We start from the raw sequence: 259,721 nt of genomic DNA, 5'->3' as shown, positions 1-259,721 counted from the left end.
GCCCAGTGCCTGCCACAGGTAGGCAGGTGCTCAATCCATGAGGATGCACAGGGCGGGGCCGTTCTCACTCTGTCTAACGAGGTCCTATCGGCCAGAGGGTGGTCTCCAGCCCCCTCACAGTCACGGACCTTGGGTAGAACATGGGACCTGGTCGGAAAGACATCAGAGCTTCCACAAGCCCACCTGCCCTCACAGAAGTCATCTCGGGAGGTACGCCCTCACCTGCAAGAGTGGCTTCCGTCTTCCACCACATTGGAACCCCAGCACATAATTGTTATGGCCCAACTATAGCTGCAAAATGTCAGGCAGAAATACAAAGTTCAAAAGTTCTGCGAAATAGTTGCATACTTGGGGAACAGGATTTCAAAACTGAGTTTTCTTAAACAAAGAAAGCTTTAAGTCCTCCTGGGTTTACTTGCATGAGCTCTCTAGAGAAGTGTCTGTGTAGGCTGTGGGACATCTCAGAGCACTGTAATTTAGAGAAGTAAAAATTAAGTCATGTTAAGTCTATTTCAATACCCACGGCATCTCTTACTTCTTTTGGCTATTTTGAGATGTTTATCACTAGCCTCTTGCAAGCTGAGGCTGGGAAGCTCAAGACTGATTTTATTTTAAAGAAGTAATATACCTTGGGAAATATTCCCTGAACATTTTTCAAAATAAAAATTTCTACTCTCTGATAGGATTTTAAGTGAAGGCAGAAAAATCTCAAATGTTTTTTTAAACAATTGTCTCCACGAAAGCATCCCTTTTCTAAGAAAGCACCCATTAACCAAAGTTCGTCCAACATGGGACACTTCCAGATCTAAACTGAAAATGACCAAGTTCCCGTTCACACCAAGACAATTCACATTCACTGTTTAAATATTTGGGGCCCAGGAGGACCTCTGCACTCACATAGCCTGCAGATGAGCGGGGCTCCAAGCCAGACTGGAGCCACTCAGGCAGTAAAATCCTCCTCATGGTGACTTTCCCCACCCACGTGTCCCTCTGGGGGCCCTCACAGAACACCATAGCCTTCTAGAGACCCAGAAGGAAAGGCTTTCCCAAGCTCAACCAACCTCATGTCTTCTAAAATAAGATATTTGAAGTACATTAAATTTCTGGTTACTGCTTGTGCACGAGACTCAGCACCACTTTGCTCTAATGAGAGAGCCCACCTGCGCTCTCAGAGGGAAAGGCCTTTCCGAAATGGGACTGCGACCTCATGCCACATGACCATTTGTAATCGTGCTGTTATAATACAAAAGAACCGCAAGCATCCTCTCTGCCCTGAAGTGGAAAATAATAATAATAATAATAATAATAATAATACAAGTGTGCTGGGCTTAATCAAGAGCACTTTCCACAGGAAAATACGTATTGGTGTTGAATCTGGTGCTAAAAACACCTCTTGTTGCCTTTGTCTCTCTTGTGGTCTTAAATGTGTGAGTACGAAATCCAAAACCCACATCAGGCTTTGTTTCTGAGAAATCCTAACTAACAGTCATTCGCCCCTTCAGCTCAAGCGCTGACGATGATATTAAAGCAGAAGTCAGTAGCTACATAGTCCAGTCCAGAAGGTGGCTCAGCGCGATCTCCTGAGGAAGGAATGGTTTATTACCTATGCTCACACAATGTTACCCGACCTTAGGTCCTGCTACTGACGTGGTTTGCGTCTTCCTACAAGTTGCTTGGATTCTGATTAGCTGATTCTCCTTGCACTAGTTAATGATGATATTTGGCGGAAAGTGCTCTTTGCACATTGGCTCATTTGCATTTCTCTGTTTCAGGAGTTGGATGCTTGCTTTCCCCAGTGGGAATATTTTTTAAGGTACTTGGGTCCTTTATTCATTTTTACTTTGTGAAATTTCTGTAAGTTTCAATCTGGGTAGAAGGGTCTGTTTTCTTCCCGTGTTCCATAAGTCTAAACATGTATCACATCGGCTTTGTGGTTCTTTAGGAAGTACTGAGAAATATCCCCTCCTTTTGCCTTAAGAATCTGTTGGAAGCTATACACTGTCTACGCAGGTGAGAGCATGTGGCCCACGGTACTTTGACGATCATTTCAGGGCATTTCCAGACGTGCCTGTCCCCAGCTATGCACCGTGGGACGCCACATTAGGAACGCTTTCATGAGGAGGTGAAGCCGGGCTCTTGCACTGAGAAATGGCATGCTTCCATTAAGAGAAGAACAGAATGTGCTGTGTACCCACTTAGTGACGGGGCCCCTGGGAGACCAGGACAAATCCCATTAAAGGATAAGCCTCCTGTTGGGGAGATGCACTGATGCTCAGACACTCCGCTCTTTCTTATCTCCTGCGCTGGCTCCTTCATCTCTTCCTGACCTCAAATATGTCAGGGCCCCATGGCTAGGCCTCTGTCTCCCTCCCCTTCTCCACCCATGCCCTAGGTCACCTCACCCAGGCCCAGGGCTTCAGATGCCATCTATACACCCCCGATTCTCAAACTTAATGTCCACTTCTCGAATTCCCACTGAACATTCCACTTGGATGTCTAGAGGATGATGAAACCAGACATATGAAACCAAACTCTTGTCCGGTCTCCTCCCATGCCCAGCATGGTCCAGCTCAGTCAACAGGAATCCACTTCACCACTTACTCAGATCCCAAACCTAGAATCCTGCCTGGCTCACTCTTTCTCTCTGATCCCACATCCCATCCCTTGCGAGTGCTGTCTACAAAATCATCAGGATGGCCGCATATCTGCCTGTGTCCTGAGCCCTTCCTCATTCCAGTCCAACCACTGCCTTGCCTACTCACTTGTGTTCCACGGGGATGCTATGCACAGACGTCAGTGACCCTTCAGACATAGGTCCCCTCAGATTAGCAAGCTACTCCCAACGCTCCAACCATGACCCCCTCATCCCTGAGAGTGACTCCAAACCTCACGATGGCCACACGCTTCCCACGCTCCGTGGCCCCCGGCTACGCCTGACCTCCCCGACCTCGACTCCCCCGACCCCCCACTGCCTCCTGGTCTCCCACTTCTCCATGTTCCAACTCTGCTGGCCTCACCCCTGCCCCACAAACAGGCTGAACATTCTGGTCTCAGAGCTCTGTAGACCCTGCAGCCCAACACGCCTTCCCCCTCAGGTTCGCTGCGCTCCCTCACTCCTGGCTTCGTCCTGGTCTCTGCTAAATGTCACTTCCTCAGAAAAGCCTTTCTTGGCCCCCCTTTCCTCCTACTCTATCCCTTATTTGCTTCACTTGCCTCAAAACGCTGATGAGTATCTGACATGCTAGTGCGTGTTCGCTGGCTCATTCATCGAACGCAGGCTGCGTGAGCACAGGGAGTTTGTTCTGTGCACGATGGTGTCCCCTTGCCAAGAGGCACGTCCGATGCGGAGTCAGAACTCAGTAAACATTTGCTCAATCAGTGAATGAGTGGCCCTTATAAAATGGCACAGATGGTCCACTGTCAGACCCGTGGGTCAGAGAGAGCTTGGCCCCTCCTCGCATGTTCTGGCGGACAGACAGGGAATCCTGAACTTCCTCGGGGTGTCCTGAGAAAAAAAAATTATCAGTCCAACATAAGAGTCACTGAAGACACTCAGACTTCGGAAAATTTAAAAAGGCTCTTCTATCGTGGGGACAGGCATTCATTATTCTGCTTAAACCAGGTGAGAGGAAAGTGTTTTAAATATCCTCCCCATCTCCCAGAAACACAGGGCCCATCTGTCTGTCTAAAGACGGACCAACGGCCTCCATGTGAGCTGTAACATCAACATGGCTTTGGCACGCGGTGCTGGGTTTCGGGCTCACCATCTCCTCTTCCCGTACCTCCCGCCAGCTTCCTCCAGGAACACCGTACCGGGCTAGAATCAGGAGGACCATCAGGGTCAGTTCCAAACACCCACAACTGTATGGATGTTTCCGTGGGGGACTCAGCACGAATGGACTCAGATGTCCATTTAAATCTCTGTTCTCAGGGAGGCTAACCAGAGGTAGCCATCGATGCCCGGAGTTACCCACCCAGCACATGCTATAGCCCAGTGGTTCTCAAAGCGGGGTCTGTGGCCTTAGAACAACATCACCCGGGAGCCTGGGAGGGATTCACGTTCTGGGACCCCTGCTCAGATGTGCTGAATCAGAACTCCAGCGTGGGGCCGAGCCTGCGCGGCTAAGCAAGACCTCCAGGGGGTTCTGATGCCCTGCAAAGTTTGGGAATGACAGTTCCAAACCAAGGTTTCTGTCCTGGACATTGAATCCAGCCCTTGTGAAGGCCTGTCTACACTAAAAGTCACTGATTTTGTGGCACAGGTCTCCATGGACCCTGCTTTCAAGCCGGCCACTCTTGCAATTTTCCATTTGGCATAGGACCCTTCGGGGAAACTAATTTAACATAGCCTTTATGAATAATAGGAAAACCTCAACTTCCCTCATCAGGAAGATAACTAAATTGTTCTCAGTCTAGAGAACGAATAGGTGTACCTTAGAAAAATATGGTTTAAACCAACCAATAAAAAGCCAATGGTAAAAACCCATCATCTTTACTTCAAGTGTTACCAGAAAAAAAAAAAAAAGGCTTAAAGTCTCACTGTTCAATATTACATTTCCAAATATTCAGTGTGGTTGTCATCTTTATACTTGAAACTTAAAAAATTGAATTACTTATATTAATACAGAAGGGGAACTTTCTAGCAAACTGGTCAAAATTCAGAGAATTCGGAGCAGCTGTTCTCAAACAGCTCACTTACCACGTTAGCCACCTCGCCCCCTTCCTGAAGTCCGCCGCCTGCATGGGCATCTCCCACTGCCTCGGGTTTGCCTCCCAGGTTGGTGAGAGCACCTGCAGCTACCTCTGTCCATGTGTGTCACTTCACTCCACTAAATGCCAAGTAGGAACCTTCTAGAACCAGAGCTTTAAAGGGCCTTTTGTCTCGTCCCTCATGCATCTGGGGCGGTGAACATTACATTAAAATGCAGCAAGGAAAATGTCCTCTAAAGAACTTTATTGACAAAAAGGTAAATTTTTAATAACCTGTCTGTAGGCTCCATTCGAGAGGGGGAAGTATGTCATAGGAATGGGCTTTTTACATTTCCCCTAGGAATTCTCCATATTAAAAGAATATTTTCAGTTTAGAGGAAACCCAAGTGCAAAACATTCCTGAAGTGTGACAATCTCGGCCCCAAATCCCGTCTATTTGGAGGATCTTTGTTGGCTGAGGGGGAGTAAACTCCTCTTCTGAGGTGGCTTTTCCCTTCATTCAGAGCACAACAAAAATGACCCAAACAAGGAAATTGATTAAAACGCTTCACTGGGAGGGAACAGACAGAGTTTTTCTGGACTTGCTTGAATATCGAATAACGTCACTAACAGTAAAGGCCACGTATCTAACAAATACCACAGCGTCTCACAAGAGGTCAGAGTCCTAACTGAATAAAGCCTTTCTCTGGAAAATACCCGTCAGAATCCACCGAGCGGTTAAATGCATAGAGGGCTCTGCTTCTCCAGCAGCGAGAGGGGCCGCCGGAAGGGATTTGGTTGGGATTCAGGTCAAGTTTTAAATTGCAGCTCCACCACCTGCTTGCTCGCCAATGTTGATCTTCCCGTAGAATCCTCCGAGCCTATTTCCCCATTTGGAAGATGGGAAGAAAGAGTATTTTGGAAGGATTAAATGAAGTATCTTGTGAAAACCACTTAAAACTGTGCCTGAGACTTAACCTCTCAATAGAAGACATCTGGGACACACGGCTACCCGTGTAACATAAATGTACAGCAAATAATACGATGTGAATCCACACCCTCCCCTCGGAAGGCCCGGACAGGCCCATCTCAGAACACGTGGCCGCTGCGATCACGAAGAGACAGCACGTGATGGATGCTGGGTCATGCCACGTGGTGTGATTTCCAGCGTTGTGGGAGCGCTGCAGCGCCGACCCATGGGGACATCCCACGCAGAGCTGCCCGTTTGCTTACTGCTGAAGAGACCAAGGCACATGACTACGTTTTTTCTTCCGTGTTTCTCACTGTGAGGTGATTTGGGGTGTTGCTACAGAATACCAGAAAGCATTTATTTTTAGCCACGGTGAACATTGACTCCATTGCATTAAAATGTTTCCTCAGCATTTTCTTAGTGGAAATGTCAGCTCGGCTCAGCTCACCCTACCGAGAGGTTGCGGCCTGCGTTTATGGGCGAGTGCCGCCCAGCTCCTCGGGCCCTCCAGGCATGCTGGCTCTCTTCTCAGCCTCCCCAGCCTCAAAGCACCCTCTCCTCTCAGATGGGGTTCCGTCCCTCCTGGGCCTTAAAACGGGATCGATTGTCGGTCATTGGACAAACATTTGTTTTAATTTCCCAGGAACCACAGGCAGGGAGCGGGGTGAGAGGGAGCTGGGATTTAATGACGGGATTTAATTTGTGTATTTTAAGCTCCGTATGAAAGTTGTAATTTTCCCTTCAGAGCTCCACAATTAATCCTCCTCGCTTCAGTCCCGAGCCCTGCAAACGGGGCTCGTCCTTGGCCCGGAGGAGGGTGCTGACAGCTTTGTTCACGCTTCCTCCCGCCAGACTCAGGGCTCGGTGCTCGGTGCAGCCCGGCCCGATGTCTCTGCTCGCAGGGCACGGGCACCTGCGGGTGCGGCCGGGGTGCCCTCAGGTGGGGAGGAAGCGAGGGGACGCGCGGGGTCTCTGTGGGCCTTGGCTTCTGATCGGCGGGCTGCAACCACTGCGCCATCATCCGAGGCTCCTTCGGGGTCAGGGTAGGGGCCGTGCGTGCTCTCTTCCTGTTGGCTGACTCTGTGCCTGCGCCCCTGTCGTAAGTGACACGAGGAACACAAAGGCCTCAGGGTGCGTGGCCTGCAGTGTGAGGCAGAGGCTCACTGGGCGCTACACACTTCGCAGGGACCACTGCTCACACAGCATCCCCACTTCCATCTCAGAGATGAGAAATGGGCGTTCGGAGCAGCAAAAGAGCTGGTCCAAGGCCACACGGCTGGCAGAGGGTGATGCCCAGAGTGGGGCCTGGTGCCGTGGGGCTCCCAACGCCCCAGTCCTTCCACCACGTGTCAGCTGGAGCATCTCTGAGGGAGGCCGTGTGGAAGCCGGATCCGGCTTCCCACCCGTGAGCTGGAGGTCTGTGCGAACACTCAAGGTCCATGCGCTGTTTAAACCTGACTCGAAGCTGCCCAGCTGCCCAAGGAGCTAGAGACTTCCCTTCTCTTTGGGAACTTCAAGAAGGGCCAGGGACCACCAGAGACCATCCCAAAAGGGTTCCCACAGTGGGCAGGAATCTGGTCCACGGAAACTTAGAAGTCTCTTATAACCCTAACATTCTGTGAATCTGTACAACAGCATCAACCCCTTCAAGAGGTTAGGAAATGTGAAAGAGCAGATCAGCCAAAGGCCAAAGCACAAAGGTGGGAAGGCTGCCTTCCACAGACACCCGCTCCCTGCTCATGGCATTTTGCATCCCTTCCTGGAGCCTTCACCCCCCCGCCCCCAGATGCTGATCTGCCCAGGACTTCCCTTGTGGGGTTTCCACCAGGACAGCACCCCTCATCGGCTCAGAGACCTCTCTCAGTTTCCCATCCCCATGTCCTTTCCCCTTCCAAGGGGCACAAAGGGCCTGCCCTCAGCTGGGGTTCAGGAGACCACCAAGCAGCTGAGAGCTCTTGGCCACTGAACACTTAAATCCTCTGGGATTTAAGGCCTCAGTTTCCCCTTCTGTAAAATGAGGTGACAGGGCTAGGTCTTGATCTCAAAGTTCCTCCCAAACATTAGACTCTGGGGTTCCAATCCATGCTCACAGAGGCCAGTAAGGTACTACGTCTCCCACACAGCCCACCGTGGCTCCTCCACCGGCCTTTGGAAGGGAGTAAATAACATCCAAGTGACTCCAATCTGGGCCACCCTGCAGGGGAGGGCGCTGCCCTCCCCCCCAAAGATGCGGCAGCCCCTGCCCCCCCTCACGGGGCTAAAGCTTTTCTCCGGGAGGAAATGGGGCGTGGCCAAGGTTGTCTGCGGGGCCTGGGAATGCGCCTTCCTGGGAGTGCCGATGCCGCGGCAGCCGGTGCCGGCCTGCAGCCCTCCCGGGCTCCGGGGCACCGAGGCCAGGGGCCGCTTTCCCTGAAGCGGAAAGGGGCCGGCCTCAAACCCTTTCTCACAGTCCCTCTGCTGGGAGGAGAGCTCGCCATGGCGGTCACGCAACGAAGCTGCTTTGTGCTGGCTTGGGCTGCACTTTCTTCTCCTCTTCCCCCAGATCCTTTCTGGCCTGGCGTGGGCAGACCCAAGGGGCCGGGCCCGTCCTGCGGGGGGCTCCTGGGGCAGGGCCCCACGCTGGGCCCGTCACACCGCGTGGCCTTCCACCGTCCTCACTATTGTCCCCGAGAGTCCCAGCTTGTTTTCTCGTAAATCTTGAAGAGCTGGAACTGCTGCTGGGGGCGGGGGGGGGGGGGGGGGGGGGAGTTTCAAGTTCAGGGGAGGGGGCTTGATGGCACCTTGTTCTAAAGGAATAAGGAGAACAGTTGGATCCCGTCACAAATGAGAACCCTCGGGAAGGGGGAGCATATTTTTATCACAAGGATCCCCACCGTGGAAGACAAAGGGTAGAGATCTCTCCGGATTATAAACTCTTATGCTCATAATCTGCTCATTTGTTGATCACTATTTTTCGCCAGACTCGTTTTAAACCTGTACTTAGGGCACCGTGGGACCTCCGGTGGATGGCGGGTCCCCGGTCTCACTCTGCCACGACCCCTCCAGGGGCACGTAACTCCGAGGCAGGGCAGACAGCTGAGGGCCGTGTGTGCCTTCCTGCCCTTCCCCGCGGTCTCCTTCCCCCTCCAGCGGTTTCTCCCTTCTTTCTCTCTTCCACCTTGTCTGTGGCCCATTCGAAGGTCTCCCAGTGAAAGTCCCGGGCAGCTTCTAAGGCCACAGAAACAGCAGTGAAGTCCTCCCACGATGAAACGAGTCCTTCTAAATGAAGGGGGTACACCCACAGAAGGACAGATGAGGGGCGGTCACGGGAGCACGAGACTGAGTTTGAGTCGCCACGTCCAACTGGGCGGGGAGCGGAGACCCGGCAGGGGCACGAGTTCCGGGTGGCTCCCTGGAGGCTCTGATTATTCTCTTGCAAACCATCTGAGCTGGCTCAAAGGGTAGGCCAGGAAGGGTAACGAATGTCACTCTCCATTCGAAGAATTGGATTCATTCTACCTGACACTTGAAGAAAGCTCTTTGGCGTCATGATTCCCCAACGCCAAGAGGCCAGTCCCGGAAGCGGTGCCTCCTCCCCTCCTTGTCCTCAGCTTCAAGCTCTGCACTTCTCTCCCACCCGCTCCAAGCCCCAGAAGGTGAACTCCTTAGGGTAGAAGGGTCTTTCTGCTCCTATTGCCCCGTCCAACCGTGCCCCTCCCGATGCAGCAGAATGCTCTTTGAGAACACCATCCATAGAGTCCTGGGTCAGCAGCACCGGTCTGCCAGCCTCCAGTACCTGCTGGTGACGAACTCAGCAGACATCCAGACAGTGGGAATCAGGAATAAAACGATGAACACATGTGGCCTCGCTTCTTCTCAAAGACCACTTCCTAGCCACATGTCTTGGATTCTCTTCACTGAAGGAGGAGCAAGAAATTTGATTCATGTGTCCAATGCCTATTTGAATAAGTTCAACAATAGCTATAGTGCTTATTAAGGAAAGGGGAAAAATTAATTTTAAGAGGTTACAGTCACAGAAGAATTTATACAAATGGCCAATAAGCATGTAAGAACAAGTTCTCACCATAAATTGCTGGGGAAATGCAAAATTGAACCGCACTGAAATACCACCACATACCCACCAGAATGACAAAAAATAAAAGGCTGATAAATACCAGAACCCCCATACATTGTTGATGAGGGAATAAGTGTTGCAGCTACTTCAACTATGACCCACGAATTTCACTCCTGGATATTTACCCAGGAGAAATGAAAACATTTGTATGCAAAGTTACTTGTACAAGAATATTCATCGAGCTTTATTTAAAATAGCAAAGAACTGGAAAGAACCCAAGTGTCCCTCAGTAGGAGAAGGGATAAATAAGCTGGAGCATGTTCCTACAATGCCATACTGCTCGGGAAATAAAGACAATGAGCTGCTGACACCTGCCTCACCATGGATGAAACCCAAACTAGACTCAGTGGGAGAGAACATCCTGTCGATTCCCTTTACATGAAGTTCCAGAACAGGCAAAATGATCTCTGGTGGAGAAGGCAGTTACCTGAGGGTGGGCCAGGACTGACCGGGAAAAGGATACATGGAAACCACCAGTGATGGGATTGCTCTGTATCTTGATGGAGGTTTTGGTTATACAAGTGTATACATTTGTCCAAAAAAAAAAAAAAAAATCAGCAAATATATGCATAAAGTTTGCGTGTTGCATTGTAAATTGACCCTCTAGAGGAAAAAAAAAAAAACACTGTAAATGCTGGAGAAAAAGAGCTATGGTCTTTCTTGAAAATGGTCTAGGAGGGAAATGGCAGAACACCAAGGCCTCATCTTGCAGCAGTGTGGGGCTGGGCCACTATGGAGGCACGGGTCTGGTGGGAAAAGCATGGCGCCCATCACCCCACGTTAGTGGGCGTGGTGTTGGGAATCCAAGGGCAGAACTTCTCAGAACTGGAAATCTTGGCATCAGTGTGGGCCCCAAAGGGTAGCAATCAGGGTGGCTCAGCAGACCTGCGCTGCTTCCCCTCCCGGGGCCAGCTGCCACCAGATAGGGTGGCTTCCTGTCTCAACTACCAGAACCTTCAAGTTGTCAAAACTCCAGTGTTGCAAGGAGCACTGGAGGTCAGGTGCTACCTCCCTGCCAAGGCAGGGTCCCCCAGGCGCCATCCTCAACCTAGAAAGACCCGGCCTGAGTCCCCCAGACATTTCCTGTCGATTGACATGAGGGACTTGGAAGTGGTTGTGATGCCATCTATGCAAACATGCCTCACTTGAGTGAAGCCAATGGCTACAATGAGCCCCAGGGTCTGGGAGACACGGGGGACAGAGGAACAGGCCAAACGACATCTCAAAGAAACGGTCGGACAAATCCAGCAGGGAGACACTATGTGGCATCACTGCCCAACCTAAGTCAATGTCACAAAGGGACAGTGATGCTTAAAGAGACTAATGGACACAACAATTGGTTAAAATGAACAGCCACGGGTGGGTTATTGGTTTGAGCAAAACAAAACACAGTTTGAATATAGGTTATGTACCGAGTGAAGCAGAAAGGTAAAGACGGTTGAACGAAGCAAGTACAGAACAATGTATACATTTTGTCCCATTTTAAGATCTCTTTTTCAGAAGGAAATGCTCTATGATATTCAAGGTGGTCATCTCTGAGCAACAGAAATGTGGAAATTTTGACTTTTCTCTTTTTCTGAATTTCTACAATGTATATGTACCATATCTCATGAACTGAATTATGCCTCCCTGCTCCAAAACTCATATATTGAAGTCCTAGCCCTCAGTAACTGATAATGTGACCTCATTGGGAAAGAGGGTCATTGCAGACATCATCAGTTAAGTTAGGATGAGGTCATACTCCTGCTGGAGTCGGGTGGGCCTAGCCCAGTATCACCGGTGGCCTTATGAAGGGAAATTTGGACACAGGGAGAAGGCCGTGTGAGGATGAAGGCAGAGACTGGGGTCATGCTTCCACAATCCCAGGACCACCGAAGACTGCCTGCAGACCCCGAGAGGCAAGGGGAGAGGAGCGGAACAGACTCTCCCTCCCAGCCTCAGCAGGAACCCACCCTGGCGACATGCGGATCTTGAACTTCTAGCTTCCAGAACTGGGAGGCAGTAAATGGCAGTTGCTGAAGCTGCCCGGCATGTGGCACTTTGTGGCTACAGCCTAGCAAAGTAAAACGTCTATAAAACAAATAAATACTTAAATTTAAAAATTAAATTGGAAAATGTGGGGCTGGGGGCGGGGGAGGTGCCTGATCGATATGAGCTCTCACCACGCCAGGGACATCTATTTCACTGGTCACTTGGTTCCGTTTTTTAAACAGCTCTAATGGCGAGAACATTCTTCCTTCTGTCAAGCTAAAAGCTGCCTCCCCAGCCCTCCCGCCCATTGCTCTCATGAGTCAGGCTCCCCATGAGTCACTTCTGCTCCCTGGAGCAGTGCAGAGGAAAGTTTCATTCCTGGGGAGCCCCCAGAAGCTGTGCCACTCTGCTCCCTGCCTTCTCTTCTCCCCTGTGTCCCTGCAATGAGTTCTCCCTTGGATGACACCAGCAGCGCTCAGGAGGGAGGAAGCACCCCAAGCCAGCGAGCCAACGTGGTCCCACTGCCCTCGGAGAGCCACCCGCCTCCAGTGAGCTCGGAGTCTATTATTATAATGAAACGCCTCATCCTCCTATTACGTGGCCCTGAGGCTGGGCACAGAACCATGAGCTGACGGGGGCCAGCAGATCAAAATAACTCCCAAGAATAACCCAGCCTGGGCTGCTCGTCCTGAGCTGCCCAGTGTGGGCCCGGCTGGGCCCCTGCACTTCCTCCCCACACTCCCCAGGAATAAGGCTATCATGTCTCACATACTGAAATTCAATAAACTGAAACAATCAGAGGAAGTGTGGAGCTTTCTCCACATGGGGAGTGAAATGGGACCCTGCTTATCAAAGTGATGAGATTTATTCAGTTGCTACAAACTTCCAAAGACTTCCTTTCCCAAAAGAAAGGCCGGGAGGAAGGTCATGTCCTTCGGTCACCTCCATGGAGCCAAGAGTACCATCTGCTTCACTTCAAGCAAGCTTTCAGGCACACCCCCACACCCCCCCCCCCAGCGATCCAGGGCCATGGAGGGAGCGATCCATCTTTCAAGGGGGTCCAGGTGGAGGAGGCCCACCACCCCTCAGACCACGGGCAGTCCCCAACATGGGGAAGCCAGCGCAGCCGTCACTTACCTGGGTGTGGGGAAGGGGGCCGGGAAGGGGAGGAGAAAGGAAGAGAAAGGTAGATAAGGAGGAAGGGGCAGGGCAGGCACCTGCAGGGATGAACTCCGGGAAGGGGGAGGAGCGGAAGAGAGAGGAAGGGGCAAGGTCCCTCCCCTGCACCTGCCCTTGGCGCCTTCTGTAGGAACCCAGGCCCTCCAGCCCAAGACCCACATCCTCCAGATGGTTCTCCTTGCTTCTGGGCTCCCCTCCACTGCCTGCTGGCCTACTGCAGCCAGAGACATCTTCCTACAATCTCCTTTCCATCATGCCCTCTTCCTACCTGTCATGCCCTCTGAGTAGTACACATCTTCTGGGCCAAGTGATTGGGGCTCTCGGTTCCCTGGCCCTAAGCAGGCCCCAGACCCTGTCGTGGGCCCTTGCCCATGCTGCCTCTTTGTGGGCCCTCTGCTCTCCTCAGTGGCCAGGCAGAGGCTCCCGCCAAACCTGCCGAGCCCTGGGCCTCTCCCCCTGACCCTGTGCCTAATGCCCTTCCTCTGGGATGGGCTTAACGGCCGTCCCCATGCTCCTCTGCCAGTACCCAGCTTGGGATGGGCTCTGAAAACGGAGGCACCTGGGAGTCCGCCAGCCACCATCAGATGAAAAGGTGCTCCAGGGGTAGATGGAAGCAGATGTACCGGGGCTGACTGATAAACCTGATGCCAGTTCATTGGTTTCCACAGAAGTGGCTTAAGAAGAGCAATTTCATCTGCTTCCTGGAGGAGGTATGGCCTCCATCTCAGATTGTCTTTAAACAGAGAAGTAGATCAAAGGGAGCGGGCCTTTTAGGAGATATGTGGACCCCCTTTTGATGGTCTCTACTCTGGAGGGGTTCCCTGACTTTCCTGCTCGAGAAGCCAAGAACCAGTCCTTGGGAGGATGAGCATCTCATCTGTGTCCTTGGGAGACTTAACAATAATTGAGGCTAAGTTTAGACAGGGCTTCAGAATCCTTCTCAATACTACAAATCAAATCAGTCAGAGTTGGCCTCTAAGAGTTGAAACCTTTTTGCCCTACCTGCTCTTCGTGAGGATGACTCTCCGCATCCACCCACAGGTGACCCGACTCCCAAGCCGGCAGCCCATGGGCTCTTCCCTCGGGCATGGCCCTCGGTGCGGCACCCCAACACCCCGGCTTCCTCTAACCTCGAGGTCTCCCTCATTCTCTCCTCCGTGGCCTGGCGGCACTGGGCAGTGGGCTGGAGCATGAGAACAACACCCTCCAGCTAGTAACCTCCTCCATGCGGCCCGGCACATGCCCGTGCGCGTGGCATTTCCAGACCTTCTCCGGGCTTCCATCTATCCATCAGTCAATATTGACTGAACACCTCCACAAAGATCCTTAACCATGGTTGGCAGCTGATCATCTAATGAAAGCTCTAAATGGCTGCATTCATGTTAAGTGCATCAGCTACAAAAAATAGAGAAAATTCCGTTAAAAGTGCCTTAAGAAATAGGACATTTATTGTGTCACATAACAGGCACAGTCGACTCATCGGGGCTCATGAAGGCGCACTGGGAGCCCCAGGAGCTCCCGACGTCCCACTTTGTCACACAGCAGCCTCTGTTCCAGGTGCTGGGTGCGTTCCAGGAGGAGCTCTCCCTCTAGGCTCTCCTGGTCCTTAGAACCGTCTCTCCCAGAAGCTCCCCGCCAACCGCCCTTCAGGTCCCCTGGGTCCAGAAGGCTACCCGCCTAATCCTAACCCGAGCGCCAGTAAGCGGAAGGAGCCCTCTGGGATCGGCCCAAACCCCTGGGGGCTTTACTAGGACAAAAGAATCCGGGGGACCCTTGTTTGGGGGCCTCAGCAGTGTGGGCATACAAGCCTGGCCCGGGATTTGGGGAACTGCCTAGACCCCCTGAAGTCTCTACCTAGACCACACTCGAAGATCCCCCCGGGGCCTGGGGGCCGGACACTATGCCAGCACTGTGAACTGGACACACGCCTCCCCTGGAGAAGCACGCGTTCGGGTAGGAGGGGACCCGCAGGTGCCTGTCGCTGTCACGGAGGCTGGCCATGGGAAGATCGCCGTCCGAAGTGTAACAGCAAGAAGGGCCAGCTCGCAACTGCTCGGTGGTTCACATGGAGGGAACTTGTGCTGGGACGAGGTGGGGAAGCTGAGCCGACACGTAAGCATGGACCAGGTTCCAGGGGAAGGACAGGCAGGCAGGGGGCGTGGCCCACAGACATTCCAGACCCAGAAAAAGCCCCGAGTTTTTCACGTGACAGGGGAGATTGCAGCTGTGGCTACAGCTAAGCCACTGGCGGGCCTGAGGCTGTGTTTGTATTGAGTCCTTTTGATGACAGCGTGAATTCTGAGAACAAAGCTTCCAGGCCGGGGCTGTGTAACCAGAACCCAGAGACAGAAATAGCTTCTCTTGCCATGCATGTGTAGGGTCTGATCTGTCGCTTTGAGAAAGTGTTTGTCATTTTAAAACTTAGCGGGTTTCTCAAAAACCACAAAACAGGTGAATGACGGAACATTTCTGTTTGGCTACTTTCATCATGTATAATATTCTTTTAGTTCTTTGGTACTTTCCTAATTAACTTTCCCTTCTCTGATTGAAAAATCCAGTAACTTTTCAAGGTGTTTCAAGGTATAATAGAGAATGATCTAGCAGATTAGAAGGTTGGAGTTTTTATAGAAACATGAAAGAGAGCATCAGGGAACCAAGAGCAAATCTTGAGGAATAAAGTTTTCCTTAGAAAGACACATCCTCGTGCTCAGGTGGTACTTCTAAATCAAGTCAGGAAATGCCCCAAAGAGGACCTAGCTCCCTTGTGTCCTAACTGAATTCCTGAATCGGGATCTTTATACCTAAATACTGGTCAATACAAAGTGAATCATGAAGAACTATGGATTCATAACAGGTACTATGGAGAAATTAAGATTATATAAATACATTTATTAATAAAACAATATATAGCTAATTATATCCAAATCTCTTTACCAATATAAAATGAATTGCGTTTCTTTATAGTTTCCTTTCATATGTATCTGTATATATTTATGTTACTTTTTTTTTATTATTTTTTTTAAAGATTTTATTTATTTGAGAGAGAGAGAGAGAGATTGAGCACGAGAGGGGAGAGGGTCAGAGGGAGAAGCAGACTCCCCGCCGAGCAGGAAGCCCGATGTGGGACTCGATCCTGGGACTCCAGGATCATGACCTGAGCCAAAGGCAGTCGCTTAACTGACTGAGCCACCCAGGCTCCCTGTATTTATGTTACTTTTAAAATATTCGCAATTACTTCAATAAACTGTATCCTACCTGACGTTATTTTGTAGACACTGTATTTTATATACACTCTGTCATTTTAAATCACCATGTAATGTTATCGAGTTAGTATTCTATGGCAAAGTAACCATTACTGTATTATTGGATTTTTAAAATTCTTTTAATTCTACATTCATTGTAAATGTAACTTTCTCTTAATTTGGATTATTTCACTCTCCGGAACAGAATTATGGGGTCAATGTGTAGAATGTTATGGCTCTTCATGATAAGTCTTCCAAATTCTTTTCCAAAATAATCAAACAAATTGGTTACTTCCATCAGGAATTCCTGGATATTCCTACTTACCTGTTTCTTCCTTTAACAACAGCATCTCTGTTGTTATAATGATATTAGATATTTGCATTACTTTGTGCTTCACTACTAGTGAGTTTAGTGAGTAAAGAATTGTCACTGAATTCATTCATTAACTTTAATTTCAACTTCTGTGAACTGTGAACTCTTTTGGCCATTTTTGAGAGAGTCTTATATGCTTGGACATTTGTGAGAATCTTTTATGTATTTTTCACATCTCTGTCATTTATTACAAGCATACTGACTGTTACCACATTATTATTGTTCACCATTTATTATTCTTCCTATGTGCCAAGCTCGGTGCTGAGTAACCTCATTATAACCACGTATGAGGAAGCACCATCCCCATTTTATAGATGGGAAAATAGAGGCTCCACCACTTAGACATTTTGGTCAACAATACAAAGCTAGAAAATGTCAGCCCTGACTCTAGATGGTCCCTTACTGCCCTGCAGTGGTCCCAGTACTTGTGCAGTGTCTTTCTGTCTTAGTGTATTCTGGTTACTTGGGTTTTATAACATTGTGGCTTTTAATTCCATATAATCATATATGTCCATATTGTTTTAAATTTGTTATTTCTCTATAACCATAATTGCCACTAAGCACACGTTCGTTGACTTTGCTTGATATGGGTATTATATAAGCCCCAGTGAAGAGTTCCCAATCTTATTTTATAGAGGGATTTTGATATCCCAGGCATCACTTGAAGTAGATTGTCACCGAGACTCAGAGAGAGATCTTTGTCACAGAGGATTTTAATTTAGAGGGACTTCTTTTTCCATAACTCAAATCTACCCATTTTAAAATTAGCATGAGTAATAACATTTTCCAAGTGGGAGAAGAAAAATGAGGCCCTCCTGAGCTGTGCTTTGGGGGGAGAGCAGAAGTGAAACAGACACAAAGACCCTGAGCTGACCCTTGACACCGTGCTGGCTTGCAGCTCCCGGGGGCCACCTTAGACCACCATGCTTTTATGATTGGGGTGAATCTGCTCCTGGGGGCAGACCCTCCCGTCACTGACATTTGAGGACGAGTTGGATACCCTTCCGTGGCTCCCGTGCTTTGTCTGCTGCTTACCTTTCACCAAGTTTGGACACAAACCCTGAGACTTTGGGCCCGGCTCAGCTGTTCCCAGCCCGGCCCCCCGCTCCACTTTCTGCCCCAGGAGCCATCCTGGTGCAGTGCCCACGCCAGCCGCCAGCCAGGCTCTCATCAGAGCTTTCTTCGGCGGCCCAGAGCCGGCAGCGCACACCAGCCGCAGGGTGTGAGAACCGGGGCTCTGGCTGCGGTGTCTCCGAGGTGACAGGGGATTCCTAAGCCACTCATACTATCACTTGGGGATACAGACCCTTTGATCTCCGAAAGAGCTGCTCTGCTGCTGCCACCCTTCTGAGCAATTCTAATAAAGGAGGTGACTCTTATCAAAGGATTGGTTCCTGCGGTTCTCCCAAAGCCAGACACCACGCTCCTGACAGGTGGTTCCATCCGTCTCTCCCCATTGCTCCAGGGACGACGGGGGACCCCGATGGCTCCCTCAGGTGCTCCTCGGCCCACGACACTGCCCTCGCCATCTTGGGGAGCCTGGCTGGCCCAGCGGGCAAGCGTTTACTGCCTGCTTTACCTCTGGGAACGTGAGCTGGAGCCTGCCTTTTATTTCCGACTTCCCCCCTTTTCCAGAACTCTTGCATCTGCTGATCTACAGACCTCGTGCATTCTTCTCTTTTCTCCCATCGCTGCTTGCGTTTCCCTGGCCCTCCACGGTGGTCATTTCCACTGCAAGCCCATTTATTTCCTAGTGGTGCCTGTGTGTGTTTGAGCTCCAGGCAGTTCAGCCCTGTCTACCTACCTGGTCCTGCAGGACCTGCGCGCACCACTAGCCCCCACTGCGCTCTTTTTTTTTGGCCCAGAGTTTATTCTGTGGCTAAGATACCCGTACCTCCAGTATATGATCATAGTAATCGATGGTATTTATCGTAATGACGACTCTGTTTTTAGGAATGAGAGAAACAGGCCGGACCAGCTTTCCGGGGCCGCTGCAACAGAGTGCCCCAGACTGGGGGCTGAAAACAGCTCTATCCTCTCACCCTCTGGAGGTTCCAAGTCTGAAATCAAGGTGTTGACAGATAGGGCCATGCTCTCTCCGAAGCCTCTAAGGGTGGCTCCGTCTCTGCCTCTTCCAGTCCCGGAGGCCCTGGGTGGTCCTGGCGGCTCTGCCTCCACCCCCCCACCCCCCACCCCCGTCTCCACAGGGCCTTCTGCTCCCTCCTCTTCCTGTAAGTGGCCCAGTCAAACTGGAGTAAGACCCACCCTGATGACCTCATCTGAACTTGATCACATCTGCAAAATCCCTATTCCCAAATGAGGTTACATTCATAGGCACTGGTGGGTAGGACTTCAACGTATCTTTGGAAGGGATACAGCTGAACCCCTAACATAGGCAAAGTCTATCTTTGGCCTCCTTCCCCATCACCCTGTTCTGCATTTCCACCCCCAGCCTCCCAGGAACCCCTTCCTTCCCCTATCTGCTCTCCAGCCCCATTGCAAATTAACACCAGCACGAGGTAGGAGGGAAGATCGGCTCATGATGAGGTGGGATTAAAAATCTTACACTCGGGCACCTGGGTGGCTCAGTTGGTTAAGCGACTGCCTTCGGCTCAGGTCATGATCCTGGAGTCCCAGGATCGAGTCCCGCATCGGGCTCCCTGCTCAGCGGGGAGTCTGCTTCTCCCTCTGACCTTCTTCCCTCTCATGCTCTCTCTCTACCATTCTCTCTCTCACTCAAAAAAAAAATAAAAAAAACTTAAAAAAAAAAAAAAAAAAAAAAAAAAAAAAAAAAAAATCTTACACTCACAGAAGACACACTGATGATGGGGTTGTACGCATATGTGAAGGACTGAGGAAGGCAGGTGTCTGGGGCCTCCAGATCCTTTCTGGAGGCATCTGCTGGGTTTGCTGACACTAAGGCTCAGGCTAGAAGCCTGGTGTCCCTGGGTCTGAGTGAGTCTGCTTGCCCCTGCACGCCCCCGCACCCAGCTGCTGGCTGCTCACTCCTTCGGGGGGGAGGGAAATGTCAAGGAGAGCAGATCTGTGAACATGAAATGCTCAGGTGCTTGAAGACCCAAAGGGTTACCGTGAAGAAACAGGGGGTGGGGAGCCATGCGTTCCCACTTTAATAGATGAACCATGTTGGGGGACACTGTGCAGACAGGAAGCCAATGATCCCAGACCAGTATGACCAATAAATGACACACATGTTGTCAGGCTCCTTTCTAGCACCTGCAACTGACTCAATCAATCCGTTAGAGGTCGCTGATTCCTCTAAGCCTGGAGGTGACCTTAACATCCCCCCATACAGTGGCCCAGGCAGGTCAGCACTCAGGAAGACCTGACACGGAGATGAAATCTGTCTGCCATCCTTTGTCTGGACCTGGAAGGACAGACATCCCTGGAGTTCTGACCTGAGTGCTTTGGGCCACCATGGTCCGTGGGATGGACAGATCGGCCCCCTCCCCGGTGTCTGTGTTGTGGGGCCAGGGACGAGGAGGGCTGCAAGCCTGGCAGGAAGGGCTGGAGCCATACTCTTTCACTCCTTCAGGCAGCAGGGACCACTTCCCTGTGCCTACCTAGCGATGGTGACGTGGTGGCCGGGGCCAGGGCCAGCCCCAAACAACTTGTCTCTTTACCCTTGTTGCTGCTCAGGGCTATAATGAGGGCTGAGAATTCCAGCTCGTGGCTCAAAGGGCTGTTGGCTAGAGGGAAGTTGGGACCACTCACAGATGCACTACTGGGGAAGTATCCACGGTGGGAGGATGCAGGATCTGGGGCATTTTAGAATTAGCCATCTCTTCTAAAAGTACATGTATGTCATCCTGGTTTTAAAAAAAATATGCTGCATCAAAGTTCAAATTCAAGCAATAAAGTAGTTATTCATTTAACAAACAGGTTTTGGTGCCTCCTTCAGAAATTTATTTTCAGGGCACCTGGGTGGCTCAGTCGGTTAAGCATCTTGCTTTTGGCTCGGGTCATGATCTCAGGGTCCTGCTCAGTGGGGAGTCTGCTTCTCCTGCTCCCTCTGCCCCTCCCCTACTCATGCTCTCTCTCTCTCTCTCTCTCTCTCAAATAAATAAATAAATAAATATATTTTAAAAAATTTACTTTCTTAGAAGATCCAACCTATGTCCTTCAGGTGCCTACTCTTCTGCCTCTTCTTTAAAGCTCTTTCATTCATAATAACTCATTATGCCATAAGCTGTACAGGGCGAGTGACACCTGGACGCGAGGCTGTCAGGTACGGGCTGAAATATGCTGGTTTGCCGTATTGAAGAAATCCTCCACTTCCCTTTAGTAGGCACCCACCATTTATCAGACATAGAAGGAAAGATCAGATAACTGAAAATAAGTTTGCACTTGGCATTAAACTCTGTGCAGTGTCCGGGACCTGCCACCAACCCAGCCCCCAGGGACCCACCTCGGGGTGGCACACTCTCCCTTCTGGGCTCCTCCCCCAGGGCAGAGCTTCAAGCAATCCCAGCAGCTGCAAATGTGGACTTACTTCCCCAAAGTCAGATTGGGAAATAGGACCCCCCCTGCATGCTCGGACCCCGACTCAAGCAGGATATGTGTGAAAATGGGAAGGAAGGGCTCCTCCGCAGTTGTTGAGTTTTTAGCTCACATTCAGCAGTTTGTCTGGGGCTCGCTCACCCTTGTCCAATCTCCTCCTCAAGGACATCAGCTGCACCTCTGCAGGGCTTCCTCTTCTGCCTTCCCCCCAGCTTTAGTCCTGCAGCCCACCTCCCACCCCTGGGATCTGCCTGGGGTCCCATGAAGAAGTCAGATAGCTTACCAACCTGCAGTATAGTCAGGGCTGGAGAAGGATTTTGGTCCACTGCAATTTCCAAATGCATGCCCATTTGTGCTCCTGCACTAGGCAGGCCCCTCCGGGAAGCAGTCACAGATGCAGAGAAAGGGCAAGAGATTTAAAAGGTGAAAGGGAAGGAAGCAGCGTTGAGCAAGGGGAGTCTCAGCCTGTGGGGCAAATCTGGCAGAGTCTCGGCCGGCTCCAGAGCAATGACCCCCTGTTAGAGGACCGGGGAAACGTAGAAATGCCCAGGCCCTCAGACCGTATGCCCCACCCCCAAGTTCAGTCACTGATGGGGCAGCTCAGGAAGAACATGGCCTGGGCTGGAAAGCTGAGTGCAGCTATGGAGAAGCTGGTTGCTCCCTGAAAGAAGATACGGCGATCTTAGTGGTACACCTCCCCATGGGTGCCCCAGCTCAGATGAGTTTTGGTGTGTGTGTGTGTGTGTGTGTGTGTGTGTGTGTGTGTGTGTGTGTGTGTGTGTGGTTTTGCTGCTTCACTGGGGGTTCTTTCTAAAAAGAGACCATCTCTTCTCTTCCCTGCCCTTGACCATTAACGGGGGTCGCGTGCAGCCAAGACCCCTGTCCTTGGTGTCTGGTTCCAAGGCACATGCAGTATCACTGCTCCCAGCATCAAGCCAGGGCCCCCTCTGCCTCCAAAGTACAGAGAGGCTCAAACCTTGAGAACTAAGCTCAAGGTACCTCATGGTGCTTTCTGTACCTCCTCTGGGACTTTTCCTGAAGTATAAACATGGCCGGCAACACCCTGGTGCCTCCACGGTAGAGCAGGTGGGCAGCGGTCTTGATGGGTCACAAAGTCTTAGCTGGATGAGCGAAGGGGACTGGTCTTGCAGGCTGGCAGGGGGCGGGGCTGAGTGCCTCCCAGCCCTCCCTGCCCCCCCTTTTTCCTCCGCACCCTCAGGAGTCCTGGGATCCTGCCCTGGCTCCCACTGTCCGGGCCCCAAGGTGAAGGACGGCCGACCGTGAATCAGCTCAAGTGCCTTTGGCCACCCTGTTCGAATGCTTGGGTTGCAGCCGTGTGTTAAACATATCGCATCAAAACATCCCTAAAAATAAGGGCTGATGTCATGAGGCTGGACATTGAAAGCTTGAGGTGAAAGGGCAGAAAGAAAGAGCAAAACCCTAGCAGTGTTTGTCACTCCTTAGTCTTTTCTTCTGGGGACACTGAAGAACCCATTACAAGCAAAGGGTGCCCTTCACCTTCAGAAAGACCCTGAAATGCTTACTTTCCAGATAAGGTTATACAACGGGAAACTTTTTCAAAATTTGTTTCTTCCGACCGGAACTCCAGCACAAAGAGCCTCTCTGCTCGGCCCCATCCCTCCCCTCCTCCTCCCGGGGCCCCCCCTCCCTCCTGCCTTCTCCCTCTCCCCCTCCCCTCTCTCTTCCCTGCTATCTCCCCTCCCTCCTCCCGGGCCCCCCCCTCCCTCCTGCCTTCTCCCTCTCCCCCTCCCCTCTCTCTTCCCTGCTATCTCCCCTCCTCCTCCCGGGGCCCCCCCTCCCTCCTCCCTCCTGCCTCCCCTCCCTCCCCTCCCTCCTGCCGGGGCTCCCCCTCCCTCCTGCCTCCTACTCCTGCAGCAGCCCCTTCCAGAGCCGCCCTGCAGGTTTGGACGGAGCCAGAGCTGCTGATTCTGCAGGCAAGCCGGCTCCTTTACTGCCTTCCACACTGTTCTCACGGACGCTGACCCCAGGAGCACAAAGAGCACTTGGAGCCCAACTGCGAGGAAAGGGCCCCAAGGGACAGTGACAGAGGCCCATGCCCCAGTGGGCTCAGCACGGGCGCAGGGGTCAGCACCTGGGGAGAAGCTTCTAGTGGTCAAAGGCCTGGGAATGCCAGAGTGCCAGCACTTGGAACAATTTTATTTTATGAATGTTAACACACTAGAAGCTCATAACACGGCCAAGTGGTTATGAGCTCAAAAGCTTTGTGAGAGATTTTCTCTGAGGACTCGTTAACGTGGTCTTTTAATGGAATACTCCCGAACCTGAATCCTTAACGGGAGCTATAAATAGGCTGATAAGTACTTGACAGGGAAGCAGCCCCAGCCTAAGAGCCCTTCTTGTCCAGGGTTTCTGTTTGCAAAGAATATGGATGGGACGGGGCAAGGGGGGAGGGCGACATCAGCACAGGTGCGGGAAATGTGCTTCTTGGCACTAACGACACACGGTAGCCGGGCAGGGCGGGTGCTGCGTCCAGAGAGGAGTTTAATGGAGTGGGTCGAGGCGCATTCCGATTGCCAAGAGCCGTGGAGTTGCCTCCCAGCACTACCATTCACCTGGATAAATCCCGCAAGTCAGCCCAAGCATGCACATCAGCGCTGCCCGCCCCCAGGGCCTGAAATCCTGGGGCAGGGCTCTCCGCCTGGTGACTCACGGTCAATGTCCCGGCCCTGCCCGCCTGCCTGGAGCCCTGCTTGGTGCCACTTTCCCAAAAATCTTACAGTTGAGGGAAATTTCTGGGGATATTTTTGGGAGACCGCTGTTTGTGACTCTAGCCTGGAGTGCTGGGTGGCACTGGCAGAAAGGGCAGGGCCCGGGGACCCGGCTGGGGAGTGTGGGCAGGGAAATGTGGACAAGGCGTGCCCAGGAGAGCGGCATCTTGCAAACCCTCACCAGGCGGATGGGTGGATGGATGGGTGCACTCGGGGTGAACAGTGAGGGACCAATTCTCCCTCTGCCCTGGAAGGTGGAGTGGAGGTCCAGCAAATCCTCGCCAGATAGTTCTAAAAGGAAATTTCAGATCCTCCACGTAGAATTCCTATTCCCTCACCAGCATGTGGCGGCCTGCAGAGAAGGAGCCAAACAGGAGGCTCGCAGCGCTGCCTGGAATCTGTTGAGGCAACGCCCCAAACCTGTGTCAGACGTGGACCTGCTCTTGCAGGGCTGCCTCTTCCCAAGGGGCTGAGGTGTGATTCCTGAGACTGGGTTCCCGCTTTATCCCGAAAAATGAATCAGTGTTACATGAGGGCAAAAGAAAACAGACAAGGAGAGATCTTGGTCAGACAAGATGGGAGGATACCACATAGCCAATTCCTCCCTCAGATTCTATTAATATACATTGGCATATTAAAAATTGGAAAAGTTCACCGGGCGCCTGGGTGGCTCAGTCGGTTAAGCGTCTGCCTTCAGCTCAGATCATGATCCCAGGGTCCTCGGATCGAGTCCCGCATCGGGGTCTCCGCTCAGCGTCAAGTCTGCTTCTTCCTCTCCCTCTGTGATCACTTTCGCTCTCTCTCAAATAAATAAATAAAATCTTAAAAAAACAAAGAACGACTTTTGTGGCACGTGGCTACAGAACAATGCCACCCCCAAAGATGGCCACATCCTAATCCTCAGGACTTGTGCGTATGTTCCCTCACAGGGCAAAAGGGAGTGTGCTAGCATCATAAAGTTAAGGATCCTGAGGCGGGATGATTACCTTGGGTTACCCCAGTAGGCCAAATCTAATCACAAGAGCCTTTGTGAGAGAGAAAGGAGAAGGTCAGAGTCAAAAAGGTGAGACAGAAACAGAAGTTGAAATGATGGATCTGAAGATGGAGAAAGGGCCCAGGAGTCAAGGAATGGGGCATCTCTGGAAGCTGGAAGAGGAAAGGAAATTGATACTCTCCAGAACTCCCAAAAGGAATGTAGCCTGCCCACACCTTGATTTTAGGACCCATTTTAGAGTTCTGACCTCCTCTAAATTTGTGTTGACTTAAGTTGCTAAGTTGGTGACAACTCGTTATAGCAGCAAGAGAAAACTTGCACATGGAGTATCAGTATCTCAGGGTCGATTCATAGAATTCAGGAAGCTGAGGCCATCCCTGCCTCATTGTCAGGCAGGACGCCTCCCCAGGCACCGCCCCCTACAACTGGGCTGCAGGTCTTCTTGGAGTCCCATTTTGGGGATATGGTAACAGCTGTTGAAGGAGCACGTCCTCTAAGAAATCAGCGTATGGTCTCATCCATTTTTTCTAATGCTGTGACCACACAACACGGACAAAGGAGCTGAGCTCTGGTTTCAGTGGCTGGCCCAATGTAAAGCCGTGGAGTCTGTCCTCTAGGGCAGACCCCGCTGAGAAGGGGTGGAGGGGCCGAGGACAGGCGAATGTCCTGCGCATCTTCATCAGAACACCTGTCATTCATACCCTGGCACTTCTCCCCCATAGAATATTTTGGAGAAGGGCAAAGAACCCCCCAAGCTTTCCTCCCACCACCAGTCCTAAGTCGGTCTTTGGGGCCATGAGATGAAGTGGCTGGGCTGCTATTTAACAAAACCGCATGGATGTTTTGATGCAAAGAAAGATCAGAGGGGTTGAAAACAAATGGAAAAAAACAAAAAGCACACCAGCACCTTGCCGAAAGTTTGGCAAAGACGAACCGGATCAGAAATGAGCCGAGATACCAGAACACCTCCAGGTCTTTGCCGTTCGCATGCTGGGTCTTTGAGGCCAGAATTCAACAGTGTGGTTGAAACCCATGTTCACTTGCTTCAGTCCAGCCGCAGTGCATTGTTCTCCTCGGGGCCGTCCCACTCCGAGGCCAAAGGAAACAGCCTGCAGTTTTGCACACAGGCCCCTTGTGTGCCCAGCCTGGGCCTCGTGCTCACTGTGTCCTGTGGAACGCACGCCCCCGGCTCCCGCGCAGCCAAGCCCTGTGTCTTCCAGGCCTGGCTCCTCCGGCTGACCTTCCCCGACGGCAGCCAAAAACTTGCTCTCTCTCGGCCCTGAACAGTGGTCACCTCGGCCCCAGCCCCACCCTCACCTTGCTGCCGGCCCTTTGCCCGGGGAGTGTCGAGTCAGGATCAAGGGCGCCTGTTGTTTGCTTCCTTAGACCACACGCTCCCCCAGGGTCTGTCCTCATCGGGGCTCTTTGCATCCCCCACCCCAGAAACCCGCTCTGTCCAGCTTCATCAGAAAAGGAGATGGTCATAAGAATGCTGGTTTAGGTCACAGAGCCCAGAGCTGATTTTGCCCGTTATCACCCCAATATCCCTCATCCTTGTCTTCCTGCGTGTATTGGTCTGGTTTCCTGGGGGCTGCTGCAGCGAAGTGTTGTGTAATGGAGGTCTCCTCCCACGGAGGCCTAAAGGCCGAGGTCAACGTACCAGTCCGTTCCTGCTACGGCTGTGCGGGAGCGTCCGTTCTGGGCCTCTTTCCCAGCTTCCGGGGGTCTGCCAGTGTCTCTGGGGTTCCTGGGCTGTAAACTGTCACCCTGGTCTCTGCCCCATCTTCACACGTGTTCTCCTTGTGTGCGGGCCTGGGTCCACATTTCCTTGTTTTATCAGGACCCCAGCTATACTGGATGGAGGACCCACCCTGACGGCCTCCTTTTAACTACTTACATCTACAAAGGCTCTATTTTCAGCTCTTAGGTCACGTTCTTGGGTACCAGGGATTCGGACTTACCCTATGAATTTGGAGTGGGTGGGACACAATTCCTTTGTAACAGGACCCCCATTTTGATGGAGGTGCCAGTGCAGTGGGTTAAGCGTCTGCCTTCAGCTCAGGTCACGAACCCAGGGTCCTGGGATCGAGTCCCGCGTCGGGCTCCCTGCTCAGCGGGGCGTCTCCTTCTCCCTCTCCCTCGTCCCCTGCTCGTGCTCTCTCTCTCTCTCTCTCTCTCTCTGAAATAAATAAAAACAAAAATCTTTAAAAAAAAAAAAAGGACTCGTCTGCCCACACTTCCCTCTACGGTAGGCGGCCATGAGACCCGGCTCTGGCAAACGAGACGTAAATAAAATCTGCTGGGCTTGGGCAGTGCAGCACCTGCCCCCTTCTTCCTTCCTGAGCAAGGAGGAGCACGGAATGTAGAGTCGTCGTCTTGCCACAACGAGGTTGGCAGAACAAGAAGGCAGAGGGACGCTAGGCCCACAGGGGATTCTTGGAGCCACCATCTCTGGACGGACTCCTTGTCACACGGGAAGAAGAGACGTCCCCTTCTTGAAGTCAGTGGTTGTCAACGAGAAACAGTCCCCCCTGACCCCGACCCCTTCCTCTGGGAGATTCTGGACCCCATATGGAGGAGCCATTTCTGGTTGTCACACCTAGGGAGGGTCCTGCCAGGATTGGTGGGCCACGGCCGGGGTGCTGCTACCCCTCCTCCATTGCACAGAGCAGCTCCCCCTCCAATTATCGTCTCACCCCAAGTGTCCACATGCGCCAAGCTTTGGGAAGCCGTGGTTCAAGGGACTACTGACAGCTTTTTGTGGCACGGAACCCAGACTGATGGACAGGGAGTACAGCAGGGCTGGGGAGAGCTCCGAAGCAGGAACTGGAAGCCATCGGGTCCCCAGGACCCCCAGACTCCGCCCTCTGCTTCACTCTGCCAACCTGTTCTATTCCTGTCTCTCTCGGTCAACTGAGGCTCTTTGCGTCTCCGTGAGTACACAGCTAAATGTACCATTCCTTCATTTCCTGAATTTATGGGTCCTGAATTCAAGCTAGTAGTAGAAACAGACTCCTATCTCTCAATCCACCCCAATTTCTGGAATAGAGAATCGGATCGGCCCACCTTAAGGAGGCTTCCGAATCGGCTCCGCTCAGCGGAAGCAAGTCATGTGGCTAAAAGACGGCCTGTGGGCCCTCGCTGAGGGAGTGGAAGCAGGGGCAAGAGAAGGCGGTTTCCTAAAGATGGGGTCACTGACCGGAAAGGGGGACACATTTTCTCGGTTCTGTGTCCTTCCTAGCGCCCAGCTCAGTGCCTTGCATACAGAAAATGCTCACTGAACAAGTCACGAGTGGTTAAGATGACACAGGAATAGCAAGATGCTCCGTGACAATGACAGTTGTGGCATTACTATTTATTTGGGGGTCCCAGGGCACCACGGGGAGGTTAGGAAAGATCTTTTTCCCCCGCTGACACACACAAGGTTAAAAGTAAGTACCTTCCACACTCGCCTACCCCAGGTACGGACACTGAACGTCTTTCTGACCTTCCAGAATACGTTGCCACCTGTGGTACACTTCTTGTGCTTTTGTTCGCATTAACGTGAGGGCCCATTGCTCTCCACTGGAAGGTTCTTTACCTGGAAGGTATCAGAGTTTGAATAAAAATATACGAAGCATATTATCTGAAAACAACTGTGTCTGAAAAAAAAAAATGTGTTCTTAGCCTCGCAGCCTTTTGGACACTTGGTAACTTGTTCTTTAAGCACGCCCCCCGCCCCCCACCGCCTGCCCCGCCTGCCAGCCCCCTGCCCCCACTGCCATATTCTTAGAGGTGAACCCCAAAGCCCTTCCTCACCCCACAGCTGCTGAGCCACCAGCCCAGTCACCGGCCCTTCCGGGTCGGGACTCTTCCCTCTCATTCCCTAAGGCCATTCTCACACCACTCCTCCACACTGGTCTGCTGGTCTGCATCTTGTCCACTTGTCAGGACCCTGCGACCAACTGTTCAAACAAAGGTGTTTTCAGCTGGGGTGATGCAGTTCCTTTCCCAGGCACCTCCGCCCAGCCCCTGGAGTATGGTTTGTGCTTACACGGGAGCCTTCAAACGGCACAATACAATGACCAAGTGGTGCCAGGAGCCGATTCATTGACACAGGTCAGTGGATTAGATCATTTGGATGGAGGGGTTTTCCCAGGACCAACTGAGCCTTACAAACACCCCTGTGCATTGAGCACCTCAGAGTGCTGGACCCCGTGCATGTACTTACTCGCAGTATTAAACCCAAGAAGAGGGTCTCCGGGATTAACCAAATTTATTTCGCACGGCTGCACAACAGATCAGGGCTAGACCTGAGATCCGAACCCAGGTCTGCCTGTGTCCGCCTTTCACCCCACGCAACTCCTGCACCCTTCCTAGCGTGCTGCCGGCTTCTCAGTGAACCTTCAAGATGACAGCTGCTTTAGAAATAAACATACGTGTCCCCTGCCATAGCAAAAGGCTATCTATTTCTGGTTTGCCACCGACCACCCCAGGGGACCCGACCACCCCCATGGTCACATCCCAACTGAGCATCTGTTGAGCTAAGATTTGCAGAGATGTTTCAGGAAGGAAGGACGTCACTCAGGGAGCCCGGGAATAGACCGGCCGGCACCTCACCTCTTCTCATATACCCGTATCCCCACCTCCAGGCGTGAACCTGCTCCTGAGTTCTGCACCCCAGGAAGAGCAGCCGGGTGCCACTGTAACTGAGGGCTCCTCTTCCGTCCCCAGGAAATTCACAAAGGGCATCATTTGTGTCAGTGGGCCCTGGACCCCAAGGGGAACATTGGAATCAAAACCCATGGTCAGGCTGGGATCCTGTACTTCACTTTCCCTAGAAGTATCAACGTCGAAAGAATTTTTGCAAATCAAATCCGAAGCACATTAGAGTTAATTATATACTAGTAAATTCATTGTTGTGGCAAAGCCTTGGAAAATGAAGAATCTGTTTCTAATTAAAGTAAACAAACTTCAGGTCACCTCTTTGCTTTACTTTTCTATCATACCCTCCGCGTAGAGCACAGTCACACGCCAAAAAATGGTGCCAAAACCCAGGCAAAAAGATCTAAGGAGACCAGAATTTCTGAGCCTTTCTAAACATCTTTGATAATGACTCTCAGCCTGTACTTTCCTTTCTGAAGAGCTCAAGGGTTTGTGGGTGGAGATGGTGGGAGATGCACATCCTGCTGTTGGAAACATGACAATGGGCTGAATATCAGAAGCAAGAAATAGAGCAAGGTCTTGACTGAGTCCAGTAGCAACGAGCTTCACAATGAAGCCTGCATCTTTGATTCTGCCTCTGCACACGCCCCGTGTGACTGTAAGAATGTGCAGGGCCCATCTCACGTAATTTGCATAGGAATTTTGGGAATGTGAGGGTGGGAAATAGTAACAACTCTCTATATAATTATTAGGGGATTTTTTTTTTCCGGTGAAAAAATTGTTATGGAGCTTAAATACAAGCTGAGAACATTTCATTAGTTTTTCTTTAAGTTTCTTTCAGACCAGTGGGAATCAAAATTTATAATAATGGAGCTCTCTTTGGTAAAGAGTGATAAGGCTGAGGTTTCTCATTATAACTACAAATGCTTTAAATAGCTATCATAATTAATTATTAAGAGAAGTAGCCTTCTTTTACATGCAGAAGACTAAAATTGTGAGCAGGGAAAAAATGTAAGATGTCAGTACAGGATCTCTTAGGGCACCAGGAGCTTTAACTGGGATTCCCGTTGGTCAGTATTTCAGGAGTGGAGGTGTCGCTTTTGAGGAAGTGTCTCCAGGAGATGTTTTTGCCCTCAAAAAGTCATGATAAAGGAAACGCTGTTCTTTCTTTCGACTGGTGCTGTTCAATGCTGGGAGACAAAGAGGAAAATCAGATACTCGCTCTTGTTTCCTCCCTGTGGTTCTCAGACACAGATCTGACTTGCAGAAAACAGGAGCCGACACAGGAGAAATTGTCTTGCAGCAACACGGAAGGGTCTAGACAGTGCCCAAAGCGGGGAGCACACCCATGGATGAAGGGGTCAAGAAGGGAACACAGCCAGCTAGATTCATTTCCTTTTTTGATTTTGGGAGGCTGACTTTCAGTTCCCCAAAGTACATGCAGAGTTGGCATGGAAGCTCCCAGACTGACCAGCCCCTGGCAGGAGCTGTGGACAGCACTGTGACTCCTGAAAGTTCTGACAGACCTGATGCATTCTGCCTCATGGCCACGCACTCCCGGAAACGTGGGCAGACAACAGGGTCCGTGCTGGGTAGAGGGGTAGAGGGTGGAGGTGGGGAAGCCCGTGTCATAGGGCTGGTGTGCGCACACATGTGTGCTGCTTGGTGCGAGCTCGCATCTGCGTGTGGTGTATGTGGTCTAGACTTTGTTAGAAAGAATAAAAATCATGAAGGCCTTTGGAGGTACTTGGGCTGGACATTCAGCCTTTCTTTCTTTCTTTTTTTTTTTTTTCTTTTCTTTTCCTGCTTGGCTACAAACATCCAGAGGAAGTGAATCTCCACAAGCTGATGACCTCATTTCCACTGTTTCTCAACAGTGCGCTGAGCATCAGCAGGAGGCCTGCCCAGCTAGGCATTCGGGGCTGAGGGAATGGAAGGAGCTTCAGGCATAGAGCTTCAGCCCAAGCCTTCCCCACCGCTTCGCTCTGCACGGACACCACCTGCTGACACCCAGCCCCGCACACCTCTCCTTCCATGAGGTGCAGCTGGAGAAATCATGCCGAAGATAAGATGTGGAGTTGCCAGCGATTCCCAAATAATAAAGAGCCCAGGTGGACAGGATCCAGCCAATGGGGTCATTAATTATGAGCAGAGAGACCGGGACGGTGACAGTGATCCAGGTTTCCTGTGATTATGCCATGGAAATTAGTCACCCAAGAGAACCAGAAAACACCTATTATTGATGAAGTTTGCCAAACTGCAGATAAATTGAGCGCTTTAACCTGACCCAGTGACAATGATAAATGACTTTTATTAAATCAATAGATCAATTCAGAGCCGATAAGTCCAGACATCCAGAGGGCGATCAAAGCAATATACTACCACAGGGAGCCCAAAGGTCAGCTCCGTGAGACGGAAACTTACAAGCACACCCGGAGAGCCCATGAAGGAGCAGAAAGTGAAAAACGACATTGTTTGCCTTTCTCTGTTTATCTGCTCAATTTCAAAGGAACATAGAAACAGGCCATATTTTGCCATCACGTATGTTGCATCAGAGCGTCTGTCCGCCGCAGGGCCCTGTGGACAGACACTGGCTGTTACACTACTTTTCACCAGCAACGGCCCCTGCATTTTGTGTCTCGTCCTCTCCTCCCGTAGGGTGTCCTCCTTTGGTGGTTGGTATTGTCAGCATCTCACGAATGAGGAAGTCAAATGAGAAAGTCGAGAAAGTGAGGGGGCGCCTGGGTGGCTCAGTCGTTAAGCTTGGCTCAGGTCATGATGCCAGGGTCCTGGGATTGAGCCCCACGTGGGGCTCTCTGCTCGGGGGGAGGCCTGCTTCTCCCTCTCCCGCTCCCCCTGCTTGTGTTTCCTCTCTCGCTGTGTGTCTCTCTCTGTCAAATGAATAATAAAATCTTTAAAAAAGAAAAAAAAAAGAAAGTCGAGAAAGTGGGGGCTCCTGGCGGGGTGGGGAGGCCATGCCGGAGGTGCGAGGGAGAGTGGCCCAGTACGGGAAGCCGTGCGGAGCACGGATTCCTAACCACTGCAAGGGCCAGAGCTGGCGCAGGCTCTAGTTCCTGCCGGGACCCAGTGCGGGTCGGGTCTGTGGCAGGGCAGTGGCCCTCCTCGGCCACCTCCTCCGCTCCCCGCAGAGGCTGGCGGTGGCACTTCCCCGGAGCTGGTGGCTGATTCTCTACACACGCCGTCTCACAAGCAAGCACACCTACTTACGCTCTCACGCGCAGACACCCGCTCATGCACACAAGTCCCGACACACCACTCACACGTACACGGTCTCTCTCACACACACGGGACACCAGGGCCACCCCGACAGCACCTCAGCGAAGGCTGGGGGTGGCTTTAACCCTGTCTTCCCCTCCCCCAGTCCTGGCCTGCGTCGTAGGCTCAGGTCGCAGGCGGAAGATTGAGAAATATGTCATGTTTTCATAGGAACGCTCCGAAGGAAAGAGAACGTCAGGAGCAGGTGTCCAGTGGCAACACTGAAGGAAGGCAAGTAGCAGCTCCTGAGAGCGGCCCCCCTGGGCACGGCAGAGAAACGGACATGCGCAGCGCTTGGGCCGCGCTCCCTGAGCGCGGCGACCAGGCGATGGTCAGGAAGGAAGGGGAGACCCTGGGAGAGTTTTCTGTCGAGCCTGCGAGTGGAGAGGAGGAGGTTTTGAAGTGGGGGCTGGGCTTTCGGAGTACAAACTGCGCTCCGGAAACTTAAAAGCTGTTCTGATCGCATTACAGAGGGCAGATCCGGGAGCAGGGTGGATACACTGCGTCTTATGCTTCCTCAGCAAGAGGGGCCTCAGGGATCTGTGTTTGCAGTTAGTTCAGCCGACGTGGGTAAGTCTTGGGCTGGGGGATTAGACCTCGAGCCCGCGGTGGAGGACAGTCCCCCTCACGGTGGGAGCAGGGGGTCCCGCCAGAGGTGGGCCTGCGCTGCCGACGGTTCCCCGTGTGAAGAGAAACGAGCGAAGCCAACCGGCCCTGTGTTTTCTTGGACACTCGTCGCGTTCAGACAACACTTTACTAAGTTACAAATACAGCGGAAAGAGCTGTTCAAATAACACTTTACCAAACTCCATGTCCATAAGAAAATAAATTCTTAAAGGACGCAGAGTCTGAACCCAAAAAAGCTTACGTTCAAATAAAGTCCAGAAAACAAGACTTACAGAAACAGGAGGATATATATATTCTTTATAGCTGCTCATAAATGTCAAGGAGTCACCGAAATTGCTGGAGCGACTTGGAGTCCTGGAGGAATTCGATTCAAAAGCTCCTTGAAGGGGTGTGGGAGGTGTGGGAGGAACGTGGGTTGATGTCCAGGAGGGAGGCAGGCACGCCAAGGGCATACTGCCCGGGACAAGCTGGGAGGACAGAGTGGCGGAGCCCCAGGGAAGGGACAGATCTGGGGCGCGACGCACAAGAGCTAGGTCACACTTTCGTTTGGATATTAGGGAGGAGGGAACACCTGGTGGGGGGCTGTGAAGATCATAATTGAGAGTCGTAGGTTTCACTTGAAAGGACCCGGGAAACACTGAGCTTCCAAGAAAAATGGCCCCTTAGCCGGGAAAGTTCTGTGGATGCAGAATAGGGAGGCTGGAGGGGCCTGTTGGCAGAGGTTCCGGGGATTGTGCGCGGAAGACGGGGCGAGGTAGTGGAAAGCAGCTACACTCACGGGGCAGAGATGGGCTGAATCTGGGAGACAGGGGAGAGAAAACTCACAGACAACCCAGAAGTTACTCACGACCAGGGTGATAGGAATGTGATTGTGGAGAAACAAGGAAAGATTATAGCATGAGCGGAAATTAATGAGGATCTTGCATCTAGATACGGTTAGCTTTAAATACTAGTAGATTCCCAAGTACAGATTTCCTACCGAAAGAAGGAGAAGGAGGAAGAAGAAGTAAAGCAGGAGGAGAAGAAAAAGCAGGAGAAGAAGGAGAACAGCTGGATTTGATCTGATGAGCACAGTGGAAAACAACAGCCTTAGAAGGGCAAGTTTCTGGAACTAGGTAGACCCACATACTCTTGTAGAAAAGACACTGGGGCTAAAGACCCAGCATCAACAACCAGGAGAAGTACCCCTGGAGGCCACCAGCCCCTGCAGAGGGAGACTCAGTGGAATGATTTATTGGACTGATACTGGCTGGCAGGGGTCACTGTAGAATATCACAGATTTCTTGCTCTTGTCAATTGAACATTATTTTTAAACCTATGGATTTTCCCTTCTTTTATGTTTTAGTAATTTGGGGGGGGAATAATTTTCGATATGCAGAAAAGTTGCAAAGATAGAATCTTTTGTTGTCACGATTCCTTAGTCTCTTCTGCTTTGGGACCGTTCCCAGTCTAGTTTCGGGTGGCATGATGGTTTTGAGGACTACTGACCAGCTATGTTGTAGAATGTCCCTCAATTTTTGTTTCATTCTGATTTCTTTCTCGTGAATAGATTGCAGTTGCTGGGTTCTGAGGGGAGGGAGGACCACAGAGATACAAGGTCATCTCATCCTATCTTATCAGATGCACACTGTCTACATGACATCAATGACGTCATCAACCGTGGTCACCTGACCAAGGCCGTGGTTAACAGATTTGTCCAGTAGATAGTTACTTTCCCCCTCTCCCAGGCTCTATTCATATTCTACTCAGAAGCAGGTCACCAAGTCCAGCCATACTCGAGGGCAGAGGGTTAAGGTGGAGGAGTATCTATGTAAATTATTTGGAGTTCTTCTATAAGGAATATTTGTCCCTTGGCTCCCATTTAGGTACTTATTCAGGCATTTGTTTATGTCAACATGGACTCATATAGATTTATTTTAGACTTTGAGCCTTAACACAGTGCTACGTTATTTCCTTTTTTGCTCCAATCATTACAGCTTCGGCCGCTGAGAGCTTCTTCGGGTTGGCTCTTGAGTCCCTTCGATATCCCTCCATCCTTATGTTATCTGAACACATCTTCACTTTCTGCTACGATGAGATGCTCCAGGCTCATCATGTGTTTTTCCTGATCCAGTCCCAGAATGAGCCATTTCTCCAAGAGGCCCTGGTTCCCTTTATTGGAAGAGTTGCCTTTAGAAACCAAGATCTGGGCCCTGGGTGTGTTTGATGCTACTGGAATGTCTCCGTTTCTGGGCCCATTCAGTGGACAGAGCTGGGAAATATGTGTTTGCATGCGAATTCATGTACACATGTATCGGTGGTTATTTTTATCTGCCTCTCTCTTAAGCTAACTGATGTCCTGGACTCTTACCTAGTGGCTTTCTCCCCTTGCGTATCCTTAACTTCCTTCTTTCTGCCACCATCCACCATCCATTTACTCATTTGCTTGACCCCAGTGTACATGCAAAGCTGTTTCAGGACTCCATATTTTTATCTATGCTTTTGAAGCACAAAATACTCATGTATTAATACTCGCAGTAAAATCTTGGGGGAAATGTAAAGGCACATGAAAGAATTGGGATTCATAAAAATATCAACCAGCTAGAATAAGGAATCCTAGTAAAAATATGAATTTCCAGTACACACGAGAGTTTGAAAATAAATAAGTGACGTAAGTAGAGACTAACAGAGAACAGGCTCACCAGCAATTCACATGAGAGGGGAAAGGAGAGGACATGTTTGGCTGACCACAAGCTTGGGATGTGGCCGTGCTGGGAAACAAGACCGATGGAGAGAGTCTGCACTGGTGAAAATAGAATATGGTCGTCAAGGCAGGAAAATGTCCCCCAGTCTATGTACAGGTCAGACACCATGTCTGCAGATGCATTTATATCCATCCCTTAAAACAGGGCATGGGAGGGGGAGCAGAATCAAGCAAGAGGATAAGATCACACTCTTAAAATACTAGCAGGGATTAGATGTACCATGTGCCACTCCAGACAGAAGAACTAAGAGCTAGGAGTCTGAAGATCATGCCCTGACCAATGGGGCTGCACAAGCATAGGGCAGGAGGCATAGGCCTCCCGACTCGGGGGCTACAAACAGCACAGTCCAGATCCAGGACCCTGGAGGGAATTGCTCGAGGTCACGCCCTAGAGAAAGCTTCGAGGAAAAGCTGGAAGGACGGTCCCACTGGGTAGTTAATGACAAAGCTTCAGTGAAAAGTGCAAATAGGATGAGGAACCAAAACGCGGGAGGTCAGGGGACCAGGAGAGCTGCGATCGAGGAGCAGGAGGGGGATGGGCCGGGGAGACCCCCAAAGACCAGCTCCCACCTTTCCTTAGGCCCCAGGGCACTGCGGGCTTACCAGCCAATTCCCTCTGAAGGGCGCAGAGCAAAATGGACCCGGTGAAGGCAGCAAAGGGAAGGCAGAATCTGTTTGAGTAGAAGGAAAACTTTTGAACAATAAGAGTTGTCCAAAAATAAAACATAATCCCTAATCAAGAGAAGGTTTCAAACAGGCGGGCAGGCCACATTAGTGGGGTGGCCACCGATGACAAAGTAACACTGATATGCCGTGATTGTAGGGAACAGGCAAATGCTGGGAAGAGAGACCTGGGGTTCAGAGGTCCCTAAGGAAGTAAAGAGTGCTAATCAGAGATTCGCGAGCCCCGGGAAGAAGGAGCCCGTGTGCGTGCCACAGAGCCCTGGAAATTGACATGACACTGGAAATTGCTTTTATTCTTTCTTTTATACATACATTTTTAATTAAAAAAAAAGATAATCTTAAAATTGAGCCAGGAGGCCAGGATGCCAATCCTGACTCAGGTACACACTGTCTAGAGGACCCCGGGTGAGTTACTTGGCTGCTCTGAACCTCGATTTTTCCATCCACAAAAGGAAGGGAGTGGACCAGGAGATTTCTCAGGCCTCATCCAGCTCTACATTTTCTAAGAAGAGATCCCATTATTTAAAATGAGACTACCTAAACTGTTTCCTCCCTAGGATGTAATAGAGCCCCCTTTCCAAGCCTCGGTATAGTTTCTTTAACATCTTTGTTAGCAGAAGGAAAATGGATTGCAAAACACGAGCATCTGACTTCCCACCAGGGACGCAGTTCAAATAGTGGTGAGGAGGAAAACTATGAGTGGATTCAAAGCTTACAAATAAAGGAGCCAAAAAAGTCAACTTAGATCTATAACAGTACTGCACAATGCGTGCCACAAAGCGACCACAACATGTGAGAGGTGAGGCTAGACACTATGTCTGTACGAGTTTAGAAAGGCATACAGCCCCACGGAGGCGAGTGCTATTTTGGTTTGCACATGGAAAGACATCCTGTCATGGGATATTATATTCTGTGTGGGCACCGCAGGGCTCAGGAACAAGGAGCACTCCTGAGGGATGAAAAGGAAGACGGGAAGCTGAGAATTAGCGAACGAGCCGAGAGGCAAGCGGGTTTAGCCCAGAGCCTGGCGCCTCAGAGGAACTCGGCAGATGTCGGCTGAATGAATAACTCAAAACTAACCGGAGAATGTGAGGGTGGGCAGATGAGGAAACGTTCAGTCTGCAAAATGTGGGAATAAATAAATGTACATCCAGGGCGAGACTCACCCAATCTGACACTGATAGACACCTACCTGCGTGTTTGCAAGCCGTTTGTGAAAGGTGTGAGGTCAACACCTGGACCAAGATTCTGAGGCAAACATTCAGATGAAAGTACCTACGTGCAGAACCACCAACAGGAAGTATGCACTTTCTGAAAGTTTCTGGAAGTTACCAGGGAACTGTGAAATTATTTTCCAAAAGGGTTAGGGCCAGCCCAGAGTACAGTGAAAATCCACGTGGTAGGAGTCTGGCCAGAGTTGTTTCCTTGGTCGTTCCTGTGTCTCTGGGGTCTCTAGCATTGGTTATTCTTGTGGCCCACCCAGGTGTAGACGGGACAGATCTCACCTGACCCTCTGCCATTCTGGGGCTTGGGGAAGACTGTGTGAGTAATTTAAAATGAAAGAAAAAGCCTGGCTTTGGGACATTTTTGATGTTTGTTAGCAAACTTCCTGAGTTTCTATGGTGGATGAAATAATGAACTGAGGGACGCCTGGGGGCTCAGTTGGTTAAGCGTCTGCCTTTGGCTCAGGTCATGATCTCAGGGTCCTGGATGGAGCCCTGTGTCAGGTTCCTTGCTCAGCAGGGAGTCTTCTCCTTCTTCTCCTTCTCCCTCTGCCCCACCCCCTGCTTGTGATCTCTCTCTCTCTAATGAATAAATAAATAAATCTTAAAAAAATGAATTGATAAGGAAGTTGAAAAAGAAAAAGCATGTCCTTTTGAAACTCAAATCACCATGTATGAGGAAGAAAACAGTACAAACAGAAATTTTATTATAAAAATTGGCAGCTTTAATAAATCTTAAAATAATGAAACAATAAAACATTAGAAGAAAACAACAAAACAATAAAAGGATGTACAGAAATGCCTTGCAAATAAGAGAAATGGTTCTTGGGTGTTTGGGGATGACCAAGTGCAAACACACAGAAGACTTCTTCCCTTCGGTGGGTCTTTAGAAGGCTGAGCATAGAGATGGGCCTTGGCTGGGCACCTTCCAGGAGCCAACATACCGCGTCATCTCCTCTAGCCTCAATCATCCTGGGAACCAAGGTGAGGAGGAGACCACCAGGTCTGGATTTGAGGGAACCGAGCCTCCGACAAGTTAGCTTGCTTGTCCTGGTTCCCACAGCCCCTGCACGGAGCTCTGCACAGAGGAGCGGAGATTCAGTCCCAAATGGGCCTCAGGGTGCACACTCCTTGCACTGATCCCCATGGCTACATGACTGGCTAGTGACAGGTAGGACAGACATCAATATTGGAATGTGCAGGCTTTGGGTAACTACAGGCGAGAGCGCGGGGAGTCCAACTTTGGAAAGCTTTCCGGAGTTAGGTGGCAGAGGCAACGTTCCTCCCCGGTGGGGCGGTGGGGGGGAGCTCCGTGGCTGGGGTGTGCACTCACTGTCAGCTCACCCTGAAGTTGAAAGGGCTTGCCTCCAGCTTTCACACAACTATCTTTTACTGCAACTTCAACCTTAGGATTCAGCAAGATCAACCTTAGGATTCAGGGAAAGCCTAGGGTGACATCATGCAGGTGCTTCTGTCACGTCGTGAATCCATACGGAAGCGAGCTCGCCTCTATCACCCTTGGATTGCACCTGCTTCCCTATCCAAAGATTTGGCCTGTAAATCAGACATGGGGGGAAGAGCCCGGGAGCAAAGTTTTAAGAAAGCACTGCTTCTGTAAACCGTTTGTAAGTGGCGTTTTCTTTGTTAATTTGGGACTAAAAATAGTCATCAGACCCCCATGGACTACTTGAGCAATATTTCCACCCACAGAGAAGGAAAAACCAAGGCTGCTGGTGGGAGCGAAAGGTCTCCTCTCTCCAGCTCCCTTTTGTGTCCTTTGCCTTTTCACCTTTCCCCATGGAGAATGGGACTGCATGGGTAATTAATCCTGGAGATGAACATTTTATCCTCTCCAGGTGGGAATCTGCTACAAGCACAGGGTTGAACTGAAGTTAATTCTGAATGGGAATGTCATATTTAAGAGCTTTTAAGGTTATGATAACACTATATAATATTTCTCCACCGAAATATCAAGTTCTAGAAGTAAGGAATGTGTCAAAATGCAATTCTTCGTTATCACGGTTCCCAGGATGATTCTCTACTTGGGGCTCTGGAGTCTGGGGGTCAGATCTGATGTCCAGTCTCTTGATTGTATGATGCAACATGACATGGCACAAGGCACTGAGCCTCTCGGGGCCTTAGTTCCAGCTCCAAAATCTAGAAATTCTGTGCCTGAACCTTCAGAAACCCAGCTTAGCATGTTTTAAATATGGAGTTCTGCATAAAACATGGACACAGGGCACTAACTATCTCATTAAATATCTGTCAAATGAATGAATGAATGAACGAATGAGTGCCAGTCAGGGCTCTGAAACCGTTTTCTTGAAAATTTTGAAAGAACAATCAAAGGCAAAGTTCAGCAACCAAAAACTGGAGACTCTGATTTCTGTCACTGAACAAGTTGAAAAATCTTAATAAGAGACACTTGAACCTTTTAAGTATCATCTGCGGTAATAATGACCTCTCATGCATATTTATGCGCCTAGCTTTATAATAACCACTTGAAAGACTAGGGTTCTTTTCCCCCAAGGGAATGAAGCTATGTGAAGTGTGACAAAATATGCCAAGTTCAAAGGTCCAAATATGTAAAATACAAAAACGCTGGAATTTCTTCTACAAGCACAAAGCACCTTAGTGTTTATTGACTCAGGGAACATTTGGATACTCAAGTCCTCCTTGAAAGTCGCCAAATGCTTGCCTGCCCCCAGCATTCCTTCTGAGGAACCCCGGCCCGCCTCACTGAAGTGTGTACGGCTCAGCCTGGGTCCAGACAGGTAACATTTGGAGACGGAGGAAACTGTTGGCTGTTGGGTGTTTCACAAAGAATTCCAGGCAGGCTCCAACGGCCAGAACCGCTCTGCAAAAAACCTTTCTGCTAACGTTCTTCAGTGTCATTCATTACCCTCCCAAAGTAAAATCATATGACCCCATTTCCTCAGTAAGTTAATTATTTCATTTCTTTGTATGAGGCAAAACACTACTTTTATTGTTAATTAATATGCTAAAATTAGGTTATGCCATTCTGGACATGTGAAATTGAATTTAGTACTTTCAAATATATTTTTTAAAAGCCGGTTAAAAATAAATGCCTTCAACGTCTTTTTCTTTTTCCAACAGCATAAATTTCCTTCCTATGAAATTTCATTCCTTCCTGCTGTTATAAATGACTGAAAGCCACTTGTTTTCCAAAGGGAAGGGGGAATAATAGTAAATGAGACACTCAGTGAGCATTTCAAAATTCAGATATTTAAGAACTGAGCAACCTGAAAAGAGAAGAAAAAAAGATACCCCCACAAAAGAGAGATGACCATCCATGGGTTTCAGGAACAAAATAATTAAATAGAAAAATGAGAGGAATTCTTTATTTGTGGACTGATTTCAGGCACTTAACAGGCTTCTTTTTCTTTTCCCATTGATCAGTGTGAAGAGAGCATAGGAGATTTAGAAATTTCCATTTTTTGAAGAGAAGCAGAAATCACACATCCATCCTAGAGACGGCAGGGAAGCTTCCTCGGACGGTGGGATACGAGATGGCTCAGTTCTTCTGCTCTAATGAAATTCCCCCTGATACATCTGCCATAGTGCACTGTTAATTACTTTTCTATTTATTTAGTAGACCTACAAGCGGAAAGCAATCTATTGCCAGGGAATCGTTTGACTCCTATGCTAAGTAGACGGCATTCCGATCCGCTGAGGTTGATAGCAGCCCGAGCCCAACTTTTATCTCATTGCCATGTCAAATTAGCACCCAGGAGGCCCTAGATACACGGAGGGGTTTTTCCCTTCTCTGCAAAAGGTTAATAGTTCTTAGACGTCAATAAACTGATGCTGGTCATTCTCTGCTGGGCCCTGCTTCTCTATCCCTGAAAGTGACAGGAGAGATTAAATGTAGGGTTTCCAAGGCGGGGAGGGGGTCTTTATGCTAAGGCTCTAACTGTAAAAGTACACAGGTACCTCTCAACCAATGCAGTCAAATACCCTTTGAAAAGTATGCTGTGTCTCCTAGAGGCGAACGGAAGAGTGAGGTCACGTCTACAGGACAGCGAAGCTTACAAGTCCATGATACGGCTTTAACCCTTTGCGCCAGGTTGCCCCGCAAGCACACGTGGGAGTGATGGCCGCCTTACTGTGGGCTTGCTCTTCCTTCCTCATCCCGGGGTCATCTGGGGGTCAGTTAAGAGGAAAACTGAGTCAGAGATAAGCCTTATCTTTGCAATCCACTTTGGGTCTCCCAGGGGCTGGGGAAGAAGCCGATGCCGTGGGTGTCCGGCTGCCGGGCAGTTATTTAAGGCAAAGAGAGAGGGGCCCAAACCTGAGGAGGGAAGAGCAGTCCAGGTTTTCCTCAGACGACAGTGCAAGGTCCCTCACCTTCAAGAGGAGAAAAGTGGCCCTCTCTCTGATTCAGTCTGCCCTCATTCTATGCTCTGGCTGGGTTTGGGGGTGGTGTTTTGTTTTGTTTCGTTGGTTTTGGTTTTGGTTTTTTGTCTCCCTTCCTCCCTCCCTTCCTTCCTTTTTCTTCAGTAAGACTGCCAGTCACATGGTCTCTTTCTGGAACCTGAAAATAAGGCAAGAGGAGAGGCACGGACAAGAAGAGCAGTCGTAAGATAAGCTAGCAATTCAAATTCGGCTTCCCATTTCCATCTTTTAGTGCGACTTCCTTTACTCAAGTCACCACTGAGCGGCTGGGCCCTGCTCGCTGCAAGTTCTGTCTGGGATCGGAAGGAAGTTGCAACTCTGAGCACGCTCCTGGAGACCCAAAGCAGGGTTTGGTGCTCCTGTCCCGGTCCAGCCCGGGCCCCCTTGGTCCCATCCCTGGCAAGTCAGCTGTCCTGCCTCTGAGCCCGGATCCAGCCCCTCCCCAATCCGATCCCCTCATCCAAGGCCTTTGTTTCCTTTGACCTTCAGCTCTGTCCAGAAGCATTTCCTGACTCTCCGGGGTCCACACTAGCGGCACCCTGGCTCCGAGTTCGTTGGCACTTAGCAAGACGGGCCCTACCGTCCTTTGCAGCTCATATTTGCTTTGATAGTAGGATTCCCATGTCCTGCCCGAGGGGGTCCTTCTGCAGGTCCTGCTACAACATTCTGTGACCCCAGAAAGGGAACAAGTAGCCCCAGGCATCCTTCTGACTTGGACACAAACTGGAAGCCTCCTCTGTGAACCCGCTTCCCTTTCCTGCTCCTTCCTTCCTTGTTGGGACCCCCAGTTCTTGCTGCTGCTTGCAGCCCAGGCTTTGCTGCCCACTGCCGAGCTGGATCTGGACCCATGGGCTCTGCAGCCGTCTATTTGTCACAGTGTCCAGTCAAGCCTCTAGGAAAAAGAGCACTGTGGACCCTCCCAGAGCACCTTCTCCCAGGCAGACCCCTCTCCCCGGCTCTTCCTCTCCTCCCCACCTTGACCCGTCCACGAATGCATTCGCCATCTCGCTATAGGGGTGGTACTTTTGTGAAAGCTGGGATCAGATGCTCTCTCTTTTCTTCTCGAGGTGGGAGAGTCAATTATGCATCAGAGTCTATTAATCTTATAAACAGTTATGGAGCTGAAGAGGCTGAATCGAACAGCTGAGGTTTTAAAGAAGTTGGAGTACCGGAGCCATTATTATAATTAAGTTCCGTGATGTATAATCATGTCTCTGGGTGACCAGGCACAATTCTTTAAGTCCGAGAAATTGTAAATTAAGTGCAAGGTTTCTTTTTTTAAATGTATACAGAGCAGCCTCCCAAAAGGTTGTGCTCATGACCAACAGCCCCTGGGCCCCTGTCTGGGGAAGGCACCTACCCCCAGCCCGACTGGCCCGTTGTCTTCGACGCTGTCATCCCCAAGCTGGTAGACCCTGCCGGCTAGCGAGGCACCTCTGCTCCTTCCGGAGACTGGGCGGGGGCTAGCCAGGGTGAGGAAGAGGAGTACGCTGTGCTCCTTTTCTATTAAGACCTGTTTGGTTGTCTGTCTCTTAAATTTGGTTCAGTGGCATAAAAAAAGGGAATTTATCTTCCTCCACAGATGCAACAAACAGATGCTGGGACCAGAGATCTTGCACAGTCAATAAAAGATAAGTCATACAATCTATAAAACTGCTGAAAGAAATCAGAATTTCAGCAAATTCTAGTTTCTTTTTTTTTTCCAGGCTGCTCCTTTTGATCAACTATGGGGAGAGGGGGGGAAAAGCCAGTCGTGCATAAATTCCATCTGTGATTATAGCATGGCACAGACGTGGCCGGGAGAGGAATAGGGGGTAGAGTGATCACTGAGCTGCGATATTGACACAGTAGACTGGACAACGATGCCAGTGATAAAGGCAAAGCTGTCATAATCAATTAGCATTTAACTTTTTGTAAAGATCTTGGAGGCGATGGGTTCTTTAGATTTTAACGTGCATCTTCAAAGTAATTTTGTAAGCTATTTAAATGATGCTCCCTGTTTACAACTCTACATAATTTGATTATACAAACCATCCTCCAATCCTTGGATATGCAAATGCAGCATCAAAATGATTTTTTCCATATTTTGATAGAATTTGATGTTCACTGCAGTGATAAGATGTGACACAGATCACAGCAGGGCTTCAGTAACCCATTTATCGGGTACACTGAGGCTGGTCAGATTTTAAATGATGGCGTTTTGAGAATCATCCTTCACAATAAAAATCTGGAAACCAAAGACAGGGCAGTGATTGGTGTTTGGAATCAAAATGCCTTGGATCTAATCCCAGGGCCACCAGGATGCTGAATCTGCAAATTAAACTCTCAGATCCTCACTCTTCCCACCTGTAGAATGGGACTAATAAGACATAGCTGACAGAAATGTTATGAAGGTCAGCAGTTAGAGTGAAAATACCTGGCAGAACCTGGAGAGGACCCTCAGGTGGTGGCCATCCCTGTTCTACTACTAAAACTGTGACCATTACTAACATCTGGGCTATTCCTTTGGCAAAGTTATTCTTCAAGCAGGTATCAAGTGATGTAGTGATGCTGAGATTATGCCAATGGCCGAGCTTCATAGTGTTCTTAGAGGAGAGGGTATTTGGGATGTGTCTTTGAGGGGTCACCACCAGAACGTACCAGCCTGGAATGACAGATTGTGCATTCACTCAACACTTCCTCAACTCCTTCCGTGGATGAGATACTGTGCTGAGGGCGGAGAATTTAAGAATACAGATTTGGAGGGATCATCATTGACCTCTAGGAATTCACAGTCTAATAAACTCCTCGAGGTCGAGAAACTCCAAGAGGTCGAGGGGTAGGGAAGACAGACAATTTCACAGCCATGGAATAAGCACCAAATGGGGGTGCGCATTTGTAAGGTCTGGTAACGAGCAAGAGGGAAAGAACTTGCTTAGGACAGGTCCAGAAGGCTTCGCGGTGGACCTGAGGTCTGGGCTGAGGCATGAGAGAGGAGTAGGTTTGCCGACAGACAAGTGTCATGAAGCCTATTCTCGTGGAGCAGTGGTTATGGACTGGGTGTGATTTTGCTCCCCAGGGGCCATTTGGCAAGATCTCGAGACGTTTTTGATGGTCATGACGTGGGGGTGTTGCGTCCTCCAGCGGGTAGGGCCAGCTGAGGATGCTGCTGTGCTGTATGAGACAGCCCCCCTCGACAGAGAATTATCCAGCCCCAAATGTCAGTAGTGCCCAGGCTGAGACTCGCTGGGCTGGGGCGCCAGGAGGGAGAGTACATGGGGGCAGGAAGTCACACAGTGTGTCTGGGAAATTCTAGCTGATTCGGGATGGCCTCGTGCCCTTGCAGGAGAGGGAAAGGAGTCTGGAGGCGGTCAGCCTGTTTCTGTGCTCCTTGTACTTCCCCTATAGCAGCCCTAGTGTTAGAGGAGAACTCACTCGGTCCACCCTGGCGGGAAGCAATGGCCGGAAAGAGCCAAAGTTCCTGTATTATCTTCAATTTTCCTTCTCTTCATAAGTAAAATAAAAAAAGTAATGGTAAGGTGTTTTTCCCCTACAAGTTTAAAGTCAGTACTTTAGGTAGACCAGCACGTGTGTGTCTGGACGGGATGCTTGAATGAGCCGGGATGGGCCTGAAGAATTTTGAACAAGGGGATGACAGGAGCCGATGTGTGGGTTTGAGTCCTCTGTCACACAAGGCTGCGTAAGAGTGGGTCAGTTCAGCAGTGCTGACAAAACCTACCTCCCCAGAGGACTGATTCCTGATCTGGTGCCATTGAGATCCAAGGTCACAGCTGATTTCGAAACATCTGCCAGGAGCAGTGAGATGAGAGGAGCAGGCTCCATTTGTAGAAGGAGGACCAGAGGGTTCTAAAGGCTCTGGATCGGCCATCAGAAGCTGTGTGACCTGAAGAAAATCATGTCACCTCTCTGATCTCAGGTGACAAGAGTTAGCTGGTTGAGAAGAGCTGGTAGGCTCCCAGCCTCACACTCCACACCGCCGGGAGTAGGGGAAGCCCTTCTGCAAGGTGCTCACACGGTGGTGTGTTCTGGGAAGTCAGCTGCGTTTGGCCGGGTCCTGCATACCCAACACGGCACAGTTTTGGGTTTGGGGGAGGCCTGGTGGAAATTTAGCAGCAGTGAGTTTAATTTTCCACTTTCATAACTACATTCCTTCGAGTCTTGAGAATTCTTTGGCCTTCAAGAGTCCCTTATTGTTATATAAATCTCCCGAATCCCTATCAGCTGACCTCTTAGGCATCAGAGAACCCTTCAGTGCAGATTAGGGAGAATGAACTTGGGAGGACAGGAGAGAGAGGCCCGCGTGTGGTACAAGAGCATGAATACTGTTAACCTTCTCTCAGACATATTTACTCACCTGTTCATTTAGGTAAAGCTCTTTCTCTCTGGGTCACAAAGCTCTTGCAAAAATAGAAATGGATTGTTTCTATCTGCCCAAAGGGCCAAAGATGAACAAAAGGCACATACAGTGAAAGAGGAGGGGGATGGGACCAAGTATACCTTTGTCCTTGGTGGCCACAGGGCTCTGAAACGTCTTCCCGGACATCCACACGGTAGACCTGAGTCAGTCCTTAATGCCTCCCATCCCTGTCCTCACCTGTGAACTAAGAAGTTGAAGTAGATGGCCCTGCACCCCCTTCGGCTCTAAACTCGTATGATTGTGAGGGTTGAGCCCGTGGCTCCGTGCTGGCTCCACGGTAAAAACTAGGGAATGTAACTCTGGTTATAAGCAAACTTCCAATGAGGCGGGTGATGGGAAACTAAGGGCTGTTCTGTGGGCATCTCTGGGTTGACAGTGTGGCTACTGCTCAATAAGTAATTGATAAGGAAAAAGAATGGCTCCAAATTGAAAGTTGCCCCATTGAAGGGAGGTAACCAGAAAGCCATGGGTAGGAGTGGGCAGTGGGATCCCAAGAGGAGGAGGAGAGACCCCAGGCAGGGGAATGTGAGCCTTGCAGGTGTCCCTTGGACTTCAGGCACCAAATCCCAGTGTGGTTTGGAAAGACAACTTAGAATTTGGGGAATGTCCCCCTTGACTCACAAGAACTTGTAAAATACATTCTTCCTTTTTCATCCTCGTTTTACTGGAGTTATTCAAGTAGGAACGACATAGTCATATCGCAGGGTGATTTTCAAAGGCGGTCCACGTGACCTGAGTATGTGGCTTTGGGGACGCTTGTATGTGGACAAGCTCCTCCAGCATCACCCCCTGCCCCCCGGCCCCTTCTTCCATTGATCTGTCCACTGGTTTGTCCTGCATCCCCCACCACTAGAGTCACCCCTGATGGATGATCCAGGATGACCCCACTCATGCACAGGAAGCTAGAGTCCTCTGTTGGTCAGTAAGCTGGATCGGGAGGGAGACAGAGGTGGGGGTGAGGCAGGCCCAGGCCGATGGCAGAACCTGCCTCCAAGGCTGGGCTCCAACCGAACTGATGCCTTGGAAGCATTCTGGAGGTCAGAGGCATGTTGACAGACTTGTTGTCATTTTTGAGCATTAAAAACATAAATTTGTTGTATATGAAATATTCATAAATTGGCCCAATTGCACATTTTTATTGACTGATGCAGAGAAATAGGTGTCTCAGCAATACAAGTCATGGATACCATAAAAAAGATATTTTTTTTTTGAGAATCGTCTTTGCTGAGATGCCAGACTGCATCTCATCTCCAAGGCTGTACCTCCACCCGCTCCTGACAACAAAGCCCACGGAGGCCCCATGGCAGACCCCAGCTCACTCGGGCTCCTGGGCCACAGCTGGGCTTGCTCCATGGGGTGGGGGTACCCAGTATTAGATCCCCTCTCGGAGCCAGGAGGCCGAGTGTTGAGTCGGGGCCCCCGGCCAGCGCATCTGACTGGAGTCTGGTGCCCTTGTATTCGGCATCCCAGGCAGCCGGGCTGGTGTGGTGTCTCACCAGAGCCAGAGTGCCATGACTCTGCTGGTGCCAAGCAGTGTCCTAATGCCCTCAACAGCCCTCTAAGGACTCACCACCATTGCCCCATTTTCAGATGAGGACATGGAGGTGCTGGGTGGGTGAGAAACTTGCTGAGCCAGCAGTGGCAGGTGCCAAGTTCCAAACTCAGGCAGTCTTGCCCTGGAGTCCACATCCTGAACCACTGTGCCGGCCATTCCCCATGTGGTCTGGGACTGAGCGGGACTCCAGGGCCCTTTCAGAGGATCTGCAAGGTCAGAACTAATTTCATAACAACACTAAGATGCTATTGACCTTCACCCCTCTTTCTCTCAGAAGAATGCAGTAGAGGTGTCTGGTGGCCGCCCCAGGTGTGGTGGCATCATCGTCCCGACAACTAAGGGCACGCATACTTGTGTTCTTGTGTCTTACAAAGTCTTGTCTTTAATTTCTAATAGGTCATTGTTGATAGATACAGGCCACTTAGCTCTTTGTCTCTTATCTTTATGTCTCTTTGGATTTCTCTATATGTTGAGTGTAAAGAGGTCCTTAGACAAAACGGTTTGGGATGTGCTGCTCTGGACCAGGCACCCCCAGCTGGCTTCTTTGCTCCTGTTCTCTGGTCCCACCCTAGCCCTGTCCAGCCCTGAGGCCACCCCCAAGGCCACCGCCGCCCACCCAGACCCCAGCTGGCGTGACTTCTCCAACTCACAGCTGCCATGCCTGTACCATGGCTGATCCTCCTCACACGTGATTGGAGCCAAATTCTCCTTTGCGTATCTGCAACATGAAAGTGGAGAGAGCCGGGCATTATCAGAGCAGTATGTGTCCGTGATGGGGTTCTGCAAAATGGCAGAGACGGCATCTGCTCTGGATGCTGTGTTGGGTCCAGAAGTGGATCATTGGTTCTTGTGTTAATTATCTGAGCCACCCCAGTAACTGTCGAATATCTTTTTCATCACTTAAGGTTGTTTGAATAAACAGAAGCTGAACTAACAGGAAAAATGTTAACATACCCTTTTTGGATTCTCCACTCCTTCTGCTTATCATGATCTACTACTTCACCTTCGGGCCCCGTCAACTAGCAAATTGCTTGTCTCCTCCTGAAGCTACCTGGGTCTTGCTCCCTGCGGATCGCCCCCCCCACCCCCGGCCAGTGTCAGGTGGCTTTGTCTCCGTGTCTCTGTGCCTGTCCCATAGCTCCTCAAGGGAGACACTGTCCCTCAAGCTTCGGTGTTAAGATGGGACAAACAAAACCTGTAGTTGGATTGGTCCAGACACCCTTCAGAATATCTTATTTTTTGGGCTCAGACCCCACGGAAAAACCTGGGTGCCTCTCTCCCCCGAGCAGCCAGACTGGTTGGCACAAAATACTCCTTTAGTAATAAGCTGGCCATTATGTAGCATGAGAAAGTTTAATTAAAAGAAAAACAACAAACATTCACCATGAAGTAACAGGAAAGATGTAGGAATTCCATGTTGCACAACGAACATTCCCTCTGCCATTTACCATTGGCAGTGTGTTGACTAGCAGCCCGCCCCCCAAACAATGTCTGCCCCCCAAAAGATAGGTCCGCATCCCAACCCCAGGAAGATGTAAATGTGACCTTATTTGGGAAACGGGTCTTTGCACATGTGATTGAATTAAGGATCTTGAGATGAGATCATCCTGGCTTCCCAGGGTGGGCCCTAAATCCAGTGACAGGTATCCTTACAAGAGACACTCAGAGGAGGGACAGAGAGAAGAGGAGAAGGTCACGTGAGGAGGGGGCAGAGGCTGGAGTGGTACAGCCTTAAGTCAAGGAGCACCTGCAGTCCCCAAAGCTGGAAGAGGCAGAGAAGAGAAGCTCGGTTAGAGCCCCTGAGGGGGCACAGCCCTGCTGACACCATGACTTTGTACTTCTGCCTTCCAGAACCGTGAGATATTAGACTTCTGTGGTCCTTTGTTATGGCAGCCCCAGGAGCCCAGCACCTTAGACGGAAAGCCTATGATCGCGGGACTGCTGCTTGCTGGCTGCCCTCTGATCCCGGGAGGGGTTTCTGGCAGGGTGGTTACTCCGCTGTCTCATCCGACACGTGACGGCCGTGTCCCCGACCTTCCCTACAGCCTGTGGCTGGAGAAGCCTCCTGCGTGCTGGAGGTCCACTGTGTCCGGGTCCCCTACCTCCGCCCACGTTCCGGAGGTGCCAATGACGTCTGCGGGTCTCCTTGGTCACTATGACTATTTCTGTGTTTAGCTGGTATATAGATCATGACCCACACGAGCTCCAGCAAAATGCAAGAGGAATTTATTCTGTGGATGAATAGACCCCAAGGGCCAGAAGCGCAGTCAGGTCCTAGGGCGGGCCAAGAGCAGATACTGAGAAGCGTTCAGAACGCAGGCAGTCACTTGATAGCTTAACAATGGTTTTTTTTTTTTTTTTTTTTTTTGCCGGTTCTTTTCATTTCTCTCCCTGTACCAGCTTTCCTTGCCTCTGTGTGACAGCTCAAGAAGGCCACCCACCTGCCTAACATCAATTCTGGCTTCCTGATTTGCCTCAGCTCAGTCAAGGGAGCTGCGGAGAGTGGGCACCTCTAATTCCAATTCCAAATTCTTGGGAGAGAGAAGCTCATTGGGAGAGACCCCTGGCTAAGGCCAAATGGGCAGAGTCAGGCAGTGCAAGCGGGGTGAATGTGGTCCACTGCGCAGTACGAAGGGGTTCTCAGAGAAGGGGTCTGTGGTTTGTAGGACATAACAAAGTCATGTCTCTGGCGGGAGGTGCAGCCCTGGCAATAAGGGCCACACCAAGGGTCTCTTTGTCTTCAACCCCTGCACACACCAAAGGCTGAACTTGTGCACGCACTCTTCATCTGCTCTCTCAGAGTGGTCCTTCCCCACCCTTCTTTCTAGGTCTCGCCCCACGGGGACCGTGTGTAACATATTTTTGTTGAAAACACGACTCTCAACAGCCCTGTGTGCTTCCAACACCCCCACGCTGGACTGAGCCTCTTTTACGAGGGGTCTCCACTGCACGTTTGCTAACGTGCCCTCCTTCCTACCGCACCTGCCGATCTCCTCCATCTTTGTCCCAGCAGACACAGGTACCAATGGGGAAAACGCCAAATCCCCACACCCGCCCTCATCCTGGGGGTGGGGATTCCACTAAGGACACATGCTGGAAACGCACCTTCGGACCGCCTCCAGGTGCGCACAAAGGAGGTCAGAGCTCAGGCGCTGCCTCAGCTGAGCAGAGGTCACAGCCATGGACGTTCTCTGATGGGGACCCTTCAGAAAACAGTGTTCTGCTTCTGTGTATGGGTGTACGAATGTAGCTAAACTCGCGGCACCAAAATTAATATCCAATTTCCGAAGAAGTGAGGGAAGCAAAAACAGTAAATGGGGAAATGGGAACCACTGTGCCCCCGGCAACTCAGGTGGGACTTCTGAATTTCCACCCACCCTCTGCCATCGCCCGCTCCATGGCCCGCTGCCCCTGCATAATGAAATTTGAAAGTGCCTCCCAAGCAAAGGGCAGAGCACCCTGTTAGGTCTGAAAATGAATAATGATGAACCCCAAGCTCAGTCCTGGTTGGATAAGGATAAATAAAATTAAAATTCGGAAATTTGTTTTAAATGGGTTGTTAATTGCTGTTGAGCTTTAAATATTTGAGTTTATTAATTTCTCCCTTACCCCCTGAATTATATTTCAGCAACATTCCCCTGTTATTAGGCTATTAAATCAGACATATCAAAAAGGAAGCATTTATTTATATCTTCAGAGACATGTACATCTAATTAAGACCGTGTTACTGTGCATATTTTATATCAGGCAAATGCTGTCTGTGATCTCAGCCTCATCAGCTCTGAAGGGCCTTCATGAGTGTTTGGAAGCTATGACTGGAGCTGGATGAGGAACACATCCTGTAAGATTTTTTAAGAAACTTCACCCTGACAGAAGTGGCTCCTCCCAGACAGGATGACAACCCCCAGAAAACAAGAGATTTGAAAATGGGCAGCACTGCCAGAAAGTTCCTGTGTTAATAAAAATAGTGAAACTGGCTAATATTTAGAGAGCACCTTGAATGCCACAGACTCTTTTTTTAAATTTTTTATTGTTATGTTAATCACCATACATCACATCATTAGTTTTTGATGTAGTGTTCCATGATTCATTGTTTGTGTATAACACCCAGTGCTCCGCGCAGAACGTGCCCTCTTTAATACCCATCACCGGGCTAACCCATCCCCCACCCCCTCCCCTCTAGAACCCTCAGTTTGTTTTACAGAGTCCATCGTCTCTCATGGTTTGTCTCCCCCTCCGATTTCCCTCCCTTCATTCTTCCCCTCCTGCTATCTTCTTCTTTTTTTTAAAACATATATTGTATTATTTGTTTCAGAGGTACAGATCTGTGATTCAACAGTCTTGCACAATTCACAGCGCTCACCATAGCACATACCCTCCCCAATGTCTATCACCCAGCCACCCCATCCCTCCCACCCCACCCCCACTCCAGCAACCCTCGGTTTGTTTCCTGAGGATAAAGAATTCCTCGTATCAGTGAGGTCATTTGCTACGTGTCTTTCTCTGATTGACTTATTTCGCTCAGCATAACACCCTCCAGTTCCATCCACGTCGTTGCAAATGTCAAGATCTCGTTCCTTTTGATGGCTGCATAATATTCCATTGTGTGTGTGTGTGTGTGTGTGTGTGTGTATATATATATACACACACCACCTCTTCTTTATCCATTCGTCTGTTGATGGACATCTTGGCTCTTTCCACAGTTTGGCTATTGTGGACATTGCTGCTATAAACATCGGGGTGCACGTACCCCTTCGGATCCCTACATTTGTATCTTTGTGGTAAATACCCAGTAGTGCAATTGCTGGATCATACGGTAGCTCTATTTTCAACTGTTTGAGGAACCTCCATACTGTTTTCCAGAGGGGTTGCACCAGCTTGCATTCCCACCAACAGTGTAGGAGGGTTCCCCTTTCTCCGCATCCCCGCCAACATCTGTCGTTTCCTGACTTGTTAATTTTAGCCATTCTGACTGGTGTGAGGTGGTATCTCATTGAGGTTTTGATTTGGATTTCCCTGATGCCGAGCAATGCTGAGCACTTTTTCATGGGTCTGTTGGTCATTTGGATGTCTTCTTTGGAAAAATGTCTATTCATGTCTTCTGGCCATTTCTTGATTGGATCATTTGTTCTTTGGGTGTTGAGTTTAAGAAGTTCTTTATAGATTTTGCATTCTAGCCCTTTATCTGATATGTCATTTGCAAATATCTTCTCCCATTCTGTAGGTTGTCTTTTGGTTTTGTTGGCTGTTTCTTTTGCTGTGCAAAAGCTTTTTATCTTGATGAAGTCCCAATAGTTCATTTTTGCCCTTGCTTCCCTTGCCTTTGGCGATGTTTCTAGGAAGAAGTTGCTGCACTTGAGGTCGAAGAGGTTGCTGCCTCTGTTCTCCTTTAGGATTTTGATGGACTCCTGTCTCACGTTTAGGTCTTTCAACCATTTGGAGGCTATTTTTGTGTGTGGTGTAAGGAAATGGTCCAGTTTCATTCTTCTGCATGTGGCTGTCCAATTTTCCCAACACCATTTGTTGAAGAGACTATCTTTTTTCCATTGGACATTCTTTCCTGCTTTGTTGAAGATTAGTTGACCATAGAGTTGAGGGTCCATTTCTGGGCTCTCGATTCTGTTCCATTGATCTATGTGTTGTTTTTGTGCCAGTACCATACTGTCTTGATGATGACAGCTTTGTAATAGAGCTTGAAGTCCGGACTTGTGATGCTGCCAGCTTTGCTTTTCTTTTTCAACATTCCTCTGGCTATTTGGGGTCTTTTCTGGTTCCATACAAATTTTAGGATTATTTGTTCCATTTCTTTGAAAAAAGTGGATGGTATTTTGATGGGGATTGCATTGAATGTGTAGATTGCTCTAGGTAGCATTGACATCTTCACAATATTTGTTCTTCCAATCCATGAGCATGGAACGTTTTTCCATTTCTTTGTGTCTTCCTCAATTTCTTTCATGAGAATTTTATAGTTTTCTGAGTACAGATCCTTTGCCTCTTTGGTTAGATTTATTCCTAGGTATCTTATGGTTTTGAGTGCAATTATAAATGGGATCGATTCCTTAATTTCTCTTTCTTCTGTCTTGTTGTTGGTGTAGAGGAATGCCACTGATTTCTGTGCATTGATTTTATATCCTGCCACTTTACTGAATTCCTGTATGAGTTCTAGCAGTTATGGGGTGGAGTCTTTTGGGTTTTCCACATAAAGTATCATATAATCTGCAAAGAGTGAGAGTTTGACTTCTTCTTTGCCGATTTGGATGCCTTTTATTTCTTTTTGTTGTATGATTGCTGTGGCTAGGACTTCTAATATTATGTAGAATAGCAGTGGTGATAGTGGATATCCCTGCCATGTTCCTGACCGTAGGGGGAAAGCTCTCAGTTTTTCCCCATTGAGAATGATATTTGCTGTGGGTTTTTCATAGATGGCTTTTATGATATTGAGGTATGTACCTTCTATCCCTATACTCTGAAGAGTTTTGATCAAGAAAGGATGCTGTACTTTGTCAAATGCTTTTTCTGCATCTATTGAGAGGATCATCTGGTTCTTGTTCTTTCTTTTGTTAATGTATTGTATCACGTTGATTGATTTGCGGATGTTGAACCAACCTTGCAGCCCAGGGATAAATCCCACTTGGTCGTGGTGAATAATCCTTTTAATGTACAGTTGTATCCTATTGGCTAGTATTTTGGTGAGAATTTTTAATGCCACAGACTCTTAATGAATGTTCATTACCTCATGTAATGCTCCCAACAGCTCCAGGAGGGAGAGAATATTTTTATCCCCCATTTTACAGATGAGCAAAACAGAGGCTTAAGAAGATTAACTGATTGGCCTAAGAGGCAGAGGCCAGACTAAAATGAAGGCCTGCCTGACTGGAGCCCAGACTTTTTCTACTTGTTCTCTTTTCAGAGTTGAGAAGAGTTCATTCATTCTAGAACTTTCTCAGCCAAAGTGATATCATCCCTTCCCCCCCCACAAGGCAGTGAAAATTGGTTCTTGGGGAGCAAAATCACATTATTTTTATGTTTCAAGCACAGATAAACATATAGTACAAAAATTGATAAACAGTTTTTTTGTGATACTAAAACTTCTCGGGTGAGGACATTTAGGAAGAAATGTCTGAAAGGGCATCCTAGGGAGAAGTCAACGAAAAAGGTTGATAAATACTGTTTTATAGCAACTACAGGAATGCCCCCCACCAATTACCTGTCCTTGTGCATGACGATAATATCATAGCATGCCTGTTCCTACTGCTGCCTTATTTTTACAACTCACTTAAGCTGGATGTGAACTAACCCTGGGGGCCCCTTCGAATGTAGAGCCCAAGCGCCAGTGTCCCACGGCAAATTCCATTTGGCTGTATAAGTCTCTTATTGGATGAACTTTCATCAAAAAACAATGGATTCCCATTTCCAAAGGACAATCAAGTTCTCCATGTGAAGCCATTCCAAATCCTGGGATGGTTATTTCAAGCTTTGGGGGCTTTAGCCCAAGATTCCTGATCCCCCCCCCCTTTTTTTTTTTTGGTTATATCGTACAGGAAGCTGCTGGACAAGGTATGAGTTTGGGTCATATCAGAAAAACTCAGGATTGAATCCTGAGTCTATCCCTTCAAAACATCTCTGTTTTCTCACTGGTAAACCGAGATTCTTACTGTATGGTAAGCATTTTACCCTAGACTCATACTATCTAGTATGGAAACCATTAGTCACATGTGGCTATTTAAAATTAAATTAATTAAAATGAAATAAAATGTAGTATAGTTCCTTAGCCACACTAGCCACATTTCAAGTGCTCAGTAGCCACCCATGGTTACCAATTGGACAATATAGATGAGGAAAATTTCTTTTCTTTTTTTTAAAGATTTTATTTATTTATTTGACACACACAGAGAGAGAGAGAGAGAGAGAGCACAAGCAGGGGGAGTGGCAGGCAGAGGGAGAAGCAGGCTCCTGCTGAGCAAGGAGCCCGATGCGTGGTTCGATCCCAGGACCCTGGGATCATGACCTGGGCTGAAGGCAGACGCTTAACCAACTGAGCCACCCAGGTGCCTGATAAGGAACATTTCTATCACCACAGAAAATTCTACTGGACAGTGTTGTTCTAGAGCCAGTAATACCAAGAAGACAGGAAACTTGCCAGCAAGGGGCGGTTACTTTTCATTTAACAAATTTTTAGTGATAACTCCCTTTGTACAGGCCCCATTCTGAGCACAAGAAAAGATCTATAACCAAATCAAAGTTCCTATACTCGAGGAAGCGATTATTGGTATTATTTTTACTGTAGGTTTTTGTGATTTCCTAGTGAGTGGGCAAGAGTGTGGTGTTTAAAAATATTAGGGGGCAGAGCACCATGACTTTAAGTCTGAGCAGAATGATATGAGTAAATTTACTTATTCTGTCTGAGACTTACTTTCCTCATCTGTAAAATGGGCATGGTAATAATTTCACAGGCTTGTTTTGAAGATTAAATAAGGAAATGGATGAGGAGGGTTTAATACAGTGTCTAGCACAGTAGGCGCTCAGCAAATGATTGTTTTCCTTGTTAAGATAAAAACCTGGCCTGGTTTGGTTGACTCTAGTTTGTTCATGTAACACAGTATTTTCTCTGCTGTATGGGGTTTATTGGTTTGTTATTAAGGATCTATTTCAGGACATTCCTAGAGGCTACCTGACAAAATAAAATTGAAGTCATGCTTAAGGTGTCATTGGAATCCATTCTTTAGTGCACCTTTGACAATTCATTGGTCACATAATAATCTTAAGAGCATTCGTGTTGGGCTTGTTTGCTGTAATGACAGAATGTAACCCTAAAGAGGTTTGAGAAAATATCGTTGAATTCGCCTGCCATAAAGGTAAGGAAAGTAAAACGCTGGGAAGTGACATGCCCAAGGTCATGGCTCTGCAGAGGCAAAAAGACTAGAACGTGGGTCTCTAATCATCGAGTACAATGTGCTTAGCATTTCAGCAAATGGCCTTGGATCTCTGTCTCTCCAGCAGCTGTTCCATCTCCCCAAAGGAAGTTACTACCAATACCTGCCCATCCCTCAGGCGAGTAGTCTCCTCATCCTGGGACAACCAAGTGGGTGTTCACTCGAACTAACACAGCATTTGAAGCCAGGAGAGCACTCGAGGCACCCAGTCATGTTCGCTGCGACCCCTGCAGCAGCCCTGGTGCTGGTGGCTGAGCTCTTTTTTAGGTGCTGCTTTGTGTGTTTCGTTATCTCCCCATCAAACCTAAGGAGTCTGTCTCTGAAACTACAAGCCTGGGAGGGGAGGCACTTTCTGCTCTTTGAGGTCTAGGTATTGAGTGCTAGGGATCATCTACAAGATGTGCCCGAGTCACTCCTTTTTTCTGGTCTCTTCATGGAAAAGAATCTTGGGCTTTTCCCCATTTTAGGGTCACACATTCAGATTTTGACAGAAAGGATTAACGTTGAAAAGAAATTGCATATATAGATCCTGGATACAAAGCAGGGAAGATAATAATCCTCAGCCAGGTTTGTACTTGCCAACCAGAAAGGGAGGAGTTTTAAACAAGTGATCAATTTCAATTGATGGGAGCGAAGTTGTGAATAAAGAAGGCTTTTTTTTTTTTTGTAGAAAGGACTTTTTCTTACTTTCTTGCCCCCCAGCATCCAAAAAATTTTTATATTCCCATTAGCAAGCCCAGAGAATGAAAATTACAGTGGACTCTGGATTATTCATGGGCTACCTGGATGCTTCGGCCTCCTGCCCCCAAGGTGGGTCTCCATCCAATTACATAGTTCAGGCAGTGAGGGAGGTGGGCTCCCTAGTTCCCTTTTCCTGACTTCCCCTCTGGCAGCAGGACAGAGTGAGGGTGGGGAAAAGGAGCTGAGCAGAGAGAGGGCACTTTTCTGTGGAACTTGTACAGAAGGGGGATGCATCAGCATTTCAAAGCCAAATAACACAGGAAGAATAACTCAATCACCGAACAGCTGGATTACTAATGTGTGTGAATTCTGGGTAGCCATATGTGTTTCATTTTTCTGTTAAAAATGTTTCTAAAGAATGAAACAATTCAGTGTCTGAGTGAGAGGCACCAATATAGTTTTGCCATTATATGAGACAAGTGTGCAGTTACAGATCAATGGCATTGTAGAAGTGATCAGATTATGCTTGGGTTTTTTTAAGGAGTATGGTGAGTCTTTATGGTATGACTGAATTTGTAACAGAAAGCCTTGCCTTGCAATTGGATGCTGATTGAGATCATCATAAAGTGCTCACATTTCCTTTGGAATCTTACGGCATTGGGCGTGTACAAAAATGTCCCAACAGGAAGAGGAGGGAAGAGCAGGAAGTGTATGGATGCTTAGATAAGTATGGAAACTGTCACCAAACAGCCTACTGTCCTGTCTCCTCCGCACCCATGGAGCAAGCAAGCAATCACAAACCCGTTTGCACATGCAGCGTTTGATAGCCCCACTGCCTCAGCACCTTTGGCTGCGAGGGCTTTTCTCTGCGGACAGGCAGGGCCCTCTGGATGTTCTGTAGGGCTACACAAAAATGGGGATTGACTTCCATTTGGATAAAGGTAACACGACTAAGGCTGAAATTGCCTCTGTGTGTATCATGGCTCATTTGGGGATTAGACTAACAAAAGAAAAGAACTTCTTGCCCATCTGTGAAGAGCTTTAAGTGAGACTTACATTGGAGGACCCTGGGAGCGATGGAACGATTCAGTAGACGAGCAAGCATGCTTTTGCCTACCATGTCTCCGGGGGCCCGGCACCCTCCTGGGCCTGGCCAGCCTGAGAGCAGGAGCACCTCACTGACCCCTGACAGTGTGCTCTGTTGCATCTCTTCCCTCTCTTCATTCTTGGTTTGTTCTGTGGCTCAGCACCACTCATTTTGGCTCCACAACTCAGCTCCCAGTTTTCCAAGAGTTACTTTAATTTATGACATGGTTTGGACACACTCATTGGCCATGACCTTGGCCCTCGGCCCAGAATATTATTTTCAGCATTTATGCTCTAGCTCTCCCATTGCAACCATGGGCAGGAGATGCTCCATCCTATCACGGCCCCACGGCCCAGGCCCAGAGGCACAAAGGCCAGGGCAAACCTAGTGCAGTTTCCACCCCCCAGCTCCCAGTCAGGTAAGAGGTCCACGTGGGAGGGTGGCGGAGTGATGGAGTTGGCTGAGTTTACTGCTGTGTGTCCTACTTTTACAATGCCATACCAGATACTTTTCTTCTGGCAGCACTGAAGGTCGCTGCACTCATCCTATAGAGAAGCTTGGCACCCACTTAGGTTTTACCTTTGGGGAGATAGAACATACACATGTAGCACCTAGAGAAGATGCACAAAGCTCTGTTGCTGAGATGTGCCAACAGGTACGCTCGGATCACATACTCACCCACATACAGAGGCTCTTCAAAGAGGGAGAGACAACAGAAGAAGTACTGAGTTCAACCTGGGCCTGAAGGGTATGATGGACATATCCCATGGATGGGCGGTAGAAAATGAGTGGAGTACGTTCCAGGTAGACAGTCCCCACATGAGCCACACCGAGAAGCTGGATCTTGGGGACACACTGGTGTAACAGAAGTCCCCACCACAGGGCCACAGATAACTATATATGACGGGCACATCTATTGCCCAACAGAACAGGCCCCATAGCTGACACGAATCACCACAGAGAAGTGTTCAGGAATGGAAAAGCTCTAGGAACAGACCTAAAAGGAACAGGGAGGACATTTCAACTAGTGTAGTACCAAAGAGTTTATATTTTTGTTGTTACTCTACTGTTGTTTATTCAGGTGATACTCTAAAACACAGTCAACTATGTGTACATGATGAATAATGTATTTCGTAATTTACATTTTTCTAATTGAAAAAATTTCAGGAATAGCCCCAAGTAAATTGCATGCATGATTTAAGAGGAGATGAATAAAATTTTAACTATGGAAAAAACTCTGAAATGGGGCTCTTTCCTAACAAAATAGAATTAGAGAATGGTTCTAATCCTTGGTTCTGTACTTTCATGAGATTAGTGACTGGAACGAGCTAGCTTACAGACCAAATGCAGAGAGAACTAGAATCAGTTAGTCCACTTCTTATTGGGTTAGCACTTTAAACTTCTGAAGGCATCTCTGAACTGATTCTGTAATTTGCTCCTCACACCAACTACAGAAGACAGGAGATGGTTTTGTTTTGACCCGACAGAAAGCTTCATCCATGAGCTTAACGTAACCTTCTCCAGAGAGCGGGGGAAAGGCCAGTGCTTGGGCCAACCCTCCGTGCTTTGTGAGCACTTACTTACTGCTTTGACTATTTCAGACCTTTCCTTCTTTCTGGGAGCGCCACCTCTTTTCTTGGGGAAAACTGCTTTTCTCTCAGTCCAACCACCTGGTTCAAATGGAGGTTCCTAGTCACACGCTCCCAGCCAGGGCCCCTGACCTGACCTGAGGTGACCAGAGTCTTTTCCAGGGACTTTTCAACGGTGATCAGGCTTGGGATGAGGAATGTGGCCATTTAGTCAAGTTTTAATTTTTCTTCCTGGGGCAAAATTGTGAGATGTGTCCGGAGGGCTGGGGGGCAGGAGTCGTTGGTAGCTGTGTGTCCCGAGCATGTGTAGGAAGTTGAAGAAAAAAAAAATGCAGTGGGAAAAGAGTCTTCCTAGCATTCAAATTTCTGGTCCCAGTGGTTTTTGAGACTCTGTTGCTTCTTTTCTGTGGTTACTTGAGACTTTCAATAGACTTTTTTTTTTTTTTTGCTTCAACTATTTCAAGTTGAGTTCATGTCCCTTAAAAAAACAAAGGAGTCCTAAGGCATCTGTCCTCAATGTTACACTTCTATCCCCGGTGAACCTTTTATAATCTACTTTTGTATAAGAAGAAATAAGGCTCAATAAAGTTAAGTAAGTTGATATAATTATGTCACTAACCAGTACATGTTATTAGGACCTTCTACATATAATCAATAAAGTTTCACATATACTACTGCTTTGATTTCTATGACAAGCCCTTGAAACAGATTGGAAAAGCACTGTGAACCCCAACTCTAGAGGAGAAAGCTGACATTCATAATGGTAGGTGATGTCCCTGCTCTCAAACAATCAGCGAGTGATGGGACGGGGCTTGAACTGATGTCTTCCGACATAACGCCCAATGCTCCTTCTAACCACACCTCACTGTACGTCTGATGCCCAACCATCTGTTGGGCTAAACTCAATAGACATGCTGGCAGGAAAAGGTCCATTTCAATTAAAAATGAAAATCAAATACAGCGAAATAACTGTCCTTCTTAGGATTATTTTTACAAAATGTTTTAAGATATTGCTGCCCACAATTATTTGTACTTTAATTTTGTGCCAAAACATTGGTGTAGGATCCACCTGGCTCTTCTGTAGATCTAACTGGGATACAATATTTTCCATTATCTTGAGACTTGATAAAATATAAATAGCTTGTACTTTGTCTCTCTTGGTTTTGATACCTAATGAAATGTGAAAAAGCAAGATGACACATAAAAGCAAAAGATAACTAATTTAGAGATTAACTTTGGAAAAGCTCCAAAATTAGATCATGTAATTAGTTCACAGTTTAGAAGCCTTTGGTGGAATTAGATTTATGCAAACAAATTCCATTCACATAGTTTAGGAAGACTGAATGATTTTATAGATGAATCACGCTTAAAATTGAGGATTACATAAGCCCTATTCCTCCTTTTCTCTTTTACATCAACAGGTTTTAACAATCAAGAAAATCCAAGAATTGGCACTGAATTGTTCACTGGAAAAATTGATGGTGGGTAGTAACGTGGTGGAAAGGAGGCTACAACAAAGCTAAATTATAGCAAGTCTTTAAAAGGCATAAACATTCCTTGAAGGCAAGTAGCCAAGGTTGGTAGGCTCCAAACGTGATCTGCTCTGGTTTTGGCGTCTTTGTGTGGTCCTGTATAAGGGTGAAATGAGCAAGAGGCGAGGCTGGATCACTGGTTTTGAAGTTGTATTTTTGTTGTTGGAAATCTGACGTACAAAACGGTCAAAGGTGAACTGCTGTCACTGTATGGGTCAGGGATGGAAACACAGAAGCCACTGGCCACTTGAAGCATTTACGACTTGATCTAAGCTGCATTTAATCGTACGCTCAAGCACTGATCACAGTCATGTGGCCCTAATTTAACACGTTCCTCAATGGGAATTCTTCCTCAGATTATGAGACTTCAGATTTAAGACTCATCTATGTAGATAACAACTAACCAGTATAACAGACCAGACGATGGAGGAAGTACCCTCATCAAATATTAAAAAGAAAATGTTTTTTCTTTTCACTGAACTGACTGGTTGGTTGTCAGTGTGGGCAAAATAAAATGATTATTTCATTGTGTGAATACTTCTTGGACAGCTCTTTCCCGTTTACAAACCAGCTTTTTTTGGACAAGTCAGTACATGTCCGTCCACACTGCCAGAAGAAAGGAAGGATAGGTCAGGGGAGTCTCGCGCTTGGCATTTGGCCAGTACACTTTTTCATTCAATTTGGATTTAGGCTCAGCTGTGAGCCATGCATCTCCGTGCGGGGCGGTAACAGTTTTAGGCTGGAAAAATATCACGATGTGTACCAGCAGCCTCTCCCCCAGCTTCCATGAAAACAGCTGGGGCTGGTCGGCCTCTTCCTAGCATGTTTGAGAACTCTGTGTAAACATTCTGAAATAGGCAGTATTTCTAAACTTTGCAATGAGTTGGGCGAAGGTTTCAAGGATCAAATATTTGAAAATGTTTGAGAAACACAAATTATACTGTGAGGTAGACCCTTGAGAAAAATGACACTGAATGTAAAACCAGCATTTTTAACATTTCAGTTTTGAGGGAAGACTTCATATAGACAATCTCATTTGCTCCTTGCTGTTTTAATACAGATTCGGGTCAGTTCCTGGTTTGAGAAAAGGCGAAGTCCTGCAACGCTTTTCTGTTTGCAGGGAATCTGATGGTCATGAAGTTCCTCTAGGAAAAGCAGAGGTTAGATGAGAGGAGGTCTACCAGTTGTTGACGGTGTAAATGCCAAGCGTTGCCTACATTTGGTGTGAATTTGGCTGTATTTAAAAAAGCAAGTGGGAAGTTATAAACCATTTTCAGATATATATATATTTATTTGAAATAATTAAAATTTTCCAATTTTGTCTACATTTCTCAAAATGTCACTGTTTCATCGACATTTTGCATGTTTTATTTTAATGTCAGGACAGACACTGTCTTAAGAGTATTGGCACATATTTTCTCCATACACTCTTGGAACCCGAGCATTTCTGTGACACTGGAATAGTTTCCATGAAGTTCCCAGAGGGGATGCTCAATCAATGAGACACCGAACAATTTGCTGACTGGGGACAAACTTTTTTCTTAACAAATTTTATTTCTTATTATATAATTAATTCATGCTTATTACAGAAAATATCACTAAGAAAAAAATAATAAAATAATAAATAATAAAATGCAATTTCTTTCTTCTAAATCCTCATTAGAAATAATATTGCTATATTTTTGCCCATCTATGATTATTTATATAAAATAAATTCCCAGAAGTGATATTATAGCCCGAAGGCACACATATCCTAAATTCTATGATATATGTTAACAAATTATCTTGTAGAAAACTCCTATCAATTTATAGTATTATCATTAGTATATGAGAATATCAGTTTACTTGCTTTGTTTATGGATTATATCATTAAGACATATTTAAAAAATTTACCGGTAAAAAGATAATTTTCATTTTCCTGGACAAACTTCTGCACTGTACATAGTTTTTCTTCAGCTTCCTCTACCCTGCAAGCTAACACCTTTATGTGCTAGTCTCCCCGTACCTTGAAAAAGTATCTTGGATTCGCAGGGAACCCTGTTCCAGCACAATCTAGTACATTCTAGTACATTCCTCTACGTTGCAAGGGCCTGACCTTTTCCTCCCTTCGTGTATTCTGTGTTTTGTTTTGTTTTGTTTTTGAGAAGCAGGGAGGGGCAGAGGGAGAGAGAGAATCCCAAGTTCCTGAGATCATGACCTGAGCTGAAATCAAGAGTTGGACACTTAACCGAATGAGCCACCCAGGTGCCCCAATTCTGTGTTTTAAAATATGTTTTTTTTTTTTTTCCTGCTAAGGTGAATCCAATATAATAATTTCAGTCAGAGCTTAACAACGGATGGCATCCTCCCAGATATATACATAGATATACACTGATCGGAATCCTAAGAAGTGCACTGATGAGGAATGTATTTTTAGTAAAGGGAAATTTTCTTGGAGATCTTCAACTCCATGCAGATCATGGCCTTCTACTGTGGCCTTTAACTGGCCAGCCCTGCTGTTTTCCACTGTGGGAGATGCCAGTTTTGGCCTAGGCCTGGTGATGAGTGTGGGGTGGTCCCTTTACCCTAGGTGTACTCTGGGTGACAGGTGCCTTCCGCAGAGCTCCAGCAGCCTCAAGTATGGGATAGAAGTTGGACTTACTCACCAAATACTCACACTGATTTTAGTATATGTGCTGCCGAAGTAAGCACAATCACACTGATTTTCCAAGTTTTATACAAAATTCCCTTCTGAAATACCTTCCAAACAATGCATTTTTTTCCCCCCAGTAGTGTTGGGGGGTAGGGAGTTGGAACAATTCTGTGAAGGTTTCAGTAAATTTTTCCTTAAAACCTGGATACAGTTTTCTTTCAACTGAGACAGCCAAGTGCCTATTCATCCAGACAAGTAAGTAATAGATGACTATGGAATAGTGCTGAGTTAATGCCATTTCCCGTGAGTGTCTCAGATGAAAGACCGTTAACATTTTCTGTGTGAACGTTTTGTCTTCGTTTTTTATTGATGACACTGATTTAAAGACACCCTGGTTTAAGCTAAGAATATGTAATGTTTAGATTATATAACCATTACATAAATAGACTAGAGTCAATTATTATCTGGACTTCAAATAACTATTAATCAAGTAACCAGCTTTTTTGGGGGGGTGGGGGGGTGGGTGGGAAATAGAGGAGACTATGCTCTGTATTTTATCCCAGTGTGAAAGAAACAAATAAATACTAACACTCAACAACTAATTTTCAGTTTGTCACAAAAATGTGTAGAGAGGCCTTGTGTATGTTAAAAGGGAAGTTGGAGATTTCGTTTCTGCCTTCCCCCCTTCAGCCACAGCAGTGGTGTGAGCTGTGTGGTGTCAGAGGTAGGATTTCTTAACCTTTCTCGTACCCTATCAAGATAGGTGATGAGAGCCAGGCTAAGTATTTCCTGAATCGAGCAAGAATCCTTGAAAATGACAAACACAATCTTAGCCTTTTTGTATATTATGACCTACAAATGAAAATAAATACCAGTTGAGGGGCAATATATTTTTTTTAAAAGAAGAAAAAAGTACCCTTTTAAACCTCATATCCCAATGCACAAATATTAAGGATAATTACAGAGCCGAGGAGCCCTGTGTGAGCCGGCCCTGACTGCTCTGGTCTTCACCGGAGAACAGGATGGAAAGAGGAGGGCAGGAAGATGATTAAAGGGCTGGAAAGATGACTTTCTGGCAGTGTGATATTAAGGCCATTAATATGTCTGCATTTCAGTTCCAGTGTGCTAATATATTATTTTACCTATTAAAATATCATAAGGATTACCTATAATTAAAGATGATTTAGAGTCTAAGTCATAACTAGATCTAACTTCATGCAAACACATTTAGAGTGAATTCCCTTTAAAGTGGAATTTAGCTAGCCTAATGAAAACAGTATCTACAAGACACTGAAAAGAGAAAAGAAAGACACTATATATGGTCAGTACAATAAAAACCCTGACAACCCTTTTATGGATTCATACCCAAAAAGTCTGTCTTGAAGGAACATGTGTAAAGCGCTGCTTAAAATAAAATGTCAGTTAGTTCTTTGTTTTCTAATAAGTGATGTATTTCCAATATTGAAACTCTGTCCTTCATTTTCTTCCTCACAGGGATCAGCCGGGCAGCCAGTTCTCCTTTTTTCAATCAATCAGCATGTTTTACTTCACATTTGTACCGACTTGAAACAAGTTACATTTGCAACTGCAGAAAGCAAAGATGAAACTTTGTTCTTGCTTTTGTGTTGAGCCCTACAATTTATTTCTCTCCTGGCAACAGATTTTAAATCTCTCTTCCTCCCCCTCTCTTTTCTTCCTTTTCATGGGAACTGTTTGGTGAGTGCCGACAAAGCGCTGTGTGTGTGTGTGTGTGTGTGTGTGTGTGTGTGTGTGTGTGTGTGTTTTCCCTTTGCCTGGTTTCTGTGTCGGTGTGCACAGGCACGCATTCATTAACGTAATTCCTCAACATCCAACAAGAGCGCATCATAAACCCGGGAGAAAAAGCCTCATAAATATTTAGATGTTCCCTCCACCTTCCAAACTGGAGTGAAAAGCTTATTTAGTGAAGAGTTGGTCTCGGTTAATCTGCATGTGAATCAAGATGGGAGACAAAAGGATGAAAAGGTGATGGAAACTCGAATACAAACCCTATGGTCTCCAGGGGGTCATTCATCTTGTGCTTGTCAATACCATGGCGGGGCTTGGCTTTTTTCTGCGCATGAGCAAACAGAGCCGGTTTCCAAAGACAGCTGGAAAGGATGTGTATGCTTTGTTCTAGCTTGTAGTTTTTTCAGGAATGAAATTGCTTTACACTTTATATTGGACTGACTTCTTCATTCTTCTGAGTTGCTGCTAGCCATAGTTGAGTGATGCATCTATATTTAGTGATGTATACAAATACACAAGACAGGCAGTAGGAACAAGATTTTTTTTTACAAAATATACATAAGACAACCATTTTAATCATGTTAAAGTGTATAATTCAGGTGCATCTACTACCTCAGTGTTGTGTAGCTGTCACCACTATTTATTTCTAAAACCTTTTCATCATTCCAAACGTGAGTTCTGTACACATTAAACAGTAACTCATGACCTGCCCCTCCCCCAGCGTAAACAAGCTTTTTTTTTAAAAAACTCCATACCTAAAACTCTCCCTGGAGTGAGAACTCCTGGCACTTGATTTCGGAGGTGTTGAGGTGCTGGGCAACGGGGAGTGAAGGAAGGTAAAGAAAGTAAAGATAAAGCAAGAAAAGTCTTTTCTCCTAAGTGTGGTTTCACTGAGCTAATGAACTCAAAGCCTGGAAATGAATATGGGGAAAGAAACTTGGATGTCAAGTAGCCAGTCTGCTTTTCACCGGAATAAAAGAAAATGATAGTGAAAAGTTTAGCAGCTCTTGAAAATCCCCATTATTATAAAAAATCGGTTTAGGTAAGAATTGCAAAATAAAACTCAAAGATAAAAGCCTATAATACTTGATACTATTTGAGACAAACAAGTGGATTATGTATTTTATAGAACTATTCTGCCAAATATTGGGGGGTATATTGTACTTGACCAAAGACTGACATGAAAGCTAGGAGGATAACCTTATAACTAACTGTTAAAATTAATTTATATTGTTATTTCCCATTTTACGTATCTCTGAGGTTGTAACCATGTTGCTTTAAATGAAAAACACTAAAGAAGCACTATTGGTCAAATTCCATCACAAGGCAATGTATTAAGGAGGAAATTTGCAACCCCAACCTCCAAGTGCACCACTTACTTTAAGAAATCTTAAAAAAAAAAAAAAAATCAATGCAATTTAAAAAAGATGGGGGCAGTCCTACTGAGTTTGTTTTAATGGGACCCTGTTTTCCTAGCACCTAGAGCCAGGCTCCCTCTCTAAGAATGAGTATTAGCAGTTGAGACCACATGTGAGTGACTAATACTCTTTCTCTCTCGGTGGAAGTCATGCCTGTCATTGTCACTGATTATTTAAGGAATTGTATTATTTTATATAGTGTGAAGATAGCAGCTTTCAGGGGCAGGTGCTGGGGGAGGGGAGAGTGTGTGTGTGTGTGTGTGGAGCCAGAGGCCCCGGGGCACTGGAGGAAGAGGCAAAGCTGGTAAACTGGGAACTTGCAGTTCCAAATAATGGGAAAACGAGTTCTGATTAGCTTAACCGAAAAGGAGGTTCACTGACCAAGGTAATTGGGAAATATGAATCAGGCATTAATGCGGGAGCTCAAACGATATCATAAAGAAATGTTCTTTCAGATTGGCTTTGTTCTCCTCCATAGCTGCTTCTTTGGCGAGCTCTTTCCGAGCGGCGATTACCGCCATGGCTACTGTATCCTTAAAATGTTTTCATCCACTGCAGCCGGCAGTCCCCACCAAAAAAAGGGAGGTCCCTGTTTTCCTGAAGTTTCAGTGGGAGTGGTAGCAATGATTGATTTGCCTGCCGGGGGTCAGGTGGCTATCTCGGAAGGGCATGGAGTCCTGTGTGCACTGCCTGCCCGTGGTGGCCAGGGTGTTAAGGCGCACCAAGATCACACTAGATTTCCCATGAAACAAGAAAGGTTCTTTATGGAAAGCAGGACGAGTAAGGGCAAATCGGCTAGGCAGACAACGGCAGCTCTGACAGTTCACTGCAAAATTGATCCTCCATTGAGTTCAGGGGATATGAGTTGATCCGTGAGGGTGAGCGAGGCTACTGGCCAAATGCATATTAGTTTAAAAAGAGTAAAAGTGTGTTTCTTATTTGGGTAACACAACTATACGGGTGAAGAGGTCTGCAACATGGCCTTTCTCCAGGCAGTCACTTGGGGACTCTTATCCTCCGGACCCACGCCCCCATTCCAGCTGGCCCCAGCAGGGCAGACTGCTAGAGGACACTGGGAGGCTTCTAGGGGCCAGGCTGGGAGGGGACACCTATCACTGTGGCTCCTATTCCATTGACTAGAACTCAGTCACATGGCCACACCTAAGTTTAAGAGAGGTGGGAAATGTGGATTAGCTGTGTGCCCAGAAAGAAGAGGAAATCATTTTGGTGAATTGCTGTCAGTTTTTGCCTCATCGGTTACCATGATTCTGCAAACGGGCTGGAAACCGGAGGCATGTAGTGGGTGAGAGGAAGAGGTACTGTGTTCTCACCAAGGGCTTTGCATGTATGAACTCCTAAAATCCTCTCATCAGCCCGGGGGTTGGGACAAACCTCTTCATTGGAAGTGAAGAAACAGAGGCACAGAGAGGGTATGTAACTTGCCCAAGGTTGCAAAATTAGAAAGTGTTGGAGCCAGGATTTGATACAGAACAGGTTGAGCACACAGGCTTGTAGGGGAGACTAGGTAAGATGATGTTTGTGAAGACCCAGGTCATGCCAGGCATTTGGGAAACTGTCAGTGTTAGTTGTATTATTAATCTGGTCCTCTGGTTAAGCACAGCGTCTCAGAGGAATGCTCATCTGGAGGCCAACCTGGAGGCTGAGAGATGATGGGTGTCCATAGAGGCAGGTTCCAGAAGGCTCCTTCCTCCTGAGTATGTGGGACTACTGGAGAACCTGGATCCGTTCATTAAATGAGAGCCATTACTGAGCTGGCCAAGTTCATGCTGGGGCAGGGCCAGCCATCACCACAGCCTGTACACACTACCTTCCCCAGGTGGGAAGGCCTGGACAGCCTTCTCCTGTTCTTGTCCTCAGGTGGGGTTAGTTGCTCCTTGCTCACTATTTGTGAAGGACTTTGAGCACATTAATAGACGGCTGATTGCTTGTAATTTGGGGCTTACTTGCTCCCTTTGCCACCCAGAAAATTTCTTGAAGGCAGAGACAATTTCTTTGTGTCCTCACATCATGCACGACATAGAGTAAGCCATCTCAATGTGGTAACTGGATGTTGATAATAATGCCAATAGCCAATGCATATTGAGCAGTCCCTAGATTCCAGATGTATGTCCGGCCTTGATAATTGTTGCCGCACTTCATCCTCATAGTAACACTACAGAGTGGGTTTTCTTACTGCCCCATTTTTCAGCTAAGAAAACGGAGAATTGCTGAGATCAAGGTGTCTGCCCCACATCGCCGCAGAGCCAGAGCATTTCATCATTGTATCACCTCACGGGGGCCAGCTTTTTTTTTCCTTTTTTAAAGATTATTTATTTATTTGAGAGGGAGAGAGAGTGAGAGGAGAGACATCACAAGTGGGGGGGGCCGAGGGACAAGCAGACCCCCCGCTGAGCAGGGAGCCCAAAGCGTGAGAGAACTGAATCCCAGGACCTGAGATCTTGACCTAAGCCCAGGGCAGTTGCTGCTTAACCTACTGAGCCCCCCAGGGACCCCGGGCCAGCTTTAATTCCATGACAAAGAGACCCACATCCTGTTCTATGCCAGAGGCATGGGACACCCAGGCAAGACCAGAGAAAGATGGCTCAGTGGGGCAGTCTGGAGAGTGGGAAGAGAGGCAGAGTGAGGGTAGATCCTTAAGACCTCAACCAGGAGGCGCTCCATTAGGGGCCATGGTGGCAAACTGGAGGTCAGAACAAGTAGCCTCAAGCCCAAGAGAGAAGCCTGAGAGGGAAGAAGGGACTCCTTTGTCATAGGGTCAGAGATCGGGGCCTGGGTCCCCCAAGAGCTAGGGCAGCACACCCAGTAACAGAGAAGGGCGCTGCCAGCGAACCTCTAATGACAGAAAAGATTAATAAGAATGTTCAGAAACATTCCAAAGGGTTGACCTGGGTCTCCATTGAAACGTAAATGAGGCCAGTCTTTGGGAACCCCTGCTGGATTTTTCTGAGATTCTTTAGCAACCTTGTAATTTTTCTCAATGTTTGTAATTTTCAAAACCCTGACCTTTTGATAACTAAAACTCCTTTGTCCTTTTTTAAATTTGTGTTTGTTTTGGAGGCAGCAGGGATGAGGAGAGGTTGAGGAAGCTGTGTCCTTCCTGCAGGGGCCTGTGGGAGGGCCTGGCCTCAATTTCAGGGACTGGCCAGGAAGAAAGAAACCAGGTGCAGCTGAAGGGCTGGGGATGGTGGCTGGCTGGGGACGCAGAGGGATGGAGGAGGTTGATCGAGTTCTTTGGTTACTTCTAGAACTTAACTCTCAGGCCCAAGAAGGATCTGTGTCACACATAATTTCATGTCCATGTCAGGGGGAAGCTAGTGCACATGCTTACCCTTTTATTACAAGTGCAGTTTAAGTTAGGAAGGAAAGACTGTAGGCTTTGCAAATTTCCTTTGTCAGAATTTGGGGATCAGAAGCACCTTACAGCTAAAATCACTGGAGGCCTACCATTGGAAATGGTGAACACTCGCTCCTGAGCTATCTGGTGGAAACTGCTCCGCCACAGAAGCTTTGGGTTGCTGTGCAGATAGGGCCTCGGGAGAACAAACTGTGAGGTTTAATTAGCATGAAGATTTTCTCCCCACATCTGGGGCTTCCTTTTTATTTTTAACAGGGGAAAATAGATAGTGAATGACAGCATGTTTTAGTTTTGTGAAGTCGACCACTAATTTAACTCAATTGCAATGAAAAATAAATAGCAGGTCTAAGAACACTTTTATTTTCTCTTCTCTGAAATGCTTCTTAATATTTTCCTGTGGTTAACATTGTACAGAAACCAGGACCTTTTCGTCAACAATGCAGATCTTGCAAACAATTTCAAACACAGCATAGAACCTTAAAGGCCTGTTGAGCCACCCGGAACCAACGTGAAGTTTAGGATCCATAGAAGGACTAAAGCTGTGTAAACACCATGGGGTTGACAGACAGATGAGCTAAAACGTGAGCTAGCAGAGAAGGAGTGGTATTTTTGCGTGTAGAACCTGAAAAATAACCTTGCCTGGTGGAAGTGTTTTCCGTGTTCTTTTCTTCCCTGCACAATCCCCTTTATTTCCTTTACTGCAATGACACTGTTACTGAATGCCATACATAGTCGAGGCTACTGAATACAGGGCCAGATGAAGGATAAATGGCAATGATAAATCTTAGACTAAGTACTTTAATTATTTCTTTCTTTATTATGTTTAAGTGTGGGGCTTGAACTCATGCCCCTGAGATCAAGACCTGAGCTGAGATCAAGAGTCGGATGCCTAGCCGACTGAGCCACCCAGGCCCCCAATCTTATGTTAAGTATTTTTAAAAAGCTATAATGAGATGCCAGCCACGTTTCCCATCCAGGAAGTTCACTGACAGACGCTAAGAGCAAGGTTACAGGATGTATATATTACGTTGCTGATATGCATATGTTGTGTTATAAATAAAAAAATCTATCACATCACATCACACCAGCAAGTTCCAAGTTTAAAGTAACTCACGGCGCCATGGAGACTGTGTGGAGAGGCTGTTGGGCTGGGAGGAAATGACCCTCCAACCAGAGAAAATGGGAGAGAGCAGGGGCAGGGAGGTGAGCGACTGAACTTGAGACTGGATGGGGGAGGGGAAGCCCCAAAAGGGAGCACCAAGCCCTGAGCTCAGGTTTGTGTCATTTATGAAGGGAGCTGACAGCTCAGTCATGGGACCAAGATTTTTGCCTTGGGAAATCTGATGTAAAAATCAGTGATTTGGGTTTTTTGCTGTGGTCTGTATAGCATTACCCTTACTTAGTGTACAGTTGTATATACAGGTTATAGTAAGTGAGTTTTGTAAAAATAGCTATCGAGAGGAAAACTCTTATCAAGCCCTTGTCAGGGATTCAATTATCCTTCAGGCTGAATTCCCCCCCTTCCCACCCGCCCCAGTATCCAGTGATAACACTTTGCCCTTTTGGTAACATATGAGGCAAATGTAAATTTTGTTTAACATCAGTATTATAAAGCGGTAAGTGATTCACTGAAGCTGGACACATGATTATAAAAGTGTTTATTTAAACAATTCCTTTTTCTTTTCAGCTACCTTGATTTAGTTGTGGGTCCCAGCTTTCATCTTGAAATGATCCTCTGAAAGCTGCTTTGATAACCTGAAAACCACAGAGAGAAAGTTTTTGCTCTCTGGGTCAACTTTTCAGAGGTTGTATGCTGGCTGGGTGTGGTGACAGATCCGGAGGCAATGGAAATCAGTCTCAGGGAGCTAGCCTTGTGGAAGTGGAGACTTCTGGGGGTTCACTTGGAGTGATCAAGTTCACTTCAGGGAAGGCCCTAGGAAGACAGGGCTGTCACCGTCTCTCTAGTTGCTTCATGTGTGACCTGATGAAACTGACTTGCAGAAGCCACTTGCGAGTGTATGTACATTTGTCTCCTCCCACCCTGCTCTCAGACCTTAAGTTCCTCAAAACATGAGCTATTTTTTTCCCATGGCATCTGATTTAAAAAGGGGGGTGCTCATTGCTTTGCTTACGGAATGTCTGCTGAGAGGCGGGTGGAGCAGACACCCTACTTGTTCACTTGCCTGTGGTTGTTGGCTGTGGCCGCCCATACAGGGATTGGAGAAGGCCCTTGAACTGGCCTCGTGCAGCCCAACAGGTGCTGGGCCATCACATTTTTAAACCTGGGGTCAGCGCGCAACTGTCGGTGTCAGAACACAACAACGATGGGCTCCTGGGGTCCTGCGAGCTCCTGCGAGTCTGGGGGTCAGCGCCTGTCCATCTAGTCCTGGACCCTCCAGGCCTCCTGCTAACTGCCCATTCAGTTGTTGACAGGGCAGGAAAGGGAAGGAGGCAACCTCCTTCTCCACGTTCGCCCTGCTGCTACAGAGCTCTCGCGACTGTCCGGCAGCTGGAGGCTGGGTTTTGAAGAGCTCCGAGGACCCGGGCCAGCTTTACATCTACGGTTTCTGCTGCTGACAACACAGCCGGCCTGCGATCGAGGCGCCTTTCCATCAGGTTCTTGGTCCTTCTACTTCCTGGTGTCAGCGGTCCTGGGAACAGGAAATGCTTTGTGCAATAGGAAGCAACAGGAAACTGATGACTAAGTACTTTCGAGTTTTGTGGATACAATTTCAATGTAAATAGAGTTATTTACACACTTTCCAAAAACACATGTGCATCGATAAATAGGAGCTATCCGGAGACCTCACTCTTTTCCAGTTTCTGCTTGCTGAAAGTTTACTGTGTGTCAGGGAGTTTGCTGGGCACTTCATGGTCACTTCCTCACATGATCCCGACACCATCCTTAGGTTGCATTATTCCATTTTACAGGTGAGAAGAGAGGCGCGTAATTCATTTAAGTGGCTTCTGGTAAGGGGCAGGGCCGAGATATGAACCCAGGACGTCTGTGGTTGCTGCTCTGGACCCCTGTGCTCAGAGGGTCCAGCAAACTCTCCAGGGTGAATGTTTTAGGGCTTCGTTTCCTTGCTTGGGGGTTTAAAGACAATTCGTCTATGTCACATGTGAGAAAAGCAAGAAAAGCATTTCTATGGCTTGGCAGGTAGTTATGTAGTGGGGCTAAGGTGCTATTATTTCATATTTCTGCCGTGTGGAAGGAAGTACTCATTAGACATCAAGTGTCTGAGCCTAGAAAGGCCTCTTTCCCCCACCAGGTCAGGGCTCAGCAGCCCTGACACCAAGGAGGCCTGGCCACTCCCTTTCCCAGGCGGAGTGACAGGGTCTGGTTGGGGCCCTTTGATTAAGTGAAAGCTGCCTTCCTGAAATCAGGCGCCTGCCCAGGTGAAATGTTGGAGCCCGGTCAGCTGAAGGCCTGGAGAAAGTCAAGGCTGGCTCTGGGTCCCCAGAGGTCAAGGAACCTGGTGCAGAGACGCGCCTGCCTCCTCTGCCCACCAGTGGCCAGGCAGCCCAAGAGGAAGCTGGGACTGGAGGGGAGTAGGGTTATTGCTGGCATGTCAGCTGACGGGACAGTTTACAAGACCGTCTTTGAACTCTGCGGACGCAAGTCTTTTTCTTTTTCCTCATTTCACGATTGAACAGTTTAGTGTTCTTGGTTTCCTCCTCATACCCCTTCTGTTCCCTTATTAGCTTTACCTGGACAGAGAAACGCTACTGGCCCGGGGGGGAGGCCCCCCCCCACCATCTGTCACAGTTTCAGCGGGCACTTTCCCATTACTTAACTCCAGGCTCACACTATAAATACAGGGCACCCATTTTAGAACTGTTAAACAAACGTGTGACTCACTTCACTATGCGGTATTTTATTTCCATCTGAAAAACCATCCTTACTACCGACGGGTATTGACGAGGACAGTATCACCCATGCCCGTCAACCAGGCTGGTGGCCCTTGAAGGTCTACAAAATGTAACGGTAACACATTTTTACAGATGGGCTCGGACAGAATAATTAGGAAATAGTAAATGCTGGTATCATCAGTATTACTTGCAGAGTTCAGCAGAGGAATGTGAATGGCTGCCCAGGACAGAGGGGAGAGCAGAACAGAGGTACTTCCTATGGTGTGAAATATAAAGCGTTTTCCATAAGGAGAGAGATTAATCATTTTTCAGCTCTGGCAACAACCTGTTTATTAAAACATTATTCGGCGGAAAATAGAAAGTACAGCTGAAAACTTTGGTATTTCATTGTAACTGGCTAAATAGGATTTTCATAAATTTTCTTTCTAAACTTTGATATATGCTCAAAGAGTCTGTATATGTATATATATTTCAACAAAAAAATATTTACTTTAGTTGCAATCAATAAAAACTAGTAAAACTCAGATTTAACGGACATGAAGATAGGAAATAAGCAATTTTCTAAATATACAAGCAAGCTGATACAAATGTAAGTATCATTCAGAATGTTTCCATTGGTAGGGCAGGAGTGCAGGTGACCCAAGTGGCGGTCAGTCCCACTGGGAGCAGGGCAACAGGCATCACTCCTTCAGTTGCTGGGTCGGAGGGATTCCCAGGGCTTCTGCAGGAAGGGCAGGGCAGTGTAGCTAAGAGAAGTAATTGTGCCCTGAGTGGTGTGGAAATAGTTCAAAATTTAAAATCTGAGAAAGTTTACTGGTGTGTACTGATCGAATATCAGTGCTGTGAATAACTGCTTCTAATCTTAAATAAAGTGAAAGTGATTCTGATAAAGCCTCTTTTATATTAAAACAGGAGGTACTTGTTTTCTGACCTATTAAAGATTCCAGAGACTATGGATGCTCTGGCCCCTGTTGCCCCAAATGGTATGTTTCTTGCAGGGTGAGAGGTATCTCACACTCCAAAGTGCTTTTTAGGAATCATGAAATCACACTGCAAAAACTGTTCACACAGTAACAGAAACTGAGGCCCCTCCTTCCCCTTCTGTTTTCCCGATGTCACTGAAGGCAAGGATTTTCAGATGCTACTATTTACTCAGGTAAGTATTCTGGGCTGGGAGCAGCTTACACAGCTGCCTGCCCTCCCTAGAGACCAAGCAGGTCTATGTTTTTCTTTCTTTTTCTCTTTTATTCAAACAAGTAACTATTGAAAGGAGACTACTTGTAAAGCATCTAAAGAGCAGAAAGAGGAACAGGCCTGGAATCTACTCTCCAGGAATTATTATGCCCTTGGAGTGGTTAAGTTTCTCCACCAGGAACTCTAGAGGCGATTTTGTAGGGCTCAACATTTTCAGCTGCAACATGTTAAAGAAAAAAAAAAAAAGAAAGAAAGAAAGAAAGAAAGCCTATTTGGTTTTAACCCTTTGTTAATTATAAAAATGTAGGAATTTCAGTTAAATGTATTATATTGTCTAAGGAACACCAATATCCAAAAATATGACTTTTATTTCAGTAAGGAGAGCAAAAATGACACCTAAGAATTTTAAATAGATTTCTTATCGCCATTACATGAACCACCCATCTGTGCACCGTGTTATCCTAGGCACAGAAATTAAATTACAACAAAATCAGTTTGCTGATGTGGATGAGAACATCTTATTCAGAATCACAGAATTTTAGAACTTCAAAGCCTCCGAGATCACTCAGTTCACATGTCAGAGAGACTGAATTACTTACTTTGTGTTGCACAGCTCATTAGGATAGAACTAATAAGGCCTTTTTATACCCAACACAGCAATCTTTTCTCTATAGGACATCAGCAGTATTTCAATGAGATGTAAGAGCTTAACGTCTGAAAAGATTCAACATCAGCACTGAAAGAAGACGGACTCAGAGAGGACAGTATTTTAGTCATTACAAGACATAGCTCTTGGGGCACCCAAATTTAACTGACGGAAGGGCCAGAAGTGTGCCGTGAATCACTCAGAACTTAGGAGGTTTGCTTTGAATCGGGTTCCCAGCATTTACCAACCGTGTCACAAGAGTCACATCACTTGGTTAACTCTCTCAGCCTCAGCTTCTTCACTATAAAGGGTGGGGGGTAATAATTAACTCAGAGCTGCCAGGTACTCGATGAGATCATAACTGAAGTGCCTAACAGTTTGTAGGGACTCTACAAATCTCAGTCCTCTTTTTGTCTCCCTGGTCTCACGAAAAACTGTTCAGAAAGTACAAATATGTAGTAATTACAGGAAAAATGCAACATTTTAGGCTGTAAGTTAAATTTTAGTAAAGGATAATGGCATTTGACTAAATGTCTGGGACATGAGCAGGCACTTCCTTTGCTCATAAAAAATGTTTACTCACATTAGTTATTTAAAACGAACACAGAGAGGGGCACCTGGCTGGCTCAGTGGGTAGAGCATGTGACTCTTGATCTTGGGCTCATATGGTTGAGCCCCAAGTTGGGGATAGAGTTTACTTAAAAAAATAAATAAAGGGGGCATTTAAAAAACAAAAATAAAACAGAACCCCTAGTGCATAGATTATGAATCACACTGTATCTGTTTAATATGTTAAAAAAGTCTAATTACAGGTTCATCCTGAATGAGCCAGATCTTGAAGGAAAAAGACAACAAATCAACAAGTCCAGGGGAACACTATGGAAGTTGTTCTGCAATCTTAAACCCATGAATCAATCTGAAAGTTGATCAGAACAAAATGCATTTTTAATTCACTCCCATATTCCTATAATTAACAGATGGTTATTTTTCAGTTTAAGTTTCTGTTTAAGTGTGGAATGAAGATGGGATTACCTGGCACAAGCCTGCATCCTGGCTGAGAACATTTTTCCCTCTAAAGTTTCATTTAGGGTCAAATGAATAGAAACTCTACACCATCAGTTCACATTTAACTGCTGTGCAGTGGTTTAAGCTAAATGTATTACATCTGCAACTATCATGTTAGTGGTTTTAAAAGGCAGAACAATTAACAGAGCAGCTGTGAAGAGCAATGCCTTCCATTTTACAAATGGTGCATCTACACTAAGAGATATATAAATATGCCTCACTGAAAGGAATCCACGCTACTGTTTGATTGATTCATTTCCTTGTATTAAAAAAATTCCCGAGGCTCTTCTTCACGAACACTTTAGCTTGACATTTGAGGCTAACCAAAAACTGGCATCTACTACTCTTTCTGGAACCTCCTACTCTGCAGCCTGACCCTTTCCAAGTTCTTGTCAGTATCCCCCATCTCCCAGGCTGCGTTGCTTAGGCTTCCAGGCCCCAAGTGGTAGTGCTCATTTCCATTCCTGCGGCATTTTGTCTTCAGCACTTGCTTTTATTAGTTAACTTTTCATATGTATGTGATCCTAACTCCCAGCTTAGCCTTAGGGTTAGTAACAGGTATTTAGATATACTAGGTACCCGAAATATTTGTTGATTAAGATATTCACACTTAAAATGTGTCATTTTCAACTTTCCAAATAATTGCTGATAAGACTTCTAACAATTGAACAGGACACTTGAGAAATCTAAGATAATAAACAAACATAATTAAGACAATAAACAAAAGGTTATAGGAAAGCCTCATTCCATTGTAGGAAGATTTAAGAATTAAAGATTGAAAACAAAACAAAAACAAAAACACAAACACATTTGGGACAAAAGGTCATTGAAGACTGGATTCTCAAGTCCGAAGAACATTTTAGTTCCTGATAGGACTCCAAGGTGATGGAAGAAAGAAATGTTTGGAATATTCAAATTTTTCTATTTTAAAAGTCAAGAATAGCAATAAGCAAATAAAGCCAATCAAATTTTAGAGAATAGAAAATATACTTCCACTCAAGTTTAATTACTGATGTTAGATGTGGAAACATTTTTAGTGTCAACATATTAGATGACATAGTTTTTCACAGTGAAAAAGCTATTATAAAGATCTTCAAGATGAAGCTCGCCCATGTGTACATTGTAACTTGTGAACATTGTAAAGATATTTTTGTAATCATGTGATTAAAGTCTTTCCATAACAACTTTTAGATTTTTAAGCTTCTTGAAGGCAAGTGATGTATCCCAACAATTTTTGTATTCTTCATGCACTTGTTATATGTTAGGTAATTAATGGGGTAAGACGGTACTTAAAAGGTCTGAGGCAGGAGTGTCAGAGAGAAAAGGGATATGGTGGGTAGCACAGTTGTCTCCAGAGGCATCTCCCTGCACAGACCCGGTTCTGCCTGTACGGGACCAACCACTTACTACTCTGTAGCATCAACCATCTCTCCTCTGAAGTCTGGCTATTCACATCTAAAATGTTTGCTTTAAGGATTAAAAGAATATAGGTAAGGGGTTTGCACAGTTCCTGGTGCAAACTACTACTTAATACTTTTTTGAATATACATTTTTGAGTGCCTACGTGTACTATGCTGTTCCAGGTGTTGGGAATTCCACACAGAACAAAATAAAGCCCTTGCTCTCATGGAGTTTACATTGTAGGGGGAGGTGAGAGGCAAATTTACCCATAGAACATGTCAGGTAGAAATAAATGCTATGAAAAGAATTACAAGGGGGGGGTAAGCAGATAGAATACAGAGGGAGTGTGTGTATGTGTACTTGCATGTGTTATCTCATACAAGTGTGGTAAGGGGAACCTTCTCTGGTAAGACCTGAGAAAGCGTGGGAGGCAGGCTTATAGATGTGTGAGGAATGCTCTGCAAAGAGAGGAGACACCAGCTGCAAAATCCTGGAGAAGAAAGCATGCTTGGCCTGTTTAAGGATGGGAAGGGATTCCAGGGGGAGAGCTCAGTGTGCTAGGGGAAGAGAAGAAAGAAGGTCAGTGAGACAGCAGGGTCCAGAGCATGTGGGGTCTTGAAGGCCTCGATCAGGTCTTTGGGTTTTTCAACTGAGAGGGGAAACATGGAAGAACTGTGAGCAGAGAAGTGATCTATGTATACTTGAAAAGGCAATACATAATAGCTATTATAAATGCTGTAACCACATGAGATTTAATACATGGGACATGAATATTGATTATTGTTCTTTAACTCTGATCTGGTTTACCTAGAAGAACCAGGTGAGCCATATGAAATTGCAATTTCTATCCATCAACAATGGTGGAACATCATCAAAAGTTTCAACCTGACTTATTGGATAGGGTTAGTAAAAGGGTGAAGAACATAGGATAAAATATAAGTGGAACTGAATCCCAGATCCAGGACTCATGAGCTATAGGCTTGGAGAAGTTACTTAACCTCCTTCTCCCTGTGTTTTCCCCTTACACAAAAGAGGGATAATAGCATACCTAAATTACAAGGTTGCCTTGAAAATTAAGTGAGATATACATGTAAAGGATTTAGCACAGGGCCTGGGAGCTTAAGAAATAAGGAAACTGATTAAGAAGGGGAATTAAATCTTTTATGCTATCAAATTACATGAATAGCTTAGTACCCTCTAAAATACCTATCATTTTGCTACATACTGAAGCAGCATACATTAGTTTTTAAAGAGGCAACAGGTTTTTTTTTTAATGAAATTACTGTTTCTTGCATTTACAAAATTTATCCTTTAAGTTGATAATTGAGTAGGCAAATATTCTATGGCTCTGTTAACAGCAATGGAAGTAGGAGAACTTCTTAAAATATTTTAGAGTTAATTGTTTTCAACTTTGTCTGCAGGGCAATTCCATTTCCTCTAGCAAAGTAGCTTAATTTTAGAAACAATGTTCCTTAAATGAACAGAAGCTACTAGCTACTCAAAGAGTATTTGTTTGAAATTCAGCTAGTTTCAATACAACTCAAACTTACGTGTTCCTCAGAATTAGTATGAAGCAAAATTTTACCAAAACACCCCATGTAAGTTCTTCCCAGTTAAAACACAGTAGACATGATTAACAGATTTCAGCCACTTGTAGCTCTCACCATGGTCAGTTTGACGTTAAATTTCGTCTACATTAATTGAACGTAACAGGCTTGCAGAAAAATGCAGATGCAGATTTTGCGACTGACAACATTCTATAAACCAGTGGGCCACACTGCTGCAGTTCAGAAGTCTTTCCCAAACAAACCTAAATATTTGAAATCCATCATACCGCATGGAAAACCCTCCTGCCCAATGTATCATTATTTTTACAAGTTGGCAAATGTAAACGTTGACTTCCACCTTTCGAACTCGGTACATGATCTCATTTGATTTATTGCGGCTGCATTTCATAACTGGATGCTGATGCCATCACGGAGCGCAACATCGCCCACACCGTTCACGTCCCCCTCCTTATTTCGTACAGCGCGGTGCTCGCTCCTAACTGCAGCTGGCTCTTGTAATAACGGGTACTGCACCAAGGCAGACCCTGTCCCTAGAGGCGCGCCCTGCCACTGGGACAGGTACTGCATAGGTAGTGGCGACGCCGTCGGGGCGACGAGGGGCGCCCACGCGGGACCCACCGCGCGTCAGGCTCCTTCCCGCAGCGTGGCTCTCGAAGTCAGAGACCGCGGGGACGCGGGGGGGGGGGGTGTCGTCGTGCGGGGCCACCAACGACACAGCAGCAATCAGAGCCCACCGGGAACGCGTCCTGCGGAAGAGAACCCGACACCAGGGAGCGAGGATTCCGCAGCTTCTGGCCCCCATCCCGCCACTTAGGGGTCCGACGGCCAGATCGTCCCACCCCCTCCCCCCACGGCGCGCCCCTGCGCCAGCCCCCGCCCAGGCCCCGGCCCGCCCCACGCAGGCGCGCGGCAGGCCCTGCCCCTCCCCCTTCGCTCGCGGGGCCCTGGCAGGGGCGGAGCGACCCTCGGAAGGGGCGTGGCCGCCGGACTCGACACGCGCACGCGCTGTCGGACCTTAAGGCTACGTGTCGGGCCACGTGACGCCTACCCCGAAAGTCCCCCGTGAAGCAACAGGACGTTAAAAAAAAAATTCTTTTCTGGGGGGGGTGGTGAGAACGGGCGAGAGGTTTTTTTTTAAAAAAAAACTATAGTAACGGAGGAGAGAATGGGGCCGTGCGGTGGCGAGCGCAGCCCTGGCGCGTCCCGCTGGCAATCCCTCTCACCCAACGCCACAGCCCGACCGCGCCCGCCAGACGAGCCGGCCCGCCGGCGGGGAGCGCGAAGCGGCGCGGCCCTCGCCCCCACCCCAGTCGAAAGCACCGCCACCCGGCGCCCTCCCCCGTCCGTCGGCCCCGCACCGGTCCCTCCCTCCGCTCTCGCCCGCCTCGGCGGAGACCCCAGCCCCGCGCCCAGGCCGGGCTCGCCGGGCGCCGCCTCCATCACGCTGCCCGCCGCCGGCCCTTCAGGCCGCCCACCTCGCCGGAGGGAGACGACGCGGCGGCGGCGGCGGCGGCGGCGGCGGCCGGGCCGGGGGCTGCGGGGGGCGGCGGCGGGAGGAGGAGCGCGCCGGCCGGGCCCCGCTAACGGCCGCCCTGCGCGGCCCCGCCCGGCGCCCGCCCCCGGCCCTCCCCGCGCCGCCGCCCCTCCCCCCGCGCCGCCGCCGCCGCCGCTGGCAGCGCCGCCTGAACTGAGGCGAACTCCGCCGCCAAGTGAGTGAGGAGGAGGAGGAGGAGGAGGAGGCGAGGAGGAGGAGGAGGAAGAGGAGGAGCGGAGTCAGAGCGCGGCGGCAGCGGCAGAGGCGGCCGCGGCGGGGACCAGCCCAGAGAGACCCCGAGCCCGCGGCAGAAGCGGCGGCGGCGGCTGAGCGGGCGCGACCAGCCGAGCGAGCGGCGGCGGCCCGGCTCCTCCTCGTCCGGCGCCGAGCGGCCCGCGCCCGCACTCGGCCCGCGGAGACCCGCCTCCCGCCCGCCGGCCTCGTGAGGGACGCGCCGAGCCGGCGGCCGAGGAGCGGCGGCGGGCCGGGAGCGCGTCGGGCCGCGGGCGGAAAGTGCCTGCGGGGGCGGGGAGAGCGCGGCGAGCGCGCGGTCCGGCCGCCCCGGCGCCCGGCGCGGGAGCGGAGCGGAGCGGGACGCCGAGTCCCGAGCGGCCGGCGGCCGGGGCTCCCCGCCCCTCCCTCCTCTCCGGCGGCGGCGGCGGCGGCGGCGGCGGCGGCGGCGGGCGGAGTGAGCTGCGGAGCCTGGAATATGGTCGGGGAAATGGAAACGAAGGAGAAGCCGAAGCCCACCCCAGATTACCTGATGCAGCTGATGAACGACAAGAAGCTCATGAGCAGCCTGCCCAACTTCTGCGGGATCTTCAACCACCTCGAGCGGCTGCTGGACGAAGGTGAGTCGCCTCGTCGGCTTCTCGCGGCCCGCGCCCGGGCGGCGGCCCCTCTCCCCGGGACCCGACGCCCGCCGGCGTCTTGGGAGGGCGGGAAGGTCGCGGCCGGCGGGGACCGTGCGCCCGGGGACGGAGAGGCCCGGGCGGGGCGCATGGAGGCGGCGCCGAGGCCGGGCTCGCGGGGCGCGGCGGCGGGCGGGCCGGGGCCGCGGGCGCGGGTGGGACCCGCCGGCGGGACGCCCCCCCCCCCCACCCCCGGGACCCCGTCCCCGAGACCCCGGGCCTCGCGCCGCCCGCGCCCAGCTCGCAGCGCGGGGGAAGGCTGCAGGGCGAGCCCTCTCGCGCCCCCGGCTTCCAGCCGCGCCTGCGAGCACCGCGACGGCCCCAGCTGCGCGGGCCTGCCCGGGAGGAGCCCGGCCTCGCCCGCCCCGCGCCCCACGGGCGCCTGAAGGACGCCGGCCCCCGGGCGCTCCCGGAGGGGGTCTCCCCCGGAGGACGCCGCTGGTTCCCAAAGTGGAGGACCCAGTGGGGCTTTTGCTTTTCTGGAGTTTGTGCAGCTTGGAGAGACTCGAGGGGAGTAGCGTGGGGCTGGATAATTTAAAGGAATTCCCTAGGAGACCGAAAGTAATGCTGATTTAGCCGAAGGCGAGGACAAAATGACAGCGGAAAGCACTTTTTGTCCTTTTGTTTGGGGAAGCGAGAACTGTTCGGGAGTTTAACTTCGCTTTGGGCGGGGGGGGGGGGTGTGAATACGAAATACCGCGAGGACAAATCTGAACGTAGTCCCGAGTTGGAGAGAACTTCGGCGGAGAGCGTTCTCCCGAGGACGCCGCTGCCCGACGTGGTAGGACAGGAAGTCAAGACTTGGAAAGGGCGAAAATAAAAGCGAGTAAAAAGTTTGCAGAAAAGCTTTGCTGGTGGAGAACTGAGGGTTGCGAAGAATGACAAGAAGATTAATTTTGGCCAACTCTGGAATTTAACAAGTTCTTGTAGCAGCGCACTGGACTATTAAATTCTAGTGGCTGTGCATTTCTGTGAACGCCTAGAGAGGACAAAAACGACCAACGAGAAAGTCTTACTTTGAAAATCGAGTAGCCAGGAGTTATTTTTCTCTTAGAGGCAATACCGGAGGACTGTTAAAAGGAAGCCGAAAACTGTGTCTTACAGAATTGACAGTGGATTTTAGATTTTTCACAGGAATTTCGAGATCTTTACTATAGAACTGGGGAAAAAGAATCTGAAGCTTAGAGAGTTGGAATGTCACTGAAGAACAAAAGACCGGAAATGTCTCCGTGATTAAAGATGGTTAAAGAAGAATTCCAGGAGCTTTTGTTGTCAAAAAAGTCATAGGAACGACTTTAAAAGTATGAAACTGTTAGGTATTACTGCGTCCTCGCTTTTGCTTACATTTGTTAAACATAACAGCAATAAGGGTTTATTGGAATGGGCTTTTTCCACTGTTGAAACAGCAAATCTCTTAATTTCATATTGCTCCAGAAAAAAACTTGAGCTATCCCTTTAAGGGGTTCTGCTTTTGCTATTTTTGTTGGCATTTGAAAGATTGTGGAGGCAGAAAACTTTCTGGAATGTCAAAAAAAAAAAAATTGCTGGAACTCTTAAATTGAGTATTTCCAAATGTGAGCGCTAAGGGGCGCCAGTTATTTTTTTTTTTTTTAACACGAGAAATGTTTGGAGCAAAATGTGTAACATACTTAGTAAGCTGATCTGTATTAAATTTAGTTGAAATTTAAATCACAGTAAGTCATTTTATGTGTCATTTCGTGGACTTACTGTATTTATACTAGAAAACATATTTACGAACAGTGAGCACATTCTTTAACATTATGGGAACAATTTTATTACATTTCGAAAATAATATGCTTTTTCTGCCTTGGTGTATTTTGGTAAAATTAAAAATTTTAGTAGTATTTATAAAAATTTCTTTTAAGGTTATTTTTCTTAAGTACAGTTGTTTAGAAGGAATCCTTCGTAGACATTGAAATGAAAACGTGTTCTCACAATATTTAGGGTTAAATAAAGTTGCATTCTTTGAATTAAAATGTTTAATCAAATGACAGGAGGTTATAAAAAAATTGGAAGTATTTTCACTTTGTGTATCCTATTTAAAAACATACATAATTTGAGTTTCTCTGATTAGTTGTGAAAGGCTTCTCGCTTTACTTTTATGTTGATCTAAAAATCCTCTGGTAATTTGGAGTTCTCTGTTAAAAAGTTTCTAATGTTGGCTTCAATAATTTGTAATCTTCCAAATCTAGAATTCCACTTAGGTCATTATCTCTAACAGGTTTTTTGTTCATTTCTCTGTAGTTGGAGATCGCAACTGTTTGCGTTTTAAAAAACTTGGAGACCACTAGCTGAGGATGATACATTCTAAATAATTTTTTTTTCTTTTAACGTGGTTTACTCGATCCCTTATCTTGGTCTATCTTCAGTTTTAGCCTTTTCAACTTCCCGGCCTAAGTAAAGATTGCTTCTGTGTGGTAGCTGGGATGTTTAAAATGGACAGCATAATGACTAGGAAGTTTGATTGTTTTTTTTTATCAGACCAGTACAAACATGCAGGAAAAGGGGCTATTCCTTAGTGTGGAATAAGCTGCTTCCTCTAATTGTTAGCCTTATTATAAACTTAATTTGACTTAAGAAAAATACAGTTTTTGAAATGCATCACGTTTTTTTGGGCCAGATGATTTAATTCTGAAAATTTGGCAACTTGCTTTGCCCCTCTGTGGCCTGTCACTGTCCAAAACAAATTAATCATGATTTCTGTTTGTGGTTAGGAATTACATTTTCCTTTTCCATGTGATTGGCGGAAAAATTTTTTCAATTTAGATAGAGCTGTAAATTTTATGCTGATGACTAATTTAGTCAAGTTAAGGTACTGGACTTAACAGTAGATGTATTTCCTGATAATTAGAAATTCTGAATGATTATTTAGGAATTCTATTAAATTTTTTTTAAAGTAAATTTCAAAAAATTTGCTTGTCAGTCTGAGAACTTTTATTTGGCTAGTTACAAATTTGGGATTTACGTGTGCTAGATTTTCTTAGTTGATTAAAGCTTGAATGCTTTAGATTGAGCATTTTAATTCCATGCCAAGTTAATCTTTAGCTTATATTTTGACTTCGGACATTCTTTTTGGTTTTTGGATTTATTTTTTTTGTCTGGAGAGGGGAGTAGGTAGGAATTGCCAGACGATTCTCTAAGTGTCTTCACAGTTCTTTTAAGTTGTGAGTGCTTTCTAGGTTGGACCACTCACATAAAGGACGTAATTTCAGTTGTTTCCAATACTTAAGAATCTTTCGTTGAAGATAGAGATGATTACACATAAAACCGAGGTTTTAAAAGTCTTAAACTGCTCTCTGGAGAGAGGTTTCCAAACTGAATCCTGGGTCCATCCATGGGAAAGAGTAGTTACTACAAGTTTTTTATTTAAAAAAAAAACAAACAACTTTCTTTGTCATGAAAAAGAAACTCAGGCAACAACAGTACTTGAATGCAAATTCTGTTTATTTTATAAAGTATTGCAATTAGAATTGAGAAGGCCACAAATGAAATCAGTTAGACTTAAAAATTTCAGATGGGGGAAAGGAAAGAACTAGGGATTTTAAAATCAGATTTGAGTTTTCATTTTTTAGGCATAGGGAGGTTAAAGATGATGGGAAAATTAAAAATGCATTGTATGGTTTATAAGTAAAGCTAGCCTAAATCTTTTGTGAGTACTTGAAAAATTAGTGTGTGGCTCAGAAAAAGTGAGCAAACATGTTAGATTGCATTCTGCATTCCTGATTTGAGAAACGCATTTTCATTTTCTCACGGTCTTTGGGGGGGATAATTAATTTTCTTTCTGACCTCAGTTTTCTTTCCCTCCCTTAAAAATGTGGGCAAAAAAATAATTTTAAATAAAAACTTGCTTTACTAGTTAAGATTTTTCCATGTTACTGTTTATTTCCATTTATTATGCATTCAGTATTGAAAATGTCTTATACCTTTGGTTTTCTTACACTTCAAAATTTTTTTGCAGAGGAGAAATCTTGTCTACAAATGCTTTGTTTCAAAAATTATATGGCTATTTGTATTGAGAGGACTTGCTGTATAAGTTCATTACAATTTTAGGTTTTTTTTTTTTCCTGGAGCCTTGTTGACAGTAATCAATCTCTGTAACAAACAGATTTTATTTACTTAAGTTGCGGTAATTAATCTTTTCTTTAGGAAGAAGGGTTTTGCCGTTGTACACTGGCCCTCTGACTTAATAGTGATGAGAGAAGGACAGGGTGTTTATAATCAGTTGTCCTTCCATTATTTTTCTCCTCACCCAGGAGGTGTCACCAGCTCTGTAAGGTAATAATGGAAATGATAACTTGTATCCTAGGTCATTTATTCAACATTCATTCTGTACTTTTGAAGCTTAAGTCTCCCTTAGGCAGAATATATATTCAAAATGCATGTACATTCAGTGAGGCAGAAGGTGATTCCTTTTTCTTACCTCTATTCAATTTACGTGTTTTGTAGTAAAAGCTGTACTCCCAAGGATATAATGTAATTGAATTAATAGAAGTAGGTCTCTTTGCTTAATTGCCTTTGCTAGTGTGTTTGGTATGAGCACCTTTTCTTAAATGGCTTTGAGAATATAAAGTGAATACAAGTTAATTTGTTTTTTTTAATGTTTTGTATACATTGTTTGTTATTATCCCCCCACTTGTCACTGTCCTGAAGCTGATTGCAAAGTGCATCAGCTTTTCATAAGAAAACATGGCTTTTTGTTTACTTTTTAAAGGGAAATAGATTCCTGTGACAAAAGACAAGTATGCTCCCTTCCTCCCCCAACACACACCCACACCCATACACCCTGCCTTTATTGGGCACCTTTTTTTTACATGCACCTTTTTTGAAGTCAATATATTTAGATATGTAAGCTTTTTGTTTGTTCTTTGACCTTTTTTGGCCCTTAAGAGAATTACACCAGTGTGATCATAGGGACAGCTTTTTTACTCTGACTGGAACATCTTTTAATTTACTTGGGAAATTTATTATAGTTAATACAATTTGGTTTATGATGGTGCAGTTATAAGTAAAACTTGTCTTTGTTGGAGATGGAAAATGCTATGCCTCTTTTGAGTTTTATTCGTTTGATAATCTAAGTGACAGAGTCCACTGAGCAACTTTCTGTCGTTGGTATGTCAACTATTATGAAAATATCCAAGGATCTATCTATGTTAGGGCCAAGGGATCAGGATAGTAAAGAAACCTATGCCAAGAAGTTAGAATTATATTATGTACCGACTTTTTATTTTTGTGATTGACAGGACTTCATTATTTTTTCTGATCCTTCTCTCTTTTTTTTTTTTTTTTTTTTGACATCAAGACAATATATTTTTCCCTTTATGGGAATGCTTTTTTTAGGGCATGTTTATACCCCTTTTAAAAATTGGCATTTCAGTTTTGGGGCCCAAAATACCTATGTTGTTTGATGTCCAAGTAAGATTTTTACGGCTTTTTTCATTTAGTAGAAAGCAAACGTGGCATTAAACTTTTTCTCATTGTGAATGCATTTTGTTTTGTTAGTGTGACTGTGTTATGAAAGTTGACTGTAAATATAATCCAGTGTGTGTTAGGTACTACTGTCTGTGTAGTTATCATCATACTTCATGTTGCAATACTCTCTCTTTTTGTCTGCCTATCCTTATTAGAACTAGTTCCTTGAAAGTGCCCATCTCATAGCCTGGCACACGTACACTATCAGATGTTTGTTGAATTAATAAATAGGTGGACATTGTTATCCTCTTGATTTCTATTTTCTCTGAAGTATGGGATTAGGCCAATTATAATTTGTGATAGTTTTGGGAAATTACAAAAAAAGGTACACGTACTTTTAAGTGATATTTTTTTAGAAATCTTACAATATCATTTGCAATGCCTGTTCTCAAGAAGCTTTTTATTTATTATTTATTTATTTGACACAGAGAGAGAGAGAGAGAGAGAGAGAGAGCGCGCGCAAGAGCAGGAACACAAGCAGGGGGAGTGGGAGAGGGGGAAGCAGGCTTTCCGCTGAGCAGGGAGCCTGATGCCAGGCTCCATCCCAGGACCCTGGGATCATGACCTGAGCTGAAGGCAGACGCTTAAGGAATGAGCCACCCAGGCGCTCCTCTCAAGAAGCTTTTATCTTCGTTTTGCTTTAGTACCTTTGGTGTGAATGAGAACTAGAAAGATAAAATTGCTTTACTTGGGCAGTAGTTTTCAGCCAGTCCTTGTACAAAGTATTATCAGTCCTTAAGCAGAGAGAAGCTGTCAGTGACCATCTCAGCTCTTAAAAGTTTTGGCACTTTCAAATTAGCTTAAAGAAACACCTGTTTAAAAAATTGCTATTTGTGTTACTGCCACATATGTTTATACTCAGCTTTCTTTTCAGCTAAAACCATTCATATAATCCTTATTTATCCTGAACACATCAAAGCAGCACTTAGGGACCTGGAATCTTTCCCATATACTTACTGTGTTCTACAGAGTACAAGACCTACATATCAGCTGAATGTTGACTTTTATAGGTAATTGACTAGAGAAAAGGTTTACCTACATAATCCCATAAATGCCAAAACTTTTTAAGAGCTGAGATGGGCAGTGACAGCTTCTCTCTGCTTATGGATTGGTAGACCTGAGAAAAGTTTTTAGCTAACTGAAACTTAACCCTCTTAAAAGCAGTGTGCTTTTCTGCTTTAGCCCTAACAATGTTTTAAAGTAAATCTGTCATGAATTTTTTAACAAATATATAGCTTGCAGAAGATAAGTGATTTATCCAGAATTCTTGTAATTAACAAGCAAATGATTGTACTTGGTGGTTTCATCATTTCTTCAGTTTCCTGAAGTAGCAACTCTAGTTTGAAATTCCAGAAATCCTATCAAGTCTAGCAAAATAAACAAAATTTTATGTTCATAATGTTGCCTTGTATATTGATTCTAACATACGTGTTTTATTAAACTAAATTTTGTGACTTGTGAAATGAATCTTTTGTAACATTTCTATCACATTATTTATGATAAAGCGTAATTTGTCAGTTTGGATGCTTTTCAAGGGTACTACTGAAGTGTCAGAAAAAAACATCAAAATGTAGTTAAATCCATAAAGCGGTCTCATGTTATATGGCCATGGTAATAAGGAAAGGGCTTGTGTGTGTACACACATGTAGGCACACATGTATGTAAAGGGAGACATGCAGTGAAGGTGAGCTGGCCTTGAATCCTTGAGAAGAGTGGGTGTTGGGGCTGGTGAATTTCTAGAACAAGGACGGTTTTTGAAGTAATGAAATACCTGCTTGGTCCCAGGATTGAAATGATTATGTATTAACAGTGAAAAAGGGTCTTATTAGCAGGTCCTAAGTAAACACCTTGCTTTTGGCTTTCATGCGGGACAAGTTGTTGTAAAGATTGGGCATGATCACCTGGTCAGTGAGATTATTGGGGAACTTTTGGCTTTTAATCTAACTTAAGAATTTAAAATTTATAGAAAAATTTAATAAAGATATGTAATACATGTATATATATTTATTAACATTTAAGAGTACTAGGAAAGTGCTGGTTTTAAAAAGCAAAGTTTTACAAAATTTTTCTTTGAAATCTTTCTTCATTAACTCTTATTGTCATAATTTATGGGGACTCAGAATGGTTTTACCAAGGGCATTTGAGGAGATGTATAGATGGAAAAAACTAGGAAAATGGAAAACATTTCTTGGATGCAGTTTAGTGTAGGGAAAACTAAAATAATATCAAAAGATCATGGAATTTCAGAACTGCAAGGGACCTGGGAATCAAGGGAAATCTTTCTCTTATAGGTGCAAAAACAACTGAGCTCTGGAGAGGTTGTGACTTGTCCACATCACAAGGCAAGGTAGTATCAGAGTTGGAGCTAGACCCTCAGTTCTATCTTCTTTTTGGTGAATGTGTCACTCTATAAGTGGAACTAGAGAAGAAAAACCCAGAATAGTTCCATGTGTTAAAAAGTTGGCTGTGTTGTCTTAGGTTGTGAACATGAAGAAGAAAAAAGTAAATGGGAGTAGTGTTAATTCTGTAATATGTGGGACTTGGGCAAATACTGGTCAAATTCTTGGAGCTAGAATTTTTTTTTGAAGGTAAAATTGAGATAGGCTAAAAGTGAGAAAGTAAAAGTGTTTGGAGGGTTTCATTCATTTACTTAAACTTTTTTTTTTTGGTAAAGATTTTATTTATTTGAGAGACAGAGCATAGAGGGAGAGGGAGAGTGAGAGGGAGAAGCAGGCTCCCCGCTGAGCGGAGAGCCCGATGCGGGACTCAATCCCAGGCCCCTGAGATCATGACCTGAGCCGAAGGCAGACACTTAACTGACTGAGCCACCCAGGCACCCTTACTTAAGCTTAATAACCATAGGATAGAGCCTTAACTCTTTAAGGGTACAAATCTAGTGTGTATTTTTAATATTGTTGGTATTATTATTACTGCAGTTACTATTTTTAATAACCGCTCAAGAGGAAACCTACCATTTCTGACCGGAAGATTTAATATAAAGGTTTACTATTGCTAGGTGATTCAAGGCAGGAATATACCCTTGGTTCACTTTTACATTAGCATAGGGTGGTTCACAGCATCGGTACCAACTCTGAAGAGTACCTGTCAGTAGGTGGATGATGATGAATTAAATGGAAATGGGAGCTGCACTAGGTAGTCACTGCATCCCATTTCTGATACCCATATTTGAAGCATCAACTGAGTCTTTCAAGTATATTTGAAAATAAGTATAAACCACAATCCCTTGCTTGCTGTGTTAGAGTAATTGTATCACTCTGAGAGAATTGTTACATGGTAGGTAAATTAATTTTTTAAGAAATAAAATTTCACACGAAAGCCAAATGTCAGGTATTTGGAAATTGACTGTTGCAGTGATGCTCCAATTGTTATGACAGGTATTCAGGTGTCAACTGTATAATAAGTGTGCATATGTATGCATGTATGAACGTGTGAGCCAGCATAAAGATAAAAATGAATTTGTGTTTCTGTCCATATACTAATGAGACCATGTTGCAAGTAGTAAGAATTCTTTGAGTAGTAGACCTGGGATCTAATCAAGAGTTTGCAGTTAACTAGTTTGGTGATCTTGGACAAGATATCTAATCTCTCTGAACCTGGGATTCTTCATATGTAAATGGAATTATCAACTGCCTGGCCAACTTCAAATTAAAATATTTGGAGGCTGGAGAGTATTATATGCAAAAGAACTTCTCAGACTGTAAGGTAGCATCATCTAATTTCTGTTGATACTTTTAGGTTTTTGATAGGATGGACAATGAGATATGCAAGGCAGCTTGTAGAGAATGAAAGAAGAAAAGAAAAAGGTAATTTATCCACATGAGTATCCACTAGTTGTTATGTTCATGAGAATCCCTCACTACTAGCATTCTGATAGTCTAGAAGGTCCTTTGAGCTGAGATATCTAATATTTTTTGAGAAGTAGAATCTGACTTGGTATTCATAGATGGTCGGTTTTATGAGGTGAATGGGAGGATGGAGGATGTTCCACGAGAAGAGAAAGTGCTGCAGTGTCAAAACAGTGGTGATGGGAGAGTGAAAGATTTTCAGAAAGTGTGTTTAAACTCAAGTTAGTTGGAATGGCAAATACGGAGGAGAGTTAATGAGCAGAGCCAGCAGCCTAGGTACGGGCTCTACCACGGTAGGCCTTGAATGCCAGGATGAACAGCATACATTTTATTCTGAGCTTTGTAAGGAACCAGTGGAAGGCTTGTATTATTTTGGGGTGTCATAATGAACTCTTTCAGGGAAAACTAATGAGTGTAGAATATATGGTTCTGAGGAAGTAGAAATTGGTTGCATTGTGAAGGGTTAATGTAAATGGTTAGGTAACTTTTAAATAGTTATATTTTCTCAAAATAGTTAATAAAAATATATTTTGAGCTTTATATATTTTAGGTTTAAACTCTTTAGAGTTTTTAAAAGTGCATCTTAACTAAAAATAAACATAGACAGAAATTATTTTTTCCTTACCCTTAAGTTCTTACATTAATCCTGAGGTATTGAGAACATGTGGGGCTCATTTGTAAAGCTGTCAGCTAAAATTTCGGTTACTTAGAATTAAGCTTATGTATAAATTAAAGAGAATTGAAGAAACTCGCTGGTTTAGGGGAACCTTAGAAATTCTTGAATCGGTTTGAGTTGGAGGAAATTTTGTCCAAACCTCACTCATCTAATATTGTTGAGTCTAGATGTGTTATCAAATACAAAGATTTTTGAGAATTTCATTATTTTCATCCTCCATCTTACTTTATTTTTATTTAATTGTATTTTTTATGTTGATTATTTTAGGTAAATTAGAGATATCTTGACATTCCATCTCTGTATTTATGTATCTCTTTAAACACTAACATCTTCCTATATATATAACAGCATCACACTGAATAAAATGGGTCAGTCCTACACTTCATGTAATAACCAGTCCATATTCAGATTTTTGTTGTTATCCCCAAAGTATTTTTTATAACTGTCTTGTCCAAACCAGAGTCTGACTCAGGACCCCTCTCATTGAATCTGGTTGTTAGGACTTTGTCTTTTTAATTTAGAACCATCTTTTTTATGGCACTGCTATAACTTCCTTATCATTGGAATTGTTCTTTTATGCCCTGTGTATCTAGTACTTGGGAAGTTAGGTTTAAAGGATTGAATAGGTTCAACTATACATCATAAGTGATGCTGTGCACTTGATTTGGCAACATGCTGGGGGCCTGCATCTGGTTTCCACCATTAGTGAAACAGACGAATATCTGGGTTAGCCTGGTCATAGAATGATTCTCCTGCCGTAGTTAGGTAAAGCTTTATTCCAGCAGCAGGGAATATATTATTATTCTGAAAATTGTTACTGTTGGAAAGCCAGATAGATGCTTATTCTTAATTAATTATTGGTTGGTTCTCGAAGTAAAACGTTGGTTCGCTAATTGCCTCAAATGGTGACCAGTGAAAAGGTTTTATTTCTAAGTAGTTGCAAAATCTCTACTACAAAGTTTTTCTCCTTAAGAACTTTTAATAGTGAGGAAGTTATGTTCCAGCAGATGGAGATATTAGTACACAAAAGACAGTGTTTAGTGATTAAAATTTGTTGAGAAATAACTCTCTTACAAGAATAGGAAATTTTTTCCTTTAAATTGTAAGAGGAGAGTTGCTCAGGACTATGAGAAGTAATAATTATTAAATTTAATATTTAGAAGTGTCATGTAAATCAGTTGTTTTAAGAGACCATATGTTAGATGTTGACTATAAAATGTGACGGGATTAGGACATTCCATTGAGTATAGTAATATTCTGGAATATAGTTTCTGCCTTTACAGCTTAGTTGTTTGAAGGTTTTTTGTTTGTTTTAGTGCAGGACTGAGTCAAGTCTGTTGAAAAGTATTCTACTTGTATGTTTTCTTTGCAGTTCTAAAGTCTTTAACCAGGCAGTTGATTTGTTTACTAATGTAAATCAGAAAAAAAAAAACCTGAGCCATAGTTTACTACTGTATGTTATATGAAGAGAAAGTTCTTTTGGGGCTTATAGTTTTATTACAGTAATAAAAAATTATCAGCAATAAAAAGGTAATCTTATCTCACTTTATGGCATTCTTTGTCAGTTTTTTTTAGTTAGGTAAATATTATATATTTTAAAATACAGCTTGCAATTGTTAAATAAGAAATACTGCTTATTTAAGTTCCTTCTTAGATATGATATGGAAGTGTGTGTTTTTGTTAATAACGCATTTAAATTATATTTTCCAAGTTGTTATTTCGAGCTTTTTTTTAATTGCTGTATCAGTTGTAAAATACTTTTCTTCCTTAATCAGTTGACATTGAACTCAGACATGAGAGAAGTGTTTGTATGTAGAAGACCAGGGAAGAGGGTATCAACTGTGATAAATACCTTTGTAGAACTGATAATAACTTGCATCTTACTTCTTTCTCCCCGGTGTTTTTTCTTTTTTGTTATTCATAAAATGTAGAGAATTGAAGATGCAAACATTTTCAGTTCACCTTTGACAGTAGTGTGGTTTGTGGTCTCTGAGCCCTGGGAAAGGTGGTGGTGAGGGCAGAGAGGTGTCCTAGCATATTGTCTTTGAACCTCAATGCCATGTATTATTTTTCAGGGAAAGTTTTTCCCTGTGGCCAATTTTGTGTATACATTTTAAAAATTGTTTCTTATAGTCAGAGTATATGAGAAGCATAGATTTCTTCACTCTAGTAATCATTGTAATATATGTTACAAGGAATTAAACACATAGATTTTGTTCTTATAGCAAGTATTCTTCATCTTATGGAAAAGAACTAAAATGTACCAATTCAAAAGTAAAAATTACCCAGAATTCAGTGATAATCACTCTTAACATCTTGGCAAATTCTTTTCTAGACTTTTTTCCCCCTTCTCGATTTATGGATAAAACACAATTGTGATCCTACTGTAGTGTCATCTGTTTGTGTTTAAGTAAATTACATCAGGAGCATGTTCCCCTGCCATTTCATACTCTTTGACAATATAGTTTTATGTTAACATAGTTCATCTTATAGAGGTATATTATAATTAACTTAAGTATTCGACCTATCACTTTGTTTTCAGTAAGCTTGTGTGATAATATCAAATGTTTTTAGAACCTGATTACTCACTGTTTAAAAAGCCTTAGGTTACTAAATATTGTAATGGCCCTGTGAATACCAAGCTCTCTTATTTTTGCAATGTAGTTAATTGGAAATCATTTTATACTGCATCCTGGTACAGTAGAAAGTGATTACTGTTATGTGACATTTAATTCTTGAGTAATGTCAGAGTTGCATATTTTGCTTATTTCTTAATGACCTGACATATTTATTTGAAATTTTTTATTCTATTCACACAAGTAAATTTGAGTGCATGTTATGTGTAACGTATGAGGTCTGCAACAGAGCTTCAAATTCATTCCTTACCTTCAGGTTGTCTGAGTAATAGGGTAGATAGTATAAAAAGAAAGTAATATAAGGGAATATAACCAAGAAAGGTTGAAAGCCTGGAGCTAAGATCATGTTAGGCTGGGGAGATATGGAATGTTTCAGGAAAAGAGGTAAAATTTCACCTGGCTCTTCCAGGATAGATAGGATTCAAGTGGAGAAACGGTAAGGGAGTAGCGGTAGTATTCTAAGAGGCAGGGAACACTCCTTGAACGTGAGGACATTCTGGGTAGGAGAAAGGAGGAGTAAATTATTCTAGATCTCTTCTGTAGAAAGCTTTAAATTCCTGGAAAAAGATTTCATCCTGTTGATAATGGGAGACCCATTTAAGGCTTTTCTTTTTACATCTTAGTTTTTTTCCCTTTTATCTGCCTCCATATTTCTGTTTAGTATGGATTCATTGATAGATTGCTCTGCTTATTGCATATTTTTAGACTTTCTGAACTTGCTCCCCACCTTACCCCACCCCAGTATTTTGCCTCTTAACTTCTATTTTTTAATTTTTTTTAACTTGTGCATGCTTAGTTTGGCTTTCTATTTTGTTTTACTCGTACATTTGGATATACTTAACGCACTCTTTTTATGATAGTTCTTTTCTCTGTGTGTCTTTTGGTGATTGTGTTGGGTTTAGGTGACTGGAGGAAGGAAGTTTATCTGGCATTAGTGAGTGTGTGATTTGTAGAACTGGTGAGTCCAAGCTCTAAACTATAGATGGCTAGCATATCTTGTCCTGTATGTATGGCATGGATTTTTGCCAGAGGCTTGCCCTTCATCTTTCTCTCCATTTGCTTTTGCTCTAATGGCTTGAAAGACCTAACAATCTTATATTGGATGGGAGAGATTGAAGATCTGCTAATTTAACTCTGAATTGAGGGAGGCTATAGGGGAAGTGTTTGCAAAGTGTGTTCCATGTAATACTGGCCTCCTGAGGTAGTCTGAGAATAAAAGTAGTCAAAGAAATGCTGCGTATTCTTTTGTGAATTCAACATGTGGCGACATGTTAAATATCCAGGAGCTGCTAAAGGAAGCTGACTTGGTTTAAATGAACATTTTCTGAAATTACTTGGTAAAGGAATGCCTTTTTTCTTTCTTTTCTTTTTGGAACTAGTGGTCTGAGGGTACATTATGGTAAATATTAGAGGATTATAAAGACTGTGGATCCGAGGGAGAAGAGGGTTTAAATAATAATTGTTTGGGAATCTTAATTTTTGGCTGAGAATACTGTCTCAAGTCAGATCAAAGTACTCTCTGAAAAAGATAGTTAAATTTCATTTAGTTTGGGATTATTTCAAATTCCATCTAAAAGGAAGCAAGAAAAAGCATCCTTTTTGACTTTATATAACAATCGCAGCAAATGGTTTCTATAGTGAATTTTGTTTAATTCAAAGTGTTATTTAAATAAAAATTTAGACTTGCTATTTTTAAATAATTTTCTAAATGAAAGAAAATTAACAATTCTGACAACTTAAATGTAAAATTTAAAAATACTTTAAAATAGATAATGCACGGAGAAATGTTGATTGTTTTAATGTATGCCTGGTTTAAGTCTAATATTTTTAAGTTGGGAACTAGTGAATTGTTAGGTCAAGAGGAGTTTTGAACAGAAAAATACTTATCTTTGTTAGATTGTTCAATAAACATTGAGATGCAGTGATATAGTAGTTTTGTAAGATCTGTAAGTCAGTAATTAGATGAGTTTTTTCTGTTAGATTTTAATCTGTAGGATATCAGGTCTCTTTTTGTTGTTACAGCAATTACTCATTCATACTATAAAATGAAGTTTTGATGACATTTATAATTAGCAGTCTTTAAAGAAGGGTAAGTGTAAGGGTGGATGGTAGAATAATAGCATTTCATCTGGAAGGCCCAACAGATTTTCATTAATTTCTAGTTCAAAAAAGAACCTGTAATTCAGAGATTTGAAGTTGGAATGGATCTCAGTGATCACAGATCACAGTTCCATCTTTTTGTTACATATGTAAGTGTAGTTCATTTACAGAGGGTATGAAGTTTTACAAATTAGAAACTGCTGGCTTCAGGAATGGTAGTTGCTTTGGCGCTTGTGACAGAAATATGTCTGTAAGTGGTATTATTAGCCAGTCAGAGAATATCTTTGGGCCTGATCCCCTCTATGGGGAATGATGTTATGACTGATAATTGGTGTATTGTGACTACCTTCTAAAGTGAGTAGTCTTAATTATTTTAAATTTTGTTTCAATACTTGAAATATCTACCTAGGGATTTTTTTTTTTTTTTTGAGAGAGGGAGAGGAGGGGAGAGAGAGAGAGAGAGCATCTTAAGCAGGCTCCATGCCCAGTGCAGAGCCTGACACAGGGCTCAATCTCACAACCCTGAGATCGTGACCTGAGCCAAAATCAAGAGTCAGACGCTTAACCAACCGAGCCTCCCGGGTGCCCCTCTACCCAGGGTGGTTTTTTTTAACTTTTCCTGTAAATAAGAATAAAATTAAGATAAAAAAAAGAAAAGAAAAAAAAATAATGCCTACAGTGATATTGTCATTAAACTGATGTTAAAGACAAAAGGCCCTCCTGGGTTCATTTTCCAGCCAGCGGACTCTGGGTCTAGATACAATTTAGTGTACATAGCAAAGGAACTTACACTGTCTGTATTTTATACAGTATTTTAAAGTCATTAGTTAGAGTAAGCTCTCTATTTTCCCCCTTGTAGATCTAGGTTATTTGCCCTAAAATAATGGGATAAAAGTCTCAGGTAAACTTAAGGGAAAATGAGAAAGCCACTTAGTGTCTTCTAAATACTCAGTTCAGATTCTCTGTCATTGCTAGACTTAGTATTTAGACTTGTATGTGGTGATGTCCTGTACAGGTTGTTTCATAGGCTAGTGTAAGCTTATCTAAATTTTGAAGGGTGATAAATTTAGGGGAGGTATCTGCAAAAAGCATTTTATGTTGTTGTTTCATGAATCCTGAATAAAAGAAAAATGAAAAGGGGAAGAGAGTAGAAGATAAGTGGATCCTGTAAGAGAATGACAGTAATTAGGAAGGGTGAAAGTAAGATCTGAGTTAGAAAATCCTAAGTTTGTTTTTAGGTTATAGAAAAATGTATTTATTTTACTGGGTAGTAAGGGACATTGAGAGTCTTATTTTTCACATTTCATTTTTATTCAAGGACTAACACCATTGATTTTCTTATTAAAATATACTAACATATATAAGATATGCCACGTGGTACTGCAGATGTGTGTCAAGTTGTTCAAATTTGAATATACAAAATTTTTAGTCACTTTATCTGTGGATGTTTAAAGCACTGGAGCAAGTAAGTAATAAGAGGAATCTCAAAGTGAAATCTTTGATTTTGTTAACCAGGAGTCTCTTTGATTGTTAATACTGTTATTTATTGAATAACAAGTACATATATCCTGAGTGTAAACTAGAAAAATGATATAAATGTGGGCAAAAAAAGGTATGTATCAAATTTTTAGAATGCTACCTATAAAGAGAAATATTTTGTTATGCACATATTCATATAACTAAACAACTGAAATGAAAGCTTCATGAAATAATATTTGTGTTTTGTCTCTGTTACAGTGTAATCTGTTTTCCCAATATCTATGTCATTTCTGTATTTTAAAAATTTATTTTAGAGAAAGCGTGTGCACATGTGCGCATGGTGGAGGGGCAGAGGGTGAGGAAGAGAGAGAATCTCAAGCTCAAGCAGACTCTTCGCTGAGTGGGGAGCCTGATGCGGGGCTCGATCTCACAATCCCGAAGTCATGACCTGAGCCACAGTCAAGGAGTTGGACGCTTAACTGACTGAGCCACCCATGTGTCGCCCCCCATTCTATGTCATTTAAAAAGTGTTGGTTGTGACTCATACTATAGAATTAATGGGTTATGACTTGTGTAGTTTTAGCAAAACTGATGTTGACTCCTGCTATAAACTTAGTTTTCAGCAAACTTTTTTTTTTTTAGCACTTTCTCTAGCACTTTTTCTAGCACTTTCCTGGGTGCTGTGGATACAAAAATTAATTAAGGCGTAGTCCAGTACTTAAGGAGCCATGTATGGAGAGAGAAATGAAATAAGAAACTGCAGTATAGTGCTTTAACTACTGTGGCAGAGGCAGACACAGGTTAAGATGGAAGGGATCACACCATTTTCTAGCAGGTAGATGGAAATTTCTTGGAGGTTCACATATTAAATAACCTGATAATTCCTTTGATTATAGGCTTCATTTAATGTGAAATTTAGTTCTCTCCCCCCCCCCCCCCGTAAATTCTAAAATGGATACTATCAAGTTCACTGGACTAAGAGATTTCTGAGTTTTTGGCATAAAAGCCAAGTTTGTAAAAGTAAATGTTAATTTTATAGATAATCTTGAAAAAAACCTAATCTTCTAAAGAGTAATATTGTGTTCTTAATTATGTCATGGTGACTAGCTTTAATGACTTTATTTGGGAAATACTGTTTTTTTTCCTGACTTTTACCTCCAAACCTTATATTGTGACTTACTGAGAAGGTAGAGTTAGGTAGAAGGGTTATATAAGTATAAACATTATCTATCTATATATCTTATAATTATTTTTGACCATTGGCTGTTTGCCCAGATAGTGAAAGTTAAGCTGCAAGGCAAATCATGAACTTTTAAAGAAGATGGATACTTAATTATCTAACACTTAAAAATTATTTTGTCATTTTATTGAAATTTGGAAATATTCCCTATGTTGACTTCTTGTGGTTGATTCATTCACAATAACACTGAATATAAAAATTACAAGATTGGTTGCATTTTATCCAAAAATTAGGTTCTGTGAGTTACAAAATTGTTAGTTTCTCCTGTGAGTGATGTAGGCTACTACATCAGGTTGAGGAAGCTAATGTCTGAGTGGATGTGGTGGTTGTCTTAGAATGTTTTTGCCGTTAGCAGTGAAAAATGTTTTTCTTACAGTTCTTGTGCAGCAGGCCGTGGAGTAAAGCACATTTTTATAATAAAGGTGATGAATTTAATCGCAAACTGGCAGCCAAATGGAAATTGCAGACCTTGATACTGGGAGAAAATTGCCTATAAAGCAACTCTTGAGGGAACAGGCTTTAAATTTATCCACCCATTTCGACATTGAGGAGAACATAGGAATCACAGGATATTTTGCTTGGCCTGCTTAGTTCAGATGAATGACACTTGAACATTCTATTTAAGAGCTAAAAGATGGTTGTTTTAAAGTTGCTTACGCTTTGTACGTTAAAGCCTTAACCATATAAATTTTTATATTTCATTAAATATCTAAAACATTGCTGACTTTATATTTCAGCACATGATTTGCCTAATGAATTGAAATCCATTTACTACATTTATGGTGATATGCTGTGTAATTTATGTTTCTGCCATTTGTATGATGAACTACAGTCTTAAAGGATGCAGAATACTCCGGGTTTATAGGTAACATTCAGTTGGTAGAATGTCATATAAACTATCAGTCTTAACTGGTTTATATTGTGTTTAAACAGTTTATATTATAAAACTTAAACACAATGGTAGAATTTCTATTATGGGAAATCTGGGCCTTGTCAGTTTTTACTCTAGGTGACTAATGCTTGTCATTTCTTAGAGTAACCTAACCCTTGATTCAACATACAGTATTCAGAGTGTTTAATCCTGAATTTTGGTATATTGTACCATGCATTTTGGAGTACACTTTCTTCCCATGGTACATACATTTGTTAACAGATATCTGTGTCCAAATTAAGAGAATTATGTGTGACTTTTGGAATGTGAGACCTATTCGAAGGTTGGTAAATATTTAAAATGAAAAATGCTAATGTAAAATATAAAAATAATATTTTTTAGTATACGTCCTGAAACTTGGGTTCTAAGGTAATGGAGGATTACTTCTAAGAGGTTATTAGATTTTACTTGGATACATAATCCTGGTTAATAAATTATATAACGTACCATGCTACCTAGAAAATTTAATAAGAGTATAGCTGTGGTAAGTCTGTTAAGTACAGAATAATAGAAATGTTTAATTTTGAAGTAAATGTGGGAATTTAATATTTGATGGTTGGAAAAAGCAAGAATAGAAGGAAGAAAAAAGTTGTACAGATTCTCTGTATTTAGGAAACAGTTTATTGAGGTTGTGCACATGAGACTGAATGTATGAAAACCTGCAAGAAATAGTATTACTTCTTGTTGAAAAAAGTTCCAGTTGTCATTAAAGTACTTTCATTTAAGTTACTTTAATTGCTAGACTGATTATGATACATCCATATGAGAAGTAAGCCTCCATGTGATGTTGAAGATAAATTAGAATGCTTAGCCATCTCTGACATTTACAAAGTTTAAAATAAATCAACACCTCTAGGGGTGCCTGGGTGGCTCAGTTGGTTAAGCGCCTGACTCTTGATTTCCGTTAGGTCATGATCTCAGGGTCCTGAGATTGAGCCCTGCTTGGGGCTCCGCACTCAGCCCAGAGTCTGCTTGTCCCTCTGGCCCTGCTCCTCTCCCTGCTCGTGCTCTGTTTCTCCCTCAAATAAATAAATACTTAAATCTTGGGCACCTGGGTGGCTCAGTCGTTAAGCATCTGCCTTTGGCTCGGGTCATGGTCCCAGGGTCCTGGGATCAAGTCCCACATCGGACTCCTTGCTTGGCGGGAAGTCTGCTGCTCCCCCTCCCGCTCCCCCTACTTGTGTTCCCTCTCTCGCTGTGTCTCTCTCTCTCAAATAAATAAAAATCTTTAAAAAAAAGTCACTCAATACCTCTATTTTCTTATCACTGATACAATTTGGCTTAGGTAGGCTGTGGCAAGCTTAGAATTCAGAGATAGAGCCTAAAGATAAATATTCTTTAAGCTAGGCCTTTATGAGATACAGTATAATTATTTTAACTCTAATGTTCCTGATCCAGTAAATCAGTATGTGGAAAGCTACATTTTCAATTTCAGGAAAAAAACTAAAAATTTTAACATACAAGATGAAGTTAGAATAAGGTATATGGAGTATCTATGAATCACATACATGTGTAAGTATTAATATATTTTAGTAATATATTTAATGTTTTATATGTTATACACGTATATGAGTATAACGTGTGTATAATTCCTACATAATTTTATTGATAAAAGTAGTATATGTGTATACACATATATATAGTACTTATTTCATTAAAATTACCACTTTTCTGTAGCAAGATGGCTGTAATTAGTTGTTTATAAGCTGATACTAAATTTCAAATTCCATAGTTACTGGTGGGAGTTTACTTTTTTAAAAGGGTTTTTTGGTGATATGTTTAAATTCACATCCAAATCTATTGTGATAAAGGTGACACCTATTTTAAGTTATTAAATTATAGTTATGCAAATATATATTTACAGGCCAAACTGTTTGCCCAATTTTTCTTCCCCCAAATTACTCATTTGAGGTTAAAGTAATCTTAAACTCTGGAAAATGGTTAAACCAAAACAGGTCAGATCCTGATGCCAAGAGCTCTTAACCTTTTTAAAGTGTGTTCTGGGAAAGTGCTGTGGAGAATGTCTGCTCCAAGTATTTAAGAGTCATTTTTAATAAGCTGAACGTACTGTGGCATTTGTATTTGAGTAGTGTGTAAGCTTTTCTGGAAGACGTGGTTGACTGTTTGAGGAGGTGCTTAGTAAAAGTGAGTTGGAAAAATTAAGCTGTATCTTTTGTTACTTCCTACCTCCACTTTGCCATGTATGATGAGTTTACATGTGAGAAGTCATTTGCAAAGAGTGTTTGTTGGTAGATGCCTTTTCTCTGTGCCTTTTATGCCTCTAGAGTCTGGGAAAAGAACAGAGTGTAGTAACAGATACTCATTAATATCAGCAGTTACTATCTTTTATCTGTCAAGTTAACAGCATTTCCAGAATATATGATTTTATATCACAATTATCATTAGTAATGATATGAACATACTTAAGTTTGTGTATCAGGCACTTTTTATAAATATATATTCATTACCTCATTTAATCTTTACAGATTCCATTTTATAGATGAAATGAAGGCAGACTGAGGTATTACAACAGTTTTTATCAAAGATCGCATTTTCAGCAGTTTCTTTCTTTCTTTGTCATAGATTATTATTTATAATTTTGTAGTCAGCTGTTTGGTAATTTTTTTAAAAAGTAAAATGTTCTCTGACTTGGGAACTGTTACTAGTTCTGCACAAAGACCTGGAGACTTGGAGTTTTTCTTGAGCAACTGTAACTATAGTTGTGAGAAAGGTGATGGTCTGGTGATTGTGTCAATAGCTTGCTTTATTTGACATTGTCATTCTTTTCATAAGAGAAAAAATACAACATATTCAGAATGCAGGAAGTATGTTAAGTTTCTTTCAAAGCTTGTTCCATTTAATACTGACATTCTGAAAGTTGGTTCACTTTTTGTTAAGTCTTGATATTCTGATGTGCCTCTTACTGCAGGTTACTACTAATGCCTCAAGGCACCTGTGAATTGGCCTGGGTTTGAAGAATTTCATGGCCTTTTCCACTTACTTGCTTAAAAAAAATGTGCTGGGGAGTGCTAATGTACATCTTACTCTTCTGTTGCCTATGAAATTCTCCAACAAAAGATGATATATATATCTTGCTATGCTTACTCTTTGTAGTAGTATGTGGTTTTAAACCACAATTAGGGAGGAATTCATTTTTAGTGAGTGGATTTCACTCGTTTTCCAGTGTGATGAGTTTTGAGTGCTGTTTGAAATAGGTTGCTTTTAGATTTTGGTTTATATCTGTAAATTTTCCACTTGCCCCTACTAAGGCAGGCCTTGGTGAAGATAGAACTTTTGTTCTTAGAAATTCTGTTCATTACGAACTTTCCACGGAAAATTTTGTGTTGGTTTTAAGAAACAGATACCTAATTTGCATAGTAAATTCCATGTCTTTAAACCTTAGTGGGCTACTCTAAAATACACAACTGTTCATTGACCTCTGCCTTTGGGAGTTTTTGAGTAAATGAAAAATTACCACGAGTGAGAAAAACAGAACCATTTGCCTGGATAATTATAGGCATTACTAAAAATAGCAGTCCAGTAGAGATGGGATTAGGAGTCAGAAAACTAAGGTTTGTAAAAAATCCTTGAGGGGGACATATGCATATATTTTAAGCATTTTTCATTTATCAGCTCCATCAGCATAAATATGTATCATTAGAGTGATAAGTATACATCATGTTTTTTTTCTGATTTTATTCTCTTTTCCTTCATAATAATTAAAGTGAGGGTTTACATACCTAGAATCCAGTTTTCCCTAGCATGATCTTTTCTACTGTGGAATCGAAAGAAACCATAGAACTCTGGCTTACTCTTTAAAAAAAATTACTTTGTCTAGTGTTCAGGTCCAGGTATTTATATCCCAGGACACTTAGCCGCATCTGTCAATCACTTCTAGCCCTCTAATCTATTTACATAGAAACCAGTTCTTACTACTAGAAGAATTCCCCGGGCAGGAACCATGTTGCTTACCAGGGTCACACTAGCACCAAACACAATGCCTTATACCATAGGAAAATAGGATATATTCAGTCAATAATTGCAGTTTGAGTATGTGCCATAGACTTTACAAATACTATTCTATTTGAAAGAATTTTTTCTCTGCAACTCAGAAATTTAGGTCTAGAGTTATCTTAGATGGTCCTTATAGATGATAGAGTAAATGTATACCATGTTGTTGAAGTATGTGTGACTAAGTCCCTCCAGAGCTTAAATGAGACTTATCATTCTAGTTTTAATTTGAATTATACGCTTCTTTCTTTCCTTCATTACTGTGTATATCTCTCTACTTTTCCCTCTTTATATCTGCAATTTCTACACTCTTCTCATCTTTTTTCCTCTATTCTGTATGGCTTTTATTGTATTCTTACACTGTTTTTCCCATTATCAAGATGGGACAGTAATGTTGGAGAGACACTGTGATATGGCGGCCTAAATTTGGATCCTGACTTTTTCACTTACAAGTTATGTCCTCTTTGGTCAAAGTGTTTAACCCCCAAATCTTAGTCTCTTAACTATAAAATGGAGATGAGAATAGTACTTACCTGTAAGGACATTCATCTTAGCTATACAATAAAGTGTTGACTTCCAAGGCAGACTTTGAGGGGCCGGAAGTTAGATCTCATTACTCTAAATTCTGTTTAAGAGATGCTATGCCTCCTCACTAGTTGTATGCTACCATTACCACCACCAGTCAACTCTGTTTCATTCCCAGTCTAATACCTTGCTGTGGCATTTAAATCAGCCCTGGGAAAGGTCTAGATAAGAGGAAAATAGTGGCAGAGTATAAGCTGGATAATTTGTCTACAAAGGGGAATTCATTTTAAACTGTCTTCTGTAGAGATGCTTCCTTGTGCCCTGTCTGAATGTCTGGTTGGCTTGCTTTCTAGGGGGGCTTTGTCAGACATGTCTACTCTTAGAAGACCAGTCTTGAGCTGGAATGTGAAGTCCAGAAGGAGTAGGAGCTCTTTTTGAATCTGAATTTTAGCTTCCTATTTGAGGACTCCCATTTTCCCTGAATAATTACTTCTGAGAATGTCTCTCCTTACCATATAGACCACATAACCACTGAATACAACATAATACTTCTAATATTTGTCTGATTTAGATTGTTACAGGATGATAATGAGGAATAAAAGTTCAGTAAAAGCTAAAATTCTTATTTTGCGATATGAAATACATTGAGGTACTTCCTTGAGGTCATACCTAGATGAGTACTCTACTTCAGGTATTATTTTTGCTCACTTAGTGTGTGATAGAGCAAGGTCCATGTCTGTTTTTGCATCTGAGTATATCCCTAGGTCTTTTGGCCAGGACCTAGCTCATAGTAGGTATACAGTACATATTTGTTGAATGCGTGTATGAACAACCAATATCCCTGTACCAGAGATTATTAAAGACACTTAAAAAGAAACTCCCAACTGTACATAATTCAGACCAATCCATTTTATAAACAGTTTGTACTTTTAGGAAATAAAATGGAAAAAATTTATTTTATTAATATTTTTACCAAATAAGCTTTGAACAGATTGTAAACTGTGCAGATTGTAAATATAGAGGTTATTAAAAAAAAAAAAAAAAAACCTCAAGAGGAATGATTCATTATAACTCCTTTGGTGCAGTCCTGAAAAGGGGCAGTCTTTTCCTCATGGATTAGGGTTTTTTAAAGCTAAGCCCATTCATTTAGATGCTTGTGTATTTTATCTTGTCATTTGGTCTAAAACACACCAGAGGAATTTAACACTGATATAATGAACATATGTTATTAACTAAGTGTTTGAGATGCTCACAAATCCTGAATAAATACAGCAAGCCCTTTTGAGAAGAGAAGTGCTTTTCTGTTACTTTAATGGGAAGGGGAGTAAGTCGTGAAGCTAATAACCTCTTGATGCTTGAGTCAAGTTTCAAGCATGTTTTTGTAGCTTTGCATGTTTTTGTACTAATTGTCCTGCTAAGATTGTTCAAAAGGTGCTTTTTCCCTAAGGATGCAGATCCTTGGGAATATAGCAAAAGACAAAAGCAAAGCTGTCTATCTTTCCGGAGTTTACATTCTTATGTAGGAGACAGGCAAGAAACAATAAATACATTCTGTGATATATTAGACAATATGGGTTCTGAGGCTACACTGAACAGGATAAAGGAGATAGGGGTGTTTTGGATGGCTTGGAGCTGGTTGTGGTTTTGAATAGGGAGATCTGACAGGGAGATCTGGGTGGGCCTCACTGAGAAATTGATGTTAGCACAGAGATTTGAAGGGGGTAATGGAGTGAACCATACTGCTCACTGGGGCTTTCCAAGAGGAAGGAAGAGTCCATGCAAAACTGTGAGGCCAGGACCTGCAGTTCCTTGTGTGGCTGTAGCTGTAGCTGTGAGTGAGGAATGGGGGTTGAGGAGGTGTGGTAAACTGGTTAGGAGAGTAGGTCAGGGAGGTAAGGGGGGAGGCAGGGAGCTTCTGTGAGGACCTGGGCTTTCACACTGATTGAAACGGTAAGTCATTAGAGCATTGGTGAAATGTGGTCTGGGCAGTTTTCTAGGAGTCTGTGAGGTCCAGCTATTTTCATAATAGTACGTTATTTGACTTTTTTACTCTCATTCTCACTTGAGTTTATAGTGGAGTGTTTCAGAGGCTATATGCTGTGTGGTATTGGAAAAGATTGAATTCAGAAGAAGATATGAGGGGAAAAAAAGATGAGAATTCCATTGTCTCTGTTAAGAGAGACATTTAAACAATTTGCAAAAATAGAAAACTGTGCCTCTCCTCACTATTTTGTTTTGTTGGATAAAATGTTTTTTGTTAAAATGTAATGGGGTTTACTATTATGTTAAAGCGAATCATAAGTAATTTAGATACTTTAAAGTTTTGATTTGTAGTATGGTTAAGTATTAACAGGTATAACTCTCAGAAACACAAGCTCTTTATAAAGGCTCCTTGAAGTAATTTTTTATGCGTTGAGTCCTGAGACCAAGAAACTGAACAGCTCAGAGTTTTGAGCAAAGGAGGGACATGTCACTTTCATTTTAACAGGCTAACTCTGGAATATAGAGACGAGGCTGACAGGGGGAATGGTGGAAACAGGGAGACCAGTTATGTTATTTCAGTGGTTTAGGTGAGAAATGGATTGTGGCTGGAACTAGGGTGGTGGCGGGTAAAGGGGTCAGTGGGATTTTGGGTATATTTTTTAAAAGGTGTGTAAACAGTATTTGCGGGTGGATTAGATATGATGTGTGAGAGAATGGACTTGCCAGTTTTTGAGATCAGGAGGAACAGTTTTGGGGACAGATAGGAGTTTGGTTTTAAGTTTGTCAAGATGACATGTTTAGAAGACAGTTGGTTATAGGCATTTGGGAGTTCAGGAATGTCCTTGACCAGGATTTTTCTTGTATTATTTTGGTAATGTTTTTGTATGATAACATTTAGTTTCCATTCTAATAAATTAAACTTTTATGATCTCAGAAGAGTGCTGTATTCTGCATTTTATAAACTCATATTAAAATTGCATTCTAAGAATATTGTGATATGATAGTAAAATGTATACTTTTAAGAGGCAGTAAGAATGTAGTAAATATAGCCAGTAGCATACACAACATTACTTAGATTTTCTGAATCTAATTCTTTGTAAAGTAAAACAACTTTTGTTTCATTAAAGGGGATCATATTAAAATACCATATTAAAGTAATGTTTTCGGTATCAATTATGTTGACATCTGAAGGTACTGTATATGTTGCTCTTGTTACAAAATTGGAAGTTTTTTAATTCAATCTCAATGCTTGCTGTATAGGACCTTTGGAATATCAGCATATACAGTAGATTGTTTATTATGGCCTAAAAAAACTCCTTAGCTTTTTAGTATGAGGGATTTCTCATGTACATGGGCTGCTGTAACACCTGTGAGTGTCATTTGACATTTGCTTCAGTTTGTGGAATTAAGGTGATGTTCAGATACACAAGGGGTGCATGATTACTGATCTTCGGTTGTTCCTCCATTGAGCTTAGGAGGAATTTGGAATACAATTGAAAAGGATAATTAAAAATCAAAGAAATTGTTAGGTAGGAAAAGCAACCTACCTCCACCCCTCCACCTACACAGACATAATTCCTTCAAAATTTTTGGGAGTTCTGTTTTATTTTCACTCATTTACCAAATTTCTTTTAAAGCCCTAAGTAATTTGGAGCTTGAGGAGGATAAAATACATAGGGCGGACCTCTCCTCACCTCCCACAAAAATAAATTTGTAGAGCCTGGTTATATGAGAATTTGGTGCTTTACAAAGATACTATTTAAAATAAATCCTGGTGTCCATTAGTTTAGGACATTTTGAAATGTAAATTCTGGAAGGAGTAGATCTGTGGTTCTTGATTCGTTGTTGAGTTTATGCAGCCTTTTCCTGTGGGGTATTGATTACACAGAGGGCACAAAATGAGGTTCTCAGAAGAAACACGAAGGTGCCCAGACTCCTAATTAATAGAACTGATCTGGTCTAACCTGATTTTACGGAGGAGGAAACTGAGACCCAGAGGGTTAAGTTCAAAGCCACATAGCTAGATCTTGCAGGGAATCAGAAATAAAATCTAGGTTGCATAAATTCAAGGCCAATGCTTTTTTCCTTTCTACGTGTGGTTATTAAGAAAGGTTCTATTCCTATAGAAAGATAGTTTATGGATTGTCTTCATGTTCTTAAGGTAAGTTTAAAGTACATGCATTTTTTAAGCAGTAACTGCTAAAGAAAATCTAAAAGATTATTTTGAATTAAAGAGATTATTCTTAATGATTTTGAGATCCCCAGTTTTATTGGTAAGCAGGCATTTTATTTTTTCAAACACTAGAAAAGTAAGCCATTTGCATGGCTTTCATTCTCTCCCATAACTATCCCCCCTCAGTGAGAATAAATAACTCTGAGGCCAAAGTAAAAACTTTATTTTGCAGCAAATTTAGACTTACACAGAAATAGAAATATAGCACAGAGGTTAATGGTAAGAACTCAGATAACCACAGTACAATTAAGGGAACTGGGGAATTAACATAGATACAATATTATTAACTAATTTGCAGCTCTTATTCAGACTTCACCAATTTTCCTATTCACGTCCTTTTTCTGGTACAGGATCCAATCCAAAATCCCACACAGCATTTAGTAGTGATGTCTCTAGTATCCTCCAGTCTGTGACAGTGTCACATTCTTTTATGATGCTTTTCTTGATATTTTTGAAGATAACTGTCAGTTATTTTGTAGAATATTCTTCAATTTCAGTTTGATGTTTTCTCATGATTAGATTGAGGTTGTGCGTATTTGGCAAGAAAACAACAAAATGGCCTTTTTCAGTGTGTCATACTAAAGGTATATATCTTACTGGTGACAGTATTTGATCACCTGGTTAAGGTGGACTCTGCCAGGTTTCTCCACTGGATAGTTGCTTTTTCCCTTGGTAATTAGTAAATGACTTAAGGGGAGATACTCTGAGCAGACACCCTGTTTCTCATGTTTTTTTCACTAATTTTAGCAGCACCCATTGAATGGTTCTCACCTGCAATACTTCATAACGGTGATTTTCTATATCCATCTTTTTCTTCCATGTGAATTGGAATTCTGTAAGGAAGATCTGCCACTTCTCCTTGTATTTGTTTATTCAGTTATGTATATCATTGTAGTTTCATGGATATTAATCTGTTACTGTTATCATAAGTAAAATCTTCTAAGGCGAGCCTTTTTTTTTACGAAGTTAATGTATTGAGATGCTTAAACACTTCAAAGGCATATAAGAGTAAATGGTAAAAAAAAAAAATCTCTCATCTACCTCTCTGGAGGTAGAACCCATTTTCCATTGTTATGAATTCATTTCTGTTCTTCTAGAAAAATATTAAAAGGGTTGGGAAAAGAGTTATTAATAAGAATTGCTAGATTCTCAAGTATTACTTTTTACCTGGATCCCAGTAGCATCTGCTGGTTTATTGTTGCATCATTTTCAGATCTTCATTAATGGTGTTTCTTAACTAGGTTTCTTAACCTTCAGATTTAAATTTTAATACAGTGGATATTATGTAGAGGTAAAGATTGGTTTCCCCTGTGTATTTTAAAAAACTAAATGACCAGAAGGCAATATTTTTCTTAAAAAATCCTTGACATATTACATATAAAACTAAACAGGTTTAAAATGACCTCCAAACAAAATCCAATTTAAATGAGAAGGGATGCCTATTCCAACACTTAAAAAAAAAAAAAAAAGCTTTCCCCCATTCTGTTCTGTTCTTTGTATTGGCCTATTTTGCCTTCTTTGTATGCCAGCAGCAGGCATTCATTCATTCTGGATTGTCACTTTTCCAGGCACTTAGGCCTAGATTTCACCCACTGAAGCTGTGTTCTGTTAGCATGAAAAGAGGAGGGCTGCAGTCTTTTTTGCAATCAATAGTAAAGCAGTGGACTGAACTTGTTAGAGCACGGCTGGCAATAAACTAAAAGTTGGTTTGTTCCATTTTCCTATTTTCCATTCTCTAATTACCGTCTCCTAAAGTAAGTTTTAAGGGCTTCTTTATTCCAGAAAGTCCTTTGTGAAACTCTAAATAAAAGCTGGTTGGTCTTGCTGTGACGCTGGACCAATTCTTAAATTTCTGAGCACTCTTATTTTTTTTCCTTTGTCTGTTTCTTTCATAAAGTGGGTATTGTATCTACTTCTCATTATGGTGAAAATCAGGTAATAATTCATATATAAAGTATTTTAGCCTGGTGGAAGGTGCTCATGTTAAAAAAAATAAGTCTTTGTAGTTTATTTTTATAGTTGGGACTTAATCCTTATAATTTTATATAGGGAATCCATTATTATATACAACATTTGACTTAAAGTACTTCCTAATATCCTAATGAAAATATCTTTACTATTTTACTTTTTTACTTTACTATTTTACAAAAGTAAAAAAAAAAAAATTCTTATGTGAATCTACTGTGAAAGCCAAATAGTCCTTGTAAGTTTGTCTTCCAGGGATGATTACTGTTAATAGTTAAATTTTTTGACTTCTCTATGTGTCTATCAAAAAATATATGTACTTAGTATAAATTGAATCATATAATAGACATTATTTTCTATAACCTTTGAGAGAGCTTTTCCAGGGAGGTGCGGCTACTGTTAAATGCCTTCTGTGATACAAAACTGCTGCTGAGAGCAGTTATGGAACTAGGACATTTTTATAAGACCTTTGCTGTTTCATGTTTTTCATGTGAAATTTATCCACAACTTTACAAAATTGTTAATTAAATTGCCAAAGCAATTCAAAGGAGAGCTATGATGTTAAATCTAATTTTGTAGTTTTTCTTTTTTTGCTTATAGTTGTGAGTTTAACCCCCCAAGTCAGGTCCCATTAGAGAATTATTGATAGCTTGATTTTTTTTTTTTTTTTGCCAGTTTCCAAGCAATGTCCTCAAAATTAAATCAGTTTTATTTGGTTATTTAAGTAAGCTAAACACATTTTACTAAATGTTGTGTAGGCTCTAGTAACCTGCGTTTTAAATTATTTTCTTTCTGTACCTTGGGGGTGTGGCTTTTAAAAATAAGTACAGTGAAGTTATATTATTTTTGCTCTGCTCAAAATATCTTCAAAACTTTCCCTGTATTTAGTAAAACCTGAATTAGAGGTTACTTTTTACAGAAGAGATCTTTGTTCCCTTTAAGTACTTAACAGCCACCACCTTACCATGGTGTTTGGTTATAAATAGACTCCTAATATTACTGTTTTAAGATTTAGTAAGTTTCATGTAAATAGAGACTATGAATTTGTTAATTAAGACCTAAAATAACTAAAATCTTCCTTTGCTTTTTATGTTCCTGTGCCAGATTAGTGTCCAGCAGATAGTGAGGAAATAATAGAGCCTATTTAAAGTTCAACTGAAATGATGAAAGCTTATAAAATTTTTGCTGTGTACATCAAAGCATATGTTTTTATAAATAAGTGGCTCTTATTTCACTGAATAAATTAATGGAAAACATTAACTTTAAAAATGAGGCAGTAATGGTCAAATGACAATGTAACATTTTCATTTCTTTTGTATTTTAGGTCCAGCTGTCTTAAGATGATAAGATTTTTTTTTTTTTGCTGGATTTAAATATAAGGCTCAAAGAAAAAGCAAATAGCTACCCAAATAAAATGTGTAGGTGTATAATAGTGGCGAACCAGTTGAACAATTGGAATTAGCTACCACAACACTGGGTATAAAATGTATTTTATATGAGAATGTGTTTAGTGTTTTTAATTAAAAAGTTGTCTTAATTTGTATTGTTAAAATCCTGAAAATAATTTTTTCATGCAATTTTATTTTTATATTTTATTATTTGTATGTTATTAATAGCTTTTTTGTGTACTACTGAGCCAGTAAATATTTTTCATATTTCATTTCTTAATTTTTATTTTCTTAGTTTAAATTTGTTGAAAAAATTCTAAACCAGTCAGTAAAATAGGGTTATATTCTAGGCTTTATCCAGTCTTCCAACATCTCAGTATTGAATTTATACTTAGCCATTATCTGTCTGTCTGTCTTGGGAAATAACTACTTTATAATTCAGATTTCTCAGCCTTTATTTTTCTGTTCTCTAATCGTTCTTCAAGTTATCCTTATTTCTGATATTTTACTTTTCCACAGAGAGGTTGATATGTTAGTTAATCCAGTAATTCAGATTTTTTTAAAAAATGTACAAAATTTTAAGGTGGCAGAGGGTGGGATGCACATATAGTAAGTAATTCAGATATAATAAAAGAGTAGTCGTGATAAAGAGCTAAAGGCAAAAATGAGCTGAGCCTTATGAAATGTTAAGATTTTAAAGGAAAGCTTTTAGTTTTTGGTGAGTTAGATAAATTAGGGAAAAAGGTGATGTAATATTAACAGGTTATATAGAACAGAACTGTGCTGTGACTATTTTTCCTCTTAGGAGCAGAATTCACTGGCTAATAATTGAGTTTTAGTTCGTAAAAGGGAAAAATCAAGATCATGAAAGCAGAGAACTGTAAGGAGACAGTAAGTAGTATGAAACAAGTTTTCAGTCTTTTTAAAGATTTTTTTTTTTATTTGACAGACAGAGACACAGTGAGAGAAGGAACACAAGCAAGGGGAGTGGGAGAGGGAGAAGCAGGCTTCCCACTGAGCAGGGAGCCCGATGTGGGGCTCGATCCCAGGACCCTGGGACCATGACCTGAGCTGAAGGCAGACACTTAACGACTGAGCCACCTAGGTGCCCCGAAAAAGTTTTCAGTCTTAAACAAAAGTAGTTTTCAAGATACGGAAATTTGAAAAAATGTCATTAAACTGTCATTGCCAAAGATCAGTTCTAGAAAACATGGAAAATGAGAGGACCCTGACTGCTGGAAAGGTGAATACTCCCAAAAGCTGAAAGATTTGTATTCTAAACTTGATGGTACAACCTGTAGAATCCAAAACAGATTATTTCCTGTTTGAACTAGTGGATCCAAAGAGGGGTTTGGGTCCTAGTGTGGCTTGAGATTTCATCAGATAGTTGATAAGGTATGCCTGTATTTCAGTATGCAAGCTGCAGAAATAGGTGCACTCTGAAATTGCAGTTAGTTGGATCCTTGACTCAAAATAGTCCTCCCTAGAGGATGTCAACTGATAGATTAACTTTCTGAAGGGATTTGTCTAGTTGAAAACAACCAGGAAAAAAATTTAAATCACCTATTGTATTGGTGTCTAAACAAACAGATGTGGAAGTATGGAATGGTGAACTCAACATTTGAGTCAGGTGATATGGTCATCAAAGAAAGAAAGGTGTTCTTAAACACACTGTGGACTTGGAGTGTTTGTGACTGGAGGTAAGCAGCCTGTCTGCATTCTCCTCATTTGTCAGGGAAGGATGTGTGTGGTACAGGACTTTCCATTTTAAAGGGCATAGATAAATGGGGTGTGTCTAAGTGAGAGGGTATAAAACCATGTTGTTATATAGCTTGGAGAAGAGGATGCTTAGATCTAAAACTGTTATAAGTATTTTTGTCATAGGAATGAGGCATTGGATCTATTTTCTGACCTTTGGAGTGTTGAGTGGGGGGAAGTGGGAGAAATTTTAGGAATGATTTTGATTCAGTAAAATTTGTAAACTTTAATAACTTCAGAGATGTCTAAAACAAGTTGTCCTGACAGTGGGGATTTTGGGGTTATTGTAGTGGGAATTTTTATACTAGGTGATTAAAAATGGTTCTGAACCTTTAGTCCTCTGAACCACTGTTGTAGATTGGTGAAGGTAGTGTGGGGATGAGACATTTGAGCATTATCATGCAGTGCTTGATGCAACGAAAGTTTATACAGTTGACTCTTGAACAACGCAGGGAGTCAGGGGCACTGATTCCCCTCATGGTCAAAAATCCATGTATAACTTTTGATTCCTCAAAACCTTAACTACTAATAGTCTACTGTGGACTGGAAGCCTTACCAATAATATAAACAGTCGATTAACACATTTTGTATGCCATATGTATTACATATTGTATTCTTACAATAAAAGTTAGCTAGAGAGAAAATTTTATTTTATTTTGTTTTTAAAGATGACTTTTTTTTAAAGATTTATTTATTTATTTTGAGAGAGTGAGAATGAGAGAGAGACAGAGACAAAGAGAGCACATGAGGGGGGGAAGGGCCAGAGGGAGAAGTAGGTTCCTCACCGAGCAGGGAGCCCGATGCGGGACTCGATTCTGGGACTCAGGATCATGACCTGAGCCGAAGGCAGTTGCTTAACCAACTGAGCCACCCAGGCGCCCTAGAGAGAAAATTTTAATAAGAAAATCTTAAGAAACTCTGTTGTTCAAGGGTCAGCTGTATAAAATATATTAATTATGAAGCACTTCTATGTTTCATAAATGAACACCTGTAAATCCACCACTTAAAAAGGAACTAGAACACTACCCATATCCATGACATGTTTCTGTAATATTTTGGCCATGATTAGATCAACTTGATGGTATAACATTAACAAAAACCTCTGATTGATTGCCAGAACTTATATACTACAAGCTTTGGAGACAAAACTTTTTAAAATGTGGGGTTAGGGGACAAAATAATAAATGGGGTCCTTGCATACTAAGGTTGGAAAGCAATGGATTTAGTTGAGTCATTCAGTAAGCGAACCTCTAATTATATGAGGTAAAGTTGCAGAGAGGTTAAGTAAGAGACTTATCTAAAATCACACAGTTACTGTTAGAACTGGAATCAGAACTTTTTTTTTAAGATTTATTTTTTATATAATCTTTATACCCAACGTGGGGCTTGAACTTAAAACCCCGAGATCGAGTTGCACGTTCTATCAGCTGAGCCAGCCAGGTGCCCCAGAACTTGTTTTGACTTGAGTATGGTAAATAACATAGCAAAAAGTGCTAGTGTGATTTCCTGGTTAGAAAGGTGCTGTTAATACAGGTAGTACTGAGCTGGTTAGACCCCCACAATGAAGAAGATTATAAGATCTTTGAGCACTAGGACTTGGTCATCTTTTCATTCCTATCAGTACAGTGTTGCTTATGATTTGTATTATTGAGTGATGTATCTGAGACTAAAAGAAACATGGTAGAAAGACTTTTTATCTTAAGAAAAGTATAATTTATAATTACATTGTTTGTACCTTTGCCTCACATACTGTCATTAGAAAAGAAAAGTCAAGAGTTTCTTTCCTCTTGACTTCTTTCTTGACCATAACAACCTGTGGCAGATTTGATGGTCCTGCTTTGTGCTACCACCATCTCTAATCTATGCCTCTTACTGTTTTTTCTACTTTAGAGTATCTTGTTTATATATATCCCATATGAGACTAACTTTGAAAGCTCGAAACCATGACTTGTTTAACTTTAATGCCTTAGAACCTAGCTCATTTACCCACCCATCTGCCCAGTCCACTGAGTATTAACAGAGGGCCCACTGTATTCAAGGCACTATTCTAGGAGCTGGGGCTATAGTGGTTAGCAGAATCTCACAGAACTTTCAGTTATTAATCAGAGAATCACATTAATATTTATAGAAATACAAATACATTTAAATGGTAAATTTATCTTTTCTTCTATTTTATCATCTAAGTGGATATGTGAAGGTCATTGATTATTGTAATATTTATGTATTTTTTAATTTAGTCATCTGAATTTTCTTACAGTGCTCTTGGTTTTTCTAAGTTTGATAAACTTGTTTACCTGGAAATACGTTGTTTTCCTTTTTATTTTGTATTACTCTGGTTATAGATTTTTTAATATTGAACTCTTGCATCCATGGTATAAATTCCACTGCCTTAGTGCATTATTCATTTGGTATGCTGGTGGAGCCTATTTATTTAGTATGTTTGCATTTATATTTATAAGCAAATTTTATCTATTGTTTTCCTTTATGCTATTATCAGGATTTTTATATCAGCATTATTAACAAGAATTAGGCAGTTTCTGAAGAGGAAATTTAAATGTAATAAATTAATATTGAAATTGCTTTTATATAGAGACTTGGACTAAAGGATATATGCATAATTTTAATTAAATTTCCCTAATGTCCTTTGGTTAATTACTTGCTGTAATTATGTAAGCAGTTATTTATGTTTAAATTATTATTTGGTGGTTGAAAACTTGGAGAATTGCTGTCGCATGCTAATACAAAATAAACACTAGTTTGATACTGGGCATGTTTTAATACTACTATTAGTATTTAATAAGTATTATTAAAGTAGTATTAAAAAGTAGTAGTATTAAAAGAAGTAGTATTAAAGATTTAAGTAGTATTAAAGTAGTATTAAAAAGAACTTAAGGAATGAAGTCTTGCCTTTATAATGTAGTTAAATCCAAGGTACCTTCTTTTGATTTTTTTTTTTTAAAATTTCATTTGCTGTTCAGAGATGCACATTTGGTAAGCTTTGACAAGGAAATTGTTATTTAAGAGAGAAGATGTGTTATAAAATGAATGTTGCCATCGTTGAAGCAGAAAATGTATTGTAATACAGTATTTTCACTGATTTAAGACTAACTGGGTAAGAACACCTTTGCTCATGGCTTTTTGCTGTGTTGGGTTTTATTTAGCAAAGTGATATAAATAACTAGTTAAGAAAATTGAAGTGTGCATTTATATTTCATAGTTCCTTATAGCAGTAGATTGAAATTCCATGTTTGGAAGGCAGTCAAAATACATTATAAAAATAAAAGGCATTTTCCTTTTAAATACTAATGGACACAGCCTCTTCTCCAAGAAGGATGTAATCTGTAGCATGGACAGACAGATACAGAGGCATCCAGCTAATTTAGTAATGACAACCCTTATTAGACAGTATGTTCTAATGGGCAGGGGTCTGTTCTCTAACACATTGTGGAAGCTTTAATAAGAATTCTTGAAAGAATTGATTCCCCCTTTGTGCAAGTCTTGATTCATTGGATTTCTTATATATTTTTTTCTTATAAGAAGTATATTTATATACCTGGGAACTGTCCTAATAATTTTTTAAAGGTCATTAACTTTAGGTACCTACTTTTCTTCTTATATTTCCTTCGTTAACCTGATGTAGTTTGATCTCTGTAAACCATCTTTTCCTTGAAACTTCTCTGATCACCAGTGGCTTAGTGGTTAAATCCAAGGTACCCTCTTTTGCTCTTTACCTCACCATACTTTTGTGGTGTTTGACACTGTTGATTACCCTGTTCTTGGTTCTGTCATTCTTCAGCTTCTGTGACACCTCTCTTTCCTACTTCTGCTATCCACCTTCATTTCTTCGTGGTTTGGATCTTCTTTGCTTTATTCCTTAAATGTTGCTTTTTCTAGGATTCATTCAGTCCTCCTTTCTCCCTCTGTCTTCTCTAAGACATCTTTTCTGTTCCTGTAGCTTTGACTAACATACTTGTGTATCAAACTCAGACTTCTGCTGAACTTAAAATCTGTGTTATCCATTGGACATCTGTTTGGATATTTCAGAGACACCTAAAATAGCTAAGGAAGTAATCCAGTTCAAAATCTCATTCAGACAGATGAGTTCTGAAGTATAAGAGAGCCACTGTTATTAGTTTTGTCTGATAGGCATTCTTATTTGATTAAAGCTCTTGTTTGGAATGAATGGCCTTATTTAAGCATGGAGAAATTAAGTAAAATAACAGATATATCAAATAGAGGGTAAGAGTTTGGGCTCTGCAGTTAATTTAAATAAAATATAGGGGCGCCTGGGTGATGGAATCAGTTAAACGTCCAACTCTTGGTTTCAGGTCAGGTCATGATCTCAGGGTTTTGAGATCGAACCCCTAGTTGGGCTCCATGCTCAGCACGGAGGCTGCTTGGGACTCTCTCCCCCTCTTCCCGCCCTCCCTTCCCCTGGTCCTCCAGTGCACTCGCTCACTCTCTAAAAAAAAAAAAAAAAAAAAATCTTAAAAAAAATAAAATATATTGGTTAATATAAATTTGATTTCTTTAGAAAATAATTAAGGCTATAGTCCTGTTCAACATAGACTTAATCTAGGGAATGGTAGACTAGGTTAATAATGCTTTACTCTTTGAGTTTTAACACTTTATCGATGAAACACTCCCCTACCTTCTGTTTTTTTTTTCCCCTCGACTAGCAAGAATATTTTTTGGTCTAACACATTTAAAATTTTTACTTTTAACAGAAATTAGCAGAGTACGGAAAGACATGTACAATGACACATTAAATGGCAGTACAGAGAAAAGGAGTGCAGAATTGCCTGATGCTGTGGGACCTATTGTTCAGTTACAAGAGAAACTCTATGTGCCTGTAAAAGAATATCCAGATGTAAGTATGTTTTGTTGTCTTATTCAATTTTTTTTCTGCTTCACATACTTTGGGAAGGGATATCTCGTGATAAATACTTAAGCATTGTCAGCTGTTTTAAAAAAAATGTCATGTGAGGGACTAGAAGTATGATTAACTTGGTGTGGACAATTAAAAAATTTTTTAGATATGTTTTCATTTAATTGCTGCTTTGTCACTTTTGGAAATGCACATGGTAAAGACTTGGTTTTAGCTTTGGCCTGAATGTCGGAGAGAGCACCAGATACAATTCTCTACTCATCTTTAATCTGACCTCAGGGAAGCCACAGCCTGGGCCATGTCATCCTTACAGTAAAATGAGAAGTTGGACTAGGTGACAGCTAAGCTTCCTTTCAGCTCCAAAATTTTTATGATAACCACTGTTCATAATGTTTTTCTTTTGTCTTTTTCATTCTTGTTTCTTGCCCAGCTGTTCTCCATAAACATCTTGTTGCAAGTAGCCTCCTTGTCCTATACCACTTAATTTATAATTAGCTCTAGACTCTTTGTGTTTGTTATAAAGCACTATGTCATATGGTTCTTTCTATCTCTCTGACCTCATCTTAAGTGATTTTCCCTCTTCCTCAGTACCCTGTAGTCACATTGGCTGTTAGAACAAGTCAGGTCTTTTCCCAGCCTAAGAGTATTTATGTTAGCTGTACACTGGCTGGCTTCTTTTTGTGGTTAAGATTTTGGGGAGAAGCCTCCCCTCACTATTTTATCTAAAGCAATCTAGGTACTCATTGTTTCACATAATTTTCTTTATTTTTCTGAGGAGCACTTGCTATTTGGTGTGTTTTAATTTGTTTTTCTATTTCTTTCCATCAGAATATAAGGTACTTAACAAAAGAACCTTTTTTGTGGTTATTTACCATGTACTTCCAATATGCATAATATTTGTACATAATTGGCTCCAGTGCCTTTTGGATACATAAAAGCAAACTGTTGGTATTTTGGTAGGTTTCAGAGAACTATTCTAAAAGCAAAAACTATTCTGCAAGAAGGAGTTGGTATTGTAAGGTCAAAATGTGATGTATACTCTAAGATTCATTGATTATATGGACAGTCTACTTGTCTAAAGATGGAAAATAAATGTTTTAAGTTGGATTAATGGAAAAAAGCTTTGGCATTTCACAAGTTGCATTTCTAATACAATTTTCTTTAAGGCTAATACATTTACTTTGTAAGTATTTTTTGGTTGCACGTATGTAAACAGTTCTGGATAATGTAGGCAAAGAGTTTGTTGGAAAGTAATTGGGTATCAGAGGATTAAAGGAAATGGTGGATTGCAAAGCCTCCTGTAAGAGAAGGGCCAGGGCAGCTTTGAGAACCTCAGCAACAGGAATTCAGACTTTATCTTTGAGACCCTTGGTTTTGACATAGTCTGGTTTCAGTGCCTCCCAGACTTTTATCTTCGAACTTCAGATTCTTAGGAGAGAAAATGTGTTTTGGACCAGTCTGCCATGACTAAAGATGGGAGGTTAACTAATGTAACCTGGAGGTGATTACTCTGGTCCCACCCTCGATGATTGGAATGATTCCTAGAGATGGGAAATTACGATTTGGCAGCTATCCCAGTTGGTGTCTACTGCTGTTTGGTGTTTCAGTATCTCCTAAAGGATATCAGCCTTCTATGCTCGTTTAAATTCTAAAGGATAAAGTTTCAACACTAGTCATGAACACAGAATATGTAAGATCATAGGACCTTGTTAGAGAACATAGCTTCATCTGCCTGGTCCCCATTCTTCTGGACAAAATCCTATTCAGGGAAGGTGATACTTATATTGCATTATTTATAAGATATGTTTGATATAATCCTCTAAGTGAGAAGAGATATATTTCATAGTGTGGGTCCAGTAGGAGGTAACTTTGCATTCTGTTCCTGTCTTTCTTCCACCAGTTGGGATTCATTGCCATGGTCAGCTCCTGTTGCTGACAACTGTTTTGCGGTGTAACATTGTCTAGGTCAGTGGATCTCAGAATGTGGTCACAGGACTGTAGTATCCATGCCTTCTGGGAACTTGTAAATGTTCAAGCCCTACCCCAGAGTAGCTGAATCAGAAACTAGGGCTGAGGCCTAGCAATCTGCCATCCAAGCCCTGTCGGTGATTCTGATGCATATTAAAGTTTGAGGAGTACTGCTCTTATTTGTTGATTTGTTGATCGTCAGAATGAGCGGGCTAAGGGGGTTGTTTTGTCAAGCATTGTTCCAGGAGGCAGGTAGAGTGGTGAATTAAACAATGCCTCTGCTCTCATGGAGCAGATGTTGCAGTGTCAGAGATGGACAATAAACAAATGAGTATTTACTTTTAAGTGTAGTCAGTGCTATGGAAAAAATAAGGTGTGCTATAACATGTAAATGATGACTGTGTATTAATAGTAAAAGTATCCCTTAAAAGATGGAGGGAATGCAGAGACATGACTGAAGTGATGGGGAGGAAGGCATGAAAATTATCTGGGGGGAGAACATTCCAGGCAGAGTGAACAGCATGTGCAATGCCTAAGGCATGAGTGTGCTTGGGAAGTGTGGTAAGATGCAAGATTAGAGAGTTAGCAGAGGGACCATATCACGTAGGGACTGTGAGCACCACTAGATACTGAGCACCACGTCAGATACTATTCTGAGTGAAGTAGGAAGCCATTGAGATGTTTTGAGCCAAGGAGTGGTTTTTAATAGATTCATTCTGGCTGCTTTGGGCAGTGGTGACAACAGGGACACTAACTTAGGGGGTAGAGGAGAGAAACTTGAACAAGATGACTTAGAAGTTCTTGGATCCTGCATAGATTGTTAACTTAGAGCCAGTAGCGTTTGCTGATAGATTGGGTATGGAGTGTGAGGGAAAGTCAGGAATAACTCAAAGGTTTTGATCAGTTGGAGTAGCAGAATCATCAGTTCCTGAGCTAGAAAGACTGAGGCAGGAGCCCATTGGGCAGGTGGGGATTCAGCAGTTCTGAGGTAGAGGTGTTGGGTTTAAAGTTAGATGTCCAGGTGTGGGCCTATCAATTAGGTATGTGGGTGGGTGAGTTGTGGATGACTTTTGGCACCCAACAATATCTATTTTAACAAAGCTTTTTAAATGAGAAATTTAGTTATAATTCATAAGAGGATTGATAAGGATTTAAAACCATTGTGGTTCTCCAGGTAGTTTTTTTAATACCTTAATTTTAACTCTGTTACAGGAATTTAAGTTATATTTAATAAAAGAATCCTGTTATAAGAGTTAAGTTAATTGGGGTGCTTGGGTGGCTCAGTGGGTTAAGCATCTGACTCTTGATTTCGGCTCAGGTCAGGATCTCGGTCCTAGGATCGAGCCCTACCTCGGGCTCCGTGCTGGGCATGGAGTCTGCTTAAGATTCTCTTTCTCTCTCTTTCCTCCTTCCCCCCACCTCATGTGTGCATGTTCTCTCTCTCTCTCTCTCTCTCTCTCAAAAAGAAAAAAAAAAGTTAATTATGTTTGTTATAAGGATTTAAGAATTATTTTTCTTGAGGTTATTAATATATACCAAATGAGTAGTAACTGTTTTGTGCTCTATATTAGGAACTTTATGTCACCTTTTGAAAAAATGAAATAGTATTCTAGTAAAACAAGGGAGAAATTTATTTCAAAATTAGGAATTAGCTATTGGCCACAGTGAAACAAAGATGCATTCTTCCTTTTCTTGCTTTTCTTCACTTACTGTGTTTTAGAGACCATTTTGTATGCTGCTTTTCCACCCACACCGTTTGTATATAGGTTTGATTTTGTGAGTGAATTCATCCTATTTGACTCAAAACTGCTTTTATTATTTTGTATTTATTTTAGAGAGAGAGAGTGAGAACATGCATGCGAGCTTGGTGGGAAGTGTGGGTGGGAGGGGGAAAGGGAGAGAGAATCTCAAGCAGACGTACACTGAACATGGAGTCCGATGCCTGGCTCAATCTCATGACCCTGAGATCACTGCCTGAGCCGAAACCCAAGAGTCGGATGCACAACTGACTGTGCCACCCAGGTGCCCCTGCTTATATTAATAGTAGTTAAAAGTATGGACGCAAACCCAGAGACCCTTGGCTGGCTCTGCCAACTTAATTTTGAGACTTCAGACAAATTACTTGTCATTTATGGTTCTCCATTTTCTCACCTCTCCGAGGGGATAGTAAGTCTCTCACAGGAATGTGGGGAATTATAAGTGAGTTAATGCACGTAAAGCATTTGGGAAATGCCATAACACTGTCTAAGTGTTAACCAGAATGCAAGGTCCATGAGGGTGGGGATTTTGTCTCTTTTTGTATTCTCATTGCCTAGAATGGTGTCTGGTAAATGGTAGCTGTACAACAAATATTTGTTGTGCATATCTATGTGAAAGTCTCACTCTTTCAGATACTGCTAAACTTTTAATTTAAACTTGTCCTTTGCATTTGCACATAAGCAACTTATTTTATAAAAGTGTTAATTTGGAGATATTGTTTTGGACTTGGTTGTGTATAGCTCTGGGACTTACAGGAGAAGAAAGTTTTAGATTAAGTGTTTGAGAAATGAGGTAGTGTGGTAAAATGTCCTTCACAATGTTTTTGAATCAAGTGGCTTTATGATGTGGTAATGGGAAGGTAATAAGAGGAGTATATTGAAAATGAACTGAATTTCTTAAAAATTCACATTCAGTATTTATATTTATTAACAAAGCAGACTTTTATTGCATCTCTACTGTGTACCAAGCACATGCTGGAGTTGGGGATATTAATTCCGTTGAGAAAACTCTCTTACATAGTTGGATAATAGTGGGTTTTTGAGCCAGACAGGCCTCAGTTTTGAATCTTGGCTTTACTCCCTTACGGCTGTATTTGTCAACAATTGCCATAATAATGCTCCATGATAAGCTACTCTAAAACTTACTGGCTTAAAATAACAAGCATTGGTTTTTGTGGTGGCTGAGATTCTGCTGATTGGGCTTAGCTGAACTTGACCTAGGCCAGCTGCAGGTAGGTTTAGATCTTTGTGTTCTTGCTGGGCTCAGTCCAAAGGGGCAGCAGCTACTAGGAGCATGCTTTTCTCATGGCAGGTCACTGGAGTACCAGAGCCAAGCCAAATTGCTTAAGCACGTGTGAGGCCTCTACTCCTATCTGCTAACAATCTATTAGCCCAGTGATTTTCAAGTGTGGATGATTTTGCCCCTCAGAATTTGACAATATCTGGAGATATATTGGGTCGTCAGAAGAACTACAAGGGGAGGAGGTTTCGTGGCATCTAGTATGGAGGTAAATGCCAGTGATACTGCTGAATATCTTAAAATGAACACTGCAGCCCCTCCAGGTAGGTAGATTATCCTACCCCAAATGTCAGTAGCACCGAAATTAAGAAACTGCATTGACAAGCCGCTCAGTCCACAGTGAGAAGGGGACTGGAATAAATATTTGCTGAAAAATAGTCCTTACTATCACATTGGCTTTTAACACATGTTAACTTTTTAGAATCTGTTTCCTGGTTCATTAAATTATAAGGTCCACCTCATAAAATTGTTCGGAAGAATAAAGATAACAAATGTATGGCATCTGATACTGTACTAAGTATGGTTCTTGTGATCACGAACATGAAAATTCCTAGCAGCCCACAGTCTTGAATGAAAGGTAAAATAGATTGCATTAAATCATTTAAGAATATGTAACTTTATCATACATTCATAAAGTGACAGACACGAAGAAGATTAAAGTTACACATAGGCCATCAAACTGGTAATTTGGCTGGTTAAATTATTAAGGACTTGTTTGAATCCATGGAGATTTTATAAAGCAGTATGTGAATGAAGTTAACTCTGATTGATATAAATAGAAGATGTTATGTTTCAGTGAGTCAGTAATAATTCTGTCATTAAATTTGCCTAGTTATTCAGTTTTGAGTTGTGAGAAATTGTTTTATAGGATCAACCTCAGTGGTAGATAAGTTCCAAATATTGTCAAGGTCTAGCTGTTAGGGATATTAGTTGTGTAGTACATACATGAGCAGATTAGATTGCTAAACTCTGGGATGTGATACGAAATTGTAGTGAAACTTTCTCTAGCTATTTAATATGAAGATAACTCTGATTTTCTTATGTTTTTAAAATGAGTTTTTTGGGGTTTTTTTGAACGGTTGTAGCTTTGAAAGGTATGTCTTGGGTGTAGGCTATGATGAGGACAGTTGTCAAAGGTTTGTAAGATGGATAAATGCATTTTCAAATATTTTTTCCAACAAGGATCCCAGCCTGGCAACTGTACTTAATAATATAGGTTTATAATAGCACTCATCACTTTCTGTAGTGTCATAATAATAATCTGTTAATGGTGGAGCAAGAGTTTTTTAAGTTCCCTTTCAATTCAGTTTTCCTGAATTTGGCTAGTCATAGCTTCTGATTTAGTATATAGTATAAGATTGTTGATTTTCTCCTATTTCTCACAGTTGTCTCCTGCAAATTGGCTGTTGAGCTAGCATTTGTTTGGGATGGTTATGAAGAGAACGGGTCAGTGCAGACCTTTCATTAGGCCTTTGCTCCTTTGACTATTGTGGCTTCCTTGTTTGTTGAAAGAATTAATCAAGAGTCTTCATATAAACTACTTTCACCTTTGTTCTGAGAAACAAATGGACATTAAATCAAAATTTAATAATCTGCACAGTCTCCTTTTTCATTACCTAGGTTCAGGCTTAATTTTTGCCGCTATATGATCTTAATTAGGAGTGAAAATATAAAACATGAAAAGATCTACATATCTCTATCTCTCTGATAGTTTACACATAAAACTATTAATGATTTGTTGATTTTTAGGAAGGCTGGTATATACTGAGTAGAGTTGTGAAGTATTTCAGATTATATATTAATCTGTTGGAGTTTTTAATTTAGCAGTGCCATTTGATAAAATTGAGCATATTTTTAAGTTTTAGGTAAAGAAACTGTTAACAGTTGACTTTGAAGTTTAAACAGATAATATTTAGTGAGGGTCAATTTCATGACTTTTGTCTTTTTAGTTTTGGTTTGGAGGTTTTTATTTCACTCTACAAGGGCATATTAAGGCCTGCTATGTATCAAATACTTAATTAGGGTTTTTATGGTCTGAGCTATACTAAATTTCTTAGGATGTTAATAGAAGTTATTCCAAAAAGAATTTCAAGACATTCTGAAAACAATAAATTTTGTTTAGTTCAGGTTTTCTCAAAGTTTAACAGTTTTAAAAATAATAAGCCTTCTCAGAGTTTTAAAATTTAAAGCTTTATTTAGGTAATATATTTTAATATTTAAAAAGAACTAGTGTTCAGAAGAACAGATTAGAAAACAGTTTGTTTTTAGGGGAGTATTACTTGCAGGCAAATGTTTTCCAGGCCCCCCTGAGATAAAAAGTTTTGTCTGTGAATTTATCTTATCCAAAAAGAGTTTGTTAGGATCTGATCTGGAAAAATTATTGTTGTAAGAGACTTATCAATCAGTTGGATACCTAATCACTGATATCTAACCTCCATATCTCTTAAGATTGTCCCTGAAATAACCAAAGGAATATAATAAAAACATTGGAGAGAAACCTAATTCTCAGGGCTATTCATATTCCATAAACATCCAGGTGTTTCTGTTAGATATTAAAAGAAAGTCTGAGATGTTGATCTACTACTGTTGGTCCATCTTGAGAGAGCATTGCCTCCTGAACTGAGTGAAGCAGTCAGTAACATAATCTTCCTAATCCTAACCCTCTTCCCTCCAAAATCGGCAGACAGAATGGGCTGTGTGGGGTAGTTGAAGGTTCTACCGCTTGAGCTTACCACCCATCTTAGTGCTTGCTTATCGTAGGGCACCTGAAATTATTTTATGAGTGAATGAACTCATCATTTACACTTAACTTTTGGTTTGAATCTGAGTGGAAAACTACTCTAGTTTTTGATGGAACCTGCCTTAACTTTACAAGCATTGCAATCAGACATTTCAACAACTAGCCTTAGAGCTAAATTCGGTTAATTATTTCATTGGGAAAGCATTACATGTCTTAATAAATTCAGCCCTTTAAAACAAATAGTTTGTAAAAAAAATTAGGCACTTCCTGAAATCTAGTTTTGATCTACCACAGAAAACTGTTTTCCCCAAGTGCAAAAACAGTATCATCGGGTAAGCAGCCTACCTAGCGTGACTTTGGCCATCTCCATGTTAGATATTGGTGTGATAATTTTTTTTTTATTTTACTATTTTGTAAGGAATTAACTAAGCTTTAAAGAAATATATCTGTATTGTATTCTTTGGGGTTAGAGAACAATGATTGCTTTGATTACTTTCTTGCGTTTTTATTTATAAATTGTATGAAAGCAATATAAATTTGCAATTTTAACAGATCAAAAGAGAAAATGAAAATTTGAAAAATAATTAGAAACATGAAGGCTGAAGAGATCTGAGTATAAGCCAGTAAAATTTTGACATTATTCTTTATTTCAGACTTGTGTGTGGCCTGTTCTAGGCACCAGGCACAAGAGTATGAAAAGATGTAATTCCTGCACTCATAGTACTGTTATAGCCATAATCCTGTTATACAGTAACAAGGGCCTGAACTAAGGCAGTGAAGTTGAAAGGAAGAATAGGGGACAGATTAAATAATGAAAACTTTAAGATTTTTTTTAGTCTATTATATGTGGAGGCTAAGAATGAGAGAGGGCTTTGCTAATGGTGCTATTCATTTAAAGCAGAGAATACAGGGCAAGATTTTATAATTTAATATTATAGAGGAACCAAGAGTAGCAGATGAAAAACATACTATATTAACGGAAGAAAATTAAAAGTCTCTGTAAGCTTTGTCATTATTAACAATGTGGGAACGTTGAGCGAGGGTGGTATAAAAGACGGTTATCACATGTGACTTAAAATGGGTGCCAAAAACAGGTCACTTTAAGAGCTGAATTAATAATTTTGAAATAGTGTATGAGGTCGATGATACTTACGCAGCAAAACTTAAATCAATTTCAAAGAGCCTTAGGTAGTATTTGTAATCCGAAGTCAGAACTATATATTTAAACTCCCAGACTCATCTTCCAGGTTTGAAGTGACACTGTAAGCTCAGTTTTGACTGAAATAATCATTCTTCTTTTTCTTTTTTGAAGTTACACATATTTTTCATTAATATAGGTGGATGAAGTAATAATCACGTAAAGGTTTTCATTCATATAAAAGGTCCAGTTACGGTGAAAAGGATGTATATGATGATTGTTAAGGCAGTGAACCCAATCAGTAAAAGACAGATGAAAATATCAAGGTGTGGTTATGTGACAGTGGTACAGTAATGATAAGTTTTGAGGTGTAAGTGGAGAAGAAATTATAAAAACACAGTTGGACTCTGAAAGTAAACTTGAATCTGAAGAGAGTTTTTATAAACTTTTTACCAAACATTTTGAATGATTAAACAACAATGAGAAAACTAAATGTGAGTTTCTGGTGTGATTAGGATATATAGTTTAAGGTCTTTAGAAGAGGGGCATTATACTATACTAATTAAGTGTCCAAACTCTATCTGCAATCTAGGTGTTCTAGGATTGGGGCTACTTTTGTAACCTCTCATGTATTAAATATTAATGGTAACTGTCTTTAAGCAGCATTACGAGGATGAAGTGACTTAATGCATGTAAAGTGCTAAGCATAGAAGCTAGCTTATTATGGAACACTCATAATAAAACATACTTCAATGTACTCAACACCTAGGAAATGTTTAATGACCTAGTCATTGCACTCATGGTACTTCCATATTGAAATGGAAAGTGGAAATAACATTTTGTTTCTATGACAGCATTGATTTTGTCATTTGGAATTTATCCTGAGATCAGTCCATCAGGCTTATTTGAGAAATTTCTGAAATGTGTGAGAATTCCTGTGCTGCATATGACTTACTTAGTGACTTAATTTTACCATGAGAATGAAAAAATCGCTACATGATTTCTGTGAGCGCTTTTAAATTATAGTATCCAATAATCTGAATAAATATTACCTTCATCTATGTGCTGTATATTGTGTGAGGCACTGTGGATAAAAAAAAAATTATAATAAAAAGGACCAGGTACTGGTTTCTGGCTCATGGGATGATCTGCAAGAGACATGTATGTACCTCCTTGCATATCATGTAATAGGGGCTGTCAGAGGGGTTGTTACATAGTGCCCTGAAATCCTCACTTTGGAGGGGAAAACAACTCTAGGAATCAGAATACAGAAAATGACAGGAGGAACCCTTGAGCTCAGTGTTGTGTTTTGAGGAGGATTTGACATATTTTGAGGGAGGGAAGGAGAAAGAAAGGTATTTCAAGAAAGAAAAATTAAAAGTATCTGCCATTAAAAAAAATTACTTGCTTTTTTTTTTATAGAACAGTGAATCATATGTCTAAACATAAGGGTAACAGCAAAAAGAAAAAAACAAAACAAAAAACAAAGGTTTAAAAAGTAGAGACCTTTTAAAGGGCCTTCTGTGTAAGAGTTTGGACTTTACACTGTCAAAAATAGTGTCATAAAATTCTTGTGTCATAAAACTCTTGTTGGCTTTCATATTTTTATTTTAATTGCTTAAATAATAATTGTTTTCCAATGTACTTGTTTTTTTAGCTTCTAGAAAAATAATCATCTATCTTATTAACCTGAGTTTGTTTTCAGAGTGGTTTCAGCTTCTTTTCCAATTATATCTATACTCAAAGGTTGAAGATTTCCATACAGATTTATATGCCACAGATTTCATATTTTGGTTATTACTAGTTACTGTTTCCCCCACTTTTACATCTGCTGGTGTAAATGCCTCTTCTTGCATAGCATTGTGCCACTAGCAGAAGATGATTATAAAGGCCTGATATATGAAGGGTTTTACAAAATTATTCCTGTAATAATTATTATGTAGCATAAGAAGACTTACTGGCTGCTTATCTAGAATTAATATGGAGATGGAAAAGGAATAAGACATTTATCTCCCCAAAAAGCACAAGACATTTTGATATATTCAATCTGTTTTTTATGGTGTATGTGTTTTACACAATGCTTTCATTGATTTTTGCTGAACTTTTATATCTCTGGCTAAAACTTATGATTTGAGTGAGTATAGTTCTGACATGAGTATTAGTCGGTTTCTGCATTTGCATTCATGAATAGGTGAACATGAAAATCAAAAGACATATTGAAACTTCATTTGTTTATACATGACAAGAGCAACTTCTTCGCTGAATTGGATGATGGCTTTTGAATACTGGAAGAACATTGTGCTATTCACAGTGAATGTAGACACGGCAAACTTTCAAATTTAATCTGTATTAATATTTCCTCCTTAAGTGCCATAAGTCTAGAGCCAATCAGTAAAACAATAAAAACAAACAAAATATCATTTTGGTATTTTATTTTATTTTATTTATATATTTTTAAGGGGTGGAGGAGAGAGTATGCCTTGTGGGGGAGGAGTAGAGGGAGAGAGTCCTAAGCACGCTCCGTGCCCAGCACCAGAGCCCAACCTGGGGCTTGATCTCACAACCCTGACATCATGACCTGAGCCGAAATCAAGAGTCGGATGCTTAACTGACTGAGCCACCAAGCCGCCCCCATTCTGGTATTTTAAAATAAAACCAGTTGTACTGCCAAAATACCATGACTCTTCTTCCATCTTAACATACATGAATAAGATAGGCTCACTAGCGTTGACTAAGTTAGAGTTGGTATATTTTTTGTTATTTGCTAAAAGACTTCACAAAATACACATTTGTGTGTGTGTTTCATGCCTACTATGTCACATATGAAATATAATGTAGGTTCTAAGGTGTCTTACACCTTAGAAATGCCAGAAACAATATTTAAAAAGATTATCAAATCTTGGGGCGCCTGGGTGGCTAAGTCGTTAAGCGTCTGCCTTCAGCTCAGGTCATGATCCCAGGGTCCTGGGATCAAGCCCCACATCGGGCTCCCTGCTGGGCGGGAAGCCTGCTTCTCCCTCTCCCACTCTCCCTGCTTGTGTTTCCTCTTTCACTGTGCCTCTCTGTCAAATAATGAATCTAGTCTTTAAAAAAAAAAAAATTATCAATCTGTTATGCAAAAAACAATGCAAAGAAGTACATGTTCTTTTTAAAATTATTTTTATAAAATTTTAAGCAGAAATTGCTCTTCAGCATTTCTTAGTGTTTCACTGAAATGCTTTTGGGAAGCCATGTTTTTATTAGTTACCTGTTTTGATAGTATGTCACAGAAAGTTTTATCTTTAATTGTAGATTTCTTAAAAGGTTAGTGGAAAGATTTGCCATATTTATATTTTGTCATTGTGAAAAATCTATCATTTTTATTTAAAATGAAGTGAGCAGCATCTAATAGCATTAGACATGATTGTTGTTAACCTCTTCTTTAGAAATTAACATGCCACTTGGCAAAAATATAATTGGTGAGCCACAGAGAAGGTCTATACTTACACAGTGGGGTTAATGAATGTCTTTTCTTCTCCTCCTCCTTCTGATTCTTCTTCTTTCCCTTTTTTGGTCTTTAAAGTTGGAGTTAGCTCGGGCTGTTTGAAATGATTTTCTATGACTGTGTTGTGACATTGTTTTAATTGAATGAAGCTGCAGAACTAGCATGATAAATCAACACGGAATGAATTTTAATGCAAGGCAAACGATATTAACTTGGAAATTGGTTGCAGTAGACAAAGCAGCTGCTATGATTAATTTTTTTTTTTATTCTCTACTTACAGCATTTTGAGAAGGATGACCTTGACAGTTTCAATTGTGTTAAAATCCTAGTGGTATGCACTTTAACACACTTGAGTTGTTGTTTGTTGGTTCTTGGGCAGTAGAGATTGCCTCATTTTTTAGGTTAGGAAAATTTTGTTTTGCAGATTTAATATGTTGGTTTTGACTGGTTTTAAAACATTTTTTATTTAGATAATAATTGTGAGGATTACTTAGTTGTGGTGGAAGACTGTAATCTTAAAACTGTGGTTCTGGCAGAAAAGTTTAATAAGTGAAAGAATAAGATGTGTCAGAAAGGGTCTTCTAAGTGTATGTCACGAAGTTTATGCCAAGCAGTTTGACAAAGAACACAAATCAAAAATAAGTATGTATTACTTATTTGAAGTGCTAAGTTACCTCTGTTTATAATGTATTTTTCTAGACATTCTTTTCCATTTGTGTGTCCAGCACATGAGTTGCCTTGGAAAAGGATCTGTATAGAGCACAGCTATTACTGAGGGAGAGAAGAGCTGACAAGGACACTTATTTTAAGAAACAGTCAAGGTAACAAATAGAGTAACAACATTTTCACAGATCTCATGAGAGCAGGGAGAGTGTCTCCTCTTCTTTCCTCTTCTTCCTTTTTTCTTCTTTTTTTAAATCCCTAGCATCTCTTTTACTCTCTACCACATAGCAGACCTTGAATAAATGTCTTTCTAAATGAGTTGAATTTGAAAATGAAAGCCATTTTCTTTTGTACTGAAAAAAAATACCCAAACTAAACATGAGGGAAGGTAAGATGTGCAGATTCTTGTCTCTCTTCAGGTTGTTTTGAGGGGCTGAGGGGTGTGAAGTTTTATAGAATCTGTGACTGTGCAAAAAGGTAGAGGTAGGGAGGGCACCTGGGTGGCTCAGTTGGTTAAGTGTCTGCATTCCGCTCAGGTCATGGGATCAAGCCCCGCCTCGGGCTCCCTGTTTAGCAGGGAGTCTTCCTCTCCCTCTGCCCCTCCCCCTGCTCATCCTTTTCTCTCTCTCTCTCTCTCTCTCTCTCTCTCTCTCTCAAATAAGTAAATAAAATTTTTTAGAAAAAGGAAAAAGGTAGAGTTAGGAAGTGGCAGGTAAGTAGGAAGAGTCAACATAGGGCCAGGCCTGCAGATAGACTTGCTGTGGTATATGCCTTATTTCTCTTCCCCAGACCCTCATTCCAGTATGTTTTTACCCCATACTGCCTGAAGTTATGTTAGTTCTGGATCTGTTTAGATTAAAAGGCAAGCAGCATCTTTAAAAATGCCATGGACTTCTCTGTTTTAAGGGCTAACAGGGTAATTCAGACCAGCTAGTAAATTTGGAGCTAGTAGTTCAGAGCAATTCCAGTAAAATAGCACACAAGATGAAGAAACATTTGCTTGAACACATCAGAGTCCCAGGAAGATCGAGGGCAGATAATCAAGGATATAAGTCTGGCTTTTAGAAACCTTTCACTGGGTATGTTTTCTGAATCTGGAGAAGACAGCGGAAAGGCTGAACTTTGGGGGACGGAAGTTGGAATCTATGACCTATCTATATGGACTCCTCCCCGCCCCCAGTCTTTGCTTGGGGTAGAGGGATGCTGACAGGTAAGAATTCTAGGAGTAAAAGTGAACCAGAATTTCTGAGGTTCTCATAGATAGTGCATGTCAGCATCAAATTGTTTTAAGAAGTGATCTTGGATTGCTAGTAATAGTAGGTCCCTGGGAAAAGCTGATGCATATCCTTTGTAGAAGAAGGTAACATCATTTTAGGACTTATATTATTTCTGTAAGCTATGTAGCAAGTACAGTGTCTAGCACCCACTAGAAAATAACCCAAATCACAAGAAGATAAGATGACATTAATAAAAATCTGAAGAAACAACAAAATAATAAAAAATCCACGGGGACTCTAGGTATTAGAATTATCAGACCTAGATTTTATAAGAGCTATGCTTAGTATGTAGAAGGAGACAAAAGACAAGTTAGAGAAATATGGCAGAGAAATGGGAACTGTAAAAGAAAAATTAAACTGGAAAAATTCCTTAACTGGAATTAACCGGTTTACCAGAAGATTATAGAAGCATTTGAAGAGAGAATTCGTGAACTTGGATGGTAGCTCAGAAGAAAATACTCAGCATGGAGAGGCAGAGGGATAGAAAAACTGTGAAAAATGAAAGGAAAACAGTGAGAAAGTCTAACATATGTAATTGGAGTTTTAGAAGAAGAGAGAATGGCATAGAAGCAGTGTTTGAAAGGAGTGTGGCTGAGACCTTTCAAACCAAAGCAATAAAGTCAGAGATTTGGGAAACTGAATTGTAAAACAAAAGCCATTCCTAGGCACCTCATAGTAAAACTTTTGAAAACTAATGTTGAAGAAATCGTAAAAGTAGCAAACAGGAGGGGAAAAGATTACCTTCAAAGGAGCCACAGTCAAGACTCATAGCTCATTTTTCAGAAGTATGACAGAGGAAAACAGGAGACAAAGTAAACAGTCTTTAAGATGTTGAAAGAAAGTAACTGTCAAACTAGAATTCCATACCCATCAAAAATAAGACATTTTCAGATAAGGAAAAAAATGAGAGACTGAATTACCAGAAGATGTTCACTAAAGGCAATACTTAAAGATGTTTTTTTGGAAAGGAGAAACATGACCCTCTTTGGAAAACTGAAGATACAGAAAGTAATAAAGAGCAATGAAAATGCTGAATGTGTGGGTAAATACAAATGCACATTATTTGTATAGGATGATTATTGAGTTAAAAGTACGTATAAAATTTAGAAAAACAATGGCATATAAATTGGATTGGAATAAATGGTGTTAAATAGTTTGGGGTCCTTGCATTGTATGGGAAAGTGGTTAAAGTACAAAGTAACATTAGTGTTTGATAATTTGGTGATACGTGTCTAGCATAAATAAGCATATAACTTTCAGGCTAATAGAAAGGAAAAATAAAGGGAAAAAGCATGCTCATTTCTACCTGTGTCCCTGATCCCCCCTTCCCACGAAGAAGACAAGAAAAAAAAAAAAAAAGGAAAAGGAACATACAGGAGGATGGGCATGTAGAAAGCACTTTAGTAAGATGGTAGATATAAATCCCACACTAAATGGGCTCGGTGTTCCACTTAAAATTCAATTACAAGATTGATGAAACAGACTTTATCTAGATGCTTCTTAAGGAAGTCCTGTTTAAAATATAAGGATAGCTAAAGATTGAAAGTAATAGGATCAAGAAAGATACACTTTGAAAAACAAAACAAATTTTTTATCTCCATGTGAATATCTATAGGCTAACTGGCAGAAGGTATATCTGGAGATAGAGGGCCATTTCATAATGATGGTAAAAGGCTACAATAATGTAAAATTTGTATATATCAAATAACAGCATATAGTAAAGGCAAAATAGAACCACAAGGAGAAATAGACAAAAGTAATCTTGGAAGAATTTGCGTTTTTTTTGAGAACCCATGAAATATTTAGAAAAATTGACCATATGCTACACTGAAAAGTCGGAACAAACAATGCAGGATTGATATTCTGCACAGTATGTTTTCTGATTATAATGTAGAAGTTAGAAATCAATAACAGATGATTAGGCAATCTCATTTTTGAAATGAGAAAAACATTTAAATATTCAATAGCGATTAAGTTATTTGATTTGAATGATAAGGGAAATACTGCATATCAAAACCAGGGGTTGCGGCTAAAGCCAGTTAGAGGAATAGCTAAAGCTTTAAAAGTATATATATTAGAAAAGAAGAATGTGCGGTAAGCTAAGCATCCATTTCAGAAAGCTGAAAAAAATGTAGCAGATTAAACCCAAAAGAAGTAGAAGGAAGGAAATAATAAAGCTAAGAATAGAAATCAATTAATGACAAGAAACCACAAAAGGAAGAGAATCATTGTATCAGATGGCTCTTGTGGCATTATAATAAGCCACCCCAATAACTTACTTAAAACAAGCATCATTTATTTAGCCTCTGCTTCTCTTCTACAGACTAGTTGGTCCTTTGGGTCAGGTTTAGCAAAGTAGTTCTTCTGGTCTGCATCTGTAGTCCCCTGTAGGTCGGCGAGGCACCTCTGTTTTTATGAGTTGTCTGGCTATGGGCTGGGACATTGATGGTGACTCGGTCACTTGTCTTCCATTCTCCAAGAGGTTAGTCTGAGCTTGTTTACAGGGGTATAATAGGGTTCTAAGAGAGTAAATGCAGCTAAGACTGAAATTTAGGCTTTTCACACGAATGTCATTCTTCCCATATTGTACTGGAAAAGCAAGTCACAGTGCTGCAGCCCAGATTCGAGGGTGGAGATGAGCTACAAGTTGACGCTGCAGTGGCTTAGATATCTTGAGGGGTTAATGGATAATTGTGGCCATTTTTTTTAAGTCATTCTAGCCCAGTCAGCAAAAACAGAAGTAAATTTTTTGAAAAGACTGGAAGACTGATAAAGAACAAGGAAGACATAGATAACCAGTCAGGAATGAAAGAGGGGACATCAAACAGATTGTGTAGATACTGAGAAGAAAATTAGACTTAAGCTTTACATCAACAAATTTGAAAGTTTAAACAATACGGACATATTTCTAGGTAAATACAGGTTACCAGAATTGACATATGAAAGGCTAGAAAATCTGAATTAAAGAACTGAATCCATAATTAAAAACCTTGCACAGAGAAAAAGTCTAGGCCCAGGTTGTTTCACCACTGATTGCTATTCAATATTTGAGGAAGAAATAACATGTCTTCTACAAGCCCATCCGGAGAGTAGCAAAAGAGGGAATGCATCTCGGCACGTTTTGAGGCCAGAATAACCTTGATGCCAAAACCCAGGAAGCATATTATGAGAAGGGAATATTACAAGCCAATTCCATTTATGAAGGTAAATTTAAAAAAAAAATCAAAGTGCTAGCAAACTGAATGTAATAACTTACGAAAAGGATGATGCATCAAGATTAACTTGAGTTTATTTTAGGAATATAAGGGTGTTTAACATTTGATAGTTGATTGTAGTCCACTGCACTAACAGATTTTAAAGAGAAATATTATGGTTGTCTCAATAGATGATAAAGAAATGTGATAAATTTAAATATCCACTCATGATTTAAAAAAAAAAAACTTTAGCAAACTCAGGAATAAAGGGAAGTTTACTTAATCTGGTAAAGTATACCTACAGAAAGTCTACAGATTACTTTAAGCTTTATGGTCAACTGTTGAAAACTTTAATTTTGAAATCTGGAACAAGTGAAGGACTCTTCTTTGACTTTGAACTTGAGATGTATTGGCCAGTGCCATATGGTTGGGAAGGAGAAAGGATATATAACAGTCATTATTTGCAAGTAATAGGTTTGTTTACCTAAAGAACCCAAAAGTACCTACAGAAAAATTATGAGAATTAAATAATGATGAAACAGGCTGCTGGTTATATGGTTTATTAATACAGAACATTCAGTTACATGTTCATATACAAGGAACAAAAATGAATTAAAAAATACATACAGTAGCAAAAATGAACCCCCAAATATCTAGGAATAAGTCTAACAAAAATGAATAAAGTCACAAAAAAAAGCCTTATATTTTTGATAGGTATTAAAGCAGACCTGATCAAATAAAGAAATTACACTGTGCTCGTGGTTTTGAAGCCTCTGTTGTAATATCTCAATTAAAATTACCACCAGTATTATTTCAGAAATTTACCAGCTGGTTTAAAAATCTGTTCAGAAACAAAGGGAATGAGTAGATGAGACATTCTACAGTACGAGCAAGGTAGAATAGCTTGGTATACTGCATATCAAGATTTTATTATAAAGTTACAATAATTAATTCAGTGTGATATTAAAGCAAGGATAAGCAAATAGATTAATGTAATAAAATAGAGAACTCAGAAATAGACCCAAGCATATATAGGTGTTATTTATGACAGTAATGGCACCATAGAGTAATTGGAAAAGGATAGTCTTTTCAGTAAAATATGCTAGGACAATTGGGTGTCCATGTGAGAGAAAGGGAAAAAGCGGTACCATTACAGACATTAATTCCTGGTATACTGTGGGTATAAATGCGAAAGAATAGTAAAGCTTCTAAAAGTTAATACAGAACGATATCTTTTCATGATCTTGGGATAGGGAAAGACCCCACTGACATGAAGAGAAGACTGATAACTTGAGCTACATGAAAATTAATTCAGTCCAATTAAATTCAGTTATACAACACCATTAAAGAACTAGGAGGCACTGGGCGCCCGGGTGGCTCAAGCATTTAAGCATCTGCCGTCCGCTCTGGTCATGGTCTCGGGATGCTGGGATCAGGCTTTCTGCTCAGTGGGGCGTCGTCTTCTCCCTCTCCCTCTGTGCACACGCTCACTCTCTTTCTCTTAAATAAATAAATAATCTTTAAAAAACAAACAAACAAACTAGGAGGCAAGCCACAGGATGGGAAAAGGTATTTGGTACACCTGTAACCACAAAGTAGAAATCACTTAAGAAAACACTAACACAATAAAAAGTAGTCTAGAAACTTCAGGAGTGCTTCAAGAAAAGTATAGGTCTGAATGGCCAGTAAACCTGAAAAAATGAACTTTATTAGTAATCAGGAGAATGCTAATTCAGACATTCAGCAAGTGCATCAGAATGGCTAAAATAAAAAGCATTGTTAGGGAGTGCTGGAGAGGAAGTTGGATCAAAACAAATTCTTCTTCTCTTCTTTGGGGACTTATCAATGCATACAGCCATTTTAGAAAATAGTTCAGCGCTATGTACGAAGGAGTTCTTTTTGAATATTATCTTCTTTACCAAGAGTCTTTTTCCTCAAGGAGTGGTCCCTTGTCCTCTTTCTTTATTTTGTACTGTCTCTTTCTTGTTAGCCTTCTCAGGTCTTTGGTGAACCTGCTTTGTCTATTCATATTTAAGTATGAAGCACTGAACATTTGAATTATGAACTTACATGTTTATGTACTGGGCTCACCCACTGCAGTCTTCAAGTTTGAGGTCATCATCTGAAGTGTCAACTTTGAGAAGGTAGCCAGATGCTGTTTATGGAGACAGAAACTCAAGCCTGTTACCTGCAAGTTAGATCCCTGTTTGTTGGTGTTCTGTATGCCATTTCCACCTTTTTTCTTTTTTCTGGTTTTCTACAGAGCTCTCTGAGTGTCAGGTTTCTCTGGAGTTCTCTAGGATAAATTTGCTATGGACCATATCGCCTTATATGGATATTCCAAGCTGGATATTTGATCGAAGGCCTGAGGTTTCCTAAAGTGAATTTGTAGTGGACTTGGTAGGGTATTAATTATCCACTATATGTGCCAGACCTTGTATTGAACCTTTTATATGTATTGTGCTGTACACACATACACTCCTCAGTACAGCGCCGCCAGATGGTATCATCTCCATTGTATAACTGAGGCTTATTTTGATGTGACTTTCAAATTCCTCATTATTATTCAGTATTGGAGCTTGGATACCAGTTGGGATCTGTGTGCTTTAAGAGTTTTTTAAACACTTAATAATAGTATAGTTCTTGAATTTATTCAAATTGGAGATGTAGAAAAGGGATTCTGGGTTGGAAGCAAGTGCATTGTTAACATGGATGATGGCAGGGATTTAGGTTGATTAAAGAAGTAGAAAAATACTATATGCCAAGGAACGAGGCAAGGATAAGGGGTTCTATCTCGGCCTTTTGGCTAAGATCAAGTGTAGTATCTGTTCTTACCAGTTTTATTTGAATGGAAAGGCAAATTTCAGAATTGGGGATCTTGTAGAGCTAGATCAAGTGCTTATAGGATCAGTCTGTGAGTTTTGGGGTGGACAAAGCCCCTGAGGGAAGGGTGCTTTCTCCCAGCTAGGCATGTGTATTATCCATCTTTGATTTGCCTATCACTTGTAAGATGTGGAAATACTGTGAGCAGCTTAGTGAGGGAAAGTAAAAAGCTGTTGGGAGTACAGAAGATTGGAGAAATGCCTTAGCTTCTTAAGCCCTTAAAGCAGTGAATGCTAGCATATTACTTTTATGTAATGATATGCTAGTAGTAGGATCAATTGCAAGAAAAAGGTAGGAAGCTATAAATACATGAATCGGTACCTATTTGAATAAATAAAAACCACCATGGCTTTTTGTGGAATTGATGGTAAATACTCATTTTTTTTGTCTTTTGTGCAGTTGACCTGTGAATGAGGAAATTTTACTTTTCGGTATTCAGAGTCAGTCTGTGCTTCCTGTTGGCCTTTGTACTAGAAGCTTCTACTGAGGGATGGCTGTTAGTTATACAATTATTTTTATTGCTGTCCTACTCGTGGAAAGAATTAAGGCTCCTTGCAAAGCTAGTGGTATAAGTTAAAGTTAGAAATGGAAAAAAAAGGAAGAAAACTAAGGTACAGACATAAAATTGTGCAAAAAATAATACGCTCTTAAGACTGAAATAGTATAGGGTGGAATCCAAATTTGGCCATTGGTGTTATGGAAGCCAACAAAAAACTACAATTCTCTCTGAATAGTTGCTTTGGAGAAAGTATTTTCTTGTTAGATAAATGAGACAGGAATTTTTCCCAAGGATCTCTGTAAAAAAATGCAATTACTGTTTAACATAATGAACAATTCTCTGTACGCTGACATTACAGAGTTTTGTAGAAGGGATTTGTATTGGGTGGCATCTAAGATTTTGTCAAGCTTTAATATACTGGTTTATTCTGGTTTAGATTACATGTTGATGGACAGTTCAATATAGTACCTGTTTTATGTAGATAGGGTTCTAATTCATAATTTGTGTTAATACATATAAAACTTCCATGCTGAACAGTGAGCTTTTGTAATTACACCATCAAACTGAGCTAGAAATTCCTAAGTACTCTAAGATTTATTAAAAAATATTTAACTTGACAAAGTAAAAATACATTTTAAAATAATTTTAAGAGCTCTAAATTCAAGCAAGTGAATAATATATAGTGACTTTTTTTTTCCCCAGTTTAATTTTGTTGGGAGAATCCTTGGACCTAGAGGACTTACTGCTAAACAACTTGAAGCAGAAACAGGATGTAAAATAATGGTCCGAGGCAAAGGCTCGATGAGGGATAAAAAGAAGGTAAGTCCTTGAACTTGGGGGCAAGTCTTGATGTGAATAATTTACTTATACTTTTGCATTCTAATAATAAAATATCCAGATCTTCTGTGCATAAAGCACTATACATTAATTCATATCTGAAACTTTTGAACTTTTTTAAGGTGTTGTCATGATTTTTTTCTTGTTGATTATCATGAGTTTTAGCCAACTAAGGTATCACTCAGTCCATCATGTTAACTTATTTTGGTATTTACAGTTGAGAAGCTGCCAATTTGGAAACTAGTCACACTATAATGTATATATAAAGGTATGTCATTAAAAGTTTTAAAAATCTAAAATGTTTCTGTTGATGAGATTTAAATGAAAGTGATCAAATGAATAGCTTTAGCTGTGTGTGTCAGATAACCAGGAGAGCTGTTAAACAGAAAAAAAAAGCTATAACTAGCCATATGATACTCATCTTGGATTTCACTAACATTTTGTGTCGATTGTAAGTTTATTAGTTTATATTGTTCCTGTTTTCTGTGTATTTCTTCTGCCACTTATTGTTCTTCTAGTTTAATTAATAAATACCTAACTATCTTCTTTAAATACTGTTTTTAGGAAGGGTTTATTTGCCTAGTTTCCTGTTATCCAATGATACTGTTAGGCGGGATATTTTAGAATGTGTATCTGTGTAAAACAGTGTTTGATTTTTAAAAAAAAAATAACCTTTTAAAAAAAATTCCACATATAAATGAAATCACATGGTATTTATCTTTGACTCATTTCACTTAGCAAATACCCTCTAGGTCCATTCACCCCTGAAACTAATGTAACACTGTATAAGAATTATACTTCGATTTAAAAGAAGAAAAACCTAGATTTGATTGCCAAATATTAAACATACTGTCCCGGAGGGTATTATTTTTTTAATACATTGCCTTGAAAGGGCTATCAAGTAATAGATGCATAGTCAGCTTACGTTGGAGTGTGTGCGTTGAGTCACTTTATGGAGTTTATGGAACAAACACCAGGTCTACAAAGTATTCTGACTTCATTCTGATGTGCTTCTTTTCTGACCTTCCACCTCATTTCATTTACACTCTCCCACCACCTGACTGGATTGCAGTCATTTTCTCACCTTGCAGACAAATAATGACTTTGTAGCTGCAAAATTGAGTGTGCGTGGGGAGGGGGCATCCCCAATAATACCAATTATCTTTAAATCTTACTATAACCTGTTCTTGTCAGCTGAGTTTAAAGATATTTTGAGGCTGTGTGAGTTCTCCTTCATCAAATTTAAATATTGTATTTAAAACATTTTTTATTAGAACCTTAAAACATAAGCATTTTCTGAATCAGCTAAGTGGCAGTCTTATATCGGCATGGAGTTTTGGTTCCCGTTTCCACTTAATAGTTGTATTGGCATTAAGCAATTTAAGAGCCATAGAAAAATGAGGTTGACAGTTGATGGACAAATAAATCTTTACCTTAAGATTAGTGTATCCATCAATTAAACAGTTACTCTATAAATCAGTGAAAAAACATGTTTTCCCCTCTCCTCAGCCTCTGTTAATTCTGTAGTAATGACCCTCCCCTTCTCCACTCATACACTCATAGACACCAAGGATTAGAGCTTGGAACCTGTGTAATGAGACATCATGAGTTTTTTTTTTTTTTTTTTTTTGATTGGGGTTGAAATTTTAGCCTGAAGAACATATCCTCCTGTCTTTGGCAGAAGAACCAAATAGTTAAATCAGTGAGCTTTGTGACCAGATTGTTTAGGTTTGAATCTTGGTTCTATCACTTAGCAGCTTTGTGACATTGGACAAATTACTTAATCTCCTTCTGCTTTATAAAAATGGGAGTAGTAATAAGGTGATTGTGAAGATTAAATTAGTTATAAAGCCCTTAGAACAGTGCTTTGGATCATAGTAAGTGATAGATTAATGTTAATCATTGTTCCTCATAAATTTTATCTTTTTATTATTACAGTAGTGCCCCTTATTCACAGGTGGGGGGGGCATTCTAAGACCCCTGGATGCCTGAAAATGCAGATAGTACTGAACCTTGTATATACTATGCATTTTCCTATACATACATACTTCTGTTAAGTTTAACATATAAATTAGGCACAGTAAGAGATTAACAGCAATAATTAGTAATAGAACAATTACAACAGTATATTTTAGTAAGTCATGTGAATGTGGTCTCTCTCTCATAATATCTTAATATACTGTACTCACCCTGGTGATGATATCAGATGGTAAAATGCCTACATGATGAGATTAAGTGAGATGAATGATAGAGACTGTGACATTAGGCTACTATTGACTTGATGATGAGTTAGAAGGAGGATCATCTCCTTCCTGACTTAGGCTGACCGTGGGTAACTGAAATCGCAGAAAGCAAAGCTGCAGATGAGCGGGGACGACTGTAATTGGATAGTTAGTGCATTCTATGTTTAAACTCTTATGTTGCATCAAGGTGGGGGGACTGCTACTGTTTTGTTTTTTTTTTAAGTTTTGTAGAGGAGAATACCTTGTTTTATGACCTTTAAATATCCCATAGTCTCATTGCTTTTCTGTTTTCTTTGGTGGTTGGTGCATCCATATTCTGTCTTGTCCACTTTGTTCTTAACCACAAATAGAAGCAGTTTACATTTTCTTTTTCTTTTTAATTTGTACTGTTGGCTACCAAAATAAAACGAACTTAATAGATTATACATAATGCAAGAGTAACAATAAGACACCAGAAAAATTTGGCCACAGATTATATCTTTAGTTTTATTAAAATGCTACAGATGAACGTACTTTAGGCATATCAAATTAGTTTGAATGACTATCATATGTTTGATATTATGGTATATGGAGTCTGTGAAGAATTTATGCACGTATTTTTTTTTTTTTTAAAGATTTTATTTATTTGGCAGAGAGAGACAGCGAGAGAGGGAACACAAGCAGGGGGAGTGGGAGAGGGAGAAGCAGGCTTCCCGCGGAGCAGGGAGCCCGATGTGGGGCTCGATCCCAGGACCCTGAGATCACGACCTGAGCCAAAGGCAGATGCTCAACAACTGAGCCACCCAGGCGCCCCTATGCACGTATTTTTAATACCAGAGGTGTCTTCTATAATTTTAATGTAAATCTACACATAATTAATTGTTAATCAAGTCATTTTGGTTAATGCTGTAGTTACTCTATTCATTGAGCTCTTAAAAATGTTAATGAAAGTAAAGTCAAATGGAAAGTGCTGTCGATTGTTATTTGACGATTATTTTGGTAAAGAACTTGACAAGCAGATGGAGACAAAAAGAAGTATTGATGAGATACTTCTTAGTACTAGGCTGATTTAGGTGTATTTCAGGTGTTTCAAAGGAAAAGCCAGTTGGCTTTAAGCTTTTCTGCAGAGCTGTCAATTTTTGTAAAAGCTGAGAAAGCTAGAAAATCTTAATTTACTGTTGCCTAAAATATGATGGAAAATGCTGTTTGCTGATCTGCATCCTTCACTAGCCTGGTAAACTCAGTGAAGGCAAAGCATGTCTATTTTATGGAGCATTTACCTGATGTTTGATGAGTACCTAGCACAGAGTAGGATCTGAAAAAAAAATCTGAAAAAGGAATGAATGTTTAGGTAATAAATGAAAGGCATAGATGCCTCCCCCCCACATCCCCATACAAAAGTTTATAAATAGAGGAAATTATAAACCTGATGTGCTTTTAATTCTTTGGGCAAGATAAGCAGTACCATATTATTCTAAGCTGTTGGTTTTAAGCAAGGGAGTGAAAATGCCACTTTAATTTTTATTCTGTTGGATCGGTATTACTTCAGAGTTATTGGTGGGCATAACAGCATTGATTTTTGTGTACAAGTATCAGTGGAATGGTAGTGGGTAAACTTCATGGAACCAAAGAGCAGGAGCTGTAGTCAGATTTTATGAGAGACGATGACCAAAGCTTGGAAAGCTGCTCTGTTTCAGCCAGTACTTATCTGGAGCAGGCTAACTATCCCTCTGTCTCTGATTAAGTATATGGTACCATGGTGTCAGCAAGTGGAAACCAGTAGTTTTATGGATAGTTCTTTTTAATTTTCTTTTTTAAAGATTTATTTATTTATGAGAGAGGGAGGGAGGGAGGTAGGAGTGTGGGGAAGAGGGATGGGAGAGAGGGAGAGAGAAACTCAAGCAAAGCAACTCCAGGCAGAACGCGGAGCCCAACACGGGGCTCAGTCTCAGGACCCGGAGATCAGACCTTAGCCAAAACCAAGAGTTGGATGCTCAACTAACTGAGCCACCGAGGTGCCTCTTTATGGATTGTTCTTGTGATTCATAGAGTGTGTACTTTGTATCAAGCATTATTCTAGGTATTATACATTCATTTGTTTTAGGTTTTTTTCCATATCTTGTAAGTTTATTATTTTTTTATCATTTATTTTTTATTTATATCATTTTATATTTTATATCATTTATTTTATTTTTTATAGTGTTTTATTGGTTTCAGGTGTACAGTACAGTGATTCAGTAATTCCATACATCACCCGTTGCTCATCACCACAAATGCACCCCCTAATCCCCTTCACCTATTTAACCCAACCCTCCACCCCTCTCCTCTTTCTTCTGTCTAAATGATATTTCATTATATATACATACCACATCTTATTTTATCCATTCATCAATCAGTGGACCCTTGGGCTGTTTCCATATCTTGGGTATTGTAAATAATGCTGCTGGGGGGGCGTGAATCCCTTTGTATTAGTGTTTTTGTATTGTTTGGGTAATACCCATAGTGTGATTGCTGGATGGTAAGGTAGTTCTGTTTTTAACTTTATGAGGAACCTCCTTACTGTTTTCCACAGTGGCTGCAACCAGTTTGCATTCCCACCAACAGTGCAACAGGGTTCCTTTTTCTCCACATCCTTGCCAACACCTGTTGTTTCTTGTGTTGTTAATTTTATCCATTCTGACAGGTGTGAGGTAATCTGAGTTTTATTATTCCTATTTTGTGGGTGAGGAAATTGAGCCTCAGGAGGTTGAGTAATGTGGCCAAAGGTCACATACCAAAAAGTAGCAGTCCAAATTCAACCTACAGCCTGTATTCTATCCTGTGGTGTACTACTTCCTACTTGAACCATTTCTGAGAGCGGTAGCAACTTCAGAAATATTAGAACTTGAATATTGAGTAGTTTTAAGCTTTGACTATGAAGTCAACATGAATATATTTTGTGAAACTTCTCTAAAGTTTTTAGTTTTTTCCTCAGGGATAATACATTTTGAGATTTTGTTTTTGTGTCATTCCCTGGATTTTCAGAAATCCTCCTTTAGGAAGGATTTAATCCCATTTTCTTGATAGAAAACTATATAGTTGAGCATAGAAATTCTAGAGAAGTAATTTTTGGAAAAGAAAATGATTTTTGGTAGTTTTTCAATTGATGTAGCAGAGGGCTACAGGGGCCAGGTGGAGAGCTCTGGGAAAAATGTCTTAATGCTAGAGGGAATGGGTTCATCTTCAAAAAACAGAGGTGGCAGTCAGCTGGTTTCCACTGTAGCAGATGAGTACATGTAAGTCATTAAAACAGAAGAGTGTTTCATGCATAAATTAGATACTTGATAATATTGTGGAGTGATAGTTATTAAAGTGGTAAGTGAAGTTCACCTTTGGGAGTCTTTGTGAGTGGTGTTATAGGGGACATTCTTGGGGATTTGTCTCTTCAACATCCATTAGCTTTTCTCTGAGAGCTCCCCTGTCATAAATAAGTGGGGACTAAGTATCCATGCTTGTGTTTCTGCTTCCCACTCCCACCCCCCAGCCAAAAATGTTTATGAGAGAAATGTCTACAGTTGATCAAAGCCAGGTTAGTTAAAATGTATCTTCTGGAAATTTCCATTGAGATTTAGTAATTTTACGTAGAGCTCTTTGCTTGAAATGAAGGGATATGCACTTAAGGAATCAGATGGCCCTTCTAGGGCTGCTAATAACTATGGCCAGATGGTATCACTGCTTTCACAATCTGTGCAATGTCTGATTCAGACCATGCAATAACCTCAGAAGATAGTTTTACTCTTCTAACAGGATTGGAGGCTTAAAGAGGTGATGTAACTTATCCAGTCCTCCATTTCTAACTGATGACAGCAGTAAATATAAACGCAGCTCTCATTGAACATTCAAATTGAACTATGCAAATCATTCTCATCAGAATATGGGCTTTGAATTTAAAACCTGATCAATCTGTAATAAATTTTTAATTTTATTTATAAGGGATATACAGTGTTTTGTGGAACATGATTTATGAAACGTTATTAGAGAGGCATATTGTATAATTGCAGACAATTTCATAACATTTTTACATCTTTCCATATACATTACAAATTTTTCTTATCTCTTAAGTCCTGTTACTTCATTTCTTATGGTTAATATATATTTTAATTACGTCACTAATACATATTTTTGGAAAAGTTTAAGAATACAGATAGTCTGAAAAAAAATTAAAGGCACCACCTGTGCTGTCACTCTACAGCCTACCCTTGTTGACAGTTTTGGCCTGTCTTCTTACAGATTGTTCTTCTTATAGTTATACATACATTCACATGTGTTATAGAACATGGATAATATTAGATATGATGCTTTATAATTAGCATTTTCTTCTGCAACTCTGTATCCTGTTCTGTGTCAATCCACTAAATAATTGAGCTTTATAATGTCTAAGACTTTGTGCTGGGTAATAGGAAGACACACTTACAAAGGATGCTTCAAGGCAATATTGACAGCAATATGCAAAGATAAATTTTCTTGAGTTTGTTGGGGAGTTGCTTAGACTTTTATTCTTATGGAAGATGTTACTGCTGTCTCAACACTTTGAAAGAGATCAAATTAATACAGTTTTTTTTGGTTGACGTCCTAAGGTGGCTATAATGGACAGTGACATAACATCAGGTACAAGCATGGTTCAGACAACCTGTTTTAATGATCTTGTTGAATACTTAACTTTCTGACATCCTTTAGCATAGGTACAGTTTATTCTTTTAAATTTCTCATCATGGCTAATTTTTTTTTATTTATTATGTTCAATTAGTTTTTGATGGCAGCGTTCAACGATTTCACCAGTTGTGTACAGCAACCAGTGCTCATCATATCACGTGCCCTCCTTAATACCCATCATGGCTAATTTTAAATAACAGTAATCCATCACCTAGCATCAGCATTGCCTGTCTCCTTCCAAGTATGCCCTCACTCCTCCATGGCTCTTAATTCCTCTTCTGCATGCCACATGATTTGGGGAGCACATTCCAGACATAATTTCCTCTGTAAATATTTTATTACATTTTTCTAAAATAACAGGGCTCTTTAATGCTATCATGTTTATGCATTTTTATCACCCCAGATTTTCTTTGTTATCAAATATCTAGTCAGTGTTCATAGTTCCCCTCTTGTCTCATAAATGTGTTTTTAAAATACTTGGTTTGAATGGCATCCAAGTGAGGGCCGTATACACTGCAGTTAATTGATAGATTGCTTAAGCCCTTCAGTCCCTCAGCTCCATTTCTCCTTACATTTTATTTGTCAAGGGACTGAGTTATTTATCCTCAATTATTACTGTGGATTTTGCTGATTGCATGGTGGTGTTTAACACTGATCTCTGTCCTCTATATTTTTTGGTAAGTGAGAAAGGTTTGGTTTAATCACATTCAGATCTCCTGCTCTCCCTCATTTCCTTTCTTCTTTTTGAAAGAATATTTCACAAGTAGTGTGGTGATGGTAGGTTTTTTAGGCCTTTTATTTCAGTAGGAGTTGCAAAATGGTTATATCCTGTTTCTTCATTAATATTAGCTAGATTTACTTTTTAGAGGAAAGGCTAGATAAATGCTCATTTCTTTATTTACTAGTTTAAAAATGGTTGGTTCCTAGGAATCCTTTAAAGGTAAAGAATAGGGTTTGTTTTTTTTTTCTTTTTGAATATCATTATGAATTCATGTAAACTATTTGGATGTCTCAGTTCATTGCAGATAGTGTTTTTAATGATCCTGTTGTTCGGCCATTGGGGGCCTCCTCAAGTTCACTTCTAAGTCCTTCTGACACTACCCCAGTGGTTGGGGCTAGTAACTTTGCTTTCTAGTGTGGTATGATAGTCCAGTGTCAGCTTAGAAAATTTCCTCCCAGACATGGAATCAGCCATTTCTTTAAGGAATCCTAGTTACTTTTAGTGAAAAATAGTAAGTAGATATTGCATTTTGGGCTTAAGTGATACTCATTATTTATAGACCTTTTCAGGACAAAGTTAGGAGATACGTACATACATACACACACACATTCAGGAATATAGATGTATACAAGTTCATTCTCATTCAAAATCAGGGCTACGGTGTTTTATTTAATTGATCTTATATATCTGTTCTCTTTCCCACTGAAAAATCTGGTTCCTAAAGACACAAAATGATGACTCATTTGCTTTAATCTAAAATATATAAAAGTCTCAGAATAACAGTACAAACACTACTATCAACAACATAGTGAAAACAATTTTTCCCCAGTTCATATTGTTTTTAGAGTATATCCCACCAGAGATTGAAATTCTTTCTTTTAAAACACTGAGTAATTTCCGAGTGTATAACAGGTACATCATTATAAGGGTCTACATTTAAGCTCATTTGCACTTGGTTTTCTAATTTTAATAGTTGCTTCAGTTATTTTTCTGTTACTTGTAAAATATTTACATGGCTCAAAGTCAAATCTATAAGTAGGGCATTTTCAGAGACTCTGGCTCTTACTCCTGTTGCCTGTATGTATTCCCGCGCCTTGCTCTTCAGGTAAATTTTTTATATTTGTTTCCAGGTTATCCTTATATTTCTTTTTTTGACACAAACAGTTACATAAGTATGACAGTTGTGTATGCCTGTGTGTGTAATTTCTCACTTTTCATAGGTAGTTATATACACATTACACACTTTTCTACGCCTTACTTTGTTTTTGTTTAACAGTATATTGTTGAGATCACTTTGTGGGGGTATATTGAGACAGTCCTTTTAATAACTTTATCATATTCCATTATGTGGATTATACCATAAATTATTCCAACATTCCCCTATTAATGGGCATTTAGATTGCCTCTAGGCATTTTTTTTTAAGATTTATTTATTTTTTCTTTAATTTTTTTTTAAAGATTTTATTTATTTGACAGAGAGAGGGAGAGCACAAGCAGGGGGAGCAGGCTACCTGAGCAAGGCTTACTGAGCAAGGAGCCCGATGCGGGGCTCAGTCCCAAGGCCCTGGGATCATGACCTGAGCTGGAGGCAGACACTTAACCTACTGAACCACCCAGGTGCCCCTATTTATTTATTTTAGAGAGAGAGCACGAGCATGCAAGCATGAGTGGGGGAAGGGGGTGGAGGGAGATGGAGAGAGAATCCTCAGGCAGACTCCCTACTGAGCAAGGAGCCAGACATGGGGCTCTGTTCAGGACCCAGGGGTCATGACCTGACCTGAAGTCAAGAGTTGGCCTCTTCACCCACTGAGCCACCCAGGTGGCCCTGCTCCTAGGCTTTTGCTGTTACACATAGGGAGAGTGCGGTACTGAATAGCCTTTATATACATTTTTTCGTGGTCTCATTAGTTTACCTTCAGGATAGAGTTCTAGAAGTGGTATCGTATTATGTAATTTTGCTAGCTAGTGCTGAATTTCTCTCTCTCTAGGGGTTCTCATTTTGCATTACTACCAACAATCTATGAGAGTTCCAGTTTCCCAAAGGATTCACCAGCAGTCTTAAACTTTTATACAGGAGATTGAACATCTGTTAAAGGCACTTTTAAAGAAACTATATTTGTGTGTATGTGCTTGTGTGTAAAAGGTCATTGCTGTTATGAGCAATGCAACCTTTTATGGTTTCCCAATTAGTCATTTCTTTGCAATATATTTCTTATGTTCCCATCCAAACCACTTATAAATAATTATTAGACATAGTTGAAATAGTATAACTGGTCTTTAGGTACATTGTAATTGTAACAAACTTCTGTTTGTGCCTGAGAAATTAATTACTATTTAAAATGTTTTCAAGAGGAAAAGTGCTGTGATTTTCTGTTAGTTTATATGGCCTTTCTCAGCTAGGGTTCCTCTTCTGAACCACAGACCATAAAAATTCTTCAGTTTTACCTAGAGTGATTCATAACAAGTATCATTATAGATGTGTAGGAGAGAAGTTAATTATATATAATTTATGCCTTGGGCCCGGCATTAAGACTTGATTCTCTTGTGGAGTCCTTAGTTGGGAAAGGCCATTTAATCCCTGCAAGGAATGGTTTTTCCTCTCTACTTTATATCCCTGCCTTACTCCCCCCACTCACACACTCCCTCTTATTGGTACCTTTGACTTGATGCATTTGAAAGTAGGAACTTCTACAGATTCTCTCTTAATCTTAAAAATCTTATAATTTGTATTGTATTGTATACTTATAAAGTTTCATGAATCTGATTTGAATTATAGTATTTAGCTATGAAAACAGATCACTTTAAAAGAATGATTATGAAGATTATAGTATTATGTAATCTGGTTTGGAAGGAACCTTATTAAAGCCATGAAGTCCAGCCACCCTTGTGATATTTAATTCTGTGATACTTTATTCCTACATTGCAAATGATTGTTACTCAATTTTTGGTACCTCCTTTCATAGTTGATTTAATGCCTTCTCAGGCAGCAAATATTTTTCAGTGCTTACGATTTTTGCCCTCAAGGAGCTTTCATCTGTGGAAGACTGATGTGTTAACAGTGAATTAATACACAGGGTGGTAAACGCTCCAGTAGATGTTATACGTTGTGCTGTGGGAAGTCAAGGAAGTATGTAATGAGTTCTGTTGCATGTTGAAGGTTTTAGGAAAAGCTAGAGAGCATTGGACTACAGCAGGAATTTACAAGACAGTTGAGAAGAATGGTAATCTGCAAACCAGTAGGATCAACCTGTGTATGTTGTCACGCTAATACTTGGCCTGTTGCAGTGGAAGTTACAAGGTGGTATGGTGGGGAAGGCAGTGTAGATATTGGAGACAAGACTGAGATCTGAGGATATAAGGACTTGAATACTAAACCTTTTTTTTTTTTTTGAAAGCAGTGCATTGGTGCTCATGTTTTTAAGGTAAGAAGTTTTATGTTAATTGTTCTGAAAAAGATAACTGGGCAGTAGTAGAAGGGATAGGTGGAAGGGAGAAGTGTCCTAAGACCAAAAACAAATGACCAAGTTTGTTAGAAAGTTCTTCCTTGTGTTGAGATAAAATCAGTATCTTTGAAACTTAGATCCTCTGATCTTAAATCGACTTTGAATTCAAAACAAATACAATCTCTTAAACCTTGGAGCCTTTGACATAATCATATGGTAGTACTTAATGTCTTGAAAGTGTGCTGTTATAGCTATAAACTAATTCCCTAGTAACTGTAGTCCTTTTTTTTTTTTTTTTTTTTTAATGTTACAGGATTTGGTCTTGAATTCAGCCTCAAGGTGGTTGATAGGTTTCTTTTTAAAAAGAAAGGAAGGCTTGCCTTTCTGAAGAGTTGAATTAGTGCTTTTCAAATAACCTGCTGTAAAAGACCATTACAGAACAATTCTAATCCATTGGAGACCAATCTTTTTGTAAACTATAATGAAATTATCAGATAAATAGAATTTGGAAAAGACAGATTCAGTCCTGTTTAGAACTTTTTATATCAACAGATAAAATTACCCAGTTGGAATGTTGTAAAAGTTTCTAAACTCACTTGATTTCTATACTTGAAGGCTGTATTTCCCAACCGCACCTGTTTAAATACCAGCTTATGACTTGATCTGCTGGTTTACAGAACTGTAAACTAGCTTCATGGTGTTCTCTCCCCTCTCTACTTTGTTCTTCTCACTCTCTCAGTTTTGCTGTGTTTTTAAAATATCATTTTAGAATATTAATTTTGTTTATTATGGACTCAAGTGGCTTAGCCTTATTTTAAGATAGGAAAGTATAAAACAGTGCATTAAAAATTAGATGTTTATTTCAGATTGGATAGTATCTCAAGACACTATTAGAAAATAGAGCCACTGTTTTGCCACATTAATTGTTAAGAGAGATTGGGAGGATTTGAAATAAAAATTCTGTTTATTTCAGGTACAGTTATTAAAATTGGTGAGGCACTCTTTGAGGAGTAAAAAGATGGATCCAATGAGAATAAACCTTTGTTTTCATTAATAAAGTAACACATTAAGTAACCTGTAAAACTTAAGCTAATTACTTGCCATAGATCTAATACCAAGATGAGTTAATTGTCCATGTCTAATGAAATGAGATACGAGTTTCAGTGAAAAGGGAGAGTCCATTTTATCACTAGATGCTGTTAATGAGCCTTTTAAAATTAAGTCTTGATTGGATTGCAGTCAATTTAGTTAAAGAATATTTGAGCACCTTGTAGTTGTGTTGTATATAACAGATTTTCTTTTGAGAGGATTCAGTGTTGTGTTGACAGAATTAGTAGTGGAATGTTGCTTATGTGTATATAATGCTGCATCAGTTGATTTTCTTTTTCAAAATCCTTTATAACAAACTGGACAGTTTCTTCTGTCATATTAACAACAAGTTGTTAGGCAGTGTCATAAGTCTAGTGAGCCCTCCTGTTCTGTCCTACTAGGTTTATTTTTCTGTTTAACTCCAGTTATGAATCATTGGTAATGATTCACAGAAATTATATTGTTGCTCTTTTGATTTTAAAACATGTCAACTTTTATGTATAATTGTTAACTCTTTTGCTTTTAGAGACAGGTATAATTGTTTTGTGGGTTTGGGTTTTTTTTTGGTTATAATTTGTTATACCAGGTCAGTATCACGGCCTATGGGTCCAAAAAATTAAAACGGAATCTCAGGTTATTGAAATAACTTTTATTTTGTGAGTTATGTTTTACTTAGAAGAGAGTAAATAGAAATTATAGCAGATAGGCATGTTTTATAAAGGTGTTCATAAGTTCTTTAACGTAAGTTTTTGCTGAATTCAAATACCTGTAAAGTATGCTACATATAGAGGACTAATCATTTCATATTGAAAATGGTTTTAAGAATATGATGTAAAGAAAGTTTTGTATAATTTCATCTTTGTAACTAATAAGATTAATTTTTGCCTAGTAACTTGTGTTCATTTAAATTATGAGATTATGAAATGTTAAGAAACAATTGGAAGTATCCTTATACTTGAGTATGTATAATACGATCAAGCTGTTGCATCAAAGTGTTTTAAGATATTTAAAATTTAAAAGAGGTCACAACTTTAAAAGAAGTCACGCGTAGTAAAGGCAAATGCTTAAGTTTATCTATTGCAAAATAATTTTTTTCTTGATTATGAAAGCCTTTCATATTTAGTATGGAAACTGTTAGACAATTTTTTTGTAAACCATAATCTTTCCCATTTGGAGGCAGGTGTTACATTTATATGTTGATGCATATTTTGAGACCATTTGTTTTTGTAAACTGATATATTTTACTTAAGAATATTGTATCTGTTTATGCCCATAAAAACTCATGTAGATGTTAGAAAATGAATTGTTTTTTACTATGAAAATGTTGTGAAGAACATCTGCACATATTATTAGGATGAATTTATAGAAGTATAATTGGTTGAAAATGTATTACCAAAATTGCCTTTTAAAGCTACTATTTGAAATTATAAACAGTCTCAACAGGAAGTGAAAATGTTTTGTAATGAATATTCTCTAAACTTGGGATACCAGTTTTTTAGGGGACAAAAATATAGTCTGTATTGATTTGCATATTTTTGGTTAGCGAGGTTAAATCTGTTACTATATATTTATTTGACTTTAATATTCACTTTTGTATTGCCTGTCATTGCTACCACCCCAAACCACTGTTTTATGTTTTCTTTTAATTATCACTTTGAAAAAATGCAAATTTATACCTAAACAATGGGTCCTGTATGCCCCTTACCTAGATTTGCCAGATTTATTAACATTTGGTACATGTTTGTGCACATATGTGTTCTCTTCCTTTGTTTTATATATGTATATGTAGATGTATTCACTTACGTACATACAGTTAATGCCCATTATTTTCTAATTGTGTACTTGTGAATTCGCCTATTTGCTAAAATTTATTAGTAATTAATACTCGTGGCACTTTCAGTTATTCATGGACATGCTCAGAGCAGCAAAAAAAAAAAAAAAGAATTGTGGTTCATCCAGTGCTCTTGTTCCCAGCTGAAGTCAAGTAAGGCAACACCAGTCTCTTGTTTTAGCTTTAATGCTGTGAATAAGTGTTCTTTTCACTGTCTGCTTGTGCTATGTTTTTTGCATAGTTGCTTTTTGCTGGTGATTTTGGTGTTAAAAATGACCCCCAAACAAATTGCTATCTAGTGTTTCTAAGCACAAGAAGACTGTGACATGCCTTAGGAAGAAAACACATGTGTTAGTCTTCCTTCAGGAGCGAGTTACAGTGTTGTTGGCTGTTAAATCAATGTTAATGAATTAACAGTATGTATTAATTAAGGTGTCTTTAAACATACACACAAACATAACACAGATAAAACCGGATTACATATCCACCGATTGATGAAAATGTTGTGACCAGAGGCTCACAGTAGTATAATCCTATATTTCCCTTAGGAGCAATGGTTTAGTATTCTCTAATTCAGTGTTCACAGGACTTTATAGATCATAACTACCCTGAGTAATGAAAATTGATCTATGTGTGTGCACACATGTGTGTATATAAAATTATTATTACCTTTTATTTGCTGAATCATTTGAGAGTTAAGTTGCAGATGCCCTGACCCTTCACCCCTGTGTTAAGAGTGCGTTTCCTTAGAACAAGAACGTCTATTTACATTATCAAGGTCTCTTTCTTCACATCTAGCAAATTTAACACTGCTACAATATTACATTCTTTGATACACATTCTAAACTCAAGTTTCTCCAATTTTTCATTCATTTAAATTCTTCTGTCCCAGAAACCAGTTTGGATTGCATTTGACAGTTGTGTCTCTAGATCTCTAATTGGAAGCAGCTACGCAGCCTTTTACTGTCTTTTATGATTTGGGTTTGTTTCATTGTTTTCTCATGATTAGATTCAGGCCATGCATTTTGGGCAGGAATGTTTTTAAAAGTGATGCCCAGTCCTCAGCACACTGCATTAGTTACACAGTGTTAGTCTGCCCCGTTTTGATGATATTAACGTTAATCATTTGGTTAAAATGACGTCAGTCATATTTTTTCACGGTAGAGGTACTTTTCCCCCTTTTACATTAATAATTAATGTAAGGGGAACACTTTGGAACTTTGTAAATATCCTGTTCTCAACAAGATTCTGCCCCATAGTTGTAGGATCGGTTAATGAGTCTTGGCTCACATCCATTATTACTATAATAGTGTTTGCAAAATTGTTATTTTTCTCTGTCATTGGCTTCATATTTATCACTTGACATTCAGCTGTAATGAAGATACTGCCTGTCATTTCTGATAGGTCTAAAACTCTTTCTATGTTTTATATATTTATTAGCATATCCTAGAAGACTTAGCATTTATTCATTAAAGCATACAGGAAATCAACTTATTTCATTTTTTTTAAAGATTTTATTTATTTATTTGAAAGAGAGAGAATGAGAGAGAACACATGGTGGGGGGGAGGATCAGAGGGAGAAGCAGACTCCCTGCCGAGCAGGGAGCCCGGAAATCAACTTATTTCAAATAACATTATAAGTAATAGATTCTCTTTGTCCTGAATCTAACTAGAATTGGTGCAACTTGTCCATCTCCTTTTGGTTCTCTAGGTAAATCTAAGGGTGGTGCTAACTATTCAGGGAAGCTGGATGTTCCAGAGTTCTATCCATTTAGACTAACAGCAGAAGCCATCACCCCCCACAACCAGTGACCTTTAGATTTCTCATGTCTACCCTCTTAACACTTTACACTTTAGCTTCTTTAATCATGATCAGCTTTTTGTTTTCCACTGTCCACTGGCAAAGTTTCTTCTTTTCAGATAGTTCTAATTCCAGAGAGAAGGCTTTTGTTTTCCTTATTTATGCTTAGATTCAGGTTTCATCATCTCCCTACGAAAATTTACATCTTTAGAGAGCTGCAGCGGCAGTATATATTATATATATATGTTGCATATGTATAATATATACATATTTTTTTGTTATATATATATAATATTTTTATATTATATGCATATGTATATACATATATACATATTATGTTATATTATATTGGCTTTAGAATTTCTCTCTCTACTGGAATCTCCCCTGAATTGCAGCTTGCTTACTTAACATCTTGACTGGTTTGGTGGAGATAGGAGTGAGTGGTGAAGGTAATGCTCAGTTACTGGTGGAGGTGGAGGTGGTAGTGGTGTTAAGGCTGCAGCACACGGAGCAGTTGCTAGATTTAGCTGCTGCTTTGTATCCTCATTACATGTGAATTAACCCATTTAATCCTCAGCCAGTGCTATGAGGTAGCTACTGTCTTTATTCTAATTTTATCCTTGAGGAAATGTGGGTAGGGAAGGTAAGAACCTTCTCTTAACCTGCTAGTGAGTTGCTTAGTCAGGATTTGAACCAGGCTGGTTTGAGTGGGTGGGTTTGATGACTACATTGTGCGCTTCCTGGGTAGCCTTCCGATTTCCTTATGTCCCCTGTTCCTGCCTGTCTCCCTTTAGCAACCAGAGTGAATTTTTAAAATAGTCCTATCGTGTAGGTTCCTGTATTTAAGAGTCATATCTTTACTGTGGCTGATAGGCCCACCATGGTCTTGTCCAGCTGCCTTCCGGGCTTCTCTTCTGTTTGCCGCCTCTGTGACTGAGCACCCGTCTTGCCATTCTGTAAACTAATGCTCTCATTGTAGAGTTTGGTCTTGCCACCCCCTACCTGGGATACTCTTCCTCCAAAGCAGTGTAAACCCATCCCCATTTCATTTCAGATTTCGTTCAATTTCACTTTTTCAGAGAGACCTTCCATAACCACTCTGCTCAAATATGGCCAACCTCTGAGGCTCCTCCACTCTCCTTTTATCCTTTTGCCTCTGCATTTTGTTTCGTATCCATCATCACTCTTGAGATATTTTATGTGTTTATTATTATTTATCCCTCTTTCTAGGGGAGTGTGTTTGGTGTTCTATTTTGTTCATTTTGTTCACCGTCCTGTCCTGAGTGGTAAAGCTGTTAAGTACCTGCCACATAGTCGGTACTCAGGAAATACATGTTGAAGGAAGGAATCTTTTGCCTTTCAATTTTGCTTATAATTATTTTGCATAATGAAGTTTTCACTTGGACAGTCCAACTGTATTTTATTGTTGTTTTAGAGGATTCTGTCTTTAGGGTGAAGCTCAGAGGTTTTTACATTTCCCAGTAGTTCATATAGGTATTTGCTGTTTTCTCTAATTGTTATGGTTTTATTTAGTCAATTAAATCTTACATTCTGTTATAAATTATTTCATTCTATAGGATAAAATTAGAAATTCCACTCTTCTCAGTTACTTTTTTCAATTACTTTGCTTTTTAAAACAATTTTATTAACTTAAGAAATTTTAATTGCTTTTGATAATTGCATAGTTTATTTTTTACAGTATGTGAAAAGTGTGAAATTTAAATTTTTTGAAATTCTCAATAGCAAATCTTTATATTTTTAAAACTTTCTAAGGAATATTTTTGTGCAATGATTTTAGTTTTTGGAGGAATTGACTCCTATGGTATAGGTCAGAATTTGCCCAATTAGTTGTATTTTGTTCAGATATGCTATATTTATTACCAAATGATCTAATAAAAACAGGAGTAAATGTTTGTTGTAAAACGATGTACGGTGTTTCTAAGCCATATTATCTTCGTATTTTGATACCATGCTAAGTTGTTTTTTTGTATAGCTCTTTGGAAGGGTGATACTAAGTTCTGGTTTGCTCAGGGCAGTTTGAGCTATATTTATTGTATAGGTCTAATTATTGATAATATCTCCTTTCATTTTCAAAGTATACTGGTTTGAATGACAAATTGCATAGTCACCCTCAGATTTGGGCATTGTTTTTGTGTTAGTTTTTTCTGCAAAACATGAGCATTGTTGTTAAGTCTACTTTTGTATTCCCTGTATGAGATTTGTTATGGAATGATACTGTGGACTTACGAAATTTTTGTTATAAAATGAAAATGTTGCTTTTAATATGTCTGTTTCAAAGTGCTTCCTTTAGAATAAGAACTAATTTCTGTATATTTGGAGAAAAATTCTGTATATTTGGGAAAATGTGTGTATCTGAGGATCAGATCATTCTGCCCTCTTGCACTTGATGCCTTCCTTGCTTGTTTATAGGATTTGATTCATGTTCTTTATTGGTCTGTTTTTATCAGCAGCCATGGTTTAAAAAAAAAAATACATAGGAGACATCCTCAATTCTTTCTATCCACGATTGGCCATTAACAGATTTATATACTTGTGCAGCTCAGTCTGTTCAGATTTTTCAGCACCGCTGGCCCAGGCAGTGCTGTCCTTACTCTTTGGTCAGACTTCTGCAACCTCCTCTCTTTACTCTTCTTTTTCCCAGATTATTTGCACAACAACTTTTCTATTTTTCCCTAAAGTGAGTTGTTTTGCTACTACTGTCTTGTTTGTACATGTATATGTGCATGTGTCTTCTGTCTAGGTAGGTGTAAGTTTGTAGTACTCTGTATCAGGAAATAGTTTCTTCTCACCCATTGCCAAGCAGTTCAATCTTCTATTTCCGTTACCTGATTGACCTTGAGTTTCTTTAAACTTTTTTATTTGATTGTTTTAACTGTCTAGGTAATTCATAGAATAAACGCAATCTCACTTACCACGTTTTAGAATTTCCTTTGTGTGTAGGGCACTTTTGTTGATATAACATAGCCTAAGGTTTTTGAGTCAGAGTTTTCTTAAGCATTTGATCAGATCTTTTCATATCTTAAAACCCCAGCAGGAATGTGGTTGTTAGAAGCATCTCACATCACAAATGTGATGTTTTAGAAGTTAAGTTTTTTTTATTTTTTTTAATTTTTATTTATTAATTTTTAAAGATTTTATTTATTTATTTGACACACATTGAGAGACAGCGAGAGAGGGAACACAAGCAGGGGGAGCGGGGGGGGGGGAGAAGCACGCTTCCCGCGGAGCAGGGAGCCCGATGCAGGGCTCGATCCCAGGACCCTGGGATCATGACCTGAGCCGAAGGCAGACACTTAATGACTGAGTCACCCAGGCACCCCTAGAAGTTAACATTTTTTAAAATGTACTCTTTATTGTGGGTTATAATTATCAGAAGAAAGGAATGAAGTCACCATGGAGAACAGTACATGAGTTTATGTTTAGAGCATTATACACTTGTAGAACTAGCTGGCGAAAGAATTTAAAATAAAAAAAACATATATTTGGCATGATGGCAGAAATCTGTTGGCAGGAAGTAACATTGTTGTCTTGATCAGATCTCCTGGGTAGAGACTTTTTTCAAAATGGAGTATTCTACTGTAGTCTCGGTTGAGGTGCATGTAACTATCCCAGAGTGATATTTTGTGTCCTCTGTCACCTCCAGTTAGAGGATACCTAATGGGACTGTCTCTGATTAAGTTCAAGATGCTTGTCATCCCCAATCTCCCACATCCCCAGCTGAGCCCTAGGCTGGTTCAAATAAAACTCTCTTTAAGGTATACCCAAAAGCATATTGTCATTTTTCATTAAACTAGTCTAAATTAATCAAATTAAAATTGAATAAGACAACTTGAATAGCCGCACAGCCACACTGAAGTGCCCAATGGCGGTGTGGTTTAGTAGCTGCCCTTCGGGACAGCAGAACGGACCATTCTCCTTACACAGAGTTCTCGTGGACGGACGTTGCTGGCCTAGGCAGAAGTTGGAGGACAAATAATTTGTTTTTAACTTTGTATTTTGAAATAATTTTAAATTTACAGAAGAATTGCAGAAATAATACAAAGAATTACCATGTACCTTTCACCTCATTCACCATTTTTTATTTAACGTTTACCACTTTAGAGCTCTTGGGCCTCCCCGCTTATGACATCCATTGCTCTCTTCCTCTTTCTCCTTTCTCCCTCCCTTCCTCTGGGAATTTGGAGAATTGCCCAGCTTTTCTTTGCTTTTTGCAGACATTGGGTTTTGGGGGGAAATAATTTTTTAAGATTAAAAAATATTTAACATGATTATAGATGTTTGACAGGTTTATACATTTATCTATTAGAATACACAAACCAGATTCTAAGAGTGCTCATTTCGTTTTTTGGGGTCTTTTCCATTGCTACTGAAGTTGTATTTATTCAGACTGTCACTGGTCTCAATGCTTTTTCCCTTGCTGAAAAATTTTTTAAACTCGTTATGAGAAGTATTAAAAATAATTCAGGAATGTGCTGATGACTTAACTTTTATCCATATTCACCTAGACATATGATTTATTTTGGACCAATTTGCACTATTTAGGTAGGCCAGTGATAAGTGAAGTCTAGTCTGGATACAGCTAGTGAGTTTTATTGGCATTTAAAAGCTGACTCATCATTTTTGAGGAATGATGGAATGATTGATTCTTCTTTGATGGAAAGATTAGATGAAAAAGAAAAACACTTCATGAAGCTGGCAGAGAAGACCAGGAACCATTGTGACATGAGGTGTGGGGCTTGATGAAGGTGCGGAGCGGGAGTGGTGGCATCACCATGCTGCGGCATGTGGCCTGTGTCAGCTACAGCAGCAGCGTACATTTAATTTAACCTGACAGAGCAAATACTACAATGAAGTCCATTATTTCCTTTGTACAATGTTATTTTCCCATAATGATGTCAGTCCCATCTTCTCCCCTTCTAAAATGTCAAACCATTCATATTGCCCCATATGTGTGTTTATTACATGCTTTTATCCACCTAGAATATTCTTCCATCTTTCAAAATTTGTTTAATAATTTAGAAAGTATTTTGATTCCCTCTACTGGGCCAGACAAGAAAGAGTTTTCCTGTATTCCCAGGGAGCCCAATTTAGAGAGGAAGAATGAAAATAAACAGCCAAGTATAAATGCACTAGACAATTTTACATAGTGGTGAGGACCATGAAGAGAATAACATCAGGTGATACAGTAAGTGTGATCAGGGTGGAGTGCTTTCACTGAGTATGTGCGAAGCCTTTCGTCAGGGCTGTGTGAAGAGGTGACATCAAACCTATGACAAAAGGGGCTGATGTGGGAAGGCCTGAAGACTGACTGTTTCTGGGTAAAATGAGAACCCAGTGCAAAGGCACTCCTACTGGAATGAGATTACACTGAGGAATAGCAAGGTCAGGCTGGGGGGTGGGGGCGAGAGGAGATGACGTTGACGAGAGATGGTGTCTGTCCAGACCCTTCCAGGAGGCCTGGGAAGGAGTCGGGATTTCATTGGAAGAGCAGTTGCAAGTCATTGGATGATTTTAAGCAGAGTGGCATGATCTGATATATTTTTAAAAAGAATGGTCTCAAAGCAGTTAGAGAATGGTTGTAAAGCTCGTAAATGTGTAGGGAGGTGGGTAAGAGTTGAAGCAAGGGGATTGGAGAGTAGGCGCTTGCAGTTGTTGAGGTGGGAGACGATTGTGGCATGCACTGGGAAATTTTTTCCAGGTTCCTTTTAATTCAGCATGGTCAGAGCACTTCAGCCTTCCATAATCTTCCCTTGATGAACTTCCACAGTACTTGTTCTCTAAGGATGCGATGTAATATTTAATTTTACTATTCCTGTTTCCTTACCTAGGCTGTATTCTCCAAGAGCAGCGATTTATTTATATTTCCGATTTCCTCGGTGAAGTGTGCACATAATTATGCCCATTTAAAAATTATGTTCTTCTTAGCCACAGAATTTCAGTCACCACTTTCTTGAATTTTCAAAGTATAGAAGTTCATATAGATAATACAGAAGAATCACTTGAAAATTTACTTAAAATTAAATGAGTGATATATGACTTAAGTTACACAAAAGAGAAAAAAAGAAAAAGAAAGCCAGCAAGCACTTTATAAGTTAGTTGAGTAGGACTTGAGGTTAAGAAATGAAACTGAAATTTAAAACATAAAAGTAACATTAATTGCCAGGGTAGAGATATTATATTAAGTACATTTTGAAAGAACATCAGTGGCGTTAATTAGGTTTTCGAGTTACCCCCACAGACCTAAGTAACAATTTTTGATCCTCTTAAAGTGCAGGTGTTTTTACCCACTCCTCTCCTCCAGAATATACATGTTTCTTCTCCACATTAACATCTGCGTATGGCTTATAATGTAAACCATAACGAAAGATAAAAAGAGTTTCTCAATCGAATGGTTGGAATACTTACTACTATTACTTGTAATGTTTTATATTTTGTTAACAATAGGTATCATTTAATAGACGGTTTTAAATTGTCTATTTTAAGAAGTTTAAAGCAAATTACTTGGCAAGTTTTGAAGTAACCCTCAGTAGACAATGTGAATTAGAATGTGTTCTTTCCTTTGGTCACTTACCATGTCTCCCCACCCAGCACAAGTACATACACATGAATGGGTTTTACCCAGAGAGATTTATTCCAACGATGTGTTTTAAATGTTTTTGACATTAAAAAAAAAAAAAACCAAAGCATTTGAGACAGAAATGTTTTTTAGACAATAGTTGTTTAATGAGCTGCTTGTATATACAGGAGAAGAGAATGGGCCTGATTACTCACAATCTGATGTTTGAAAAAGTATTTTTCCAGATCTTATACATTTGCATATCTAATTGCCATGTAATCAAAACTAAGTGAACTGTAGCTGCTTGAAACTCTGAAATGAAAAGCAATCATCTGTCCGGGGAGGAGGGGGAACCCCCTTACATGCAAGCTAGCCTGAATATTAGCATTATAGTCTTCTTGTGTTTAATTATAGGTGTCTGACTGAGCAGCAAATGTATGCTTGTATAATAAAGAAGGGAATGTGACTCTGAAACACCAGCTTGGCTTTTTGGTAACAGAGCATTGGCTTTGAGAGAAGTTAGTATCCATTGTGTATTTTGGCGATAAGGGATTGTGCCATAATGGCTGTTAATTACCTGCTTTGTTTGATATGGAAAGTAGTGGTTCCACATTTTTCTTCTTACCGGTGGCAGCACTCAATTAAAATGTGTATTAAGCAGCGATAACGCCCTTCTTTTATCTGCCGGGAAGACAGGAGGTAAAGAGAAGTAACTGACTTTTTCCAGCTGTTTGTTGGCAGCTTTATTTTTGGGTAAATCCTTTGAAAATAGAAAATTGCTTACCCCAAGATGCACCCTTTATAGTTCCATAGACTTTAATATTGTATTTTATTATTTTTGCTACCTCATAAAAGCATTATTAAGAGATATCCTGTTCTTAATAATCATAAATGTCATTTGGAAGTTTTGTAGCTACTGAGTACCAGAGAATTTCAGACTACTTAAAGCTCCTTTTATGTTTTAGCTCCTTTGACCTTCTAAATCTGACACAAATTTAAAACTCTCTTTTTTTTAAGTTTTCTTATTGTCAAATAAGTAAATTACCTGTTTGTTTGGTACTTTACCTTCCTAACTTGCGTATTGAATCTGTGTAATTTGAACATAATTAATAACCACGAAGGTCTGCTTAGAGAGATTGCAGGTAATGTATGTAAAGGATGTACAAGCATACATACATCCTGTGTGCTGTTTGACGCTGCTCCACTCAGTGCCATTTCTTCTAATGTTGTTTGTCTGTGCAATATTTTTCTTTAAAAAAAGTATTTATAAATATAGTAAATTGTCAATATGCATGTTTTTCTGTGCTCTGCCTGCTGTCATGCACTCTCAGCCAGTGAATGCTGGTCTAGTGGATCACACATTTCTCAGTCAGTATAATGCGTCGTATTGCAATACTGTCAGCCACTTGAGTGTTGTACATTGTATGTGGTTTACTCTGATCTCCTCTTGCCATTTGTATTTTGTCCTTGAAATTGGTTTTGACCTACAATGGCTGATAAAAGATGTGCAAGTTATTGTTCTGGTTAGTCTACTGAATGAGAAAATCAGAGCTTTAATGAGAATTTTGGGTATTTTCAGGATAAAGAACTAACAGAGGCTACGGGTCAGCAGGGATAAGTATATGGTCTAGGAGGATGGAACTGACCAAGGATAGCTGGAAGAGATAGGGTTTGGAGAATACTGAGTCGTTAATACTGGTCAAAACAGGAGAGGTAGAATACATTTATAGTGTTTTAATAAATACAGTGTATAAATTCATTTAAAAGCAATGAATGTACTGTGCTATCACAGCCTATATAGAATTTAGGGCTCAGAGAATTTGTGTGTGTGGTGTGTGTGTGTAAAGGTATACACGTATATACTTGTGTGTGTGTGTATATATATAGTGTGTCTATGTGTAAATATGTTTATTGTGTATATATGTATACATATGTGTGCATATAACTTGAACATCTAAGCTCCTAAAATTTTATTTTATTTTAAAGATCTTCTTATTATGTGAGAGCGGGAGAGAGTGCGCGCATGAGTGGAGGAAGGGGTAGAGGGAGAGGGAGAAGCAGACTCCCCACTGAGCAGGGAGCCCAACTCAGGACTGGCTCCCAGGACCCTGACATCATGACCTGAGCCAAAGGCAGCCGCTCAACTTAACTGAGCCACCCAGATGCCCCTAAGCTCCTAAAATTTTAAAGAAAATAATTCTCAGTCATTTCTGAAATATTTTATTTATATTATTTACAGTTAAGGTGTGGAAGTAGGGTTAGAGATTATTGATATATAACAATTTCTTAAGTTTTACTTTGGAAATACACAGTGGGTTAAATAGGGATAATTTAATAGAATATTAACCTTTGTGAATTTTTTGGAGGCAGGTTGGTAAATACTTCTACACTAAGCTTACATATTTAAATCTAAAGTTGCTTTTTGATAATTTAAACTTTTAAGAAGAGAGAGCAGGTTCAGTCTGGGACTGACCAACGTTATGAATGATAAAGATTCAGGGTTTGACACTATAAAATATTAAACACTTGATGAAACTGTAACTATGATTTCTTTAAGAATTCCTGAAATTTTTGCCTTCTTACGTTTTGTGCTTAAAAAAGAACTCCACTGCAATTTGAATCTCATAGGAAAACAACGATTATTCTATTTAGGGTGAACTTGAAATTTATATTGTCATTGTCATTTTAAATGTAACTTACACATGAATTCACTAATTTTCCCTTCCCTTTTAAAAAGCTTAATACTTCTGAATCCAAACACTTACTCTAAAGCTTCATTTGGAAAACACTGCTCATTTCTCTCCACTTTCTGAAAATTCTTTGAGTAATTATTTGAGAAAAAAAGTTTTGCATTTTAATAAACTTTAATTGAGATAAAGTTTTATCAGAGAGATGTCACTTTTTCTTGTGAAGTTTTCCCAATTTAAGTGACATTTTTGTTGTGGCATAATTAATATTCTTGAAGTGTTATTTTATAAAAATAAGTAATTGAGAGATAAGTTGGTAAAATCTGAGTAATTGAGTTTTAGGGTTAAAAAATATTCCTAAATTTTGTGAAGGACATCTATAGCCACAGGAAATTTCATTGCACAAAGGAGGAAAAGTACCCTTTTAAATCACACGGGTTGTGGTCTCTACAAAGTTTCCAAGTGCCTTGTCTATGTTTTGGATCATATTTGGAATTTCCAAATTCTTTTCAAAGTCTTCAACAATATATTCAAATGAAGTTAGTTGTTTTGTACTCCATCGATCCCATACTAATCTGTTATCTCCATTCAGTCACCTAATACAGTTTGTGTTCGATTACAGAATATTTTTCGGAGTGAGAACTTTGTCTTAATCATCTCTGGAACATGCACAGTGCCTGGCACATCACAGATCATGTTTCCCTTAGTACCTTGTATTCCACCTATTAACTAGAGCTGTTTGTTCATTTCTACTGTTGAATTAATTTTCTGTTTTCATACACAGTTTTAGTTCTTCAGTACTGTGTTTTAAGATTTATATTGTCCAGTACTAGTGTTGGGTAATGTGTGTGAGTTTTTCCCCCTGTGAACCAGAAACACACAGCTGTAAGCAAGGACTAAAATGGAAGACTCACTCAGTTCTGGGATGATTAAGGGCTAGATGGACAGGAAATTGACTCTGAGCATGAGTAATGGGAATTGGAGCCAATTACACAGAAGTAAACTGGGCTTCGGGGGGGCCTGTGTCACATGTGAATGGAGGCTAAATGCTGTGACTGCCACCTAGGAAATGTTTCTAGTGGCAGGAAGGAGAGAGAGTCTTGTAACTATAACCAGGGCCAAGCTGTTTTGCTGTTTTTGAATACCAGAGTATCTCCATCCCTCTGGAAGAAAGAGAGTTTTAAAGAACGTGAGGCCTTCTGCTTCCAGTAATGAATGAATAAACTCCTGTTGGACCGACACCTGGAGGAAGCCACTCTAAAAAATATATATATAATAGAAGGCTACCCCTTGTATTATATAAGGCAACTCCAAGGCACTGGGGAATGAATACAAGCAGAGTTTACAGGAGGGAAGCATATATTGTGCCTGACTTTTTTAACTTGGGGTCACGCACAGTATGTGGCACTAATTCTAACCTAGGGGAAATCCCTAATTGTTGGGAAGGGGGAATCCAGGAAGGAAAAGAGGAGAAGAAATCCCCAAATTCTTGCTGACCCCTGAATCACACACATACAAAACAGGCTTCAAGGATCTCAGCTAAAGTTCTAAACTAAGACCAGAGCTGGGACCCAAGAAATGAAGTTTGTAGTTCTGAATTGAATCAAGACAATTGCCTAGTAAAGTAAAAATAGATCTCCAAAATAAAAATAACAAAATCTAGAATCAGCATATAGTTCAGAATTAAAACTTGAAGATTAATCACGTTCTCAAAAGACAGTCAACTGATCCCAGCCTCCAGATGTCAAAACTAACAAGACATGTATTTTAAAGCCGCTGTTAACAATAATTCTCATAAATAAGACAAAATACAAAAATGGAAATTCTAGAACTGAAAATAAACTATCTGAAATAAAAAAATTACTGGATGGATTTAACTGCTGAGGAAGGAGTATGCAGATTTAAAGACAAAGCAGAGCAATAGAAACAGTCTGTTGTAAATAACAGGGAGAGGAAAAAATTGAGTTAAAGGGAATAACATGTCAAATGGCCTCTCTAAACGTAATTGTGGAGTTCCGTAAAGAAGAGCAAGCAAATGAAACAGAAGTAACTGAAGAAATGATGGCAGAGGATTTCACAAACTTGTTGGAAGACTTAAATCTACAAATTCTTCAAGATGCTTATCATACAACAATCAGAATGAACATGAAGGGGGCCACCCTGTAGCACACTAGAGCAAAACTGTTGGAAGCCTTATAGCAGCAAGAGAAAAATTACACATTACATACAGAGGAACAATGATGCAGTTAATGGCTGATTTCTCAGAAAGTAGGGAGGCCAGAAAAGAGAAAAATATCTTTTATTTATTTATTTTTGAAGATTTTATTTATTTGACACAGAGAGACAGCGAGGGCAGGAACACAAGCAGGGTGAGTGGAAGAGGGAGAAGCAGGCTCCCCACCGAGCAGGGAGCCCGATGCGGGGCTCAGTCCCAGGACCCTGGGATCATGACCTGAGCTGAAGGCAGACACTTAACGACTGAGCCACCCAGGCGCCCCAAGAAAAATATCTTCTAAACGCTAAAAGAAAAATACTGTGAACCCTGAATTCTGTAACCATGGAAAATATCTTCAACTGAAGATGAAATAACGACATTTGAAATAAAAGATAACTAAGAATTTATTATTAGTAGACCTCCATAGTGGAAAAGCTAAAGCGGAGGTTTTCAGACTTAAGATAAGCGAGAGCAGAAAGTTGCTTATTTAGAAAAGAACACCAATAATGGTAAATTCCTGGGTGAATAGAAAAGACTTTTTTGTGGGGAGGAATGGGTCTTTTTAGTTTCTTTATAATACACATAACTGTGTAAAGAGGAAAAGATAGCATTGTCCTGTGGAATTTTAAACTTTCGTATGTGGTCCACTATGGACCTCATAGTGGTGGTTACCAACATATATTCGCTTTCTATTTGTAGCCTGTTTTTGTTCCTCTGCTTCCCTTTAGAAAGAACCACCACTATGAGGGAACTTCCTCAATTTGATGAAGGCCACCTGTGAAAATACCTATAGGAGTGTCATACTCCACAGTGACAGACTCATTGCATTTCTCCTAAGATCATGAACAAGCCAAGGGTGTTTGCTTTCATCTTTTCTACTCCAGTTGCTACTAAACTTCTTAGAAAGTGCAATAAAACAAACAAAAAAGGAATAAAAATAGCATGCATATTGGAAAGGAAGAAGTAAGTAATACTATTATGAGACTTCCCGATTGCTTATATAGAAAATTCTGTTATATACAAGGTCAGTCCAACAAGAAGAGATCATGGTCTTAAATTTGTATATACCAAATAGAATAGGTTGAAAAGACATATAAAATAAAACTTACCAGAACTAGAAGAACTTATATCCACAGTCATAATTTTAATACAACCCTAAATAACTGATCAACAAGCAGACGAAGTTAGGAATGTAGAGGATCTGAACAATGCAACTAACAGATTGGATTTAGTTAACAAAAAAACAAAAACAAACAAACAAAGAACATTGCACCCAACAGTGCCATAATTCATTCTTTTAAAGTGTGTGTGTGGAACATTTTGCCAAAGTGTGTGCTGGCCAATAAAGAAAGCCTCAGCAAAGTTCAGAAAACTGAAATAATTCATTGTGCTTTTTAATCACAATGAAATCGAGCTGGAAATCACCTAGAAATTAAAAATTAAGTGTTGGCAATAAATGAGGTGCATTTTAACTTAAGGATCTAGAAAGAACAGTAAAGTAGATCAAAGCAAAGGAAAAGAAAGAAGTAAAGCAAAGAGCAAAATTTAATAAATAGTAAAAGTGCTGAGTGTTGATGATTCACAAAAGTAAAAGTTGTTTCTTTGAAAATTCACAAAATAGATAAGGATAAAACTGGTTCAAAAAAAAGGAGGCAGAATTAATTTGATGTCATTAAATGCAGCACTATTTTGTACCACCAGGATGAAGAAAGCAACCAAATAAATTGACAAAAGTTTGTTATTCACATAGAATTTGTATTTAGAGACTTATTCTGTCTTTTCATTATATTCTGTGATATATGTTAAAAGGAAAAATATAAGTGAAAACAATTTCTAAAAACTTCCTGGACAGTTGTATCATCCTTTTATTCAATCGTGTTTTTCTTGCCACATATAATCAAACCAGGAATGTTGGTGATGTAGCATTTTTTTAAAGGAGTACTTATTATTATTCCCTACTTTTTTCCTCAAGCCATTGTAAGTTTAATACACATTGTTGTTAAAAGCAAAGGGTCTGAAATTTTTATCCTACTTGTAAGCTAACAGGATAACTTGCCACCACAGTTTTAAGGATGCTGGTGGAAGACCTGAGACTTCTGGACCAGAGAGCTGGTCCAACTGTGTCGACTAGGAGCTGGGGCTCAGGGAATCAGTGCAAATATGCTGATACTCTATATTCAGTGGGCTGCATTGCTGAAGAGGCACCAGGGCCAAGGTTCCAGCACTTACGGACAAGCAGCAGACAATACAGTTTCCTACCTCAGGGGAGGAAGCAGTAGGTCTCCTTGAGCTGTTTAGTTGCCTCTGTGGCTGAGTGCAGAAACTGCTCAGTTAGAGGAGATCGATCAGCCTTGCATTCTGGCACAGCTGTGGGAACATGCAGGGATGCTCAGGGCTTGTTGCAGACTGCCAGTCCCAACAGTAGTTAGGCAGGTTCAGCTGTGTACTACTGCTGCCTAGCATTTACAGTATTAGTAAGACCCTTCAGGTTCCAAGATGTTGAAATATTTTTAAGGAACTACCTGAGAATAGATGACGTACTGTAAGTAAATATTAAGAATGGAAATGAAGACCAGATAAGAAATACTGGAGATACAAAATACAATGAACAACTTCAGAGCTATAAATTTGGAAACATATATAACTTAAATTCCATATATTACAGATACTTGTTTCTGAGTCAATTTTTATAGTCAATAAAATCTAACAAGAAATGCTTTTTTTTTTATTAGAGAATAGTAAAACTTTTTGTGTGGAACTGAATTGATTAAGAATTTTTGAGATAGTAAAACTGATCATTGGGACAGTTCTAAAAGGAAAGTATAAAACAAAATGGAGGGGTGCCTTGTGTGCATTTAATTCCGGTCATTTGAATGTTTATATTCCTGAGGGACAGCAGGTAGGCCAGTGGAATTAGACTAAAAGCTCTTTTTAATATAATGTGTGTATGTATATTGTAGAAAGAAGGGGTAGACACAGAGGAAGAGCAAGTGAAATTGGGGAGGCATGACTACTCGGTAAATGATGGTAGGATAATTGGGTTTGCATATTGCAAAAAGAAGTTCCAAATTAATTAAACATCTAAAAGTGAAAAGAAGAAAACCATTGGAAGAAATCATAGAATATATTTGTGACTTCAGAGTAAGGAAGGATTGGACTAGAGAGCTCATAAAGGAAGGTGGTTAGATACGGCTCCGTTGAAAAGACAGTCTTGTTATGTGGGGAGGCACTAAACTGTTAGAAGACAAGCCACACAAAGTGTTTGTACTGAGACTACATAAAGAATTCATTTAAAAACGGAAAGAAGACCATGGATCCGAGAGAATAAATACACGAAGAAGTGCTTTCCTTTATTAATACTCAGGGGAATGCACATTATAATGACAGTAGTGCTACTTGACACCCATTGAGTTGTCAAAATAAATGTACTACCTAGGTCTAAGATGTGGAGGAAAGTAACTGCCATGCAGTGAAGTCGAGAGTGTAAATTGGTACAACAACCTTAAAAGAGTAGTTCAGCAGTGTCTGTTAATTGTGGGTTTTTGTTTTGTTTTAATTAAAGATCTTGTCTGTGGGAATTGTACTGTTCCTTAAGAAACTCCTATATCTGTTTGGAAGGTAGCTATGAGGATGTTCAGTGCAACATTATAATAATACAATAATAAACTATTATTAATTGTAATACAGTACTAAATAATACAATAATAAACAATAAGAAACTATTGAGAACAGCATAAATGGCCGTTAGTGGGGAAATAGAAATTCTGGTCTCTTCATGCAGTAGAGTATTATGTGGTAATAAAAAGGAATACATTTGATCAGATACACTTGATTCAGTATATACTCAGTCTTGAAATTGTGATTTAAAAAAAAAAAAACCCAATTTTTAATTATTCTAGGTACTTTTCAGTATTTAAAAAATATTAATGTGTTCTTTACACATTGAATAATTTGAAAAGGGAACCATACCCCGTGGTAATATGGTGATACATCATTCTGTATGTGAGATAGAGTTTCAAGAGATTTTGTGTCTAATGTATTAAACTATCAAGACACCCTTTAAATATTGAATACTTATTTTTTTTGGTGGGCATAGGTGGTTACTGCTTTCTACTTAAAGTAGAAATTTTGTACTTAAAGTAGAAAATTAGTCTAGCAATTGGTTGTTCATAAGTGACTGAAACTTTTCAGTTTTTTTAACCTTTCTCAAATCTGTCACCTCATTATGATAATCTGTTCATTTATATAGGGCATTATTTTCAAAGACTGTCCTCTCATGATTAAATCGCAACTAAGTACAGTTGTATTCTCGGATATTAGGGTAAAATGAGATTAATATCTTTCTGTGGTTTATTAATATCCTAAGAGTGCAGGCTGTTTATGGAAAGTTAGAAATACGTAGACATATACACAGCATATACATGGTACACAGAATATGCATTCTGCTCTATTGCTTGCAACTTAATAATATGAGGGTCTTTTGGATAAGATGGAGGATTTCTAAAAATTCATCATAAAGTATTCTATCTAGTTAAATTTGGGGGTTTATGGCCTTTTCAATGTGCCTTTAATGCTTTGATGAAATGAAGAGAAGTCTTGTCATCTTCCCTTAACTACCTTTTCCAGCGTGTTCATTGAATAAGGATTAATCCAACATGTCTATTAAAGAAGTTATTTTTTCACACCAAAATGAATACTTCTTTTTTTTCTTAGCAGTGTGGATTTGGTGCAACTTACTTGATGTTCTGGAATAGATTTTAATTTATTTAGCCTAAAAATAATCCTAAACATTATGACTACTTTGAAATACATTGACCAAGGTTAGGTTAGTCTCTTGCATTCATGCCATAATTATGGCTTTAGTGGCTTAATGGGATTCTTTAATTTTATTTTATAATTTTTGTGAAGGTGCAACTTGAATGCTAAGTGTACAAAAACAAGTCTTTGTTGAAAGAAGCAGCAGTGGGACACACACGCACACGGGAAATTTTTATGAGGAACTGACTTTACACAGTTGTGCCACCTTCTACTCGTGGGTATCCAGAGCAGGCATCAGGAAGATCCAGAGGGAAGGAAGTATAGACTCATTTGCTTTTGGGAGTATATAGAGTTTAGAGAGGCCTTACCTTTTTTTAAAGGGTTCCAACTGAATAACTCAGGCCCACCCAGGATAATCTCCCGTTTGAGTAGAGTCAACTGGTTAGGGACTTGAATTACATCTACAGAATCTTTTCACAGCAGCACCTAGATTAGCATTTGGTTGAATAGCCGGGAGAATGCTAAAAAAAAAGGCAACTGCCTCCTTTTTGTCTCCCAGCTCTTAAGAAGGAATGTATCTTACTGCTCAGCCTAACTGGTAACGCACACTAGAATGGAATTCTGGCAACTGTAGCTCAGTGTAGCTAAATTGACACACCCAGATAACTAACTTTTCTCCTTAAATAGTAGCTTCCTTTATTTTGATTATTGATATTAAAGGATAATCTCATTGATGAACAAGAGATATAAATTTGGGTATTATTAGAAGATACACAGCTATTTCAGGGAGGTTAAGATCAATCAGGAATCATGTCCATTTTTGGTCTATATTTAGTTTATATTTAATAGGTTTACTTGTTCCTACCGACCTTGTTCTTTATTTTCCTCCCTCGCATCAGTTTTCCATGTTTAGTGTACACATGCCTTTTAACACTTAATATGAAGAAAAGTGGATATTCGGGGTTTTTATATAAGCAAGATTCCAATGTATTACAAGTCAAGTAATCTGGAGAGAGGTCTGATTCTTGTCTTAAATGAAAAGGAGCAACTGACCAGGGAAAAACAGGTCACATCAACTGAAAACTAATTTATTTCTTGATTCTTTTATCCACTAGACATTTTAATTAGCAGTAATCGCGCCTCGGATAAACCTCATTGGCTACGATACTGCCACTGCGCAAAGCTTCCACTAGACATTTTAAAAAAATTTCCTTTGTGGTAGGGAATACACTAAGTCCTGAAGATACAGTTAAATATAAGATAACAGTGCCTGCTCTTTCATAGACAAGCTGGAGAAGTATAGATTTTAATTAGAAGTAAATTAAGCCGGGTTAGATGATACTATTTTTCATGAGTTCCTAGTTTTGTTCCAGTAGTGGGTATAACTTAGAGGGGCCACAGACTTTAAAGTCTTGAGGGTTCCTAGATAGGTTTTTCAAAATTGCTACAAACCATTAGAGAATTTTAAGGAAGAAGTGTTTTATACTTTACTGGGAGGAAGGCCTTTATTTTGGTTATTGATATTACAGGATATTTTATTGATAAGGGATATAAATTTAAGTGTTATTAACTATTAAATTTGCATGTGTAGATAAAGTCTTTGCAATTTATGAGCTGTAGACTTTGAGGATTAGGGTTCCATTTATTGTGTAATAGTTTCTACTACTTAAAATCAGTTCTTTCAGCATGGAACAATTAGAATAAAATGCTCTGTTTTTCAAAGAAAATCAAATTAACTTGATTTATAAGTTCTTCCCCCCCCCCCCCCCCCATAGAATGCCAATTTTGTATTTCAGTAAGAAGATCTGGCATGGTAAGCCTAGGAAGGCCATAATTCAGCTGCTTACAGCTCTCCCAAATGCAGTAGGTGTTCACAGAGGCTTGCATTTCTTTTTTGAAAGATTTTGTTTGTTTGTTTGTTTGTTTGTTTGTTTGTTTGTGAGAGCCAGAGAGCACGCATGAACCTATGAGTGGGAGGAGGGGGGAGCTAATCTCAAACAGACTCCACACTGAGCGCAGAGCCTGACATGGGCTCACGAACCCTGAGATCATGACCTGAGCCGAAATCAAGAGTTGGGGTGCTCAACCAACTGAGCCACCCAGGTGCCCCCGAGGCTTGCATTTTTTATGGCTGCATGAATTTGTTTACTGTGAGGATATATTGTTACATCTCCTACTTTGTAGATAAAATGAGAGAGCTGAACTCTAGAGTTGGTAATATGGAGTTATGTTTATTGAACATGGTATTTTCTCTCCCATTTCACTAAACATCTGAGTGTGAAGAATATCCTAAGAAACATGGGGCAAGAATCCTAATCTTAAGTAGAATTTTAACCAATAGTAGAAATGAAGAGATGAGATCTATATACATAATAGAGTTGCCTTATAAAAATGTGTCATTGGTAAGAATCAGATGACTAGGACTCCTAGAGAAATTGAAGATGGAAGAGCTCCTGAGACAACTAGTCAAAAATGGGCCTCAGAGATACTTTCACATTTCATGCGGACATGGAAAAAGAATAGGTTCAATGATGCTGCTTCCAGTGTGGCATAGTGGAGAGGACATGAGAAAAAGAGTCAGACTTGCGTTTATATTCTGGGTCTTTTACTTACTCTTTAAAGCACTTGCGACAAGTTACTTTCTCGGACTAAATCTCATCTGTAAAATAAGGTAATTTTAGGATTAGTAAATATGAAAGGATTATTTTTAGTTATTTTTTATACTGATTGTTTTATAATACAGACAGTTGATAAATCTTTAGGTGTCTGTGGTCATTTTCAAAGAGATGTTTTCTTCAATTATGATTACTATTAACAGTATTTAAATTGAACCTCATTCTCAAAATTAATCACGGTAATTATTAATGGTAGCTTAATTCGTAAGCATTACAATGATTTCATGTGGTTGTTACAAAGCTTGTTTTATACCTGAGAAAATGTTTCCATTGCCTTCATATTTCAGTTAGATGGGAAATAGCATCTGTTACATCAGTTCCTTAATTAGCTGAGAGGAAATGGAGCAAACTTATTCTCAAAGAGTGGACTTGGGTGTCCTGTCTAAGCAAATCTTGTTGTTGTAGGTAAGAGAAGTCTTTCATCACTAGTGGATAAGTGGTGCACCATTCCCCGGTCACTGAAAATACTTCCTTCGTCACTGAAAATACGTCCTTGGTCACTGATGAAACATATTTTAAAGCTGTAATTAAAGCTTTGAAGCAAAGAATAACTTTGTGATTATACAGTTCTAGTGATGTCAGTGGGTAATAGGGAGAGGAATTTAAGAACTGCACTTCAGTTCCATATCTCTGAAAGTTGAGCGTGCTCGAAATGATTTCTAATAAAGAAGACAAAAAACATGGATTCTCTGAACTTTTATTGTTTATTCTGCTCAGAGATCATGCTTTTCTTTGGTGAGGTAGGTGAATTCTCAGGGAATTACAGTAGAGTGTAAAAATAACAAAATGTAACATTTAACTTAAACATTAATTATTATAACTGGATAGTATATAAAATATATAGAAGTGACAGTTTGTAACAGTAGAGAGTCATGAGTATAACAGGCCAGTTTAGTTAGTAAATAGTTCAGGAATTTTTTGAACAGTTTTTAGGGAAATTATATATATTGCCTGCATAACTGTAATTCATGAAGAAGGCATTCCTACAGCTGTTTTTACCTATTAAAATGCCTGCAGAGTGGCATTTAATAAAGAAACAAAAGATAACAGACCCTGTTTTTACTCTCTTTTTGCTTGACCACCACCTATTTGATGGAAGTGTTTAAAGGTGCGGTTAGCTGTTGTGGTTCCACTTAACGTGTATTCAGACTGTTGAAACCCGTTCCAGTCATGCTAACAACATCATTGAAGAAGAATTTTTTAAAAAAATGTTTTCAGTTTATTCACATCTTTGAATGTACATGTTAGTCTTACTCTGGGTCAGTCATTTTTCACAAGTACCCACAGGAAGTGAAAATAATTCAGTATCTTTAAGGGGAAAGGGAAATTGCGTTACATAATACACTGTGCCACATTAAATAATCACTTTTATGGTTCTGTTTTGCTGATCCAGTTATCGTGAAGGTTTATTAGAAAGGTATCACTTTTTATAGCTATATTTTGTTAGCCACATTTTAATAAAAGATTAGAAGAAAAGTCTTGGATTTTATAGGTTTTGGATGATAGAGGCGGTGTAATAGGAGAAATGTAAACCTGGAGAACCTTAAATTCACCTAGTTCTTCAATGAAGTAAAGTTATCCTTGCTTTTTATCCTCTGGGAAGTATAGAGAGGTGAAATATGTTAATACTTTGGAATTCTTAGGAAAAGAACTCTGCTTCTAATGCATGAACCATTTGGACAATCTAGTACTGTTTTTAATCACCATTGGACATCATGTCATCTGTTAACCAGAAATAAGAGGTATGCTATTCACAGTATTTATACCTACTACCACTTGGCTGTGCATTAAAACCATCTGTAGAGCTTTTCAAAATATGAAAATCTCTGGGGTATGTTGTGGATACCTATCTATATTTTTTTCAGTTGAAATCAGAGGGACAATTTTAAGATATTTAAATAAACCACATAATTATCAGTGTTACAAATATTTTAGATAAGAAACAGAGGGCGCCTGGGTGGCTCAGTTTGTTAAGCATCTGCCTTCAGCTCAGGTCATGATCCCAGGGTCCTGGGATTGAGCCCAGAGTCAGGCTGGCTCTGCGCTCGGTGGTGAGTCTGCTCGTCCTTCTGTCCTTCTGCCCCTCTCCCTGCTCTCTCTCTCTTAAATCAGTATCTTAAAAAAAAAACAGAGAATCTCCCCCTCCCCCCCCCCCCCCCCCCCCCCACACACACAGGGGCACCTGGGTGGCTCAGTCGTTAAGCGTCTGCCTTCAGCTCAGGTCATGATCCCAGGGTCCTGGGATCCAGCCCTGAGTCATCCTCTCTGCTCAGTGGGGAGTCTACTTCTCCCTTTCCCTCTGCCCCTCCTTTAACCCCCACTTACGCTCTCTCTCTCTCTCTCTCTCTCTCTCTCTCAAATAAACATATAAAAATCCTAAAAAAAAAAAAACAAAACCCAAACTATTAATGTTACTCTGGTTTGACTTACTTTTATCATTCTAATCTTAATTCTAAAATTTTCCAAGGTTGAAAGTCACTGCCATGAAAATAATTAAAATATCCTAGGTAATTGGGGGTGGGCATCTGTATTTTTTAATCTAAAGGAATGACTGATTAATTGTTATTTCATTCAATTTAATTAATTTTATTATTATTTTTTTTACTGTGGCTTTGATTTTGGGGCTTCCTTGTAGAGGAACTCGGACTTCCTTGTTGGTTGGTTATGTTAACATAATGACAGGCAGTGGAATTCATATTACCTGGAAAGTCATCTTTTAAGGAAAGGCTAGGAGGGGAGTAGGGATACTAGGAGGTACATAATAAAAAGTATTAGGTACTATGAACTTAGTCACTGTCTTTGCAACCTTGTAACCTTTACAAATGAGGAAATATAATTTCAGGAGGTAGTTATTTCACCGAATAACCTACATCAGTCAAGTTTAGTTATGCACTTTGATAAGACAGTGAATTTTGGTGTCTGTCACTCATTTCAATTGCAAGTAAATAGTTACTCCATTACTATTTATTTCCTGTGTGTCTTCCTGGCTAGCTAGCCTGTGAGCTTCTTCAGGGCTTGCATGTCTGTCCACTTAGGCGTCATAAACCTTGTTTACTTAGGAAGGTGCCTTCTGTTTAGTAGAAAAATTCAAATACTGAGTAAGTAAATGAATATATGCATGAGTTGCTCAGGGTTACAGAGGTAACTGAAATAAGGTACTGAAATAAGGCTAGTATTTGAGTCTTTGTTCACTTTTTTGAGGTAGGTAATGTGGAAAGACCTTGTTTGTTGTCTTTCTACTTAATCAGTTCTTTTTATTTGTTCTCTGTTACACAGTGACCAAATGCTGATTTAGGGTTTGGATCATACTTAACACTCCAGTTATTGTTAATAAATATGAATACTTGGTAGGTGCTCAGGACCATGGAATATGAAACAGTTTAGCATATTCCTTTTTTCCTTACCAAGGATCTTAAAGTTCAGGTGTGACAATAGAGCTCTGCAGTTACGCATTTCTGTATTAGAGACAGTTGTGTTTTTGATGCTGCTTATCACCGATGGGTTCAAGATTACCTGAAGGAGGCTGTGAGTTAATATTTGGGCAATATGAATGCTGTAAATAGCTACAGTGGCCTTAGGTTGGACAGACAGGACATTGCAAAGTAACAACTATAAATAATAGAGCTGCTCTTCCTCTTCTCTGTTATAGTCCTCAAGGACTGTAATCTAACAACCCATGTGCCCTTGCTCTCTTACGTTTTGGAAAATCCTAATTATATAGCATTAAGCTATGGTCTTTGGCTTCCAAAGAAATGAGGCAGGCCGTAGCTGTATGTGGATCCTTCAAGATAACCTTTACTTTCCTATGATTGTAGTTTATTCCTCTGATTCATCTTTTTATTTTGAATATGTGTCTTTACTTCAATTACATGTTTAGTGTTTTTTTAATCCCAGAAGGCAGGTAGAATATTCTGTTTTGGTATTGCCTAGTTGATATTTTTCTTTATAGGTCTTATATTGAATTTTTTAGATGTTCAGTGATTTTCCCTAACCTACGTAGAAAAGTACACATGTAGAATGCATAAGAAACACCATGTGGCTTAGGAGTTTAGTAATCATTTAACCGGTATGTTTTATTTACTTGCTACTTTTAAGTTTATAATACAGAAATTTAATTCCAGATGTTTTTAAAATGCTTACTGTATACAAAATATTTTGCCAGATGTATTAAGGAAATGATTTCTAATGTATAAGGACAGTAGTGAGTAAAGCAAATGCATAATGATTTAAAAAAAAACCTAATTTGAATTTAGTGATGCTTTTGAAGTAAATTTGTATTGTGTTCATTAGAATAGCATGTATATATGTTGAGAAACCAGTAGTACATTTGTATGTGACACATTGTTTCATTGATAAAATACGCATACATATAAAATGTCAAATACTCAAGAGAAACTGATGAAAACATTATAATAGAAGTACAAGTCCACATCTGTGCAGACTAGAACAGAGAAGTGTACATCTGTGGGTTATATACCAAACTCATTTAGGCATTTTAAAAATGTATTTGAGTCATACGAAAAATGAGAAGGAACCATCTTGCTCTCTAGAGCCTTACTACTCTGTATACTGATATGGAAGACTATCTATAGTACAGTAGTAGTATGTAGTATTATAGAGCCATGAAATTCTATGGAAGCAAAGTAGGGGAGGTGGATTCTGAGAGAGAGGGGGTGATGGGAAAATATTATGGAAGCAGTAGTATTTGAACTCTTCAGTTTCACTAATTTTTAATAAATTCCTTTTACTATTCTTTTGGTCTATTTTGTGTAGAGCTCATGGAATAAACATGGTTTATTCCTTCTTCTGGGAAACTGTAGTCATCTTTATGTGCTGTTCCAAATCCAAACCCTATATGGAAGACAGTTCAATGCTTTGATTAGCTGAGCTCTCCTCCAGTCCGCTACCGCAGAGATTACAGGTGGATCTTTATTGAGCTTCTTTCTCATAAAAATTTTATTTTAAAGTAATTCCATGTTTTTAGTTAATGTTTAGTATATTTTTATTGACTAAGTTAATTAAAAATTAGATTATGTTAAGATGGTACTCTTTATCCCCAAAGTGCTTTCTGATTGTATTTTTCTAAATTACAACCTGTAGTCATGTCCGGTTTTTTGCTGTTGTTTAGTCATCCATTCTGTTATGTTCCTGCTTATATCATTTCCTACAGTCCTCTATTCCTGTTAGATTTTAGAGAGCAACCTTTCCAGGACCGCAGTAACATCACTTGTTGATAGGTCTTAGGAGACGCCTGGCCCTCCTCTGTGTGCCGTACAGACATGGCACAGGTCGAGCTCGTCCCAGTCCTGGTCCTTTGGTGTTAAGGGCTAGACTTACTACACTTGCACAGGTGAGGACACCAAGGGTCGGGTGTTTTGCCTGAATACAGTTGGTAAGTATAGTATCAAAATTCCTTAGAGTATCAGCAAATGAGTATTCAAAAATCACATTTAAAAATCATATTCTAAAACAAATGTTTTGTTTTGAATGTCTGTAGAATTTACTGTCTAAATAAATTCCCTCAGGAAAAGTTACCTTAGTAATAGTGAACCATATTCTGTCATTCTCTGAACTCTCTTCTTAATACTATCACACTTGGGCCTGGGAATGACCTTTGCTCAAGGCAGTAAGTTAATTCTGTAGGTGGCTTTGTCAGAATAATCATCTTGTTTCTTGTTACTGTCTTCAGTGAAATAACTTGTAATCTTTTTTATTACTTTGGTTTTAAAATAATTATATTTAACCTTTCTTACTTAGTAGTGTACTGTTAGTTGTAAAGTGCTGAAGGCGGATTGTGTAAACTGAAGTCAGTTTAGCTGAGTGACACTGAGTAAGTCAGGGTTCTGCCCATTAGTTTATCTCATTTTTCAGTAAGAAAGAGGTGATTTATAATAATACCTACCTCTAAGGCTTTGAAAGAATTAACTTTGTAAGATGTAAAATGCTGAGTATGAGGCCGTATGTGTTTACTTCTGTTAATCGTATTAGCTGTGACTTTATCTTTGTATCTCATGCTGTGCTCTAGGAAAAGTTGAACAGTTACAGGGCATCTCCTGTGATCAGTGCTAAGGAGTATGGAGGGGAGTTTGATTCTAGACTTCTTGGAGCTTTTTAGATAGTAATACAAATCAGACTTACTATGTCAGAAGATAAAACGATAGAAGGAAACATCCTGTCTGAGAGGACCTGGGGAAGATTTCATTAAGAGATGATTTTTGAAATTGGGATTTTGATTTGGGGGGGAGAAAAAGTAGAAATGTTAAGTCTTTTTCTTTTTTCTTAGTGTACTATCAGCAAGTAAATGTTCCAATTTAATATTTTAAAACACCACTTTTTAAAACAAATGACTGCTTTTCTATACCTTTAATAATCTTTTCTTATATATACTCTGTAGTGAAGAGAATAAAACAGTATACAAAATTTCACATAGGAATAGGAAAAGGATTCTAATGCTTTGAGGAAGTGTTTTATGCTTCCATGGGCAATAACTGCTTTTATATGGGTAATCGTTAGCAACAGAAACCCAGGTTTCCAAAAGGATTTCCTGACAGTTCTTTATTTCTGTTCTCACTCTCTATTTTTGTTAACCGTTATCCAGCCCATTGATCTTTAAACTTGCTGGGAAGTGAAATTAAAAATCACTTGATCATTTTTGTCTTTTTATGGGAAATTCTTTACACATATTTAGTTCAGTCTTTTCACCTTCACTGTAGTATCATCAAGGTCACATTCAGCTTCCCGAATGGTCACAATCCACAATTATTTCCGCATACTACAAGTCGCTCAGATCTAGAGAAATCTTGATAATTTTTGGTCGTCATTGGAAGAAACCAGTGTTATTTGGCCATAATTTGGCCATAGTGTGGCCATAACTGGTGATATATAAGTTTAGTTTAGACGCAGGGTCATTACACGTTTAAATTAGTAGAATTACTGTATGAAAACTGGAAGGAGGGCATACCTGACAGTCTTTTAGTATTGTTTATAGGAAATGTTTCTTGCGAAGGAAAAGTATTGAGAATAGTCCCTTTGTTCTTAACTTGGAAAAGATAAAATATTGACATAACAATAAAAGTTCTTCAAATTTAGTAAATTGTTTCATTATGCTTAATTATCTGAGAGAGAGAGCGAGCACAAGTGGGAGGAGCAGAGCAAGACTGAGAATCTCAAGCAGACTTCACACTGAGCACAGAGCCCGACGTGGGGCTTGATCTCATAGTCCTGAGATCAGTACCTGGGCCAAAACCCAGAGTCGGATGCTCAACTGACTGCACCACCCAGGCGCTCCTCATTGTGCTTAATTTAACAAGCATTTGTCGAATGCCTGCTTCTTAAAGAATTTCCTGGAGGAGGCTTCAGCAGAGTGAATATAGACATATTCTAATCTTCATATATTATTAGAAAATAATTTGTTTTGAAAATATGGTTGTTAGGGTGCCTGGGTGGTTCATCTGTTAAGTGTCCGACTCTTGATTTTGGCTCAGGTCATGATCTTGGTGTTATGGGATTGAGCCCCATGTCAGGCTCCCTGCTTAGCTGGGAGTCTGCTTCTTTCTCTCAGATAGGAAAATCTTTAAAAAAAGAAAAAGAAAATATGATTGTTGCTGGGCTCAAGTTCAAGTTAAAATTTTTGAGGAACTTTATATCCAGAGTCAGTGAGCAGTTAAATTATATGAAATCTACTTTATGTCCAGTTTCTCAATGAATATTTCTTACTAATTTAAGATTGTATATACAGCTGGAGATAGTTATATGTTTAAGCTTTATCTCTTGGCTTAAAATATATATATTCATAAGTGTGTTATTGGAATCTTGGTTTGCTTAAATATGTAACACTTTTGAATTCCTTTCAAAAGGAATATAAACCTTCACATTAAGAGCACAGTAGGGGCAGAAGTCTTGGGCTCATTTGCCTGACTACAAATGTGTAATTAAAAGAGATTTTTTTTAATCAGCAGGGGTTGGTACAATCAGTGTGGTCTGATGTTTCATGTTATAGAATTACTTTGTTGTTCAGATAGATGCTGTAATTAGAACATAATTTTAAACTTCACAGGGCACTGACTCCTCAGGTGTTTTAAGTAGTTCCTCAAATTTTGAGATTTTTTTGATTTAATATGTTTATGTCACTGCATATAGTAGCTTCAAAAATGAAATGGAGGATATGTAATTGAGAAGTAATGGTTAGAACTTGTTTCAGGACAATGGTTTGAATTAGCCCCAACTCATTTATAATGTTGATTATATTGTGTATTAAGACCAAATTTTAGTTGTAAGAATCTCACCCATTGAACACTTTAAAAACTGAAGGAATTCTATGTGTGAAGTGGCCACAGGTTTATCATTTTTGTATATTTGTGTCATTGAAATTTGATAGGCAGTTGTCTCATCTAGAAAAAAAAGCGTATTTGTAGATGTAAGAGATCTGTTTTACCAGGTACTTCTCTGCCAGTTGTTGATACTGTTCTTCATGTAACTTATTCAGGAATTCATTTATGGAGAAAGAGCACTTGACTTGGAATTAGGACATAGGACCAACACCAAAAAAACAAAAACCACATTTACCAAATAATTTCAGTTTGTTTCCATATCTATATCCAAAGTCCCTACTATCTCTGAATGCTATGCAAGGCATGTTTAAAATACCACACAGATTTTTAAAGGTAAAATAGAAAAAGTTCTCAAGATTCAGGATGTCAGTGTTCTGTTTCTGGCTTTTTCACTATTTATGCTATTTTAGGGCAGTTTGCTTAATTAGGGCTCTCCTGTGGGTGATGTCTTATGCTAGGAATTCGTATTGCTACTGCAGGCTCTGAAGTCACTCTGTCAGATAGAATTGATACAACACTTATTTTCTGCATGACTTGGGCAAGCCATGTCTGTCTCAGCCTCCGTATTAATGTGTTAGTAAGAATAACAGTACTGTACTCATATGGCTATTAGGAGGATTGGATGAGCTGGTGTGTTTATATTACTGAGCATAGTACTTGGCAAGCAGTAAGTGTTTAATAAAAGCTTAGTTACATATCATATCATCACCACCATTGTTATTTTCATTTCTGAATTTCTTCTTCATCACCTGAGAGACTAAAAGTTATTTGAAATTTGTTATTTCTTTATAGTATACTTGTCAAGAATGTAGATCATAATAAAGTGTCATTGGTAATCGTATCTGTTCTATAATTAGGAATGAATGGTATTATAAAGTTCCTTTATATGCTACTAAACTTTAATTTACTATATAAATAAAGCTATATTGCTATTTCCTTGAATGTTGTCTTGTCATTTCAGCCTCTTTTATTTAAGTGGTTTTGAGCTTTGAACATATGTATATATACATAGTAATTATGTATATGTAAGTTGTCTTTGCTCTTATTTTGTTCTATTAAGATATAACTGTAGTCTTGCCAGGGTTTTGTTTTGTTTTGTTTTGTTTTGTTTTAAGATTTTACTTATTTTAGAGTGAAAGAGCACAAGCAAGGGGAGTAGCAGAGGGGGAGGGAGAGAGAAATTTTAGCAGACTCCACCACTGAGCGTGGAGCCTGGCCCAGGGCTCAATCTCAGGGCTCAAGATCATGACCTGAACCAAAACCAAGAGTCGAAGGCTTAACCGACTGAGCCACCCAGGTGCCCCTAAGTCTTGGCAGTTTTAAAAAGACTTTGACAACTATTACTGCATTCCTCTGATAGAGTGAAGCAAGGTAGTACTGAGGTGATAAGAGTAAAGGAAAGGCACAAACTTTGGGTATGAAAATCAGACCTCAGAAGCATTATTATAGAAAATCTGGGCAAGTTGACTTAGAAGAGAACAAAAATAAAAGGGGGTAAAGATTGTCCAAGATAACTGGCAACTTAAATACGAGGTCAAAAAGAAGCAGGCCCAGAAACTAAGATACATAAGGAACGGAGATTATATAGAAGCTTATATAGACAGAGACACAAAAATAATACAGCAAGGCACTGTGGGGAAAACTGCAGTGTACTGATGTATTTTAATGACATTCCTCAATAATAAAAGCTCAGTTGTTCAGTAAGTATTTGTTAAGGGCCAGATATGTCTAAAGTCAGTTATATACATATTATCAAGAGTTTAAAAATCAGTGAGACATGCTTGGTAACAGGTAATTAAATTGCAGTATGATACTTAGAACAAAAGATAAATAAAAGCAAATATTAAAGAAGGCATTCTGGATATAGGTGATAACTTGCATAGTTATGGGTATCAGAATCCATGTTTGTGAATAGGCCAATTTATTTACAACATTGAATGAATATAAGCAAGAAATGGCACCTGAAATTTGTGTGGATTGAATGGGTATATGTATAGCAGCTTCTCTCTGTCAAGGCATAAATAACCTTATGACTGCATTTCAGAGATTTTTCTACAAAACCAGTTAGTCTTTGTCCTCACGTTTAAAAAGTCTGCACTTATTAGGATCAATAATAATTGAGACCCATTTGTAGAGAAGTTTGGAGAAGGGAGATAATGAGCTCCAGTTGAGACATGTTGAGTGCTTTGGAGACAATGACGTCCACATGTCAAGTTGGCAGTTGAATTTGAAGGCCTAGAAATCAGCAGGGATGACTGTGCTGGAATGCAGATTTGGGACTGTGTCAATTGGAAAAATACCCATGTTCTGTATTGTGAAGATTTGGTGGCACATTAAATGACATGACATTGCTCTGGATGATTATAAAACAGACATTGTAATCATGAGTAATAATGAGCTGTTTTTTCCTACATCGTATCTCTGCTGTTGACTCTTGAAATATTATATGAGGGACACCTGGGTGGCTCAGTTGGTTAAGTGTCTGCCTTTGGCTCAGGTCATGATCTTGGGATCCTGGAATTGAGCCCTTGTCGGGCTCCCTGCTCAGTGGGGAGTCTGCTTCTCTCTCTCTCTCTCCCTCTGCCCCTCCTCTTCAGTCCCCCTCCCCGCTTATGCTTGCTCTCAGTCTCTCAAATAAATAAGTAAAATCTTAAAATATATATATATATATATATATAATTTGAAATGTAACTGTAGAAAGAAATCAGTGCCTTGACCAACGTTTCTAAGAGATGCACCATGTTTGATGTATATCCATTGGCCTCCCTCCTCTCTCCTTCATTTCAACCTTTTCTTTGTCCCAAATTATTTATTGAAGTGAGAAAGGGTGTAGATTCTTAATGTAGGGATTGGGTACAGAAGTATGTACTCTAATCCTATGGTAATTCCTTGTTTGTTTTTTTATGACTGAAAGAGAACATCTATGGATAGGTTTTATTGACTTCTATAGTAATTGCCAATTCTGTATTGCCTTTATTATCCATTACAGAAACAGAAAACGAACACAGGGAGAAATTGTTTGTATTGAATACTTACTAGGCTTAAAACTCACTCTTGAAGGAATTTTCTTAACTCTACCTGAGTTTAGAATGGACTACAATTGGATAAATCTGGCTTCTGGGTAGAGTGATCTTAAAAACTTTTTTTTAAAAATCAAGTTTGATAATGTTCATTTTAAGAAGTCTGAGGATGAAAACATGCGTCCCCCCCCCACCCCCACCCCCACTGGAGAGTCTTGGTATTTATTCCTTATTGCTGCCTTGTGTGCTTATGTTGCTGTTAGTTGATTTTTTTTTAGTTTTTCATCTTTTTCTATTTTGGTGAGAACCCAGTGGGCCCTTTTCATTTGGAAGCTCTTATCCTTCAGTTTCATTTTAAAAGTATGTATTACGTTGATTTTTCTCCCTTCTTCCTTTTTCTCTTTCTTGGTAAGACATCTGTCATTTAGTTTCTGGGCCTTTTGAACTACTCCTCTAATTTTTATACTGTTCTTTACCATTTTCCCCCTGTGTCTTTGCTGCTACTTGGAGGGAGAGTTTCTAAATTTTTATCTTCCAATATCTCTATCAAGTTTTCATTTTTGCTATCATATTTTTAGTTTCTCAAGTTCCCTTTTATGTCTTGAATTTTCTTAACAGCATCCTTTATCTGTTTCAAGGATAGTGTCTTCTCTTAACTCTCTGCAGGGTTTCAAATTTTTCTTCTTTCTGGTCAGTGGTTGCTTTCTTGAGGTTGTTTTCTGTTTGTTTGTTGGGCTGGTCAGACTCCCAGAGAAAGATCTTCCAGTCTCCCTTCCCTAGTGTGTGGGCTGACTGACTGCCCTCACTCTAGATAAGGAGTGGGGTAGAAGGCTGGACACCTCAGCCTTCAGTATGTAAGTGATACCATGAACTGCCCCTCAAAACCCAGTTCTCGGGGCACCGGCTGGCTCAGTCAGTTAAGTGTCTGCCTTCAGCTCAGATCACAATGCCAGGGTCCTGGGATTGAGTCCTGCATCAGGCTCCCTGCTCAGCAGGGAGTCCTTTTTCCCTCTACCTCCTACCCCCTGCTCATGCTCATGCTCATGCTCTGTCTGTCACTCTCTTTCAAATAAATAAATAAATAAAATCTTAAAAAAAAAAAACAAACAAAAACTAGTTCTATAAAATGAACTCTTTAGGAATATATTTCTTATCTTTTGCTGGGAATTACAGAATGCCAGCTATCTGGGGAGAAATGCTTGCCATTTCCTCAGTTTTTTTCCCTGGGGGATGGGATGGGGTGGCATGGGGGGGTGGTCTACAGCAGAAATTGGTCCCTTTTCACCTGGGGTTAGCTAAATCCCTGACTGCTTAGCTCATGTGTTTTGTGGTTTCTAAATTGTTTTCTTTCCCATTTTACTCTTCCTTATGAGTTTTGTACATTTTAAACTCTATTCTAGAATTTTAGGAGGGAGTAAAAGTACATGATTACAATAACTTCACCATCTTTATCTTTGTCTACAAGTTTTTGTTCTTTTTTAAGTGTTTTAAAAACTAAGCAAAACCCTTTATTTTGAAGCAAACATTAGGAGAGGTATAACTTTCTTTTCAGTTTTTAACTGGCACTTCAGTTATTGAATTAATTAGGAGTATACATTTACCAAGATGTTTTACAACTTAAAAATTTATTCAATAAATTCAGTAAAGCACAATGTCGAATTACACTTTTAACTTTATTCTCTGTTCCTATGATGCAAATAATATCTCTTTCTTTTCAAATCCTTTGGCAAATTTTTGTCTTTCCATATATAAAAGTTTCTGTGTTAAGTCACTTATGATTTTAGTTTTTATTTTTACACCTTCCTAAATATTTTGGATTATAAATGTCCCTCAGTTATCATTGTATTAGTATCTATATTAGTATCTGTATTTGTGTCTCACGTATATGTGTGTGAGCATGCACATGCACATGTACACTTAACACACAGACACACTAGCTTTTAGTTTCTACTTATTATAACAATTCTAGGTTAGTTTGATTGGTTTTTCTTCTCATTTATGTGGTATTTTCCTGCTTCTTTGCATGCCTGTTCATTTCTGATTAGATGCCAAATAGTGTGACTTACCTATTTGGGTGCATGTCTCCTATTCCTGTAAGTATTCTTGGGCTTTGTTCTGGGACACAGTTTAAGTTAGAAACACTTTTCATCCTTTTAGGTCTTGCTTTTAAGATTCACTTAGGCGGTACCGGAATAGTGCTCAGACCAGGTTTAATTATTTCCCATTACTGAGGCAAGCCCTTTTATTTACTTTACCCAGTGTCTGTGAATCATAAAGTCTTTTCAGTCTGGCTCTCTGTGAGAACCCAGCACTTTTACTGAGTCCTGTGGCTGGTACTTTCTCTAGCCTCTGGTATTTCCTCTTTTACACATGCACTGACTGGTGTTCAGCTGAGTGTTTGAGTGGACCTTGTGCAGCTCTCCAGAATTCTTTCAGTATAGCTCTTTCTAGAACTCTTGTCTGAACTCTAGCTGTGTTGGTCTACCTGGATTTTTAGCTTAGTCACCTCAACCCAGAGAGGCAGTCTGGCACCCTTCCCGGGGCTGCAGCCTGGAGACTCCCAAGCCGGAGAACTGAAGTAATCCTGGGCTTTACTTCATTGATTGGCCATCTCTCAGCCTCACTGTCTTCATTACCTGATGTTCAGAGGCTTGAGAACTGTCATTTCTTGTGTTTTGCCCGTTTGTGGTTTTGTTTTTTTGTTTTGTTTTTTGGTTGTTTCAGGCAGGATAGTGAATCTTGTCCATGTTATTTTTATCTTGGCTGGAAGCAGAAGTCCCTTACTCATGAATATAGACACACTTTTTTTAGGTTTACCAAAAAAATACGAGTCATTTTATTAGATCTATCTACCCAAAAAATGATAAATAAAAAAATACGGATTCTGGTGAAAAAATATCGTTAACATTTTTCAACATAAAAATTAAAATCTGTATTTAAAAATTGATTTTCCTTGCCACAGTAGAGGTATGTGTGTATACATTTTATGTTCTTTGGCATACAGAGAACCCTGAGGTTCTCAATTTTTTAACTCATTGATACCCTAGTTTCTCATTTTTTCATGGTGTCTGTCCCCTAGGCAAAAGAAAATACTTAATAGGTTTTTTTAATTAAATAGTCACTTCCAAACAACCTCATTAGTATTTATATCAAAACAACTTAAAGTGAAAAAAAAATTTTGTTCATAAATTTTAATTTTTATTCACATCATTTATTAATGGGATCTCTATTTTTCTTGGGTACCATTCAGATTAGCAAACATTAGGATGCATTTTCATAGTAATGATATTAACAGAAAATACAGGCAGAAACATATACTTCATTATAGAATATATTTCCATCCTTAAAAGGCTAAGGTCCATGTATTTTCCTTAGCATGAGCTCTGCAAACATGTAAGTTGTAGTAGAGAGCTGTTTTTTTGTTAGTTCTATTAATTTATGCCAGTTTTTTATCTCCTTTGATTGGAATCTCACAATTTTTTTAAAAATTTTATTTAAATCCAGTTAATTAACATACAGTGTATTATTACCTTCAGAGGTAGAGTTCAGGGATTCATCATAGCTAAATGATGCAAACATAGCTTAAATAATTGGCAACAGGTTAGTATTAAGAAAGATAAACTCTCTTTGAGAAGAAAAATTGGTAATGTGTTTTGCATATTTTTTAGGAGGAGCAGAACAGAGGCAAGCCTAATTGGGAGCATCTCAATGAAGATTTACATGTACTGATCACTGTGGAAGATGCTCAAAACAGAGCAGAGATCAAACTGAAGAGAGCCGTTGAGGAAGTGAAGAAATTACTGGTACCTGCAGTAAGTAATAATTTCCAAATCTTTGATTTGGGGCCCAATCCCTTTTTCCATTTAATTTTTTAAAAATTACTGTAATGTTGATGTTAATAAAGAATAGGTTCTTTATTTTTTTAGAAATTTTACTTAACCTCAAAACATAAAAATAATTTATAACTCATTTACTGTAGTATAATGGGCAAACACAGACATTGCTCAAATCCTAAAATGGGAAAGCCTGTTTACTTTGGGGGAAGGAAATGTTGTGAGGGGAGCAAACTCAATTGGTGTCCTACTTTTCAAAGGTATTATTATTATTGCATCACTCTTACTATAGGGTAAGAAAGTAGGTACGTTATCGTTAGGGTGATGAAAGCTTTATTGTTTTGAGGGGGGAGCAAATTCTCATTGTGAGCAGGTAATGAGTGTACAGAAAAGTCTGTACAACTAATATTTATGTTGGAGGACCTGTGTTAGTAGGAGCACATTGTTTGAGTTGCCTGTGGGTTCCAAGTACCCTCCTGGCATGTCACTGTTTCACACAGAAAGATTTCTGTTCCATAGTGAAATTTTCCCATAATATGATAAAATTTTCTTTTAGAAAAATAGGAGCTAACTTTTGCTGATCTATCAGGCACCATTCTGAGTACCTTTTCACACTTCATCTCATTTAATGTTTTTTTCTAAGATACTGAAAACTATTTAAGTTCATATTTAGGGATCTTAGGTAAAACATTGAAAGTAATTTTGGAGGGTGAAGTCTCATAAAGAAGTGACCCCAAACACCTTTGTTCTCATCCTCCCTCCCTGCCATCCTCCGTCTCTCCCTCCCTCCCCAGCCCCCTTCTTTTTGTCTTTTCCTCATTATTAAACAACCCTTTAGTAACTCCTCATTTAGAAATGATGATTGCACTCACTCCCAGAGTATTATTTTGAAAATGAAAAATAAATTACTGCTATTTTCAAAGTCATTCTAAAAATATTTTTTATGTTGGTAAAAATGATAGAAATGTGGATCCTAATTTGCTGTTGAAAAAACTATGAATACTGTTAATATTCTGTCAAATAAAAATTTATTGACATTTACATAAATGAGTATGGTATCTATTGTTCCTTTATTCCCCAGATAATCTGTTCTATAAATAAACTGACAAGCTATAAACATTTTTCATTTAGTGGACAAAATTACTTGGAAGGAAAGAATTTCACATAACTTTTGTTCAGTAGATCTTATGAACAGGTTAAATTATAAACTAAAATATATAGTTGTATACTATTAAACCATATAGTCTTCCTCCTTTTCCTTAATAATTGTGCAGTTTTGAAAAGCTATAAAGAAAAGGGGTTTTTTCTAAGTATATTGGACTGTTAGTCCCATGATCAGAAAGTTATTTAACATCACTTTTATTGCTGTATATAGCTGAAAATGCTCAGCTCACATAATACTAAGTACATAAGTTCACCTAATATAGCAAATAGACCAGGCGTCTGATAATTAAAGCTCTTACTGACCTATTATTTTATTCCACCCATTCTGTGAACTACTTTAGTTCTCAAAGTTATTAACCTGGGAAAGAGCATCATATTAGAAGCTGTGTTAGTAACTAGCTATGTGTCTTTCAGAGAGTTAGTAAATTTCTGTCTGTTTCATCATTTACAAAATGAGAATTGAAGTAAATGACTTTTAAAGGACCATTTTGGTGTTAAAGTTGTCTTTGAATGGACAATAGAATAGATAGTAGTAGATAAAAAATGGCAGAAGCTTTTTTAAAACTTCATACAATTTATATTTTAAAGGAAAAGAGCCCTTTTGATGATAAATCTATCTCTGTGGAAGTACTTTTAGGATTGTTATTAATTACCACCTCTGAAGTAATACAACTTTCTTAGAATTACAAATTGTAGACTAAAAGTACTTTAAGATGTGGCCTCAGTAAAGTGATTTAACTTTGTAGTAATTTCTTAGTCCTATCCATTTTGTCAGATATGCTTGTTATAACATGGCTGCTATACCTGGGAATTTATTTTCATTAAACTCAACATTATTATACATTTCTGGTGATGATGCTCTGATAAGCAAAGGTTTAAACAAAACAAGCTTTACAATCCTGAAGTTATCAAGTGATTTGGGCTTTTACTTATAAGTTCTTGGGAGACAGAAATACATCGTATTTGAGAGCTGACTTCTGGATTTGAATCCCATCTTTGTGGCCTTTTCTGTCTCCCTTTTCTCATCTATAAGATTGGAACATCACTGAACTGTCATGTCATTATTGTGAAATTAGATAATACATGGAGAATGCTTAGCATAATACCTCTGTTTCATAAAAGTTTGCTGTAGTTTTTTGATGCTGTCTAAATAATATTGTTTTATAATTGTATAGGTTTACATACTGTCCTTTCCAAGTACTGATTATAAAATGAATGCATTAATTCAGAATTGGAGAAAATACAAGTTCCTTCTCAACTCATTCATTTTAAGTAAAATTGGTTTGACCCTTATAAAAAAAATTCACTGTGAGGCTTCTTACAGAACCCTTTAGTTTATTGTTGCTTAAATATTTTCAAAACAATATTTTTAGATTGAAAATGTGGACCCATCTTGATCTTCTGAAAAGAATTCACATATAAATTCACATACAAATTGGTTAATTTGACTGGTTTTTTTTTTTTTTTCCCCTGTTCATGTTAAAGTTATAAAGGGAAATGATTTGGAGACTAGCATTTATTTTGAAATGTATTATTTAAGGTGCCCTCGTATTAGATTCAGAATTGCAGAAAAGAATTATTGCCCCAATTCAGTCGGATTTGACTGAGTTGAAGGGTTGTCAGAATCACTGCATGAAAGACAACACATTTCTTATCAGCATTTACAATTTGTCTAACCTCAGATTGTCCCTCCAGTGAGCTGCCAATAAGATCTTTTTAATTTATTTTTATATTACATGAAAACTTTTTGAGACATTTTTGTGGTTTTCGTGTCTCAAAATTTATCTTGAGAATAATGATACTCACAATTCTGTTGATCATTTCACTCGCCATGCTTACTTAACATGTCTGTTAACAGTAACTTTCAGTTGTGCCTTTCCTGTCTCTTCATATCCTACATGTGGTTTGGAGTCTCTAGCTGTTATCGAGTGTCCAGAAAAATACCAAATTCAGTCAAATTTACTTCCTGCATCCCTCAAATATGCTCATGTCCTTTTGCCCTCATTTTCTTTACCCTTATTTCAAGCCAGAGTAACTCAAAACCCCACAGCCAGCATTTGTACTTGTAGTTTTGGACCCCACAAAACCCATCCTTACATTGCAATCTATTCATAACCTTTATGTGCTTAAAAAAGCCTCTTGGTGGTTCCCTCTTACTCCAAGAGGAGAACGGAGAATTATTTAACATGGCTTTACAATCCCTTCATGATTTGCCATAGGTTATCTTTCAGTCTTCATTTTTCACTCCCCCCTCACCCCAAACCTACAGTACAGACACATAGACACACATACCACTCTAGACCCATAGGTTGATTCTGTATTTATTTGATTTCTTGAAACTTCAGTCTTCTCACTTCTGGGCCTTTTGAGTTTATTCAATAAATGTTCATTGTGTGCATTTACTGTGTCAGCTGTTGAAGATACGGAGAGAGTAAATCTGACTAGCAAAGTGTCTACCGTCTTGAAGCTTACCTTCTGGTTGGGGGGATGGGGCAGCTTGGATTACTTGACAATAAGCAAAAAGAAATATAAACTATACTAGGTTGTGCTAAAATGTGAAGGAAAAAAAAGCAGGAAATCAAGAGCCATGGATTAAGGAGATATTATTTTATATGAGATGATTAGAGAATGCCTCTTAGAAGGTGACATTTGGGAAAACAGAAAACCTAATTGAAATGTGATGTAATCATTTGGGTATCCAAGGGGTTTCCAAGCAAAGAGAACAAAAGGGTGATAGCCCAGAGATATTTTTGAGGTGTGTCAAAGGGGGTCCATTGAGGAGCATAGGGAGCAGGTGGGAGCGTGGTGGGAGGTGAAGTCGGGGGAAATGGGGGAGATGGCAGGGTACAGAGGCTTGTAGGCCATGATAAGGATATTAGATTTTAGACTGACATGAGAAGCTCTTGGAGGAGTTTGAGGAGAGGAATAACATGGTCTAATTTGTATTTTAAAGGATCATTCTCAATAGAGAACACACTTTGAGGGTGATGGAGAAAGCGGAGACGCCAAGGCACAAGCACTGTATTTTATGAATGAGGTGGAAGTGCCGTGGGCTAGTGTTGAAGGGGCTGAGTGGTAGTAGATACGGGATTTATTTCCAAGGTAAAGCTAGCAGGAATTTTGATGGATTGGGTGTTGTGTGTATGTGAAGACTTCAAGGTTTTTACCCTGAGTAATTGGACTTGTTCTCTGTTTATACCATTAGGGGAGCAGGTTTGAGAGGGAAGTCAAGAAATTGGGTTTGGAAGTGTAAACGTTGAGACACCAAATGTTAAATGGGCATTTGGTTATAACAATCAGATTCGGTGAGAAGATGGGCCTAGAATATGTGAAGTTTGAAGTTGTCATCATATCAAAAGCTTTTAGAGCCAGGAGGCTGGATGCTATTATCTAAGAATTGGATAAAGGTGAAGAATAGTCTGGGGACTCAGCTCCAGGTACTTCACCAAATAGATATCAGGAAGAAGAGGAGGATCCTGCAAAGGAGACCAAAGAGAGGAGCCACTGAAGTTGTCGGAAAACCAGGAACGTAGAGTCCTGGAAGCCAAGTGAAGGAGTTTGTTGCTGACGATTGTTCAGTTGAGATAAGAATTGGGAGTTAATCATTGGATTTGGCAAGTAGTGGTCATTGGTGATCTCACCAATTGATTTTTTTTTTATTTTTTTTTAGATGATGGGTTTAAAAGCCTAATTGGCTCGGGTTCAAGAAAGTATGGGACAAGAGGAAGAGGAGCTGGAATTTCTTCCCCTAAGATTTTATTATTTATGTAAATGATTCTTTCAGTACTGTTGGCCTTGCAGGTCTTTCATTGCTTCACTATCTGTGATCTTCTTCTCCATTCTACATCAGCTTCCCACTCCATGATGGCTCCTTGGATCTTTTGAGGGCCCCTCCCTGAACATACAACAGTAGAGTGTCCAGCAGTAGACATTTCCTTCTCTTCATTGAGAAGATGCTGCATAAATTTGGCAAGCAGGTTAATTAACTTGTGCATATATACTTGTAGGATAAATCTCTTGAGGTAGAACTACTAGGTTAGCGGTAAGTTGCATTTTAATTTTTTTTTTTAAGATTTTATTTATTTGAGAGCTAGGGTACTATGTGGGGGTGGGGAGGGGTAGAGGGCGAGGGGCCTGATGCAGGGATCAATCCCAGGACCCAGAGATGAGGACCTGAGCCAAAGGTAGATGCCTAACCAGCTGAACCACCCAGGCGCCCGGTGCATTTCAAATTTTAATACATAGTTCATAAATTGCCTTCCAGAAAATTTATATTGATTTACAGTCCTGCCAGTGTTTTAGGAAAATGACTGTTTCCCAACACAGTCTAAAACCTTGGGTATTAACCAAAGTCCTAAATCTCTGCTTTCCTAGTAGTTTAAAAAATAATTTTAATAAGCCCTTTAATTACAAAAATGTGAATAAAATACTTCTCATGGTTCTTATAAATGTTTGGTTTTTTAGGTTTTTATATTAAGCAGCTGTGTGATATTACAGATATTTTTGTAACAAAAAACTATATTTTTACCTTTTGTGTTCCTATCTTGAACAGGTACACAGTCCCTAGTTTCATATTGTTTCTATGGAGAATATGATTCGGATTACATTTACATTCACAGAATAAATCTATAGCTAAAGTGTGGAATTGTTTTGTATTATTTCAGTATGAATGTTTCTTACCTAACCATATAGATTAAGTTGATTTTTGGAAAGAAATAGATGTAGAAAGAGTCACATGTATTTTAATGGTTTTTTTTGCCCATTTTGTTTAATGTTATTATAGCAAAAGATCTATCCCTGGCTTGAGGGACCCGGGGGGGAGGAAGAGAGTGGAAAGCAGAGACTTTTTGCTTTATCTGAAATTTCTTAATTAAATGTAATAAATAGTTGATTATGTATCTTGCATCTGCTGATTTTTAAGATTTAAAAAATCTGGGTAAAGATTGTACCTATACTCGGTGTGACAGGGTTCTAATTTTCCACAGATTTTGGTGATTTTAATGTGTCCCCATTAATTTACATAACACTACACATAACTAAATGTTTAGTAAACCTGTTCAAACCTTTAAATTCAAACTGGGTTTCAAAACAACCTTATGAAATAGGTCCCCCCCCCCCCCATTTTTCTAACAAGCACATGGACTCAGAGAAACCTTAGCGTCATTAGAGCACTTGGTAATTTTTTTTTTTTTCAGGAAATAGTTCAAAATTCTTATTTTATTGCAAAGGTAAGGGGTTGAAATGACTCACACTTCATTCATTAGTAGAGTCTGAGCATTAGGCATGGTTTGATTTTGTTTCTTAAATCATAAACCATAATTAGGGAAGAATAATTTCTCTAGTTATAGGTAATGTTTTTATCTGACATGTATAAGTCTGTTACCACCAAATACCTACTAAATGTATCTTTTTATTTTAAGTAGTCTGTTCTGTTGTTTGAATCTCCTTTTCATAACCTGAACTATGCTCTTTCAGATTTTTGAGGCCTTCAGTATGCTATTGTAATTACATCGTGATCTTGTGTGAAAATTTAGACTATACTCACTGATAAAAAAAAAAAGGACTATAGAACAGTGTCCTAATTTTGCTGAATATAACAGAAATATAAATATATTTTTATTATAAAATTATGTAAATATAAATTATATAAATATAAAAATAAATATAAATCTAACTTCAAAGTACTTCTTGAGCACATGTATTCCTGCCACCCAACTGAAGTAATCTCTCTGCCCACTGTTAGTTTTACTCCATTTAATTCTCCCGTAAGCTAGTAAGAGTGATTTTAAAAACAATATGTAAATCCTATTAAAGACACGACTTGCCATTTCACTTAGAATAAAATTCAAGCTCTATACTGGCCTCTGCAAGTAGGGCATCAAGTGAGCTGCTATCTGGTATGAAACTCTGTTGTGTGGTGAGGAAGTGACTCAGTTGTAAACAGGTAGTTGTGAAAACATGTAAAGTCAAGGAAAATGTTAATGAAATAATTTAGGATTTTGGATAACTCTGTGTGACTATAAAGTTTAATTTCCACATGTGTTATTTTTTCTTTCTAAGTTATTTTATAAATGGGAGAAAAAATTTTGAAGTACAAGGATGGAGTAGAAAGAAGTGAGCAAAGAAAAAAAATCACTTTTTCTAAAGTGATTATGAGGAAATCCTCAAACTGACCAGTAGAATTTTGCTAAATATACAGGTAGAATATTAAGGAAAGGTTTTATAGGAAGAAACTGTGTGTTGTGACAAGCTTTAATATAGTGATAGCCTTCTTATTTTAAGTGTACCCTTATAAGGAAATTAGTGTTACATGGAATTATTTAGGGATTTGTGATTTCTGGTTTTATATAACTGCTTTATTATACAAGGTAATGGAGTAGGAAAAAAAACCTGTAGTTTTCATGATTCGTATGGAATTTTACAATATGGATTATTTACTAATTTTTGCCTAATATTTAAGACAGGATATGTTGATTATTTTTGTTTGGTGGTAGGATTTACTGCAAAGTGGCACTATAACTTGCTTTTCTACAAATTTCTGGATCTTCAACTGAAATTGTATGATAGTTGCTAATTTAATATAGCCTTTATGATGAATTATTTTATAGTTAGACAAATTATATTTTAGGTAGATTATTTAGTTCTTATATATGTAAACCTTAGGCTTTTACATATATATTGAACTTCTTTATTATAATTAGGAAGCTTTCTTCAGGTGACGTTTTATTGCTTATTCTTATACACATCATAATTCTCACACTTTTTCTGTGATCCCTTCAAAATAACTGGGCTGTTAAATTTCTTGGCTGAATTTCTTCTTACAATCTTAGGATTTACCTAATATGCTTATACAAGTATACAGAATTCAGTGAACTGTGAAATAATGACTTCTTACCTTTATATATTTTCAAGTCACTTTAACATATATTTGATCTTAAGAGAAAGCTTGCATATTAATTTACTCATTGACCAATTCTGTCATCAGATGTTTTCATTTCCTTTATAATTGCTACAGTGATATTGTAATATGTTATAAATTTCCAGTTCATTTTGCCTTTTGTAGCACAGTAAACCTGTTTGTAATTAATTTGGTTTTGATATGCTCATGTATATTAGCATAGATGATAGGTCAATTGTCTACTATTTTAAGGATTCTAGCTTTTAGTCTAGGATGGGTGAAACCATTGGAGGGCTTTGAGGAGAGAGGAATGACATAATGTGATTATTATTTTTCAAGGATTACCTGACCTGCTCTGTTTAAAACAGAGTAAAGAGTATAAGAGTGGAAGAAAGGAAGCTCTCAAAGGAGCCTGCAAATGATGGCCCATGGGCCAGACCTGTCCTCCCACCTGTGTTTGAATAACCCATGAGCTAAGAATGGTGTTTGCATTTTTCATGGCTGGGGGAAGTCAGAAGAAGGATACTCCATGAAATGTGAAAATTGTGTGAAATTCAAATTTCATTGTCCATTAAAAAGTTTTATTGAAACACAGCCATGCTTACTTATTAACATATTGTCTGTGGCTGCTTTTGTGCTTCAGTAGTAAGTTGAGTAACTGCAGCAGAGACCATATACCCAGAAAAGGCATTTACTGTCTGTCTCGTTACAGAGAAAGTTTGCCAATTCGTGGACTATTGCATTAATCCACAAGAGTGGTAATGATGAGTTGGGCCAAGGTAGCTGTAGAAGTGAAGCATGGTCTGATTCTGAGCATATTTTTAAAGTGAAGCTGGCAAGTTTTGCTAATGGATTGTCTATGGGATGTTAAAAAGCAAGGAGTCAGGGATGACAACAAGGGTTGTAGACTGAACAACTGGAAGGATGTAATTGCTATTACCTTGACAAAGAAGACTTCAGGAGGAACAGACTTTGAAGAGATTATCAGGAGTTCCGTTTTAGACCTAGTAAGTTTGAGGTAATAGTTGGCTACCCAAGTGCAGCTACCCTAGTATTCTTTTCAGATTAACAAATACTTATTCCAGGTTGACTGTGTTTTCGGGCACTAGGATCCAGAAAATTATTGGCAAGATCCTTAATATTTAGGGCAGTGACATTTCCCTAACTGTATTCCATGAGACACTTTTCATAGGTATTCCAAGTAAAGGAAGCCTTTAATATGCTAGTAAGTATTGTGAAGCTCTGGTAGGAACCATTTCCAAATTTAATTGACCATCAAATTTTTTTGCTGAGAGTGCATTCACATCTAGTGTTTTAGAGATACATGTTTAAGAAATAATATGGCAGCTCATGGGTCTGATTTAAATACAGTTGAGCTGTTTCTCAGTGCTGAAGAATAGTTATTTTGGAGACTTGAGGGAAAGGAACTTAAGGGTTTTTTTTTTTTTTCCATTTCTTATTATACATAAATTAAAACACATTCATTTTAAGTATACAGTTTGAGTTTTGACAACTGTATACCACAGTCAAGATTTCCTTCATCCCCAATGAAGGGGGGGAAATCGGAGGGGGAGACGAACCATGAGAGACGATGGACTCTGAAAAACAAACTGAGGGTTCTAGAGGGGAGGGGGGTGGGGGGATGGGTTAGCCTGGTGATGGGTATTAAAGAGGGCACGTTCTGCGTGGAGCACTGGGTGGTATGCACAAACAATGAATCATGGAACACTACATCAAAAACTAATGATGTAGTGTATGGTGATTAACATAACAATAAACCATTAAAAAAAAAGATTTCCTTCACCCCTTTGCATCAATTAACCACCTCCTCCTGCTGCCTCCAGGCAACTAGCAGGGTTAGTTCCCCCCGCCCCCTTTTGATGGTCTCAAAACTTATTTTTGCCCCAGCTTTATTGACATATGATTGACCAATAAAAATTATATATGTTTAGGTGTGATTTTTTTTTTTTTTTAAGGTGTGTGTGATGATCTACATATACATTGTGAAATGGTTATCACAGTAATTATAACACATCCATCACCTCACATAGTTATTTTTTGTGTGTGTGGTAAGAACACTTAAGATCTACACTCAGCAAATTTCAAGTATACAGTAAAGTTAACTGCAGTCACCATGCTGTATGTAAGTCTGTAGAACTTAGAGCTGAAGGTCTGTACCCTTTGATGAACATGTCCCCATTCCCCTCCCCCCACCACCTCTTGGTATCCACTGTTCTACTCTTTGGTTGTATGAGTTCAACTTTTTTGGACTCAGTGTTGCATTTACTATATTTCATATAAATGAAAAAATTTTTGTGCCTGCCTTTTTTCATGTAGCATGGTGTGACAGTTTTTTGAAGTTCATCCATGCTGTTGCATGTATCATGCATGTATCAGTGGGCTCTACCTTTTTGTTGGTAATTAGTATTTCATTGAATAGTTAAGCCAGTCTATCCTTTCACCTGTTGTAATTTTAATTTCTCCAAAGACAAATGATCTCAAGCATCTTTCCATGTTCTTCTTGACAATTTATGTATCTTCTTTGGTGAAGTATCTGTTTAAACCTTCTGTCTTTTTATTGACTTGTTCTTTTTTTTTTTGGTTCTAACAATTCTTCATATAATTTAGGAATAAATTTTTGGTCAGTGTGGCTTGCCTTTTTTTTTGTTTTCTTGATTTTGTGGGAAGGCTTTTAATTACAAATTCAGTTTTATTCATAGATATGAAACTTGGTCAGATTTTTTCTTGTTTTTATATTTTTCAAAGGAGTTTGTCATCTAAAGTTTTTGTCATGAAGTTGTTCCCTTTTTATCTTTTTAAGTTCTGTAGAATCTGTGGTAGTACTCTTTCATTCATGACATTAGCAATTTGTGACTTCTTTCTTATTTTCTTGATCAGCCTAGCTCTAGAGCTTTATTAATTTTATTGATATTTTCTAAGGACCAACTTTTGGTTTTGTTGATTTTTCTCTATTCTTTCTTCTGCCGTAAAGATACAAATTTCTCTCTATAATGCTTTAGCTGCTTCCAAAAAATAATGTTATATTGTATTTTCATTACCATTCAGTTGAAAATATTTTTAAATTTCCTTTGTAATTTCTAATTTGACCAGTGAATTATTTTCACATGTTTCCAGATACTTGGGACTTTTCTCTTTATCTTATTACTGTGACTGATTTCTAATTTAATTTTTTTCTTAGAGAATATATTCTTTAAGACTTTAGTCTTTTTGAGTCTAATTAGGACTTTTTATAGTCCAGCATATGGTATGTTACGAATATTCCACATACACTTCAAAACATGTTTATTTTGCAGTAGTTGGGTATATGTTCTGTAAATGTTGTTTAGATGAAGGTGATTGAAAATGTTCACGTTTCTCCTGTTCTTAGCCATTTTCCCTACTTTTGTGAATTACTGAAAGAGATGTATAAAAATGTTTATTGTGAAAATATGCACAATAATATATTCTCCTTGAAAATACTGAAATAGCAAACTCATTTAGTATATGCACATGGGTACATGTGTGTATATGTATATGTTTGTATGAATAGCTTACACAACCTGTATGAACAGGATTTATTAGCATCATTAAAAGATGTCACTCTACGTTTTATGTAATGACAATTTTCCCCTTGCTTTAATTTTGAAGTCTTTGTTTTTTTCCTCAAAAAAATGCCAGTTGACTTCATGCAACACATTTTCTAGAGAGAGAGTACCAAGCAGTATATAGGTGGCAGTCAGTGTTAGAGAAGATGTTAACTGAATTCACAAGAAGGTGTCACCATGGACTGGGTGCTTAGGGAAGAAGACTTCACATAGGTAGGTGAGACTTGATCTGGTACTTTAAGACACAGGACTCATACAGACAGAACATCAGTGTGTTTGTGTGTCAAGTCATTGAAAGTGGTGACAAATGCAGTAGTAGGGTTGCACAAATCATGCATGGTCAGGGACTGTCACTTGGAGCTTTTATTTCCTTATTTGTAAAATTGGGCTATTAATTATCACTCATTTGCCTTAGAATGACTTTGTAAAGGTAAAAATTATTATTTTAGTTATATTGAATTATAAGACATTTTCTTTTTTAAAAAATACATGTGGTATGGACTGGTTACCTCAACTACATCATTGACTGTGGCAATTACAAGCTCAATTACTGGTCACAGGAGGCACCACACAAAAAGAAAGTAATTCTATTCATTACCTACAAAATGTACCCTCATTGCTAATCCACAATCTTACTTTATAGGTTTTTGATTACAGTAGCATAAGAAGATGATTATAAAACCATATATTAATGTTACTAAAAAGTAACATCATATATAAGTCTGTTTCCCCTCCCTCCCTTCACTTCTTCCCTCCAACTTTTCTCTCTCCCCCTCTCCCTCTATCTATCCATCCCCCTCTCTCCTTCTCTCCATCTTTCTCTCTCTCTCCCCCACTCCCCCTCTTTCCGTCTTTCTTCCTCTCTCTCTTTCTCCCGCTCCCTCCCCCCCTCTCTCCCCCCCCCCCCACACTCTTTCTCCCTTCCCCTCTTACTCACTCACTCACTTACTATGGGAATGCATCTATTATGTCAACTGATCAGATACCATTGCTCTTTCAATTAATTCTCATTCCAGTTAGTTGGAAAATAATAGTACTATTTATTATCATTAGCTAAGACCTTATATGGGTACATATCCTATGATGTTTTCTAATCTTCTCCTAAGGAACCTCAGAAACACTAGAATAGTGGAAGCGGGGGGATATTGTGCTGGACTTCTGTTGATATGAAGACTGAGAAAGTAGAGGGGAGGGATATTATGGCCAAATATCCTCTTTCTCACTGTAATTTTTCTACCCTTTTAGTAGGAACAGAGGTAAAGATTTCTGTTGAGGTAAAATACTGAACGGAAAGACTACACTAAATGAGCAGTACCAACCTTGTATTAGAGAAATTAATGTTTCTAGGCAGCTGAAATTTACATCATCTCATAATTTAAGACAGACTTCGGCATACCAGATGCCACCAGTCCTAGACTGGTGTCACAAAGTGTTCATTTTACTTTTTAACATTTCAACTTTTACGTTATGGCGGGGATAATCATACCTGTTCTTTTATTTTTTCTTTAAGTTTGCTTATAAGTATTTGAGAACTTGAACATGAATCAGTTTTGGATATTATAGCTTATTCCCTCATGAAACCATTTGTATACGTAGAGCTCAATAATAATTGATCTAATAGGTAATAGATTCTGACAAATTTCCAGGTGAGGATTTTGAAATTTAAAGTTGCTTCTAGTTATTTCAAGGAATTTTAAGACACTGGGAAAAAAATTTATCAAGTAATTTTAATTCACTGTAGTCAATTAAAAATACTACAGATGCTACCAAAATTTGGGAGAGTGGTAGAGAGACAAGGATCCACCACAAAATTTTTTAAGTTTGCTTTTCATGTTACCCAAAGATTGTCTTCTTTCTAATGCTTATACACATTTGGCTCGTAGTTAACTGTGTACTAATTATAACCTGAAAAGAAGAGAGAGAATAACTCTGGAGATGGAGTAGTCTTATCTTGGAGTTAAAGGTTTTTAACTGGGTTGTTAATGAACTGATAGTATTATATTTAGTTCTTGACCATAGTGTCACTCATTCAGGTCTGTGGTATTCTCCTCATTTTCATTTTGTTGGGAGAGAAGGTAAGGCATTAAAAGATACGTTGAAAGACATCTCACTGTGATGCACTTGGCCCTTGATAGAGCTGTAATACGAGAGAGCATCTCTCTCATGTAAAGAAAGGTGTTGCTACTGTTTTCTGCCATGCACAACCATTTTAATCTGAATGGGAAATCTGTCTAGGGACCCAGAGTACAGTAATTAGCAGTCTCTTCAGAGTGTCAGAGCAGAATTACTATTGTAATGGTTTAGCTGCAGGATAAAAGGATTGAATTTGGGTCTGCTTGTCTGCCAAACTAAAATGAGTTGCCATGGGAATTTTCAAATGGGAGAGGCGTTTACTTAAAGCAATTTGGCAGGTTTGAATAAACTCATAAATTACAGGTTTGAAAGGAGCCAGTCCTTGCTTCCTCTCATATAGGCAGCACTGTATAGAAGGCTGATAGCTTCTTAAATTCTTAATGAGAATGAGTTGATCTATGCTCTCATGCTGACGATCGCTTATTAAGGCTTGTTTATTCACTAAATATAGTACAGTAAGCACATTTAAGGAAAGATATTTTGTTCCAAATCTCTGGAGGAAAAAGAAAGTGACAGCTATAGACATAAGTTTCCCCTCCTGAATTAAATATATCTTCAAATAACTCTCTTAAAATGACTGTTTTTTAATAAACATTGACCTGATATTAACTTTAATTTTGCTCAGTGCAAGTAATAAATACATATCTTTACACATGTCATATTTGTCTTACAAGTAAGATGAACATTTAAAGCTTTTTTGGAAAACAAGGCACTCAAACTTATAAACTGGATTATTTAGTTTGCATGTAAATACTTTCATAGAAACTTTCAGCTCTCTCCTGTCTCTCAAAAGAACTGGGTCTTAGTATAATCACTTTCTGGTGAGAAAATTCTCCTTTAAATGCCTAAGGCAATGAGTATCACTTAGGCTTGTATAACCTCACTCGTCCTCAAGATATCAGTAATAATAATAGTTCTTGCATTAGTGTTTTATATCTGCCCTCCAGAAAAAAACACTTAGTGAAATGTATGTATTTAAAATTTTGAGACTAACCTATTTTCACACAATAAATCAGGTCTTTGGGGTAGTCTGTTAACATTTTCAAGCCACTTTACTTTCATAAGGAAGGTAAAAATTTGCTTGTTGCAAATCTTAGTGCCCTGAAAATGTAGATGCAACTTTCAAAAATGTTTTACAAGGAGATACAGGTATGCAGAATGATTGTTTAATTCAGATTAAGAAAGTACAAAATGAGTATTTTTTAAAATAGGATAAATATATTTTTGTTTATATATTAATCTTCTTAAAGTATAATTACATACCAGAGTAGTCTGATTAAAATCCTATAGTTCTAAGGTTACCGTTGAGCCTTAATTAATAAATTAATAAACCTTGACCCAGCGACAGAGAAGACTGTCAGAAATCTCATTTAAATTTAGACTACAAAAGCCATCAGAGAAGTCCTTATCAGAGATCTAGAACTAGAATCAAAATGGCATAACACACTATATATATTCTGTGTGTAAGGTACTCTGATGCAAATGGGTGTGTACTGCTTTAGGAAACATGATGATGACGGAAGTGCTTGCAGAAGTTGAAGTGTGGTTAATTGCCTCTTACAGAGAGGGACAGTGCTAAAGAAATTTAACTGTATTCCACATCAGTGTCTTCTTAGATCCCACCCCATACTCTGCATTAGAACAGCCACAGGAGCCTATTCCAACTAGAATTTTCACAAATAATTGAAAATACTATATCTTTGGATAGCAATCCATATGGACAGATGAAGAAGTGTGACATGGTGTAGGTTGTAGGACTTCAGTCACTGTCATAAATCACTGAGGAGCTGTGTTGAAAATCTTTATTCTCTGTCCAACCATCATGTTGTCTGGAAGTGTGTTGGCATTTTTAAAATGAACAGGGGGCTTTTCCCCAAACTTGGAGCTTCTTGGCAATAATAGTAAGATATGTCTTGTGTAGGGTAGCTGTGAACAAGCCCTTACAAATATAGAGTCTGTGTGAAAAACATTCTCCTTTTTAATATTATACGGATTCATTAAAGAGTGGCTTCCCTGGGCGCCTGGGTGGCTCAGTTGGTTAAGCGACTGCCTTCGGCTCAGGTCATGATCCTGGAGTCCCGGGATCGAGTTCCACATTGGGCTCCCTGCTCGGCAGTGAGTCTGCTTCTCCCTCTGACCCTCTTCCCTCTCGTGCTCTCTATCTCTCGTTCTCTCTCTCTCAAATAAATAAATAAAATCTTAAAGAAAAAAAAAAGTGGCTTCCCTAACACACAAAATGTGGTTGATAGTTTAGATAGCTTATAACTCTAAACTTAAGGTGTTACCAATATAAAACAAGGGATTCTGGGCATAAGATAATAGGGTAGTATGTGTTTATTCTTTGGAAATATTTTTGTAGTTTATATAAAAGCTCCTTCCATTTTAATCTTATATTCCAATGCATCCCTCATAATTTGCATGTTGAATTTATTATGTAACATTTTACACTTACTAGTACCTATTTATTCTTAACTATTAATGTTTCTATCCCATAACTAAATATGCTGGCTGGGATAATGCATTTTAGTTTTTTTTCCCCCCCCTTACTAAATGCATGGTATTCTACCCAGAGATTCTAAAATTAATTTACTATATATTAATTTTTTATTAAAGATATAAAATTATTTAATAAAAAATAGATGGGCAATTTCTCGGTGTATCTTCTTCAGTTCAATTATTTTCATACATCCCTTTAATTTGTTTGCATGCCCTTCTGATGGTTGGTAAGTAGCATCATGTTCCTTATATATAGGTGAAGCATTTGTATTCCATTCATTTTCTGTTAATGTACATTGAAATTGAATTGGCAAAAAAGATAAAATCAAATACCCTTTAATTAACTTGTATTTTTAAACCCTTACATTTAATTTTTCTTGACATTTCCAAATGTTTGAGTGTTATATGTAAGTAAAATTATTCAGATATTACCATTGTGAGACTTTAATAGTATTTTAATGAGTCAGATGAACATTTTAATATTGTTTCAGGTAAACTTAATTTGGTAGCTTGTCATGTATAGCTCGATTTCCTCCTGTGTTTTTGATAACTAAATTTTTAAAATTTAATTTCAAAAGTGACACTAATAATAAGACTTCTCCTTTATGGGCATTTCTCTGAATCTTATATTGCGTATTTGTATAAGTAGATAGGTTAGGTTTTTTATTCTCTTAACCTTTAATGCCTTTGTGGGAAAAAAATTAATCTTTAATGTGTAGATCAAATACAAAATATAAAGTGAGTTGTTTTTAAAGTTATGCCTTTAAACTGATAAGGCATCAACTTATTTTTGTTAACCTCTTTGTAGAATATATCTCTGAGCAAGTTAACAGACTCATGAATTAGCTTTCTTTATGATATTAATTTATTTTATGAATTCGTTTGTGTAGGATGGCAGTATACTCTTTTAAATAAAAGACTTTGATTACTGAATTTAGCATCTGTGGAATTACAACATCCTTGTAGAGATTAAAAAACTCATTTAATGACTGTCAAAAGCAATTCACTTTACAAACTTCTATTGAGAAACTGCTATATACCAGGCTAGAAACCAAGACTTTGGTACATATGGAGATAGAGATTTAGTAATATAAAAATGAGAGTAGGGCAAAATTAATGAGTTTCCTAGTTACTTATTTGGTCACTTGATGCATGCTCTTCAGAAATGTCATGCTGTCACTAGAGGTAGATACTTTCCAGAGTGGTGATCTGGCACTCCAGTTTGTTCTTTTTGGGCAGTCTCATCCATAATCTATCTCCAGGGACCACTGCCATGGTGGTCATTCTTCAGTATGCTTCTCATCTTCAGCGCCACAGCTCCCCAATCCATTTAACACCTCCTTTAGATGATTTATAGGTATCTCAAACATAACATTTCCCACACTAGCATCACATCCTTCCCTGCCTTCCTCATAATAACAGTTCCTCCATTGTTTACTCTTTGTGAATGACACCCATTGCCTACGAGTCATATATCCTTGATTCCACCTTCTCTTTCCCCTCTGCTCCTACTCCTTCCCATCCACTTTATCAAGTTCTGATTCTGCCTCTTAATAGCACCTGACTCTGAGGGCGCCTGGGTGGCTCAGCTGTTAGGCGTCTGCCTTCGGCTCAGGTCGTCATCCCAGGGTCCTGGGATCGAGCCCCGCTTCGGGCTCCCTGCTCTGCAGGAGGCCTGCTTCTCCCTCTCCCACTCCCCCTGCTTGTGTTCCCTCTCTCGCTGTGTCTCTCTCTGTCAAAGAAATAAATAAAATCTTAAAAAAAAAAAATAGCACCTGACTCTCTTTTCTGTTTTCACTATTGTACTAGGTCAATTGATGATACCTCTTAGTTGCAGCTGGAGTTATCTTTTTTTTAAGTATTTATTTATTTGAGAGAGAGAGAGAGAACACAAGTGTGGGGGAGGGCAGCAGGCAGAGAGAGAGGGAGGAGCAGGCTCCCCGCTGAGTGGAGAGCCTGATGCGGGGCTCTATCCCAGGATCCTGGGATCACGACTGAGCCATCCAGGTACCCCCAGAGTTATCTTTTTAATATATATTTGAAGTATCATTATGTTCCCTGTTTCACATTTTCATGGCTTTCTGTCACTGCGTGGTAAAAATGCAAACTAATTAGCACAACATTTGTAGCCCATCTTCATCTGGTGCATACCTACCTTTCCAGATTTGTTTCATGTTATTTCTCCCTTACCCTCCCCCCGTATTAAATACGTTGCAGTTCCCAGAACACTCCTTGTTTATTTGTTTAGCAGTAGAAACTAAGATGGGAAAAGGCCCAGGAGAAGCCACAAGAAAGATTTCTCTTAGTATTCTAGCACTTTGAATAATTTAAAATTGCCAGTGAAACACTAGGAAATAGGAAATGTATTCTCTAAAAATACTACACAGTATTTGTCAAGTTTTTTTTATATGACTGTATACTAACATGCAATGGTAGTACGGTTTTGCTTTGTTATTCATAACTTCTTAAAGAAAAAGTTCTGTTTTAATTTAGCACATTAGCATTTTAACAGGTGTTTTAAGCATCTGCTTATATTCATTGAACAAATATTTATTAGTGTTTTATATATACTGGGAACATACTAGTATAGTTTTTTTGCTGTTACAAAATTAAAGTATCCAGTCTGTTCAGCAAATGAAGAAGTATGTTCCTTATAATATGTAATCAAAACATGGGTTGTAAAAATCTTTTGATTTATAAGGTTTCATGGAAAATTAGGAGTTTCAAACTCAGAGTAACAAAGTTATTTTTTCCTATGGGAATTTCAGTAAACAGATTTTTGAAAAAACTATAAATCCAGTGCTATAAAACCAAATTGTAACAGGATAGATCAGAGTTGAATTACTTCTAACTCTGGAATCAGAGACATTGCCATTCTTTATACCACCAGCAAATTGTTTCTTAAATCTTCATACCAAGTATTTAAAGCACCAACCATCCCAACAAAAAAGCTGCTTACCTGTGGAACATCAATCACATTTCAGGTAATAGTGGCTAGCCGAGTATGTATGTTGTTCTCTAATTTATTGCTTTCTAATTTCATTACTTATCATGAAAACTTACCTGTTAGAAAAATACCAGTGTTTATCTGATGCTGGTGTTAAGAATTATGCCACCACTCATAATCATCATACAATACTGAAGCACTAGAACTTGCCAACACAAAAAACTATTTCTACTGTAGTTTAAAAACCACGTAATGAATGTTAGATTTGATCATGATTATAGTTTTACAAGCCAATTAAAATGTCTTTGAACCACTCAACTTAATATTTCGAAGGTATTCCTAAATTAAAGAAATGCATTACAGCAATTTTTAAAGTATACTTCTGTTAACAAACCCCATTTTAGCTACTGATTTTTATTTGAAGTATTTTCAGTATACAATCTGTCACTGGAATGCAACACATTTAAGAGTATGCTGATTTTATATATGTTGGATATTTTCTGTGATAAAAAGAAACAAACTGTGAAAGTACAAATAACTTTTAATAACTATATACTATACATGTTTTCACACATACATATGTATGTTATGTGTACATTTTATATATATATATATATATGTAAAAGCAATAAGAAGTACTAAAACTGAGTCAAAAATACAAGCAATATTTGTACTCTGTAATCTTTGTGGTTCCTGGTCTAGTTTGTCAGGTGAGAACCACCAGGCACAGAGAAAGATCATCAGGTTTACCATGCACGTAGCTTTTTAGTGAACTCTAGCATATATTAATACAATCTTGGCAGTCTGTTTTCACGGGGAAAATAAAAGTGGGGAAATCACAGCTCTTGAAAATGCCTGAGGAAAAGCCCAATTTTGAGTTTCTGTTTAAGGAACTCAGTGGCATTGTTCCCATTCGGTTAGCAATTATTTTGTTTTGTTTAGATTTTTCTTTTTCTTTTCTTTCTTTCCTTTCTTTCTATAAAACGAGTTATTGAAAAGGCCATAAAATGAATATCCATACCTTTGTAACCATGTACATTGCAAAAGCCCTTTCAGGACACAGTTGAATAGGGTATGCATCCTCTGGAATGAAGTGGTGGAGTATATGAGTAAATGCAGTTCTTCTTAGTTTATTCCAAAGAGGTAATCCCCAATCAGGAAAGTAATTTGTAAGAGTATTCTTTATAAAAGCAAAAAATTACTGTAAAGCAATAGGAATCTAAGTAATATGGCTTAGATTTGAAATATGAATATTTAGAATATTGTGCCAACACACACACACGCGCGTACGCGCGTGCGCACACCCACACAGAGTTGGTTCTACCCTCTCACCATCTCACACTTCTATTCTCATCTCTCCATCCCCACTGGAATTACCTCAGTTCAGAGTATCATTATGTGTTGCCTGGATTAGGAACATATAATCTCTGCTTTATCTGTATGATCTTTCTGCCTGACTTAGTCTTCCCTTTCCAAATATTCTCCACCCTGGAGGTAAAGTAGTGCTTCTAAAAATAGAAGTTTAATCATCATTCTCCTTAGGTTAAGACACTCTAGTGAGTTCTAATTACTCCACAGAGTATGTCCTTGCTTGAGCATGGCTTGCAAACTTTAACCATCTTATCAACCTCATTATTGATCTCATACTCTTGATTCTAGATTTTTGAACATGTTCTTTCTCTTCCTTGGCACCACCATCACTCTTTCTGTCCTCTTTAACTCTTACTCATCTATGAGTCTAACATTGTATATTACCTTAACATATGAATATCCCAGAGCCTTTCCTGCCCTGTTGATCACTAGTTTGTGATCACTAGTTTGAAACTTACTTTGTCATCCTCGCTGTATATTCCTGGAAACTCCTTATCAGTTTGTTTTAATTGCTTAATTGTCTATATCCAGCTCCATCTTCCCTGCTACCAGTTTCCAAGAGGGCAGACTTTGTTAGTTAAAACCTATCCTAGAGATACAATCATTTTTTAGAAGTTTTAAGGACTATAATGTAAAAACTCTTCATAGGATATTTCATAAAAATAGTAAGATAAAAAATCATATCAACTCTAAAGGATAAATCCAATTTGTAATAAAATCTAGGTGGGAATAAAGCCAGTAAGTTTCCCTTTAGTAGTAGCTTATATGTAAATCTTAAAATACAATTTTAGGAATGCCTGGGTGGCTCAGTCTATTAAGCATCCAACTGGTGATTTTGGCTCAGGTCATAATCTCATGGGTTGTGAGACCCAGCCTCACCTTCGGCTCTTTGCTCAGCAGGGAGTCTGCTTGAGATTCTCTCCCTCAGCCCCTACCCCCACTTGCATGCACATATGCGCACGTGCTCTTTCTCTCTTGCTCTCAAATAATCTTTAAAATGCAAAAATGAGGCACCTAGATTTGGAAAGAAAATAATTAAGTCCCTTTGTTTGTGAGTCCAGATCATTTAACAACATTTTCTTCTTTCAGTTCCTCCTGCTAAATAGTTACGGTCCTGCCCTTGGTAGCCTAAGTAAGACTTTGTCAGTGTTTTCAACCCCCTTGGTGGTATATCATTGATGCCGTCTTAAAAATAGATCAGTTTGGTATATATGTAAAGAAATCTGTTGAGGTTGTTGACTCCCTTACTTAATGGAACTCATCAAGTCTCATAGGGAAATCTTTGGCAGCCTGAGTGTATCTGGCCCCTTCCCAGTGCTCGTGTTTACATTATGTGCAGTGTAAACAATTCACCCAAACCTTGAAGTCACACCACACAACTATCATCTGTGACTTACAGTAAGTTCCATCTTCGTTTTTAAACCCTTGTTTTTTGTTTGTTTGTTTGTTTAAGATTTTATTTATTTATTTGATAGAGATATATCGAGAGAGGGAACACAAGCAGGGGGAGTGGGAGAGGGAGAAGCAGGCTCCCCGCCGAGCAGGGAGCCTGATGCGGGGCTTCATCCCAGCACCCTGAGATTGTGACCTGAGCTGAAGGCAGATGCTTAGTGACTGAGCCACCCAGGCGCCCCTGAACCGTTGGTTTTTAAAATGCTTTCCAGCATTTAACATTTTCTCACCACTTGGCAATTTTTGTTTCTCTTGATAATTGTATATTACTAGTTTGTGGGCTAATTATTGTCATACTTATTGGATATTGTGTGATTTTTGATATTTATAAAACTTACCTCAAAATACAAGGTAAACATGGCAGCCACAAAGAATACAGGAATACCCAAAAACCAAATGCCTATGCATAATCAGCTTGCTTAAGGAGAGTGGTTAACTGTAAAAGTTAATAAGGTTCGAAGTTAAGTAGAGGACTTGAGAGGACTTCTTATATTGCCTTCCTCTAAAATAATGTCTGGTGTATTCCAGAATAACAGCTGCTTTCCTCATAAATTACTCTTGCAACAGAGGAAAAAATTTCTAAGGTTTTAGTTCTAGAATTGACTCCTTTTCCTTATTCAACTCCTACACTTAACTTTCCCTGATTTAAATTATGCCTACTTTAAAATGAGGCTTTTAGGTTGCTATATAGTTACCCACTTAAGAAATGAGGGAGTATTTGCAATTTATTTCAGCAGTACGATATTCTTCATCCCTAAAGGAATGTGTTGTTTACATTCCATGTTTTGTTTATTATTATTTTATTCTTCAAGTTTGACTAACCTGTACTTGGCTTCATAGCTGTGGGATAGCTAAGCAAAAGAAGTATTCAAGTGCTTTATTAACAGAGTGGCACAAATTCCTGTCTTTTGTTAAATTTTATCCTAAAGTGCAACCAGTGGGAGAGATAACACCCGTGTTAGAGACCTTTACACAGAGTTGTTAAGAGGTTTAAATCAGATAAGAGCAATTAAATTCTTTAAAAATTATGAACACTTAAAATAAAGACCTTTTTTGAATCCCAGAAACAAAAGACCTTTAAAAAAATGAAATACTTAATTAGCTTAATTATTTTTTTCTCTGACCAAGGAAAGATGATACGAGTCTCAATCTCAGAACAAAAATTATAGGGCAAAAACTTAATCTATTTGTCTTCATTGCAGTTGTTATACATCATAGATGTCAAATGCTACCAGATGATAGTTGAAGAAATTACCCGCCTTTTTTCCTTCCCTGCTTTGTTCTCCCTTGGTCTTAATGTGAGGTTCAAAGTTTTAGTCAGTTATTTACAGTGAAGGTATGCCTTCAGATAGTTTACAGAACAATAAAGAAAAAAAGTTAAGGTGTGATGCAACCGAAACTAACGGCCTCAGTGTTACCGTAATGACTATATCCAAAAATAGTTTAAGTGAAACTAGCAATAGTGGCCTTGCATTGCTCTGAGGACCAGGCAGCTTTCTGCCTCTCCTCTCAACTTAGGTCATTACACTGTGCTTGATGGCTCAGAAATCTCATCACTATATCATAGTGCAAATAGGTTACTTTAAAGAATCCCTGTAGTAGGTTGACATTATGTAGTAGTATTACCTGGAAGTCTTTCAAGACCATAATTAACAGTTTTATCACAGATACTTAATGGGTGAGCTTAGTTCTCTGTTAACCCACTGATAGTGTAGGTAACATTTTGCCTATGTGCTCTGGATGCTTTTAAGACAGAGTTGTAGTTATCTTCAGATCCATAAAATGGTTCATGATCCTTTCCCCTTAGTTTTTTATTTGGTCTTCTACTACACTCTGTGTAAACTTCTTCATAGCAGCTATTACACTTTATTGAACTTGCTTTACTTTTCTGTCTCTATCCAAACTAGCAATCTTAAATACAAGGACCACATTTAATTCTTTATATACCTAGGCTAGTGATTGGTCTTTAGTATGTAATAGGTATTTTGTTAAAAAAAAATTCCTTTTCCTTCCTGTGGACTCATTGCTTAATCTGAATCCATGAGAGTTTCATATGTTACTATTTTTAGTAACATTTTTTTAAAGATTTTATTTATTTATTTGACAGAGAGATAGAGCAGGAACACAAACAGGGGGAGTAGCAGGCCTCCCGCCGAGCAGGGAGCCCAATGCAGGGCTCGATCCCAGGACCCTGGGATCATGACCTGAGCTGAAGGCAGACACTTAAAACGACTGAGCCACCCAGGCGCCCCATATGTTACTATTTTTAGAACTTGTCAGGCATTTACCATGACATACTACAAGTGTCTACTCACTCCCTGCCACCACTAGCACTGCATGTATACTTTTCAAATTTTTTGCCTTCTTTTCCCATATACCTCCCACAACTAATCCATTTTTAGATCATCATCATTTTCAGGTACCTGCTCTTTGTCTTCTGTAGAATCAGGCTCTCCTAAGCTCACAATTTGTAATTATATGTCCTTCCTTTTATTGCCCCAGCCATATAGTCTGATAATGTCCACCTAAAATAATCTATTTCAGAGGACTTTTTTTTTCTATAAAATAATTTTGTGGCTTTACTGATACTAGTGTAGTGTATAGCCTAAGGTGTGGATCATATAAATCTTTCAAAAGTTTGTCATTCCTATTAAGCTTACCATAAAGAAAAAAATTTCAAATTGTGTCATACTGTGTTTCACATAGGAAGAAATAAATGCTTATGAGACAAGATTCTGAGATTGGTACTACTTTTAATAGATCTGTTTATACCTTGTTGAGAAAAGAACACATTATCTTAAAGTTAAAAAAAAAAAAGTATTCATTAGGGGTGCCTGGGTGACCCAGGTGGTAGAGCATCTGACTCTGTTTTGGCTCAGGTCATGATCTCAGAGTCATTAGATCAAGCTGCGCCCCCGGGGTGCTCAGCACAAGGCATTTGCTTGAGGTTCTTTCCCTCTGCCCCTCCCCCTGCACATGCATGCATGCTCACTCACTCTCTCTCTCTCTCAAATAAAATTTTTAAAGTTACTTGTTTTATATAGTTTAATAAAATTTATACAGCACTGTGTGTGTGTGTGTGTGTGTGTGTGTGTGTTTGTGTATTTGAATGTTTCAAGCTTTTCTGGCTAAGTAAAGTGCCTTGTGCTTCTTCCTCTCTATCTTGCTTTATCTTTGGTAAGTTATTGCTGCTAAACCAGGTATTAAGTGGGACTATGTCGTATAATATAATGGCAGATAGAATAAGATATGCCAAGATTTTTCTCCCCTTATCGTGTTTGTAACATTTTGACCTACAAATTTTTCAAGCAGAACAGTAAGATCAATCTTTGCATATCATTTGAAGTGAGGGCTTGCTCATTACCTTTTAGTAATCAGGCTGTATTGCCTAGGTGAAGCATTGGTGCTGATTTGTCTTTGCCTCTCCACCTAAGCATGGAGTTCTGATATATCTTTTCATTGTTGGGTTTCTGTAACAATTCTGGGGTTTTCTCATGCTCTTCAATTAGTGAACATCATTTTTTTTGTGTGTTGGACTTAGCACAGTATCTACGTCACAGTAGGTGCTCATTAGCCATCTCTTAACTAAACATTGAAGACTGGGAAAAGAAAAGAAGGTGGAATCAAGGAACCTTTAAATCTGAAGAAATAGGAGATCATCATAGAGTCCACATAAAGTTTTGACACAAAATGAGGTTTGTGACATAAAAGAAGAAGTTGGCGTGGCCATAAATGCCAGTGTGGGAAATTCAGACCCTATGAAATAGTAATGGGGAGCCACTTCCATATCAGGAAAATAAAGGCCACACTAGGTTTTTCAGGGGAGAGAATTAATAAAGTAATTGGTTAAACAGGCGTTGAAAACTGCAAAAGGAGCAGGGTGTAATACAGATTTAGAAACTGTAGGCAGCAGCTATTACCCCAGGGCTGGGAGAGAAAAGAGATTGGTACTGTTGTTCGATCTTAGGTGCTTTGAGAAAGTTCTATGCAGAGGTGGAACTGAGACCTCTGGCAAAATGGTGCCTCTTGGCTGATAATGGAAACATAGTAGCTCGGAGGAGTAGATAAACTGGTTGGCTGGTGCTATTCCTCATGGGTGAGACAGAAGAAAGCTGGTTCTAGAAGTGCTGGGAAGGAAGTGTGGAGCCTGAGAAGAACTGGCATAGGAAGGAGTATCTCGTCTTCCCTCCGCCGACTCTTCAGTCTTGCTTTAATGCCCTCCACTGTTCATCTCAGTTGTGAGAGCCTAACAAAACCAGCTGTCGAAGAAGAAATAGTACTATACAGAGTCCTAAACCCAGTACTAAAAGCCTAGAGCAGGTCAGTTTGGAACTTAATAATTGCTACATCATCTTGGAGAAGAATAGTCTAAAATAGTGTGGGAGGTTAATTTTTCTACTAGCATTATCAGACAAGTTAAACAGATCCCAGATTTATATTCAGCTCTGTACCTAACATCTCTGCTTGGCTGTTTAAATAGCAAAATTAGCATTTTCAAACTTAGTACTCCTGATTCCATTTCCCTCAGCCTTTCCCTTCTTATTAAATGGAGCCACCATCTTCTTGATTGCTTAATCCAAAAACCTGAACGTTATTCTTTAATGTCTCCTTTCCCTCATTTGTTACATCTAACTAGCTATCACGTTCTTTCGAGTTATTTTTTCCATCTGTTACTACTTCCACACCAGTCCAATACATCTTCTGTCACTGGGACTGAAGTCAAGCTCATGACTGGTCTCTAATCGTACTCAAGCCCCAAACAGTCCATTCACAAACTAACAGAATGTGCCTTTAAACACTGATTCTGTTCTGTTTCTCTCCTGTATAAAATCCTCTATTTAAATTTAAGTCAGTTATGTTCTTTGTCAAACTTTTCTTAGCTGGCAGACCAGATACAGGTGATGATTGGTGTTAAAATTTTTTTAAACTTTGGTCACTCTTTGTTTTCTCTTTTCTCTACTAATTTCTTGTTCAGCTAAGAGAATTGGTTATGTACTTTTTCTTTTATGTTTGGAAAACCTTTTCTCATTTATTTTCTTTTTAAGATTTTATTAGCGAGCACAAGCAGGGGGAGGGGCAGAGGAAAAGGGAGAAGCAGACTCCCCACTGAGCAGGGAGCCCAATGTGGGTCTCCATCCCAAGACCCGGGGATTATGACCTGAGCCGAAGGCAGACACTTAACTGACTGAGCCACCCAGGCGTCCCACTACTCATTATTTTAAATTTATAGAAAAGATTCAATTTTTTTAATGTCAGTGAATAAGTTCACCTTTGCAGAGCATTGGGAGCTATAAGAAGACTGGTTTAATTGGTTATTGGTTAATTCATGGATTCAAGTCACATGAGAAATTTCCTTAAAACTACATTAAAAAATAGAAAAAAAATGAGATAGTACATGGCTATATATGATTGAGTCTCCCAAAAGGAGCAACATAGATTTAGGAAAATGATACCATTATGTGTGGGTGTGGTTAGTAAAGAATATACTCTAGAGGGAACAGTCATCTGAGCTATCAAAAGAAGTATGCAGAGGGTGCTTCTAGATAGGATCTTGTCTAACTTGGGGGCAGAAAAGTAAAGTGGGCTTCTAGGGATCAGTGGGCAGATGATTTTTTTTTTCCTTTTGTTTTTTCCCTCTCCCACTCCCCCTGCTTGGGCAGATGATTTTGACTGATATTTGCAAATAGGGCTGCTTATAGAAGTTGTTTAGTGCCTTGATTGCTAAGCTGGAGAGTTTAGGCTTTTCTCTTATAGGCAAATTATTTTACTAATCACATTATAATGATTTGGAAATGTTCATACATTTGCTCCAGTTCTCTTTTGTAATTAATTACATTGTTGTGGTGGAGTTTTTTTAATGTGTACTTTATAAATTTAAAGCTGCCAAATAAACATGATTTTCTTCATTTCTTATGTGAGGTCTTTGATGAATCCAAAAGATAATTCCACTTAAAGGCACTACTACGTAGAGGAGAGGGTAAAGCAGTTTAGGTCAGGTACGCTGGGTGGGAAGCCAGTGGTGCAGTGTGACCATATGCAACATTGGATAAGCTGCCTAACCTGTCTAGGCCTCAGGGATAACACAGTACCATTGCCATAGATGTGTTATAAAGCATAAATGTTTAGATGATGAAACTCTGATATCTAAGGTGTAGCAGTATATAAATCGTTTTACTTTAAAAAATGTTAAGACCTTTGGTTTCTCAATCTAGTATTAACCATGACCAAATCTGTCACATTAACAGCTGTTAAACACAGCTGATAACATAGCTGTGATTTATTATAAAATATGCATAGGTTATTTATGCAGATTCATAATCTGTCTTCCATAATTGTAAACCCCCAAAAAGTTCAGAAAGGAAAAGAAAAATAATCTGTCTTTATCCTACTTAGTTTATTTTTATGTTTATCACAGATTGGATTATTTGGAGTATTCCTCCAGACCCATCGGGGATGTTATGTAATCCTTGGTATACTGTCTTTAATACAAATCTGAAAAATTCTCAAAATACTTCTGATGTCACAGGTTTTAGATATGGGGCAATGGACCTATAGAGAAGTTAGCAGGTCTTTGTTATATTTTTTAAACTTTTATGTTTCAAAGGTATGTTACTCAGAATGTTTCAGTAACCTTTACATAATGCTTTTCATACAAACTATGAGAGAAATATTCATTTATCCTATGACCCAGCAAATCCACCTCTAGGTGTGTCTTCAAGAAATGGAGGGAAAAAAACTATATTCACAAAAATACCTTGTATGAGAATTTTCACAGTGGCTTTATGCACAATATCCAAAAACATCCCAATGTCTGTAGCAGAAGAAAGGATAAATAAATGAAATACTACTCAGCTGTCAAAACAAGTGTGCTACTGACACGTGCAACGGTATGGAAGAGTTTCATAAATGCTGAGGGAAAGAAGCTGGGCACACAAGTATATACTTTGTGATTCCATGATATGAAATTCTAGAATAGGCAAAATTAAACTGGTGATAAAATCAGATCGAGGGTTTCCGGGGGCAGAGGGTGAGGAGGATCTTGTGTGAGAAGAGGCACAATGGAACTTTTTGAGTTGATTGAACCATCCTGTGACTTGAATTCATCAAATGACTAGCATTCATGACTAGCATTCATCAAAACTGACTGGATGTTGCACTTAAGATCTCAGGATTTCACTGCATATAAATTATATATCTCAATTTTAAATGATAGAGCAAATACTTGAGAAATGAGGATTTATAAAGTTCTAGATGACCACTTTGATTCAGCATTATAAAATACCCTTTTATGACTTGAGGTTGGGTTGGTTAAGAACAGCTTCTTTTGTTACAGAAGAAAAAGCCAGTGTTCCATCTTTATATGAGGTTTGTTCCTGTGCAAGTTCTACAGAAATGCCTTTTGAAATGTCTAGAGTTGAGATGTATGATTTCAGGATGCCATATTTGATCAGCTTTTATCTTTGAGAGAAGAGGAAACATCAAATAAACTCCTGATACAAAGCCTGGCTAGTAAAAGCTCTAAGCCTCTGGACTATAGAAAAAACTTAGTAGAAATTACCTAAGATATTAGCACATTTTCTTATCTGAAGTTATATTTGAAAGACAGATGGCATACCCCTTCAACAGCATTCAGGCAGGAATATGATGTCAAGTTTCATTGACAAAACCAGGACAAGAAGGTTTAAATAACCGCTTCTGTGTTAAGAGTAATTCTGTAATGAACTCTGCAAACTCTTGAGACAACAGCATCATGCTCCGTGAGTACAGAACGGCGGGCGAGGTGGCGAGAAGTGATGAAGATGCCAGAGTGAAGCTTATTCTGGAGTGAGACCACCAGGTTTAAATTCCAGCCTTCATAGCTAAATTTTGTGCTCTGCTAGGAGGTGTAGTGTAGCCTGCCATAATGTGATGTAATCAGTGTGCATACTGTAATTCATAACTTGTCAATCTCAGTGGCCTCCAGCGAGGTCATTGTGGCAAAGTCCATTGCTGCTGCCTAGTGAGAGCTGTGCTGCTCTGGGTTTTAGTCTCCTCTTGGGTGGGGCGGGGGGAGCTCTGCTGATGACACTACATCTGCACCTGTAAAAGGCACATATGTACATCCTACGTGCACGAACCCTGATGTGCACGCATGTATTGCTTCCATCGTCTTTCTTTTTGGTAACACTGCATCACCAGCTAATGAGTGTGGTTATATTGTTATCCAAAAGAACACTTGGGTGAAAGCATGCGCTCTAGTACCTCTTACCTCTACAGCACTCTGACCACATCACTTCTTCCATCTTTATTTCTGTCTCTTACTGGATATTTTCAAACATGCACCATTGTTTCACTGTTGAAAGTGAAGAAGGTACCTATTGCATAATTTATATGCTTCTGGTATTCTATTATATATAGATTTGAATTTGAAATGACTTGATGAGTTTTTAACATCACTAGTTTTCAGGGAACAAGTTTAGGGAGTTTGGGTTAGATAATGGATTGCCAATTTGTCCCTTTTGTTGCTGATGCTTACTTATTTTTATCATTAACAAGTAATTGCTGTGGCTTTTAAAGAAATCTTACTACTTCATTTTTTTCTCAGTCATCTTTGTACAAGTTCATAGGAGTCAAGGAACAGTAATTCCACAGGCATATGGGTATCTTCTCTGTTTTCTCCTACAAAGGTTTTTGAAAAGTTGGCAGTGACACCTTAAACTTTGTCTTCGTGTTTTCACCCATCTTTTTTAATTCTTTGTGGTTTATTAAAAGCAAATTTGGCAGTTCTGTTTACTATAAATTATAGTACCCTTTGTGCTGCTGTAGTGCCAAGGACAAAGTTTTGTATATCATTGACAGTTACAGTAGAAAGGGAGGACAGAGAAGCTTGTCATCTGGTCCTGCCCCTTTCTGAATTAGGTCAGAAAAAAGTGTCATTGGGTTACTTTGTTTTTAAATATTAAGTACTAAGGATTAGATAATGCATAAAATATGTGAGTAGTGCATGGTTTTACCATAATCTACCACCATCTTCAGGAAAGAATCTTGGTAAATGGACCTTCGTCTACTGCTTTCTTTTGCCGTAGCTAATGCTTAATCCTGTAGGATTTAGACATTTGAGATTTGGAAATGAAGATTTTTTGTTATCAGTCATTTGGAAGTCCTAGCAAAAATAACTTGTGGGACAAGGTAAATGGGAATATAGGCAGTGATAAATAAGAAATGGGCTCTATTCTCAAGGAACTTACTTTGGTAGTGGTGATGTCCATGAAACTATAAATCAGGGTAGAAACAGTGTAATCTCGGTGGCCCTTTGAGAAGGTAGAAGTTAGGTTGGAGTTTGCAGAGATTAGGTAGGATTTAGAAGGAGGGTAGAGTGGAGTGCAGAGGAGCATTCAAGATGGAAATAGGAATATGCACAGAGATGCATAACATGGAGTGATTTGATTTGATTTATAGTATAAGATAGGTGTAAAATACAGTAGAAGACTAATTGCTTTAACTTGAGAAGATAATTTGGGCCCAGATCCCACAGATAGCTTAAATGGTTTATATTTTTAGATAGCAAGAAACTATGAAGGGTTTTAAGACATGAAAATGTTAAGGAACATTAAGAAGAAAAGTTGTGTGCAGTTAATCTTACTGTTCTATAGATTGATTGGAGAACAGATACCGATAACATAGTATCGTAGTAGTTTTGGTAATACACCAGTAATGACTAGAGCAAGGGGGACAGCAGTCAACCGAAAGGGTGGGGCAAGTCCAAGGTAAATGGGGTGGCCAAACATTTTGATGGCCAGAGACAGTCCTGGTTTTTTTAAGCCTGGCACCGTTGCATAGCTGTTAAGAGCTTTTACTTTTAAATGTCTCCTGGGTTGGACAATGCATCATGTGGTGGCCCTAGAGATAGATTTGCTTTAGAATGATGATAGTATTTACTAATTGAGGGGAGAGAAGGATGTTGGCATAAGAGAGCAGAATATATATTCAAACTTTAGAAATTCTTATGATTGATATTATTAAATTTTCATTTTTAGAAAATTAAACAGAAAATTCTCATAAGTGAATACCACCATCCTATATTATATGTTTAAAATCCCAGTTTGGTGGGGGGGGGGGTTGCTTGGTTTTTTATGCGTTGTTGGTGGTTTTTTCCCCCTTTAATGAGCACATTGAGTTTTTGAATCTGCTACAAAATGATGCTGAAGAGAATAAATATACTATATTTAATCTTAATTAACATTTTTATTTATTCTATTTAGCAAAGCTTTTTGGGGAACTTTAATAAATCAGTGTGTACTTCACATAAAAAATTTCCACACAGAAATGTAGCTAGTGGTAGTTGAGAGTATCCTGTGTATCAGTATGTCAGCATCTTTTGGTTCCCTGGTCTTTTTTTCTCCTCCTTCTCCCTGATTGAAGCAGATGACTGTAGTCACATACTCCTTATTTTAAGGCTTGTGAGTAGATATGGCTGTGATGTATGTGGACCATCCTAAGTGCTTACTGCTTTTGTGTTCTCCATGTATAGGCAGAGGGAGAAGACAGCCTGAAGAAGATGCAGCTGATGGAGCTCGCAATTCTGAACGGCACCTACAGAGATGCCAACATTAAATCACGTAAGAATGAGGCTGAGGTCCATGGCTATAGTCGTATCAGCTGTTTAGTCCACAGACCTTTCTCCTTTTGGCAGCGCAACACATGAACAGTCATACAGAGTGAAGAGTCGAAATAATCGCCACTTGATATGGACTAACAGTCCCATTTTTACTGCTTTCATGAATTGGGGACATTCTCCTTTGTTTTATGCTAGCATGTCTAAGTTTTGGGTTTATACACTTTATTGTTTTGGTGAAATTTCAACTTCCAAATTTAAGTTTCAGGCAATTTCCTATTCTGTTAACTACAGATTTAAGGCTTCTAGCTTATTTTGTTATATTTATGCAAAAGACAATTTTTTTTAAACTTTTTTTTTTTTAGAAAACTATAATTTGGAATGTATCTGAAAGCAGTGACCCTTCTGTCAAATTCTGTCCTTTCACCTTGCTTGCTAATGTTCCCCTCCAGTAGTTTTCTCTGTTGATTTCATATGTGAATGAGTTCACAGAGAGCAGTAGGTGATACTACATTTAATCCCATTTTTCTTTTAGATATATCTGTGGATGCTTTCATAAACTTGAAGAGGATTGCTTTTTTATATTTTGAGGCAATTGAAAGTTCACAAGTCTTTTAATGAACATAATCTCCATTTAAATTACTAGCTTTTTTTAAAAGAAGTAGAATTTAAAGTCCTAGCCAACTTTCCAAAGTATAGGCAGTTCAGTGGGTTCAGAAGTGGTTGCTTTACAAAATGGTTGGCTTTAATTTATTCATGAGAATGAGTAGAGTAGATCACTAATAGTCTTATATTTAGGAATGGGTTATTTTTTATATTGTCTTTTCGATGAAGTTCATTACAGATGCAGGAAATTCATATAAAACTAGTAGTCGGTTAATACAGTAAAAATTATTCTTTTTTTAATTTGAAACTTAAGCTATTCTTTAGAAATAAACCAAAACTGTATTTCTGTGGACTCCCAATTCCAAAAATTTTTAACATCTTTTAATGCGAGTGTTTTCATGTCCTTCTGCATGTATCGTTAGTCTCATGAGATCTTAAAAACACAGTTGTATCAAATATATGAAATATAACCTATTTTAATGGTATTCTCTTTTTTGTTGGTTTTTTTTTCTTTTGGTTTTGGTTTTGGTTTTTTTATTTTTTATTTTTTTTTTACAGTGGCTTGGTAATTTTTGCACATTCTTAATCACACTGGGAAAGGGGAAGCTGTTTGCATTTGATCGGTGTGCTTTGGCATTTTGTGTGATCAGCGCATGTACTAATGATTTCCTTTTATTTTTCTTCTTTCCTGCTTTTCCTTTCTTTTTCCTACTTCCCTCTCATTTTCCATATTTTATACTGCTGTCTCTACACTTCCTCCTGCATTTCTTTGCTTACTGTAGCAGCCCTTGCCTTTTCTCTTGCAGCAACAGCCCAGGCTGCTCCACGGATTATCACTGGGCCTGCGCCTGTCCTCCCACCAGCTGCCCTGCGGACCCCTACGCCCGCTGGCCCTACCATAATGCCTTTGATCAGACAGATACAGACCGCTGTCATGCCAAACGGAACTCCTCACCCGACTGCTGCAATAGTTCCTCCGGGGCCCGAAGCTGGTTTGATCTACACACCCTATGAGTACCCCTACACGTTGGCACCAGCTACATCAATCCTTGAGTATCCTATTGAACCTAGTGGTGTATTAGGTAAGTTGTTCTCCCTGTGTGGCTGCTAGTATTTTCTTCATAACTTCTGTGCCTCAGACTTTGAAATGATTGTATTAGTTTTAGAGAGTCAAGACAAGTTTCCATTAGGAAGACAGAAGCCTAAAGTTTGTTTTATTTCAGCCTCTCTCAGTGGCTCCCCTTTTAAAGAATTGCACCTTAAATTTGTGCTCAGATTCTCTTTGGTAACTCAAATTCACTTTTGTAAATCAGTAAACATTTTAAACAGACAATACTTTTTACCATTGACATCACTGTGGTCGTTCTGAGTTAGACCTATCCCCTCCATTGGCTCCACTGCCTACAGTTAGAGTCCTTTTGTCTCAGGGAGTTATTTGATTGTCAACTAAATTTTAAATTTCTGTGTGGAAATATTTTGAGAGCTTTTTAAAAACTGCTGTTATTGTCTGTGTGTTTTCTAATATTTGTGATCACTTAAAATAAGAAAGAGACCAGGTAAATTAGTTGGATTCTTCAGGTTTCCTCTTTTGAAGTTCTAGATAATATCAGACATAAGGGAAATTCCTAATTTCAGTAGTACAGTATGGAATTGATAAGTAAATACCAAGTCACTGTTTTAGAGTCACATTTGAGGCAGAAATTAAGATCATACTATGAACGCTTGGTTTTACATGAACAAAAAGTGGTGTGCTTGAAAAAGACATTACTGATGCCTTTTTTTTATAGAGTGGATTGAAATGCCAGTCATGCCTGATATTTCAGCCCATTGACTTGCTGGATGAAGGACTAGAATACAGCAGCTGTTATAACACGACCAGTCAATGTGGGACAAACTGTTTCCGTGCTGCCCCTTTGTTTTACCAGACAGAATTTGAATACTTTTTTTCCTTGAATTGTGTATGACCTTGGTGCTGCATGCATGCTGTTGACTCTTAGGACTTTGATCTTTTAAGGTTTTTTTTTTTTTTTTTCCAGCATTAATATTGATTTATAAAAATCTGAAAGTCTTTATGAACCTGGACACTAAGATTTAAACTTGAAAATTCATTGTTCAACAGTTAAAGAAAGCCACAATGCTCTGTATGTTATCTGTGTGTGTGCATGCACTCAGGTGCCTTTTGTTTCATGAGCAAATACATTTTATTGTACATGTTTTCCGTTTATCTCTAAATCATTGTATAAAGTATCACAGGTCAGAATTATACTATAGAATTGTTTATGAGAAGCTTGATTCTGTTGCACATTTCTTGAAGCATTTTTAAAATAACATGTAACATGTAACCTGTTTACGTTTTCCTTTCTGTTAACGCTCTGTCCTGTGGCCCCATGCCTGCTCCTCTCCCCAGAGCTCCTCTCTGCTGCACGCACAGCGTCTGGTCGAGGAGTTTGTTGCTTCCTGCAGGGCTGGCACTCTTAGCCACCAGCTGCTGTTCCAGCACTCAATGCAAGATCTTGCTGATTTTGCCTCGTGGAATTATACTTGTCTAAGATTAGTTTATCTAAAATGAAAAAGGGGTGATGGACCAGTTTACTGCTTAGAAACAGCAAGAGGCACTGCAGTTTCTCATTTTAAGCAATGTGTTTTTTGTTGTGTTGGGAAATTATTATTTATAATAATTATTAGACTGACAAAAGCAAAATGTACAGATACCTAATTGGCATTCATAAAATGAATAATAATGAGTACTAAATGACCAAAATCCATTATCAATCCTATTTCTCGCTTTGCCACCTAAGCAGTAAAACATGATGAGCACTTGGAGAACTGAGAAAATCATTTCAAATTGCTAAGTTATAATAAATTTGCACACAGATAACATGCATGATATATATCAAGTTTCACATCATACTATTTTAAAATAAGCAGTGCCCTTCAAAACAGATGCAGACATGTGTGTTGGTGGTAGTGAGGAGATTGGTATTAGCATCAAATCTTCATTGATGACTAATTTTTAATTCCCTTCCTTTTATCTTTAGGTATGGCTTTCCCAACGAAAGGCTAAGAATTCAAGAACGGTCTTAACTGAACCCTCATCAGATCTGAATTTAACAAATGCTTAGTCTCAGCAGCCTCCAGGGGGGTGGGGGGGGAAGCTTAGCCTAGCAGTCAGTGACTTACTTGCACTTTTTGCACACTGATAGAAAGTAAAAGTATGTTATTAATTTGGTTTAGTCTGTAATCTTACAAAGTAACGGTAATTTATAAAGGAGTGTATAGTAGTATACTGACTGCTAAGTGTACTATACTGTTTGCTTTACTAATCACCTAATTCATTGCAGTTCATACTTATTGACTCAGAGTTTAAAACCACAATCTGTAGGCTTTAAGAATTGCTTTTAAACCTTTTTAAGTGATAAACTCTGGAAGTGGTCTTAAGGTTAGCAAATAATTGTCAGTATTAAACATGGCATTATTTAAGTGGTCCTGCTGCGAGAAAGGCACTTCAGTGAATATGTGACTAGTAAAGCTTAAATATGTTTGGATCTAGTAGAGTTCATGAAATACTGTAACTTGGGATCGTGAATGAATGGATAAAATAGGTTAAGGCCAAGATGTTTGAAATGAATGCAATATTAATAGACGCATATATACACAACATACTATGGTTAATTTTAAAACTACTGTGCCTTAACGTGTTTCTTAAAATGAACCTTTTGTAGTAAATGAACATTTGAAATCCATTTTGATAAACCTGCTGTTAATGTTTGTTTTCTTTTCCCTTGTGAATGTTTTCTAACTTTGTCTTGGTAATTGCAATTTAACTAGGTGCGGTGGCTACTAAAGTTCGAAGGCACGATATGCGTGTCCATCCTTACCAAAGGATTGTGACCGCAGACCGAGGTTAGTTTAGTTCTGCAGTTCTTGTTTATAAGAAATGCGTTGGGTGTCCATAAAATTTGCAACACCACACCTGATGGAAAAATATAACTGCTTACCTGCACACCATTTCTTTTCTTTTTCTAAATTGTGATATGTCATAATTGACAGATTTAAAGGTTGGGATTTTTTTTCCTTTTCTTTCTTTTCTTAGCCCCCCCCTTTTTTTTTTTTGCTCCCTATTTTAACTTATTAAATCCTATATTAGTATGTACTGTGATTTATTCTTACTAAAACATAAATTAGTCCATTTGGGGAGCTGTTAAATTTTGATGTCGCCTTAATTATTTTTCAGTCGTAATTTTTGCTAAAATTTACCTTTGTTCTGAAATTTTGGGTTGGTTTTGCAAATGAACTGAGCGGATGGTGCTTTAATGAGAGAAGTAAAGGAATATATGCCTCCTGTGTCCTTGTGGAGAAAACTGAAGATTTAGTTTCCATTTTCCTTTTTCATAAGATATTTGAGCCACTGTGTAAACATGAGGTTATACATGTCACGTACTCAGCTGAAATCAACAAAAGTAAGGACTGTGAAGATAACTTTAATGCAGTTGGATTTTTTTTTTTAATAAATGAGAAAATCAGTTCCCTTTTACTCTTACATTCTCTTGCCAAAATGGATCCTTTGATTTTTGTCATTTGCTGCTAAAATATTTTATCTGAAGGTAAACTATCTCTTAAAGTTCTGTGGAGACATGAATCCAGCTTTGAATATCCTTTTTGAGTAACCTGTGACTGGAAAATAAGTCTTCATTTTTCTCCGTTTCAACATTTGTAATTTGTGTCCTGTATATGCCCTTGGACCCTATTATAAATTATTTATGTTTTTGAGGAGTGATATTTTCGGTTTATTGACATTGAATTGTTTTCTAAGTTTGTCATCACAGGGTAAGAATCCGAAGCAAGGTAGAAAAAGATTTTTATCAAGCTTCTATTGTGGCACATTTATTACTTACTAATTAAGTTGATCAGATTCTCTAGTAATTAGTGGGAAAAGTGATGGAATTTACACTGCTGTCCTGCATCTTCTGTGAACTTATGAACCACCTACCTGCCTCACATGGTTCTCCTGAATACTGATGATAAATATTGGACACAGCTGTTGTCCACATCAGACTAGAATACCTTCCAAAGACATTGATGATATTTATTTAACATCATACATAATTAGAGAGCCTTGAATTGAATACTTTAATACATACATTACTTGTGATTATTCAGTGATCAAAATAAATAGACCCCAAGCTCAGTGATGATCTGTGACAATAAAGCACCTTGTAGGTGTGTCATGTACAAGTGTATGCACCACCTTCTTGCAGAACAAGCCTCCTAGTGAAGGAGGAAATTTTTTTTTAAGTCACTTTAGATTTAAGGAAACCAGATAATTCCATGAATAATTTGAAGCTTTTTTTTTCCACATTGTTAATGTCCGAAATAGTTTGAAAGAGTATTTTAAAGTAGTTTTTCTTCTATTAATCTTTCCCTTTCTGCCCCTTTTAGGAGATTTCTCATAATTTTGTTTTAACACAATAATTATTGGCTACTCAGTGCTGCAGTAGCTTGAGATAGTTGAAAATATTAGGAAGATTTTATAGTGTTTGGAAATGACAACACATTCCATGCATGGCTCTTTCGTAGTTATATGTATTTTTTTATTAGTCTTGTCACTTTTATTCAAAATGCAATGTCAGCAAACCGAAATGCTACCTTTTTTATTTTCTTTAAATAACAGAATACTTGTATACTGCTGTTACTATCACTGTATGCACTCATTGGGTCTAAGGGAGATGTCTGAAGTCCTTCATTTAAATTATTTTATGATACTACTGTTTTCTCTATTTTTGAGGTTTTTTTTTGTTTTTTGTTTTTTAATTTTTGAAGGGAAGAATAAGCATTCATTTAATGCAAGGAAACTCAGCCCTTGGACATATAACCATGTAATCTTATATAAGTATTTAGAATACTGCATGGTTGACAAATATATCTAGTTCTTTACTAAAAATAAACCCACTTCTACGCATATTTCAAAACTGAATTTGAAGCCTGTAAAAGACCAACTGACTTTTTAGTTGTAATGAAGCATAAGTGATTTTGCACGGTTGACACACCTGTGTGTACTGTAGGAGGCCAGGACTTGGCAGAGGGTGTATTCTAGGTGTACTGGTCCATATGTGGTAATTTGCTTTGTTTATATATTCCACACACCCAAAAACATAATCAGAGTTTTTCTGAGTGATGATTTTATAAAAACCATCATTTGCATAATTTGTATAAGAAACTTAATACAATTTTAATCAAAATTTAAAGTAATATCAAAAATGCTTTAAGATTCTGTATTTTGGGAGTACTTCCTATGAAGTGGTATGACTACATCGTGTTAAATATTTATTTTCTTCTTTAATTTTGGAATAGCAGTTTTTATTTTAAATAAAATTCCACTTATTTTAAGAAATTCAGGGAAGATTTGGTCACATTGAAGATGCAGTATTTTTGTAGTATTTATAAACTATCCTAAATGATAGACTCTAGAAAGCATTTTTGTTATATGAAAGTAAACCAGTCCATTATATAGATCATTTCAAATAACTCTGTGAACATTATACCTACTGGGTTATGATTTATGAAGTGGCATGGAATCTACCTTTGCACTGAATATTTTTCATTCACATCTCCTCTGCCTTAGTCACAATGGCAACAGTACAGAAAATTCTGTCAAACCTCAGAATATAGTAGAAATAATTAAGCTGTTGAATGAGTCTTAAAAATCATACTACTGTTAAGTGGACCAAGTTTGGTGAAGCAGAATGTGACAGAGGTTGATTTATAAGGAAGGAACAACTCGAGGACACTGGGGACGATAACTTTCCACTTGAGAACTACTTTATGTTTTACTGTAATTTTTTAATTTTTTTTTTGTTCTGTTTGTTGTTTTGCAAAAGAAAATAGTATTTACAGGTGGCTTCTTTTAAAATATAAAATATAAAGCAGGAATGTATATGAAATGTCAGATTTTATTGTATTTGCAGAGTATTAGCTTTGAAATTGAATAAAGAAAGCTGTTTGTAGTTTTAAAATGCCTTATTGGTATCAATTAGAAATTTCTTCTATTTTTTGATGTACTTAGAGCTTTTTGAGTATAGAATTTTAAATGGCAGGATTTTACAGTGTTTACATGCAAGTGCATTTTATAAGTGTTCTATATGTGTAAAATAGTATTTTCAACTGGAAAGTGTTGGCCAGCGCAAAAGGCCTGGCCTTTTTCTGGTTCCCATGATGTTGCCTACACTGCTAGACTACAGTTTAGTATTGCTTTGTATCATAAGGCCAAGAAATTCCATGTTGTTTGTAAATAGAATAATTGAAAAAGCAATAAACATTTATTGAACAAAAGAAACCTTGTTTGGCCCAGAGTTTATGTTGAACCAAATTGTTCATAGAAATTTAAATTTCTTTAGATTCATTTCTGTTAATCATCAGTTATTAATAATCACATCCATCATTAATAGTTGCTTTAATGCTTGCATCTGAGAGAATACTAATGCTTAATAGCAGTCAGATACTGATAACTGCACTGACTGTTTCAGAATTCTGTATATCAAACCTATTCATTGTTGTTGTTCTCCAATTTCCTTCATTGACTGCTACTAACTATTAGTTGTTAGTTGTATTTTATTTCTATTTTTTCTTGTTAACCAGTTTTTTTGTTTTTTTTTTTTGTGGGAGTGGGCTCTCCTTCATTTGTTCAAATCATGATATGAAACTGTCATGATTTTTATTGTATTCTGTAGATGGTGTCAATCAGTTTGTCAGAATTAAACATGCTTTTTTTTTATTAGTTGTGATTAGTTTTTCATGTTGTCATTAAGCCGTCACTAGCTGAAACTAATCTCTTCTCTATCTTTTCTTTTCTTTTTTTTTTTTTGTTTTGTTTTTTGTTTCTAACCACCCAGCCGCCACCGGCAACTAACCTATGACCTTCTGACCTCTGAACTCTTCACCCAATGATGACCTGACCATGCCTGCCTGCTGATCAGTTAACTGGTAATCGCCTTTGCTTGCCTGTCGTCAGTGCAGCGAGCTGAGGCACTTTGTCCGTTCGTCTTACCATCTAACCAAACAAAAGACAAAGAAATTGTTGTCCTCCAACTCAGCTTTTGGTTTTTCTTTCTGTTTGGGTGAAAGTGGTTCTAGAACCTGCACTGAATAGTAGTAAAGCAATAAGGCCCAATTCATCCCACAGCACTGATCATCTTTTCATGTCCTACCCTAAGCGAACGGTAAGAAGGCCTCACTTCAGAAGGGGAGACAGATGGCCCTTAACTACTCAGTGACAGAGGCAGTTACTGTGAGAGACTTCTAGGAATCTTCTCATAGCGAGTCACAGCTCTCTGAATGTACCGTGTGATGATGCATCATGCATGAACCTTTGGTCAGGGATGTCATTGGTGAAGTGATTTCAAAAAGTATTCAAAATTTGATATGCTGTTTAGTCACTACAGTGCCCTCAAAGGGCAGAAGTTGCAGCCTTTTTTATATTGCCTGCCAAAATTTGAAGTATTAGAAGTGTGCCATGAGAGAAAAAACAAGGAATTTTGAGAAGTAATGCAAAGAACAAAACTGCAACACTATTTTTAAAAAGATAAATATCTGAGTTAAAATTACTGAACCTTTATTTTACAACCTCCTTTAAAAAGTATACGAGAACAAGGTACATGCATTATGTGTCACATTACTGGGCAAACTGTTCAAATATTTTTTTTAAAACCTCCCTGTATAGAAAAAAAAAATCATTAAGGATGTAAAAGCCATGCTTGCCTATTTGCTGTATACATGTAATGAAATTGTAGATAAAGTGTAGTGCATTGAAACAAATGAACAAAAAGTAGATACTTTTACTATACAAGGGTGCTGGTGCAGAAAAAAAATATATATATTTTTGGAAATGTAGCATTTTATACTTTCAAGTGTTATAAAAAAAAGAAAAAGAACAAAGAAACCCTTTATTTCATTAAATGATTTTTTCTGGTGGTTGTCAAGAAACAAAAGACCAAAAGAGCCTTTTTGTCTTTCTTTTTTATTTTTTAAGTATTGGAATAAGTCTAAAGAAAAGAAAGTGCCTTATTTTCCTTCATGGTCATTTAGTCAAGTGTCTTGTAAGATCAGCTCCTCCCTCAGAATACAAGTTAATGCATGTTAACTCAGTCGCCCGCCCAGTATGTGAAAGAAGATTTGAGGGGAGACAAATGAGTTGATGGTTTGAATTACATGATTTTTGCCACGTTACCTTGATAGAAATTTGCCAAATCTGATACTGTGAAAAAATTTGATAACTTTTCTAATGTCTGACAAGTAAGTTTTAAAACATCATTCTTTTAAAATCATAATTGAGTGCTTTTGGTTATTGTGATATTTAACAGTGGCCCACAAGGTTCTGAGATAAAAATTATGTGTGATCTGAACATCAGTTTACAGACAAAAGTAGAACTTTATTTTATTCAGAAAAGGAGGGGTGTGTTGGATTTTTTCTTACTAAATTGGAGATAATACCATTCTTAGCAAACTTTTTCAGAAAAATGAATCTCTATGATTTTCACTCTGGATAACAGTATTTTTTAATGGCCCAAATCTAATCAGACTTCTTTCTACCGTACCAGATCACTTGGGTAGTCCATATCTTTGGTGGTTTAAGTAACCTAAGAGGCCCCCACCCCCCACACACCTTTTTTTTTAAACCTCAAAAAAAATAAGAACTGGCATCATCGTGCATGTAAATGCTCAACTACCTGTGAGTTTAAGCTTCCAGTTTCTCATGAAATTCAGTTTTGTAGTTGAAGCGATTTGTGCACAGAGCCGACTACATCTAAACACTTAAATAATCCTTAACTGCTCAGTACGGATGTGGCAAATATCAAGTGGCAGTGGATCCCCAGCTCATCAACTCATTCCCTCTTGCATACCTTCACGGCTTCACAGTCAAAGGTCAGCAGTAAGCTCAGTAAGCACCTTCGTGGTGACCTCCTCCATCATCTTGTCTCACTTGGAAACCGTTTTCAGTTTATTTACTATGCAATAGACATTCATTGTTTTGTATTCAGCTAGCGTTGGTTTAATGTGCCACTGCTTTGTCTTTCTGTTACATATACAGTTGTTTTGATTTATTTACAATATATGCTGTGCCATTTTGATTTTTATTTTGTTTGGTTGGTTGAATAAATTTGCGACACTCAAACACTTGAGGTGATAGTAGTTTAAAAACAATACCAGTATTTGATCCAGTTTCATCTCAACTACGTTATACCTGGACATTTTAGATGTTTATCAAAGGTCTTTTATGGGGAAGAAAGTAAATATGAAATAAATGTGTGACATTTATGAGTAATGTTGGCTCTGAACAAACTTTTGAAAACTTAGTTGATAAAATTTTGGATCAACTGAAAAAAAAGCATGACTTTTGAAATCTCTGAATGCCTTGGTTCTCAGTATTATCATTCTTTATTGAATTTGTTTCTTATTAAAATATGTAGTTTTTAAGACTTCTTTTCTGACAGTATTATGTAATTTTTTAGTGTGGGTAGATGGGAGTGTCGCTTGTATGTTACCGTACAGCTGACATGTATTTTTGTCAATTCTTTATTATCTTAGTAGTTTCATGCTATGTATGTATCATAACCAACCTATTGCCTATGAGAAACATGTAAGATAATGTATTTACAGCCATTGTTACAAGTTTATAATGTATTTTTCTATCTTGTTTTATATGTATGTTATATAACATTCAAAAAGAATTTTTTTCTTGATTGAGAAAAGGATACAAAATGCAGAATCCACAATTTTGATAACTGAAAATTGCCAATTGTTTTGCAGTACTTTATTATATTGGGTGTCTTGTCTTTCTTGGGCTTTTAGTTAGCTAATGAATGAATACATTAGACACTTTTGGGTTTTAGTTGGGATTTTACATAGCTTGCATTTTAATTCTTTGGTTCTTTGCTGTTTCTATTAACCCATAGCATTATTTTAATAAATGTTATAATACCAACCTACTAACTCTGGACTATGTCTGTTTATTAACCTTTTCGTGTTTAATTAAAATAAACAAATAAAGACAAAAGAATGTAAAGTCTTGAGTTACTGGACTAACCCTGAAGAACGTGACCACAGATAACATAGCGTGACTTGTTTTTATGTTGTTTGTCAGCTGACAATTGCGCACACTACTGTTAAGATGGCTTTGGTTATTCTGGCCTTTTACCTTGGGGGGTAGGTGCCAGTAGAGATGGGAACAAAGTAGCATCGGTTTGAGGCATTCTTCTAGTCTTGCCACTTGCCTTTCAGCCTCTTGCATTACTAATTCCACACTTTTCTTATTTTTCCTTCTCCAAAATAATCACTGTCTGCTCACAGCGTAAGGAGTAAAGAGATTCGTTGTGATGATATACCCCAAAAAACCAGTTTGATTCTTTGTTGAACCATTTCTTTTAATTTCTGTTAAGTAGGTAATTTTATGGTCACATTATAAAGCAAAGAATCTGATGAGGCTTTGTCTTTATTCACATTTGTGTTTTAATTAGACATTTTTCCTTTATAAAGTGTTGAACTCTTTCAGCCATTGTTCCTTTTGGGGTGAGGCGGGGGCTCAACCAGGTAAAGCCAAAGGTAGAGTGGCTCTGTTTCTCAGAACAGTCCAAAGTAAGCCATTAATAATGACAGTGCACCCCGCCTCTCTCCTCTTGTAACCCCTAGGGAGAGATGAGACAGCATCCTTGAGTTTTCCTGAGGTGTTCTTTCTCTCTCACCCTCTTCCAAAATACAGCCAGAATACTCCATTAATACAAGAAATTTAGGGGAGAATGACAGTGGCATTTGAGAAGTTACATCTCATTCATTTCTTGCATGCAAATCAATTTAAGATTTATTAAATATCTTCATGCTTTTCTTGGCTGCAATTTAGGTAAATTGACCTCCACATATGAATTTTAACTCTTGAGGTACATTTTTATTTCACAGATACTGGTAATTTCCTTTTCTGTGAAATAGTTCTCCTGGATAATAAATTCTCAGGATGAATTTTTATGTTTGTAAATAATGGACTCATTTTTGTAAATTACACTTTTATTTATTTTAAAGTTCTAAAACTTGGGGCTGAAAGCTACATGTTATAAAAGACATAACTATACCAATATGCTATTCACCAATCAGACTGTCAAAGTACTCCCATATTTATATATTCCCATAGAATACCTACATAAGTGAATTACATACAATAGTGATAGCTAATTTAATCATCATAGAGATAGTTGTTTGGCTCAAATAATAGTTGTTTATTTGATGGGGGGGTCATGTATTTCTGTTAGGTAGACAGCTTTAATATGCTACTATCTGTAAACATTCTCATTGCCGCACAGTTCATATATTATTCTGTAAAAATTTGAAGATACTAGTCAAGCTGCTAATCTATAAGTCATCACAGTACCGTGTCACATAAATTGATGAATTTCTATGCAACTCACTACACATTCTCTGAAGCCTCTGAATACAGTCTCATCTCATTTTCAGTTAATGGTACTTCATGTATAAGTATGTCATATTGTCACCTTTTATGTTGGAAAAGTTGGAAAAGACTAAAAGGTGGAAAAAGTACAAATCCCATTTTAATAAAAGTTGTAATAGTATTAAAAAGGAAACTACCAGATTCTTAGAATGATAAAATGCTAAGTCTATTGTTTTATACTATCATTTGACAAAACAATTGAAAGTTAAGCTTTCAGTCGAGAAATTTGTAACATTAATGTACTTAGTAGTTAAGCATGTATTTCTTGGGCAAAGTGTCAGGACGAACATAGCATGAAAGCAGATACACACACTCTAGTGCAGCCACCTGCGCACACATCGTAGATTCCGCCCGGAGCCGCAGAAGCACCCTGTTCACAAAGGCAAGACGTGTACGTTCATACGCAAAAGTGGTGGTTAAGGTTTTCTAAAAAAAAAAATTAAAAATACTAGATAAATAGGATCTAAATTTTCTAGTGCAGTGAAAGCAGACAATAGGTTTAAATGAAATTGCTTGTTACCAAATCAAGAATCTTCTTTACCATTGAAGCCTAACACTTTTATATGTCCTATATGACAGTTCAGGGTTTCTCCAGTTTTTTGTTGTTTTTCATTTGCTTGTTTGGGATAAAATGTCTGTCTGTATTCCTTTGTAACAATTAGCTATTTTAGATTTCTAGCAACTGACCTTTAGAATGAAATGTAATGCTAAATTATAATAGCAAAAATGACTCAGAAAACTTTCTCGGCTCACAAACTTTTTAGAAGTGCCCAAGGTAGTTTTTTAACATTGTCACAAATCCCTTATTATCTTTATCTAAAATAGAAAAAATCTTACATTTTATAGGCAACACTTTTAGAAATACTCATATGGTACACATGTAATTTTGTCTGGTTTCTTTTCATAAAAAATGAATTTGAAATGCCGTTGTTACAAAGAGACTTAAAATTCTATGCATACCTGGTACTCAATGCTGAATCAAACTGGTTCACCTAAGCATAGTGCTCTCCTGTCTGTGTTTCTGCTGCACTAATTGCCAGGGGCGGGAGAGAAGGAGGAAGAATTAATTCAGATTAGAAGTGGATGGTAGGTGCAGCAAATAGCAACACAATGTTGATTTTGCATTGCTTATGATTTTGCTCTCCTTTCTTGGCAAAAGACATCACCTTGTGGAAAAAGCTCAGCTCCCAGGGTAAAAAACGATATATATATAATATATATATATAATTTTCAATGCTCTTATTGAGAAGTTTTGATTACCAAATACATCTTTATGGTTTATACTGTAGTGGTGTGTATAAGACATTTAGAACTTTACTTGTGGAAATTGTATATATAGAGAAAAGTTTGCATAGGTCTCAAATCACATGTGAATGGAGAACCACGTATGACTGTACATGAAGTGCAATAAACCAACTGGAAAACGTGCATATGTTTCATCCTCTCAAGCCAACTGCAGCTGAAAGTGCTGCTTATGCTCCCTACCACCGCCCCCCCCCCCCCCCCCCCCCCGCCCCAGAAACATCAGAATAATGCACATTTTCCTTTTTAGTTTTTGGTGCTTTTGACACAATTTAAAAGAAAAGATAGTCTGACATTATGGAGCTCTATCACTTAACTGGAAGGTGATTATACTATTTGCCTTGATTTCAGTGATGAAAAGGAAATCAATAAACATTTTTATAGTGTCCTCAACTGGATGTACATACAAAAAACAAGTTGCCATTTCTAATTGAGAAACAGGTACAATTTGTAGAGAAAGAAAGGAATGCTGCCAAATCCCGGTCTTGTCAGTCCGATGAAAAGGACTAGTCTCGTCAATTTCTTGAACAAAGCAGAACTGATAAAAAGATTGTTTCCAGTAGTTTAAAACCTGTTCTCTTAAAATTTCATCTTGACACCCAAGTTTTACGACTCCCCTGTACCTGCAGTTTCCCAGTTCTTGTCCGTATGATCTCCAAATTTCTTCTTTCTGATCACAAGACCCTCTTTGGCTTTGGCAGTATTCTTTTCACACACTTCTAGAAGTAGCTGGCAAAGGTAAGATCCAGAGCATGAGATGTGTGTGCTAGCAGCCCACAAAGGGAGTTTGATCTGGCCCATACAGTGTTGCTGTTTGAACTGCCTTCCATCATTTAAAGTGTAAAGATTAGACTTAAAAATACATGTTTTCACAAGGTCTGCACTTCAAAATACCTAGAATGCTGAAGGCTGCGTTCTCAGGTGGTAGCCATCAAGCTGAAAATGAGTAATTTTGATGCTCCCTTGAAACCATGCACTCCCCAGTTTGTCATCACCCCCCCCAACACACACACGCACACACCACACACACTCCTTACTGCCCTTGGTTTCACAACTAACTGTTGATTTCCTTCATCCTATCTTGCTTTAATTTTTACCCTCATCTCCCTGGCTCCTGTGGGTATCTAAGCTTGCCTCACCAGATCCAGAAAATAATTCTGACTTCAAGCATCAAACTAGCTTTTCAAAAGGTATAATTTGTAAAGCAGGTTTTAATGTTTTTTTCTTCCTGGAAAAGTCGGATGAATATGTTTCTAAATAAGGAATTATTAGTCTATCATTCATGTTATATTAATATTAGGGAGGAATATTTCTATTGAGTGAGTGAAGGGAGTAGATGACATTTGGGTTTCCTTCCTAATGTAAGTTTTCATAATTATCAGCTACCTCTTTAAAGTAACTCTCTGTGGTCTTGTTAGAAGACAGTTAAACTAATGGAACATTTAACAATTATGTTAAAAATACTCCACAGCTAAAAGAAAATATTAGTGATAGTTTGTGATTACACTTTTCCTGAAGATGTATATTAAAATTAGGTTTTTCCAGGTAATGCTATTTTGTGAAGTATATAGAGTGCACACCATCATAAAAGTGCTTATTTGTACATATGTGCTACACAACAGTTCAGTTTCAGAGAGCATCTCAAAATTAGGATGAAATTGTAACTATTCTGTTTTTTTTTTTTTTTTTTTAATGTATGCTCCTGTTATGTAACTGGATATTACTTATTCTCTGGTTACTTAACTGGATACTAAGGAAAGTCATGGGAAAGAATGGTTAAGATCAAATACTAAGAGAAGAAAATATTTGCAGTTGAATCCACGAGTATTTTCTTGCAGAACTGTTGGAGTTGATACTAAAAATTTCATGATCATTCATTTACTTAGAACTTCTATCAAGGTTGGGAATGAATAAAATAACATGGTTATGCTTGAAACCTGAATTTTGAAAGCTGCTCTTAATCACAGTGTTTTAAATTTTGTCTTATAAAATTAAAACAGTTAAGTAGTGTAAATGGAAGGTTGCCTTGAATACATTCTAATTAAATGATTTGTGTTAATGAGTGTTGCTTTTGCCCATTGTTTTCTCAGTGAGGTAAAAAACACTGAAAAATTGTTCAAAGCTAAAACTTAAGATTTCTAGTTGGTGGGAAAACTTCAAACTTGAAGTTAGTGGGTGGAGTTCGTATGAAGACAGCTACCTAAAACTCTGAAGTCTAAATTGGAATGTTGGAAGAAAACCAAACTCACAAATCGAACCTACAGATGCCCCACCCTAAACCGCTGTTTAAGCATCAGTTTGCCCCCCCGGGGTGGGGGGGGGGGTGGCGCTGTTAGCAGTAAAGTTGGATTTTAAGTCAAAGGAAAAAATTAAACTGGGAAAGTCCGATTTCACATCTGGAAGTAGTCTGTCATCACTAAATTATCAGTGTCGGTTCTAAAATGAATTAGGTACCTCCCATGGCTCTTGGAGTGCATAATAAAATCAGTCTGGCATGGGGACACAGAAGGAAAAAGGAAAAATGTAGTTTTAAGTTTTTGGTACTCCAAAGGCCACTGCATTTTCATTGAATGTGAGTATTTGACAAAGAGATTTTGTACTATTCAAGAAAAATCACTGATGTGGACTCCACCAAGTGCCTGTATACCATTAAACTAATAAATACCAAAAAGTCCTTTTATATATATCTTGACTCCTTCAAAGAGCCGTTAAACCACATTTTTCCAAACTGCTTCTTAACAGTGTACTGAGACAGACTGATTCTCTGTCTCCATCCTTGGCTCCATTCTAGACACTTGCCAGCAAAGAAAAGTTGTTGAATCACAATCAGATAGATTGTATCTGAACTAAAACTAGTAAGAAGTAATTGCCAGGAGGCATAACTTGTTTTATTTACTGGAATACATGGGTGATATTTTAATCTGTAGAACTCCACATCCAGGCAAATGCACAGTCAACTGTAGCCAGCAAGAGTGTGCATTATTACAGGAACTACTGGGAAGCTCATTCTTACCTTACCTCAGTATCCCCTAACTTCAAGGAGCGTGCACTTTCAGGACCCAATCGAACACTGCTAATATAAGGAAAGGAAAAAAACCATGTAAATTTAAATAATTTACAAATCAAAAAATGAAGTTGGTTACTACATGAACTCCCATTTCTTAAGTGTTTGATTTGTCATCCTACCAGACCCAAAGGCGATAACCTCACTCTGCTGTGAGGTCTGTCTTACCCTTTGGAGCTGCTTGCTCTCTTGAGAGTTGGGTAATAGTGTCACCGTGAGCCATCTCAGCAGGTGGTAAGGAATGCCTTCCGATTTTTATGCCCAGTAGGCTCTCTTGCTTTTTATGGCCTGCATTACTGCCTGTTTTCCCTTATAGAAACTCTTCGTCGGACTGTGGTAATGACATTAAAATACAGAATGCCAGGGGACAGTTGGTGGGCTGTATATTAGAAAAGTTTGTTGTGGGACCAAATCATAACAGTGGCTTTAAAAATCAAATATTAGATCCAAGACACTAGAAAGTATCCCATCGGGAGTCACGTCTGTCTTGCACTCGGTGTTTACTCATATTGATGAATATCAGCTCTGCAGTCAACTTTTTTGGGTGCTTAACCGGATCAGTTGCATGGTGTTAATCTAGATGCTACGATCAGTATATGATTCAATAAAGTCAGTCACATAAAGTTAACAGAAATAATGCATTTCTCTCTATATCGAAATGCATTAAAACCAAACTTGGGCATAAATTTTGTTATCCAAAGATGGGAAAACCATGTAATAAAACAGATTAATGCTTTAGAGTCAGAAACCAAGAGAAACCCATACATGTTGAATATCCATGTCCTTTCAAAAATGCTCCCCTGATGACCTGTTTGGGAGATTTTGCTGTTGTTATTGTAGTTACTGATAAGTCTCAAATACGTGGTCTGGGTAGATAGCATTATAAGGAATTTTAATGGAAGACATCTTTCATTGTACAAGGAATTTTTATTTTTTAAAGATTTTATTTAGTTGATAGAGCATGAGGGAGAGCACAAGCAGGGGGAGTGGCAGAGGGAGAGGGAGAAGCAGACTCCCCCCCACCCCACCCCCCCGCCCCAAGCAGGAGCCCGATGTGGGACTCGATCCCAGGACCCTGAGATCATGACCTGAGCCAAAGGCAGCCGCTTAACCGACTGAGCCACTCAGGTGCCCCATTGCACAGGAATTTTTAGAAACAAAATTTAAATTATGTTTTACTGCCACCCTTAAGTTAAATGCTGATCAAACAAAACAGGTCTAAGAAATTTAAAGGTAAAATATTTATGAGAGACCACAAATGAAAAACCATGGAGATAACTGCGTAATGTGTATGCTGTGTGTTAATTTTTTAATTTATGTTTTAGAGCAGTATAAGCTTGCTGTCCCCAGTTGCACTGTGGGCTTATGTTGCCAAAAGCATCCGAGTGTCAAAAAGCTAGGTGTATTGCAAACCAAACTGGAAACATAAACTATTCCTTAGGATTTTATGTGCTTTGTCAAAAGGAATATAAAAACTGCATTCATTGTCAAAGATTTCAATTCCACATCACATTATAACACAGCAAGTTAATTTGGAATATGTGCCTTTACAGAGATAAATTAATAATAAGGGGGAGAAAATGGTTTGCGAGGAGGCCTGGCCCCACCCCCAAGCCCCGTGGCTCAGGTCGGTTCCCCAGAACAGGGCCTCCCAGAGTTTCTCTGCCTATGCCAGTGAATCTAGACAATAGCTAAATGGGTCACTGGGGGCAATTGATGAGGCAGGCGGCTCATGGAGGAGTCATCACCTGAGTGGAGGGCAGTATTTCGGATGCATTTTGTACCAGGGGTGGGGGTCCGGGCAAAGCAAACCAGCTTCTGTGTGGGAAGGTGGCACCAGGAGTGATCGCCCGCTCAAAGGCAAAAGTTCAGAGATTGAATATAACATGATTTGAAAACTAATATTGTTAACTTGTCTACTATGTTTAGAACGAGGCCAATGTCACGTGCTTCACTACTTGAAATTCATAAGAATTTTTGGTAATAGAAAGTGAAGTGAATCTGTTTTTCTGAACAAAACATGAGCTGTTATCTACAGAACCTGACCTTTGGCCTTCCTCGTATCCGGTATATGTGTTCTATTCATAAATCGTTTTAGTCACCTGCTTCTGCGTCAGAGCAGTAGAACATTCTACCAAGAGTTGATCTATGGAGAAATTATTTTACACCACTGTATATGTTCATGAGGAAGTTAGAGAGACCTAAAGACTTAGAAAATTCTCAGTATAATAAAACGAGTTTTATTCTGACCTTGGTTAAGCACGAGCTAGAAATATTTCTAGCACGTGGCTCCCTCCACGAAACAAAAGCACATTAGTGAGACAAACCATACCTATTCTTCCAGACTCGTGCTCTTGGAGGGCTTCCAGCCAACCCAGTCCACAGCTGGTCACTCTTCTAGAGAATCCTGGCAATGCTCTAACGTCCTGCATGCTGACCTCCCCACTGTCATCTCTCCAAACCCACTCTGCCCTCATGCTCTAGACTCCAGTGCTACTTGAATGACTGTTAGTCAAATAGATACGCTCTTCCCCCTGCAAGCTTGAAGCACACTACCTGCTATCTCCTCTGAATACCTCGGCTTCCTACTTTTGCTAACTGGACCTTGTTTATTAGCACTTATGTCAGAAAGTCTTCTTTGAACTGCCAAATGGGTTCCAAGCATCTCCTGGCTCCCAAAAAGCAGAGTGGGAGTGTTTATGGCACTTTCCACACTCTGCTGTGTCTGTCTCCAGGCCCACCTCCCCAGCACATCATGATGTCCTTGAGATAGGAACCGTGATTCATTAATCTGATATTGTAGCACCTAGCTTCTAACACTTAAAAGATAATTAATAGATGATTGTCCTAAACCGAATGACAGATTTCTGTTTCTGGTAATACGGCAGACTGGATAGTAAAATATTTGTTGCCACTGAAAATAGCAAAATACGTTGCATAAAATATATTGTCAAAATATTTTAATATTAAACAACATTGATAAGAAATCCTCTGGCTAAAATTTAGATGATGGTATGACTCTAGCAGAGTAACTAGAGTTTTGAGACTGGGTCTTGCTAAGGGGTTATTTGCTAAGCCAAGAAACCGAAGCCTCAAATCTGTCACTGTGGGGCACAGAGTACCCGACTTAAGACCTGGGGCCAACCGAAGGTGGGAATTCCGAGACCCTCACTCTATAGAGCTGGACTCCTTAGTACAAGGGTAGCTGAGAAAGGACTTGGCCACACAACACAAAAAGGACCACAAGGAAAAATGCTGCTTGTAGCCTTGAGTCTGACTGGTAGAGAAAGAAATAAGCTGACCCTGAGAAGTATATCCACAATCTGCCTTCACACCAATTTGTTGCCCGGCTTCAAATCTTCTGGATGGATTAAAAAGCCAAATATTTATTTTAAAGGAGTACCTTACTAGCACCTTCTAGGAACAAACACAAATGCATCCTTTCAGGAAAAATCTCCTTTCATCCCAAGCCTCAGACTTGCCACAAACACAATTCCAAGAAAAGAAAATGCATAAGCAAATAAGGAAATAAGGCAGCATGGTGTGTGTATGGGTATAAATACAGACAGAAATCCAGAAGGAATAGTCACAAAGACTGCAAGTACAAGATGTACAGACACACCACACAATCTCTATGTTTAATACATTTAAGGAAATAAAAGACAAGCTTGAAAATACATGTGGAGAACACAAAACCATAAAGAATAACAAAGCACATAAAATAAGAGACAAATAAAATGCCTATTAGTGAAAATATATAATAATTGTAAGTAAAATTTCAATGCACAGATTTGACAAAAGCTTGGATACAACTGAGGAGACAATTAAGAAAGTGTCCAGATGTCGCACGGATAGATAATGTGAATGAGACATTGAAAAATATGAAGGTTGAGCGACTTCCACTAGAGTCAAGGTTCCAGTAGGAAAGAGAGGCGTCAGTAGGCAATGCCAGTAAGTGAAGAGACAGTGGAGGCATTTCCAGAACTCATGAAAAACACCACATCGTAAATTCAATCTCAATGAATAAAAAGAAGTCCTCATCTTGATGAACTAAATATCATATTCAATCAATGAAGATCTATTTCAAGAATAAGTGTGAAAAATATTTTCAGATTAACCAGAAGCAGGAGAGTTTGTCAAAAGGCACATACTAAAGGGGATTCTAAAATATGTATTTCAGTCAGAAGACAAGTGACCCTTAGTGAAATATCTGAACATTTACAATGGAAGTAAAGGTCACGAAAAGTTGTAAATATATGTGGCAATCTAAATAGACCTCGATCACGTGAAATAATATTTTAGGGTTTACCAAAAGCAAGATCAAGTTAAAATGTCCATCAGTAGTATACACATAAGGAAGTGGTGAGTAGAACCATTCAGATGAAGTTAAGTTATCCCAAGGAACAAGCAGCCCTAAAATAGTGACTGAACAGGAGGAAGCTTTATTTTTCTCTTGTACACCCATCCCCATGCAGGTTGGTATGATACTCATTGAATCATGAACACTCAAGGACCCAGGGTAATGTTTCTATCTTGACACTTCTTTCCAATTCATAATGGCCGAGGGAAAACAAGAGAATCACTCACTGGTTGTCAAACACATCTGACCTCCTTCATCTTTGGCTGGCACAGCCCACAGCCACATCCACATTCATGGCATGGGGGTGGGGAGGTGGGGAAGGCCAACCTACCATAAGACTAGCAGGAAGAGTAGTGACGGTTTGTGATCAGCTCTAGTGACAAAGTCTTATGTCTGTGGGCAACAGGATAACAGGATTTCTTTAGAGAAGTTTGTGTTTGTTTCTGCAAAGGTGACAGGACACAATGAGGGAACCACCAATAGAACAGTTACAAAGCATATAAGTCCCATTCTTGAAGAGGGGAAAAACAGGGTGAGAAAAATAATCAGTCCACATAAGATTAAAAAAAAAGAAAGAGGAAAATAAGAAAAGTTAGGAGAAATAAAAAGCTCAAAGTAAGGTAGTAGGTATAAACAAAGTTATCAGTTATAGTAAATGTAAATGAACTAAAAGCTCCCATTAAAACACAAAAGATTATTATACTGGATTAAAAAAAATCTAGCTGTATGTTGTTTAAAATACAAAAGACAAAGGGCACCCGGGTGGCTCAGTCGGTTAAGCGTCTGACTTTTGATTTTGGCTCAGGTGGTGATCTCAGGGTCGTGAGACTGAGCCCCGTTTGTAGTGCTCCACACTCAGCGGGGAGTCTGGCTGAGATTCTCTCTTTCTCTCCCTCTTCCCCTCCCCCCTCCTCATGTGGACACGCATGCATACACGCTCTCTCTCTCTCTCTCTAAGTAAATAAAATCTTTTAAAAAATAAGAAGAAATAGAAAAGACAGAGTTTGAAAGTGAGAAGATGGGGGAAAAAACATACCAGCACAATTCTAAGCAAAAGAAAGCAGGTGTTTCTATATTAATAGACTTAAGACAAAAAGATGTATTAGAGATAATGATAAAGGTTTGTCAAGAATTAATAATTTAAAAATTTGATGCAGACACATAAAATAAAAATGTTACCAGGCCTAGGAGAATTGAGCCAAGCCACATTTAGACTGAGAGATTTTAATGTCATTTTCTCATGAACCAATAAAACAGGTATACAGAAAAGCAAGTGAAGATATGGAAAACAGGTAGAATATTTGAACAATATGATTAAAAATACTGACCCAGTGCATCTACTTAGAACACTGTATCCAACAACTGCTGAATACAAATTATTAGCTGTTTACTGTGTCAAAGGGAGTCTTCAAAAGTATGGAAATGTCCATGTTGTCTTTCCACAGTAAAATTAAACTAGAAATCAATAACAAAAATATAACCAGAAATCTCCTGTGTGTTTGGAAATTAAGACACACACAAGAGAGGCTGCCATGGGTCACATAAGGAATAATGATGACAATCAGAATAATGATAAAATTGCAATAGAGAACATTATGAACTGAATGACAGGAACAGTACTGTATTTCAGAATGTGTATGATATGACTAAAGCTCAGAATGGAGGGAAACATACAGCCTTGGATGCTGAAGCTACAAATGAAGAAAGGCCAAATGACTGAGCCTGGTTTTGTAGGGAGGGGGAAGGGGGCAGCCATATTCTTTGTGTTCCTCCTCCTCCTGAAACCATGCAGGGCAACAAGGAAAATGTTTGCAAACACTTCAAGTGTATACATTTCAGTAAAACTGTAAAGTAGAGGAAGTCTGCAAATTCCAAAACATCAGTAAGTTCTGGGGAAGAAACACTAGAAATCACTGTGATCAATCCAGGTGGCCACTATGATCTGGGCGTTCCCAGGAGGCCAGGGAAACTGCACAGATATTCATCCCAGGAGTAAAAGGCTCCCACCTAGATGGAGATTCCATGGGCAGGTATGAAAATGGGCAGGTCAAGGCATGAGTCACAGGGGAGGGGGAAGAAAGAGGTATGGAATGGAAACAGAGAACAAAGGTCTCCAGATTAAGGAAATTGCTTGTCATTCCAGCAGCACATGAAGTAGCCCCTTATGTGGGAAGCTAAGGGAAGTGGCCCGTTAGCTGAGCTGAGTCCTCCTGTTAAGAGCTTGTCCAGTAAAATCCAGCTCAAACGAATGTGGATCATGAAAGTAAAGCATCTGCATCCGTAGAAAGATACCATGAGAAAAAAGAGAAATTAAGTCTTCGCAGCAGAGGAAAAAAATAATCAACAGCAAAAAAGCAAAGAATTCACAAAGCAAAGGATACTTGGTATACAATATTCCAAAATGCATCTTAACAGAAAAATAGCCCTGTAAGGCAACTGAAACTCTGGAAAGACATCATACAAAGTCATTTTTAAAAATTCAGAGATAACTGGAACTCAGGGAAATTTTTGAGAACATTGCAAAATCATTTCATACGGTAAAGTACCCAAGGGAGAACAGGTATCATGGAAACAAGGATAAATGATGGAGCTCATAGAAATGAGAAAAGAAAATGGGGCAAAATAGATTAACGGGATTAGATAAAAAGGATAGATTCATTACTATCAAAAGAGGTCCAACATTTGTATAACTGCTACATCCCAAGAAAATAGAGCAGATATTTTAAAAACTCTAACTCGAGAATATTCCTCTAAATTTTCTTTTAGTTCGGTAAAATGACTGCAATGTTATATGGAAGAGATAAATTCCTTGAGAATATTCAAGACAAAGGTGAAGAGCGATGGAGGACTTGACCCACCAGCTAGCAGAATTAGAAAACCATGGTGCTCACATCCCTTTGGGAACTGCTATGGGTCAGTGGAAGGGATGGTGTATCCAGACACAGATCTCACATACGTGCAGATTTAATATATGACAAAGTAGCATTTCAATTCAGAGTCATTTAATAGATGGCAAGGTAGCATTTCAATCCATACCCTGTTCTTGCACAGCCAGCCCTCTATTTGTAAGAAAATATAAATAAATAGAATATATAAGATTCTTATTCTGCACCATAGAAAACCAAATTTGGGTAAATTAAATGCTATACCTAAAAAATAAAAAAGAACAATAAGACACTTCAAGAAAAATAAATGACAATATTCACAGTCCAGGGGTGAGAGAAATAGTGTTATCTGGCAACCTTGAAAAAATAAAATAACAATGGGTAGACTCATGTGAATATGTACAAATTAGAAAGTTTTGTATGGGAAAAGAAAAATGAAGAACACTTAAGAATGAACAAAAGCATAGGCATTGCTGGGGTTTAATCTTTATTAAGCAGAGACTTCTTACTAATTTTCAGGAAGGGTGCAAATAACCCAATAAAAAAACGGGCAAGAGATTTAGAGAGGCAATTCACAAAGAAGCAAATCCAAAGGGAAAAATTCTGAGAACATGACCAAATACAAAATAAAGTCTCAGTGAGGTGACAGCCCTGTGTGAGGGCATTTCTCAGTTTTCAAAGAGTTGGCCATTAAACAAGAAAAACAAAACAAAACAAAAAAACAAAAAAACCCCCAAACTGCTGGTGTGGAGATAAGCGCAGAGGCACTTTCATGCATTGCTTGTGGGAATGGGAAAATTCACAATTGTTTTGAAAAACAAATTGGCAATACTTGCTAAAATGAAAACATATAAACCCTTTAATTCTGTGGTTCCATTAATGAGAGTCCATCCCACTGAAATAAAAGGATCGGTTTATGGGAGTACTTGTATGAGGTCACTTACTGCAGCATTGTTTATAGTAGCAAGACCAAGTGAAGACCCAGAATTTGGGAAATGATTGAATAATTCTAATACAATCACTTGGAATATCATGCAGATGTTACACAAAGAGTGAGTTAGAATTATAACAGGTGAATTGGAGGGATTTCTTACAAGGTATTGTTAAGTATCAAAAGCAAGATTCAGAAAACACTCTATAACATGATCTCCACTTGATAAACAATAAGCAAGCCCTTCACTATTTATGTATTGGTATGTGCCTGTCATAAATAGATGTGAATATGATTATATGAGTGTTGAGAAAAAAATGTTTAAAGATCTATAATATTATATTATGATGGAAGCCCACTTCTACTTCCCAAAGAGCAGGCGATAGGACTGACGTTGCTCATTGAGCACAACCTTTCTCAATGGCTTCCCTCTAGGGGTGGGGAAAAAAAGGAGGGCTCTACTCCTGTAGAAAAGCTGATTATACAGAGGGAAGGCTGCACCTTTCCACCAGAGCCTGTGATTTTAGTTAAGCTCGAGTCTCCCACCATTAAGTCGAGAGAAGAACATGTGTTGAGCCAGGAAGGGAAGAATACAGAATTGCAACAAGCTTACGAACTACATCTAGGAAAACGTTTTCGGTGGAATTAGCATACGGAAGAGGCTAAAAGTGAACCTACCAGATACGAAGGTTCTGAGGGAATTAGATTGCCAAAAGGAATCATCTCAGCCTGAGATGAGCTGGGTGTGAAGTGACCTGTGAGAACCCGAGCCTAAGGCAGACTGGGCGTGCCCAACCCGCGCCAGTGGATGTGAGCTCTGCAGCTGCCGCAAGACCGCTTTCCCATGTGGTGATCATGTGGTGGTAATGGACAAGGCTTCCCAGAGGCCGAGCCAGGAGCCGGAGGGAACACTGGTCCAGGGACTTCCTCCCAGAGAGCAGAACTGAGGTCTGAACCAGAAACCTCTTCCTTTGCTGTGGAAGTTGCTTTGCAATCCCAGTCCAGCATGGCCCATCATGGCCTAGGACAGGTGACAGCCACAGTTTCCCTTTCCTCCTTTTCTGAAGGAGACTTTCTACTGGGCTTATCCTGTGTCTGCTCTAGCATTATCTGTTGGGTGTGTGTGTAGGAGGCTTGATCATTATCTTGTCATTTCCAGAGCATCAGACCCGATGGAGAGAACTCCGCACTGCCCATGGATTCCTAGGGCACGCTAGCTGAGTGACTTTGGGCTGTCTTCTTGGGGGAGGGTGGTCGGGGCTGCCAACAGCAGACAAGGGGAATGTACACATAACTCGTGGCTGGGACGTGGAGGCCCAGGTGGGGACTGCCTTTTATAGCCTTGCCTTGTTCCCCTGAGCACCCCCAGCAGCTGGATGTGTTTACTCAACTAGGCTCCCCACATGGCATGTCAGGAATTGATGATGGACCATTTCCACGGCACGTTCTTAGGCTTCTGCTCTTCCCCTCTTCCGGCTGGCTGGAGTGTCGGGATAAGAGAGACTTTGGCAACCACATCAAGAAGATGTCAGGGCCTCCATCATTGAGTCCCATACACTTAGGTCTTGCTTGAGCCGTTGGGACTTTCTAGATACCACCACTAGCGTAACCCTACAACACACAGAATTTATTGGGGGACGGGTGGAGGGACCTTTGAGGGGGTACATTAGTGTTTTATGGTTTCTGTAACAAATTATCACAAACAGTGGCTTAAAGCAATACAAGTTTAATTCTCTTAACGGTGGAGGTCAGAAGTCTAAAATGGATGTGCAGGGCTGCATTCCTTCTGGAGGTTCTAGGGGGCAGTGTGCGTCCTTGCCTTTTCCAGAGGCCACAGCTCACCTACCAGCCTTGGCTTGTGGTCTCCTCCTCCATCTTCAGAACTAGCACTGCAGCACCTTCTCTCCTCTCTGACTTCTGCTTCAGGTCACCGTGAAGGTCCTCCCTCCCCTACAGACTCCACTGATTACATGGGTCCCGCTGGGATGATCCAGGAGAATCACCCCATCTCCAGGTCCTTACTTCAGTGACATCTGCAGAGTCCCTCCTGTCATATAAGGGAACATACTCATGAGTTTCAGGGGCTGGGATGTGGGCTCCTTTGCAGAGAGACATCATTCTGTCTACCAAGAAGGTAAAGAGAGGAATGAAAAGGCGGGCAAAAACCAAAACACCAAAAATCTCAAGCTTTGATGTGATTATGCAAAATTATGTGTGTATGTACATAAACAAGCCACTTTAAAAAGAAAACCAGTATTTAAATAAAATGATAAAGGAGAGAGTACAGCTGGGAAAAAATAGGACAGTTAAGAAGTGGTGAGAGTCATTTTCGAGGAACAATTTAAGCTAGTATATCCATTCGTGCCTCTGGGCAGGCAAAGGTATTTTATAAGAAATCATTTCAGAATTTGATTCTATTTTTCAGTCTGAGTTTCAGTTCCCTTGTTGGGAACAGAAAAGCAAGTGAGGGCATGGATGGAGATTTTCATTTTTAAAATGTTCCCAAGGTGTTCCCTTTCTAGAACAGAAACCTGCTACTCTCCCTTCATTATAAAATCAAATTTTTTTTTTTTTTTCTGAGCTGGTGTTCATTCAGCAGTATCCACCTGACAGCCAAGCTGGGCTTCGTGTAATGCTTGCCCATTGATAGGTGCTGGGAAGAGCCTTATATCTGTGAAAGATATTGAGAGAAAGTAGCACTTAAAATAAAATTCTTAGAGAGAGAATCCCTTGGAGACAAATGAGGTGAAATTAGACATAATACCTATTTTTATCCTCTTGAAATTCAAATTTTCTGGAACCAAGAGCGAGATTACTGTGCGAGCCTTTTTCTTTATTTAATTTCTAAAGAGTTTTAAGAGTAACCATTTCCTTTCCTTCTTTTGATTTTTCTCTCCCATTTGAAACTGAATGCATTTTCACGGAGATCACCAATGAACTGATTCTAGTTGATGAGTGTCACCGGACAAGGATGCGTACGTGATTGCAAGTGACGTTCCTACGGCATTCTGACTGGGCATCAGACCTCTCCACACAGTGCTCCCGTCCATCGCTAGAGCTGACACTCCAGTTGCAAATCTACTTGCCATCCTGCCATAGAGAGTTGGCTCGCAATGGGATGGGGATCCAGATGACCCAATGAAAAGGAGACAGGAGCACAGCAGTAGATGGAAGAGTTGGGGGAAGAAGGTAAGGAATGGCATGTGGTAGGGAAAATGGACGAATGAATCACAGAGTTATACCTACGTCTGGGCCGAGTCACAAGGTTGAAAGTTCACAACGAAACTCTGGTGTGAGGTTCCTTCCGTGTTATATAGGTCAAGGCTTCAGGTGTTGGTGAGAGGTCTAATTTTACTCCTTGTTTTCAGATTTTGTTAAGGGCCCCACACAGATTCCTGGTGGGATGGTGTACGGGTATGTGCATGAGTGCGTGTGCACCCAAGCGTGCATGCGTGTGGACTGTACCTGTCCAGTCCTGCTGGCTGCAAAAGAGGTTCCAAGCGCTTATTATCCTGGTGGAATTGACAGCAGCCCTCACTTTTTCCCAAGCTCTTCTTGGTTTAACTCAGCCAACTTGATGGATTCGATAGAGACTTATAGGAGGAATTTCTGAGATACACACGGGGCGGCGTGTACACGCCACACACTGGAGGACGGCATTGTGGGCGAAGTGTTGTAGTTGGAGAAGGACTGTAGGGATGGCGTCCAGTCCATGCTCTCCTTCCATGTGGACGTGTACAGTGCTGGACACATTAACTCAACACACACCCAATCCTTTTGTTCTTAAGCCCGCATGTGATGTGGAATAGATTTCTTCACCAACCAATACATTTTCTAGCCTGAATTATAAATCAAAATGTTTTATGTTCATTGAAATCTGTCTTTCTGGATCTCCCTCCTGTTGGCCCTGGATCTGCTCTTTGGAGCTGAAGCCACTAAGTCTCTCTCTATCCTGCAGAAGCCCTTCAAAGGTCTACATGCTCCCAGATACTTTAGCCATTTTTCTTTGTACATGACAAATGCCATTACAATCGCATCTTCAGTTGATGAAAACATTTCCAAACTTCAATCAGTAATTGTGTAATTCGAAACAGCCCTCGGTAGGAGAATGTTAGCACATAACCAACATAAAAAATAACCACTTGGATGATAGGACACAGTTTTTGACTACTAGGCTGTTCCATTTTTGGAAAATAAGGAATGGCAAAAGGATACATAAAAATCAAAGAATGTTGTTAAGGATAACAATTTGCCAGTTGCCGAAAGATGCCAGATTGAAGTTACCAACAGGGCTATGTACGAATCAAGGGTTATCAGGAAGCAATACAATAAGAATGAGAACAAATATGTCACATTATGGGAAAATAGTGTTTGATAGTAATTTCATCCCATACTTAATATCAGCATCTGATAGCATACATAATGTATGTTTGTACATTTCTTGTTTTCTCTCTTCTTCTGATAAAGAAGTTCATTCCACTCACAAAATTAACTTGAAATAGATTAAAGACTTAAATGTAAGATCTGAAACCACAAAACTCCTAGAAGAAAACATGGGGGAAAAGCTCCTTGTTATGGGTCTCAGCGGTGATTTTTGGGATTTGACACCAAAAGTGTGGAGCAATAAAAGCAAAAATGAACAAGTGGGACTACATCAAACTAAAAAGCTTCTGCACAGCAAAGGAAACCATCAACAAAATGAAAAGGCAGCCTACTGAATGGGAGAAAATCTTTGCATATCATGTATCTCAAATCATATATCCAAAAACACATAAGGCACTCCTACAACTCAATAGCAAATCCCCCGGATAATCCAATTAAGAAATGGGAAAAGGACCTGAACAAAGAAGACATAGAGGTGGCCAATAGGTACACATGGAAAAGTGCTCAGCATCACTAATAACCCGGGAAATGCAACTCAAAATCACAGTGAGATATCACCTAACACCTCTTAGGGTGGTTATCATCAAAAAGATGAGATAACAAGTGTTGGCGAGGATGTGGAGAATCAGAACTCCTGTGCGCCGTTGGTGGGAATGCAAACTGGTGCCGCCAGTTTGGAAAACAGTATGGAGGCTCCTCAAAAAATTAAAACAAAATTACCAAAGGATATCTGAAGGAAATGAAGTCATTATCTGCACCTGCCATGTTCACTGCAGTATTATTCACAACAGCCAAGACATGGAAATAACTTAAGTGTCCCTTGACAAATGAGTGGTTAAAGAAGACGTGGTGTATAATATATATATACAACGGAATATTATGCAGCCACAAGAAAGAAGGAAGCCCTGCCATCTGTGACAACATGGATGGACCTTGAGGGCATTATGCCAAGTGAAATAAGTCAGACAGAGAAATACGAATACTGTATGTTCTCACTTATATGTGAAATGTTAAAAAACAAAATCAAAAACCGGAGGTCACAGAAACAGAGTAGCTTGGCGGTTGCTGGGGCAGGCAGGGGTGGGGTGGGATGGGAGAAGTGGGTGAAGGTGGGAAAGGGCACACACTGCTGGTTATGAAAGGAATGCATTCTGGGGGTCTAATTGCAGTGAGGTGTGTAGAGTTAATAGTACTGTATTGTATACTTGGAAGCTGCTAAAAGAGTAGATCTTAAAACTTCTCACAACACACGTAAAATGGTAACTACGTGAGGTGATGGACGTGTTAAATCGCCTTATTGTGGTAATCACGTAACAATACTTACGTATATCAAATCATCACATGATCTTTCTTAAACAGACACAATGTTATATGTCAATTATATCTCACTAAAGCCAGGGAGAAAAGAAGATTATATGAACATTAGCAATGCTGCTAACAGCATTGAATCTGAACTTGGAAGTTCAGATTTACTTTCAAGTGCTCTTAATTAGACTCATTGAAATAAGGATAAAGGTAAGAAAGTTAGCATCATGCTATTTAAAAAACTAGGGAATTAGAAAAATAGGAAGAATTAAAAAGGTTAGCAATTTTACAAAGCATTATGGATGCAACCTTTTTACTATTATTCCAAAGGTGGCAATTACTACATTCAAACCTCGTAGGTGGGGCTTTCACTTGGTTTGGAACCTACAACATTTCTCACACTTGAAGTGGGAAATTGTCATGTTTAAAGTTAAATAAAAAAGATTTGGTTGGTGCATTAAGGAGGAAGACTTTCATCAGTGAAGAGCAAAAAAGAATCACTTTTTGCTAAAAATATTTTGTAAATGATTCATAGCACATATTTAGAGACAGGGAGAAAATGATTACTAGAAAGGAGCTTCCTTACGTTACTTTCAAACCTTCCGCCCATAATACTCTGGAGAGTGCCAGTGTTCTTCTGCTGTTCTAGTTGTTGAGGGTGGGGCTGAACAGGACCTAGTCTCTGCTTTTGAGAAACTCCAAGGATAGAGGGGAAGAATCCTCAACCAAGGTGGTGAGTGCAAAGGGAGAGGTATGTCCAGGATAAGACGGGAGGAAGACCGGGGGGCCGGGAGTGGAGGGGCCTGAAGGCGACCGGAAGGCCCTCGAATTGTTGGTGCTATTGCTGTTTGGCTTTTAGTTTTTCAAATTGCATGTTAACAGTGCCATGGTCAAATATCACCATCACTTAGGCCAGGCCGAGGTAGAGTAATAGGTTGAGGCTATACTTGGAATACAGATGCTGAAATTGCATGAACATCCCCCAGTAGGGGGATACCAAGACTCCCAGAACCTGGTCCAGGAGGGCAGTGTTGGGTCTGAAGACCGGTGCATCTTCTCTGCGGTCTTGCCCACGCAGCTTCGCTCCGTACTGGCTTCTCCCAGGGTCTGTTCAAGTCCTCTCTTGAGGACTTGACAACAAGCCAGATGTGGTTTCCGCTAGCTGCAGCACGTTCTTGACTCCTGTGGCCCAGTCTCTCCTTCATCACCTCTCCACCCCATTTCCACTGTGGGCTGTCTGGCTCTGCCTCTCCTTATTCATATGTTCCTGTCTGAGCATCTGCTTGGCACAGCTTGCCCCCGTTAGAATAGAGCTTTGTGTTTGCTGGCTACATCTCAGGCTACCAGTGAGCCTAAGGATTAACTGCTCTTGGCCTATGTGAAGAGCCCACCCTTGGTTGAGTCATCAGAGGTTGGAGGAATGGGCTTATGGGGTACGAAGCGTGGCCATCCAATTAGGAGGGGCGATGGGGATGGCTGGTGCCACGTAGTTCCAGCTGGGGAAGTGTGACTGGTCAGAAGCAACGCGGAAGATCAAAGACCTCCATGAATTTTCCTCAAGCCTGCAGTGTCCAAGGAGTTTATATTCCCTCTCCAGGACGGGTCCTCTCTGACCCTGAAATGAAGATCTTTTGAGGTTGTCTTCTGTGAGCACATTAGCGACTTTGTTTCAGAGCCTGACTTCGCTTTGCCTACCGGGGCTGCTCTTGCTCACCTATCTGTTGTCGGTAGCTCAGGACTCGGGCACACAGGAGCACCGCTGCTCTCCTGGTAAACCCCAGCCGGTGCGGCGGGGGGGTCAGATGTGTGCTCCATGAGCATTTGCTCCGCACCTTGCTCTCCCAGCTCGGACTCTTTCTCCGAAAAGTAGAGACAGATAAATCCAACACTTAGGCATTCCCCTCGGTAAGGTACTGTTATCTATCCATGAGCCTTTCAAAATGTGGCTTGCTCAAGAAGGCTTTGGAGCTAAATTATCATTTATGTTTGTCACTGGGGTTGCAAATGTGTAATGAGATTCCAGAGTTAATGTTTTGTACAAAGCACTTAGGAGAGCCGGAATGAAATTGGTTCAGAATTCTGATGTGGTGTTTTAATTAAAGATAGTTTCTAATCAAGGGGCAAAGGCTGTTTAGAAAACCCACTGGTGCAGCGAGGGTCAGGCAGCCTGTGTGGAGCTCCTGTTGGCAAGAGAGGGAATGCAGATACGCCCTTAAGACATGGGAGGGAGACGTTCTGCCTGAAGGTGCTGCTGACACTTGGACCCCAGACATGTGGTTGTACACGGCCTTGGCATCCATGGCGCTAGAGTTCTAGAGAATGCTAGTTGGTCAGCACGGGACAGCAACCCCGGGTGAATCACCCCAGGCCAGAGCAGAGGTGCTGGAGCCTCTCTGCTTCTGCACCAGGTCAGCTGGGCAGCCCCCTTCTCAATATTGCCTTGTCCAAAATGGAAGGAGCCGGAACAAGAGCAAGGATCTTCCCAGGCATCGTTCTCTTCATCCCCTTGGCTCTTGCGTCCTTCAGGATCCTTGCTCTGGAAAAGCTGTCCTGTGGTCTAGAGGCTCTTGACCGAGACTAGCATAGAAAATAATAACAAGATGCTAATGCAGGGATCTGATGGAAAGGCCATGATTTGGGGCTTTTGATAAGTAAGAACCATTCGTTTGCTTGTCTTATGCTGAATGTTTTCCTATTTCATTTTCCTATGTCATTTCAGTTAGTCATACAGAGAACGGGAAGTGTCTGAGTTCTCATCCTGTTTGTTAACCTCTTCCAATTCATGGACGCGAGGGGTCTCCTCTGAGTCTCAGTGGGAGGTGATTTCTAAGGACCTTGGGGCTGCCCCTTCACTCTGCTATTACTCTTCCCTCCTTTCCTGGAGGAGCACCAGATTAAAATTGTTTGTGAAACAACTAAATCTTCGAGGTGTTTGGTTCAGAACTATATGTGAATAGGCAAAGTCTCCCAATCATACTTGGAGGTGGTGTGGTGAATGTGGCAGGGAGGGTGGCTGGGACTTGGGAAGTGGGGTCTAGCCTGGTTTCTGTCCACATTCTGCTCATTTCTAACTGCACTCCCTGCTTGCACTCTTATGGACATAATCTAGTCCCATACAGCAGCTAGAAGGATCTTAAAAAAAAAAAAAACCAGGTGAATCTCTTCCTTTCAACCTACTACTGGCTTCTTATAACACCTAGAATAATAAGCACAAGGTTAGGCCTTTCCTAACCTCCCTGCCCACCTGGGAGCCTACCTGTACCCGCCTGGGACCCCAACTGGAGCCCCACTTAGACCCCACCTGGGTCCCCACTGGAGCCCCCTGGGACCACTTCCCACC

The 259,721-nt window shown here is 40.0% G+C and overlaps 1 protein-coding gene, 1 long non-coding RNA gene, 1 other non-coding gene and 1 pseudogene across 9 annotated transcripts; 2 read left to right on the top strand and 2 right to left on the bottom strand.

The window, feature by feature from the left end:
* Positions 1–41,356: 41,356 nt before the first annotated feature.
* Positions 41,357–42,487, bottom strand: LOC113927405. The gene is made up of 3 exons (XR_003521617.1): positions 42,310–42,487; positions 41,952–42,160; positions 41,357–41,860 (listed from the first exon to the last, which is right to left on the bottom strand). It is a non-coding gene; the product is annotated as an uncharacterized LOC113927405 (long non-coding RNA).
* Positions 42,488–82,878: 40,391 nt separating this feature from the next.
* On the top strand, positions 82,879–239,579 carry QKI (QKI, KH domain containing RNA binding). 7 transcript variants are annotated; one of them, XM_027601745.2, is made up of 8 exons: positions 82,879–83,532; positions 120,601–120,743; positions 142,367–142,483; positions 192,231–192,374; positions 224,972–225,059; positions 226,444–226,743; positions 229,490–229,564; positions 233,551–239,579. In XM_027601745.2, the coding sequence occupies exons 1-8, from the start codon at positions 83,391–83,393 to the stop codon at positions 233,565–233,567; spliced, it is 1,026 nt and encodes a 341-aa protein (XP_027457546.1). In that variant the 5' UTR covers positions 82,879–83,390; the 3' UTR covers positions 233,568–239,579. The 7 variants fall into 7 exon arrangements, with proteins under 7 accessions (XP_027457546.1, XP_027457549.1, XP_027457548.1 ...); XM_027601744.2 differs by having other exon boundaries at positions 83,157–83,532; positions 226,468–226,743; XM_027601743.2 differs by having other exon boundaries at positions 83,157–83,532; positions 226,447–226,743.
* Positions 141,069–141,288, top strand: LOC113928192 (annotated as a pseudogene).
* Positions 175,586–175,722, bottom strand: LOC113928214. Its single transcript, XR_003521868.1, has one exon. It is a non-coding gene; the product is annotated as a U4 spliceosomal RNA (small nuclear RNA).
* Positions 239,580–259,721: the final 20,142 nt, after the last annotated feature.

The sequence above is a fragment of the Zalophus californianus genome, chromosome 7, assembly GCF_009762305.2.
Source record: "Zalophus californianus isolate mZalCal1 chromosome 7, mZalCal1.pri.v2, whole genome shotgun sequence".
Taxonomy (NCBI): Eukaryota; Metazoa; Chordata; class Mammalia; order Carnivora; family Otariidae; genus Zalophus; species Zalophus californianus.
This window is presented reverse-complemented; position numbering and strand designations above follow the sequence as displayed.

Bases quoted from the DNA above. Each gene is read 5' to 3' on its own strand.
- QKI (XM_027601745.2), top strand. From the start codon at position 83,391: ATGGTCGGGGAAATGGAAACGAAGGAGAAGCCGAAGCCCACCCCAGAT. The intron at 120,744-142,366 runs GTAAGTATGTTT...TTTTTTCCCCAG, and splicing joins CTGTAAAAGAATATCCAGAT to TTTAATTTTGTTGGGAGAAT. The intron at 226,744-229,489 runs GTAAGTTGTTCT...CAATTTAACTAG, and splicing joins TGAACCTAGTGGTGTATTAG to GTGCGGTGGCTACTAAAGTT.